Source organism: Anguilla rostrata, chromosome 18 (genome assembly GCF_018555375.3).
Source record: "Anguilla rostrata isolate EN2019 chromosome 18, ASM1855537v3, whole genome shotgun sequence".
NCBI lineage: Eukaryota > Metazoa > Chordata > Actinopteri > Anguilliformes > Anguillidae > Anguilla > Anguilla rostrata.
The window spans coordinates 9,233,733-9,515,076 of NC_057950.1; the positions used below are offsets into that span (position 1 = coordinate 9,233,733).

Here is a 281,344-nt window from a genome sequence, read left to right on the forward strand (position 1 = left end):
TGCTTTTTTTATTTTTTATTTTTTACTACAGGGAATTGTCTTCCTGGTGGGTACAACTGCGTCCCGTGATTGGCCAGTCCAGTGTGTCACATGCAACACCACCAGCTGCCGTGAAGGTCTTTCATTCTATTTTTACCACGGAAACAACCTCAGAACATTCTGTATCAGCACGAAGGAGGCAATAAATCTCCCACAGGGCAAATTTCACTCAAAATGTAAAAAAATGCACCTTCTTGTAATTGTCAAAGGCCATAAACTGAATGGCTCCATATGGGAATATCCTGACCATCATGGCTCCGTTCCCCTTGTACAAGCCGAGGTAGCCCTCTTTCTTTGGTATGGCGCGGATAGTGGCGACGACCCCTACAATTCAAACAGAGCTAAAACTGCATCCACAGGCCCATTGTCAGCCACGCCAAAACAAAATCTATGGTCAGCAGAGGTTCTTACGTTTTAAGAATACGCTTAAGACAATAATTGTTTCTTCAAGAGCACTGCAATAAGTCATGCTTTTTTGTTTAACCAGCCTGATGTCTGCAATCATTCAAGGACCTTCTAATGGGAAGACCTGGGTTGAGATCACAACAAGCTGCCAATATGCTCACTGAACTTGAATGGCGATTGTTAATGAATTACCAATTTAAAAAATGAATTACAAAAATCAAGCTGGCACCTTAGCAAGTTTGTAATACACCAACTGACTATACATACAGGCCTATATGCTTTTGAACATGCATGCTTAGTGCATTTGGGCGTTAGCCTCAGTGCTTGCAAAGAAAATTTAACATGGGTGATTGTCGCAGTCATCAATCTTTCACAGAAGCAGGGAGAGAAAAAAACCGCACTGGCTCTTAAGACCCACTGACCAAGGTGTTTGTAGTGGGGATTCTGCGCCTGCAGTAATATCTTCACTCTGTCCAGAGGAGCAATGGTGGATTTGGCACAGCATCCTGCAACGCCTTGACAAGAAAGCACACGCATTAATGCCAGCCTGAAATTTTTCACTGGATTTGTTTTCAGTGCTATTGTGTAAACATACGTTTATGCAGGTCTGTTTAATTTTGCAAGATTAAGTAAACTGTAATACCCAGCATTTTGCAATATCCAGCATATTTCAATATGCAGCATAGTACACCATTCATGTCACCACAAACCAACACCCTAGTTGCAAATATTTTAATTGCATGTTCGCTATACGTGTCATCCGTTTCTTTGTCAAAAGCCATAAAATATATAGGAAGATTTACTTTTTAACGCCTCGCATGTTAAAAAATAAATCACTGAACAGGACTGAAATAAAGCTTTACTGAACCATGTACTTATGCCTCAAATTTTAACACGTCTTAACCATTCTCAGTAATAAAGTCTTACTTACATTTTTTTTTTTTTTTTTTTTTTAACTGATGAGTGTCGATAGCTTTTTTAAACTAATTTCATAAGAGCAGACACTGGCTACTATTAATAGGACGGTCGCAGAAGTCACAGTTAGTACCCCATAAATAGCAACACTAATGCACTAAGCTTCGGGTCATATTTTTATTGATTTTTTTCATCAGTTTTACCCTCTGCGCCAGTGTCATCATGGCATGCCGTCTTTTCCCAGTGCGCGTGAGGGCAGGGCAGAGTCCTGGCATTTCTCTGCCGTTCAGTCACCGCGCGCGGCGTGGCGCGACTGGTCACCAGCTTTCACCTTGATCCGTGCTGCCAGAAGAGGGTAGCTTTGAAGCTGTGAAGTCGCTGAAGTTTTTTTTTTTTTTTTTGGGAAGTTGAGGTCTGGTGACATCAGATCATGCTTCAGTATGTGGCAGGACGGCCAGCGTGACGAGGCGGTAGACCGCACCCCCCCCCCCCCCCCCCCAGTAGTTGGAAATGATCTCATTCCTCAGTGGCTCCACGTTTATATAAAGGATGTGCCGCAGCGGCAACACAGAGCACAAGCACACCACAGGGGCACGCCGGGAGCTTAGCAGCTGGGACTAATTCACATCACAGGCAAACATGGGACTGCTGGTCGAAGATCTGGTAAGTGGTACAAGGATGTTTGGGATGGATCATTGATCCATTCAGTATTTTTTTTTTTTCTTGCTGTGTATCAAAAGAAAGTATTATTATTACATTTATATAGCACTTTTCGAAATGCTCAATGTGCTTTACAGTGAAGGGGAACTCACCTCACCCACCACCAAAGTAGTTTATATTTATACATTTATGTATTGTGCCATGTAATCAATGGACATTGATTATTTTGTTTGCTGTCCTTAAATGAAAACTTTTAGTCCCAGTGGGGTTTATTAATTTAATTACAAAGCCAAACTGCTTTAACTTGAGGAGCTTGACTGGACTGGAGGAGATTTTTTGCTGGCTTATGCTTAAACTGTGCAGACATGTCAGCTTAATATATTTCTGATTGAAACCTTTTAATCCACCTCTAAGGTAAACCAACCTTAGTACAGTCTGTTGCACTGTATTTTAACATTTCTCTCATTCTTTAAAATATCTTTTCAGCTTCTGCAAACTTTCAGTGTCCTCAGAACACACATTAAACACATTTATACATCAATAATTAATTTAATAATTACCTATTAATAGTAAAGCTTTATAAATGCTCTTGTGTACAATGCCAATATAACCTTGTCCTCAATGCTTCCTTTTATCTGCAGTGGTGATTTCAGGTCCTTGAATGTTGATGTGAAAATTTTGAATAAATTACGGTGCTCATTGGAAGGCAGCAATACACATGACACATACCTTGACGCATCTCATTTCAATTCATTATATCACATGCAGTTTTATATTATACCCAACTTTTACTGGTACAAAGTTTCCATCATTGGAAGCTACTAGAAATATCTTCCCTTGGACAGAGTGCTTAAAGCGTCAGTAATACTGATATGCTTTTAGTGATGTCTATGGTGTGAGTAAGCACTCAAGTAAGAGTCTCGTGCCCACCCATGCTGGCATCAGGCGCGGGCAAAATGGTACAGGGGGTCGCCAGGGATGCAGCGACTTTTGTGGGGTAAAGAGCCGACGGCAACCGCAAGTTTTCCCTTTCTGTTAAAAGGTCGTAGGCAAGAAATGCGAGAGCAAAAACCGCGGAGGGCTACTGCAGGAAGGCTTCGCCGAGGGAGAGTACGAGACGGCCGTCACTCAGGAGAAACAAGATGGCCGACCGTCTCACAGCGACCTCCCTTCAGCCGCCACCACAAACAACAGCCCGCCAGAGGACCTCTACCCGATATCATTAAAAGTAACGCAAAAATCTCTCTAGTCTAGTCTGGTCACTCATTTAATTTAAGCTTAATGCACAAATATGAAGCACAGAACAGGCCTTTTTCGGTTCTCATCTCGACCGCGGTAAGACTGATGCGCTGCTTCATTTTGTTGCTGCAGACTGACAGAGCGGGTCGGCTGAAGCTGGAAACGGTGGAAGACCTTCACAATATTCTGAAGCTGAAGAAGAGGAGGAGGGCGAAGAGGGTGCCAGTTAAGAAGGCGGAACCGAAACCCGAGGCTGTGGTAAGGGATGGTCTTCAATACCGAACACCTTCTCAACCTGATAGCTAACTCTAGAAGCTGGGATGTGAAACCTGTGTTTTTTAAATTGAATTGTCCCTGGGAACTATGACGAGAAAAGGGAGGTTGACCTGTAGGTAACAAATCGGGGGCGACATAGCTCAGGAGGTAAGAGCGGTTCGATCCCCCGCCCTGGGCTTGTCGAAGTGTCCCTGAGCAAGACACCGAACCCCTAATTGCTCCCAACGAGCTGAGTGGTAGCCTACCTTGCATGGCAGCCTTTCACCGTTGGTGTGTGAGTGTGTGTGTGAATGGGTGAATGAGAGGTATCAGTTGTAAAGCGCTTTGGATAAACCATTTACCAAATCGTTTACTGATGTCAAAAAACAGGAAATGCATTGCTTTAAAATCATATATTCTCTGTTCTTCAGCCTGTTGTGGTGGATGGGGATATGTTCCTGAAAGCCGCTATTGAGAATAAATTGCCTGTGATTGAAAAGTACCTAGCTGACGGCGGAGATCCCAACATCTGTGACCATGTGAGTCAACCCTGCTTGCATTACATGGCAGAATGGAAATTTTAATGCCTACTACAGGCAAAGAGCTCAAAGACTCACTAGAACACCTCTCCTTTCAGTTTAAACGGACTGCGTTGCACCAAGCTAGCTCAAGGGGCCATGTGGAGATTGTGAAAAGACTGCTAGAGGCTGGGGCTTTGATTGAGAACAGAGATAAGGTATGTTTTAAAAAAGGATTTTAATTTGCTAAGAAAACCTATGTGCAATTATCCAAATAAATGTGATGAATTTAAAATTTTGTTGGCACGTGGCTGGCGTACATTAATGAAGTTCGCGCTGTGCTGATTTTCCCGCCACAGCTGGAGTCCAGCGCTGTTCACTGGGCCTGTCGGGGAGGTAGTCAGCCAGTACTGGAGCTGCTGTTGAACCACGGGGCAAATTTCAGGGCCAGAGACAAGGTACAGATTGCTTGCACTACTGCTTTCTGGACACTAGAGGGCAGTGGTACTTCTAGATGGCCGACCACAACGTCACATTATCAAATCTGGAACTCGGGACTGAAATACAGAATTTTTATTTTATTTTTACAATTACAGCTGCACTGAAGGTTGAGAAGGTGTGAACTATGGTGCTGATTTATTAAAACATTTTTTATTGATGGCTCTTGATGGTTGTATCTTAGCTGCTGAGTACTCCACTACATGTGGCAGTTCGAACTGGCCACTACGAGTGTGCTGAGCATCTGATTCAGTGCGGGGCCGATATCAACGCCAAAGACATGGTAAGAATTATACCCAGACTCCATTTGTGAAAATGTTGCATTGAGGCCCAAAGGGCCATTGCTTTGAATAGTGTGTGCGGCTAAACCAATGGGGGAACTGCACCCCAGTGTTTGATTTTAGGGAAAGCTTTTGACGGTTTACTCAGTTATGGTTCTGTTAACACCAAGGTTCTTCCAATCTGGGTTGTGTATCTTTCAAGCAGCAGGATGGCGAAACCAATGTAATATTCGTGAATATTCGTATTCACTGGGATAACTAAGTGAAATCTTTTTTAAAAAAATCAGGTTACACAATCAGAATTATGGCATTTAATGTTATCATGGTGGAACGAAGTGTTTAGCTGTATCATTCTATAAGAATAAAATGTAACTTTGACAGTGAACAGACCATACTAAAATTTCACCTCTGGATATTTATGCTGACAGATACAGGCTTTCGGTCTTTCAACCAATGAAAATACACAACACAGGCGAAAACGGTTCAGATTTACAAACAACCAGGCATTTTCAGTTTTGTGTTTGTTTTCGCCCAAACAGGACGGAGACACACCTCTGCACGACGCTGTGAGAATAAACCGATTCAAATTCCTTAAACTGCTGTTGTTATACGGTGCCAATCTGACCATCAAGAACTGCGTAAGTACAGTCAACGGTGCCCAAAAGCTGTATGAGGCTTGTGATGCTGTCCATAGAGCTGGCTGTGAAGTCATATACAACTCTACCTACACAGCTGGGCGGCTCAGTCCCCCACTACGATGCTTTCTGCTCTGAGATTTCATCTGTATCTATTTGTTCTTTCTGTTTTGCTTGGGTGAATCAAAACCCTTAGTCGAAAACCATGTTCTATGATGCACAATCCCAGCAATGAACTGAATGAATTTTCAAGGACCACAGCACCACCTAGAGGCAAATGTATTCCATTACATTACATTTGTTTGGCAGACACTTTTAACCAAAGCGATGAACAATAAGTGCAAGTACCAAAGGTCATTGGAACACCTGCAAAACACAGGTCAGATAAGGTACAATACTCATGATGTAACAGTTAATAATAGCCATGAACACATTGAGTCCAGTTCACACTGTGAGAATAGGCTAGGTCAGAAAGTTATGTCGAGTCAAGACTAGGAGGCATGACAACAAGCTACAACATCAAGATAACAATACAAGTGCAATATAAGTGCTGGATGGAGGTACAAGTGTAACATGAAAGTGCTACAGGAACAAATTCAAATTCCCCAGCAGCACTTACCAGATTCCTATGGCCTTACGTCCTTGAAATTTCAGGTTGTCACAATGTGCTCCTGAAATCAGGGGCCTAGTTAATAAAACATGGAGAATGCGCACACATGAAAAATGTGATATTCATCAAAGTTGCTGGTGGGGCACGTATACATAGTATTACTGATAAATTGCACGTGTAGTATAAATGTGCACATATGCACAGGCTTCAGTTTCTTGCAGCAGTAATGCTTTTAATTTGCTCTTTAAATGTTAGTCTGTTCATGAGCAGTTCATCGCCATGATGGAAGAAGGTTGCTCGGTCGCAGAATGCACTCTCGAATGCTCTGAAATGCTCGGATTGCCTTTATCCTCTGAAAGCATGTCACGTTTAGAACTAGCTGTGTGCACATCAAAGTGTAATTCATGAGTGGCTTGGACCAACACTTCATAATGTGTCACTTAATTAATGAGCAATGCGTTTGCCACATCTTATTCATCTCGTGTTCATCAAGTTATTCATTTGATGTGCGAATGGCATCATTGCATTAACTTACCATATTATCACATGCAGTAATTGTGCTGGTGCTTTTATTAAATTTTTTTTAGGATGGCTGTTATAAAATGCAGGGCCCACATTCATAAAGCATTTTGGAGTAAGAGATCAGTTTAGCTTTTTAGCTCATAATAGATATGGTGAGGCTATGGACTAGGCAAAACTGATCCTAGATCACCACTCCTGCTTTGAGAGGTTTTATAAATATGACCCCAGTTCAAGATGAATGTGAATAACCAAGAAAACACATGTTTTTTTTCTTCTTGGTTTCAGGAGGGAAAGTCCCCATTGGAGTGTGTTCTTAAGTGGCAAAATGGAGCAAAGGACATTCTGAACACTTATGAAGAGGACACAAACTGTCCGTCCCTGTGAAGCCGAGTGTATATCTGAGTGAAAATGTTTTATCTGTTAATATTTCTGATTGTGTGGAAAAACATTGCAGGTCAATGTAAAACTGAGTTAATGAGCCATAGGCTAGTGCTTTGGAAGCATATTCAAGTACATTTATTTATTGAGAATATTTATGACATTCAGAATGACAAGCGACAGAAAGGAAAATGGAAAATGGATTTTTATGTATTCTCGGAAAGACAGGTACTATTTTTACCGTGAGATAAAATGTCTTTGCGTCATAAGGCAAGACCGGTCTGCCTACTGCAAAAAGTAATGGTTCTCCGAAAATAAATTGGCATGTATTCTTGGAAAGCGAGTTACAGTTTTTGGAAAGTTTACTTCAAGATAAAATGTCTTTGCGTCATAAGGCAAGACCAGTCTGACTACTGCAAAAGGTATGGGTTCTCCTGTCCTGGTATACACCTAAATGTTTTGGCTAACACATGCAAGCCGAGTAAAACGAACATTGCAAAAGAATGTTACACACACGTAACGTGTGTAGACTAGTGTCTGAAGTGAACTGAAGCCGTGTCTGACAGTTGGTCAAGAGAATGTTGAAGAGAGGATGTTGTGTAAGGACTTGTCTGTTAAAGAAACTCAAATGTAATGCACAAACTGAATGTATTGTAATTTATAACTAAAATATTTTTGTACATTTTGTTTATTTAAGCTATTTAATGGGAATAAATAACAGCAGTGCTTTGATAAGCATTTTGTCTTTTCCTTTATAAAACAAGTGATTCTGTGGTATCTTGTTGTATGCTATAAAGCAAATTTGTACTCAATGATATACTTGGATTTACCTAACCAAAACCGCCTGGGATTCATATATTACATTACATTACATTACAGGCATTTAGCCATATATATTCTGGTATGTAACAGGATGTTTTATCAAAGTTTCCAAGTCTTTACCAATAACTAAAGGAAATATCATAAAGTATAACATGAATGAAGGTCACGACTGTGAACCATTCTCTGAAGTGACATTATGTGATTGCATAGTGATTAATACTTGAGTGCATGAGTACTGTGACAAGCAATGATTCTGTCTTGGAGACTTTGGAGCATCACTAGCACTTGTGTGCTTTTAAGGAATCTAGATACTATTCCTTACTGTCCTCCCCTGCAGAGTATTGCTCTTCCTGTTTTCAGGGGGAAGGTTCCAAAAGCTTCCCATACATTCATATTGCCTAGGGGTCAGAGTTCCTGGTTTTTATAAATGGTACTGGGGCTGAACTCCTGCTATGGAAATTGTAGTAATTAGTTAATATGTGCTTCTGTTTCTTCAGAGGAAATGTTTGTCATTTGGTTGTAATATGTTCTCATTTCTACCAGTAATCCATGGAAATATAATAAGGAGGATGAAAAGCTTTACTGTCAACGGCTCCTTCAAGTAACACGCTGTGATTGTATAGTGGTGGATACTCTGTATCGTGGCTACAGCAACCCTGGTCCAAATCCAGGTCATGGTAGACATTGGAGTTTCACTAACATTAGTGTGCTTTTCCGGGATCCTGCTATTTCTCCTTAGTGTTTCCTCCTCTGTCGATTTCTTTTTTGACAACATTTTGAGAGAGTAATATTGCTCTTCCTGTCTTCACAGATAAGGTTCCAAAAGGTATCCCACATGTGGTTACATGTCCTTCCTGTAAGTAATGGAACTGCCTTAAAGAAGTATACATTAAATTAACTGAATACTGTCCTCAGTTGTACAGTGTTTAGGTCCAAGGTTATTGTCACAAACAAACAGAAACTAGCTATGTACAAAACTAGCACCGGAAAAAAAATTGTGATCTGAAATAAAATTAAGAAGCACACCTGTCTAAGGGACTAAAACTCATCTATATGCTTTTAATGAATTCAAATACCTCTCCTCCTTTTCATCTCTTGAAAATTAGATTTTTTTTTTTTAAAGCTGTTTTTCAGTATTTTGAGAACATCGCGTCCGTCTTTTTTGCCCAGCAGCCCCCAGAAGTAACTCATCTTGACATTAGTGGTTACATATATAAAGCATATGGTTGCAGAAACCCTAGTGGGAATTTGGGTCAATGCCAAACTTTGAGGCATCAGGAACATCAGCCTACTTTTACTGAATTCAGTTACAACATCTGTATTTGCCTTAAGCTCTCCTGCAAATTACAAATTTGGGAAAGCATTTTCAAGATGTACTAATCCTGACTGCTTCACAGATGGTCTGGAGATGAAAGGTTGTTGGCTGTTAATAAACAGTCCTGGGTTCAACTCCTGACCATGACAACAGTCTTGTTTCTTTGAAAATGTGCTTAAGTTTTCTCAGAGGAGGTGTTTTGTGACATTTTCTTATTTCTTCCAGTAATTCACAGAACTATCATACGATAAAGATTAAATGCACAACTGTCAACAGCTCCCTGTAGTAATATCCTGTGATCACATGGTGGTTAATACTTGGCAATTTTTGGTGCAGCAACCCAGTATTGAATCAGGATCACAACAGACTTTGGTACTAATGCTAACACCTGTGTGCTTTAAATATATACCAATATCTCTCCTTACTTTTATCGCTCCTGCAGATTTCATACTTGTTTGACAGCAGCTTTGAGAGTGTACAGAACAGAACAGGGCCCAGGACAGACAGAGACATGGTCAAGAAGGGTAGGCATGTAGGGGATTGGTCCAGGCACACACAGGTTGCAGAATGTAATGCCTGGCTGCAGTGTAGAGTCTGATGCTCTATTGAACATATTTAATACAGTGGGACAGAAGCAATTCCTCTCAAGGGGAGGCTGCAAACATCTTCTGTGACAAAGGGAAGCATTTTTGACATCAGAATTTAATTCAATGACTCATAGGGGACTAAATATTGAACTTTTTTTTAGTAATATGGCTTTGATCTGTAACTACAATTACTTTCCTCGCAATATGAAACAGTGGACATTTTACATACAAATATAAGTTAATTCTTTGATGATAATGTACTCTTGGTGAAACAGTGGTTTAGTGCAAAAGGCTTTCTAATAATTATTGAGAATTTGTCTCAGACTTTTGTGTTTCAAATTTGCTATTATCACTTCAGGTGTTATGATGCTGTTTAAAGATGTGGTCAAATCACAGCTGGCTTCTGAATTACCTACTGTTTTTCTGTTAAACTCAGGGATATGTAGACACTGCTAATAATAGTTAATGGACATCTCTCTAATGGCAATTTTCATCACTTGAATTTTGGCGCTTATTTCGGGAGCATGGATGCCATCATGCAGACTTTTTTTGTAAGTCCATACACTTAACCACCCCAACAACAGAAACCAGGTTACATAATTTCAGAAGAAAAAAATCTTGTAAATTAGATTAATTGCATGCGCAGCCCCGTTTGATAAGACTGCTTGCTAAGTAGGAATCGCCATAATAAATCAGTGGGAATGGTGTGTCCAAACAGCAGGAATTCCTGATAAAGCAGGACGAATTCCACCCCTGCTGTCTATCATAATCCCATTTCACATCCGGAACACGGTCGGTGACTGGGGTTAAAAAGCAGGGATTATTTTATCCCGTACGAATGCTTTGCAGCAATTACCTACATAATGAGTAAATTTACATTTTCCAGCTCGGGAGGACTTCAGCCGCTTTTCTGTTTTTAAATGCTAATGTGTCGTCTGGGTGGTCTTGAACATGCTCGGCAGCCTACTTGATTTTCCGGAAACACCACTGATGTAATCAATCTGCGACCGAAGTCAGTGAATGAAGGACATCGAAAGATGATTGGTATTCCTTATAAAACACGTGTATTCATAAATTTGCGAAGATAATAGCTGGCTAATTTAGCTAGCTACCTAGCCAGCTTCTGTATTGTTACTGTAAGATGGAATCATCGGGGACTCGAGCAAAAAGGTTGTAAACTGAAACTTGAACACGTGTAAGACTTTCTTGAACAAGCTAGTACGTTAAATTACAGTGTAACGGTTTTGTCTGTTGACAATACAATATAGCTCGCTACAATATAGCTACCCTGTTGCAACACGAAGTTGACAGTTGACCTTGCTTCCCCGTTGGTAGCCAACTAACATTCTGGTTCTCTATAGCTACACGGACATAGCTAACACATAGCTTGCACGAGCTAGTCCCCTGCATTGTGTTAACCTCTGAAGAATAGCAACCCATGAAGGTAGCACAGCTTACTGTCAAGTTATTTATTATCAGTGATATGTGTCTGTATTGATTTCTTTTGTTAATCCGTTGCAAGTTATTGGCAAGTTTACTAACGCGTCTACTAAGTGAATTCGTGACCTATGTTCCGAGTTATATTGTCAACGACGTTAGCCAGATTACTAGAATAAATTTTGACTCGACATCAACTCGAAAGTCCTTTGACGTAATTGTGCAACGTTAACCGGCTAGTTTTGCAATGTATGTTTCTTGCTTGGTGAATGTGGTTGCATTCTAGACTGATAGCAATCTAATTTTTTGTGAGACAGTTCACTAATACAATAGTAGCTAGGTAGCTGTCCGTAATATCTTTTCCGGGTTTGTATACACCTCCCTTCATTTCAAGTCTTTGTATGAGGAAGAATGGTTTATTTATTTGAAAACAGTTTTGCGTTTGATAGAAAGCATTCTTGGTGTGTATGGTTACCATTGATGTGCAAATTATTTATGCAAATTTTAAACCGCACAAAGGAATTACATTTTTGTTACGTATTGATAAACGATATAGAAATATTTGTGGCAGGATATTTGTAATCACATTTCTTTATTATTTATTTTTTGTGTATTAAGCGCACACCACCACATAATAGAACTTGCATATTCATGCATTATATTTTCTGTGACTTTTAACTGCAGGCTACCCAGATGTGTACTCTGAAGTAGCTGCTATTTAGATAGGTAGCATTGTGTAGTATAAACCTCTCACCTGACGGTGACTATTACTATATTTATAGTATAAAAATATAGTAATAGTATTTATATTTATAGTATAAATATAGTAACAGTAATATATATATAACATAACAGTACTATAAGCCCTTTATCAGTCACTCATTAGCGTTCACACGTTTGATGAAATTGACATTGTTTCAGATATTATAGATGTTTTTAACATTTTTATATCTGTTTTTTTTTTTTTTTTTTTTTTTTTTTTTTTATAAAGATGCACCCTAGATGTAGATGAAGTTGGCCCCTGAACATATGCAAGATGGCTACCGAGGCGCCTGTTTCTGCAACTGGTGCTCAGATACCAAAACCAGCACCTAGGGACTACTACTGGGCTCGCTCGTTTCTAGCTGGCGGTAATATGATTTCTATTGCATGTTTCGCGGGTATACAATTTGAAGGGTTTGTCAAATAGATTTTAATAGACTTTATTACTGAGAATGGTTAAGACGTGTTAAAATTTGAGGCATAAGTACATGGTTCAGTAAAGCTTTATTTCAGTCCTGTTCAGTGATTTATTTTTTAACATGCGAGGCGTTAAAAAGTAAATCTTCCTATATATTTTATGGCTTTAGACAAAGAAACGGATGACACGTATAGCGAACATGCGATTAAAATATTTGCAACTAGGGTGTTGGTTTGTGGTGACATGAATGGTGTACTATGCTGCATATTGAAATATGCTGGATATTGAAAAATGCTGGGTATTACAGTTTACTTAATCTTGCAAAATTAAACAGACCTGCATAAACGTATGTTTACACAATAGCACTGAAAACAAATCCAGTGAAAAATTTCAGGCTGGCATTAATGCGTGTGCTTTCTTGTCAAGGCGTTGCAGGATGCTGTGCCAAATCCACCATTGCTCCTCTGGACAGAGTGAAGATATTACTGCAGGCGCAGAATCCCCACTACAAACACCTTGGTCAGTGGGTCTTAAGAGCCAGTGCGGTTTTTTTCTCTCCCTGCTTCTGTGAAAGATTGATGACTGCGACAATCACCCATGTTAAATTTTCTTTGCAAGCACTGAGGCTAACGCCCAAATGCACTAAGCATGCATGTTCAAAAGCATATAGGCCTGTATGTATAGTCAGTTGGTGTATTACAAACTTGCTAAGGTGCCAGCTTGATTTTTGTAATTCATATTTTAAATTGGTAATTCATTAACAATCGCCATTCAAGTTCAGTGAGCATATTGGCAGCTTGTTGTGATCTCAACCCAGGTCTTCCCATTAGAAGGTCCTTGAATGATTGCAGACATCAGGCTGGTTAAACAAAAAAGCATGACTTATTGCAGTGCTCTTGAAGAAACAATTATTGTCTTAAGCGTATTCTTAAAACGTAAGAACCTCTGCTGACCATAGATTTTGTTTTGGCGTGGCTGACAATGGGCCTGTGGATGCAGTTTTAGCTCTGTTTGAATTGTAGGGGTCGTCGCCACTATCCGCGCCATACCAAAGAAAGAGGGCTACCTCGGCTTGTACAAGGGGAACGGAGCCATGATGGTCAGGATATTCCCATATGGAGCCATTCAGTTTATGGCCTTTGACAATTACAAGAAGGTGCATTTTTTTACATTTTGAGTGAAATTTGCCCTGTGGGAGATTTATTGCCTCCTTCGTGCTGATACAGAATGTTCTGAGGTTGTTTCCGTGGTAAAAATAGAATGAAAGACCTTCACGGCAGCTGGTGGTGTTGCATGTGACACACTGGACTGGCCAATCACGGGACGCAGTTGTACCCACCAGGAAGACAATTCCCTGTAGTAAAAAATAAAAAATAAAAAAAGCAACAAACCAAGCAATATAATTGGGGTCACAATGTGTATGACATCACAATTGTAAAGTGCATTGTTGTGCGTTGTATCCTTCATCGGGGCGTGAGCAGGGCATTGTGCAAATATTTGGCTGTCTGCTAGTTAATTTTATTTTTTTTATGACAGTGATATTTATTATTTATGTATTTATTTCAAAGTTAAGTCTTGGAGTCAACAAATGGAATGTGTATGTAATGTTCTTTTTTAAAGCATTTTTAACTGATATGTGGTTGGTCTGATGTATGCTGTATAATTTTAAGCAACTAGTACAAAAACAACATAATGAACATGTGCATCAGGATGATTCTAGTAGTAGCACTAGAGTTGGGATTTAGCCATTTATCCAAGCTACTTCTGCTTTTGCACACACACACTTATATATACATGCGTGCATACACTGTGTAAGTACATAAATATATCAATGCAAGATGGATTTTGTACATGCGTGCATTTTGAAATGCTCTGAATCGCTTTTTTAACAGTTGCTAAGCAAACGGCTTGGAATCTCTGGACACATACATCGGCTTATGGCTGGATCTCTGGCTGGTAAAGTCATTGTTATTTTATTTAATATGGTAGGAGTAACTGGGGGTTGTCCGCATTTAAATGGGTTCAATTGTAATATCTAATGTAGCCAATTTGCATTTTGCTTACTAAGTATTGAACTTTAGATTTAACTCCACGCACCTGTTGTTTTTACCTGTAGGAATGACAGCAGTAATTTGCACTTACCCCTTGGATGTCATCCGTGCCCGGCTGGCATTTCAAGTGAAAGGGGAACACAGATACACAGGCATCGCCAACGCCTTCCTGACCATCTACCAGAAGGTATGTCCATCTGAGACATGAACATCTTTCATTCATGTTTACTTTTTGTGGGATATTGGGGAAAAATCCTCAGAATTACACAGTACTGGTTAATGTTTTTTTTTTCCTTTTTACAGGAAGGAGGCGTCTCTGGGTTTTACAGAGGGCTAACACCCACCATCATTGGCATGGCGCCATACGCAGGTGAGAAATAAACGCTGTGCAGTAGTAGAATGCACTCCTGAATGATTCCTGAAACTACAGGCCAACTTCTCTGCTTATTCCTGATTTAAATTTCCCAATTAACTCTGTTTTACTAAAAACAATACATTGTTTCAGGACTGTGTAGTTCAGCCTAAGTTACCGTTCTGTGTTCAGCAAACAGTCAGGCCAGACTTACTTGTCATTTCTGTCTCAGTTTTTATGTCGGTCTTCCCATGCTGACACCTCAAGATATGTTATCTCTGCTCAGCTCCTTCTCAAAAAGAGAAATAATCAGTTAATAATAATCAGTTTCTGACTACTTTTTCAATATTTGGTATTTTACACTTCCTGTCACACGCCTTTTTTTTACATGCTCATCTCTTTGTAAAATACGTCCCTGTGTCTTTGTAACCCATAGAATCTAGGACCACACGACTATGCAAAACTATGAAAAAGGAAAAGAGGAAAGGGCAAGTAATGAGATGGTATTTTCTGCAGTGCTGGTATAGCTCGCTAAAATGGTTTGCTAGTTTAAGCTAGCTTACATTAGCAAAACTGATTGGGGGAGGGGTGAGAAATCACCACAGCTAGCAAAGCTTGACACTGACTGCTTATTCTTGTATAACTAAAAACTGTCCTTTTTTAAATTCATTTTAGGCAAGTATGAAGTTCAAATCAAGCCACCTAGGTGGATAGCCCAGTCGGTGATTAGATTTTGTTGCTCTCTATATACTGTATCCCTGAATTGGGCGTGTCCAAATGAAGTCCCAGTGTGCCATGCCAAAGAAATGCAAGGCATGTCTCCAGTCTAACGGATTCTACCCTCAAACATAGGGTCCTTTTTTAAATCTTGACAATTTTTTTTCATGTCCTTTTCTGTCCATCTTTCCTGAAGGCTTTTCTTTTTTCACCTTTGGCACCCTGAAGACTTTGGGCCTGGCCCACGCTCCGGAGCTGATGGGACGCCCCTCTTCAGACAACCCGGACGTCCTGGTGCTGAAGACCCACGTTAACCTGCTGTGCGGAGGGACAGCCGGAGCCATTGCACAGACCATATCGTAAGTGGGCCTGAACGCATCGACAAGGGCAGCTGTTTATCTGGCCTGGAACTCGTGTACATTCGATTCAGTTCAAGTTCTATTTGTATAGCGCTTTACATTAAGGCCCCGATTTCAAAGCACCTCACAGTCCTTTATGGAACAGGCCCTGAAGCCCCCATACTGTAAGTAGGGACGCCAGTTTATCTTGGGCAGTTTTCTCACCTGTAATTCCTCTGCAATAGGTTGAGAGAGTCTTCTTGTTAGTCAATTATCACTCTCTAGTACTCTACCTGAATTACCGTTAATGAACCCTTCAAAGAGTAGATTTATGGAATGTTGTTATTATTATTATTCAAAATTCTAAATCAGTGTTCTAGAACCCCTTTGCTTTCAGTTACCAACAGTGATTGTTACATCAGCATTAAAGTGTTCAGTTAAGGACATTCTCATCACATATTTGTGATCTCACCCCTTAGGGTTAAATACAAATGATGATAGACAGCAATGCTCCCACACTGTCACTTGTTACTTTCAGTGCATAGAACACACAGCAGACATTTTCATAGTGCTGACTTGAGCAGCAATGTTTTTGTCCTTTCTAAGCAATGGGAAGTAGGTCTACATATAAAAATAATCACTTGCACAAAACATTATTAAATAAGAGTAATTGTAACAATGAAATGGTTTGCAGCGTTGTAGGTTTAAAAAAATAAATAAATGGCTCAAACGGAAAAAATCTGAAATGAAAGATTTAAAGTTTGTAATTAAATATGATAAAAGTTGTTCTACAGCCTCCTCTTGTTCTTTGGTGGTGCTTTGTTAAAATTTGTAAAAAGGAAGAGGCGTTTCTTTCTGCGTCAGTGTCAATGCAGCACTTTGTTTGTGTGCCAATGGTTTTATTGAAAGAGCAGCTGCTCAAAGACTTCTTTTATGTTTGACATTTCCTCCGTGTCACATTCGTTCTTCTACCCAGTGTATTGGGCCAACTGATTACTTTTATGTGGGTCACAATTGATCACTAATGCTATAAGTAGTAAGGTCATTGCTACAGTCCAATTCCTGCCGTGACCCCACAGGGTTTTTGATTGTAAAGCAAGTTGGAATAATTTTGGCCCATGTGCCCTAGATATACTGGTGCCCCTACCCATGAGCAAACCAAGGCCAACAGTGGCAAGGAAACAATCCCTGAATGAAATTGGTAGAAACGTATGGGGCGGTTACCCGCTGTTGGCGGACACTGGGCTGACTGATTAAAGTGATGACAATGACAGAGTGTGGAGCAGTTTGTGTTAGACTATGGAGTGATTTCGGTTAAATCCAACAAACTGTGCATGTCTTAAGCCTTCCCCAGTGTGTGCAACTACAGTTCTTGGAATGTGTCTCAGAAGCGTCTGTATTGAGGGACTGTGTGACTGTCAGTAATCTGTCTCTCCTGCAGCTATGAGTGTGTCAGTAATCTGTCTCTCCTGCAGCTATGAGTGTGTCAGTAATCTGTCTCTCCTGCAGCTATGAGTGTGTCAGTAATCTGTCTCTCCTGCAGCTATGAGTGTGTCAGTGATCTGTCTCTCTTGCAGCCATGAGTGTGTCAGTAATCTGTCTCTCCTGCAGCTATGAGTGTGTCAGTGATCTGTCTCCTGCAGCTATGAGTGTGTCAGTGATCTGTCTCTCTTGCAGCCATGAGTGTGTCAGTAATTTGTCTCTCCTGCAGCTATGAGTGTGTCAGTGATCTGTCTCCTACAGCTATGAGTGTGTCAGTGATCTGTCTCTCCTGCAGCTATGAGTGTGTCAGTAATTTGTCTCTCTTGCAGGTATGAGTGTGTCAGTAATTTGTCTCTCTTGCAGGTATGAGTGTGTCAGTAATCTGTCTCTCCTGCAGCTATGTGTGTGTCAGTGATCTGTCTCTCCTGCAGCTATGAGTGTGTCAGTGATCTTTCTCTCCTGCAGCTATGAGTGTGTCAGTGATCTGTCTCTCCTGCAGCTATGAGTGTGTCAGTGATCTTTCTCTCCTGCAGCTATGAGTGTGTCAGTGATTTGTCTCTCTTGCAGCTATGAGTGTGTCAGTGATCTGTCTCTCTTGCAGCTATGAGTGTGTCAGTAATCTGTCTCTCCTGCAGCTATGAGTGTGTCAGTGATTTGTCTCTCTTGCAGCTATCCTTTGGATGTGGCTCGACGCAGAATGCAGCTGGGGGTCGTCCTCCCAGACTCTGAAAAATGTCTGTAAGTTTCACCGTATCCGTGTCGCTCTAAAAACCCCTGCACTCTTCCCTGTTTGGCAAGTTTGCTCTGCCTTTTCATCGTTAAATCACACTCACACTCACACTCACCTCAGAACTGAATCTACATAGATTGCATTCCACCCCCAAATGGTAACTACGTAGACTGCATTCCACCCCCAAAAGAAATCTACATTGACTGAATTCCACCCCCAAACTGAAACTACATAGAATGCACTCCACCCCCAAACTTAATCTACATAGACTGCATTCCACCACCAAACCGAATCTACGTAGAGTACGTTTCACCCCGTACGCTCCAAAAAAAAATGCATTTCTAACAGAATCTTCCTGCTTTTGCTGCCATTTAAATGTGTTTGGAAATGCTGCAGCTCACTGAAACATGGATCAAGATGCTGATAAATGTGCTTGTTGATTTCACAGTACTCTGACCAGGACCTTAAAGTACGTGTACAGCCAGTACGGCGTGAAGAAGGGGCTGTACCGCGGCCTGTCGCTCAACTACATCCGCTGCGTGCCCTCCCAGGCTGTGGCCTTCACCACCTACGAGTTCATGAAGCAGGTCCTGCACCTCAACTGACTTGGGCCAACCCAAAAAAAGACTCCGCCGACCCCTATGCCAGGGGGCCGGTTGCAGGCGCCTGAACGAGAGCAAGAGGGAACCGGCGAGGTCCCGCGCAAACGCTTACCCCCACCCCCTCGAACCCGCGGGGACATCGCAACCGCCATTCCGCCACCAACTGCCCGCGTCAGCCCTCCGTACACAGCACTGAAACGCCATTTTAAAGCGCCATTTCACCCACAGTCCATGGATATACCACTTTCTACCTACTGAAACCGTGTGCTACTTATCCAAAGAAGGCAATCTAGTCAATTGTCTATCTACACGAACCTTACACACACCAACGGTTAGCATCGATGTCCGGAAACAATGCGAGTCTAATTACCTGTGCGTTGCGTGCTTAAAACTGCATGACAAAATAATTGACTCCTGGCAACTGTTGGCGAAGTTGCTCAGGCTTGTTCATTTGGAAGTGTGACGTCAAACGTGGCTGTGTGACATGATCGGAAAGGTTCTCGTTGGCTTGTCTGTAATGTTCAGGCACTGATACAACCTTTGCTAGCTGTCGATGGATTTGATGAAAGACGTTGTTTGGATGCCAACTGCTCTCTTTTGTAGCCTTTTGTTGATAGGCAACTGTCACTAAGGGCAGTAAAGTCATCAGCTGTCTAAGCTGGATTTTAGATTGATACTAAGCAAACCCCCCCTCCCCCCTCCCCAAAAAAACATATTATACCATGGCAACGCTTTGAGCTGCACTCTCTGAAATCATATTTGCAGCAGAGGATGATGGGTAATGTTGTCCATGCAATCTGCCTTATCACTAGGCTCCATAGATAGCTTCTTATTTTACAAGACACTGCCTGTCTGGAAATTTAATGAAATGATATGACTGATCTTTATAAGCTTATATTTAGTCTTCCTTGTCGTTTTATTATTTATGTGTTCCATTTCAGTAAATTAATGTAATTATCAGTTTTAAATGTCACAGCTGGTGTGTGCACTGGAAGCTCAGTGGAACGGGAGATGCTTTCTTTCATTTGAATGTTGGGTGCCAGATTTGGCCTGAATGCTGAGTGGATGGGGGGCGGGGGGGAAGCGATCATGTTACATCACAGGAAGTTGCAGCCATGACCCCCCACCCCTCCCCATTTCTTCCTTGCCTTCCTCTTCTTGAAGGCAGCCTAGTTTAGGTCAACGAGCACGCCGTGTGGGTATAGTCTTCAGTACACATCACTGTAATTCTCAGCGTCAGATTGTGCTCTTTAAACACTCTGGTATACGGTTACTCATTATTTAATCTCTTGTAAGACAACCGACGTCTTACCGCTACATCCTCTGACACTTTAATGGCAATAGTTGTGCTCTGTCATTTGTTTTGCGGGCTCTGGTGCACTTGAGAAATTATGAATACGATTCTGAATTATTCACATTTCACCTGTTATTATTAAATATTAATTCATGAGTAATTCATGTGGAAATGTATGTGATGAAGAGGTTTGATCTTAAATCCACTGTAATGGGGTCCAATGCCATTTCTAGTATATGATAGCCAGCTATATTAAGGTGTAGTATTGGAAAAAGGTAAAAAGAACAAAAAAAGGTTCCGTTTCTTTTAGAAGATGCTGTTGTCATGGTCACTGTGTACTTGAAAGAGTTGTCTTTTTACTAATTTAAGGATTTTTTTCAAAGAAACGGGTTGTAAATCTGATCTCAGTTGACTGAGTGGCATTGATTAATTAGTATATAAGGATTTGTGTTTGCACTCATAGGAAGCCTTCGCTCTTTAGTTTTCATTTCAGCCATCAGAACTGTTCTCTGAGAAGGTTATTGCATTACCTGATTTCAAGGGCAGTAACGGGTATATAGGTATATATATATGAATATATATTTGTAATGGACAAATATATATGGTACCTTTACTATGTTGCCCTATAAATTGATTCCCACCGCAGCCTACACTTCCCTGAGGTGTGGTTCTGCATTGCAATAAATTCAGCAAACTAATAACCGTTCTATTAGTCTTTTATGAGCCTGCTCACATTGTTCTTCCCTTAAGGGCCCATCGATTGGAAGGGTGTTTAGGTTTTTTAAAATGACGATTCGTTCAGCTGGGCACTGCATTTTAATCATGCGGTGCAGAACCCCTGAAGATTCCCAAACTGCTTTCAAATTGATGTTGTCCACCTGCCACCATCGAGGACTTGGTGTTTGTTTGAAATGTTTGAAAGTGGTCGTTTGTGTATAGGCACAGGTTGATTTCCCCTGTAATCCTGGCCGAATCCAATCTCAAGTCTTCTCCGCAGCACTGATGAAAATGTCTCGCTCCAAACAACTGACTGGCAGCGCAGAACAACTGTAACGGAAACTGGACAGCATCATCTGGCTTTTTTTGTTGTTGTTTTGTTTATGATGAAAACTGTTTTTACAGAGACGCTCCTGAAAATAATGAAACAAACACACTGTGAACAAATGCAATCAAAGTAGAGCAGGACAGTCCTGTCACCATGGTGCCACAGCGGGTAAAATCTAGGAACACAAAATATAGCAGAAAAAATATTGGACTAACGCAAAACAGGGAGGATTAACAGCTGTTTCAGATCTTTAAACGTGACTGACTGATGGTTATTGTGCTTCCTTTTCACTTGTTTAATTGAACAAGCCGCTTTTGGAACACTGCTGTGACTTCTAAAGTTATGCATATATACTGTAGTTACTTGGTAAGGTTTAGATTTGATGCAAAGCAGAACTGTAAATAAATTAACTGTTGCTCATTCAATGGTTTGACAATATATTCGGTAAGTGTTTTAGGAGTCATTGTGAACCCAGTTGTCAGATAAGTGCAACTTGTGGAGTATTGGGCCAGGCCCCTTGCAAAAAGAAATTGGCCATTTTAAGCTTGCTAACTATTTAGTGAATTATCACTATTATCCCTAATGTTGTCCACAAGTTTGAAGCGTTGAATCAGTATTTTTTGTTCACTTGTTTTGGTGACATTTGACTTGCTTCATTACCTTCTCTGTATGAATAAAATGTTGAATGCTATTGCTCTGAATATTTCCTTGGTAGTATCCACAGTACCAGTCTTTTTTATTTATTTTTTTGTGGCATATCTCATCCCAATCAAAGGACATATCAACAGTTTTTTGTTTCAGGAAAAGGGCAGCCATTTTATTTTCTGTGAAGTGAAGCCACCTCTTCACACACTCTTTGATTTATTTACAGTTTGTGTGATTTGTTTAATAAACCACATGCAATAATTCAACAACCTTTCATCCTTACAAATTATTTTTGTATTAATGCTTAGAATGTATACCATGTGTTTAGCTGTGTGAAGTAAATTTGTACTTACTGATTTTGAATCTTAAAGCACTAGTTTGGTTGGTGTAGAAGGAAAAAATTACATTTACAAATACATACATTTTCAGGCTGTTGTAAATAATGCCATTGTCTACTATTTTTTAACAGAGCTGCTGCTTAAAAAGATATATTGGATTATAGATACTTTTGCAATATTTTCAGGTTTCGAATGTAAGCCTTGATGGTCTGCTTTCATGTTTGAGGGAACTCGGTCATTGTGACATTTAAATAAGCTGGCATTTAAAAGTTTTTTTTTTTTTTTGCCTTGTGATTTTGTTTTGTTTTTCTGTAATATTGTGTAAATGCTGTATTTTTTGATTATACCAAAGTGAGGCTACTTTTTATTTTTTTGTACATTTCTGTTGCGTCAAAATACAAGTTCTTTTTGATGTACTGAAAAGTGTGGTCGATCTGTTCTTAACCAAAGAAAGCCCAGAGATGAAGGCGAAAAAAAATTAAGGCTACTCCCTGGGATTTTTGACTGTCCTGCAGGTTTTCACTCCAACCCTAACAAAGTAGGCTACACCTCATTCAACAGCAAGAGAGCTCGTTGTGCTACTGATTAGTAGAGTCAGTTGTGCCAAGTTAGGGTTGAAATGAAAACCTGCAGGACAGAAGAACTCCAGGAGCAGGGTTGGGAAACTGTGGTATGGCATCACTCGGTTGAGTTACCCCTGAAATACCATTTGAATATATTTTCCTGACACCATGCATTCACTTTACATGTAGTACCCCATTTTACAGGTGATTTCTTCAAAACTTTTTTTTTTCCTAAGAATTGCCGCAGGTACATGTAAAGTAGCCAAAACTGACAATGAAAAAATGAAGGTGCCTTCTGCACTCTGTGTATGGGCAGAATTGGATGTCTCGCAAAAGTATATTTATTGTTTGTACAAAATTACATTGTGCAAAAATAAAAATGCCAGTGGACAGTTCTGGAGAGCTAGAGCAAAGCCGCCAACTGTATATGGCATCTTTTTGAGGACTGGGGGTGGCTACTGAATTTCACTCGGGAGAGTCACAACATGAGCATTAGGCCTACATGTTACATGTATTGCATTTGTCATCAAGAATTTGGGTGTTTCATTGCAGGCCTATGGTATCATAGGCCTACAATGTAGGGGTGTGGGGGTGACATAGCTCAGGAGGTAAGAGCGGTTGTCTGGCAGTCGGAGGGTTGCCGGTTCGATCCCCTGTCCTGGGCGTGTCGAAGTGTCCCTGAGCAAGACACCTAACCCCTAATTGCTCCCAACGAGCTGATTGGTACCTTGCATGGCAGCCTTTCACCATTGGTGTGTGAGTGTGTGTGTGTGTGTGAATGGGTGAATGAGAGGCATCAATTGTAAAGCGCTATATAAATGCAGTCCATTTACCATTTACATGTAACTTTGTCCTTTACAAATGTAGTTGAAATCAACTTCAACTTCTAACCGCGAAGTACATAGTGTCGGCAAGAAAATTGTTTGAATAGGATTAACCCCCAACCCCTCACCCCTCACCCCTCCCACGTGTGAAGGGGAAGAGATTCTGGCATGGGGTCGATATTTAAATGATTCGTTGAGTCATACACAAAATAAAAATGGTGTGTATCCTGTCCTATTACAGTGCAAATTGGAAGAGGTGTGCTTTTATGCCCGAGCGCAGTTCGACCAAAAACCTGAAAATACTTAGGCTAATATAAAGTGGAGTGCTTAAACTTCAGGTTCTGAGGGTTCGAGGGTAGCCTATGTACGCAAGGTTAGAGTGCAAGAAAAGGAATAGATCTCTGTAGCGATAAAACTGTCTGAAAACAAAAGAAGCCTGTGGTGAACTTTTGTAGCTGGTGTAATTTCAGACAATTTTTCTGTGTTTACTGCGAGACAGAAGCGATGCATTGCTACACTGTGACAGTGGCCACCGGTAACGACTTGTTTTCCAGAACGGATGCTCGCATTTACCTCACCTTGGTAGGAACAGAGAGATGCAGCGAGAAAATTTTATTGGACAAGTTTTTCTGCAATGGTTTTGAAAGAGGGGCGGTAAGTACACATTCAGCTGTCACATTTAATCAGAGGTGGAAAATCCAGGTTCAGAAAGTAGAAGTCCTCCCTGATATTTTACCAGGATTTGCTAATTAGCACAGTTCTTCAGCCAGGAGGTGAACTAATGAGTGAAACCAGCTGGCTGAGTTCCTGAGTGGACGAAATGCATGGGAGGACTTTTACTTTCTGACCCCTGGACTTTTCACATATTACATTTTAAAGCATCACTTTAGTTTGTATACCCTTAAAATGTTTCACAAATTCTAAAAAAAATGAACCTAACCTACCTAACTATGGAAGTGCATTGCTACCGCTGCAAAAATTTTTTTAAATTAGGTTTTTTTTTTTTCTTCAATTTCTAGGGACACCAGTTTGTATAGGGCAGGGGTTCCCGAAATCGGTCCTGGAGAGCCCCTTGTGTAATCCCAGAAATGTAATAAGTTGAACATATTTCTAGAGCAACAAATGGGTTTTTGACGGCCAAAAAGTGGAAAATCCTTGACTGGCCGAGTCAATCACCGGTTCTGAATCCAACTGAACATGCATTTTACATGCTGAAGAGGAGACTGAAGACAAAAAGTCCCCGAAACAAGCAGGAACTGAAGATGGCTGCAGTACAGGCCTGGCAGAGCATCACCAGGGAAGATACCCAGCGTCTGGTGATGTCTATGCGTCACAGACTTCAAGCAGTCATTGCGACCAAATATGCGACCAAATATTAAAAATGTTTACTTTATTCTACATTGTTAAACTGTCCAATATTTTTTGATGCCGGAAAATGGGGGGGGGACCATGTACAAAAGGTGCTGTCATTTCTCAACGGTTCATCCAATATGGATGAAAATACCCTCAAATTAAAGCTGACAGTCTGCACTTCAACCTCATTGTCATTGTATCCTTTAAAACTCAGGAGTGCTATGAGTGTGCTAGTACAGAACCAAAATAACAAAAAATGTGTCACTGTCCAATTAATTATGGTGCTCACTGTAGCTATGCATACCAGAAAAAATGTAATTCCCATGTTCTTATTGTGCTTATTGTCTTATATTGCAAACAACTGCATAAAAATATGTATAACTTCTCATTAAAGACTAAGGTGAATTAATAGGCTCCTGATTGGTGAAGGTGTGGACACCTGGCCACACCTAAAACTAACTATTTGAAAGATAAACAAGAATTTAAAGACAAAGCAAATGATATTGAGCCAAACCTGAATTGTGTTAAGTTAAAACACAATTCAGGTTTGGCTGACAAAGAAATGTCATTGTTTCATTGTTTTCAATGTAGCACAATGCAGCATAATATCAACATGTAAGTTTTATTCTTTATTGCATGCAAAGCAATTTCAGACATAATTTAGAGGGATTATTTAAAAGTGTGTAAACAATCCCTCTAAACAGGAAAACACCTAATTAAGAAAAATGAACAGCTTGTTAAAATTCTGGGATTGCGATTGTGGTTGGAACGAAAACCAGAATACACAGGTGGGTCCAGGACCGAGTTTGGGAAGCCCTGATCGAGGGCAGTTTTGTCACCTGCGATTCAGTCATTCCTCATCAAGAGGTCGATAGAGCCTTCAGGTTAATCAGCTATCATGTTGCCTCTTTCCGTCAGTCTACATTGGAAATTGGAAAGCCAACTGCAAGCAAGGCCTAATTTCCCAATCAGGGCCCAACCTCACTAATGCTCATCTAGCAGAATGGAAGCAAATCCCTGCCGCAATGCTCCAACATCCTTCCCCGAAGAGTGGAGGTTGTTATCGCTGCAATGGGTGGACCGACTCCATATTAATGCCCATACTTTTGGATGAGATGTTGGATGAGCAAGTGTTCACGTACTTTTGGCCATGTAGTGTATATATAGAGGGGTCATGTGCATGCGTGACTCATCGCCCAGTTACGTGCGCGATGATTTAGCTAGAAATATGTGATTTATAGCCTGTCCATATAAAACTGAAGGAAGAAGAGGTGTGCTTTAGTTTCCGAGGAATCAAGGGTAGCGTATATATGCAAGGTAGTGCAAGGAAACGAATAGATCTCTGTAGGGATAAAACTGAGAACAAAAGACGCCTGTGGTGAAATTTTGTAACTGGTGTAATTTCAGACGATTTGCCTCATTTTCTGTGGACTATTACTGCGAGACAGATGCGATGCATTGCTACACTGTGACAGTGGCCACCGGTAACGACTTGTTTTCCGGCACGGACGCTTACATTTACCTCACCTTGGTAGGAACAGAGAGATGCAGCGAGAAAACTTTATTGGACAAATTTTTCCGTAATGATTTTGAAAGAGGGGCGGTGAGTATACATTCAGCTGTCACATTTAATCAGAGGTGGAAAATCCAGGTTCAAAAAGTAGAAGTCCTCCCTGATATTTCACCAGGATTTGCTAATTAGCACAATTCTTCAGCCAGGAGGTGAACTTATGAGTGAAACCAGCTGGCTGAGTTCCTGAGTGGGTGAAACGACTTTTACTTTCTGACCCCTGGACTTTTCACATCTGCATGAACTTTTTAAAGCATCACTTTAGCTTGCCTCACTTTAAAATGTTTCACAAATTAATTTTCATTTTCACAAAAGAAAATGAACTTTACTTAACTATGGAAGCTCATTGCTTCCGCTGCAAAAACTTTTTTTTTTTTAAATAAGATTTTATTTTACTTATACAGGGGTGGTAGAGTTCCGTCTACAGACTGATTTCCGTCAAATTAATTATTTGTTCCGTCAAATTAATTATTTTAATGACTTTTCCGTTTATTTAGTTATTTATTATTATTATTATTATTATTATTATTATTTATTTTTATTTTTTTTACCGCTAATAGATCCTCGTATCCATTATGCGTGTAGCTACGCGCAGTTGACTGGAGAGAGAGTTGACTCGACTCAAGCTGCAGCCATTGGCCAGAAGTTAATTTAAGCAAAATAACTGCACACGCTGTTTACGTACAAAGAAATACATGGCAGCTTCCCAGATACGTAGTTAATTGCAGCTTGCGGTAATTGTACTACTTGACTAGGTAAGAAATGTCATAAAAGTAGTAAATTCATGTGAAAAATACATGCAAATGTGAATTATCAACTCGTAGATGCTCAGGGTACTGTGGGTCCAAGGCTTTCTGTTAACATTGTTCAATTACTGCCGTTAACTCGTTTTCTCGTATGCATAATAATGTTAGTTCGCTAGCAGTAGCTAGTAGATTCCGTATTCCAGTAAAACAACATTTTCATGTTCTGTCCAGTTTGGCTTTATTTTTATTTTTGTATTATCTTTGTCCATTTTGGAGAAGCTGGCTAAATGCTGTGAAATAACCGCACGTAACGTTAAAGGATACCCAGCGAGCACTAGCCGGGATTTCAACGTTGATTTCTAGTTGAAAACTAGACATGTTGTCTCAGGTTTTCTTCTCCGCTCTCTAAAATTAAGCGGGTGTCAAGAGAGGAACGGCAGCAAATTTCAGATTAACGTTAGCTAACAAAAAACAAGAAAACAATACGACGCAGATGGAAATTTACCAATCTAGGTAGCTAGTTTTAGTGAAATAAACTACGGTGTTGCATGAAACTTGATTATTTTTTAATTGCTTCGTGTAACTGTCAAGTTGCATGGAAATTATGTTGCAGGCAACTTGCAACCTGCAACTAGTTGCGTGAAGTTGCACAGTGTAAAGCCAGCCTGTGAAGTTGCACCGTGTAAAGCCAGCCTTAGTCACTTAGGCAAGGAGACAGCCTAAGTGGCTTTATGCAACGCTGCTAAATGAACCCCTTAGCGTAGGGAAATATTTTGCATAAGGGACAAACTTAAGTTTGAAACTTGAGGTAGTTTATGCACCCGGGAACTGGCATTTCCCCGTCCGTCCCTCTCCCATTATTGTGTCCGTTAATATTATGAATGCGCATCTGCATAGTAACAGGTTGGCCATCGTTCACTTTATTGTCTAATCAAAATTATTGTTTCACAAAATATGACACAGCCCATCGACATAGCCAGATAAATTTAGCCAATCGGCGTCCTCGAATCTGAGGACGCCAGGTCAGTCATTTTTTACAAAGACTGTTTTGAATTGCACGCTGCCTTTATTGTTTTAAAAAGTCGCAGGAAAATTGCCAGTCGAGGAGTGCACACACTCGTCTATGCATTGCAAGCAGGTACGCTAGTATCAGTGATTGACTCAATCATTAACGATAATACCTTAAAGCCCCCATCTGACTCTTGTAGAAGGTAGTGATTTAATCTGTACTATCATTTAGTGGTAAACATATAAATCAAGATAACGAGAGCGTCTATCTGTCTATAATATGAAACCCGTTCGAAACGGCGTTGCATAGGATTGTTTTGACGTTTAGCTTAGTAGCTAAATATAAATGATGACTGAATGTAACATGATATCCTGTATGAAACGTCATCTTCGTGAATAATTACTCTGGTTAGATCGCTGTCAGGTTTTCTAACTTTGCTGCACGTTATTACAAGAGTACCAGGCGGTACGATAACGACGCTAACCAGCGAACTAACATTTAGTCTACTGCATTTTCGCAAGCAAACCTCGCATATTACTATCCCAGCCGGTATTTCGACGTTTATTTATAGGTGAATAAACGTCATGGATCAAGGTTGAATCACTGTTGAATTTTGTTTTGAATTTGAAAGGATAAGCATTAAACTGTTTATATTGGGTAGGCTATATTAAATTCCGGGATTATTTGATATTCGTTTCCAGTGTCTCCCTTTTTTGTTCTAACCTCTGAGCCGGGTTGTAACAGGTATGAAGTGCTGCTTCAAAACTGCGCCTCCGCCCCCAAATGTTTATCACCAGCAGCCACTGGCCCAGAATGCACGAAACTGCACCATTAATAATATATATATATATATTTTTTAAATTGAGAAACTGGATTGTGAGCAGATGGAGTCATTTCATCCCAATTGGCAGTTTTTTTTCATGTTTTCAAGGCTGAACCTGAGAGAATTATGTTCTGTCATTCAGTTGCCAACAGTTTTGTGTTTGACCTGTTAAGATGATAAAAGGTGAATGCAATCCAACGTTCATTTAACCATTACAGTTATTTTAAGTAATGTCTACACCTCTCAGCCCATTTTAGAAAAGAAACGTATGTAGCGAAAGTATTATTTTTTTTGCAGTATTCTGATTAAGCGATTAAAGGAACTGATTGGGATTGTACGCTGAGTTTATAATTATTCTATTCTATTAAGGAGGCCCACGCAGTAATACTAAATAGACTATTTGTGCCAAATGATGATTTTAAATAATTCATATATTTTAAGACTGCTAATTAGTAATGGGGACGGAGTGTGGCACAGTGGGTAAGGAACTGCGCTTGTAACCGAAAGGTCGTAGGTTCGAATCCCGGGTAAGGACACTGCCGTTGTACCCTTGAGCAAGGTACTTAACCTGCATTGCTTCAGTATATATCCAGCTGTATAAATGGATACAATGTAAAGTGCTAAGTAAAAAGTTGTGTAAGTCGCTCTGGATAAGAGCGTCTGCTAAATGCCTGTAATGTAATGTAATTAGAAACTCAATAATAGCCAAATGCTAATTTAGGCCTACACTTTGTATTGCACATGTGGGATGCAAACAAGCTTCGCCGTGCAACCTGGACACCAGAAAAAAAAAAGTTCAGTCAAAAAATCTTTTCTCACCAGCACCCATGCTTATAGGGACACCAGACACCAGCCCTGAGGTTGTGAACGTCACCGTTTTCTGCCTTGTTTACTACCACTGCCCTGACCATAGTCATTTTTGTCTGACTTCAGGTGGACAGGTTTGACATTGAAGTGGCTGAGGACCTCGGGGAAATCGTGCTGGTGAAGATTGAGGACAGAAAGAACATTGTGAAAAATGACTGGTACTGCAGGTACATCAAAGTGAAGACCCCAAGCGGAGAGACTTTGGAGTTCCCCTGTTACAGATGGGTGGTCAATGACCAGGAAGTGGTCCTCAGAGATGGTCGGGGTAGGTGTATGCAATTTCAGAGACTCAAACCCGGTCCCAATTCACCTCCTAATCAGTCCCCCTCTGTGTCGAGTTCCGCTTAATTATAAGTCACTGATGTAAGGACCACTCACAAGCGAGGGCAAGCATTGAGGTGATAAGGAGCATAAAAAGCAGCAGGTTTGTGGGACGCACTTTTGGTATGTTCTGCCGAATTGGAATTTACAGATTGGAATTTACAGAGAATTATTGTCAATGAAAAACCATCACTACTTAAAAGAATATCACTTAACAGTTTTGCACAGTGAGCTACTTTGAAGCGGTACATTTGCATTACCGGACCTTGGTGTATTACTGTTCCATCACTAAGGACAAGGACAGTTTGGTTTGATGAAACCTAATAATGGATGGTGAAGCAATGAGTTGTCAGATCACTGATGTGTTTGAGCTAAAAGGTTTGGCTCAGCACAGCAAAACTAAACGATTGATTCAAACCAGTAAGTTTCTCATTGTGTTTATGTAGCACGTTTGCCGCAAGACGACAAAACCAGCCTTTTGAAAGAGCACAGACGCAAAGAGCTGGAAACCAGGAAGAAGACGTACAGGTAGGATCACAGCATGACGTGCTCATATTTGTTTCAACTTCTCTGCCACTAACATGATAAATAACAAATCTGCACTGAGGAACAGAACAAGAAAACTTTGTTCACAATAACCCTGTTACAATATTGTTTTCGTATATTGCATAGAATGGAAAATGTCTTTGAGTAGCAAATAGATACAGAAGCATATCACAGAGCCCTATGAATGCATAAATGTCACTGTCCTATGAACAGATATGTATAACTGTCAATGCAACAAAAACCTAAATGGCAAAACCTACATATAGCACTGTCCCCTGCTGGTGTGACACCCCTGGTAGGGAGACGCGGCAGTTCCAGGAAACACCGTCGTTTGCCGCATGGCGAGAGAGAGAGCACCCACACCAATACAAAAACAAATAAACAAAAGCCTTCTCATCCTCCCCCCCCTCCCCACCCCCCACAACATAACTTGTCGCAAAACCAAATTGGGAAGTTGTAACCTGATGTTTTTATTAATTTCAGATCAGTCCTCAGTTCAGTGACATCGAGAAGCATTCCAATTTCCCTGTAGCTTCCTTTTCCCTCCTGCCCCCTAGTGGTGTGGGCGCTGGTGCCTACTGAATGGGAATTGCACAGCTCTTCCCCTCTAATCAGACTGATTTAGACCCCAGACACCATGTCAGTGGATTCATTGACTAGTCAGTGACAGACGTTAATCAATGAAAAGAAAACAAGCAGCACTACTGGTTTCAAAGGCCAGACTTGAGTATCCCTGTTCTGCTAAATGCTGACATTGAATCTAACTAGGGTTAATGGTGAATGTTCTTCCTTACTCGTTTTGAAGATGGAGAGAGTGGCAACCAGGTTTACCCATGAGCATAGATGCCAATGCCTACAAGGAGCTTCCATTGGACGTCCAGTTTGACAGTAAGAAAACAACGGACTTCACCATCAACTACTATAACGCGTGAGTATGATGCCATGCGTTCACACTGTGGCATGTTCAACACTGGCCTTGGCACCTGTGCTGTCCTCTATTTTTTGTGTCACCCAGATATATTCTCAGTTAAATCACTTTATATGCTTAAATATACCTAATGTACTAATAGTCTCAATGGTATTCTGTCGGTAATAATAATAATAATAGTAAACTTTATTTATATTACACCTTTCGTACAACAAGTGGCAGCCCAAAGTGCTTGGCAGAGGTAAAAAAGAAAGGGTACAATAAAGCAGGAAATAATTGGATAAAATAACAAAATGAATAAGACACAATAAAACTGTATAATATCCCGATTTATAATATTCTGATTCATCTTTCTGGTGTTGGATCCTCAAACAATTCCTGGCCTCAGATCTAGCACCAGCACCAGCACTAGCACAAAGAAGACCTGTTTGATTACACAGAAAATAAAGGGCTGAATGCATTGACCATTAATATAAAGAGGATACTTCACCAATAAAATGCTTCCTTTCTGTTTTCCGAGCAGGATTGGGAACCTTGGACTGAACAAATTCATGGAAAATTTCCAGAGCTCCTGGGATGACTTAGATGATTTTAAGGAGATATTTGTGACGATCTCCAGCACACCCGCAGGTTGGAGCCTCTCCTTTCTGAGCCCAGCTTATTTTATTTATTGAAACCAAGTTGCACCAAACTGTATTTTCCCCGGGTGTTATCTTAATTATATTTTAGTTTTATAATATTTCAGGGCAAGAAAGTTCCCAATCATATATTTTTTTTGTTTGGTTGTTGACATTAAGATGGCCGAATGGTCCAGGTGGTGCACCCATAAGAATTATTTCAAATTCCTGCTCATTCTAAGAGTGGTTGATTGAATACATGTAATAAGATCATGATTCACAAACGCGCACACGCGCACCCACACACACACACACACACACACACACGTATAATGTACATACATACATCCATTTATAAAGTTACAATGACAAAAAAGCACGTTCTAATTTCTTTGTTCATTTGGATGGGTATAATTTACTCTTTTCCCCAAGCACCCCAAGATGTGACTGAAGCATTGTTTGACATCATATGCCTGATCAGATTATGCTTCACAAACACGTCAAATGCTGTCAAAAACAAAAAATGATGTAAAAGCCCCCTAAATGTTGTGGTATATTATTGGAAGAGCAGGAGGGTGAATGAAAATAAAGGGGGGGCTAGACTATGTGGCCACGGTTGGGATTCTGGTGCTGAAAAGTGGACATTTTTATTGATTTCATAAAACCTTTCCTGGCTTGGGCCTTCCATTTATGTGCCTTTCATATTATGAAAGCATCATGGAAAAACTGTGACGAGAAAGTACATACACGTATGTTTAAAGTGTAAATGTTAAAATGTTTTCATGGCCTAAAGAAGATATACTGTACCTACTCTGCAGATCACTCAAGAAATCTCAGCAAACGTGACTGTTCTCTTCATGTCCTTCAAAGGGAATGAATGCCCTCTTACATTGACTAAGCTTCAGATCTGTAGTTGCATTTTGTTCTTCGCCACCTCATACAGTATGTATTGGTTAAAATGGTCATGTTAGATATGTACTGTAAGATGCAGAGATCATCTCATAGGCATGGTGTTTGAGCAAAGCAAGAGGGCGGCTTCTTACTCAGAGGCACATCTGCTCTGCAGAGTACGTGATGCAGCACTGGAAGGAGGACTTTGTGTTCGCATACCAGTTTCTCAACGGCTGCAACCCTGTGATGATCCGAAAGTGCACCAAGCTGCCAGCCAAGTTCCCCGTCACCCATGAGATGGTGGAGTTCTGCTTGGAGCGACACCTCACTCTGGAAGAGGAAATCGAGGTGAGTCCTCAAAGTAACCTGCAATAGATATTGATTGGGATATTTCAGAATCTAGAAATTGTAGAGATTTATATTACCCCCATTTTGTGATTTGTGTTACTTTCCTCAGAACTACAGTTGCTTGAACACAGTTTCAAACTGGTTGCACTACAGCCAGTGTTTTTTTAGAAAGTGAGACTGTAAATTTTAACCAATGATTCTGCACCTCAGGGACAGTGACTGGTTTAAAACAATGTCTGACTAAAACTGCTTTCAAGCTAAACAGCATTTGATTAGTTAGTGTTTAACAATTTACTCAACTTTGTCATGGTAAATCTTCCAATGACCTTTCTGTTTGTGTTCTGTGCAGGCAGGAAACATTTACATTGTTGACTATGAGATCATGGAAAATATCACACCCAACAGGACAGACCCATCCACATCTCAGTATTTGGCTGCCCCAATCTGCCTGCTGTACAAGAACACCAAGAACAAAATCCAGCCAATTGCTATTCAGGTAATTTAATTACTGCTCTTTGTGAAAAATGCTGACAAGGCTCATATGCTGTCATCAAGAAAAATCAATTTATTACCATCAGTATGCACCCTCCACTGTGGTTATTCAACTACATCAGAATCTTCATCCATCTCAGCCAAACTGAATTTCTAGCCAAAGTGACCTTGAACCAGCTCATTGAGAGCAACAAGGCCATTGAGTACTGTGTGTGCAGTGGTACTTGATGTACAGTAGAGTGGCTTAGCAATTGGCAGAAGACCTGAAAAATCCCATATTCAGAGCATCAGACTAACAATGCTAACTTTTTTCGGGTATAGAAGACTACCAAGGCCAAAAAAAGATTAAATGTCATGCCACCTTTTTGGTTTTAGGTTTTTTTAAAAATAAATAATAATTAGTAATGAATCAGAATTTGTTATGAATTGTTAAGCGTTTAATGGCTGTAAGAAACTGCTTTGCTCTAACAGCTGGGACAAAATCCTGGGGAGAACAGTCCAATTTTCCTCCCGAATGATGAGGATTGTGACTGGACGCTGGCGAAGATGTGGGTGCGATCGTCCGACTTCAGTATCCACCAGACCGTCACGCACCTCCTGCGCACTCACCTAATCTCCGAGGTCTTTGGGATAGCCTTGTTCCGCCAGCTTCCAGCTGTCCATCCTGTGTACAAGGTACATAAGCACAAGAGCACATTTGAAACTGTGAAACTTTAAAAAACATTGAAAGTCAATTGAAAATGCACCAGCTTTACATTGACCTTATTGTCACCTAGGGTCCTCATAACATCTCTTCACTTGTTTACAGCTGATCATACCCCATATCCGCTTCACCATTGCCATAAATACCAAAGGCAGGGTGGAGGTCCTTGGGAAAAACGGCATCTTTGACAAGGTGGTTTCAGGAAACGTTCTCAGCATTTTGCTCTGTCTGTATGTTGTCACTAACCTTTATTGTGCCACGTAATCTCGGCTGAAACTTGACCTTTGGTACTGTCATGGTTCTGTGTTCCTGTCTGTGTTTTCCCTGTTGGGCCGCCAGATGGCGGCGCTTCTGTTTTGTGTCCTGCTCCCCCTGTGGAATTGTATGATTGTTTTCAATTGTCCTATTATTGGTTCTTGGCTGTCTCGTTTCCCCTTCCCTTCCGTGGCCTGATTGTTCATGGTGCCCTCCTGTGTCTCGTCAGTGTCTGGCTATTTAAGTTCCTGTCTCCTGGACTCAGGTGCTGGATCCTTGTTGTTTGTTGGTTGTTGATTGCGTGTCCTTGCTCGTGTTCCTACCTAGTGTGCACCTGCCACGTTCTGCTCCCACATGTTTTTTTTTTTTGGTTTCCCTGTGGTTCTGAAGTTTCTCTTGTTTTGGAAGAGTTGCCCTGCGAGGCTTTTTGTTCCCTTTGTTCCCCCCTTGTTAAGTAAAGTCTTTTGTTCTCATTCCATTTTGGAGTTTTGTGTTTTTCCCTCCTCTGCATTTGGGTCCGAACCCCCGCACGCATCGTGACAGGTACGATATCATTCTAGAGGCAAGCAACCCGCATTAGGTGAAACAAGGGCTCCATTTATTTATTTCAGGGCACTGTTAAGCATGTTAAAATACTACATGACTGACAGTTTACACAGGTAGACAGTAAACAAATGCATATGTAATAATTGAGGAAATCAGGAAGGGGCAAATACTGGAATGAAATCCTCAGCAGTCCATCCTCTATGTTTTCAAAAAACTTCGAGTTTTTCATCGTGTTCCGAAGTAGCTAGAACGCAGCCGCTGTACCACTGCAGTGCTGGGTTGTGCATGGTTTTTATTTACTCAAACAACAATTAAAAGTGTATTACACAGTGAATGTTGGTTTTAGGGGTGGTAAGCTTGTGTTGCAATGTGACCAGTGATGTCACAATGTGCCTGGATTTGTAGGCCAATGGGGTTGGTGATGAAGGCTTTGTTGAGCTGGTGCAGAAGGCCATGAAGACATTCACATACCAATCGATGGTTTTCCCAGAAACCATAAAAGCCAGGGGAATGGAGGACCTTCCTGATTACTTCTACAGAGACGATGGAAATAAGGTCTGGGAGGCCATCAAAAGGTAAGATGACTGCCAGTGATGACCATGCACGTTAGAAACATGCAGGTATCATTGCTTTGGTCAGATGTTGCCATAGAACAAACAGCAGAATGGTGTGAATTCAGTAAAGACCACTGGGACAGCAACAGCTTTTGGAAAGCAGTTCCTATTCTGCTCCTTTCTATTGTACTGGTAATAATCATAACCTTTTTTGTTTTTAAAGGAGAGCAGACTGCCCTTCCTTCTGTTTGTATTGTTTGTAAAAAAAAATAAAAAAAATGACTTTGATAGCCAGTGTGAATTCTTACTAAACCATGCGTTTGGTACCTTCACAGCTTTTAGAAGACATCGTGCACATCTACTACAAGAGTGACAATGTGTTCAAAAGGATGAGGAAATCCAGGCTTTGTCAAGGATGTGTGCAGTTTGGATGCAGAAGAGGGATAACTCTGGTGGGAAAACTAATGTCTGTTAAAAATGACATCACATCAGGCATATATTGTGCCAAATTAAAAAGAGTTATTGAGAAAAGAGAAAGAAAATGGTCAATGCAATAACTAAAGCACAGCTGTAATGGATTTTTTTCCTGTTCCTGTAAATCCTGCACTGTTTCCTAGGGACAACTGAGAGGAAATAACTCAGTCTCTCTATGTTTAAACATAATATAGGAAAATTTAACTGAAAAAGTGTGCTTGGTAATTCAATTTCCCCCCCAAATATACTTTAAGTTAATGTTCAAAGTTAGTTATGCATGGTAGATAAATGCAGTAGAACCTTGTCATTTGACCAGTAGGTGGGGCGCTAGAGCAATAACAATTATAAATTGGCTTATGCAATAATAATGTAGTAATGAAACAACACATTATCTTGGGCAGTCTACTGTCCAGAATTTTCCAGCTCCACTGATTCTCTGAGGGTGCCAGATAGTAAATGTAATGTAAATGGGGAAACTATTTAAAAATAAGGTAAACTTTGATATTTCTTAGAAGGTTTCTAAATGAACCAGCCAGTGTTTAAATCATTATTAGCCTTTAGGAGAGGAAAACATCTTTCCATTATGCAGGGAAGGAACGTCTAGACTAAAAGGTGTGGTGAGCTTAATTACAGCACAGTGGTTACACCGAAGTCAAAACATCCTGTGTGTTGTGCAATAAATGCCATGGCCTTTAGACTGTGCTGTAATTTGAGCACATATGAGCACAACATTCAAAACTCTGATGAAGGGATGGAGCCTTAGATTATCTATAGTACTTTCCTCAAAGACTGATGCAGTTTTGTCCACAAATACGTCCTCTCGTGCTCTGTGAAATGTTGTGCCTGCATAATGATGTAATTTCTTATTTCCACATCCATCCATTCGCAGGGTTTCCCAAATCTCTGAAGAATCGCGAGCAGCTGATTGAGTATTTGACCATCATCATTTTCACCGCCTCTGCACAGCATGCAGCTGTCAACTTTGGCCAAGTAGGTGCCCGTTGCCTTGCGATACATCCACTCAGGCTGAGCATGGCAATATGACAGACTCTTATCCAAACCTGGGTCAATAAATTATGTTAAATACCTTAATCCCTGCTTAACCCTAACACTGTTTTCCTTTTTTTATTTATTTATATTTATTTAAGAAACACTAGACCTAAATTTTTACAATAGTACATCTCTGTAAAAATTAGTTTTAAGAAGGGACTTGAAAGAGACTCAGACTGAACAAGCCTGATCTCTTCAGACAGGGCATTCCAGAGTCCAGGGGCTCTGACAGCAAATGTCCCATCTCCTTTTGCTTTTTAATCTAGACTTTGGAAATGGTCAACAGTTTTTTATTTGAGGTGCGTAAAAAATTATCCATCAAAAAATAAAATTTAAACCTGGCGGACATGTTGGTCAGGGACAGATGGTTTGTGGGAGGGGCCTCCTCAGCTTTCTCCGTGTTCTGTGTACCACGCAGTTTCATTGGAACTCCTGGATCCCCAATTGCCCTTCCACCATGCGGAAGCCCCCACCCACGAAGAAGGGCGTGGCGACGACCACGTACATCATCGAGAGCCTGCCCGATCGCGGCCGGACCTGCTGGCACCTGGGGGCTTCTTGGGCCCTTAGTCAGTTCCACAAGAAGGAGGTACAGCCCCTGCATTACAGCTTCTCTACTCCTGTTACAACATCATTAATAGCACCCTGTGTTTACCATACAAAAATGCTGCTCTGCAGTTGGATGAAATGTGCTATTTAAGAAAGCCAAGTGGTAATTTGCTGTTTGTACCCATCCCTTAAATATTCCTATTAATTCAAAGCCATGTTCAGACTGTAAAGTAAATAAGAACTGTAGTTTTATCTTTGAATCATTTAATTGAACAGTTTTTTTTCCTTCCATTGTGGGATGTCAAATCCCATTATTTTTTTTCAACGGTGGTTACCAAACTTTTTCTTGTTACAAACATGTACCCCAAGTTCAACTTGGTACAACTTGCTACATACCATATCAGAACAACTGACAGCACTCACCTCAATTTTTTTCTGCGCTAGACAAACATTTAGTTATGTCAGTGTCATGCTGTCTAGCTAACATTCCTAACAAATATATTTCATGTTTTAGAATGTGTAGCCACCAAGACAATAGACTAATGCTTTATAAATTGGGTAAATGAGCTGGTTGGCAATTTAATTTTGTACTTTTTTTGCACAAAAGCATGTGTCGCTTCTGTCATTTAGCATGCTTGCTAACCAGGGTGGCCTTATTTCCAATGCTTTATTTATCCAATGCTAACACTTGCTACCAATATTATATATATATATACATATATATATATTTATTTTGTTTTATTAAGGAGCAATTTTTTTGGAATGACGGTACCAGGCCTCAGCCAGGGATGTTTTGTTAACACTGAAACCAACTGCAAATGAGGGATACATCTTCTGTGCATATATGGCAGTTTCATGAAACACGTTTTTTTTTCCACTCTGAGAATTAGTGATAATATTTCCTTTGTACACTAGAGGGCGTGTTGGGGTCATTTTTGGCAAGCAACAGAATACAGTCATAAATAGCGGCTCTGCATAGTATTTGGGGCAGCATCTAGTGCTGTAGCTAAAAGTGCCCCCCGGAAGAGGCCCACATTCCTCCTTTAATATGACACCACAACGGGAGGAGAGGTAAATGCCCTTCACTGGCACCTTAGCTCACTGAGGCTTACTACCCTAATTCAGCGCAAATTGCGACCTTTTCTTGTGACAGAGGGAATAACGCCGGCACTGTTTTCCACAGCTGTTTCTGGGCATGTACACAGACGAGCATTTTGTTGAGACGCCAGTGAAGGAGGCCATGGAGAAGTACCGGAAGAAGCTGGCAGAGGTGGTCCGTTTGATACAGGCCAGGAACAAGGGCAAGAATCTGCCCTACTGCCTCCTGAGCCCCGACCGCATCCCCAACAGTGTGGCTGTGTAGCAGGCTGCAATACTACAATACTCTTTTCAAAGAATGAAACAAAAAAATTGATGATTCTTTTCATCTTCAACTGGCTGTAGTCAGCAAAACAGAAATAAAAATCAGTTAAGGGTAGCGCAAGCCAATCTATTGTCAGGGATGTAATTCAGTATTTGGCTGTTCTCAGCCATACGAGGCTTCAAAACACTCGGCCAGCATAGCTTAGAGATGATACAGAGCAGGAACTGGGGGGGGGGGGGTATTGGAGGTGTGTGTGTGTGTCTCAGAGGTGTGTCAGTGTGTCTACATAAAATATGCAGCTTCTCTTTTAGTTATAATCAGTTTTGTAATAGTTGGAAATGGGCATCTGAGTCCTGCATCTAGGTCTGGCGTTCCACATTTCATCTCTGTTCTGTTGGAATATTCTGCTGTCTTATGATTTTTGAATTTTGCACATCCTTGCAATACTCTGGGAAAAATCCTTGGTTTGGTATCTGCTTTCATTCATTTATTGTGTGACTGCCCATATCTGCAACCTTTGTTAATTGTTTTAAGGTAGCTGAATGTCTTCTTTAGATTAGACATGAATATTTGTTGTATCTTAATAAATTTCTTCATTTTCATCTGGTTGTGAGTTGTGCATTTTGATAAAGGTTGATCCAACTGTTTTCTCTGCCTATAAATGAATTTGGCAATTTAATTGATATCCTTGATAATAATTACCAAATTAAATAGTATAAATATATTTTACATGTTAGATGAGTCAATTGTTTTAACAGTTTATGCACATATGTTCGGTATTCAGAACGCTGGATGTCAAATGAGGGTGTTAATGGTTTAAACGGCTGGATTCAGAAAATTAAACATTTCGGGTAATCCTCACCCTGACACCGTTTTCACGCTGTAAAATGTTTCGTTTCCTCTCGGGTTTTTCCGACCGACTTTTGCCCACAACGGCGCCTCGTACTTGTGCGCTTTGGGCAGCTGCTGCTCACTTGGCTAACGTTAGCCACCCGGATTTTAATTTAATCATGTTAGGTAAAAAGCCCAGAAGAAACTTCAGGACAAGGCGGGATGAATCAAGTGAAGATGATGAACAGAAAACTAACGAGGGAGAAGAAAATAGCATTAAACCAGCCCCCGTTCTACGACGGTCAAAGTTGCGCAAAGCAGGGGAATTTCCTGTTCTTCCAAGCCAGAGGTGGCCACCACCACCAATTTCGCCAAAATTCCGTATTTCATCCCCCTTCACATCCGTTATTCCCCAAATCTCTTTCGCTGCATCCACCACCATCTTGATCCTCTCTGATTTTGTTTGTATGTCACTTGCACAATTGATCACCATCGCTATAAATGCCGAGAACCTTCTTCTCTCCATATACATCATTTCTCTATGTATCTCACTTGATCTTTTCCCTCTGTTTCAGTTCTATTCTGTTCCTTCCTCACAGTTCCGGTTTCTGTCCTCACTCTCTTCGTTGCTGCCTTCAGCGTATGTTATTTTGTTCTGCACTCGTGTTCTTTCTATCTCACTGTCCCTATTCCTTCTTTCACTCTGTTTTGCCCCCACTTCATGATTTCCCCCACAGTGGAAACATATTGCCTGGTCTTTAGACACCGTGCACTCCTCGTCCGAACACCCATCTTTCCCACACCTTCTACACCTGTGATCTCTTCTACAAACTGCTGCCACGTGTCCATAATCCTGACACCAGTAACACCTCAGTGGAACCCTTTCATATTCCCTTACCCTGTAACATAATCTAAATAAATCCTCTCCGATAGTAATGGTGAAACAATGGGGTTTTCTTTACAGTCTCTGGGTTAATCTAAGCGAACGACTTTGACTCTAGAAAAGAGCGGAGTATTCGAAAACCGGGTGTTTCATATGGGTGTTTCCATGGAGCTGCATCTTAAATTACTCTCTGATTGGTGCGCGATGCTTATCTCCGTGTTGAGTGGACAGCTGCTCAAGTTCACAGCCGGGAGCCCAGAAGGCGTTCAAGCAAGCCAGCCACAGTCCAACTAACCTGGCATGAACCAAGATGTGACCAGAACAGCTGTCAATCATGGATTAATTAATTAACGAACCCAGCGTGTTTGTTATAAACTAACTATATAATATTTGTTTTGAATAAATGCTCTGTAAGTTACAGAGTAAGTTTAAGATAGCTTAAGCTATGTAAACAGCTAGCTATCTTACGTTAGCTGTCCAACGTTAAGTGCACGGCAGAGAGAAGAATGAAAGAAACGCTAAACAATGGAATTTTTCTATGCAACTAGTTAGCTAGCGACTAAGAAGGCGAAAGAGAGAGAAGGAGATATGATAACAAAGGGACGCTAAGCCGGAGAAACAAGGGCAGGGCTAGGATGGGGGACCAGTAGTTATTTGGCCTCCAGGAGCCATGACATGCAGATATGAAAGAAAAATTATGACCTGAATATCAGTGAAAGTTTTTGTTCAAAAATTGTCAGAGAGCTGGAGCTCTCAAATGGTATCCAAAGGGATTCATTGTTTATTTATTCATTATTTTACTCTTATTTCAAACATGTAATTCATTTGCAGCTTTGACCCTTAATTAGGGTGACATGGCCTACCTTACATCCATTTATACAGTATAACATTTATAAAAGCAGCTCAATGCTACGTAAATGTATTTACAGCCAATAGCTCTTCACCAGGCACAGAACATTCAATCTTCTGGGCACCACCTCAGGTCCCTAACACTAGCAGCTATATTGCTGTTGAATGTATAAATGTCCCACCCAACATAAATGTTTGTTGTTGGGTCCTGTTCCCTGTTCCCTGACATGTTAAACATTGAGAACGCAATTAATCACGTTATTTTATTTAGGTAATGGTGGTCCCCAAATGCAAATCTATTGCCAGATTCCCCATATACAATCAGATCTTCAACTTAGGGCCCTTTTTTTAATCTTGTCTATTTTTTTCCTGTCATTTTCTGACCATCTTTCGTGCAGGCTTTTCGTTTTTCACCTTTGGCACCATGAAGACTTTGGGCCTGGCCCACGCTCCGGAGCTGCTGGGACGCCCCTCTTCAGACAACCCGGACGTCCTGGTGCTGAAGACCCACGTTAACCTGCTGTGCGGAGGGATAGCCGGAGCCATTGCACAGACCATATCGTAAGTGGGCCTGAACGCATCGACAAGGGCTGCTGTTTATCTGGCCTGGAACTTGTGTATAGCACTTTTCATGAAGGGCCCGGATTTCAAATCACCTCACAGTCCTTTATGGAACAGGCCCTGTAAGTAGGGACGCCAGTTTATCTCGGGCAGTTTTCTCACCTGCAATTCAGTCATTCCTCAGCAATAGGTTGAGAGAGTCTTCTTGTTAGTCAGTTATCACTCTCTAGTACTCTACCTGAATTACCATCAATGAACCCTTTGAAGAGTAGATTTATGGAATGTTGTTATTATTATTTTTTCAAAATTATAAATCAGTGATTGTTATATCAGCATTAAAGTGTTCAGTTAAGGACATTCTCATCACATATTTGTGATCTCACCCCTTAGGGTTAAATACAAATGATGATTGACAGCAATGCTCCCACACTGTCACTTGCTACCGCAGACACACAGCAGACATTTTTATAGTGCTGACTTTAGCAGCAATGCTTTTGTCCTTTCTAAGCAATGGGAAGTAGGTCTACATATAACAATAATAACTTGCACAAAACATTATTAAATTAGAGTAATCGTAACAATGAAATGGTTTACAGCGTTGTAGGTTTAAAAAAATAAATAAATGGCTCAAACGGAAAAAATCAAAAATCAAAAATGAAAGAATTTGTTAAAATTTGTAAAAAGGTAGAGGCATTTCTTTCTGCGTCAGTGTCAATGCAGCACTTTGTTTGTGTGCCAATGGTTTTATTGAAAGAGCAGCATGTTGGCAGTTTCTCAGAAAGTTTTTTGAATAGTCTGGGTACTCAGGCACTGAATTTGCCTTGTATCTGCTTAGCCAGTGTTTGGCATTAATAGTTCAGCTGGTTAACCTGACTGTATGTTTCATGATCTCTCTACTCTCCATTTGCGCTAACAGCTTGAGCAGTTCTGCTAAACCAGCAGTGCACAACATGTGCCTGTATGGATTTGTTTGAAACTGCAAAATAGATTGACTTCCTCACCGTGTGGGAGTAGAAGGAAGGTACTACTACACCCCGCTGCTCAAAGATTTCTTTTGTGTTTGACATTTCCTCCGTGTCACATTCGTTCTTCTACCCAGGGTATTGGGTCAACTGATTCCTTTTTACGTGGGTCACAATTGATCACTAATGCTATAATTAGTAAGGTCATTGCTACAGTCCAATTCCTGCCGTGACCCCACAGGGTTTTTGATGGTAAAGCAAGTTGGAATAATTTTGGCCCATGTGCCCTAGATATACTGGTGCCCCTACCCATGAGCAAACCAAGGCCAACAGTGGCAAGGAAACAATCCCTGAATGAAATTGGCAGAAACGTTCTTATGGGGTGGTTACACGCTCCTGGCAGACACTGGGCTGACTGATTAAAGTGATGACAATGACAGAGTGTGGAGCAGTTTGGGTTTGATCTGTCTCTCCTGCAGCTATGAGTGTGTCAGTGATCTGTCTCTCCTGCAGCTATGAGTGTGTCAGTGATCTGTCTCTCCTGCAGCTATGAGTGTGTCAGTAATCTGTCTCTCCTGCAGCTATGAGTGTGTCAGTGATCTGTCTCTCCTGCAGCTATGAGTGTGTCAGTAATCTGTCTCTCTTGCAGCTATGAGTGTGTCAGTGATCTGTCTCTCCTGCAGCTATGAGTGTGTCAGTGATCTGTTCTCTGCAGCTATGAGTGTGTCAGTAATCTGTCTCTCTTGCAGCTATGAGTGTGTCGTGATCTGTCTCTCCATGCGCTATAGTGAGAGTTCATCTTCCAAATATTTGTTATGCTAGAATGATCCATGATGTTTAGCTTGTGAAGTCATTTGACTTACTGATTTGAATCTTAAAGCACTAGTTTGGTTGGTGTAGAAGGAAAAAATACATTTACAAATACATACATATTCAGGTCGCTGTAAATAATGCCATTGTCTACTATTTTTTTAACAGAGCTGCTGTTTAAAAAGATTTATTGGATTATAGATTCTTTTACAATATCTTCAGGTTTCGAATGTAAGTCTTGATGGTCTGCTTTCATATTTGAGGGAACTCGGTCATTGTGACGTTTAAATGCGGTGGCATTTAAAAGTTTTGGTTTTTTTCGCCTCCGGGACGGAGTGTAGCACAGTGGGTAAGGAACTGGGCTTGTAACCGAAAGGTCGCAGGTTCGATTCCGGGTCAGACACTGCCAGTGTACCCTTGAGCAAGGTACTAACCAGAATTGCTCAGTATATATCCAGCTGTATAAATGGATACAAGTAAAATGCATGTAAATGTGAGTCGCTCTGGATAAGACGTCTGCTAAATGCCTTAGAATGTAATGTTGTTTTCTGAAATTGGTAATCTAAGTGAAATGCGTATTTGTTGATTATACCAAAGGTACTTTTTTTTGTACATTTCTGTGATCAAAATACAGTTCTTTGTGTACTGAAAGTGGGTCATCTGTCTTACCAAGAAAGCCAGATGGAGCAAAATTAGGTATCAGGATTTTACTCCTGCTGGTTACTCCAACCTAACAATACGCCCTTACAGCAGAAGCTCTGCACTGTATAGAGTCAGTGTCCAAGTGTTGAAATGAACTGCAGGAAGAGAACTCGGGGTTGAACCTGGATGTATCACGGTGAGTTACCTGATACATTGAATATTTTCTGACACTGACTTACTTACCTCATTTTACAGGTAAATTATTTTCTAAGAATTGCCGCAGGTACATGTACAGTAGCCAAAACTGACAATGATGAAAAATTAAGGTGCCTTCTGCACTCTGTGTGTATGGACAGAATTGAATGTCTCGCAAAAATATATTTATTGTTTGTACAAAATTACATTGTGCAAAAAGAAAAATGCCAGTGGACAGTGCTGGAGAGCTAGAGCAAAGCCTCCAACCGTATATGGCATCTTTTTGAGGACTGGGGGTGGCTACAGAATGCCACTCGGGAGAGTCACAACATGAGCATTACATGTTACATGTATTGCATTTGTCATCAAGGATTTGGGGGTTTCATTGCAGGCCTATGGTATCAACATGTAACTTTGTCCTTGACAAATGCAGTTGAAATCAACTTCAACTTCTAACCACAAAGTACATAGTGTCGGCAAGAAAATTGTTTCAATAGGATGCACCTTCCAACCCCTCACCCCCCCTACGTGCGAAGGGAGAGAGATTCTGGCATGGGGTCAACAGTTAAATGATTTATTGATTCAGTTACATAGGCCCGGCGATGATGCATTCATACAGTAAATATAAATGGTGTGAAGGCTGTCCTATTACAGTGCAAAGTGGAAGAGGTGTGCTTTTAAGCCTGAGCGCAGTTCGACACAAACCTGAAAATACTTAGGCTAATATAAAGTGGAGTGCTTAAACATCAGGTTCTGAGGGTTCGAGGGTAGCCTATGTATGCAAGGTTAGAGTGCAAGCAAAGGAATAGATCTCTGTAGGGATAAAACTGTCTGAAAACAAAAGAAGCCTGTGGTGAACTTTTGTAGCTGGTGTAATTTCAGACGATTTATTCTGTGTTTACTGCGAGACAGAAGCGATGCATTGCTACACTGTGACAGTGGCCGCCGGTAACGACTTGTTTTCCAGAACGGATGCTTGGATTTACCTCACTTTGGTAGGAACAGAGAGATGCAGCAAGAAAACTTTATTGGACAAGGTTTTCTGCAATGGTGTTGAAAGAGGGGTGGTAAGTACACATTCATCTGTCACATTTAATCAGAGGTGGAAAATCCAGGTTCAAAAAGTAGAAGTCCTCCCTGATATTTTACCAGGATTTGCTAATTAGCACAGTTCTTCAGCCAGGAGGTGAACTAATGAGTGAAACCAGCTGGCTGAGTTCCTGAGTGGATGGAACGCATGGGAGGACTTTTACTTTCTGACCCCTGGACTTTTCACATCTGCATTAACTTTTTAAAGCATCACTTTAGCTTGCCTCACTTTAAAATGTTTCACAAATAAATTTTCAAAAAATTAATTTGTGAAAATGAACCTAACTTTACCTAATTATGGAAGCGCATTGCTTCCACTGCAAAAACTTTTTTTTTTAAATAAGATTTTATTTTACTTATAGGGACACCAGTTTATCTATGACAGAAAATACTTAATAACCTGATAACCCTGTTTGATCACAACACCCCCCTGTAACTGGCACGATGGGTGGCAACAGAAGAGCCAAAATCTGGAGGCACATAGGGAGGGTGCAAATGAAGCACCATCAAAGCTTGGAGGTGGCTGTGGGAAAGAATTTCTGGCTCACACTGGCGCACCCATATTCGGCCTAGCTGTTGTGCACACCACAAGGAGCTCATTCCAACCGCTCATTTTATGTCGCTCTCTCACTAATTAATAGTGGAGGTTACTCCAATGAGAGTTGATGAACACAACTAGGCCTTCCAAATTGGGGAGAAAATGGAAAAAAGCGTTAATTTTAAGTCTGCTAATTCTGCCAATGGAGATGACAAAAGAAGGCTAAACAAAATGCCAAGTAGAGTCAAGAGCCCTGAGGTTGTGAACGTCACCGTTTTCTCCCTTGTTTACTACCACTGCCCTGACCGTAGTCATTTTTGTCTGACTTCAGGTGGACGGGTTTGACATTGAAGTGGCTGAGGACCTCTGGGAAATCGTGCTGGTGAAGATTGAGAACAGGAAGTGCACTGTGAAAAATGACTGGTACTGCAGGTACATCAAAGTGAAGACCCCAAGTGGAGAGACTTTGGAGTTCCCCTGTTACAGATGGGTGGTCAATGACCAGGAAGTGGTCCTCAGAGATGGCCGGGGTAGGTGTATGCAATGTCAGAGACTCAAACCCGGTCCCAATTCACCTCCTAATCAGTCCCCCTCTGTGTCGAGTTCTGCTTAATTATAAGCATCACTGACGTAAGGGCCACTCACAAGCGAGGGCAGGCATTGAGGTGATAAGGAGCATAAAAAGCAGCAGGTGTGTGGAACGTACTTTTGGTCTGCTCTGACGAACTGAAAAATCATCACTACTTAAAAGAATATCACTTAACAGTCGGGCACAGTGAGCTACTTTGAACCGCCACATTTGTATTACAAATAATGATTACTAAAATTTGAATAATGATCACGAAGACAACACTTGTTTGCAAACAAGACAGTACTGAAATGACCATGAGATGGCAGACAAATTGCATGTAAATGGTTAGCTCTGCCATGCTTTAACGCCTCTGGCAACTGCATTAAGCTACGCAATGCCTGCTGGGTCAGCACTCGCTTGTAGGGCAGCAGTTTAATTTCCTCATTATTGAGGGAGCGTCGGAGGGCCTAACTAGCCCTCAATGAAATTTGGTGTGTTAGCGTGTAGGCGGAATGATTCGAATTGGGACCGGGCCTTGGAGTATTACTGTTACATCACTATGAAGGAGAACCGTTTGCTTTCATGAAACCTAAGACTGGGTGGTGCAGCAATGAGTTGTCAAATCACCGATGTGTGTGAGCTAGTCACTGATTCGAATCAGTAAGTTACTCATTGTGTTTATGTAGCACGTTTGCCGCAAGACGACAAATCCAGCCTGTTGAAAGAACACAGAAGCAAAGAGCTGGAAACCAGGAAGAAGACGTACAGGTAGGATCACAGCATGACGTGTTCATATTTGTTTCAACTCCTCTGCCGCTAACATGATAAATAACAAATCTGCACTGAGGAACAGACTGAGAAAACTTTGTTCACAATAAACCTGTTACAATATTTTCCTATATTGCATATAATGGTAAATGTCTTTAAGTAGCAAATAGATACAGAAGCATATCACAGAGCCCTATGAATGCATAAATGTCACTGTCCTATGAACAGATAGGTATAACTGTCAATGCAACAAAAACCTAAATGGCAAAACTTACATATAGCACTCTCCCATGCCGGTGTGATACCCCTGGGAGGAAGACGCGGCAGTTCCGGGAAACACCATCACTTGCAGCATGACGAGAGAGAGAGAGAGAGAGCACCCACACAAACACGAAAACAAATAAACAAACACCTTCACGCTTCCCCCTCATGGGTTCTGGGCAAAAACAACTAAAACAACAAACTAAAACAAAAAAGACAAAAAAAAAGGGCAAAACTGAGTGGCAGGTTTTCAGCTCGCTGCTCGTAGCTATCCCACTTTTCAGCTGACCAGCTCCTCCAGCGTTTCAGCGGCAGGTTTACTTTCTTTTTGTGCTGCGGCAAAATCAAACTCGAAAACTTGCTCTCTCTGTGTGTGCTGCCGTTCTCGGCTCCGTACCGTGGAGAAGAACGTATCTTTAAGCACCTGGGCTGATTAGCTAACGTAACCCAGGTGCGTAGGGCTCTCTCCACTGTGACTGAGACAAATCCATTCCACTGGACCTAATGCAACAAGCACCTTGCATTGACCAGCAACTTGTCACAAAAACAAGTCAGACAGTTGTACGCAGATGTCTTCATTAATTTCAGATCAGTCCTCAGTTCAGTGACATCGAAAAGCATTCAAATTTCTCTGTAGCTTCCTTTTCCCTCCTGCCCCCTAGTGGTATGGGCACCGGTGCCTACTGAATGGGAATTACACAGTTCTTCCTCTCTAATCAGACTGATTTTGACCCCAGACACCAAGTGAGTGGAGTCACTGGGCTAGTCGGTGACAGACCTCAATCAATGAAAAGAAAACAAGCAGCACTACTGGACTCAAAGGCCAGACTTGAGTATCCCTGTTCTGCTAAATGCTGACATTGAATCTAACTAGGGTTAATGGTGAATGTTCTTCTTTACTCATTTTGAAGATGGAGAGAGTGGCAACCAGGTTTTCCCATGAGCATAGATGCCAATGCCTACAAGGAGCTTCCATGGGACATCCAGTTTGACAGTAAGAAAGGAATGGACTTCACCATCAACTACGTTAAGGCGTGAGTATGATGCAATGCGCTTACACTGTGGCATGTTCAACATTGGCCTTGGCACCTGGGCTGTCCTCTATTTTTTGTGTCACCCAGTTATATTCTCAATTAAATCACTTTATATGCTTAAATATACCTAATGTACTAATAGTCTCAATGGTATTCTGTCAGTAATAATAATAATAGTAAACTTTATTTATATAGTACCTTTCGTACAACAAGTGGCAGCCCAAAGTTCTTGACAGAGGGGGAAAAAAGAAAAAAGGGTACAATAAAGCAGAAAAGAATTGTATAAAATAATAGAAAATAAATGAGACACAATAAAACTACATTGTTTTATTACAAATGGAAGGGGAACCTCTTCTTATTATTACTTATTGTTACTTATTGTTACTTGAACCACAAGTTGGGCAAAGCTGGCCTAGCTGGACAATTTCAGATCTAGAGTGCCAGCACAAAGAAGACCCGTTTGATTGCACAGAAAATAAAGGGCTGAATTCATTGTCCGTTAATAGAGGATACTTCACCTGGTAAAATGCTTCCTTTTTGTTTTCTGAGCAGGATTCAGAACCTCGGATTGAACAAATTCATGGAAAAGTTCCAGAGCTCCTGGGATGACTTTGATGATTTTAAGAAGATATTTGTGAAGATGTCCAACACAGCCTCAGGTTGGAGCCTCTCCTTTCTGAGCCCAGCTTATTTTATTTATTGAAACCAAGTTGCACCAAACTGTATTTTCCCCAGATGTTATCTTCATTATATTTTTGTGTTTTGTTTCCAGTGCAAGAAAGTTCCCAATCATATATTTTTTTTGTTTGGTTGTTGACATTAAGATGGCCGAATGGTCCAGGTGGTGCACCCATTGGAATTACTTCAAATACCTGCTCATTCTAAGAGTGGTTGATTGAATACATGTAATAAGTGTGTATTGGTCAGATGGTCATATCAGATATGTACTGTAAGATGCAGAGATCATCTCATAGTGGTGTTTGAGCAAAGCAAGAGGGCGACTTCTTACTCAGAGGCACGTCTGCTCTGCAGAGTACTTGATGCAGCACTGGAAGGAGGACTTCGTGTTCGCATACCAGTTTCTCAACGGCTGCAACCCTGTGATGATCCGAAAGTGCACCAAGCTGCCAGCCAAGTTCCCCGTCACCCATGAGATGGTGGAGTTCTGCTTGGAGCGACACCTCCCTCTGGAAGAGGAGATCAAGGCAAGTCCTCAAAGTCACCTGCAATATATTTTGATTGGGGTATTTCAGAATCTAGAAATTGTAGAGCGATTTATATTTCCCCCATTTCTTGATTTCTGTGACTGTACTCATAACTACAGTTGCTTGACACAGGTTCAAACTGGTTGCACGGAAACTCGCTGTTTTTTAGAAAGTGAGACTGCAAATTTTGACCAATGATTCTACACCTCAGTGGGACAGTGACTGGTTAAAAAAAATGTCTGGCTAAAACTGCTTACAAGCTAAACAGCATTTGATTAGTTAGTGTTTAACAATTTACTCAACTTTGTCATGGTAAATCTTCCAATGACCTTTCTGTTTGTGTTCTGTGCAGGCAGGAAACATTTACATTGTTGACTATGAGATTATGGAAAATATCACACCCAACGGGACAGACCCATCCACAACTCAGTATTTGGCTGCCCCAATCTGCCTGCTGTACAAGAACACCAAGAACAAAATCCAGCCAATTGCTATTCAGGTAATTTAATTACTGCTTATACTTATTACCATCAGTATGCACCCTCCACTGTGGTTATTCAACTGCATCAGAATCTTCATCCATCTCAGCCAAACTGAATTTCTAGCCAAAGTGACCTTGAACCAGCTCATTGAGAGCAACAAGGCCATTGAGTGCTCAAGGCCACTTTGACACACTCAGAAGACCGGGGATCGAACCAAAACCTACTCAAGAAGACTGCTTTAATTTCGCCCCCAGTTTAATTTTTGTATTAGAAGAAGTTTGAATCCAATATTGAAGGCTGAATTAACTATTGTTTTGGGAGGTACTGTGTGTGCAGTGGCACTTGATGTACAGTAGAGTGGCTTAGCAATTGGCAGAAGACCTGAAAAATCCCATATTCAGAGCATCAGACTAACAATGCTAACTTTTTTTTCAGGTATAGAAGACTGTCAAGGCCAAAAAAAGATTAAATGTCATGCCACCTTTTTGGTTTTAGGTTTTTAAAAAAATAAATAACAATTAGTAATGAATCAGAATTTGTTATGAATTGTTAAGCATTTAATGGCTGTAAGAAACTGCTTTGCTCTAACAGCTGGGACAAAATCCTGGGGAGAACAGTCCAATTTTCCTCCCGAATGACGAGGATTGTGACTGGACGCTGGCGAAGATGTGGGTGCGATCGTCCGACTTCAGTGTCCACCAGACCGTCACGCACCTCCTGCGCACTCACCTGATCTCCGAGGTCTTTGGGATAGCCTTGTTCCGCCAGCTTCCAGCTGTCCATCCTGTGTACAAGGTACATAAGCACAAGAGCACATTTGAAACTGTGAAACTTTAAAGAACATTGAAAGTCAATTGAAAATGCACCAGCTTTACATTGACCTTATTGTCACCTAGGGCCCTCGTAACGTCTCTTCACTTGTTCACAGCTGATCATACCCCATATCCGCTTCACCATTGCCATAAACACCAAAGCCAGGGAGGAGCTCCTTGGGAAAAACGGCCTCTTTGACAAGGTGGTTTCAGGAAACATTCTCAGCATTTTGCTCTGTCTGTATATTGTCACTAACCTTTATTGTGCCACGTAATCTCGGCTGAAACTTGACCTTTGGTACGATATCATCCTAGAGGCAAGCAACCCGTATTAGGTGAAACAAGGGCTCCATCTATTTATTTCAGGGCACCGTTAAGCATGTTAAAGTACTTCATAAGTGACAGTTTACACAGGTAGACAGTAAACAAATGCATATGTAATAATGGAGGAAATCAGGAAGGGGGCAAATACTTGAATGAAATCCTCAGCAGTCCATCCTCTATGTTTTCTTAGAGGTTTTCACCAAAAAACTTCAAGTTTTTCATTGTGTTCCGAAGTAGCTAGAACACAACCACTGTACCACTGCAGTGCTGGGTTGTGCATGGTTTTTATTTACTCAAACAACAATTAAAAGTGTATTACACAGTGAATGTTGGTTTTAGGGGTGGCAAGCTTGTGTTGCAATGTGACCAGTGATGTCACAATGTGCTTGGATTTGTAGGCCAATGGGGTTGGTGGTGGAGGCCATGTTGAGCTGGTGCAGAAGGGCATGAAGACATTCACATACCAATCGCTGGTATTCCCAGAAGCCATAAAAGCCAGTGGAATGGAGGACCTTCCTGATTACTTCTACAGAGACGATGGAAATAAGGTCTGGGAGGCCATCAAAAGGTAAGGTGACTGCCAGCGATGAATATGCTCATTAGCATCATGCAGGTATCATTGCTTTGTTCTGATGTTGCCATAAAACAAACAGCATAATGGTGTTATGAATTCAACAAAGTGCACTGGGAATGCAACATCATCAGGGAAGCAGTTCCTATTCTGCTCCTTTCTATTGTGCTGGTAATCATCATAACTTTTTTGTTTTTAAAGGAGAGCAGACTGCCCTTCCTTCTGTTTGTATTGTTTGTAAAAAAAAATAAAAAAAATGACTTTGATAGCCAGTGTGAATTCTTACTAAACCATGCGTTTGTGGTACCTTCACAGCTTTGTAGAAGACATCGTGCACATCTACTACAAGAGTGACAATGTGGTTCAAAAGGATGAGGAAATCCAGGCCTTTGTCAAGGATGTGTGCATGTTTGGATTGCAGAAGAGGGATAACTCTGGTGGGAAAATCTATTTCTGTTAAAAATGACATTACATCAGGTGTATATTGTGTCAAATTAAAAAGAGTTATTGAGAAAAGAGAAAGAAAATGGTCAATGCAATGACTAAAGCACAGCTGTAATGGATTTTTTTCCTGTTCCTGTAAATCCTGCACTGTTTCCTGAGGACAACTGAGAGGAAATAACTCAGTCTCTCTATGTTTAAACATAATACAAGAAAATTTAACTGAAAAAGTTTAAATTGATTACTGTAATTTGTGCTTGGTAATTCAATTTTTCCCCCAAATATACTCTTTTTAAGTTCATGTTCAAAGTTAGTTATGCATGCTAGATACATGCAGTAGAACCTTGTCATTTGACCAGCAGGTGGGGCGCTAGAGCAATAACATTATAAATTGTCTCAAACAATAATAATGTAGTAATGAAACACCTACATTATCTTTTGGGCATGTTCTACTGTCCAGAATTTTCTACTTTCCAACTCCACTGATTCTCTGAGGGTGCCAGATAGTAAATGTGATGTAAATTGGGAAACTATATAAAAATAAGGTAAACTTATATATATTTCCAAGAGAAGGTTTCTAAATGAACCTGTCAGTGCTGAAATAATTATTAGCCTGGATTAGGGGAAAACATATTTCCAGTATGCAGGGAAGGAACGTCTAGACTAAAGAAAAGGTGTGGTGAGCTTCATTACAGCAGGATGGTTACAAAGAAGATAAAACATCCTGTGCATTGTCCAATGAAGGCCATGGCCTTCAGACTGTGCTGTAATTTGAAAGCTATCCAGCTTCTTCATATAAGCACAACATTCGCAAACTCTGAAGAAGGGATTGAGCCTTAGATTATCTGTAGTACTGTCCTCAAAGACTGATGCAGTACATTTTGTTCATAAATACACCCTCTCGTGCTCTGTAAAATGCTGTGCCTGCATAATAGTGTTATTTCTTATTTCCACATCCGTCCATTTGCAGGGTTCCCCAAATCTCTGAAGAATCGCAAGCAGCTGGTTGAGTATTTGACCATCATCATTTTCAACGCCTCTGCACAGCATGCAGCTGTCAACTTTGGCCAAGTAGGTGCCTGTTGCGATACATCCACTCAGGCTGCGCATGGCAATATGACAGACTCTTATCCAAACCTGGGTCAATAAATTATGTTAAATACCTTAATCCCTCCTTAACCCTAACACTTACTGTTTTATTTATTTATTTATTCATTTTTATTTGTATTTTTTAAACTAAACCTTCCCCTAAATTAGGAAACAAAGGCAATAAAAGTATCTCTGTAAAAATGAGTTTTAAGAAGGGACTTGAAAGAGGCCCAGACTGAGTGATCCTGATCTCTTCAGGGAGGGCATTCAAAAGTCCAGAGGCTCTAACAGCAAATGTCCCATCTCCTTTTGCTTTTTAATCTGAACTTTGGAAATGGTCGACTGTGTTTTATTTGAGGTGCTTAAAAAGTGTCCATCAGAAAAAAAAACATGTTGGTCAGGGACAGATGGTTTGTGGGAGGGGCCTCCTCAGCTTTCTCCGTGTTCTGTGTACCACGCAGTTTGATTGGAACTCCTGGATCCCCAACTGCCCGTCCACCATGCGGAAGCCCCCACCCACGAAGAAGGGCGTGGCGACGACCGCGTACATCATCGAGAGCCTGCCCGATCGCGGCCGGACCAGCTGGCACCTGGGGGCTTCTTGGGCCCTAAGTCGGTTCCAGGATAATGAGGTACAGCCCCTGCATTACAGCTTCTCTACTCTGCATCATTAATAGCACCCTGTGTTTACTATACAAAAATGCTGCTCTGCATTTGGATGAAATGTGCTATTTAAGAAAGCCAAGTGGTAATTTGCTGTTTGTACCCATCCCTTAAATATTCTTATTAATTCAAAGCCATGTTCAGACTGTAAAGTAAATAAGAACTGCTTACAGGTAGGAATTACAGAAACTGAATGAAGTGGTTTGTAGTTTTATCTTTGAATCATTTAATTGAACAGTTTTTTTTCCTCCCATTGTGGGATGTCAAATCCCATTCTTTTTTTTCAACGGTGGTTACCAAACTTTTTTGTTACAAACATGTACCCCAAGTTCAACTTGGTACAACTTGCTACATACCTTATCAGCACAACTGACAGCACTCACACTCACCTCAATTTTTTCGGCGCTGGACAAACATTTAGTTATGTCAGTGTCATGCTGGCTAGCTAACATTCCCAACAAAAATATTTCATCTGTTTTAGAATGTGTAGCCACCAAGACAATAGGCTAATGCTTTATAAATTAGGTAAATGAGCTGGTTGGCAATTTAATTTTGTACTTTTTACATTTTTTGCACAAAAGCATGTGTCGCTTCTGTCATTTAGCATGCTTGCTAGCCAGGGTGGCCTTATTTCCTATTTATCCAATGCTAACAATTGCTACCAATTATATATATATAATATATATATATATATATATATATATATATATATATATATATATATTTTTTTTTTATTGAGGAGGATTTTTTTGGGATGACTGTACCAGGCCTCAGCCAGGGATGTTTTGTTGACACTGAACCAACTGCAAATGAGGGATACAACTTCCGTGCATGTATGGCAGTTCCATGAAACGTTTTTTTCACTCTGAGAATTAGTGGTAATATTTCCTTTGTACACTAGAGGGCGGGTTGGGGTCATTTTTGGCAAGCAACAGAATACGGTCAGCAGCCATACCTCCATGCACTCTGCTCCTGCCAAATGGCTGAAGCTAAGTAGGTGTGGGCTTGGTTAGTACTTGGATGGGAGACCACCAGGGAATACCGAGTTGCTGCTGGAAGTGCAGTGGGCTAGCAGGGGGGCAATCTTCCCTCTGGTACAAATAAACCCCAATGCCCCAGTGCAGTGACGGGGACACTCTGCTGTAGGAGATGCCGTCTTTTGGATGAGACGTTAAACCGAGGTCCTGACTCTCTGTGGTCATTAAAGATCCCATGACACTTATCCCTAAGAGTAGGGGGTTCCCCGGTGCCCTGGCCAAATCCCAGATCTGGCTCTCGCAAAAACTTGCCACTAAAAATCATCCCCAGATTTAATTGGCTAAATAAATGTTCTCTCCCTCTCCACCTTCGCTAATGTGTGGTGAGCATTCTGGCGCAACCTTTTCTGGTGACAGAGGGAATAACGCTAGCACTGTTTTCCACAGCTGTTTCTGGGCACGTACATAGACAAGCATTTCGTTGAGACGCCAGTGAAGGAGGCCATGGAGAAGTACCGGAAGAAGCTGGCGGAGGTGGTCCGTTTGATACAGGCCAGGAACAAGGGCAAGAATCTGCCCTACTGCCTCCTGAGCCCCGACCGGATCCCCAACAGCGTGGCCGTGTAGCAGGCTGCAATTCTACAATACTCTTTTCAAAGAATAAAACAAAAAATATTGATGATTCTTTTCACCTTCAACTGGTTGAGATCAGCAAAAAAAAAATCAGTTAAGGGTAGCGCAAGCCAATCTATTGTCAGGGATGTAATTAACTATTTGGCTGTTCTCAGCCATAGGAGGCTTCAAAGCGCTCAGCCAGCATAGCTTAGAGATGATACAGAGCAGGAACTGGGGGGGGGGGGGGGAATTGGAGGTGTGAGTGTGTCTACATAAAATATGCAGCTTTTCTTTTAGTTATAGTCAGTTTTGTAATAGTTTGAAATGGGCATCTGAGTCCTGCATCTAGGTCTGGCATTCTACATTTCATCTCTGTTCTGTTGGAATATTCTGCTGTCTTTTGGTTTTTGAATTTTGGTCTTCGCACATCATTGGATTACTCTGGGACAAAAATTGTGGTTTGGTATCTGCTTTCATTCATTTCTTGTGTGACTGCCCATGTCTGTAACCTTTATTAATTGTTTTAATGTAGTTGAACCTCGTCTTTAGATTAGACGTGAGTATTTGTTGTATCTTAATAAATTTCTTCATTTTCATCTGGTTGTGAGTTGTACATTTTGATAAAGGTTGATCCAACAATTTGCTCTGCCTATAAATGAATTTGGCAATTTAATTGATATCCTTGATAATAATGACCAAATTAAATCTCCTAAATATATTTTACATATTTGTTAGATAAGTGAGGTGTTTTAACTGTTGATGCACTTCGGTATTCAGAGCGCTGGGTGTCAAATGAGGGTGTTAATGGTTAAAACGGCTGGATTCAGAAAATAGAACGTATTTCAATTAATACTCACCTTGCTGATACCACTTTCGGGCTAAAAAAAGAAATTTTTCTTTTCCTCTCGCGTTTTTCCGACCTACGTTTGTCCACAACAGCGCCTCATACTTGTGCGCTTCAGACAGCTGCTGCTCCTTTGGCTAAAGTTAGCCAGTCGGATTTTACTTAAATCATGTTCAGTAAAAAGCCCAGAAGAAACTTCAGGACAAGGCGGGATGAATCAAGTGAAGAAGATGAACAGAAAACTAACGAGGGAGAAGAAAATAGCATTAAACCTGCCCCCGTTCTACGACGGTCAAAGTTGCCGCAAAGCAGGGGAATTTCCTGTTCTTCCAAGCCGGAGGTGGCCACCGATGAAACGAAGTCACAGACTACTGCTGAAGATGCTAACGATAAAAACAAGGCTGTTACAGACGGAGAACTGTTTCAACGAGCTGAAAAGAAGGAAAACCTGAAGAATGATGCGCTAAGTTCGTCTGATGTAAAAGAAGGTAACGTTAGGGTAGTTAAAGTTAGCTAGAGTAAGCTATTAGCACGTAAACATAAGGCCCCCATAGCTAGTTGTAGAGCGAACTGTAGTCGAGGTTTAATTGACAACAATAATGAACTTTATATAGCACCTTTTGTACAATTATCGATACCAGCGATAGGCCTAGAATAGTACAGGAAAGACTTGAAGTTGACTAAAGAAAAGTCGCTGCGTTTAAACGTGATGTTTTGTTTAATTTTGTATTATACTTACGTGCGATTTCGGTTATCAGCAAGTCACTTTTACTTGGCTCCAGTAAATTTGCATCAGTGGTGCCCAATGATGTGCCATGGAGGGCCTAGAGTGTGCAGGTTTTCATTCCAACTATTCGCTACACCCATAGACATATATATAGTATATATGTCTATGGCTACACCTGCCTCTCTGGCTGAACGTGTGCTAAATAGTGAAGTCAGCAGGCGAGTGACTAGTTGACAACAGTTCGAGGCTTGCAGCTAGCTAAAGCGTTATGACCAACACACAGCCGCCTTGCATTCACGAAAAAAAATATTATATATTGGGGCATTTCCAGATGTGAAAAGGCCAGCAACTGACTCCACTATCCATCATCTAACCCGCTAATTCCCGGTCAGGGCCGTGGGAGGGCTGTAGCCTAACCCAGCATGCATTGGGTAAGAGTCAGTAATGCAGAAATGCACCCTGGTCAGATTGGTAGGTTGGTAGTCCATCATGGGACACACCCACACACTCTTCACTCACACACTCATACCTATGAGCAATTTAGAGTCTCTAATTAGCCTGCACATCTTTGGACTGTGGGAGGAAACCGGAGTACCCAGAGAAAACCCACATGGGCACAGGCAGAACATGCAAACTCCACACAGAAAGACCCTGGCTGGGATTTGAACCTAGGACCTTCCTACTATGAAGCGACAATGCTATCCACTGTGCTGCCGGTAACCAGGAAGCACACAAAAAAATATTTATTTTCTGACAAGTGGTGCTATGACAATCAAGGATGTTGTAATGTTTATATTTTTAAAAAAATAAATAAATAATTTAAGTGTGGTAAAAGGTTGGTGTGACTGGTAAAATTTGGGCATCTACCAGCCGCTGTGGCTGGTGACCCAAAAACTTAATTTCCCAATTGGTGCCAAAAATCCAACAGTTGTAGCATATTGTATGTGGCGTAATAAATATCTGAATGGAGTACTGTGGCTCACTGTGTAAACTTTTCGTGCCCTTTGTTCCGTGTAGGTGGTATTCCTGATGCGAAGCTGATCCGTGCAGCACTGAGACGAAGGAGAGAGGCGAAAGCACAGAAAGATTATATCCCCCTGGCCCGGGAACGGGAGGGCTCTCATTCATCAGAGGAAGAGTCGGAAAGGGATGGTGCTGATGATGATGATGATGATGACGACGACGACGATGACCACGAGCGCCGAATCCAGTTTGCTCCCAAGCTCAAAACTCTTAGAGAGAGGGTAGCTGAGGAAATGGGTAAGTTTCAAAACAGCAACAGTATTATAAGGCTGTATTTATCCCTTATTGGTACACATTCAGAACTGGGCTGTGCAGATGTATTGTTTACATCAACAATGGTTTTCTCAATATTTCTGGGATGTGTAATATGTCAAAGAGGCTCTGGGTGTTTTGCATTTAAAGTAATATTCTGGTGATTCCTTTTTGCCAAGGTGTGTGAAAGAGACTGTGAGCTGGATATAAGACTTTCAATCACACAGTCAGAGAAACTGACTTTAAAAGGCTTACATTTGTCACCAGAAGTGGCAGAAATTTATGGGTCAGGTTCATTTATTGAAGTTTTTAACAGTTTCACAAGGGTCCTCTTTGGCCGACATGTCCCTGCGTGTTTCAGGGATGGAAAGCTCTCTTCTTAGAGTGCTGCATTGGGGTGAATTTAACTTTTTTTTTTTCTTTCTCGTTTGAGGTGGAAGTGACAGTGAGGAGGATGGAACAGACAGTCAGGAAGACGAGGACCAGACGATGTGGGAGGAACAGCAAATCCGAAAAGGGGTCACGGTGTACAAGGTACAGCCGCTGGTCTTTTATAGTTTTTCTTCATCTGTCCTGTAGGATTATAAACAGGACGGGACTGTAGACTTGACAAAAATAAATTAAATAGTCCTGTAAACCAGTGCACTTGCGGTGCTGTCTGTATGGTAGCCAACTGTTGAACCACATGTGATACCCCACCCCTGCCCCCATACAGGTGGGGGTTTGATCCGCGCTGTGGCATTTCCTCAGCTGTGGACCGTGTATGTTACCCCCTCTGCTTTCTGTCTGCATAAAACAAAAATAAAAAAAGGAAGAGGGGTGGCTTGTCCTTTGGGCAGGGGTTCTGAATCGTATCCAGAAATGGTCAGTGTGGTTGCAGGCTTTTGTTCCAACCAAGTAATAACACACCTAATTCAACTAAACAATCTAGAGCCTTTAGTCCTTGATAAGGACCTTGGTTAGTAGAATCGGTTGTTTTAATGGACACTGTCTTCATCAGTCCTGTGTGCTTGTGTTGTCTTCTAGTTTAGCATTTGCAAATGTTATGTGCTTAAATGTATATGCTTAAGCACATCTATGTACATATATCACACTCAAATTAAGAAATGTTATGTATGTTCAACATGAATTTGCTGATTCTACCTCATAAACAGTCTTTATGGAAGACAGGCGGCAGTGTAGTATAATGGCTAAGGAGTTGGTCTTGTTGTAACCTAAAGGTTGCCAGTTCGATTCCCCAGTAGGACACTGCCGTTGTACCCTTGAGCAAGGAACTTAACGTGCATTGCTCCAGTATATATCCAGCTGTGTAATTGGATACAGTGTAAGTCGCTCTGGATAACAGTGTCTGATAAATGCCTGTAATATAATATGTAAAACTTAAACCGAGCCTGACACTACAGAATCTGATGGAAATTATGAAATTAATATTATCCCTGTCCACAGCAGTCTTCCCAGGACACCGTAAGGCAGAAAAAGAAATACAACATTCCTGAATCTCTTCCGCAAATCAGCATTGATGTCATAAAGAAGAGAGTCAGTGCAAAGTAAGTCGCTCAGATTCTCACGGGCTTTGTATGCGTGGGGGGGGGGGGGGTTTGGGAAATTAAGCAAACTGGAGCTGCTCCTAATGGGAGGGGCCTAAGGGGTGTGGGCTATGAAGAGGGTTAAGGTTTCTGTTACACTAAACCAGTGGTCTCCAACCCTGGTCCTGGAGAGCTACAGGGTCTGCTGGTTTTTGTTTTCACCTTAAAATCAGCGCCCAATTGAGACCCAAAACACCAGGTGAGTTGAGTTAACTGTGTAGTCAACTGCTCTAATTGATTCACGAAGTGCAGAGTCACTATGAAAACCATCTCTCCAGGACCAGGGTTGGAGACCACTGCACTAAACTCTGTCAGTTTGGAGCTGGGCCACACCCCTTTGAAGCTGCTCCAGGCACCTTGTCAAATGAGGAAAAGTTTTGAGCGAGCGAGTGAACGGTGAAGGCCTCCCCCTGCAGGTTGGAAACGCTGAGGCAGGTGAGCCGGCGCAGTGTGATGGACCTGCAGAGGGTCCAGCTGGACATGGACAGCGCCAAGGCTACCCTGGAGCAGCTGGAGAGCGGGTCCAGTCACGAGCAGCACAGGTTCTACAAGGGCATGGGGCTCTACACCCAGAACCTGCTGGAGTGCCTAGGAGAGAAGGTGTGTTCTGTACAGCCTTAGTGCTTTCATTTTTAATGGCAGCACTGCATATCAAATCAGTTTTATTTGTATAGCACTTTTCACAGAAAACTGTCACAAAGACGCTTTACAGAGTAGAGGAAAAAAGTAAATTAAGTTCAAGTTGTCATATTACTACAGTGGATTCAGTGCTGCCCCCTACTGGCTGCATCTTAAAATGTCAGCAATTGCTACATGACAAGAAGACATTTTTTATGGATGTGGATTATGTCCAATGCTAAAAATTGCTTCCTAAGCTCCAAAGCGTAAAAGCATGTTAAATATAGACCGCATGTGTACACGGTTCTGCAAACATCCCAGTCCAGTGAGTCCACGTTGCATCTAAGAGTTGCTGATTAGTTTATGTGCTTGTCGTTCTGTCAGGTGGTGGAGATAAATGCAGTGGAGCTGGACATGCACACTCTCCTGATTGACCAGGCGGAGGTGCTGTTGTCCCGCAGGCGTGAGTCTGTGAGGGAGGTGTCCACTCGTCTCCAGCTGCTGGCTTGTGAGTGCCTCTGTGGCTGCCTGGCTTGGTTTGATGCGTTATAACTCGCCCGATACGTCTTGCTATGCCAATTATGATTCAATCCACAGCACTCCAATGTTAATAGAAGATATGACAGTGGTTTATATACACGCCCAGGAAAATTACAGATTCCTCAGCTGTTCAGATTTAAAATGAATCGATCTCTTAAAGACAGGAGTAATGAATCAACAGCAACAAAAACATAGCGATGAAGTAAGTAACTGCATTGCCCCAAAGCTAAGCCAAATAATAAAACCAATGTAGCAACTGTTAGCTTCATACGTAAACAAAGCTCATAAGAATGGCATGTTAAAGTAACAGTAAGAGTGAAGTGGAGCAGACTCGTATCTCAATGTAAGTACAAAAGGCAGTCAAGGCATGTAAGTAGAAAAGGCAGTCAAGGGATCAGCCCCAGCATACCTCCACAAGATATTCAAACCCTACATGCCAGCCAGATCCCTCCGTTCTGCTACCTCAGGACGCCTAGCACCTCCCCCTCTTCGCACCTGCACTTCCAGAACACATCTCCTGTCTGTTCTGGCCCCACGATGGTGGAATGACCTCCCTGTGGAGGTCAGAACAGCTGAGACACTGACCCATTTCAAACGACGACTGAAGACTCACCTCTTCAGGCTGCACCTCTCCCCATCCCTCCCTACCCCCCTGTAAATGACTGTAAGCTTAGGGTTGTAACTAGGCAGCTGTTTCGTAGGTGACTTAGGTGCATTAACTGTCTTAACTACTGCTTGTATTTTTTCCATAGACTGCGTTGTTGCCGTTCTCGTTGTTAGTGTTAATCAGTTTAACCTTCAGGGTCCAAGTTGAACTATGCGGTTGTTCCCTGCACTTGGACCGGTACTTCTCTCTAGGGTTTCGTCATACTTGTTCCTGGTTATGGTTATACACTTTGTTGTATGTCGCTCTGGATAAGAGCGTCTGCCAAATGCCTGTAATGTAATGTAATGGTAATGCACTGACGTCATGAGAGTGAATTCATATTTCATAAAACACTACAATGTATCATACTGATATTTTGTATCACTGGGAATAGACAATCTGAGGGCTAGAAGCGTATATTAATATGCAGTTCAGAGGGGTAATGAGCGAAGCCATCTTTGAGGAATTAAAATAACTTGAACAAAGTAGCTGTAGGAGGCGAGGGTTGATACCTTACATGTTGTAATGATATTATTCTCTCTTAACCGACAACAGATGGCACGGATCCATCCGACAACGGACATGGAGACAAAGCGCAGTTAGAGGTGCGGGAGCAAAGGTATGGACCCTCATCATCTCTCTGTGTGTTGCTTTCTGGTTCTGCTCCGTTTAACTGCTGTTAACAAGGGCGGTAAAGCACTTGCATTGATGTGCGTCTCATCACCACAGCCAGTCCTGCGAGACGGCAGATGCAGAATATGAGAACCTGCCGGCTGACGACGAACCCCTGCCTGAGGAGGCTGCCGAGCTGTGCAGGAAGAGAGGTGTGAATAAAGCCAACCCCTCGAAATACATTTCCCGGGACCCCAGTTCAGCATCTCCACTGACTAACAAAACCCACGTGCTAGCTGTCTGCCAATGCACACACATGTGCTAGCTGTCTGCTAATGCACACACACATGCTAACTGTCTGCTAATGCACACACACATGCTAGCTGTCTGCTAATGCACACACACACATGCTAGCTGTCTGCTAATGCACGCACAGGCTAGCTGCCTGCTAATGCACACACACATGCTAGCTGCCTGTTAATGCACACACGCACACATGCTAACTGCCTGCTTATGCACACACATGTGCTAGCTGCCTGTTAATGCACACACACACATGCTAGGGGTGATATAGCTCAGGAGGTAAGACCGATTGTCTGGCAGTCGGAGGGTTGCCGGTTCAAACCCCGCCCTGGGCATGTCGAAGTGTCCTTGAGCAAGACACCTAACCCCTAACCTCTAACTGCTCTGGCGAATGAGAGGCATCAATTGTAAAGCGCTTTGGATAAAAGCGCTATATAAATGCAGTCCATTTACCATTTACCATAGCTGCCTGCTAATATACACACATGTGGTAGCAGCCTGCTAATGTGGACACACACGTGCTAGCAGCCTGCTAATGTGGACACACACATGCTAACTGCCTCCCCCAAATCGACAGAGGGCATGGCAGGGATAGAACAGAGGGTTGGCCAGGAAACACATTTTTGACTGTCTGAAATAGGCAGTAAGTAACCTTGGGGTCAGAATCTGCTTCACTGTGAATAGGATGTTACCAGATTGAAATAACTTGCGCTTGATCATGTCTCCTGTCCCAGATGAGATCCTGACGAAAGCAGAGAATATCTTTGCGGACGTTCACAATGAGTTCTCGGACGTGAAGAACATCCTCTGCAAGTTTAACAAATGGAGATTCTTGTTCTCGGAGTCGTACGACAACGCGTACATCAGCCTCTGCATCCCCAAACTCCTCGCCCCTCTCGTCAGACAACAGCTCATCGGCTGGAACCCCTTAAATGTACCTGTTTTTTTTCTACTCGGTCACTGCAGTGCATTACAGTCACTCAGCAGATGTGCTCATGCAAAGTGACATGCAGAAGTGGAGAAGATCAGTGTTGGTCTCTGGAATACAGAAATAGAATATTGTAAATTGGCCTCGTTTGCCTTTTTGCGATGTTGTACTTTTGTATTTCGAAGACAAACACCAATATTCTCCATTTTATTTAAATCACTCTGAATAATAGTGTGCTATTTTATTGTACCATAATGAAATGCTTTTTTACACTAATACAGTCGCTTATGGAACAAGCCTAACTCCCACCCCCCACTTTTTACACCTTTGCAGGGATAACCCTACTGAGCTACACCTTCTATTGTCTTTTATGAGATTGTTTACTATTTGTCCATACATTTAGCTTTGGGGGTCCCTTAGATCTTTGCTGAGAGGGCCATTGTAAAATAGTGATTTTGTCATTGGTTGCTTTTTCATCAGTTTGGCATCAATCTTAACTGTGCTCTGGAAACAAATGTCAGAACTTGTGCAAAAGTTATTCAAAAGGCAAATTCTGCTTGAGAGGTTTTGAAGGAAACTAGCTTACATGAGACGGCAAGTTATTTTAATGATAATATTAACAAATATTTAATAACTACTACCATTTACAACATTGACATTTTGATTTTTCAGCCTGACTGCAAGGACATTGAGGCCTTTCCTTGGTATTCTGCTGTAGAGGACTTCTGTCTCAGGAAGGGATGCAATGAGGCAGAGAACACAGACATTTCAGTTCTGAAGTCTATCATTGAGAAGTCAATTTTGCCAAAAATCCAAGGTGAGGCGCGATGTATTATGTTGGGTTTGTGTAATACCCAACATTCTTCGATCATGCATTTGCTATTTAGAAAAATAATTTTTTAAAGAATGGTAGGAATTCTTGGGCCATATCAGTCACCTTAGTCTGTGAATTGGGCTTGCTGTGCTGTACAGTTAAGTGTTTCTACTGTTCTAAACAAGAGCGCCACCCCTGGTCTGGTTGCTACCTTTTCATGGAGGCTGCTAACCCTAAACGTGTTGTTATGCGTGCATCTCTGTAGCCGTTGTCAAATGTGTGTTTCAGTAGAGGATTATACTTGCAGGGTCAATGGCCCAAAAAGGTTTTCTCATGACAAACATGTATGCTTATGGAAAATTTCAAAATATACCTGCACTTGATATCTTACCCCATCACTACAAAAAGCATAACCTTCTTAAGTCAGCATTAAATTCGCTAGTGTTTACCGCTTTGCTGTTTTTGAGACGACACATTTTGAACATCGTTCGATGTGCGTTTTGATTACGACTATTTTAGACTAGCTATATTTTTATTGTAATAATTTTATTCAGAAATTTACATACAGTGCTCTCAGATTGCTTTCAAAAACAGCAAGACTGAGTGGCAGACGCAATTAAATTCCTATACATTCAAGTGCAAAAAAAAAAAAAAAAAAAAAAAAAACTTTTGGTTCAGACTATCTTGTTTCTCCTTAATGTATGCATCATAGTAAAGGCTTTTTATCTACATGTTGTTCAATGGACTTAAGTGGACTTGATCCTGAGTTTGGTTACACTGTTGTAAGTCGCTCTGGATAAGAGCGTCAGCTAAATGCCTATAATGTAATGTAATGTAAAAAGTGCACTGAATTCACAGGTCACTGTAAGATTGCTCACTATTGGCAACATATTTGAACACCTGATCTGGAGCCAGTCAAACTCAGTGAATGATGTGCACACCTGGGCAAACTTGCACAGTTGGCTCATTCTGTGTCTGTTTCCTAATGCCACCCTGCAGGTTTCGTGGAGCTAATCTGGGACCCTCTATCCACGGGACAGTCTCAGTGCCTGGCCGGTCTTTGCCGAACTCTACTGGATGACTACAAGATGCTCTCTGGGGAACAGAGCAAACCCGTCAAGGTGCTGGCTCCTTTTTCCCCTGTGTGTGTGTTTGTGCGTGTGTCTCTGTCTGGATTTTTTCTGATTTGCAGTCACTAACAGAAGCGGTTTCTGGTCTTGCCTAGGCTCTTTTAGAAGCTGTTGCAGTTCGACTGAGGAGCGCTGTGGATGTCGATGTCTTTATCCCTCTTTATCCAAAAAGGTGAGCAAGGCCAGTCTGATGTGCCTTCTGTGTTTTTAAAGTTCCTTATCCAGCTTAAAAGCTTACGTTTCTACATTTGAGATCACTGACATTGCGTGTGAAGTGTTTATTAAGGTGGCATATTAAATTCTGCTTTTTAAAAACTCTTTCTAATACATACATCCCCGTGTCTTTTAGAGAGTGTGCAATATGGCTTTTGGGGGGGCAATGGGCCTCATTCACCAACCGTTCTTAAGAAGAATTTTCTTCTTAAAACCCACTTACGCAGTTTTCACGAAGTTTCTGACATTCACCAATGTTTTCTTATTTGGGATTTGTTCTTAGGTAAGAACAAAATCTATGCACACTCAAGAGCACACTTACGCACATATGAGTGTTGTTTGTGCAAAATAATTGGTTATTGCGTTTTCTTCAATTCTACAGTTGTATAATATTATAGGATTTAAATTAAAATAATATTTTTATCATTAATAATATTTTTTAATAATTATTTTCATTATTTTACAAAGCATTAAAGTGCCAGGTTCCGCCTCAGAGGGTGGTTGCCTCAGCAGGAGTTCATCTGTAAATAAATGATAAAAATAAAACCATTGTAGTGACCTTTTATTTTGGGGGGTTTCAATTATGCCATGTTTGGTCTATACGACAAAAGCAAATGTTTAAATTTTGAATACAAACTAAGCACTTAGGTAACACTTTTTAAAGACATGGACATGTTGAAGAAGAGAACACTTATTCAGGGTCGTCACTAAGGGGGTGACACCAAAATGACTGGCAATACATCTTTTGCGCAGTGTTTTGTGCAGCGACGGGTTTACTCCGGTGCAGTTTCCTGCCGGTTGATTTAATTAGCGGTATTAATATGACGAGAAGCGCTTTGTCGTTTGAATGCATAACACGCAATTCCTTGCGCCCGGGCCCACCAACATTTTTAAATTAATATTATTTTTGTCTCAGATTTGATATCAAACCATTTTTTTACTTAATCAGTTGTGCGCCCTTCTCCGGATACGGCGTTCACTGAACGAGTAATAGCATCCCATGCATCTTTTTTGTGTTATTTTATATCCACTACTGACGCTACTAAATATGACAGGTCGTTTGCTGTTCACTTCCCACAGCAATATCTCCACTTCAGAACTACTGACGTTCTTCTTACGTTTGGAGTCCGGTGCTCCAGCGTCTTTAGATTTTCGTTTGGGCATTATTGACTTCGTTCGCTCTCAACTTTTCTTTTCGATTTCTGTGTGTGCACACGGCCCTGCAATCTCATGCCATTTTATGGGGCTTGGCGGGGCGTTTACCTATGCTAATTAGGAACAACTGGCACGCGCTTTACATTTAACATTTCATCATTTTTAGAACACATGTGCGAACAATTCTGCGGTTTAAGAACACGTCGTGAATCTGACGTAGACTTTTCTTAGGATCTTTCTAAAGAACAAATTTAAGAAAAAACTTAGGAAGGTATTGGTGAATGAGGCCCATTGTCGATATTTGAGAAGTTGGATAGGTTAGGATGATATTCAGTATCACAGATTTTGAACACTTTGATGACAAATTGACAATTGTGCAAAACTGCCTTACAAAAAAAGCATTTTTTTTTCACTGGAGGTATTGGAGTTTTTTGCTGTTAAAACCATGCTATTACATGATGATGTTATCAGCAGTGGCTACAGCTGATGTTAGCAGGATACAAAACATTTCTAGCTACTGGAATGCACCGCTAATTAAAGCACTTCTCCATTCACACTTTTTCTACTCTGATGTACTGGGAAAAATCCTGAATTAGTCATGGGACGAGCAGCTAAATTTGGGAGCCGCATGCGTACAGGATGATGAAATGCTGTCGCTGCGGAACACTGTGTTCCTCTCAGCGTGTTCACCTGCAATCCCAGGCAGCACATTGTGAGGTGCGGCAGTTTGCTTCCTAACTCACCGCACAGAAGGGGAACGCTCGCTGTCACTGAACCGATACTGTATATTAGTGGAGAACAAGCTGATAATGGCCAAAAAAATATTGCTTCTGCCGATTTATCTTGTCCAATTTGGTCTTCCAAAAAGGCTTAAAACTGATGTTTCCTTTTACAGGTTTTTAGATGATGCAAGTTCCCCACAGTTTCAATTTCGAGACAAACAGTTCTACTCTGCTGTAAAGGTACATTTTGTTTGAACAGCCATACATATTGCATATCCATTACCCAGCTATATAAATGGATGCAATGTAAATGCATATGTAAAAGTTGTGTAAGTTGCTTTGGATAAGACCGTCTGTTAAATGCCTGTAATGTAATGTGTGTCTGGATTCGTTAAAAATGTGTTTTTCTTTCGTAGCTTCTGCACAACATCACGCTTTGGCACGGTCTGGTTCCAGAGGACGTGTTGATAGAGCTCGGACTGACCAAACTACTGAGCCGCTACCTCATGATAACTCTCCGGAGTGCACCGTGCGAAAGGCATTCTGTGGAGAAATGCAAAAAGGTTTTCATTTATTTGTCGAGTGTTTGAACTTGCAAAAAACCTAATAATACTGTGATATAATCTCATGATAGTTTTTTGATTGTCAACCCAGTATCTCCTGCTCTTATATAGGTTGCTGTGTGTTTTCCCAAGTCCTGGTTTGAAGATGTGGACGCCGGTGCATCCATTCCTGAGCTTCGAATGTTCAGCGAGCACCTACACCAGACTGCACATGCACTGTGCAAAAAGAACCCAATCACCGCCATTACAAGGTAATGCGCTGCTTCATCTCTTAAATCTCTTGATTTATTGCTCTTTCTAAGCAAGAACAGTGTCGGGATGCTAAAATGCTTATTTTTTTTTTTTTATCTTGTAGGGAGATTGTCACTGATCTGTTGATTCTTCTGAGAAACATGAAGGCTTTGGACAGTGTGACAGATATAGTCGAAACTTACCATTTTGAGGGATTTTAAGGACTCAGGTTTTCGTAGGTAGATTTGTACAAATTACTGCATGTATTACTTTGTTCTCATGTATAAAACAACTTCATGGATATAATTTATTTTCCTACAGCTGTCAAATTTTGTATTTTTGTACTTTGTCAAAGTGTTTTCTTGGTTCATAAATCTGTGGTAAATAATTGTTTGAAATTATTCTTCACAATCATTTAACAGAACATTTTTTAAATTTGATAACTAGATTTTCATGTAGGAGGGGGGAACCCTTGTTTAGACTCAGTCTAATGAACACCAATACAATTCCTAACAAGTAAAGGCTTTGCATGAAGTAGTGCAGCAGACCTGGAGGATTACAGTAGGATACTCTAGTGTGCATTAGTGTGCCACTATATCCAACATCAGTTTCTAAACCAATTGCTTTTATGACAAATGTTACTCTTGTACAAGACATCAACATAACTTTTGATCAAGCTGGCTTGTAGTTGATTAGATAACAAATTAAGTATAGGACAGCCTGTGCAAATGCACTTTGCACTGGGCACAAATCCTTAGTATTTTAGTTTGGTATCACCAGATACTAAAAGAAATCTGACATGGGGATCTGCCTGGAAATACCACTGGTGCACAGGTGTCAAACTCCAGTCCTGGAGGGCCGCTGTCTGCTGGTTTTTGGGGTGTTCTCGGCACAAATATTTCATTTAAGTCATTGATTGGCTAAGGAATCCACACAGCTTGTTCAAGGCCTTAACAGACAGCTGATTGAAAGGAAACCACAAAAACTTGTGGCCGCCTCTGGATTCAGTTTGACACCCCTCGTTTAATACAAAAACCCATAAGGCACTTCATTTATAAAGAAACTACAGTTTTCAAAACGTTTTTTTCTTTACAATTTATTTGATGACAATATACAAGAACATCTTGAGCAGGACGCCATTCCCTGAATGTCTGGTCTCACTGCAAAAGAAAGAATAAAATAGTTACATACCATTTTCGCTCGTAAAATTTACATCAGTTCTACACTAAATTTTAAACGAGGCTAAATAAGCAAGACTATTAGCTTGCAGCTGTAATTTGTGAACTCTACCATACACTACTGGACAATGTGCACTGCAAAATCATTCTTTTTAAAAGCGCAAGGAACACTCAACCGGTGCCAAAATGAGAATGGTTTAAAAATGCTGTAATGTAACAAATTGGTCTGACTACCCCCGTGGAAGTTATTGCATCTTAAATTTCAGTTTAAAGCCAACACCCCAAAAATGTTTTCTGCAGGGAAACTAGCCTGCCTTTCTTTGGTTTTAACACAGTCTAATATTAATTGCATGGGATGTGTACTTCTCTATGGCACAGGCTGAGTCAAGAATTATGGAATTCTGCCATCAGAATGTGCTCATCTAGGCACTATTACAGGGAAGATGCACTATTGTGATGTCACAGACGTCACAATAGTGCATGACAAAGCCTGCCACACCCCCTCAACTGTTGCAATGCAGTAAATTTCAAGCCCTGCAACTCTGACAGGGTGAACTTCCTTTTTCTTTGTGACCAGCCAAATGGATAAGTTGAAAGATGGCATGCTTTGTAATTGTCGGTCCTTCGGTTGGTACAATTAAGAACTAAATTAATGACAGTTGTTTTTCATTAAAAGGATAGTTCACTGAGCCATTCCATTATCAGTTTGTGTTTTCCATTGGCCAAAGACAATGTGTGTGAGGAAAATGCATATTTAAAACATCTTGTGCGGTGACATTGAGGTTGTAGATGCGTATCCAACTGACAACATAACACCTGACAAAGACGGTTAAATCCCTTGACATGAAATAGCCCTTCATGCATGACAAACTGAATAGTCAAATCGGTTTCCTTCATTAAAAAGAATAAGCAAATTCAGCATCATGCAAAGAACAAAGGCTGCACCCAAACATGGAAAGGACTGCAAATCAACACCGTGCTCATTCCGCTCTACCTGTAACAGAAACTTCATTTCTGAAATCATCCATGGGAAGCATGATGAAAAGTAAAAATGACAAATTAAACATGGTCCCCGGTCATCCATAAACTTATCTTCCAGTCATTCTCGTGGCCACCCCACATTCAAAGCACTTATTATATTTAGTAATATTTCGTATAAGTGCGTGCTTGATTTCAGTCAAATAAGTGAATCAGACGTTAATTATGTTCATGCTTGCTAAAATAAAATCATGTTACTTGATTTCTTATGGCAACAGAAGAGACCATCACAAATCTATAGAGAGTATTTCAAATCTATCAGTTGCCCGGAAACAAAGCTATGCTATAGCTTCATTGGTCTTTAATGATCAGTGGATTGCACACTATCCAGGTGACAACTTTTGAGGATGTGCTTTGTTAGACTACTGGGTGTGATTATATACAATTTTTTTAAGGCATGGTAGGTACTTCTGTAATTGTTACCTTATAAATTTAGTCAATTTAATATACTGCTTATTTATCTTAAATCTGAACACAAACAGAAATTAGGGGTTTAAGGCATTTGTGGTGCTGTTAAGGCTAAACGCTACTTATAAAACAGAATTTACCTTCTGTTGTCCAGATGACCATTAAATAAAAAGAAAGATGGCAAAGAATTAAGGCAACGGAATAATAAAATGCAACAGATAATTTGCAAAAAAAAAGAAAAAAGCGTAAATCCTTCATTTGGATAAAAGGAACACAAATGGATAAGCAGGTGGTAAAGCGATGTTCTAGAGTAGATGTGCGTTCGTAAAGTCCACTACAGCTCAAACACGTTACCTTCTTGCCAGCAGCACCAACGTTGGCCTTGGCAACCCCTCTGACTTTCTTCATCCTGTTCTTGCGTTCTTTGCGCTGTTTCCTGGAAGACTTTTTCTTCTCGTACAGGCCGTGCTGTTGAGGAGATTGAGAATGCACTGGTCAACGTGAGACCAACACAAAAGCTTCTACAGAACTAATTTTTGTGCATGCAGCCATCTGAGCTAAATTCTTGCAGTAACAGCCATGGGCATTCACAAATGAAGATCATGTTTTGCGACAAGTTTCTCTTTACTAAACTCCTATATATTCCACCAGTGATATGACTGACCAAATCCCTTTAAATGTAATGCTACATGCGCTGCACAGACCTGAACTAGGATCTTTCATTCAAAACACAATGGCAGGTCAAAAACGTAGCCCTTGCCCTGTTTTGTGCCCACAATGCAAACTCCAATCCCAGTGACTTACCCTGGCAAGTCTGTGTTTGGGCTCATTCTTCTTGGCATAATCCAAAGAATCATAGACCATCGCGAAGCCTGTTGTTTTCCCACCACCAAACTGTGTCCTGAAGCCAAAGACGAACACCACGTCTGGAGTGGTCTTGTACATTTTGGCAAGCTTTTCCCTGATCTCAGTCTTAGGAACCGTCGCCTTTCCAGGGTGTAGGACATCAACAACCTTCAGGATTCAGGACACACAAGATTTAGCTACACTCATGACAACACTGCGATGGTCACCACAGCAACCAACTCACATTTTAAAGTCAGTTGATAACAGATATTGTGGCATGCAATTGAGCTTTATAGGAAAGCACAAGCTGATGTAAAAATCCAGCTAGAACTTATGTTCGTTTAGGTGATGCTTACCATTTGCTTCCTCTGAAGCAAGCGGTTTGTCATAAACTTTCGGGTCCTGACGGTCACTGTGTCATTCTGAAATAAACAAAACGTGGGGTGAACAAGCATTTATATCACAAGTGTACACGGGTAAGAAACATGGATGCTTACTTGAGCAACTAGCTAGCAAACTGCAATGTAACCGCCGAGTAAAATTTACCAGACTAGCAAGCGAAACCAAGCAAGCACAGCAAGATGAACACGTCGTACCGGGCTGCAGATGGTATGTCAATCTCGGTGTATAAATAATAGTCTATTAATGGGGCATTAACAACGCATTCGCCACAATTTAGCTATCATAACATTTTAACACTGGCCATGCTATACTGGACATGGTCTGCATGTACATTTTTTTCTAGCTAGCAATAACTTTTGAAGTGAGTTGGCTAGTTAGTAGCATTACCATTGCACAAACTTAATAGGTATGCGGAGGACAAAAGCTTTGGCGCAAAATTAAAAACAAAAGCAGTGCCATTCAAGGCAACTTTCAGGGATGACGAAGGTGCTTCGTGAAATTAAAAGCTAGCAAACTTATTCGCCCACAATGTGCGACAAGACTTCGCTAGCTAGATAGGCCACTAGGCTTCACCGGGTCCATTCAGATAACTCAAAATAAATGCCTTTCGGTTTATTTCAGATTGGGGTATTTCATTAAAGTAGTTTAAATAAAGACCACAAAATCGATACCGACTGTAAAATTATAAGGATGGCAATGATAATATGGGGATTAAGCTCAGATTTTAGTAGCACTAAACTCACCATCTTGGCAGCTGCCTCACTCAGGGACGTGAAAAAGAAAGAAGGACCCCTTGACGGCCAAGAAAATGCCTGAACGAATGTCGCATTAAGAAGGTTAAGTGTTTGCCTGATTGAAAAGATGCACGGAAGCCCATTGCATTTTATGGAACACGAGTGCCACAATCATAAATAAATAAAATTAATAAATGTTGAAATATAAAAAATTAATAATAATCTAAAATGTATAAATAAATCTGGAAATTGACATAGAAATATAAATGTATGCAATTAATTTCAGTGATATTTTTTATGTTCATTATATTTTTAACTTCATATTTGTATTTATTTATTAATATATTTCTGTATATATTTCCCTATTCATTCTTTATGAGCACAATCTGTCAATTAACTTGCTTTGGTCCACCCACAAAGTCTGACATACCAACCTTCCATGTGTTAAAAGCTACAGACAGCACTTTACATAATCAAATTATATTTGATAGGCTGATTATTGAAAATATTTATTTTTTCTTAAAAAAATTTTTTAACCACAATTATAAATACTTTCGTCCTTGTATAGTTAATTGTTAAATTGTATAATTGTATTGACTGATGTTGACAGGCAGTTATCATTTTGTAATGCTTAAGGAGATTGCTTAAGTGCAAAGTTCTTACTTCTTGTTGAAGTCTTAGACCATATAAAACCTATAACTGCATATATTTAAAGCTCAAAGAAATAATTGAGTACATAAACATATGGGCCATCGCACTGAATTTCAGCAGGCAATCAACAGAGATGCCTTGCTAATTACACAATTAGGGAGGGGCTAGTGATGTGTTAAACACTGCACAGTAATATAATTGTACTTAATGGATAACTGTGAAAGAAGTATGTAAAAAAAAAAAAAGACAACGTAAAGACCATTGGCAGAGTAAAATAATATTGTACTAGTGCACAGCATTGCCCTGCAATGGACTGACGAGCTGTCCAGGGTGTATTCCTGCCTCTCGCCCAATGCATGCTGGGATAAGCTCAGCATGCAGCCTGTCCCATTCAGGTTGAATTAAAAACTTACAGGATGGTAGATCTTCAGGAGGATGGTTGGCTAGCCCTGATGTTGGTATTTGCCACATCCCTCAGTATCAATTGCAGTTAATTTTAATCTCCTAAGCTTTCTCAGCATTTAAAGGCACTTAGTTCAAAGGCTGACTCGACTGCCCAACCATCTTCCTGGAGATCTACTGTCCTGTAGGTTTTCATTTCAACCCTAATTTGGCACTCCTGATTCTACTGATTAGCAGCTCAACTAGAGCTCTCATTGTTAAATGAGGTGCGCTTTGTTAGGGTTGGAGTGAAAACCTACAGGATGGTTGATCTCTAGGAACAGGGTTGCAGGAACAGGACATTTTCATTTGTCTGAAGTAAAGGTCTCATGTCTGCTGAAGTTCATCAGGCAACATAAATGCCCCTTCACAAATCAGTAGCCACCAAGAGGTCACCACATGTAAGATGACTTTGATGATGGCAAGTTAATTATTGGTTGCAAGGTGCCGTTAATTACAAACTCAGTTATTTTACACAGAAAAAGATCAGGCTGGATTTGTCCATGTGTCGTTGGGGATGCTGGACACAACTGTTGCAAGCAGATTCAGTACTGTTGTCTCAGTCACGTTATTATTTCACCTCAAGACAAACCCTCATATATTGGGGCATAGGGGTATAGGGGCATTTGGGGGTTTTCAGTCAGAAGTAAGAAAACACAATTTAGGTAACACCAAAGCAGCTTGTACAGTGGCAATGCCTCCCAAACTTTTATGTATTTCTATGCTCCAATTATTCTTCAAAAATTTACGTTTAATCCTATTTTCGGTTGGAGCAGTATCATGTGATACACGCAACCTGGGACTGCTGCGCTCAAGGCAAAAAATATTGTCACAATATAAAACCCCATTTATGTTTATAGTTGTGAATAAGAAATGCAAAAACATTTCTGGAAACATACTGGCACTGTACAAAATGCTCTGGATTTACTTGCGGTATATTTTTCCTTTTTAGACCATAAACTCCCAAATGCCCTTATAACAGCCTTTGCAGGGCAGGCAGATCATCAGAAACTTTTGTCAAAATATAAAATATTCAAAAACTGTATGGTCCAATCACAAATGTACAATGAAACTGAAATAATATACAAACTGCAGAAAGTGAACAATCCATTTTAGCTCAAATTCACTAAGTAAAAACATTGTGTGCACATGTGAGTAAGCTGTATACTAATCAGAGCTTCAAGTTCAAACTGCAACATGGTTGTAAAACAGTAATGTAACATACTGCATGCTTGGGAAAAATCAGTATAATTTCTGCCCAACTTTTTCTTTTTTGTTCACAGAAGAACAAATAAATGAACATATTTAAATAACCAAATAACTGAAAAATGAAGCAGATATTTGTATGGTATTATATTTGTACATAGGTCATATGGTTATCATTTAAACATACCAAATGTAGCCTAATCTTAGCCTACACCATCGTGTATACTAGCTTTACTTTCAGTATATTTACATTTTCCAGGTAAATTAAAAAGATAAAGCAAAACAATTTCCTTTGGCGAATTATGGCAAATCTTGCTATTGTGAACTTGACAGAAAATGGCATTGATTCTTCCGCACTAGTAAGAGTCTGTCCCTGGTTTTTAGTCTTTCCAACAAGCCTCCATTAAAGAGCCCGAGCTGACTGGTGACTGTAGGTCGAGTCTGGGAGAGGGGCAGCCTGGAATGGACTATCCTACGTAAACGTTAGCTGAGGAGATATGTCATTTTAATTGGTGCTTTAACTCTATAGCATAGCAGTGTGTTAATAACGCACATAACACTTTACATATGCTTCGAGGTTTGCCTTAATGTATTACCGTATTAAAGTGGTGCTGTTAACTATATTTAAAAGAAATACATGGATCAGCAGTGTCTTGCAAAGGTGGAGTATTATTAGCAATCCAGGCAGTGCAACTGTCCTTCTGGTATGTAAAGTATTTGGGGTGTTTATTAAAGTGAAAATGTAAATAAAATGGCACAGATAATAAATGCAACATTAGCGTCATTTGCTTTAACCGAATCGGTCAAGCTCGTGTGTGAGAAAATTAGTCAGAATTGGCTAATGGCTATAGCTACTGGTGCTGCTACAGCAGCTAGCTGGCTGGAGTTGATTAACTAGCCCTGAAAGTTATGAACTCGAGCTAGAATGAGCAAGTTGGCGCACAGACCGACCACTGGTGTCCAGCACACTGGCGACCGCGGCAGACACAGTACCTATCTTGACAACAGATATAACAAATGTATTTATGCCTTAATAAGATTTTACCGATCGATCTATGCTTCGTTCGCTTGTCAGCTAACAAGCTAGTACAACAGCAAGCTAGCTATCTGAAAAAACGTCGGTAGCGTCCGTTTATCCGTCGAAACTTATATTAAGTAGTACCTTGCAAATGACAAAGCAGTTTGCAAATATTAAACACGTAAACCCGAGACGTTGCATCTTATTTGATGTGTTGTGATTGTAAAGGGTGTCGTGTGTCTTCGTCTGACAGGGTGTTCAGTGTTGTCACTTCGGAAGGTGACTACCCAAATTACACGGGCCATCGCCATTCCATTTCTTAAAGGAACACGACAAGAAAAAGCCATGCATTCGTTTGGTTCAGTTTTATCTTTTATAAACTGCTGTTCTGTGAAATAAAAGTGAACTTGTTTTATTTGAGTTTATTGTATGGTACCATAAGATATGCTACAACAGAAAATAATGAAATCCTTCCACATGCGGCATATAGCTGTCTACATACGCTCTACTATCCCAAATATTTTGTTTGGCATTTAAAAAATGCATCACGTGGAAACGTGATCCACTTTGGTTAGTTTTGTGTTTTGTGCTGTGTTCCATATTTATGCTATACTATTAGGCTTGTGACAAGGTTCATATTTGACGCGTTTGACTGCAGTGAATTTTGTGTGCTTTCCTGATTGTTCTAATGTGCTCATAACCAGAGACTATGGGTATTTAATATTTACATACAGATGTGCAGACAGAGGCTAGATATTGTTTATGTATATGCACATAAATCAGGTCATCAGTTTCATCTGATTGCTGTTTTTTTCCCCTGCAGTTGTCTTGGCAAAGTGCAAAAATGAAGTCATAGGCCACTGTATCCTGAATCTACAAGTAAAAAAAAAAAAAAAAAAAAGAACTAGAGCTAGAAGCTCCAGCAAAGAACTGCTGCCTGATGCCCATGACTGCGCCCCCATTTCCCCGCCTCCATACCCTCGTCCAGCTGAAATATGCCCCGCCGTCCCAAGCCTTCCAGGAAAACTCGGCCTCGGGGGAGGACTGTGGGGAAGAAGGAAACCCGGCCTGTATCCAAGAGGCGCACCTGTAACTCCAGCAAGCCCCGTGGGAAGACCGTGCAGAAGAAGGCTAAGGAGACGGGGAGATCTGCAGCAAGGAGCCAGCCGGCTAAAGGGCAGCAGGGCAGTCGTCTCAGGAAACTCGCTAACGAGGGCAGTGCCAGAGCTTCAGGGTCAATACGGCTTAGGTGCTCTCAAGATCCACTGCCCCAGTATGGTTTATCTGAAGACCTCTATGGTCGAAGGAAGTCTCTTCGCGGCACCTCAGTTTTCCAGAGCCTCCCACCAGCCCTGCTTCCCAACAGACGGAACCGGGCCGCTAGTGGGCGGGGTCAGCTGGGTGGAGTTCAGAAAGGGCGGCGCAACCCGGAACATGATTCTGCAGCTAGGTGTGAGGAGCAGGGGGTGGAGGTGTCTGTCCCGGGCAGCCAGGGCCATCCTGTAATTCCCCCCGTTGAGCAGGTCGCTGAGGAGCCTGCTGAGGACGGGATGCCTCCTTCCGGTGAGGAGAATGAGCCTCTGTGCTCGATGAGCACGAGTGCAGAAGCTAAACCTAGTGATGCTGCTCCTGAGTGCACAGATCAGGACCAAACCATGTCAATACAGTCGGTGCTCACTGTGGAGGTGGGGCACACTGCTGATCTAAGTCCCCAGTGCCCAATAGAACCAGCTCTCCCAGACTCGTCCGTCATGGAGACCTCAAAAGAAGAGGAGGACTTGAACCAAGGTGCTGAAACGCAGGAAGAGGTGTGCTCTGTTTTGTTGCTTGTCGACGATCAGGTACCCCAAGTCACTCCTGTGAGTCCAAAGCCGGCGAATGTGCCGCCGCAGGTCTGTGCAATAGTAGACCACTACCCTACACCTCAAGAGACCAAGAGTCAAGAAACGGGACTCCACATCTTGGCTCAGTGCATCGAAGAGACCAAAGAATACTCCGGAAATTTCGAGCCGTTAGTGGGACCCAACACGGATGCAGAGGCTCCATCACTCCTCTTCCCTGGATCAGAAGTCAGCAGCCTCACGTCAGGCTCAGACTCCATGCCAAAGATGACCCTTAGTCTTGAGAGCAAGCTCTCCTGCAGCTCCGAAAGCAACCCGTCCTGGTTTGATACAGAGTCTGAGCTGGGCTGCCCCAATCTCCTGGATCTGGAGGCTCCAGCCTCATTCCTGGGGTTGGAGCAGGAGAGGAAGAGGAAGGAGAGGAAGAAGAGGAGCCGATGTGGGGCCTGCGAACCGTGCCTGCGCAAGGACAGCTGCGGGGCCTGCAGCTGCTGCCTCAACCGCAAGACCGGCCATCAGATCTGCAAACTGAGGAAGTGCCTGGAGCTGAGGAAGAAGCCCTCTGCTCTGTCATTGGCTGAGGTAAGATTCTGCTTTGTCCACCTTAGTGGTTAAGGCCAAGCCACATGTCCTTCTATGAGAAGCAAATTTGTCTGCTGATTGAATTGCCTTCATTCATTTTCAATGAGGAGCGATTTGTTGCGTCCATAATGCATGTTGGGATAGCTGGCAACACGAGGCAGGCAGGTGAACCAACCCGGTGAACAGGAAACACGGTGTGATAACCGATCAGATTAAAGATCCGACGTGTAAATTGTTCGCCATTTCAAATTTTATTACGCCCACAAGTGACCAATTGTGGGAGGTGAGAGTGATGCCAGGTAATCTTGTCCGCGGACGTGTGGCTTCACCCTTTGAGAGAGAGGCTCTGCCCGCCCTCTACTGATGGTCTAATATAGGGATCTAGGAGTCGAATCCTAGAGGGCTACTTTGGGCTCTATGGTGTGAGCATTTCACTTGCATGTGCAAGTAAATTTTTCTGTGTGTGAACATGGGGGAAAAAAACATTTTAAAAAGATATATATGGAGAGAACTGTTTAAGTTTCAAGAGGACCACAGTGAATGGCTTAGACAATAAAGCATTTTTTGTTTGTAACATTTGTGTTTGCCCTGTGTTGTTGTTATTTTTTGGTATCATCAGCCCGGTTCACTGAAACAGGTTTTATCAATTCAGATGTTTATAACAGTGAAGGGAAAGAATACAAACAGCACACGTGTTTGTTAGTGATTGCATGTGTGTCTGTGTAACATTATCATTATGATACGTTAATGTTAAAGTGCTCAACAAAACTGCATGCCCCTAAATTTTTCAAATTGGGGGTACAAGTATTCGTTAAAAAAAAGTAAGCATAGAGCCCTGCCAGTGTGTCTGCTGGTTTCTGATGTGTTCCTGCACTTAAGTGCTCCGGTTAATTCACTGGATTGGCTAAAGAGTCTGCACGTCTTGTTTCCAAGGCCTAAATTGGCTCCCAGTTGAAAGGAAATCACAAAAACCAGCAGAGACTGTGGCCCTCTAGGACTGGAGTTTGAGACTGCCGGTTTAGTAGATTTCATCTGTTACCATTTCAACTTTGCTTTTATTTGTAACCACTGGTGGTAGTGAATAATATAATTTGTGTCTGAAGACTTCTCTGGTTGTAATATAGTTATATTGTTTTAGAGGCACGACATAAAGTGCATGTTTGCTTTTGAGGTCATTCTGTATCTCATCAAAATAATCTAGGATATTTCCTAATTGGCAGTTGTGCAGTAACTGAAGGATAATTTTGAGTTTTTGCATGGAATTTTGCACCTGGGATGACAGTAAGTTTTGCCATTGTTTTATTTAAAAAAATTAATGATGTCATTAAGCAGTGGTTTACACCCAGCTGTGAATAATAGCTTCCCTGTTTCCCAGCCACAATAATTTAAAGCCGCAAACCAAGAGCTGCAGTATGACACAGAGAAATCAGCGATTAGGCTGTGCCCTCCAAAATTATGGTAATGTTGTTTGTGAAATGCTATACCATGAAATAAAGGCTAATTGTCTATAATTTTGTCTTTTGATCTTAACTCCAAAAGTATAGCAAAAACAGCAAATGTCAATCTACCGTTACCATAGTTTTGGAGGGCACTGTGTGCTTCATATCGTTACGTTTGAAGTGTAACATTGCAAAATAAAATGCATTATTACTACTGTTAGAGTTGTTAAAAATGGGAATTTAAGTGGGTTTGTTATTTTGGGGTGAATTTAAGTAGGTCTCTTTATGTTTGGTAATTTTGATATTAACTACAACAATGAGAGACATTGGTGTACTACCTTTGCACTAACACCCCTCCCCCCCCCAAGTACTACACATTCAGCACTTCCACACTAACCCCCCTGAGATAAATGAGAAAGTTCTAAGGGAAAGGGTTTCTGTAACACCTTCAGAGAACCCATCTTGTGCTCCCAGAGTACAGTGGGATGCCGTTCGGTAAGTTGTTAATTGAGAGTCAATAGTGTGGTGACAGGCAGCAGACCTATAGGATGGACCCTTATGCCATCGATGACTGCACATTGGGAGGATATGCCAGTCAGTTCTGAAGGGGCTGAATGCTAGTTCGTGTAAACTGGGAGACGCACGATCCCTGCGGCAGCTGCAGGAGAGCGCGAGCGATTGGCTCGTACTGTGCACTGTGAGGCCGTTTGGCTCTATATCAGGAACATCCCATGGTAACCTGCACACACATGCAGCAATGCCCCAGGGGTGTGTGAGCGATGTGCCGGTGCTGTGTTTTCACTGATGTTGGTACAAAAAAAGCCCGTCAACTGCCTAACTGTCAAAGGCCTTCACATCACTGATAAATGATGCTCACGTCCGTGACTGAAGCATGTGCACGACTGAAGTCGCACTGTGTCACAGCAACGAAGCATATTTCCTAATTCACAAGCAATGGGAATTTGTGCAGCGAGACGTGCGCTAACTTGCTAGCTCGGTACAAGGACTATTTCCCCTTGGCCATGACTTTCTTTCAGACAGGCACAGTATGTTTGGCAGTGAAAGCCACCTCCCTTCCTCTGCCATTACATGTGAGAAAGACCAGCACCACAAAGGATGTCGCTAAAGTGAGCATAACATTAGAACCAAAAAAGGCAGCCCTAAACATTTAGCTAAAATTAGTAAAAGTTTCAAATTTTAGAATTTAAGTCGATACAAATCTAATTTCTCCATGCCTAACAGAATTTAACCAGGAATACTGTTAGTATGTTGAGCAAATGTGTAGTCTAAATAACTAAACCTGAGACTACATGAAATGCGGATTTGTTGCATGTGTGCAATATGTGCAGGTGTATCAGCCAATCACAGTACAGGAGATGAGAAGTCAGCGTTGTCAGTTAGGTTTTTAATGAAAGGAGATGCAGTAGAATTTCACTCTCATTACTAGATCAAATAAGATGTAGTACTCTAATATGTTTATAATTCTTTATTAAAAATAATGTGTAAGTAGATTAGATAAGCAGTGCTTTATTATTACATTATAATAGATTGCGTTAATCTATGACATAGTTAATGACTAAAACAACATATTCCTTTAGCAAACTGGGCCTTTATAAACGTTCCCTTAGAAAACTGGGCATTTCTAAGCAGGTTCTCCTAGCTATTCTACTGTGCCATTTGACATGACATCATTATAATGATCAGTCAGCTGAGCTTGATCAGGCTAACCTAGACAGCATACTTTTTTAATGTCACCTGTTGCTTACGTATAACTTGACTCATGCCGGGTGGATTTTGGTTCAGTGAGGCTCCGTGCCGTGCCGTGACGTTTCCAGTTCAGAGAAGCCTGAAAGTGTGTCAGCCTTCCCTCACAGCAAAGAACGCTCCCTGCCAGTGGGTAGGCTCCGCGCGAACGACAACATGCAAACGTGAGGCAAAGCCAGGTCCACGCTGGGCAGAGGCACGGTCACCATGGTTACACTGTGATGTAACCTTGACCTCTGGCTCCAGAGACGGTTTCAGCCTGCCGTCACAAACGCGCAGCGTTTTTTCTGGCGGGTTGGTAAATTTAGCGCAGCTGGTGTCTCCAAACACAGCTTACCTGCACGGCCACAAGTCTCATTAAAAATCTCTCTCTCATGCGTTCTGCAGGATCATGCGAGCTTATTGCAGTGCTCTTGAAATTATGGATCAGCTTGCAGCGATGCAGCCGGCATATGACTGTGACTGTTTATTGAAAATTGGGTGAAAGTAACTTTTTAAAATTATAATTATACAACAAAAAGTGCTGGGAAATGCTAGTTTTGTCCCCTGCAGAGGAAATAAAATCTAAATTACCCATGATCCCCCTGTCAGTCAGTTTGGTGTGTGCTGCTGCTGAGTTGGAGCAGGTGACTGTTGGCTACCTGCCGTACTCGTACTGTACCAGTGTGTGGCTGAATCCCAGGAGGCCAGGCCTGGCTGGGGTGTTGGTTGAGCACCACTTGGCGACCGCGTTCATTATGCTGGTCATTGTTTCAGCCGCTAGGGCTACCAGGCCGTTTTGGCAGTTTGTTAAGAAGGCCTGCGGAGAAGTCTGGTGGTGACACCGCCAGCGTGCGTCTAACGCGTGGCCAACGGCAGGAATGGCGGTGACAATGGGAACAGAAATGGCTGCCGGTGATAATTTGAGCCGCTCTTTGGAACATCACCCACACAGCCCCTGGTTCTCATGCTTTCTGATGCGCTGTTGACCTAATAAGGTCAAAACTGACTCTAAAGGGGGAATGAGGGGCAGCAACCTCGTGCTTCAGTGCTCATCACAGCCCCTGTTGTTGATTGGGGGAGAGCGCAGACAGGCACGTGCTCCACTCTGGATCACGCAGTGTGGGGCTGCTGCTCATTCAGGAGCTCTTTCCAGGTTTATAAAGTGATTTTGGTGAAAATTATCATGGATTTGATGCGTGAATAGAAGTGCTCACTATATCCAGTGATCCAGTGTTCATTTTCCTAAAGGTGGGGGGTGTCAATGCTGCCATTTCATTTTGTACATAGTCAGGAGCTGGGAGTCCCTTGTGCTACATCAAGCCAAGATGTAAAAAACAAAGGGGGGGGGGGGGGGGGGGTTGGGCATTTTAAGGGGGTGTGGCTTCATAAGACATCCCTCTCTCTGAATTCCCTCTCTGCAGCCAGGAGAATTGTTTTTAAAAATGTATTGTTATAAAGTTACTTATTGTTGCTCTTCACTCAGTCATACAGTTTTTTTTTATTTCAACTGGAAGGTGTGTAGCCCTTGAACACCTGGTTAGGGGGTTACCTGATTTTGATATGAGGCGTGTGACTGCCCTGTACAACAGGACTCAGCTGTGCAGACCCACTGTGTATGAAAGGTTTTGAGTTACTGCCATGATTGAAACCTCTGAATAGTACTGAGCTGTTAATTGTTCTTAATTAGGCTTTAATGTCTACTGAAGGATACTTACTCCTCTTAAGGTCCCATTATGTCTAAAGTAACTGCATCCATATTCACACCCCAATACTTTCATGAGTCAGATCAACTTATGCTTTAGTTTACTGTAATGTGCTGTACGACAAATTATCTGCTTAGAAAGAGGTTACATTCCTGAATTGAACTATGCAACTATAGACTGACAGTTAAAATCATTGGAGTTCTAACTGCTGAGAGTGTACTGATCACTGAAACTGAACTATTTGTGAAAAATTCACAGTTCAGTGACAGAGCTGCAACTGGAAATGTACCAACCAAACCAAAATGAAATGCATTTAATTTGAGCACAAAGCATTCTTTCAGTAACCTTAACTGATCAGGATAATTTCTGTGACAAAAATCCAGCATACATAGTGGGCCCCAGGACTGAGTTTGAAAGCAGTTGCTCTACAGAACTCTGATAGAGGACTGACTGAATTGTGGAACATTATTAGTGTACTGTCTGGACTTAGGCAGTGGAGGATAGTTTATTTTACTGTATCATGCACATGTGTGATGTCTGTCATTTTTTCACTGCTTCCCCTCTTCATCTTGAATGTTTTAATGTGAGAAAAGAATCAAAAATTTATTTGTATTCAAACGCTGATAATTCTTCACGTCACACAAATTTCCAGTGCATTTACTGCATTACACCCCTTGAGTTGTTATGCTAATCTCCTCATGGATAGACTGTCCCTAATGTTGCCATGGAAGAATATTGTGCGCATGAGAACATTTAACTTCACCCCTTGCTAAACTGGCCACTAAAACTTTGCCGCAGCCAAAAGAACAGACATGAAAATAGGGGGGGGGGGGGGGTGTGTGCACAGCTCGGCGTAGCCAGTGGCCATTGTGAGCACCACCAGGTGCTCGTATGCGGCCGTTATTATCACTGTTTAATTAATTCAGAGTGCTGACAAGACAGGGGTCCTACCGCAGCCGCGGCGATCTGCTTCAGCGCCAAACTGTCTCTCTGCAGTGATCAACGTCTGGCCGTTTATAGGTGAACGCGTGCAGAAATCGATCCGCCGTTAATTTTCCGAAAAAAATGTTTATGGTAAAGATATATGGCGTTGGTCAACATTTTCCGTTTTCTTTTTTCTAGTCTGAAGAATTTGTAACGTACGTACAATATCCAAGAAGCTTTTAAAAAATTTAATTCGTCCTGTATTTGGATCGTTTTTGACTGTGGAATAAAGCGCGAGCTTCAGTCTGCCGTGTTTAGTGAACTTTGAGCAGCCAGAAGCAGCCGTCAGTCTGCTCCTACCATTCTCCCTGAGCTTCAGGCTTTCTGAAGCCGTGCCACTTCATTTACCCCCATGAATAGAAACGGCAGCTTGCTCATGGTCCAGTACAGCTCTGCGCTGCTAAGGCTAACAATAGGCATCTGGAGGAGCAGAAACCTCTCGCCACCGAACGCAGAACGAAGGGGAAAAGAAAAGAGAAAAAAAACATCCCAAGAATTAAATCTGTCCTCGTTTGTTCAGCTGCTCACTCCTCATTAGCGTCAGTGCGATTTTCAGGTCTCCGCCTGTTATTTAACGGCTTGCTTGCGTTATCAGATGAATGCGGTCTTCACCAGTTGATGAAAATGATTTTGTTTTATGGTGTTTCATACACTTTTCTGTTTAGATGGTTTTAAATGTATGAGTTATGTACCAGCAGAACACAAACAAATAAGCAAGTGTAATCTTGGAAACTGTTATTATATATACAAAAATTGAGTCTATTATTTCATTATTTCTGTTTATTTATTTGTGTTTTCTACATGCTACTGTTTATACTTTTTCCTTTTTTTTCGATCGACACTACAAACCTAACTTCTGGGAAGAATATTGTCTGAAAATGTCTTCCAATAAATGCACATTTTCATTTGTTGCTTCATGGTCTTACATCAATATCTCATCTATCATATTTTCAGTTAATGACTGACAGGCCCAGGATGTAGCTGTGTGTGTTATACATAAGATGCTTTAAGTGCTTTCTTTTTTTTCTTTCTTCTTTTTCATGGACTGGTGGCAATTGCACGACTCTGTTAAACAGTACTTGACTCCCTTGACATTTTAACACCCGAGCAACAGCTTCACATTGAGGGGTGTGAGGTGTACCAGCATAACTGGGTGTGTAAATAATTACTCTGTCAGATACAGGCCCCAGCTACAGGGCCACAGCGCCACAGGCTCCGGGGTGTGTCCAGGGCAGTAAATGTACAGAGGTAACCGGGGGTAATGCAGATTGTATCAGACACAGGTAATTTGTGGCAGTTTCCATGCCCACGGTGGATGTGGTACCTGCACTGTTTCTGGTCTGGCACCCTGTGGTGGCTGGTTCCTGCAGGATAGAACAGATCTGTTGTGTCCCCTGTCCTCTCTGGGTGAGTGTTTGGAGCACAGCCGACTCCGTTTGAGTCGCACAAACTTTTGCATACGCCAGCTTCCCCGAGATACCCCCCCCCCCCCCAAGGCTGCAGCTGCTTAGCTGTGTACATCAAGGGCCCTCAGACCAGCACACGGCAGCCACCCCCCCCCCCCCCCCCAAGCCTGTGTCTGCCCACCCCTCAACCCCCCCACCCTAGACCATAACGCCCAGCAATAGCCGCTGACCTCACACTCCTAGCGTGAGCTGACGAAATGTTTATCAGGCTCTCGCCCAGAGCACTTTGAGGTCACGCAGAATCCATCTCCATGACACGAGCCCCAAGGGAAAGTCCGCTCATGCTGTGTTGCCGTGTTGACTGGCCCTCGGCACTGTTTCTGGTTACTGCCGCTCATCACGAAGATTGAAATGCTGTGGAAAAGATTTTTAAAAGCAAAGACCACATTTTATCAAAATCCCTACAGAGTGTAAGATAACCTGAAACTGCAGGGGCTGAAAGACAAACATGTCAGGTTGCGTTTTACAGTTCAATTACTTTCTGTTATGTTACTTACAACATGATCATTTAAAGGCAATTTGTCCTTAATTACTATTCGAGTTAAAATTTCCTGGATTATCATGAGTCTTTATAACTGTATCTTTAAATTGCAGATAATTGTTCGCAAAGTATTTGTACAAATTTTTAACAAATGTGTATATTCTGTATGAAAGGTACCTCTAATCTCTCAGTGAATTACATTTTTTTAGTGCTCTGTGAGATTGTTTCCATAATTTGCTCCCAGGGGGGTCGTTCATTTGTTTGGTGTATGATTTCTGCATATGAACAATTGACAGTGTATAATTTAGTTATTTGGCGGGAACTCCCAGCCAAAGCCTTTTAGAAGGCGTGGCACCCATGAGAGCTGCACTCAGCGTACGAAATTAGCTGCTGCCAGCTAGTCATTTTTACCTGTGGCTGGTAAGTTTGCCCTACCAATCACTGACTTTGGCAGGTATCCACCTATTGCTTGGAGGTCCTGTTCTATTCTAAACATCTAGCTGTCTGGTAAAACTGTGAAATTGGCTGGTGAATTTTGGGATGCACCACCCACTGTGTGGTGCCAGTGGATGAAAAAAAAATGTTAGTTTCCTCCCCTGACTGCACATATGAAGTTACAGCTTTATGAGTTCAACCATCAAGGTCCATGTTTCAGAGCCTAACAGATGAGTGTAGAGAGGGGTTCTTTTCTGTTCTTTCATAAACATAACATAACATAATGACGAGAACAGGCCATTCAGCCCAATAATGCATGCAATTTTCCTGACTAAATTGGTGCTCTGATTACCTCCAAACTAGCTAGTATCTAGCACCATATCAAGCCCAGTCTTGAAAATCACCAGAGTTTCTGCCTCTACTACTCTCTGTATGAAACAAAAAAATATTTGTAATGTCTAATAGAAACATAAAAAAATTGAAACATTGAGGTGTATTCTGAAATGGTAGGCTAGGTCTTCTAGATGTTTGTGGAAGACTGCCAGTGAATGCTGGCAGGAGGATGCTGAACAGGGCGGTCTGGTTGGAGTGAACGGGTGTGATCGTAGTCTAAACCACTCACAGCTCGGTATGAGCGTGAGAGATCTGGATTTAATGGAGAGAGGCACCTGCTGCCAGTGAAGGATGCTGAAATGGCGGTATGGCCTGTGTGAACTTAAGAAGGTGGAAAAGCCCAGGCAGCACCAGCAGCAATTCTGGGCCCGGTGCTGGGGCCTGACGGTACGGGCTGGTAGGTCAACCAGGAAAGCACTGCTGTAGCCCAGATGAAAGATGATAGATTGATGGTCCTGATCAAAAGAAGTGTAACTCAGGATTGCTGTACTAAAAAAAAAAAAAACTGCCCAGCTTAAGTCCATTACTCTCCACTTCTACACCTTACTTTGAATTTTAAATCATTGGCAATACAAACGAGCTGAGAGAGAGGTCAGAGTAAGTCCAATCCATGAAGCTGATTGGAAAGCTGTCAGTGGACAAATGGAATATATCCTGGGTAGGGAATCTGTATGGGAATGCATTTAAAAAATGTACACATTTTGACTCCCTGTAACACTTTTAAAGACAAAAACAAACGTATGGTTATCAAATTTTCTTTTGATTATCTCTGCTTTCTAGTCTGTTCGCACTCAGAACATACTCAACACATAGGGTGGATGCACTGTAATATAGCTGAGCAAAACAGCTATACCTGGTAGATAAATTATTTATCTATCTACAGGTTATAGGCGTTTCTAAAGGAAACTGATTATACAGACAAATCATTGGTCAAGAGACAATATAAAAAAAATATTGAGAGTTGGTATGATTTTATTTCTTTCAAAACATTAGCCTAGTTTACAACTTGGTGGCAGGTGCAAGTTGTTCTTTTCAGTAGTGCTCTCAAACATTGGCATTTGTTCAAGTACTTTGTTTTCAGCGTGGACGCTTTCAGCAAGTCAAGCTATTAACGGCACGAACAGGACTGCTTTACTCACGACCCTTTCCGTCTGTTCCGTCCTGAGTCACTGGTGGTTTGTCACGCCAGGAATATCGCGAAATTGATTACGTAGATCTTGGTAATTTCTGTAAAAATAAAGACTGAAGTCGAGGCTGAATCTGAGTTAGAGTGCCTCTCCGTTTTGAATAGATGTGATCCTGACGCTTAGGTTACGCAGGAGTCACGCATCAATCTTAATACTGACTCACTGAACTGTATTGTACTGACTGTACCAAAGCAGCGTGAGAGAGGCTGCGATTGACGAAACCACCTGATTTTTTTCAGCAAAAAGTCACGCTTTTTGTCGTGTGCACGCCGAGTTCGAACTGAACATTGGAATGTCACTCGTTCGTTAAACGTGACGGTCGTGCCGCTTTTGTGAACTTTGCAATTTGATTAGAATATCTATCATGGAACAGTTTTGAGATCAATATGTGGCTTCAATCACTGCAGAAAGTGTACGCAAATATTAATTCAGACGAAGTAGCAAAACGGCTCGTTTCGTTTGGAAATGGTATCTCAAAATAACACATGAAAGAAAAATATTCGGTAAAAAGAATATGACGATGCTCCGGTTCTTCGTGGTTTCATTTGCAAGATGTTGCTATGTGCTAACCTGCAGCAAAATGGTTTTATTGCTTAACTAGCGTCTCCACACCCCGTTGTATTGAGAACACACTTTGCCGTTTGGCGATTCCTCAGTAAATAAAAAAGGCAAGAGCTATTTCCCCTGAATACTGTTGGGTTGTAATACATATTTTTTAAAGTCTGTAAAGACTGTACTGGATTATCATGTCTGATACTTACTATTTATTATGAATATTATCATGGCACTGTAGCCTACCAGCTGCAGTATTAGAGCTTGGTTTGATAGTTACCGCTAACAATCCCTTCTCAATTAGCCTCATATCTTATTGTTTCATAGTAATATGATTTATAGCATAATGGTTAGGGAACTGAGCTCGCAAGTCCCCGGCTGTTGTTTTGATTCTCAGGTGGGGTCATTTCAAGGTACTTGTCCTGATTTGCTTCAGTAAATGCCCAACTAGATTAAGGGATTGCATGTGAAGTAATGTAACTCAGTCTGGATAACAGCATCTCTAAATACTGAAAATTTGCATTTAAAATCTAGCATTGTCACTGTTGGCTAAATCGCTTGTCTGAAGCCCTTCTGCGAAGCTAAGAGAGAGAGAGAGCAGGATATTTGGTATTTTGGTTTTTTAAGATTATTTATTGTATTTTTGTTTTTATGTGATCATCAGTAATTTGAAAAAAAGTGTGAAAAGCTGATAAACATAAGTAATTTCCTTTGCATGAATATTATCGTTTACATAGAAAAATACTGGACAAAGACATACATACATGTTCAAGCTGATTATAAAAATTCCAACACTAAGATACATTAGACTGCTCAATTATGTACGTAGGAACTAATGTTATATCTGAAGGTGTATATCAGGCAACCTCAAATGAGGTTGCGCAGTCTGTGACTGATGGGTTCCTAACAGAGCCTGAGGTTAGGTCTGTGCTGGGACGGGTCTGTGGGTCAGGACTGCTGCACCCTCTCCAGGAATCTAATTATTAAACCTTACAAACCTTATTATCTCTATACATAATGAGATTCTTTGTACGTAAATGCTTCTTGTAAAATAATCCAGAGTCTGAAGGAACATTACTGGTGTCTAAAGGGTTAATGTATTTCAAATAATTATTTGATCCAGGTCTGTTCTGCGGTGATTCAGACACAAGTTCTGACTAAGCAACATTCTGCAGCATGAAACGCCTGATGTTTTGGCTCACCGGGTGCCATTTATGGATTAAATGCATGAGTAAACCTTGTAATACTGGCAGGTGTGGACAGATTTGCACAATATCAAAACCTGAGCCTCAGTTACTTAAAATATAAATGTTTGCTCTTCACAGATAAACCTGCTAGCTTCTCTGAGTGTGATTTGCTTGAGCGATTATGAAGTTCATATTTCAGTTTAAAGTGCTTTATAAAGTCTAAATTATGTATTATACCATAGAGTACTGGCAGTACATACAATACTAAAGATCTTCATTGGACAAATTTATATCTGGCAATTATTAGTCATAATTATATCTGGTCATATTTTACATAGAAAACAGTGGCATCAAAACTTTTTTTACAAGCTTTATAAAGATTAGCTAAGAAGGCTGTATGAAAGAAACAATGCAGGTTTTGAGTTACACAGTGTGCTCTATACAAAGTAGATTAACAAACTGGGTAAATAAAGCAATTATCTCCAGTGCTAATCATTATTTAAAAATACAAGAACAAGAATAATCCTCATTTAACATGCTACTTTTTCTAAGTTAACCTTGGACTTGGGGAACTGTACTGTGGCCTCCATGGCTTCCTGTTTAACTGGGGTGTAACAATGAGGTAACAGTAAAATTCACGTGTCATCCATCAGCACAGGGAAAGGCAATGAGCCCTCTAAAGAAATAATACAAAGGGTTGTGGACCTTTAAAATTCTGGAAATGGGGACAAACAAGTAAAAGCTAAAGAAAGGCACCGCCTTCCCCTACTAAGAAGAAGTTTAAAATTACTGGAACAGCGGTGAACATGCCTGATAGAGGATGCAAGTGCCTCCTATCCTCAACGCATGTAGTAGATTTGGAGTCAGGTGTCCAGATCTACCATTACACACCAGCCTTGGGTCAGTAGGGCAGGTGCACAGAAAAAAGCTTCTACTGAGGGCATTGTGCAAAGAGGGGTGTTTGGAGTTTGCTTACATGGCTGCGGAACTTTTATTAGAACTGGTGGTTGTGGTCGCCAAAATAAGTCTTCAGCCAGACATACCAGCGGTAGGGTTTGGAGTCTGAAGAGAGATACTTATGTTGAAAAAAGGGTCCCATCTCCGGTGCAATATGATGGTGGAGCTGTGATATTATGGGGGTTGCTTGCATTGGTCCTAGGGCTCTGGTTAAGGTGAATGGAATTATGAATTCCAGTGAGTGCCAAGACATTTGTCCTGATCTAAGATCCTCCACTATATTCACCAGTCTCATGAAACACTATAAGAGGACAGCTTGTATTTATTTGATCTTTTTTTTTTTTTTGTCAATAATTCGAAGGGCGCTTTACATTTAATTCATGTATTAATTCAAACACAGGGATAAATATAATTTTGTGCAATTGTGCAAACCTAACAGTAACCCAACAAACAATATCCACATTCCCTGTATCAGTTCAAACAGCCATAAACCGAGTACTGTAGATTCAGTCCAGTCCAGTGCTGGAAGAACTCCAGTCCGCAGATTGTGGCTCTCTCCCCTGCGTAGTTGTAGAGTAAAAGCCCACATAGGGGATCCTTTGTTTAGGAGGGTCTAGGCATGGAAGATAATTTACAAGCCGCTAAAGTCCCACGCGATTGGCTGGCCAGGGGCTGTCTGCGTCTGCGAAAGGCTTGCCCTGCCTGTCTGCAGTATTGCCACTGCTCTCCAGCGCTCTGATCATGACACCCTGGGCTCAGCTTGCAGAAGAATCAGCTACAGTAGCCAGTTATTCTTTTGAAGCTGAAGGAAGCAAGATGGCTACCTTGTAAGATATGTTACCCAAAATTGAGGGTCTGCTTTTGAAAAAGGAAAAGGTAAAAAAAAGAAAGAAAGAAAAAATCACAGTTTTTTTTTTTGCATCTTTGTTATCTGAGTCTGGAATCATTTCTCTGCATCTTGCTGCTCTGTGTTAAATATTATTATTTCTCATTTTGATTTACGTTAATGAGGTCTGTTCTGGCTCCTGTTCTGCAGTTGGGGTGCAAGGATATTGCCAAACCACGGAAAAAGAGACGAGTTTCCAAGGTAACGGGCACCCACTTTTTCATGTCTGAAGTAATGTTGGTGGTTCAGACACGGCTCAGCTTTTTCAGGAAATCCATTATTATTAAGAGTAATGTGAAAGCATCTGCTGTTCCTTTGAAAGTGCAATGCTGCATTTGTATCACAGATTTGCACGTCTTTTTTTTCAGATGAATTGTAGCCTGTGTTTATCCAGGTTTGCTTATGATTGGTCTGTGAAATCGTAACAGAATTTTGTGAATTGTTGTTCAGAGACAGGTTAGCTGTAATGATCTCGTGCAGCTCACCGACACCAGGAAGGAAGTTTGCTTTGAAAATTTTGTGCCAAGTGCTCACCAGCGTGAGATTATGCCGCTATTGCTGGTACTTTTCTGCGTTTGAAGTTCCTCAGAGCATCAGAGGACTTGCAAAGGTGAAAGCTGCTTACATAAAGCAAAAAAAATAAAAATAAAAATGCATACCTGAGATTATGAAGATTGACTGATGTTCAGCCTTGCATAAAATTAATGATTTTGTAAATAACTAATTAAAACTGAATTCTGTGGCTGTTTAAAACACCTGTGCTTGCACATTGAGACACACCGGAGTGTTTAATGGATTCGTGCACAGAGAGCTGCTCTGTGCTGCTTTGCATCTGACATGTTGTTGTTTTTTTTTAAAGCTGGTCACCACAGGTTTTGTTACACTCCCAGGACAGGCAGCTGTGGTGCTGTGCTGCTCCTGTCGCCAGTCCCCTGACTGTTACGGCTAAATGCTGCCTCTCCGCTAACTACGCTAACTTCCCCAGGAGCCGTTGCTCTGAGGGGGATGGTCCTTAGAATTCTGGGAGCAATCTCAGCCCTGTTGCTATGCGGGAGGCAGGGGAGGGAGACGCTATTGAACGGCGCTCTGAAGTCAGAGTCGACCGCGGGTTGTGCCTCGGCTTCCAGAGCTGTGGAAACCCAAAAGAATAGAACAAAGGAGGTAACCAAAATCTTGACTCATGACATGCTTTAAACGAGCAGAAGGAACACCTCCGTCGCCGGTCGCGGCGTGGAAGGTTATTGCGCTGGTTATTGTCGCTGCCTGGTTCACTTGGCTGCTGAGTGCGGTAAATTAAACCTCACGGCTATCTTGAGTGTAAGTTTTATTTTCGCTCGGTGCTAATTAGTCAAGTCGTGCTTAAGGAGTTTGTGCTTTTTGCTTTGCTGTGTTGCCAAATTAAGACAAGCTGCTGTGACCAGAAACTAACCCAGTCGTGTGTAATTACCTCCCTTCACTGTGAGTACAGTATCGAATCCCCATCGGACCGGGCAGAGTTCCCTACAACCAGCTGGCGTTGGAATGGCTGTGCTTTTTAAACAGTGAACATGTGAATAAAAAGCAGTGAGTTTTGGGGAAAGTGTGTTCTCAGAGGAACAGTGCATCCCCAGAACGTGCAATGTTACTGGCCTATGGCTGCATGCGTTGTGTGTAATCTCTGATCACAAAATTAAAGCAACACTTTGGGATACTATGCAAAACAGGTAAAAGCATTGTATGTCACTCGTACTGGATAATGGCATGCTGCTTATTAATATTAATATGGAGATAACAAACTTCAGAGCTGCTTGTTAATATGGAGATTTCACTGTTCAGTTTTGCATATTAATATGGCATTGTCACAGTTGAGCTGTGCTGATTACTGAGGAGATATCACAATTCAGCTCTGCTTATTAATATGGAGATATCAAAATTCAGCTCTGCTTATTAATATGGAGATATCACAGTTCACTGCTGTGATGGGTGCTTTGAAGGAGACGGGAGCATGGATCTCAAATGTCTTAGACACTTTGGTGGATTGACACAGCTGGAGATCCATGTCCTCATTCAAAATGTATGATCACTCAGTGTGATAAAGAATAAAAACCCCTTTGCTGATAGGAGGTTACGTTGGGTTCAAAGCAGAAAAGGAATTAAACCAGATTAATTTAAAGCAAAGTTTGACCCCACCAGTTTTACTAGGTCTGATGAAAGTGAACTGATAGTGTGTTCAGCGTATAGGGACTCCCTACATTTAGCAAATACCAAGAACACCAGACTCAATGCTGTGTGAATACCATATGGAAGCGCTCATGTGGAATCTTATTGTGTCTTCCGCTAGTGTTTGAAGTTATTAATGTCTTGTGCTATTTCCGGAATAATTGCTGTTACATTACAAATTTGCAGTGATGTCATGAAAAATTCATTTCCATAACAGATGCCTAAGCTTACACTTACCGCCTCTTGTATTATACATGCACACCAATGGAATATGAAATACACTGTAATATTATTGTAAAAACATTAACTTTTTTGAACATATGATAAATGCATTTCACAGCAGCATATTTATAAGACAAATATATTGGAATGTGTGGAAGTAGCAATTATTTTTTCATATATATTATGATGTATTGCAATGTCTTGATAATACATTTCGGGATTTTTTTTTCAGCATGGTCCATTTCTGTACTGTTTATGGCGGCTGTTAAACCTGAAAGTTGACTGATTCATGCAAAGTTTGATTACTTGTTGGAGAGGATCGTTACTGTAATATTGTGGAAAAAGCAGGTTAGTTTGGAGAAAATCACATCCCGCGTTGTTTTAGTTTTTATTTTCAATCAGAAAGTGAGTAGGAGAGTGCTGTAAGTTACCTTTCAGTTGTAATAATTGCATCGGCAGCAAAGTTATTGCCTCACCCCTTTTTCAACCAAACTATTGCATCACCCTCTATTTGGTGTGAGGGTTGATCTTAAGTGAAGGCATGTTTCCCCACGCTGCATCAGTACATAGCGAACTCAGGCTGCAGCTCGAGAGAGAAGAAAAATGTAAGGATCAAGTTAAAGTAAATATGGTCAAAAATAAACAAGCCACTGTTCCATTCCCTTAAGTATTAATGTAAGTATTGTTGAATTCCCCTAAGTGTTCATGTAAGGTTGATGTAAGCAATCTTTAACTACTCTTAAGTGTTAATGTAAGGTTAATGTAAGTTTTGTTTAACTTCCTTGAGTCTTAATGCAAGCATTGTTAAAATGCTGTACGTGTTAGTGTAATCATTAGTTAACTTCCTTAAGTGTTAATGTACATACATTTATTATATGGAAACAAGCAAACATTCCGGTAGTTAGGGTTTAGGTATCACAGGATATTGAGTGGCAGATGGTTCATTTTAATTGTGGTGATGTGGATTTGCAGGTATGTAATAGACCTATGTCATAAGCTCCAGGTTGTGGGCTGACAGTGCCTCATGGGATATAAGGGTACTCCCGAGTAAGGTGCTTAAACTGAATTGCTGAAATGGGTTGTTGAACATTTTAGACAGAAAGTAGCAAGATCACACCAGAAAGGTCCTCTGTGAGTAAATATAATGTATGCTCATACACTCACATAGCGGGTCACATGACATAAAGGGGATATAGCAGCCTGTGTCTACCTCCCTCCCCACTGCAGTCCTTAAACTGTACCTCTCTCTCTCTTTCTACTTATCGCTCTCTCTCTCCTTCTCTTTTTGTTTTTTTCTTTCTCTGTTTCTCTGTCCCTTTCTCCCTTTCTCTCTGTCTCTCTCTCTTTCACCTTGTGGCTCTCTTTGTAGTGAAAAGCCAAGCTCTTGCCCTTTTATTATATATTGGATAATGGCCTTGCTCTACTGTTGTGCTTCTGCATTTGTTCATATTGCTGGACCTTCCTTACACTCTGCTGTATGGCAGGCTGTTTGGTGGAGCACTGCTACTTATCGGTCTGGTTTATTACATTGTTCTTGTGCCACACCTGGTGTGTCCCCCAAAATAAAGTATTCTGTTGACATGCTCAGACCTCTCTCTCTCTTGTGCCCAGGGTGAGCTGGAGAAAGCCTCGGTCAATGGCACAAAACCACACCAGATGGAAGATTCCTGGCCGTTCCCAGAATATGTGCAGGCCTCGAAGGTCATCGCAGACCCCCCAGGAGTTAGATACTCACGGGATGATGTGGCACTTCCTCTGGAGACGGGACCCAGGACCGGAGACGACGTCAGCCAGCTCCTCCTTCAGCACGTCAGCGGGGTCCCTCACCAGGATCCAGGAGATATGAAACCAAATGGTGGTGCCTGTGTGGACCTGCCCTCTGCACCCCAAAGAACTTTTTCCATGCAGCATAGTTTCGGCTCAAATTCAAAACCCGCCTCGGCGACAGACTCAGCCTCCCCCCCAAAAAAGATCAAGATGGAGGAGCCGTGTACATGGGCGGGCGAACAGTCTGTTAGGGACTCGGGGAGCAGTGATGGATTTGAGGATGCCCTATCCACACTGGCAGCTGTCGTTTGCTTCTCCATTTCGAATAAGGAGGAGCAGCTCTATAGCCCTCATTCTCCCACAGTGTGCACTTTGAAGAAAGAACCAGAGGAAATCTTTAGCAATGCTTGCCCTAAAAATGCTACTACCACTCCCACTCAGCTAATCGCTGACCCTGCCCTTGGGAGAGATGCTCAAAGGCTCTCTTTGCAAAGCGTGCAGTCCTTGGTCAAGCAAAGACACATCAGTATTGAGCAAGCTATTGCTATCGAGGCCCTAACCCAACTTGCAGTGGCACCCCTAATGACCCCCTCACAAGCACTTGACCAGGGCCAGCCCCACGAATACAGGCACTCATCAAGTTTGGCTTCAAGTACAGACTTAGATCCACAGCAGAGCAAGTCGGCATCAGATACTATTTCATACAAAGTGCCAGTAATCAGCACACCATCAAACCAAACCTCTGTCATCCAATCTCCATTAAGTAAGCAAAATAACTTCACCAACAGCTCACACAGCCTTTCCACAATAGGCAAGCTGTCCTTGCAGGACCTCTTAGAGGCCAGCTCAGAAGCGGAAAGGATGTCATCATGTATCAACTGTGAAAAGCACTTCCATAACCAGGACCAAGATCTTAACAGGAGAAGGGAGCATACACTTTGTCGAGTGGAGAGGGTAGACGGCACTTTCGAGGGGCACCAAAAGGAGGAAAGGATACCGCCACTTAGCAAAGTCACAAGGAATAAGGACGAGGAGGAGGTGGCAGCTCAGTTGGCACAGCTTGCCTTCATAATTGAATCGAGTCACAAGCAGAGCACTGTAAGCACAGCCCGCCCGCTTGCCCCGCAGAGTACAAAGGACCAGAACATTAAGAACAGCTACCATTCGCTCCTGCACAAGCCTACCCCCAAGAAGCCGAAAACCACACCTTCCAAGCCCAGAATTTCAAAGAAAAAGGTCAACGCCAACAAGAGCGATAACAGCCATGAGTCCGACTTCCCAAAACGGTTAGCCAGTGGCAAGACCCCTCATAAGACCAAGGTCCAAAAAGTATTCCCGCTGCAGAAGGTGACAGGCCACCACAAGAACCTGTTTCCTCCCCAAGCCCAGATGGACCTTAAAAGATATATAGCAGAAGCTTACCATGAGAGGCATCAATTTCAGAAAGGCACCAACCTCTGCAGAGAGCCTGAGAGGCCACCTTTTTCTGGGTCCTGGGTTCAGAACGGTGTCACCTGCAAAAGTCCAAAGCTGGCTGCTTCCATTGGCTCCCATGATGACGGGCGTATTTGTAATGTTGACCAAGATCACGGTCAGAGGAATGGTCACCCGGAATCTCCGCTGGCACCGAGATGTCAGCATGACTTAATTACTCAGGTATCGCAGTCCGATGATGTTCTACGTAATGGTGCTAAGCTCCAGGCGGGCTTTACAGAGGCCTGCTTGCCCAGTGAAATCTCCGACCCCAGGCTTGCGTTTCACGACAGAGCCGTGACTGAGAGCTCTGCAGGAGATCAGAGACCAGCTTTTCCAGCCAATGAGGGATACTGCAAGGTGGAGGCTTCAGGGTCAGTCACTGTCCTGTCCATTTCAAGTCCCAGCGGCGCAGGAAGTAACCCAACCTTTCCCGGGGAATCCACTCCCACTAAAAACACTCTTAACAGTTTTCTGGAGTCTCCTCTCAGATTCTTGGATACACCAACCAAGAATTTAATTGACACCCCATCGAAAAAAGGCACAAGCCCTTCACACTGCGGTTGCATGGGTAAGTCAGACCCTCATGTGTCACCTGGTTCATTCAGGCAGCTGAAAAAATGTGAATCTTGTTGCAAATGCTTTTGTGTCGTCAATTATATTTGGCACCAATGTTTTTCTGAATCTCTCTGTAGAGCAAATAATTGAAAAAGAAGAAGGGCCATATTATACTCACCTTGGATCAGGCCCAACTGTGGCAGCTGTGCGGGAAATGATGGAAAACAGGTAGGAACGGCTTCGTCACTCTGACAGTGCAGTCCAGTAAAGCTGCATGCAGTCCAGTGCAGTTATCATCAGTAAAGCTGCATGCACACATTTTACATTTTTTGTTGCATTGAACTTCATGTAGAAGTACCAGCATAGCTGCCTCTGTGTGTTCTTCAAGCCCATATGCTGAACTAGTACAGAAGATCAGCTTTGGTTAGTGGGCCTGATTCCCCAGAACAATCTTTAAGTTTACAGTAAGTGAAACCTTGGTAAGTATTAACCAAACTGCGACTGATATTCAGGCAGAAAATGAGAAAGGGCAGAATGTGTGCATTACACAAAGTGACTGTTACAGAATGTGTATTTGGAGCATGTGAGTATGAATCATTTGTAGTGGATACTCTTGTATTCTTGGCTAAGTGAAATTTCATTCCTAAGTGAGTATCACATACTTCAAATATGTTGTTTCCCCCTGGCTCTGTAGCAACTCCCCAATAAGCCCCATGCCACTTTCCTGGGCCATTGCCTCTGCATATAGACCCCAGTGTGTACTCTAAAATGTATTACAATAATGCTAGCAGTACCTAGGAATGTATAACAGCAGCAGGTCTACCCAAATTGGTCTGTTAGCCCTGGGTGCTGCCTTACCAATAGGTAACATGAGAACAATCCCCCCGTAATGATTTATTTAAGCTCTAGGCGGCACCAAATCTTTTCTCGACACATTCCTTGGATCCCACTTTTCTTTACCAATTGAGCTCTTCAAGTGAAACAACTCAACGGTTGAAGCTATTTCACCAAATCAGTTCTGAGGTAAGTTGATGTAACTCCTTGTTCTTTAAAAATGTGTTATTAGTGTATATTTAGGAAGATTAATCTATGTATTCAACTGTAACATGTCATTAGTGAAGCCTTAAGGGCGATAATCACTTAGTTTAAGAAAAAATATCATCAGTTGTTACATTAAAGATTAAAATTTGTGTGGAGCGTAGGTGAGGCAAGACGTTTGAGAGAGATACCCCCAGGCGTGTCTTTGCTATCCCTTTTCGCTGCCTAATATGTAGCTACCTAGCTGTATTTATACATAGCTACTACATTACCTAACATCTGAATTTTGTCCATTCCATTGATGGCTTGCTTGCAAGCTAGCTAATGTGCTTGATAAAATGTAAAAGTTGAGGTGAAAAGTTAGTTAGCTTGCTACCTAGCTAGTTAACATACAGTACTCTTCCTGAGGGCATCACTGCTTTTGGCTTGACAGCTAGTCAGTGGTTAAGTAGATGGTTATGTCTGGGGGTCTAGGTAAGTTAGTATGCCTATACTTGATTTGTCTTAACTACATGGGGAAAAATTTTCCTCCTGGGTCCAGTATTCAAATATCAGATAAGAAGATGCGCCTATAACTAGTTAGATAGCTAGATGCTCGATTAGATAGCTAGATGCTTCCTCTTTCCTTATAATATTCCAATAAACACAATCTGTTTTGTAACTTTATGAATGGGAAGAATGTATGGAAAAAATGTATTTATAAAAATGTTTTGTTTCACACAGAAACAGTCAAAGATGTGGAACTACAAGAGGAAGACAACACGGTGTAGCTATAGCTGATGCTCTGAAAAGCATACAAGGTGGAGAACCCATCTAGGGTGCATCGTGAAGGTTTAATGTACCGCCAAAAACCATCAGGTGGCATAAACACAAGAATGTGGCCAACCCAGGCCAAAGAAATCTGGGGAAATCGCCAGTCTTTCTGCATAAGTATGAGAAAGATCAGAGGAAACTCTCTTTTCATTTGGCCCATAAGACTGGGATCAAACGTCCATTTACATGGACAGCTAGCGGGTGTGGACTGGCCATCCATCCCTGTCTGTTCACACTCCACAGGCCACCAGCATTTCATTTATTAGGATCCCCATTAGATCCAGCAGAAGCAGCAGCTATTCTTCCTGTGGTCCACAGAGAACACAACTGTAAGTACATAGGACATTATCGGATTAAACATAAAGACAACAATAACGTTAAACAAAACACAATCCATTGCTCCATTCCTTTAAACCACCAAAATGCTTTCCACAGAGAAAGAAACATCAAAGATGGTGTCTTCCCATATATTATGGCTAATCCACTATTACATCATAGCCCACATAACCTGCGCAGTTGGTTTTAACAAGTCTAAAATCGGCCAGTTTTTCAGAACTTGAGAACAGCTCAAAATCTTTCAGGATATCTATCCTGTGAGAACTTGGCATATGAATAAAATTGGCATCCAGAACGTTCAGACTTTCCAGAATGTTTTTGCTGAAAAGGGCATTCATCTGGTGGGTAGGATGGCAAGTGCCGAACGGGGATCTGCACAAGTGCTGGAACGACCTGCTGCTAAATTGGGTAACACCTGGATCAACAAGGAGAGCTTCAGACTCTGGGTGGATTGAAGTCTTTGAAAGATGAGACACATATCCTAATCCTTGATGGGCACCATTCTCACAAAAAGGCAGTCCTTTTGCAAGGGAGAAAAAGGGATCGTCATGATTGCCCTGCCACCCCCACTGCAACCACAAACTGCAGCTGCTGGACAGGACCCTGTTCAAGGACCTGAAGGCCACCCACAACCAGGCTTGTGAAAGTTGGGTGACCAGTCACCCAAGAAAGCGAGTTTGACATCAATGAGATGGCTGGGCTCTTTGGTGAAGGCATACAAGAGGGTGGCCATTGTCGAAAGGGGGGGTCAACAGCTTCCGGGTGACTGGACTTTGACCTCTCAACAGTGGGATTTTCCAGGATGACGACTTCCTGGCTGCTGAGGTCACGGATGAACCTGTGCCTGCTGTTGCAGTTGCTAAGGAAGTTGCAGTGTTTATGTTTTTTGTACAAATGTTTTTTGGTTTGAAAAAATAAACACACAATCTTTTGTATGTTGTTCTTAATGGGAAGTAAGTATAGAAATATTTATTTATTTTTTATTTCACACAGAATCCCCTGGAGCACCACAGTCCTTCTTTGCTCCTGATCATAGTCCTCTCTGTCCCTTCAGTGAATTGATTTAACTCTTCTTAGTGGATGTTTTTCTTAAGTTTGGTTTTTGTAATAGTTGGTTAATTGTATGCAATTAATCAATATATATAAAGGGAATGAATTGTAACAAATATTTCTAATAAATCTTGGTGTAATTACATTGTGGTTTATTTGGATATAACACGTTATTTTAATAAAATAATTTTGCAGCACAATGCAGTTTATTAGCTTATTTTATTTTATGCAGAGTAAATCTGTAGTGTAGGTGATCATTTGTCTTTCATTGTAATTGAAATTACAAGTTTAAACTATATATACTTTCTTTATAATACTTTTCCATTTCCCCATGACATAAAACTATACTTAACTATACCCACTTAACATGAAAAATATTTTGTTTGGTTTTCTGCATCGGTTTCTTGCATAATTTGTGAGAGATGGACCAGTATGTTAAACCTTTTTTTAAGTAATTTTTTTAATCATATGAATGTGTAAAAGGGGGGAATCTTGCCCCATGTTACCCCCCCATGAAAGTTAGAGATGGGAGGAAAAACCATACCGACAATTATCAGTTATTTTTTTCCCAACTTGGAAAATCCAGGTTCAGAAAGTAAAAGTCCTCTCCAGTATTTTGTTTCAACCAGCCGGATTTGCTAATTAGCACAATTCTTCAGCCAGGAGGTAGAACGAAGTAGTAAAATCAGCTGGCTGGGTTCATAGGTGGAAGCTACACATGGTAGGCCTTTTTCTTTCTGTCCCCTAGACTTTCCAGCTCTGGTTTTTTAAGCTTAATGACAATCATTGTTGCCATGGGGCATGCAGGCTTTCCATCATCTTTCTCAATTTTAATCGTACCTGATTGTAGTAAACATCCAGGGTCAATAGCAGCCTGCCTTTTGGAGTTGGAGGCTGAACGCTGGATCTTCTCGAGACTTTCCGTGTTTCCCAGATGTAGATCAGGCTCAAGATTTTGGCTGCGTCTCAAACCGCATACTTCCGCGCTCCGCACCGCTGTGTTCCCAAATTCACACTCCAGTCGGTGCACATGGGAATAAGTCCCCTAAGGCAGAGGTTCCCAGCCTCGGTCCTGGGGAGCCCCTGTGTATGTGGGTTTTCTTTCCAACCACAGTCGCAGACCTAGAATTTTAACATGCTGTTAATTTTTCTGAATTAGGTGCTTTTTATATTTTGATGGATTTTTTATCCTCTTTAGCCACATAATACCAGAAATAGCTATGTAAGCCATGAAGAATAAATGTCGCATGTTCTGATAGGGTTTTTTGTGCTATATTGCAAACAATTACAAACAGAGTTAGCACTTTTTTTAACTGATCAAATTTTTTTCCCTTTAACTTATTAAGACAATGCAGGTATGGCTCATTATCATCATTTTCTTTGTCTTTGCATTCTTCATTATCAAATGGTTAGTTTTAGTGACCATGTAACCGCACTTTCACCTATTAGGTGAAAGTTAGATTCACCTTCAGTTTTTAATTTAATCAGTTAAATGTCTCTCTAAATGTCTTACTTATGCAGTGCAAATTGCTGAAGAGCAGCTGCTCGGCCAGGACTCCTGTCTTGCGCCCCCTAGTGTGTGCTTTAAGCATGCGCAGTGCAGAGAAGGGAGAGGCCAGTGGATCAGGCTGTACACGCCCTGCGAGTTATAACAGGAAACCCTCAGCGCTGTGTCAGAGGGGCCCTGTACCGCAAACCCTCGCAGGCTCACACATTCTTGTTTCTGAAGTTTGATAAATGGCTCCCTTTAGTTAGAGCACTTTCATATCTTAGCTATGAGTGTAACCTTTTACAAAAATGGCCTAGAGTCAAGAAATCTTTGACTCCAAGTTAAAAACAAAATGCTTGCCTCTACCTCAGTTTAATTATGCTAGTGAAAACTGCTAAGAAGAATGCACTTGTAAAGTGCACTTGTTTAACAATGTTTCGTTCTGTTAAAGATAAGGGCAGATTGAGGCCAGGCCAAGGTGAATTTATCTTTTCAATTATTTTCTTTTTTTAAAGGGCGGTAGTTGTAGATTAGTGTTCAAGCAATGCGTGGTCAGTCAGGAAGGCCTGCACAATTACTAATGGACCTAAAACATTTGAAAATTGTGAATATTAAATAGATCAGAAAATAACCTCTCTTAAAATACATATGTTTTATTGATTTGGCTCTGTACTCCAGAATTTTATATTTGCAATCAAACAATTCTCGTGGTTAAAGTGCACATTCTCAGCTTTTATCGAAGGACATTTATATACATTTTGGTTTCACCATGTAGAAATGACAGCACTTTGTATAAATAGTTCCCCCATTTCAGGGCGTCATAATAATATGGCGTCACTGTGTTTCTGATTAGTCAGGTGTGTGCAGTTGCTTCCTTAGCGCGGGTATAAGAGAGCTTTCAGTATCTAGTCTTGAGTCTAGCCTTGTGATTGCCTTTTTGAGTCTGTTATTGGCATTTATCAACATGAGGAACAGAGCTGTGCCCATAAAAGCCTAGGAAGCCGTTATGAGGCTGAGAAATTAGAAAATCCGTCAGGGACTTAGATCAAATTTTAGCCTAACTAATATCAACTGTTATTATTAAGAGCATTATTAAGAAGAAAGAGAACACTGGTGAGCTCAGAAATCACAAAGCCCTTAAATAAAAACCGAGAATGTGTACACATGTGTACAACCACATGTGAATTGTTTGATTGCAAATCTAAAATTGCAGAGTACAGAACCAAATCAATAAAATATATCTTTGTCCCAAACATACTCTAGCATACCAGGCAGTCAAGGGATCAGCCCCAGCATACCTTCACAAGATTTTCAAACCCTACATGCCAGCCAGATCCCTCCGTTCTGCTACCTCAGGACGCCTAGCACCTCCCCCTCTTCGCACCTGCACTTCCAGAACACGTCTCCTGTCTGTTCTGGCCCCACGATGGTGGAATGACCTCCCTGTGGAGGTCAGAACAGCTGAGACTGTGACCCATTTCAAACGACGACTGAAGACCCACCTCTTCAGGCTGCACCTCTCCCCATCCCTCCCTCCCCCCTGTAAATGACTAAACTTAGGGTTGTAACTAGGCAGCTGTTTCATAGGTGACTTAGTTGATGCGCCTGTCTTAACGACTACTTGTATTTTTATTTATTTTTCCATAGATTGCGTTGTTGCCGTTCTCGTTGTTAGTGTTAATCAGTTTAACCATCAGGGTCCAAGTTGAACTATGCGGTTGTTCCCTGTACTTGGACCGGTACTTCTCTCTAGGGGTTTCGTCATACTTGTTCCTGGTTATGGTTATACACTTTGTTGTACGTCGCTCTGGATAAGAGCGTCTGCCAAATGCCTGTAATGTAATGTAATGTAATGTAACATTACAGCACTCACTGTATTATTTAAATAGTTCACCCAAGGATTAGTGTATTGTGTTTTAGTTTAGTTTCATTGCAGCATATGACCAGATAGGTGTGCATGTGACTGTGTGGGCACGGGGGTTGTTCTTGAGCTTGAGCTGAAGTGGGTGTGTTGCTGATGGGGGCATGTTTTTTGGCGGGGTAGGTACGGGCAGAAGGGGAACGCTGTGCGGGTGGAGGTGGTGGTGTACACTGGGAAGGAGGGCAGGAGCTCTCAGGGCTGCCCCATCGCCAAATGGGTGAGTAATCTGTTCAGCAAAGATATTTATGACATTTATCATATAAAGAGTGCATAACAATTTAAGAATTATTATGGTGATAAACTATTATGGTGATAAATTGCGGTAAGTGATAATGTACACTGGCGTCCTCAGTGGAGCCTGGAATTACTGAATTTAATCTCTCTGTTCCTACACCCTGTAAAACAGTGAATTTGCCAAAAAGTGATGTAATAGTCAGAGAATAGTGTTTGAGATGTTCAGTGGCACCAGAGCAAAAGTCTTTCCTTTCCTCGGTTACATTACTGATCTTATATATAATATGTTTGTGTATGTGTGTGTGTGTGTGTTTGTGTTTTGTGCTTGTGTGCGTGTGTGTGTGTGTGTGTGTGTGCATGTGCATGTGCCTGTGGGTGTTTATATGTATAAATGCGTGTGTGCGCCTGTGCAAATGTATATGTATATATGTGTGTGTGTGTGTATGTATGTGTATGTATATGTGTGTGTATATCTGCTCGTGTGTCTCAGGTGATACGCCGCAGCAGTGCTGAGGAGAAGCTGCTGTGCCTGGTGAGGCAGCGGGCGGGGCACTCCTGCCAGGACGCCGTGGTGGTCATCCTCATCCTGGCGTGGGAGGGCCTCCCGCGCGCGGTGGCGGACCGGCTCTACGAGGACCTGACCCAAACGCTGTGCAAATACGGCTCGCCCACCAGCCGGCGCTGCGCCCTCAACGAAGAGTGAGCCCCGCACCTCTCACTGCGCCCGTTATTATAACTGTGATGAATCACCAGTGGCACAGAGCTGATTTTCATGTTTTTCGAAAAGTGTAAATAGGACTGCAGAGCCTCGCCCATTTGATTCAGCCAGAGTAGCCAGAGTTTGGCACCTTCTGCTCGTTCGCAAACACACCTGCTCCGATCGCTCTGCTGCTCGTTCTCAAACGCACCTGTTCTGATTGCTGTGCTGCAGTCGCACCTGCGCCTGTCAGGGATTGGACCCGGAAACCTGTGGCGCCTCCTTCTCTTTCGGCTGCTCCTGGAGCATGTACTTCAACGGCTGCAAGTTCGCCCGCAGCAAGACCCCCCGCAAGTTTCGGCTGCTCGGAGACTACCCACAGGAGGTGAGTGCCACAGGAGCCCCCAAACCCTCCTTTCTCTGTCCTACAGGAGCCCCCAAATCCTGCTTTCTCTGTCCTACAGGAGCCCCCAAACCCTGCTTTCTCTGTCCTACAGGAGCCCCCAAACCCTCCTTTCTCAGTTACACAGGAGCCCCCAAACCCTCCTTTCTCAGTCCCACAGGAGCCCCCAAACCCTCCTTTCCCTGTCCTACAGGAGCCCGCAAACCCTCCTTTTTCCCTCCTGACAGCTACTTGATTTCATACAATAGTAATTATAGTCCATAATAAGGAGAAGATAATAATCATAAGGTAAATAACTGTACAAATCCATGTATGATGTATCAGAACTTCCAAAACTCCACAAGGATTGCGCAAGTATTTTAGTAAAAATAATCAAGTCAGATTTAAGCGGGATACTGATGTATTATTTTTAGTTTAAGATTGGCACATGTACCTGTTCTGACCTGATCGGAATTATTGTTATATCAGACATGCCTTATTTCAGGATTAACTGAGATGTGGAAGTCTTTAGGGATCTTTTGCACAATCCATGTCAGAAAAATCCTGGAGAGTGAAAAGAGTCCAGGGTTGCTAGGAGACATGATCATGTGATCCAACTATGAGTCACTCAGAGTCTGAGCTCCACAGAGGAATTTCTGCTGGCCTACCTGAGCCAGACAGCCAGACTTTCCCATCACAGCAGAACAGTAACAGGTGAATGAAGTGGTATCAAAAAGCTTTGATGAGTGGCCACATCCCAACATCACAGCACAGCATGTGATCCTGCGTCAGATCAATTTTGGGGAAGCAGAGAGCTGCTTGAGAAAGAACAGAAGACCCATTCATAATCAGACGTAGCCAGACAAACCAACAGTTTGGGCTGTAACAAAAGAAATGGCACTAGACACCTAACCAATCTTTACACAGCTACATCTGTAACATTATCCCAAAATGAAATGCAAAAAGAAAAAAAGAGGGTAGCTGAAAGCGAGGTCTGGTGGCAGAGGCAGGGAGGCCAGCGAGGAGGCCAGCAGGGAGGCCAGTAGCCCAGGCGGGAGTAGTCCAGCACCTGGACTAAGAGCTGGGCTGAGTTGGTGGCGGATTCTCTGGATGTTGTACAAGTAGAATCTGCAGTTCTCACGAACAGGATGTTCCCGGAAGGGGACAATTTGCTGTCCAGTACCACTCCAAGATTGCCAACAGATAAAGAGGGTGACAGAGATGCCATCCAGGGTGAAGGAAAGGTCAAGCAGGAGGGTGGTTGGGAATGCAGTATCTCAGTTTAAGCCAAGTTGAGCCTTGGGCAATGGCTGCCATTGAGTTGGAGATATCCTGTTGGAAGCCAAAATGCCGGACAAGATTAGTTTATCAGAAGGAAGGAAGGAGAGTTGTGTGTTGTCGGTGGATTCCGGGGTTAAAACCCGCACTGTTTCAAACTGGGCTCATTAATGCCCACATTGAGTCAGGACCTCTTTATAACATCTCAACTTGAAGGAAGGCATCTCCCGCAGTACAGTGTCCTTATCACTGCACCTGGGAGTTTAATTTTACCTTGTCCGGAGTGTAAGGGCCCCCCCCCTACTGTTCTGTGAACATCAGCGGAGCTCTCCTGTCTTAAGGGCAGTCCCTCTTAGCTGCGGTTAATTTTTCTTGAGAAGCATTTGACTGTGAATGGATATAAGCAAATAAGCAGCTTTTTGTTTCGAAGACTGGGGATGAAGCGGATTCTCTCTCACCGTCTCCACCAGTGACCTGCTGTCTTTCTGATTTTCGAAGGAGGAGAAGCTAGAGAAGAATCTTCAGAGTCTGGCCACAGACCTGGCCCCTGTTTATAAGAAGCTTGCCCCAGAAGCCTTTCAGAATCAGGTAAGACACGTGAAACCGGGAATAATGGCTCATGACAGATTATATTACATTCCTTCTGCCGCTGCTGTTGTTCAGAAGGACTTACAATACAGGATGAACATATTCACCTAATTAATATGAGCAATTGTTCCAGAACTGACCATCAATATTCCCAGATTAGTGAGTAAAGATGCAACATCACTAAAGCCCTAGTGCAAGTTAACTATGCTAACAAAGTACTGACCAAAAATACAAACTCTGATTATATGCAGATTGCGTCTATAGCAAGCCCTAAGAACAGAAACATAAAACCATTGAATTTATTTCCTAAATTCATTAAAATATCATAACCTGAGTTAGTACCAAATGAGGGAATGCTATGAGGTAGGGATGGGATAGGTAAGGGGTTAGATTCAGTCTAAAGAGGTGGGTCTTCAGTCTATGTCAGTCTGTGTAGGAAGATGGCCAATCAGCCTGCTGTCCTGACCACTATGGGAAGGTGGTTCCAGCACTGCAGGGCCAGTACAGACAGGCATTGTGACTGGGGGAAGTAGGGAGGGGGAAGTCGGTCGGCTTGTGGTTGTGGAGTGGAGAAACCTGCCCGGGGTGTGTAGTCTGCAGATTTAATGGAGGTGTGGGGGGTGGTGGGGTGGGGGGGGGGCTGTTGCATTCACTGCCCTGTAGGCCGACACTCTGGTTTTAAACATGATACGAGCTGTAACAGGCAGCCAGTGAAGTGAGATGGGAAGCAGTGTGTCATCAGCACACTTGGGAAGACTGTTAGGCATGTTGTGTGGTTGCGTGCTCAATTAGCTGCACGGGTTAGGAGGTTTGTGTTTTGTCCCATCATAGTCTTGTAGTTCCTGGTTCTTACCACCAGGCAGTGCTGTTTCTGTTATTCGATTAAAAAGTCTGAAGAAGAAACATGTCTTCAATGTTCATTTAAAACTTTACTTTCAAATGATAGCAATTTAAACAATTTTTAACAGACGTCATGTTAACATGTTAACATAAAGCGGCATCTAGTTGTCAGAAACAGGTAATATTTTATATAATGGATCATAAACAACTTCAGTGACTATACATCTATCTATACAGGGGAAAATAACCATATTCACTGAGAATACATTAGATTGAATGAACAGTACTCTAAACCATAGCTTCATGCTACTCATCAAGCATTTGGGGCGTCCATGGGTGGATTTTGACCATTTATTTAGATTCTTCGTGTCTTAATTGTTATCAGGAAGCAATTTGATACAAATAGAATGTTGGGTACTTTATTTATAGCAGTTTATGTGGACTGCACCTAAATAAAATATCTAAATTGGGTGCATCAATTAGTTTGATTATTTTATAGTTCTACAAAATAATGTTAGATGAATGCTTATCAGTGCCTTTCTTGTTTACCTCTCATAGGGTTCTTGGTGGCCTGACTGGCCAGTGACCTTTGAAAGGTGGAGATATGACCTTTGGTTGGAGATGTGACTTTTTGGCTGATATATGATCTTTGGGCTGAGATATGACCTTTGGGCTTGTTTTTCAGGTGGAGCAGGAGGATGCGGGGCAGGACTGTCGGCTGGGCCTAAAGGAGGGCAAGCCTTTTTCGGGGGTGACCGCCTGCGTGGACTTCTGTGCTCATGCACACAAGGACACGCACAACATGAACAACGGGAGCACCGTGGTGTGTGTCTTTAACTGCTGAACACCAGCACTCACGTTTTTGTGCTTATACACAATACTACAGGAGAGCCAGTGACTATTTTGAGGAGTGGCAGATTTTGTACTTGAACACATCTGGTGGTCTGCAGGTGTCTGACCTGTTGTTGGGAGGACCTAATGCAGCATCCACTCAAACCTCAAACCAGATCCACTCAAACCTGTAATGTATTTCTCATAGGACATAACCTGCCATTGTGCTGTAAAGAACTATGAAGAACTGTTTAATTAGTAAGCATTTCTTTGTGTTGACACCAACGCATAATAGAAACAAAGGTGTTTTTTTGAAAGATCTTTCACCTTAATTGAACACACAGACAGAAGCAACAGAGTGCAGATTGATTGATTGAGTACAAAGTTAACCCATTGTTGACCCAACCCTTGACGTATCTTCCTCCTTCCCCCGGCATGCAGGTATGCACTTTAACCAAGGAGGACAACCGGGCGGTGCGGAACATTCCGGAGGACGAGCAGCTGCACGTGCTGCCCCTCTACAAGATCTCGGAGCGGGACGAGTTTGGCTGCGCAGAGGGCCAGTGGGCCAAGATGCACTCGGGGGCCCTGCAGGTGCTGACGGCCTTCCCGCGCGAGGTCCGCCTGCTGGCTGAACCCGCAAAGTCCGCCCGCAAGAAGAAGCTGGAGGCGCGCAAGGCCTCCGCCGAGAGGCAGGCCCTCCAGGAGAAGAAGCAGGCCGCCCTGGTCAGGACCAAGGCGGAGAGCGGTACGGACGCCCTCCTGACATTTGATGTTGTGATTTTAATTTGGGGATTTTAGGAAAGTGTGCAGTGATTTCACTGCCTTTGAGCTGAAAATATACAGTATCAGTGCCTTGTTCACCAGGAATATGTCAACTTTGAAGTTAATGGTTGAGTTTGATTGTATGTTGTAAAAAAAACATGGATTTCAACCACATTACAGGGCACAAAATCCTTCCACCAGAAACACAAGACCATAATTATGAGCATTCTGCTGCACTTTATATTGCTTTATTTAATGTGATTTCCCATTTAAGTGAAATGGGTGGTTGGAGTTCTGTGAGAAATGTATTCCATCCCTTTAACAGACGTGTCTGTTCCCTCCACAGGTTCCAAAAGCATTTTAGCTGAGCAGGTGCCCTCATTCAAAATGGAGCCCCAGACCTACTACAGCCCTTTGAAATTGCCCAAAACACCTGCCACTGCGCACTGCTTAGCTGAGAATTACAGTTCTTCTGTCCCGTATAACGTCAGTAGTCCATACCCTTTAATCCCTGCAGCACCCGTCCCCGACGTGGAGGCACTTTCCCCCCTCCAGCCCGGTGTCTCTGGCCCCCCTTATGGGTATCTTGGCCTGCCAGGGAGCCACGGAACCAACTACGGAACTCCCTTCCTGCAGTACGGCACCGCAGGCCCAGTCGTCAATGGATACTCGCTCAGTGTCGGCGAGCAGAACCTGCTTAGCAACCAGCAGCTGGGAGCCGATTCCGCAGCGTGTTTAAGCTCTCCAGGGGTGGGCGGCTGCCCCCGCGCTCTCAAAATGGAGGTGGGTGAGGAAGGCTGCCGGTCCTCTTTCCACAGGCCGTCCAGCGAGGGCAGTTCTGAAGACTCCTCCCCAAAAGTCCAAGAGGGCCTCAGAAGCAGGCCCAACGGGTACCACGGGGAGGTCCAGGATCCTGCCCTGGCCTCGGGCGGCGTCAAATGCGAGGAGGTGTGGTCGGACAGCGAGCACAACTTCCTGGACGAGGACATCGGCGGGGTCGCCGTGGCGCCCTCGCACGGCTCCATCCTGATCGAGTGTGCCCGGCGGGAGCTGCACGCCACCACGCCCATCGTCAAGCCCGACCGCAGCCACCCCACCCGCGTCTCGCTCGTCTTCTACCAGCACAAGAACCTGAACGAGGCCGGCCACGGCCTGGCCGTGTGGGAGGCCAAGATGGCCGAGCGGGCCAGGGAGAGGGAGGAGGAGGCCGAGAGGCTGGGGATGGGGCTGGGGGGCGGGGGCGGGGCCGAGGCCAGCCCGTCCAAGTCCAAAGCCAAAAAGGCCAGGCCGGGCGGCGGGAACGGCGGGGAGGAGGAGGAGGAGGAGGAGGTCTTCCCCAAGGAGGCGGGTCTCCTGCAGGTCCCCACGCGGCACGCGCCGTCCGTCACGCGGGATGGGCTGGTCACCGCGTCCCCGTACGCCCTGACCCAAGTCACCGGTCCCTACAGCCGCTGGGCGTGACCCGCCCAGCCGGACCGTACCTCAGTCACCTTACCGCCGTCTGCTCTTCCTCTTTCATTTTTACTTTCATCTCAGCTGTCACCAGAATGAGGGTTTACAGTTTGGGTTTTAACTGTGAGTATTTCTGTATCTATGTAAGTGTGTATGTGTGTGTGTGTGTGTGTGTGTGTGCATATTCATGCACATTATTTGTGTTTGTTTTGTTTTTGTAACCAGAATGGTGCTCCAAAACCGATTTTGAAAATGTTTTCAACAGGTTTTCTATACAAATTGAAAAAGAACATACATACCTAGGTGAGATTATTTATTCTGATCATTGTCAAAGCTGTTTTTAATTTAATCAAGCCTGTTTACTGCAATTGTGCTGTGTGTCAGCCTACATGTTGCTTGCAAAGAGTAAACACTCTAATTTTACAGTGAAACATTAATTGTTTACTGTTTGCTCGCATTGATGTGCTTTTGGACATAAGAACCAGTCCCTGGTGCTCTTTTTATAGGATGAGTTTTTAATGAATATGGATTTCATGTGGTGCCATTGTTGCAGAAAAAAATACATTCAAGAAAAAAGAAAAATATGGACATATTCTTGTTTTCATAGGTGAGTTTTTAATTTTGTTTTGTACTGAAAGACATGTAGCATTGTCCTGAAATATTCCTTTTCCAACTGTGTTTTGGCTAATTATGACAATGAAGGAAAGGTACTTTATTTTTATATGGTTTTGGATTTGTTACATGAGCATATTTACAGTGTACAAAGATGACATGTTGAAAAGCACTTTCTTATTTTTAAAGCATAACTTGAAATAGATCAACTTCAAATCTGTACCGATAGAGATTGGGCGAGGCCCACGTACCTGATCCATGTCTTCTTTTCACTGTCCGTGTCGCTTTGTGGTGTACAATATTCAGCGGTTTCTCCTCACATTTGTAATAGCTGACTACCAACACGACGTGCTGTTTGAAGCAATAATTGTGTAACGTCATGTACCGCATTCAGAGATGCAGGACTTCTAAAATTGGTCATTTAAATCACACAAAGCGATTCCCTTTCCTCAAAGAAGCTTTGAAAATTCCCAGACCATGAGATCATGGGCTAAATGCAAAGCTTGACAGTCCGTCTTTGGATGTAATTACATTGCGGTTCGACAGATGATGGGTGATTACCCCTGAGCAGGATCACTCCTCATACTCGGGCTGGTCTTTCACCAGCACGATCGCAATCACGGATTTTACGTGGGTTTAAACTCACTTTTGTATCATGGATTACTCATGCAGAGCATCCCTGTACAGTTTGTGCCAGGTAGGATTTATGACACAGCCAGGCAACTGCTCCCGAGGTTAACCAATGACCTGACTCTAATGGCTCTGTCCTCAGGGGGGCTATGAGTCATATGATCACATGGTAAAGGTGTATGACGCAGGTGTAGGGCATGTAGTGAACCCTCCTTTTTCTCTGCAGAAGTGTGGGGGATCTACAGGTTGGCGTGTGTGCCACAATCAAAAGACCCCCCAACAAACTAGCTTATAGCCTCCAGATGATTTTTTAAAATGTTTGTAGCAACACAGGGATTGTTGCTCCTTGACCCTTTCTTTGGTCCTTGCAAACATCTCAAAGCATCCATGGGGGAAGAAAGTGCTGTGCTATATGTAACTATGAAATCTAATTCTGTTTTGCTTTTTGAGTTGATTTAAATTTTTTAAAATGTAAAGTTTACAGGCATTCTGTCACAGGGCTTTTTGGACCTTTGCTCGCATTTAAGACCTGAGTTGAATTCTTTTTAAGCATGTATTTTGCTTTTTATCTTGGTGCTACAATATATGGTGCACAAAGTTGTTCTTCTAAATAAGCTTTTGTTTGCCATTCACATTAACGGTGCTTGCTACCAAAAGATTGCCGATTTATTTCTCCAACAGAAATGGAGCGTAAGCTTTGTACTGCACATGCTCTGTCTGGACTGTGTTCAGAACAGCAGTGTTCAGATCATCTTCATACCTGGTCTTTGAAGCTTAACAGCGACAAGAACAACAACAAAGGCACAACTACACGTGAAAACCTTGAAGTCCCTGAGCTGTAATCCTTTAATCCAGAAGCCAGCCTTATGTGGCTTCATTCAGTTCCGCATAATGAAACACATTGCCGGGTCTTTTAGCTGGAGAGCATAACGCCAGATAGAGGTGGAGTTGGAGTATGTCAGAGGAGGAAGAGTGTAGGAATGTTAAAAGCAGAAGAGAAGTGATCTTGTATCGCAGGCATGTGTGGAGGTTGGCAGCTTTTACTGGTGCTGACTACCGCTTTTTCTGTAACACTGTTTTATGTTAAAGGGAGTTAAACGGTGCAAAAGGGAGAGAGCGCCTTACCTCACACCGCTGCCTGAATAATGGCTTAACACGCCTGTGGCAGTCGGTCCGCCGGAGAGGCGGATTGGTCTCGGTTGCGTCCTGGCTGGTGGAGAGAGCACACGCACCTGGGCTGCGTTAGCTAATCAGCGCAGGTGCTTAAAGGTGTGCTGCTCTCCACAAGTTCGGGGGCCGCATCTCCCTCCCAGGGTTGTCACGCTGGCGTGGGACAACGCCGTATCGTTAGTGACCTCAGAGCGGGACCGACTCCAAATGACCTCCCCTGGACAGGTCAGTGCAAGGTCACTCCAAATGACCTCCCCTGGACAGCTCAAAGCATCACTCCAAATAACCCCCCCCCCTACTGGGCAGCTCAAAACGGGGTCACTCCAAATAGTTCCCCCCCCCTCCCCCCCTTCCCCAGGCGGCTCGGAGCATGGTCACCCTGCTCAGGATTTCAGCCCCTCAGAAGTTTGCCTGAGCAGAACCTTTTCCTCCTCGTCATGGTGCTATTGGACATTGCAGGGGCAGGAAGTGCAGCCGGGCCCCTCCGTCACTCCACCATGGAAAATGCTGTGAGACACTGGTTTCAATGTGCTAAGTGCCAGAGTGTGTTATTCCTGGCCCTCTGGGCAACATTACCGCACATCAGGCATGTGACAGCACTGCTGTAATGGCACTCATTTGCTGCAACAGATATGGTAGCTGGGTGTGTCACTCATCCTTTTCATCATGAATGAGCCGAGCTTTGAGCTTCGATGGCTCTGAGTGATTGGTGCTTTTTCAAACTGATTTATCTGTGGGATTGTGCTTTTATCCACATGTTCAGCCACTGCAGACTCTGCTGTCATGACCAGACAACAGCCAAGCATAGTTAAAGAAAAACCATAATCAATATTTACATAAAGGGTTTCCTTTTTTTGTACTTTCTTGTGATTTTAAATGTATTGTACAGTTTCCTGAAATCATTGACACCCTGGTCTATGAAATAGCAACAGCCTTATCTTCATCTTTTTCAAAATCCTAATAAGGTCACATTAGTTTGGAAATAAATTTTACAGATTTCAGATTGTCCGGTTTAAGATCGTTCACAGTGGCCAAGTTAATGTGTCATGTTAGTCTTTTCAAAGCTCTCAGAAGGTTTTGCAAACTCTCAAATGTCACCATTTTGAGTCCTAAATCATTACTGTGTGTATGTAAGCATTGAACCTGTGTGTGTGTGTGTGTATGTGTGTACGTGTGTGTGTATGTGTGTGACGTAGCAGTTGTCAGTTTGCACTGGGTTTTTGTATTTTCTTTGTCAGGGAAACCTGTTTATATGGTGGCTGTTTGCTATGTGTTGTTCACTGATATATGCCAGGGAAATTGGGACTGTATAAAAGACCCCCTGCAGTGGATCTGTATGTTGTTCAGGTCCCAGAAATGCCCCATGTAGAAGCAAAGCCAAAATGATGAATATACAGACCCCAGAGAGATTACAAAAAAACCTGACTAATATTTGCAGCTATCGCCCAAACCGCTATTCTGTGTAGCCTTCAAGCTATTTTGGCTGTTTTAAGAAACGGACAGCTTAACCCCTTCCTATCAATCATTAGCTATTTTTATTTTCTCAGGTCTGAAGCCTTTATGTTACTCAGTTTTATTTTAGTCAGGATACAGGTTGTGAAAATATAGTCTTCCAGACTGTTGTGTGCGTATTGTTACGTGTCCTTCCCATGACAGATTAAAAGGGATTACCTTTAGTTTTAAAAAAATGCTTTTTTGTATTACAGAAAGATCGTTTCCACAGCATAAATAATGGAAATTGGGCAAGTAGTCTTAATCAAAGTGATAAGGAATGTAAGCTTCTTTTCTGAGAATGTAACATGCAAGGCAGTGATTCAGAACTGTGAGATTTCTCCATTTTTCTCCTTATTTGAGCAGTGCATAATGCAGAAGAGACGTGTCTTGTGAAATTGTGTAATTGCTCATTTTACTTGAAGATTCTTGAGTTGTACCTGTGTGTAACTTGAACCTGTCACAAGACAATGACATGTAACCAACACCAGCTCTTTAGAAGTTAGAGGTTATTATAGGAAGAAATAAGATTTAAGTGGACATCAGCTACATGTAAACTTTTTTTATTTTCCATGTGAAACCAATTGTTGTAAATTCTTGAGTTTTTAACTGTATTTTCCATGTTGTAGACCAAGGTTTTTATTATTCTGCTTCTGGTTGAAATGTATTACTGTACGTAAATGCTAGGTAACTATCGATTTTACAGACTTGAGAAGATCCTAAATTCAGCATTCCTAATGATGCCCACCTTTATGGGTGATTTTAAAATAAAGATATATTTATATTTTTCAGTTGAACTGTTTTTGCGTATTTTTTTGTAGTTTTGACTCCACACGTTGTTACACTGTTTTTTTCATATTTGAAGAATGTGGACATTCTTATCGGCTGTGGGCTACAGGAAACAGCAGTTAACTTGCTTCATGATTTCTCTGACAATTGGTTGTGCTGTTAAGGGATGAGGGTTGGGAAATTGCATCGAAAATGCACGAACACAAGGCAAATTAGAGGGGAACTTCACCCAAACTTAAAATTTCTGTATTTTATTGATCTGTCTAGTGCCTGAATGTTTTTTTTTTTTTTATCTGATTTTTCTAAGTGGTTATGTAGTTAGTTTCCTTACTGTGGCCTACATCTGAGACATCCTTCTTTGACTCTGCTATATACAGAGTGTCCTCATGTAGACCATACAGTACCTTCTGTTCTAGAAAGTTCTCAGTCAAATTGCTTGTGCTTGCCATGTTTCACAGGCAATGGCAGGTGGCACCCAAACTGTAAAAAGTCCAGCACAGTATTTTATGTGTTACCATTACAGTATTCCTGTGGGTGAGGGACTGGGGATTGTGAAGTCTAAAATTTGAATTTGAATTCACCACTTGTTCCATGTTCAAAGAAATACACATTACTTTTTGGGAATTACAGGGTTTTGAAACGTGTTATTCTGGCTAATTCTTCCAGGATGGGAGACAGATATTTAGAAAATGTGTACATTTTTAACCATGTTTTTTGGTGGGGAGAACTTTTTGAAATAAAAACCGACTTCAGGGTTAAGTTCCAAATTAATGACCACATTTACATTTTTCTCAGACTATTTACTGCACTATAATTTCTGAAACTTAAGAACATTTGACAAACTAAATTGCAGGTTGGCAACTGGTAGCTCCTATGCAGAATTCTGGAGTTCTAATAGCCTCCCATTTCTATAAGGAATTATTATAAAAGACTTGCATCATAGCTAAATTTTGTCACTTAAATATTTTCTTAACAGAGCTACTGTTTCATGAATATTAAATAATTAATATATGAAAAAAACCCACCCACTCAGAAAAGAGCCGAGCAACCTTATTTTTAATGCAGCACAGAGATGGTGAGCAACCTGTCTGGTGAGTTGGTGAGTCTCGGTGTCCCCCATGGGCCAGGTGAGTAACCCGCCAGAATCTCAGTGTTCCCCACTGGGCAGGTGAGTAACCCGTCAGAATCTCAGTGTTCCCCATGGGGCAGGTGAGTTACCTGTTGGGTGTCTCAGTGTTCCCAATGGGCCAGGTGAGTAACCCGTCAGAATCTTAGTGTTCCCCATGGGGCAGGTGAGTTACCTGTCGGAGTCTCAGTGTTCCCCATGGGCCAGGTGAGTTACCTGTCTCAGTCCCAATGTCCTGGCCCTTTGCACTTCTCTCCTTACATACAAAAAGATCAAAGCAAAACAATAAGTCATCAAATGAAGACACAATTATGGAAAAACAGTATATATCAATGATTCTCCTTGCACTACCTCTGTAAGCATATCACACCAGGTTAAACTTTGTATCTGGCTGGCACTGACCCATAGGTATCAAAATCTTTAGTCAGCACCCCACCACTAAAGACACCAACTTGTTCCCCATGACATTAGTTTTCCAACAATACAAAACATGCTTTCATTGTATTATGGAGAACCTGAAGTTTACATAATGCTGATCCAATATGATATTTTTCAACTGAGCACTGTCTCTTCATCACACTTGCTGACTTTCTGTCAGCGTAGTAAACAATATAGTAACAGTTTTCATGTATGGTCAGATACATTTTTTGAATTTAATGTACGGTCACAGTAGTGTTATGTGGTAGATTGTATCATCTTTAATTGTCTACCAGGAATGACAAAGACAACAATGTTCCACCACTAATTAATGTTTTATTTTTACAGCTGTTTTACACTTTAATTATTTCCCCTGTTGTTCTGAGAATGCTTTACCCTGCTTGTATTGATTTTTCTAAATGTTTATTCCCTGATGTTTATTCCCACTGTTTAGTCTCACATATTAAAAAAGAATAATAATTAAAAAACATTTTTAAAAATGTACATTTCCAGCATTAATTATTTCTTACAGTTGTGGTTTTATGAACATAGACTAACTGTGTAGTATTGCGTTTGTTGTAAAAGTACTTACTATATCAAATCTTAAAGTAATATACTGAAAACTGCGATGAATAAAATGTAGGATAGTAAGGATCATTTACCAAAGCTGTGGAACTACATCACACGCATAGTAAATGGAGTAAAAAGGGAAATATGAGTAATGAATGAGTCATGATCACGCAGTCTTGCTGTTACACACACGGGTTGTGCCCAAATAAGCGCACTTGCTTACTACTGAGTATTCAAGTTGTATATAACTTGTGTGCAACTTGTATACTCAGTAGTAGGCAAGTACGCTGATTCGGACGCGGCCATGCAGTCATGCATTGCTGCCACACACATGCAGCCATGCACTAAGCCGGCTGCCGTAGTTATGCGCGTGCTCGTGTGACGCAGCAGCGCCGAACGGCAGGAGGGTTATTCAGGCAAGATGGCGACATCGGAGCCGGTAAGGGAGAATGAGGTGTCGGGCAGCTGGAGGTCTTAGTCGACCAGGAATTACACATAAATACGATTAAGATGGCACCAAGTGCCGCGTGTAAATATTACGGTACAATGAAGGAGGTGTAATGGGAGTATATAGTATGAGAAGCTATATCAGTGCTACTGTCTGGGTTCCAACATGTTCATCCCAAATGCTAACGTTACTATGCTAGCTAGCTAATGGATTGAGGGGTGGTATTGGCTAGTGTCGACTTGGTTTACATGGACTGGACAGTTGTGGTCGATACATATTCAACTGATTTATATTTACGGTTTAATTTTATTGGAAGCTTCATTGGGTGAAATTTAATTTGGGACCGTAGCTATCCACGTCCCCTTAGACAGTCAATTCATTTGTATGATGGAATTGCAAACAAGACACGTGTGTTCCTGTTCTTGCTAGTTTCCTAACGTTAGCTTGCTAGTGCTAGCTGCTAACCGCAACAGCATTACTGATTAGCTTTGCTAGCAAGCTCGCTGAATGAACCGCATTCGCACAGCTTGAGTCAAGTAACGTTGCATAGGAAAGGGCTGAGACACTGTAATTTGGGCCATTCCTTCAAATACAACGCATTCTATTATGACTTCGATATCAACTGTAGCCAGTGTTTTCTTGTAGTAGTTACCGTTGGCTAAGAATATGTTGCTCTTAATATGAAGCCTATTAAATTACATCCTCGACTGTTAAGCATCAAAGAAAACGCTTGCGTTTCAAAATACGTTATAGATAACTGGCTAGCTAGCCAAGAAGGACACGTACTCTTCTACACACGCTGTAGTTTTTTTTTAGTATTCGATCTGTAGCTTTATCACAACAACTGTGGATTAATCGTTTCACCAATGATAACTAACTTTAGCCGCTGAATAACCAGCTAGCTCATTCGTTTCAGTCATTGGATTCAGTCAACTGTCGTTAGCCGTATAAACATCTTGCTTCTTTATGTGTACAGATGTATGAAACTGGCTTCATACTAATCATGGCTACTAAGAAGACAATTATAGATTCGCGTCTACAGCTAAATTTTAGTGAAAGAGCGGGTAAAAGGCGTCCAGTTTCTCAGAAGAACACATCTGCGACAGAAATTCCGCCTTAAAGTCGTTTTAGTTTGGTTGCACAAAGATGCACATAGCTGGCAATGTCTCAGATTTCAGACTACGTTGTCAACCCACAACAGCTAACTTTAGGCGACCAGTCATGTCATTTTCTCAAATAATTACTTTCGCTGGAGTAACACACAACTGGCATGTTGGTTTTGCTTAGAAACTGACACGTGTTCACGTTGGGAAAATGTAGTGGGACATGTTAAGTGAATTATAACAGAATCAGGTTTTCAACACCGGGTTCACCTGAAATGGTCATTAGCCGCAATACATCTTTTAGATTACTGCTGTAGTATACACCGAGCAGCCACAACATTAAAACCACCTACCTAATATTGTGTAGGTCCCCCTCGTGCCGCTAAAACAGCTCTGACCCATGGAGGCATGGACTCCTGAAGGTGTCCTCTGGTATATTTGGATTTCTGTATATATTTGTATCTACTGTATATTTGTATCTGATATTTTGTATCTACTGTAAATTTGTATATGATTGTGTTACTTTGTTGTCTTTGATGCTGCAACAGTGAAAATTCCCCCCGGGGATCAATAAAGTACACTACTACTACTTATTACATTTTTGGTTTTTATTACATGAAAAATTTGAAATGGATTACATTATTGGGAGTTATTACACTATTGGTAGTTTATTACATTTTTAGTTGCTACAGGGCTATAAAAAGCTAAGATGTTGTTAGAGGGTGAATTATTTCCACATGATTTTAAAAACTCTCGACTGGTCAGAGCTGTTTTGGCGGCACGAGGGGGACCTGCACAATATTAGACAGGTGGTTTTAATGTTGTGGCTGATCGGTGTATTTTGGTGAGAAATTTTGAGAAACCATAAACATTGAAAATTTGTTGGCACATAGAATGAAGGGCAGTGTGGCTCTGCACATTTCGACCATTCTTGTCCAATATGTGAAAATGAGGATTTTTTCTTTCTCCCTTTAAACAGCGCGCAGCTGACACTGAAGAAGGACCGACTGAGACTACTCTCTCTGCAGTTGCTAGCCCCGAACAGTACATCAAACACCCATTGCAAAACAGGTACCAGTGCACTGCCACATACTGCCATTGATGGCCTAGTGTCTGAAAAGGAAACAAACAGTGCCTTCTCACTTACGCACAGGTTGTCGTCTTAACACTTGCCGTTGTTGTTTTGGATTAGAACCGGCAAGTTTTGCATTTGTCTAGGAAATTCTGAAGTGAGTGCCAGCAGCTTCTTGGCCTTGAATCTCTGCCCCGTGTTGCTGAAAATGTGCTGTATCACATTAGGGCCGGATGTCGCAAGAGTCGGCTCTGCTGCTGAATTCTGCCGGTCATTATTATGGAAGGGGTGGAATGGAGCTGTTTCATTATGTAGCTGCCTGCCCTACGCCGCAGCGGCAGGGCATTGCATGAGTAGCAGTACGGTTTGAGGATTTAAATGTCGTCTCAGATGCTAAGGGTAAACAGATGCTATCTGTTTGAAAAACCAAATTGTGGAAGCATCCTGCACGGTTCACAACCCGTATAGTGGCAGCTTGATATGGTGGCATCCTGAGATCAGCCACTGACCTTAATCTGCTCTGCTTGCTCAGGGGTCGGTTTGTTTAGGCAGGAAAGGCACATGTTCTACTCTCCCTAGGATTTGGACAACTGGTGAAAATGCCTTTAAAAAAGCTAATTTAGTTAGTGTGATGTTTAATGGCTTTATCCGTCTTTGATAATTGGTGTAATTTTGGTTGTGGTGTCTGGTTCAGCCCTGAAATTGAAACATGCAAAACATTAGTGCAAATCAGTTTTGACTTGGTATTGTGGCAGGATGTCACTTCTCTTGGTCTTTACATAATCAAATCAATCAATCAAAGCTGGATTTGTTAAAATGTGTTGTTCTAGTGAAAATTGTCAGTTTATACTAAACAAAGTCATTTAGTTTAGTCATTTTTTTCATTAATTTTCCCAAAGGAATAAAAAAGAAAAGCCATAAAACCCTTGACCCAGGAAAAGGCAGTCCTAGAAATGTGTGGAAAGCATGAAGGCTGGTTGCGGAATTAACACCAGCCGCTGGCCAAATACTGGTGAATTTTATCTGTGGCTGATAAGTTTGTCTACTCTACCAGTTGCATTGGCCGGTAACCACCCGTCACCTGAAGGCCCTGTTCTATTCTAAATATCTAGTTGTGTGGAAAAATGGTGAAAATGGCTGATTAGTTTTTGGATGCACCAGGCACTGTGGCCAGTAGATGAAAAGGTTAGTTTTCTGCCCTGTGTGGAGGTGATGTTTGGTCAAACATCCCACAGTCCTACAGTCAGAGTGGTCTATATTCAGGAACGCCCCTGAGCCGCTGGCAGCTGGTCGCCACGGTGACTGCAGTTGGTCTCTTTGTCATGGTTATGTTCTTAAGATTTAAAGCTGTAGAATGTGCATTTCCACCCTAGTGGTAACGGATGTGAATTGAACCTTGGTTCCATCAGTATCCTACTGATACGCCCGATGTGAATGGGAAAAGACTTGGGGAATGCTTATATAATTTGGTAACGGCCCATGCTGGTCCTTGTAAAGCTGGGGTTTTCAACATTTTTTAAATCCTGGGACCCCCCCCCCCCCCACACCCAGGTTCTGAGGTATCCATGGGATCCCCATCATAAGTTTAGGTCATATTTTGAAAATAGATTTTATATTTTGAAATATTTTCCCATATATGTGTAGTCATTGCATATCAAGCCTGGCCAGGGACCCCATGGACCCCCAGGGGTCTGCCGACCCCCTGTTCATAAACCAGGTTGTAGAGCATAGGTGACACCTGCACAGCTACCTGACAGCCTGTATCTTCCTGAAGTTACGAGGAAAGATAGCAGACCATAGATTTATAAAACGGTGATATTAGTTGCCTCGCATCTGACAGACATCACAACATCACCATTGGGAATAGCAGGATAGTATAGAATTACTTTTAGTTAAGTAAATAATATATTTACAAATAAAATGACAGAAATTGTATTTTGAGATTCATAGAATACATTACTAATTACAAAGTAGACTTTGACACTCATATTGATGAAATTCTTGTTAAAGTTCTATTCATACATTTCATAGAATATATACGTAAACCAGATAAAATCAGACAACACTAAAATGCATTTCAGGCAATTGTAAATTAAATAAAACATTAAAATGATGGTGTGCTGTGTCGTTGTTGAACAGATCTCTTTCTCCCCGGATTTCAGGATTTCTTTGTAGGAGGGGTAGTTGGGGGGGGGGGGTTCTGTGAAATTGCAGATTTGGGGGGATACGTTGCTACTATACTCTGCTTTTAAGCTCCGATTAACTTTATCACAAAAACCGTCTCCACTGCGTGCCTCGCCCGCGCTGGTGCCGGGACTCGTTTCCTCTCTCGTGCATGACTGCCATGACCTTTTCCTCGGCCTGTCTTCATAAACTCCGGCATGTCCAGAACTCATCTGCCCAGGCGTCGCGCCCCAAGAAATCTGCTCCCATAAACCCCCGTTTCTGTCAGCTGCATCGGGTCCCTATTGCATCACACAGACCTTACAAACTGCCCGTCATGGCCTTGCTCTCTCTTTCATCTCCAAATGGCTTTTTCCCTGCACACTCTTTTGGTCGATCTGGCAGTAGTCTGCTCATGGGCCCCCTCATGCACTTTAAGAGGGCAAACTCGGCTGAAATCAAACCACATCCCATCTTACTGAACGTTAACACCAGCAAGATTTCAGGCTTTGGGCACGCTCCTACAGGCATCACTTGAAGTGATTCTTTTGATGTGTTTAAAAAAATAAAAAATTTTAAACAACGGTTTGGTCTCTTGATGGTTTGCGGTTAAGCAAAAGAATCACTTCTAGTTATGACTTTAGGGGCATGCCCAAAGCCTCAAAAGCAATCATGCTAGTGCTAAACCTTCAGTAAAATAAAAAAGCAAACTAGAGACCAGAGGAGTTTCAAAAGCAAGTTTAGAATACCTAAACATGATATGTGGCGTTGAATTTCTCTCAACAAATGTCATACTCCATTTGCTACAGATTTATCATGGTCATTTAGCAATTTTTAAAAAAGGTTTTCTACCACAGCTTTATTGCTGTGTAATTAAGGGTCTGTCAGAGCTGTTTTAAGGTCATCGGCTCATTGCTATAGAACAGCTCACAACACAGTTTGTGAGTCACATCAGACTAAGTGGATGTGCTCAGAATTTTTAATTCTGTAAATGTAACATGTAGCTTCAACTAGCTATGCTTAGGCTATATTTTGGTAGAAAAAGTTTGTGCGTTAGTGTTGAATACACTACAGTGCCACTCTGGAGCATTGCTGTCATTGCATGTTCAAATGGCACTAATCCGCTGTGCGCAACGTTTGTAAAATGGGCTTTATTATTACCGACACTTTTTGTCAAGGCGGCTCGGAAAATGATTAAGGCAGCCAGTTCTCTGTGCGGAAAAAAACCTTTCTTTGCATCTGAAAAGATTCATCATGCCAGTGTTGGAAAGCCTATAAATAACATTGAATATGTGTCTATGGTCCTGGGGTTGGGTTGGGTTGGGTTGGGGGGGGGGGGGGGAGGAATCATGTAAATGAGTTTAATTACACTTTATTAAATCCAGTTTGATCAGGAGTAATGCTAGCAGGGAAAACAGTCATCAGTCTGTGCTGTTACTGAGGTTTTTATGTCAGCATTAAGCAGGGAGATGGAAAATGTGAAAGCTCTGAGCCACATTTCAAGGCGTCCTTGTCAATATTGACGTCATACAGGCCTGATAAAGTTTTCCATTATGCTGCAGTGCCAGGTCATTAGTACCCAGGCCCCTCCCTGCAGGCCCCCTGCAGCTGGAGTACTGGCAGTGTTCTGGCACACTTAGTTACACAGTACAAACCCTGGTGTAGACCAGTGGTAACCAACCCTGTTCCTGGAGATCTACTGTATCATCCTATTGGTTTTCATTTCAACCCTAATTTAGCACGTCTGACTCTACTAATTAGCTGCTCAATGAGACCTCTCACTGTTGAGTGAGGTGTGCTTTGTTAGGGTTGGAGTGAAAGCCTACTGGATGGTAGATCTCCAGGACCAGGGTCGGTTGGTTACTACTGTTGTGGACTGGTCCAGTGCTGTAAATGCCACAGCAGAGGCAGGTTTCTCTCTGACCCCAGCTTTAGGATGACCTTCGAGTCCCCGCTGCTCCCCCACCTCGCCCTTTTCTCGTTCACGCGAGCGTAGGTGGGAGAAGTGCTGACCTCACCAGCTCGGACATGTTCCAGGCCTTTCTGTGCTTTTCCCTCACTGCCCTGCCTCACGGTGCGTGTGCTGCCGTGGAGACGGGACTGGGGCGGTGGTGGGGGTGCGGGGGCGTCATACACAGAGTCAGAGCTTCCCCTTCGCGTTAAATTTATTAATGTGGATTAGTAGACCTAACTGCTCCTCGCTGTAGTTGTGTGTGTCCGCTCTACGTGCCACCGTTGGCACCCACCCGGGGCCTGAGCAGGCGCTTTTAAAAGCCTGTCATTATGTCATCGCTTGCTCTGCGTTCGTTCAGGTTTGATGATGTCACAGTGCTCGGTTCATGTCGTCCAGTTTGCTGGCCTTTGAAAGTGCAGCCTAAGGCTGCTTTATGGCTGTGGGTGCAGTGTGCTGGGAGCCCAGCTGGCAGGCCTGCCTCTCCTTCCAGATGATGTGTAACGTGAGTCGGCTAGGAGCGGTGGAATCTGTGCCTAAAGGAATCCAGCACGGCAGTCTAGCTTTTCACATTCAATACCAGCCACCCCCCCCTCCTTTACCTTCCCCTAAAGTACCAGTTAGAGTAGATCATTGGAATAGACAGTATTTAAGGTGTGTGGGTGTGCTTGTTTGTTTGTGTATTTGTTAGTGTTTGTGTGTTGGTGTCTGGTCTCTTATCTGCGTTTGAAAAAAGAGTAACAGACTTTTTTTCACAAAGTAGCTTGCCTGAGCTGGAATTGGTTGTTGTGAAAAGTGGAGGCGCATGATAATAATCTATTAATTAACAGGATAGAACACATTCTGTCCTGACTAAATTTGTTTTAGAATCATGATTGTTTTTGTTAGCTAAAGATTTACCTTGGCTGAAATTTTTCCAGAGTGAATGAACAGAGGTCTCTAAGGCAACCGTCACCTGAGGTGCGTTCACATCAGACAGTCTGCCAAACACATTTCCCCATCTGCCATTCATTTCCTCACGTTTCAGACCTGTTTTCGGGTCATTCGCTTTTGTTCGCAATTCTCGATGAGCACGAAGCTAACAGAAAAATTTTCTAAATACTTCACTGGAGACGAATTTCGAGATCAACTTGTACTTCAGTAATCCAAAACTTTCCTTCCAAAAGAATTCACCGGGGTTTGCTGGGTTTTTCCCCTAATTTTTGTTCCTTTGTGTGTGGGGGCTGTACTGAATTGACAGGTATACGGGGCTCCACCCCTGATGAGCACGCTCAGCAGCTTCAGTTCTCACAGCGGCATTGTGGGAACATGGCAGCCATTTGCCAGTTCTCTCCCTGCGGGGCGGTGGACTCGGTGGAGGGGGGAGAGTGTGACAGCGGTGTCCTGAAGTGACCTGGAAGCTGGCCGTCCGAACGCTTGGCCTAACGAGAGGCGATCCTAAAAGAGTGTTTTTCCTTTCTCGTCTACAGATGGGCCCTCTGGTATTTCAAAAATGACAAAAGCAAAAGCTGGACAGAAAACCTTCGACTCATTGCCAAGTTTGATACAGTGGAAGACTTCTGGGCGTAAGTCCATTTCCCTGGGCTCCCACACCACCAGCATTACGTCACCGTAAATTCTGCACATGAGCTGGACGGCGGAAAAAAAGACTGACGTATTCTTTTTCAAATGCCTTTTAAAATAATCTTAGATGACATGGCTGCTCTTTGTTTACATTAAGAGATGGGTTTGGGCTCCCTGCTCCTGTCAGATATATTAAAAGTGGACATTTGGCTGCTCCTCTTAACTTTCCCTGAAGGTAGCAGCTTAGTGCCAGGCCCCATGTTTACTGCTGCTCACCTCAAAACGAGTTCACATTATCCCGGGCCCTGCAGAAGTTCTCTGTGGTTTTTCTTTATCAAACGGCATTGTAAACTGCAATTCCATTCAACACCCAGTGTACCTTTGTCCCTGTTCAGTATCTACCTGCCTCCCTTAATACCAGACATGGCTCTTTGCCACCGTGAAATCATGAACACAGATTTAAAGCAGCAAACCTGAATATAGGTCTTTCTGTGCATTGTTGTGATCATTTTCTTACAGGCACTAACCTGTCCCTTTGATCTTGTCCTCTAGATTATATAATCACATACAGCAGCCGAGCAAGCTTGGGTATGGATGTGACTATTGTTTATTTAAGGTAAGACCGTGGGTAGCCATCACCTCCTGTTCCATGGGAAATCTGGGAATAATGTGTTTTTGAAATGGCTTATTTAAAAAAATTCTCTTCCCTTGTAGTGAATAGTCGGATCGTTATCATCTGCATGCTGTTTGCGGTTATCTCACCATTAGTAACAGCACATACAGATACGCATTATATTTCTTGGAAATGGATTCGATTAGGCCAATCCTGTCTGCCCTGTGCTCGCAGCCCTGTAAGGCTCTGCATGGTTAGTCTTAGCTTCACGCCGGGAAGGCCGCATTCAGTCAGCCCTGTAAGGCTCTGCATGGTTAGTCTTAGCTTCACGCCGGGAAGGCCACATTCACTCAGCCAGTAAAACATCATTTCCTGTGAGTTCGGGCCTTTCCTTTTTTTGTACTTTAATTGTACTTTTTTTCTATAGTTCTGTGCGCCGCCTGTGCTGTTCTGCCGTGTTGTGCATGCGGAACGGTGCTTTGCTAGATTCTGAAGACTGAAGGATCGACAAACCCTTTTCTGCCTGCTGTTTCAGGATGGCATCAAACCCATGTGGGAGGATGACAGGAATAAACTCGGAGGCCGATGGTTAATGACCCTCAATAAACAGCAGCGACACAACGACCTCGACCGTTACTGGATGGAGACGGTGAGCCCCGCGCGCTCCTGGCGAGTGTTTTAGGCTTTCTGTGCCGAAACGGCGCTGTCAGGCCACACCACAGCAGAGCAGTGGTTGACTGAAATCATGGTGTAGGTACACTGCTAATGAGCATCTTTTCTCAACTGTGAACTCTAAGATCTTTGCTGAACAGTCATTGCATTCTGCCTCTAACAGTGCTCAGTCATGGCATTCTGCCTAACAGTGCTCAGTCATCGCATTCTGCCCCTCTAACAGTGCACAGTCATTGTATTCTGCCTCTAACAGTGCTCAGTCATCACATTTAGCCTCGAACAGTGCTCAGTCATCGCATTCTGCCTCGAACAGTGCTCAGTCATCGCATTCTGCCTCTAACAGTGCTCAGTCATCACATTTAGCCTCTAACAGTGCACAGTCATTGTATTCTGCCTCTAACAGTGCTCAGTCATCACATTTAGCCTCTAACAGTGCACAGTCATTGTATTCTGCCTCTCCAACAGTGCTCAGTCATCGCATTCTGCCTAACAGTGCTCACTCATCGCATTCTACCTCTCTAACAGTGCTCAGTCATGGCATTCTGCCTAACAGTGCTCAGTCATGGCATTCTGCCTCTAACAGTGCTCAGGCACACATCTTGAACACAGTGGTCAGCAGGGATCTGATGTGGGTGGACTGTACGCCTGTCGGCATGGAGACCATGTACTGTAGCTGCTATGAGGGGATAGTGGTGGCCAGTCAGCTGACCTGTACGCCTGTGGTTGTTTTTGAAGCTGTTGTGCTTAATCGGAGAGTCGTTCGATGAGGCCAGCGATGATGTGTGTGGGGCTGTGGTCAACGTCCGGCCAAAGGGGGACAAATTAGCCATCTGGACTGGAAACTGCCAAAATAGGGACGCTATTATGACAATAGGGTGAGTCTGACCAACCTTTCGCTCTTTTTGTTTCAATTTCAATAATTTAAGTTCACTTCAGTTATTGTACTTATTTTAGCTTTGATGAAACTTGAAAATTTTAAAACAATTTTCTTAAATTGTTTGTGTGATACTGGAATGTGTTGGATGCCGGATTTTCCCTGAATTCCTTAGTTTAGACTTTCTATTGCTGCCCAATGGTTGTGCTCAGGCTGCTCCCCTTTTGTCCACTAGGTGGCAGTAATGTAGTTTTGAATGTCTTTATGAGCTCACACAGGGAGCTAACCGTACAGGGGGCTGAATGTATCACACATTCTTCACCTTGCCGAATCCACCATGTGTTCGGTGACTTATTTGTTTTTGAAAACCTCTTTGTTTGTTAACCATTTAATTATAACGATAATTAATTTTTAAAATGAAGATGGCACAAACTGCTACTGTGAGATTTGTGCTGAACATTAAAAATACTACTCGCAGCCACCAGTTAGTTGGTGGTGCTGTGCAAACAGAATTACAAAAATAGACAGGCCTAACACATTGCAGTTGTGTATTGGGTTTCTGTCAGGGTATGCGTAGTATATGCAAAAACAACCACAGAATAACGCTAAATGTTAAATTCTAAACATATTGTGTGTGTGTTAAGCATGTTCCCACTCCTCAGCATTGGCATATGCGCACATCATACTCATTAGGGCTGTGTAGGGAAGGTAAAGCAAATGACACTTCCATAAGTTGCCCATGGGAGGTGTAGTTTGGTCCATGTCAGATACGCATTGAAATCTTAAGCTCTGGACTACACCTCCCATCCTGCTCTTTGCTAAATCTTTTTCGAAGCTCTTCCTTTTAAATGTGCTTCAGATGTGCATGTGTATTCTCACTCTGTGTCGCAACGCTGTCTGTCATCTCTCAACTGCAGGCAACAGTACAAAGAGCGTTTGAACATCCCCAGCAAAGCCCTCATTGGCTACCAGTCACATGACGACACCTCTAGCAAAAGCGGATCCACGACGAAGAATATGTACACAGTTTGAAGAAGTTTGTTTTGTTTTGCTGTAGGTTTATAAAATTATCCATTTGCATCATATTATTAATACTTTTTGAGTTGTCAACTACTGTAGTGTCCTTTTTAAAGAAAACCGTTTAAATATGTACAATAATCCTTCATCTTAGCTGATCAGCGGAAGCACAGCGTCGGTGTGCTGATCAACGGACAGGCAAGAGAGATGGCGCAAGCGTCAGCTGAAGCCTATTGGGTTTAACTAGAAGATTAATAATGATAAAAGAATAGTAGTTTTGGGAAACGTGTACGACTAATACTGACTACCCTAGCTGAGGAGGTGGCAAGGCTTGAATTTAAAAAAAGAAAGAAAAAAAACAACATTTATTAGCTTTTGCTTTTCTTGATCTCATGCAGAAAACTGATCCTTATGAAAATGTTTCTCAGTGCCAGAGGGGAAGGGGGGGGGGGGGAAGGGGCGGTTCTCGTTTAAGGGCCTTCCCTGAGTCCGCTAGCTGGCGTGCGTTAGCGCGTAGTCAGCTGCAGCAGGTCAGGGCTCACGCCCGTCTCTACCCCACCGCTCTTCGTTTCCGACTCGACGATGACCACGTTATGCTTTTGGCCATTCTGAAATTGAAGGTCCCTGCTTGTAGGACTAGTTTGGACTGTTGTTTCCCCAACCCCACACATGGTTATTTATGATATGTGCATTGCAGGTGAACCAAAGTTGGAGGAAAACCATGTTTCTCCCCGAGCAAGCTAGGTCTTATGGGCTGATGCTTGATGGTATTTTATACAGTTGTACTGAATCGGTTACAGGTGTGGATGCCCATGCTTTTTTTTTGGACTGGCTTCTCACTATTGTTTCTGCCTAACAATGCTGTTGACATTCACCAGGTCACGCTCTGTTCAGAGGTTACTGCAAAAAAATAAGAAAATCCATCATGATTGATTTTGCTCTTAATGTGTGTTTATTATCAGTTTTTTTTTTCAGGATGTATATTAAGTTCTTTCAAGTAAAGGTTAAGTGCTTTGCATTAACGTCAGATTCAAGTGGTTGTTTTTTTTTGTGTGTGCTTTCTTTCTGGGCCTTAATAGGGTCCAGTTTTAGGCTGTTTCAGTACATCAGGGTCAATATATTTTGGGGTTTTTCTATTTTGAAGGAGGTGAGAACCTTTAGGCCACCTACTTTGGGTTCTGCTGTGCAACAGAGACACTGATGGAAAATTCAGCTAAATGCAATTAGCCGTCTAAAATGCCTTATTATGGATACTGGTTACTAGCCGGTGTTTTAAGTAGCGAAGGGAAGTATTAAGAAATTATAATTTGCTCGCTGTGCCATTACTTGGCTATAAGCTGGCTTTTAAGTCAGTTGCATTATTTGCAGAATTCCCATAAAATCTCTTTGTAAATTTAACCCCTTAAACCCCACTTAAATTCTTGTAAGAATAACATTTGTAAGAATCCCCTGTCTTAAATAAACATCATTATCTCCAAAATTATAATTGTTCATAATGGTTAGTTGTCACACAATATAAATGAAATTAGAAAACAATCAAACCACTTGGTTTTACTTTGCTGAGTTCTCTGACCTGCAATCAGCTGCCAGGCTGCTGGCTTGTCAGCAGTAAACCTGATCACAATAGAGTGAGAGCTCACAAGGAGGAAAATGAACAAAAATATTTAATCATAGCGATTTGCAATAATAGAATTCCCTTTTTCCACTACTGCAGTGTCTGCAGTGTTTGCCAATAAATAAACAAAGCTCCAATAAAGCGTGTGCTAAGCTTCCACTCATGCACTCGTGAAAATGCAAAGTGCAAGTAAGTCGGTACGCAGTAGAATAAGCTAAGCTGTAGTTTCAGCTAGAAGAAAGCTGTAAATTGCGTTCGAAAGCTATGTAAATTAGTTTGAAGAACACAACACTATGATTACTGTAACATATACTGGGTTTCCAAGCAGGGACAAAAGTCATGATGGGTAGATCTTAGCAAGGGTAAGTAGTAGCTTGCTTTTAGGACTTTTACTTGCCACTGGAATGTTTATCATTATGTCTATCGTAAGAAGTTGCCTTTTATTTTGGAAAAAACCACACTTTTCGCCTTTGATTTTTTTTTGCGTACATAGAAATGCTTGTTTTCAAACGCTCATGAAAACGCTTACAGCTCAATGGAAATAACACATCATGAATAATCACTTCTGCTAGCCTGTATACAAAGAGCAGATTGATTGCTTAGGGATCAGAGGGGAATTTTAGCCCCTCTGATCCATCATTGTAGTATTAGCAGTTGCTTGAGTTGTTGCAGACAGTTATTAGATTATAAAAAATTATGATCATCCCCCTGGCGTGTGAGAGAGTCAGAAGTCAAAGGCCTTTGCCTTGGGGATAGGACAAATAGCAGTTAGCTACTGTTTTTAATCGCATATTTTGTTTGTCCAGAAAATCGGGCGAAAGTAAATCTCTGTCACCAAAATCCTTAGCAACACTTCTCTGGAATTCAAATGATGGATGAAACGGACGAGTGTCCATTCGAAATCTATTAGGAATCTGCATCATCATCAGCAGGATGCTGATAAACTTATTGTTTACATTGTTTTTGTGTTATTAATGTTTGTACTCAGTGTTTTCACCTCAGTGATTCAGACAGTCCTCTGAGAACTGGTAGCTGAAATTTCTCTCTTATGTACAAAAAAGAAAAAAAGAAATGGTCACATTCCATTGAGTAGACCTCACCAAGTTGTCATTCCTGTTTTGCCAGCTACATTTGACTTTTGAGATATCATGAACTGCATTTATCTAAACGCAAGGCTAACTTGAATACTCAACAGAATCAATCTACATTTCTTGTTTACTCGGTTGCCAGAGAGAACATAATAGTTTTATGGGTGAATTATTATGCCATGAGGGTCTGTGGCAAATCTGTAGCCATCACTGACCAATGTGATCGTACACCATATAGACTTCATTTGAAATCATGCCTTTTGGTTTTAGAATTTAAAACCAATCCACAATTTAAATGTAGATCACAGATAACATACAGAAATGCTATATAGTTGAGAGCTATAGAAGCAACAGAAGGCTTAAATTGACAGCTGTCAATGACAACGCTATTGAAATATGATCATTGTAAGAAATCGAAAGCTTTGCAATATTGAAATGTATAACATGTAAAGCCCCATCGAAAAAAGCGTGTTTTAATGGTTAACTCCTCTTGGAGCTGTGACTTTCACTACAAGTGAAATTTAGATTTTTGTGCAGTAAGATCTTTGAACCTTTTTCACCTTCCACTGTAGGCAGAGCGTCTCCATGCTTCCCTAAAATTTGGAGTTGGAAATGTACGTATGACCAAAATTTGTGATGTCACAAATGTCAATCCTGTCATGGTCCACAATGCAAAGATGCAAATTATTGGACAGCAACGTGTTAAACTGAAACCTTAGTGTACAGAAAGCTGACTAGTTGGTGGCGTTGTGACAGTTGATGTGTTGAACATGGCTGACCGTGCAGTTTTAGGGTGCAGTCCCAAGGTAGGAACTTTGTTCCACTCGTTACCAAAGGAGCCCGTTCTAAAACTAAAAAAAGGGTGTAATTTGTTTATGAAAATTGCCTCTGTACCTGATGGCACAAAGGGAATTTGTGTTTGTAGTGCACATTTTACCGATGACTGCTTCCAGAACAGTCATGCACAACTCGAAGGGTTTCGCAGAGGGATTGATTTTGATTCTGGATGCCGTGCTGACTGTATATCCTGGGACCACAGAAGCAAGCATTGCTAATTTGCATCTTCATAGATTCTGGCATTCTTAATGAGTGTAAAGGTGTAGGGATGCTACTAAGCCATTTTCAGTAGTTTATTGGACATTTTTTGCTGGAAAAACCATGTTTGTTAAATTATTCAATGTAGAATATTTTTTTAAGGTTTTAAAATACATCTGGCGGCGTACTATAATGAGCTTATTCACATGTGCATTGTTCACAATTTATGATTTATAAATGGATCATGTTTTGAAACAATTGTACGTGTCTGGACATTTTAGGAAACAATGGTGCACTCACATTTAGGATTAATTCCAAAATGATTTTATGAATGAGGCCACTGATGTCTTGGTTTTGCGCAAAAACCTGCACCTACATTGCCATTTTCAGATTAGACTGTATACCCCCTGATTTAGTCTAACCACTTGTTGTAGGATTCAATTTCAGTTTGTGTGTATTTTAGCCAGACGCCTCACTTATCTTAATTAAGCCTCACGTCGCAGAGTAAACAGTATACAGAAAAGCAAACCTGCACGCTTTGGTTTTTCCATACGCGTCTGGGTCAAATTCCAACTCCACAAGCTGCTTGGTTACACCTGACACTGTACAAATATTAATAGCAGACGGCAGCATTCGAGCAGTTCAGGCCTGCCCTGGGTGGCAGCTGGAGTCCGGAGAGACGAGGCGTACACTTTAATAACGCTCTTCTGTGGGTGCGGACGCGCGTCAGCAGCCGCTCTCCCATTGCTTTACCCGGGCATAAAGCCCTGTGGAATTATGAAGCCCGCTTGATGGACGCTTATGTGGGCGGCAGTGTGCTTCTGCGTTATAGTCTGAAAGGGGCTGAGTAGGCCAAGTACGCACGACGGGGCAGCGATTACCTAAGAGGTTTTGTTTCTTGCGACGAAGGTGTCGTTTGGGTGGGGAGGCAAAAGTGCAAATGATTTCCAGCGATGCGTCACAAACCTGTACTGCAGGAACATACTGGTACACTGTGTGCATTTAGGAAGACATTTGTACTACTTAATGATTACATTTTTCACTTTTGTTGGACATTATCACTGGAACTTTATTGAAAAGCAACTACACTGGAAACGGGTCACAGGTGGACTGACTTATTAAAAGTTCCTTTATCAGTAACTATTTATGTATTAATTTACTAAGTGTGTTTGACATTAATTTTGATTACATCAGTACAACTAAAGTCAACACTTAAAGGTGGAACTGGTTTGTCCTGCCTGCTGTTAAAACAGACCAAGGACCACACCTTATTTCATGAAAGCCTTTGAGCACATAGGAATGACTCAGTGTGTGCAAATGGCGCAAGTGAAAATAGGGTTTACCTCCATTTTTTGTTCTTCAACTGGAGAGTCCAATACTGCGTTCACTCCGAAGCAACAACCCTCCTAAAACCTGCGTTTGCCATTGGTGTTAAACGGTCAGGTCAGCACACACTATCCGCTCTGGGTTTGAGACCCTGCTCACGGCCTACGATTGACACGGGTTTCACACGGCTCGGCTTCAATATGAAAGGGGGGGGGGGGGGGGTGGCACGGGCTACGCTACGCAGCGCAGCCAGCTGACCGACCCTCAATCTTGTCGTCAGTTTTTGTCATTTCCTTAATCGGTGCTCCAAGTCTTATAACTTATAAAGGGGGAGACATAGCTCAGGAGGTAAGAGCGGTTGTCTGGCCGTCGGAGGGTTGCTGGTTCGATCCCTCGCCCTGGGCGTGTCAAAGTGTCCCTGAGCAAGACACCTAACCCCCTAATTGCTCCCAACGAGCTGATTGGTACCTTGCATGGCAGCCTTTCACCGTTGGTGTGTGAGTGTGTGTGTGAATGGGTGAATGAGAGGCATCAATTGTAATGCGCTTTGGATAAAAAGGCTATATAAATGCAGTCCATTTACCATTTGCCCTCATGCACAAACAATTTTGCGAAACCTTAGGGAGTTTTTTTTCCAAGAGCCAGAATTACTCAAAATATTACTGAAACAAAGTAACGGAAGCTCCGCTTTAAATTTTTTTGCCGGTACAGAACATTCTCAGCATGCATGAGGAAAACATGGTTTGTTTACACAGGAGAAACAATGCTTTCCCTTTCATGCAAACCTAACGTCTTAACACCATTAGAAATGTAATTTCACAGGCTAAAATGCATCTTAGTCATCGCTACAACATCTTGCCGTTAGCTGGTGGTTTTCTGTAGGCCTACAGGGCAGAAATTATACTGTCTATGTCGAGTCATCGCTGGTGGACGGCAGGTCCCCTTGGCTATACTGTGGGACTGTTTGGCTAGTACTGGTCAGAGGACCATGCAGATGGGCTCATCTTGTTACAGAGAGCCTTTACAAACTGGAGATAATAACATTCCTGTGCACACAGTGCTTTTGATGTGTATGCAACTGTGGAACAGACAACAATAATTCCTCTGGAGATTTTAAGTAAACAATGGACAAGCTATCTCATTTTTTGTTGTAACACTTTCAAACGGTATATCGTGTGACCAGATTTATTTAAAATTTCACTGTAAAAAAAAATGGAATGAATGTAAAAAAAAAAATAGGCCAGTGTGACTCGGTGTGTGCAAATGCTTTCATGAAATCAAGTGTGGTCCTTGGTCTTTTTTTTGCTGAAAAAATCGTTTTTCGTATTTTTTTAAATGGTTAACTCCTCTTTGAAGATTTGAAGTTTTAGAAGATTGATTTATGTACAGAACATGCACCAGAGTGCATTTTTAACATTCTTCCACTGTAGACAGACACTGCTTCTCCATACTTCCCTGTAGTCCCTAAAGTTGAAAATGTACACGTGCAAGCAAGATTTGTAATGTCACAAATATTGCGAACCTGTCATGGTCCATCATGCAAAGATATGTAGAATATAGGAGAGCTGATGTGGTAAACTGAAACCTTAGTGCACAGAAATCTGACTAGTTGTTGTGACATTTGTTGTGTCAGTTGATGTGTTGAACATGTCAGACTGCATAGTTTTAGGGTGAAATATTAAGGATGGGACTACTTTTTACCAAAGGTGAACCAAAGGTCCGTTCTAAAACAAAAATGCAAGGAATTTGCCTATAAAAATTTCCTCGATGTAACAGAGAGCATAAAGGGAATCTGTGCTTGTAGCGCACATTTTACCGATGACTACTTCCAGAACTTCATGCAAAACTCAAAGGGATTCGCAGAGGAATTGATTTTGAATCTGGATGCCGTTCCAATTTTATATCCTGGGATCACGGCAGCAAGTGTTGCTAATTTGCATATTCGTAGATTCTGGCATTCTCATTGAGGGCAAAGGTGTGGATATGCTCCGAAGCCATTTTCAGTAGTTTATTGAACATTTTCTGCTGGAAAAACCATATTAAACAAATTATTTGATATAGAATATATTTTAAGGTTTTAAAACACATCTGGAGGGGTACTTTAAGGGGTTGATCCAGCATAATTGCAAACTACATTGTATCCACTAGCCAGCTGGCTTCTCAATACTTCCCTGAAGTATTGTCTTTTTTTTGTTCACCATATGACCAAAAGTATCTGGACGCCTCTTGCGGCTGTTTTTTTTTCATGGTTTGTGCTAGGCTCCTTAGTTCCAGTAAATGCAAATCTTAATGCTACGGCATACAATCACTTTCACATTCTAGACAATTCTTTGCTTTGCAGTTTGGGGAAGGCCCTTACCTGTTTCAGCATGATAATGCCCCCAGGCACACAGTGAGGTCCATAAAGAAGTGGTTTTGTGAGAATGGTGTAAAAGAACTTGACTGGCCTGCACGGAGCCCTGATCTCAACCCCATCCAACCCCATCAATTGGAAAGCTAACTGTGAACCATGCCTAATCACCCAATCAGCACCCAACGTCACTAAAGCTCTTCTGGCCAAATGGAAGCAAATCCCAGCGGCAATGCTCAAACATCTAGTATAAAGCCTTCCACAGAAAAGTGGAGGTTGTTATAGCAGCAAAGGGTGGACCAGCACCATATTAATGCCCATAATTTTGGCCATATGGTGTACTTCTGCTTTTGCTGAATGATCTTGACATTGCATAGTAAGTAAAACACAAGTTGATATCTTTTCTTTGTTCATCACTGAGTATTGTCATGTTGAGAACACTCAATCACTGACATTTGTGTGATCATAGGAAATGCAGACAACTTTAAACATGACGTTTATTGCACTTGGACTGTAAGTGTCCTGTGATATTTCTTGTACATTTCTTACTAATTCATAAAAATCTGAAGATCTAGTATTCTCCCATCCAAATGTCAGCCATTCAGAAGTCAGTTTTATTACAATTGCCACAAACTCTTAAAACAGTACCTTTCTTAAAATGCTAAGCTCTGAGGTAACCCGGAATTACAATTGTAGTTTGTAAACCATAGTCAAAGTATGACTAAACATATGACTCATTCCAAGATATTGAGGAATAACAATCTTCCTTGCATTTAAAATCCACTGCTTCATAAATATAACAACAGGATAAACAAAACTTGTTCACTTAAAAAGTTCAACAAAAGTTGAAAGGAAAAAAGTTGAAAGGAAAAAGGCCATTAATAAAACTATTACAGAATATTTGTTCTTTTGATGCATTAAAAGTGCAGCCAATTTACAGCAGTCAGATAGCTCAAAATTTTGGCTATTTACAATAATCATTTTTAAATGGAATTAGCAATAAAATGCCTAACGTATAAACCATTAAAATGCATTAAAAACATGGCATGAGGGAATTCACAGGCCTGTGAAACCTGTGGCCCATGTTGAGTGCTTTCAAGTACTTTCAGCATAAATGACTTTCAGAATTAAGTTTGTAAAAAAAAATGTTTTTTAACTCAAGTTGGAGTGTATCAGGACAAAATGAAAGACTTTTCTTCATCTTTTTTCTCCAACAGTACTGACAACATGGATGATGAAAAAATGTAAAACTCCACAACAAAACTGAGTTCGAAGAGCTCCATATTGGCACTTAGAATCCACTCGAAAACAGCGGATAGGTGGTTGTAGAAGTGTTCGTCCTTGGCAAAAAAGGCACAGTCTAGTGGGGTTTAGTTAAAGAAAACAATCTTCTGCCCCCCCTCCCTCCTCCTCCCCACCACCCACAGTTTGGAACGCAGTGGGCAAGCAGAAGATGGCCGGTTGTTCATAGCACAGGGATGGTCCAAATTTGGTACCATACTGTGGAGGCCATCCATAAGCTAGGTAATCATGCCTTCAATCAAGAAGATTACCTAGCCAGCAGTGCCAAAAACAATTACTTACCGTTTATCAAGAGGTTCAACATATCAGGACTGTCAGGATTTCAGACTCAACACGATACTCTTTGGGGATGCGTGTTTCTGTATACACAGAGGTTCCCCATTGTTTATTTTATAGTTCAGCTGTCGGTTGGTTAATTGGGCTGAGTGCAAGAAATGACACTAAAAGTGGAATATTGGTAACCTTTGTATCTTTTACACTTAATTTTCTGATTTTGCACACGTTCTTAACTCCGGTGTGAACAGAGTGGATGAGAAGGATACAGCAGATGGTGGCTATGACCTGGATGATAGTGAAGATGATGCGCGCGGGGTAGAGCAGGAACTCCAGGCCGCTGAGGGTGCACCTGCTGGTCAGCAGGGTCAGCAGCAGGGTGTAGAAACACAGGCACACAAAGCTGATCGCCGCTCCCAGGTAGTGCAGCGTCATCAGGTATCCCGGCTGGAAGAGAGGCGCAGAGGTCAGCAGGTTATAAGTGTACAGACTGTGGAGAGATCAGCCTTTAGCCTGTTACTGATCACCAAGGGCACTGACTGTGGAGAGAACAGCACGTTACTGATCAGCAAGAGTGCTGTCTGTAGAGAGATCAGCCCATTACTGATCAGCAAGTGTGCTGTCTGAGGAGAGATCAGCCCGTTACTGATCAGCAAGGGCGCTGACTGTGGAGAGATCAGCCCGTTACTGATCAGCAAGAGCGCTGACTGTGGAGAGATCAGCCCGTTACAGATCAGCAGAGATGTTGGAGGTACAGTATACACATTTTTTGTTGGAATAAAAGCATGAATGTAACTGTAAGTAACCCTGAAAACAGATAATATTAGCAGCGCACGACGCCGCGTGCAGGCTAGCCCCCGTGGCCCTTACGTTGCAGTTCCCCGCCATGAAGGCCCCGCCGGCCACCACGCAGCCGAAGGCCAGGGCCACCTTGCTGAGGAGGGCCTGGCCGTGGTTCCGCTCCATAATGTGGGCGTGGTGGCAGACAGCAAACACCAGGACTGTGGGAGAAGAGGGCATGGTCGGTTAGAAGGGCGTGGTCTCTTACACCGGCAATTTTCTGCATCGTCAAACAAATCCCATGAAAAGACTAAAAAAAAAAAATGCTTCTGTCCAATTCTCGGCACTTTTTGAAATGTTCCTACCCCGTTTAGCGTTCAACCTGGAAAGTAATTAATTTCAGTTCATTAAATATTGCTCAGAAAGACATATTTACATTTTCAGAAAATGCAACCTATTATTATGAAAAACATGGCTAGTGTAGTTTTTATCAAATGTACTTAAAAACAGAGCAAATTGTTCTTTTAAATGGGGACTATTTTCAGTATTTCAGTGCCATGTTAAACTACTTTCCATGTATGGAAAATGCAATCATTGTCACTTTATAAAGCTGTTCCAGAAAAAGGCCAGGCTCTTGGTAATGGTGAATTATGCTGACCAGAGCAACAGTGTGTCTCTTTCACCTGTTTTCATACTTTTTTGGACAGTAATGGAGTTCTATGAGTTCCCGTATTGGCATATTGGCATCCTGTATATTGGCATTGACGTTGACTAGATGGACAATAATTGTTAGTAGGATGAATGCATAGTGAGTTGGACAGAAACACTTTCGGTTTTAGTCTTTTCATAGGATATGTTGATGAGACTGGAAAAAAAAGAAAATTACCAGTTTTATCGTTTAAAACTGTAATCATCACAATCACTGTTACTCAACATAATAGAAGGACAGCAAGGGAGGCCATGGAAGTATAGTCCACATATCACACTATGGTTCCTGGTGTACAGCAGTGCAACACACTGGTCCTATTGCAGTATGGTATGTCAAGTCAAGTCAAGACAAGTCAAGTCAAGTCAAGTCAAGTAGAACTTTATGAGTTCTATAAGTATGATCATTTTATAACACTGGACTCTACTTACACAGGAAGGAGCCTGCATTTGTAATGGCCGTGAACAGAGAGTTTTCTGGTGCACTTCTTCCACTGGTGCTGCAAAATAGGAAGCAATGTTTCTCATTTGTGTAATTTTGAAAGGAAAAGTAATTTAATATGAGAGTCCACATAGCAGTATTGAGATACAGCTCTGTAATTTACATTAAAGCTGAGCCAGCCAATCAGCGCTGTTCCTCCTTTTGTTTGGACGTTATTCAGCATTACTTCCTCTAAGTTTATATTTCTAATAACCCATGGATTCATACTTTTATCAGCATATGTAAAATCTTAAATGTTTGCTAGCACACACTGCTACAGAGTGACTTCATTTGAGACAAAAATTAGGGATATTTTAGGCTCTTTGAAAGAGTGTATAGAACAATACCCTTTTTAAAAAGCTGTATGCTAGAAAGAAATTTTAGGCAAAATAATGAGTATTTTGGGGTTTATGATGGATTTGTAGTTTTTCTCCTCTGGAGGTAGTCACACCATACGGTATCAGGCAACACTAATGGCATAGGTTTTTTATGTATAAAACAGACATCATTAGGGAACAAAGAGATGGGCCCTCGCAGATAGGATGGACATGCATACCCAGTCTAGGCCCAAGAGGGTATGCGAGGCTAGAAGACCAGTGCGGGGTGGGTTGCTGTACTGCAAACTTGTGTTGTGTTTCAGTGACCTTCGCGCTTTTACTTTCTTCAGTAAAGTGTTTGCTGTCTTGGTGAGTCCCGGCATCATCTTTCACTCCACGGGAAGAAGCTGGGTCCTCACACTTAATTTTGAAATATATATTCTATAAAACACTTTTTGGCTTTTTTACTTACACATTGTTTTTCTTTGTTATTTGTCAGTACCAGACTGACATTGTTGACAGCACACAGCAAAATGTCTTACCTTATGGTGGGAACATTACAGCATGCTTCTGAGTTATTGGAGTCACAGGAGTTCTTGTAATCCCTGATGATAAACCATACATATGGTGATAATTAGGCAGCAGTATGAAACAGGAAACAGGAAGCCTGCTGTAGAGCTCGGGAAACCAGTTTTATAACCAGTGATCAGGTCCACATCACTGGTGTGTCAATACATTTGCTTGCAAGGTGTCTTAACATAAGAACATAAGAATACATAATGTTGGAGTACTCCATAAAGGCTTGACTTAAACACAACAGTGGTCTATGGCCTGGAATAGCTGTTACACATATTGACAACTGTGTGAAAAATAATTTCTGATATCAGTATTGAATTTCCCTTCCACCTATGCCCCCTTGAATTTCTGACAGAAGATAACCTGGACAATCCAATGTAGTTCATTTGAATAACATTTGTAATTACTTCAGTTGTTTAAACATTCTGCTTTAGTAAACATCTATGCGCTTAAAATGTAGTGAACAGAAGTGAATGGTATGAAGATGGGGGACTGTTGCTGCTCTGGAAGGAGACCACTGAATTCACTCACCAGTTGCTAAGGGGGCACACATGTTTATGAAACACAGCCAGGCCATATCTGTAAGAGACAAACACACACACACACACACATGCACACACGCACGCAAACACACACACACACATGCACACACACACAGGTTAGATATGAACATGAACTTATTGCCATTTTTTTCTTGAGTTGAGGCCATCCAGACATTCATTTTGGATTGAGAGGCTCAAGGCTCCCAGCCGCAGTCCTGTCAAAGCTGCACAGCTGCACCTGTGAGATCCTGTCCGTTTAATGAGTAACCAGGACCTGGGTGGTTGCTGTACAGAAGCTTGTAACTGGAAGATTAAACTTCCCTCTCCTAAATCATTCCATCAATCATTATGGCCACAAATTTACTGTGAGTCAGCCTAGGGAAACAAAAATTCCTGTATGGAAAAGCCACATATGTTCCAGAAGTAAATTGGAATATTGCATCTCTTGGAAGTTTTGGAATCTATCATTAGGGACAACCTGGAATTATTAATGGGAAAAACAGTACCGTAAACAATGGTTACATTCCTTGGTGTGGCAAATATTTTTGTCTATTGTTTGTCACTGACGTCACAGATTTCAGTGTTCCACCTAGCTGACACAAATTACATGCTATACAGAGGCTACAAACTCATCTTAGACAACAGGATATTTAAGCAACGCAGAACCACAGAAAAGGCTAAACAAGGGTGTAATTGGACAACAGTGCCCATTGTACACCAACACCAGTAATTCATACCGTAATACAGTAATACCTGTGGTTTTGCCTGAACAATTGTTGAAGTTCATATTTATTGTGTGAAGTATCTGTGTTTCACATCCAAGAACATCAGATAACACAAATGTTAAGTTTTCATTTTTTAAAAACCTTTCATTATCTTTCATTATACTTTTCTGTCCCCATCAAGGCAAATGGCCCGATGCCTTGAAAAAACATTTACTCTGTTACTGAAATATCCCCTTCCATTAGGCGTGTGTGTGGGTGTGCGTGCATATGTGCCTGTGTGTGTGTGTGTGTGTGTGTGTGTGCGTGCGTGCGCGTATGTCTGCGCGTGTATGTGCGTGAGTGTGTGTGTGCGTACATGTGTCCGTGTGTGTGTGTGTGTGTATATATGTGTGTATGAGCGCATGTGTGCGCATGCCTGTGTGCGTGCGCATATGTCTGCGCAAGCGTGTGCATGTGTGCGTGTGTCTGTGTCCGTGTGTGTACATGTGTGTATGAGTGCGTGTGTGTGTGTGTGTGTGTGTGTGTGTCTGTGTCCATGTGTGTATATGTGTGTATGAGTGCGTGTGTGTGTGTGTGTGTGTGTCTGTGTCCGTGTGTGTATATGTGTGAATGAGTGCGTGTGTGTGTGTGTGTCTGTGTCCGTGTGTGTATATGTGTGTATGAGTGTGTGTGTGTGTGTGTGTGTGTGTGTGCGTGTGTCTGTGTCCGTGTGTGTATATGTGTGTATGAGTGCGTGTGTGTATGCATTTGATGTGGAGAGCCACTGAACATATAAAAAGTCAAGATGTTCAGACGTTTCACACTAAGTAAACATTTCAGGTGCAGCATCAAGCAAAACCAGGAGAGAACAATGCACTGTGTGGACTACAGAACTGCCATTTATCCCCTCCACAGGTACTTAGTCTCGCTCAATTCTGTGGACTCATCATTTTAAAATGCTCTGCCAGCAATGTGTTTTTTTTGTTGTTTTTTTTTGTCATGTTATACCTGAATTTCACAATAACGGGAAAGTACTATTGAAATAGCTATATATAACTGGAACGGTGAAACCCAAGGGACCTCCATTTATCAATGATATTTCACAGCACGAATTCATTACGTTACATTACCATCACTTAGCAGACTCTTATCCAGGGAGACTTATGGAAATGGAGAATGTTAGAGTTCATGTAAGGAATACAAAAGTGCAATATCACCAAGGGCCTGTTTATTATAAAACCAGTGAACCAATCAAACTAACATTATTTTATTATATTCATAAAACTATCTCATACATTAATTCAATGTTTTTTTTTTTTTTTTACTTTTGAGAAGCTAAATCATTTGTTCTGAATGTACAAGTCTACCCATATTCTGATGTGATTCGTGAATTTTCTATATTGTTTCAGGTTTGATATATTCCTGACTATATGTGTTATGGTCAATGTGTTATAGCCAGTGTGGTATAGTGAGTGTGGTATAGTCTGTGTGCTATAGTCAGTGTGGTATAGTTTGTGTGCTATAGTCAGTGTGGTATAGTTAGTGTGCTATAGTCAGTGTGTTATAGTTAGTGTGCTGTAATCAGTGTGGTATGGCCAGTGTGGTAGTTAGGTTTAGGACCGCACCCTCAATTGCTTAATTTCCCTCTTGACGTCTAGGCAGAGATATGCAGAGGTTTCTGTGTGATAGGCATGTTTTCTTAAACAGTCTGGAAATGGAGCTTTGCATTCTTTAACAACACCATGTCACACATGATGACTGATTGGTTCATCCGGTTGGTTCAATCAGTGGCTTGTGTAGAGAATCGTTTTAACACAGAGAAAAATGTTCCCAAAATTTCTGTTGAAAAAATATCCCCATCTGCACTGAATAGTTACATAGTGAATAAAATTCTTCCAGCGAAGCACATTGGATACTCACATCGAACACCATTGTGCCTTTTGGCTTGGATGACTTTTAAATTTGTCTTTTTTTGTTATAATTATTCGATGTGTGGTGTATGTCTCATTTGTTTCGTTTTAGAAAATTGTACCTGTTTATGTCCTTGACCTTGTATTGCATTTTAACCGGATATTGTGTTCACTTATTTGTATTGTATGACAGTTGTCTGTTTGTATTCTTGTGTTATTGTTGTAACAATGTTTATGCTGCTTTCTTGGCCAGGTCACTCTTGAAAAAGAGATTTTAATTTCAATGAGACTTTTACCTGGTTAAATAAAGGATATATATATACCTCCTCCATGTGTTTTACTTTTTGTAGTGAACTTCTATGTATGAATTTTCTGTTTTTCTACTGGTATTGTTTTATTTGATGCCTTATGGGCAAGGCTGCCCGACACTGTTCCTGGCAATCTAACGTCCTGTAGGGTTTCACTCCAAAGCACACCTTGTTCAACCGCGAGAGATCTTGATAACCTGCCAATTTGTAGAACCAGATGTGCCAAATAAAGATTGGAATGAAAACCTACATGATGGTAGAAAGGTTTTGAGACAGGCTTTAGCTCTGCCCGTAGGTGTTCACTCTTGGTTTAGCTACTTGGAATTTCCTATCTGATGTACCCGGTGGGAGGTGTGAATCTGATAATAGTGGTTATTGATCCTGTTTGATTCTGATGAAGACATCATGTATGTCCAAAATGTTATTCTGTTTTAAATAAAGGCTGAAAACCTGTGTGATTCAAACCGATTCCTTCCTTTCCGATCTCTATGTTTTCAACCTTGTTGGATCCATTAAAGTTTTACTCTCCCGTGGAAGCTACACTCAGCGTTCTGTCACATGCAAAAAAGAAACTGAACAGAAGACTTGACACACAACTTTTCACAGGCAGCCAGGGAAATTTACATTCTGCCTGACATTATATGTTATCTTGGGTGATAGCACGTTCAGTTACAATTTATAGCATTTACATAAAATTTGACATAAATTAAAGTTGTGGGGAAGAAACACAGATAAAATGATTCACTGACTTCTAAAACACATTTAAAGTCAAGTTAAATTAAGAGTCTGTTGTTCTTTATATAATAAAATATAATATCCAAGGCTCAAGACAGCCAGGATATACGTGCGTGACCTGAACCATTCAAGCCCTCATTAAAGTTCTGAACTGTTGAATTGAACTGTTCATTCCTTGTGTACTAAAATATAAAAACATTTTTGTACACAAAAACAATTTTAACTTTGGTTTTATATTTCAGCTGGCATTCACCAGGATATGTTCAAATACATAGCAATGATTTCAGAAGCCCGTTGATTTCTGAAAAAAGTCACAGTGAATACATTAACTGCACTTACACAGCCCAGGAGCCGACGAAGGTCACAGTAGAGAGGGTGATGGGGAGGAGGACCCACCAAGTCATGTCTGGATGGTGGACGAAATGGACCAAGAGCACAGGACACCGAAGGACTCCCAAATTCAACCTTCCAAGGAGAAGCTTCCCGAATTCCACCTCTGGGTTTTTATCGACTGGCTGCGTATAGTCACATTCCTGTAATTATATAGCTGAACAAAAGGGCTTGTCGTTATTTTTTATTCTTCTTCTCCTGTCTCCACACTAAACTTTCCAATGGCAGAGACGCAGAATGCCTCGTACCTGCCAATGGTTTCCTTCCCCTCCCTGTGAGGGATCATGCTATGAGGAGCACGTCTGTAACTCTTTCAGTTCCAGTTAGCCACTCCCCTCTCAGATTCACTGCACCAATCCCATGAGCTACAGGCAGATGAGGAGGGAAAGGTCCCACCTCCAGGGTTCTCTCTGAGTTTAGAAAAGCCCCTTGGGCTCTGAAAGCCATCAGGGAGGCCAGTGTAGAGTCACGTTAACTCTGTACTTTGCCATGATTTGTCCGGCCGTTTGCTCTCAATGAAAACCTGTCCTGTCTAACTTGTGCACTTCATTTGAAAGGACGGAGTGTGGCACAGTGGGTAAGGAACTGGGCTTGTAACCGAAAGGTCGCCGGTTCGATTCCCGGGTAAGGACACTGCCGTTGTACCCTTGAGCAAGGTACTTAACCTGCATTGCTTCAGTATAAATATCCAGCTGTATAAATGGATACAATGTAAAATGGTATGTAGAAAGTTGTGTAAGTCGCTCTGGATAAGAGCGTCTGCTAAATGCCTGTAATGTAATGTAATGTAATGTAATGAAAGGCATTTGGCAACAGACTGTTGAGGTTTCTGAGGTCATAACTTAACCAGTTTAAAGGGCAGTGAGGCCACCTGTCAAAAATATTGGCATACCCAGCTGGCTTGCATAGAGTGTGACATTCTCTAAAACATGTTCCGAAAACTTGCTTCTAGTGCTCCAAGCCTAGCCTACCACAGTTTTCTCAGTGTCTTACCGAGTCAGCCTTCACATAGCTGTCCCACAGTCAAGATACAGTTATGATTTGGCTTACCAAATGGGGAAGAAAAAGTTTAGGCTCTGAAGAGTTTAGATTCCTGTTTACTCAAATCACAGCACTCAAGGTCCAAGAACGGCTGGTTTTCCTCCCTACCTTTCCCTGGGAGTCAGGTGTGAATACAGACTGGCCAATCAGTTGCACTAAAGGATGCAAGGCTTACAATCATAGGCGTAGATTTCGGGGGGGAAGCAGGGGATACCTTCCCCTCAATATTTAGAACATGTGTATTTGTTATAAAACATGAAGGAAGCATACCGCCATAAATTGATGCAGAAAAGGCACAAATTGGCACATAAAAATTCACCAGAATGCAGGAAATTAAGTGTTTGATGCTCAAAATTACTAAATGAGTCAATAATAGTGTAATTGAACCTTATAAACAGACATTCCATGTCTGACATGCCCTACTTTGTCTTTAACTGCACTAAACAGAGGGTAGCTGTTGTATTTAAATTTTAATATACCATAGGATGACCTACCGTGTATATTTTCACTTTCATAACAAACTACATTGTATGACATGGGGTGTGTTATATTTTAGTTCACTTTTCAATAACAATGCCATGTTTGTGCAGACTTTTACATTTCAAGCAAGGTAGCAAGTGTATTTCATACTGGTCTGAGCATTTTAGTTAGCAGGTTGCTCATCGTAAAAATAGTTCACTGTGCCAAAATACCTGCGTAGCGGCATATCATTTTTCCCACTCATTCAAACTATTCAGACCACAGAACTGTATGCAGTGTCTTGAAAAAGTATTTCCTTCCTTATTTCCTCTATGGCATATGTCACACTGAATGGTTTCAGATCTTTAGAGAAAACATATTACTCAAAAGGAAATAATTTAATGGAAATGATTAATGGTAAAAGTTATCAAACACACCCATGTGAAAAAGTAGCAGTAGCGTTAGTCTATAATAAAATGATACTTCACTGGATCCAAATATATAGTTTTTTTTTTACCCAACCTTCTAGCAATATCATATTTAAAATTAGAACAAAACATAGCTGTGTATAAACAATTAGGAAAAAAATGTTCAATCGACCCTCCATTGATATCACAATATCTGCATTTACCCTCCACTCCATTCAAAGTGAATTCGCTGCCAACCGTTGGACGTCTCTGAATTATAGGTGGCCTACACGGTGCCGCATATTAAAAGTAATGTTACATGTTCTAAATTAGATAAACCAAACCAGACAGAGAAAAGAAATGTGTTATGTTACTCTGTTTTAGGAAAATCAACGGTCTCTGTTAAAAAATCATTTTTTCTTGCAGGATATTTAATGACGTCATCATAGAGGTCCTGAATTTCAAAACAAATGAAATGGCTGCGATCAGAAGATGGAGTCTGTTACAGATCTTGTGGTCACGATCGGTTGTGTGTAACAGGTTCGTCTTTTCTTGCTTTTCGCTATTTAACGTGTGCTCTAATGCTGTCTAATATCGCATTCTAACTGGGAAATATAACGCGGTGAAGTCATTATAGGGCCCCATTGAATAGCGAATTGGCTCAACCTTAGTTGGGCTCACTTGATAGCCAGGCAGCAGCTAAAGCGACCATCTTCCAATTATTAGGATGCTTCTGGGAGTAAGTTTAATTAGACAAATTTAGGAAAAACTGTAACGTTAGAGGGAAGAATAGCCAGCAACGACCGCCAGCCTTCTGATCGATTTGTTGTGAACAGATGAGCACATGTGTGCTACGAGCAGTATTGGCGCTAGCTAGCAGACATCATTAGCTAATGTTGCATTATTCAGGGTGTTTTCACATGTAGTTCTTGTTAAATTAACCGAAGTCTCTTCTTATAAAGTGAACCAGCTATAAAATAAACTATTTTTATGTGTTCACATTTTACGTGGACTTGAAGACAGAGGACGTGGCTCTCTTTCTGGTCCATTTAAGCATTGATGAGATCTCTGACCATTTGTTCATATAACAGCTCATTTAGAACTCTCTCACCCACTCCTGTAGCATTGGATAATGGGCAGGAGTTGACACAAGTAATACGCCACTACACCAGTATGCATTAACAGCAAAAATATTAAAGTGCATGGCAATTCTATGTACTTCGAATATAGAATATATAGTCATTTTCACTTTCATATTTCTTCCATTAATGTCATTAATTCCACTTATGTCAGCCCCTGATTTAGGGTCATTTTATTTAAGATGGCCTCTGCCGATGTGTTTATCATTTGGTTGGGCTACATTTTGAGGATGTTGATGCAAGAAAAGCACAGGTTTATTCTAACCACACAATTCCCGTGAACAACACCTGTAGCCATTCTGCTATTTCTTATTAGCTGAGTACGCTCAGAAGTCACTGCAGCTGCATAGAATCCATGTACGGAAAGTCTTGAGGTATTAAAGTGTACAGCAAATGCACAAATCAAGTGGTGAAACGAACTGTGCTGAGACCGTCTCCTGAGGTGGTCCGGGTTTGGTCTGTTTCAGTGGGGTTTGAATTAGTTTGGAGTGTTCACATAAGCACAAAAAAATGCTGAGTCATCGGTCTGAGTCCACTTGAGAGGCTGAAATGAACCAAGTGTGAAAACTTAGTATTCTCAGATGGATACTACATCGGTGGATAGATAGATGGGAGTGTCAACGCCAATAAATTCCAATAAATTGGTTGCTAGCTATCTATCTTATATGTGTTTTAAAATGTATAGAGTCAGCTTTTCTTAGCATGTTGTACAGCATATGGTATTTGACAATGTATTAAATAAAATAACTAAATCATTTTCTATTGTAGGCTTCCCAACAAAGGGAAAAATCGGTTCTACTTAACATGCTACGACCAAAACAACAGAAAAGCACAGCTTCTGTACCAACCAGGTGTGAATCGCCTTTCAAGTGAGTACTGATTTACCTGAACCCAGTATCAACAGTTTTTTTTTTTTTGTTTACACAAATCTACAGCATGGTGAAAGTATTCAGCCTTTAGCTTTTATAGATAATGTGAAGTAAAAGGTTACTTTTCTTTGCTAGTATGTACTGTAAGCTACTCCTGCAAGTTATTCTGCTAGGTTGTGTTCACATCCTCCTTTGCTTTGCATCCTCCTTTGCTATTTCAGTGAGAAGCTTGTCAGTTCAGACTCTGGACACTCCAAATCCCAGGAGTTTGAAATTCCTTCCGGGCAAACCTGTTCTGGGAACAGGAACTCTGGATTTTCCCAAAGAGAGCACAGCTGAATGCTCTCCATTAGCCAGGTTAGTATGTTTATCAACAGCATTTAGTTGCAAAAGGAGACTTACGGGTGATTTGATTGAGGCTTCTAAATTCATAAAGGGGATTCACAAATTGAACTTCAAGAGCTTCTTCAGGTTGAGTTCTGTAGGTAGAATGAGGGGACATAAATGGAAATTATCAAAAAAGCAAATCCTATACAGACATTTGGAAGAATAATTTCACACAGAGAGTAGTCAATGTGTGGAATAGCCTGCCAGGTCACATAGTAGAGACAGAAACTCTAGGGATTTCCAAGACCAGGCTTGATACGGTGCTAGATAATATCTAGTCTGTAGGTAATCACAGCACTAGGTACAGTTTAGTCAGGTGAGCTTTTTTGGGCTGAATGGCCTGTTCTCGTTATTATGTTATGTTAGGTTATTTTAATGCAAGCAGAAAATATAACTTCATAGCGAGAAAGGAAAAAGCTATTTAAAGATCTTAGTGAGATGCAAGAGATCATGGCTCTTAGCCATTTGATAAAGGAGTGAAAGGGTAGTTTAAGAAAGTCTAATTAAATGTGTGAACTTAAAATAAGGACTAGTTTTATGCCTGAAGCTCATATAGCATGCTCTGCTGTGTCCTTATGGGTTGGTCAACGTCATGATCAGTGTAATCACTGATCGAAATACCAAACATACATTCACTTTGTTTCCCCAGGGACCTCTTTCAGGTGGAAGGGGTAAAGAGTGTGTTCTTTGGCCCTGACTTCATCACAGTGACAAAGGTACCTCTTCTGGTTGTTAACCTTCCTGTTGTCCTCGGGGTCAAAAATGACCCTTTCTAAGTTTAATAGCAATTTAAATCTCCAAAATGATTTTTTTTTTTCAGTATGAGATTTGATGACTTTTCCTGGAGTTGATCATTCCATGAGAAAAACTAAAACATATTTGTTATATTTTTATAAAAACGGGACACCGTCGTGGCTGAAAGATTGTATTTTGTGTCTTTTCTAACCCAGAAGTCATAACATCTAATGCAGCAAAAAAAATCAATTATGAAGGTTTTTTCTACTAAAAACAAGTTGTGTAGACTGAAGAAATACAGTCCTTCTGGACTGTGAAGTAGGAAAACAGGAATTCACCAGGGCCCGAAGGTGTGCTCCTGTCTGTGGTACGGCACTGATACTGCAAGCAGGGAGAGAGAAAGAGCGAATCTGTTTGAGTTGATAAAGTGACAGAAAACCTGGCGGAAAAGCCGAAGAGCTGGTCCCACTGGTCCCGCCGTGTTTGCTTTGTTTTGACTTTATTTTGGTTTATTATTTTCGCCGGGAACCCTTGAGGGGGAAGGTGGAAGATTTTATTGTTATTAATTTGTTTGACGTTTTTAGGTGTGGAATATTCTCTCTCTCTGTCGCAATTAGAACATTACGGTTAAAACCAGTATTGCCACATCTTCCCACAGGGTTGTCACACAGTGTGTGATGTATGTGATGAAGAATGCTTTAGATACTTGCAGTTTCTCATGACCTGCTGGCTTCATAAAGGCTGGATATAGGGTCGATCTACAGGTTTGTGGTTTAAAGAAAATAGACTATAAGTAACTCCAAAGCAGCTTGTACAGCATGGCTGGATCATGAGATCATGACAAAGCTCTTTTGTGAAATGCGTCAAATTTTAGCTAGCAGTCATTGACATTTTTACTGTATTGAAATTCACACCATAATTTACACAGCACATACAAAAATCTGTTTCAAAGCTCAAATGAATATTTGAAAATGATCTTGGGAAGAGCTAAATCAAATGTGACGATACTAAATATGTACAGAAATATGAGGAAAAATGAACTTCGCACAGTTCCCTTCTGTTGAGTACAAGACAGACATTTAATTGTCTGTCTTGTACTCATCAGATTAATTTAGATTAATGTTTTATATTTGGGAGACAAATATTAACATGGAAGTTTTTTTGCATATGGGCAAACACTGTAAGTGAATGTGAGGACACGAGTCCCAGCATTTACTCAGTACTTGAATAACCTTAAGAACGCCCTACACCTTCATGACTTTGTCTCTCTGAGGTCTCAAAGCCTAAAGGACTTTGTAACTGAAGAGTGAAATTGCTTGCCATAACCTGTAGCCTATTTATTGCTGTCTAGTGTGTCTCTTGTTTTAAATTTCTGTTCTGTTTTAACATGTTAGCTTTTGTAACTCTGTAATGGTGTGCTGTCTTGGCCAGGTTACCTTGAAAAAGCGATGTTTAGTATTAAATATTAATTCATGTTCATATTGTTTGTAAACAGAGGGATGATGATGTGGAGTGGGCAGACATCAAACGTAATGTGATTGAGGTCATCACTAAATTCTTTGAGAGTGGAGGTCCCATAACTACGGGAGAGGTGCACACAGAAAGTGGTGAGCATTAAAACACTGACATCCTTACTGCTGGCCAGTCTGCACTGTGTACTGAATGTCTGTGCATTGTGCTTTGGGTGTTTGGGTGTTTAGTCAGGAAAATGGTGAGCGTTGATGGGCTGAATGACCTGTTCTCGTCATTATGTTATGTTATGTTATGTTTATTTTGTGTGGTCGTTTGGATTTATTGAGTCCTAGTGCACTTCATTATGCACATATGTAAAATTTAGTGTAAGTACAACAAATTATATTTATGTTTTGCAATTAATGAAACACTATAAAGTGGGGTGAGTTTTGGCCACCCGTTTCCTGTTGTCCAATAAAGGAATGGAGTGAATGGGAACATAATTGAGTAATCCCAAAGTTCAGGTAATGGACCATAATTTGTTTCAGTCTATGTAACCCAGCACGTATATTTACATTGAACATCAGAATTTTATTTGACATGTTTTCCCAGGCCCGTCAGAAGAGGATGAAGATGAAGTTGTTTCCATGATTAAGGAGCTTCTAGACACACGTATAAGGTACTTATAACTACAATGCGATATACTAAGAGAGTTATTCAAAATTATTTATGTGACATGGATTGATCATTCCAGCTGATTTAGATTAATATTTCAGCAAACAGACTACATGAAGTGCACTTACTTATAACCCTAAAATGAGACTCAACACACCCAACACAGGGCAGTGAGAGCTCCTCTTGTTAGAGCTTCTGTGTATGTTATCTCAACAGACCTACTGTGCAGGAGGACGGTGGTGATGTCATCTTCAAGGGCTTCGAGGATGGGACGGTGAAGCTTAAGCTGGTGGGGTCCTGCACAGGATGCCCCAGTTCCGCAGTCACCCTCCGGAATGGCATCCAGAACATGCTGCAGTTCTACATCCCCGAAGTGGATGACGTGCTACAGGTGAGCAAAAACCAGGAAGCAGGCTCAGCCGCAGATGTTGGGTTTGAGAAGCTCTTGCATTCCTCTTGTACACTACACATCCGTGTTCTAAGAGGCTCTAGTTGTAGGCTGTACAAGGCGTTTATTTACGATGGCTGTGCCAGCTGTCATTCTGCTTCAAGCTGCTAGTGATACAAAGACCTTTAAGTGTTAAGATTGGTGTTTATCACTGGTTGTGTTGCTCAAGCAGTGTAGCACCAGTGCTAGTGTTCAGTACTGGACTGATCCAGCTTCATAGTACTCCTGTTGGGAGAATTAATTGAATAAAAATCTTCAGTGCCATAATGAGTTAGTAGTGCGACAAACTGCAAAAAAATTTTTCCTGTACGGCAGCTATGACCCGCAAATTCCTTTCTGCATCTGAGTGACAGGGCCCCCTGACAATGCCTAGTGAGCAGATGAGCATGGCTGTGTAGAGGGGGAGTAGCTCAGTGGCTGTGTAGAGGGGGAGTAGCTAAGTGGCTATGTAGAGGGGGGGTAGCTCAGTGGCAGTGTAGAGGGGGAGTAGCTCAGTGGCAGTGTAGAGGGGGAGTAGCTCTGTGGCAGTGTAGAGGGGGAGTAGCTCAGTGGCTGTGTAGAGGGGGAGTAGCTCAGTGGCTGTGTAGAGGGGGCGTAGCTCAGTGGCTGTGTAGATGGGAGTAGTTGGGGTGATGTTAACTAGATTTAATCCAGTCTTTCAAGGTGTTCAGTCGCATTTTATCTTGCCGATAAAATTAAAATCCAATCCCTATTCTAATGATATGTGTCCTCCAAAACGTGGTGTCACTAGATGCTTCTTTTCACTGCACACTACAGCTAAGCTCACATAGAGTGGAGTTGGGGTCCACAGGCACCTGATCAACCAGCAGGCGTCGCTAGATAGCAATGTAACGCCGAACCCTATCCAACTGAACCCTCTCATACTCTGGGCTACGCAGGCGGCAGTTGGACATTGCCCTATGGAGCTACTGGTCACTGGCATGGTCTGGATTCGATCAGAGACTGTGGGGCTCATCAATGCACCACAAATAAGGGAGACTTTGTTGTTGTTGTTTTTTTCACAGGTGGAAGATGAGGTGGATGAAGTGAATGAACGCGTTTTTACGGAATTGGAACGGAAACTACAAGACTCCTAATGCTGTCCGCTGCCCGACCACACGTGCAGTCTATATGCATGTGCACACCTTACTAGCTAAATGGTTAGACCTTGTATTGTACATTTAGGACCTTAGTGCAATATTTGTTTGCAAGTCAAGTGTCTTTTGAATTGCACTTTCCAGATATCTCAAGTCATTCTGAAAATCCAAATGGAATTTCTGAAGATTGGTATAAATTTTGAATCTGTTACAGAGAACCAGATTTTATTTAGTGTTTTGTCACGTGCTTCAGGTGAGACTGTAAATACTGACAATTATTATTATTTTCAGGCTGTTATCAGATGGGTAGGAAGGCACTTGTGTTTCTATCACACGGCAGTTTGATGTAAAAGGCTATTTTTGATGGAGGTTTTCTAACAGGAATGCACAGGAAAACTATGGTCTTGAAGTCTTCCTCAAAATGACTTTTCCATTAAATTAGTTTCTAGAATGCTCTTCTGTAAGATGTAAAGACCCATTTATGTCAACATCCATTGCTCAGATTTTAAAAGTTTAGCAAGTTATTTCCTGCCCTTAAATAAAATGGCTCAATTGCTGTTCATCTATAAGTCTGAAGTGTTTTGTGAACTTAAGTTGAGTCCCTACATTACTGTTGGCTGGGCATATATTCAGTCCATGCCACAATGTTTAAAGTGGTTTTGTCTTTCAACCTTCATTCTGTAGTTGGACAGATCCTGCAATGTCTTCTTCACCAATATATATATATATATATATATATATATATATATATTTACTGATTTTCACTATAATTCATCTATAATATATCTAAAAACTGATTTTCACTATAATTCATCTATAATTTTCTAATATATATATGCATTTAGCCTGCATTTTTAAAGTTTTTTTTCCCCCCACTACCCTTAAGTCTTAAGTGCTGTTGGTGCACGCAGTGCCAGTGGTAAGCAGTTAAAGGAATTTAACCAGTTACACAATTACCCAACAAATCAAACAATATGTGAGTACACTCTTAATGAAAGATTTCATACTAGTGCTGTCAACATTAAAAGACTTAACATAAAAAATACACACAACGTCTACTTTTCCTGAAGGCAGTCACTGCATTTATGCCCTTGTCACTTGTCAATGAGGATACTGAGGTACTTGTACTCAGACACCACCTCGATCTCCTCTCTTTAAATTACTGAAGGTTTGAGTCACATGGGATTCCGTCTGAGGTCAAAGATCAGATCTTTGGTCTTGGCTGTATTTAAGTTCAAATGTGACGCCCTCACACCACTTTCTCAGTCTCTCACTCAAAGGCTGAGGAGAGAGAGGAAATGAGAGAACCCGTGGCAGAGCCAGCTAAGGGATGAAAAAAGGAAATGGATAGGATGAAGAGTGGAAAAGCAGTGGTGACTGCAGACAGGAGAGGGAGAAGGAGGAAGGGAGGTTGGGGAGGAAGGGGGAGAGATGGAGGGAGCAAGCGACTAAAGTGGTGATCTGATTGGTGCATATGGATCACTGTGAAGTCGGATGAGGAGCAGTTTCTCACGGTGATGGGGTGGAGGAGGTTGCCTGCTGAGTTGGAGTAAAGTGGAGTTGTACGAGTAGGGCAATGGCAGGAAGACAGTTGACTGGAGGCTTCCAGGCAGATGTTGAAGTCTTCCACTAGGATTAGCGGGGAGCCATCCTCAGGGAAGGAGCTGAGGAGGGAGTCTAGCTCATCGAGCTTCCCGGAGAGTCTGGTGAGCAATAGATCGCAACAATGTAAAGATTAGTGGGATGAGTGACATTGATGGCATGACAGAGAAAAGAGAGAGAGCTGAGAGAGGATAGACAGAAGGTGAGTTTTAGCCTGCATTATAAATTCTTCATTATCATGAGATGGACGGGGCAATATAATTACAGTAAATAACTATAATACTAATTAATAATACATTTACCAATTTACTTATTTTTCTTAAATTATCCTTTTCTTTAAGTGTCCATTGGTTTTCTTCTTGCCATGGGCTGGTTTGAGCAATCCCACTTTGAGAGCTGTGTTTGGGAACAGTACTTAACCTGGGGCTTCGGGGGGGCTTCTGATGGGAAACTCTGTAACGTGGTAAGTTTGCTGCAAATATCTTGAATATGTTGACGAAACGCCCAATGTAGCTACAAAAGATAATTATGAAAATATGGCATTTCTGAAGTAGATTTAAAATATGATCAACAAATCATGTCGAAAAGCAAGGTCAGCAAACAATTATGTATATTTCTGGGTGAGGAACTATCGATGTCTTCACCACCTTTCCTCCTACAGTACAGACGCTGTACCACGAGAGGGAGTGAAAGGGCAATGTAGTAGTCGCAGCGAACAGAGCCATGTATGTGTGATTTCTGTCCTTAGCATACGGTGTAGCTACAATCAGCTTTTTTTTAGTCGCATTTGTTTAAAATAACTAGATGGTCCAATGATACTGTTGTGTAACCGCACGCACGCAGCGCTTCGTGCATTTACAGCGACGATTTACAGCCCCGATATCTGAGAGAATAGGTCATTTTTCCAGACTATAAGCAAGCCCGGAGAAACAGCGCGTGCGCAGAGCATGGACAGCGCATGCTCTGTGGTGTTTTCCAGTTTGTACATCTGTCTCTGCCGGTGCATGAACAAGACGAGGGTAAGCTTAGTAGCAATGAATTATGTCATTTTTGTTTGTGGAATAGGTGCGCTTGAATTCCATAATACACAACAGGAGTGCATTGTAGCTGAAAAATAATACGGCCGAGGTATAATTTTATCATGCTGCTTTAAACCAGCTCGCTATGTACCTATGATAAATAGTATTAGCTAGCTACTAAGGCCTGGAGCCTCGGTTATCCCATTTTGCACGAAAACAAAACACCTCGCTTAGGCGGCGCAGTGGCCAGCCAACTCATTTTAACCCATATTGCTAGCATTAGATGGGTCATCATCCTAATCCACATTGGTAGCACCAACTAGCTCGTTTCGGTTAAACCATATTGCTAGCAGAGGTTAGGTATAGTCGAACTCGTGAACTGCGAGCTAGGGCGCTAGCAATACATTTGATTTGCATTTATTTGGATTTATCGGCAAATTTGTAGACTTCTCTACTTTCGATTGAAAGTCCTGTAGTTATTGTTGTGGGATCCCCCCCAACAGCAGCTAACGAGTTACATTTTACGCTTGGAGTTTAGTTTAACACTTTATCCGAACAAGTTAACGTCATAATGATAACCCACTAGCTAGCTAGTTTAACTTGTTTTGCCAAATTTATTATTTTGGTGTAAGAACTCGCTAGCTTCATTGCAAGCGTTTGCATTTATACAAGTTAATTAGACCTTGAACCATATACCTTGCTAGCTAACTAGTTAATTAATGTTAATTCCTGAATGCGCCCATTTCTAACGTTAGTGATTTTCCAGAAGCAGTCTGTTATTAATCTTTCTAACAGATAAGCAGCACGATCTGTTCTGCCAAGAAACCTGAGACCTGACCCATGGCTCAGTTTGGGGGACAGAAGAACCCCCCGTGGGCGGCACAGTTCGCAGCCACCGCGGTATCTCAGCCTGGACACTCAGGACAATCGCTCGACTTGAACAGTTTGCACTGTAAGTATGGCTAGTGGCTTTAAAATCCCTGTTTTTTACTACGTGCTCTGTAATGTTTAACAATTCCGTTAAATGTCGTTTATATTTCGTTATTAAAATTTAGACTCGCTTAGACATAAATACCTTATGTAGACAAAATAGCTTATTTTGGAAATGGCACGGTGTCATCATTATATGTAGTTCCCAGAGATTCAGTCAAGATCAGAGGTTGGAAGCGTAATGTACTAAAATGAAACTGAATCTAGGGGTTGGCTGTGTCCAGTGAGAAGCCGCGAGTGTTATGAGATGTAATTGGATCTGGCGCTTACATCTCACTCCTGGTTGAGATGTTGCTGAGAGAACTCCATAATCCCTTTACTCTTCTCTGTCAGATTAAGGACGACTATATGTATTTTTTTTAATGCGTGATGGCACTTATTAAACGAAATAGCCGATTTCTGCAAATGGTGGTTGGGACTGTGCGTGTAGTCCAGCGCGACTTAGTGGTTTGTGTTCTTTGCTAATAAGCTAACTGTATTCTGTGAATCATTCAACCTCATCTTATTTATTTGTTGTGATCTGCACCATGTGACTATAAAAAGTGGTTGGTACTGTACAGTGTGATATGATATCCTCTCAATTAGCGGGTCTGTTCATTCATTCTTCATACAATGGTTCGACTTTTAATTAAGAAACCCAACCTGGATACCTCTGCTATCCATAACTATAGACCCTAACATTTCTAAGTGTCATTTTCTCACTGAAGGTTTGTCTTCTGATATTTAGATGAGTAGTTTTAACTTTGCTGAGTAAGAAAAACCTTTCTTACAAGTAATTAGTATCTGGATCGGAACACTAAAGCTGCCCTTGCTAAAGGAGCAAATTACTTGTTGATGAGTGCTGGTGGGAAAGAAGCTTCATTTTTACTTCTTTTAGACTTTAGGTCTGCATTTCCTGCTGTTGATTGGGTCAGTCAGTGTTGCTCAATTGCCTAAGAACTTGGCTGGGTCTTGCTGAACGTCTTCTGAGTCATTCAGTTCTTTTCTCTCTGTGACGGACAGTGTCAGTGGCAGTTGTATTATGTGTCTTTCCCTGTTCCTTTAATCCCATGTAGTTCTGCAAGGATCCATATTGGGGCCAGTATTATTCGCTGTTAAATGCCCCCTTTTGGCCAAATTGCATGAGAACACTGCATTCATTTTCCTTTTATGCAGACGTGCACTGTAAAGCTCAATGCCAAGTAAAATAGCTATTTTTCTTGAATGTTTTGCCATTTAAAAAAAAATGTTTTGAATGTTTATTGCTTTGTAAGCGCTTGGAGTTTTCACCAACTGAAGTTCTGCTGCTGAGTTCTTAGCAACAGCCAGGTCCTATTCTTGTAGTTTTGTATCTCAGGTCCTCCCTGATAGTCGAGAACATTCTTTTCATCTTTGAGTCAAAGCTGAGTTTTGAGTAAAAAGGTATCACAGGCATGCTACGAACATTGCAAGACTGCAGATTCACTATTAAAAACAAGAGGACTGTATTATTTCAGTCTTAGCCTAGACTGGAGGTGCAGGAGTTTTTCGTATAAAATGTAAAGATTTTATGTATTACTTTGTTGGCGTTGATGTACTGTGCTCGCCGTTGAATGCATTGCTGAGTTACACTCCCTACCTGCCACAGTGTATCTTTAGATCTTTATAAAAGTTGTGTGTGTGTAAATGGTAAATGGACTGCATTTATATAGCGCTTTTATCCAAAGCGCTTTACAATTGATGCCTCTCATTCGCCAGAGCAGTTAGGGGTTAGGTGTCTTGCTCAAGGACACTTCGACACGCCCAGGGCGGGGTTTGAACCGGCAACCCTCCGACTGCCAGACAATCGGTCTTACCTCCTGAGCTATGTCGCCCCGTGTGTGTTAGTCCCCAGTGAAAGAAGAGCTTTCTCTGTGCAGACTCCCAAATGATATGCTTCAGTCTCTATTTTCAAAAACTCATATTTTTAAGCTTGATTTTTATTCTTTGTTATTATTTTAATGTAATTTCTGGCATTTCTATTGTGTGACCTGTTTTCATGTTGTTATTTCCATGGCTCTAATATGTCTTTGCTTAATGTGTTTATTTTTTGTTATGTTTTAGGTTGTATTATCTGCAAAGTACTGTTAATACCTGTATTATTATTATTATTATTATTATTTGTTGTAGTGTGTCAGCGGCTGAAGGTTAAGATATGTCATTGGGAAAAGTGCTAAGCATTGTTTTCTCTCTCCTCTCTGTCTCTTCTGTCTTTCTCTTTATCTTTTCCTCTCATCTCTCCCCCCTCCTCTCTCTCTCTCTCTCCAGCTTTGGGTGTGCAGCAGCCCTCTCTCCTGGGTGCTTCCCCATCCATGTACTCCCAGCAGTCTGCGCTGGCAGCGGCTTCTCTCAACTCGCAATCAGCCGCCAACTACCAGCTCTCCCAGCAGACCGCAGCTCTGCAGCAGCAAGCAGCAGCCGCCGCAGCCGCTGCCCTGCAACAGGTCAGCTCCTGAGAAACGTCCCCTTGGCTGTAGCGATGCGACAGGCGCTGTAGTGGCGTGACATGCTCTGTAGTGATGCCAGACGTGCTGTAGTGATGCGACATGCACTGTAGTCATGCGACATGCGCTGTAGTGATGCAACATGCACTGATGCGACATGCGTTGTAGTGATGTCGGACACTCTCAGTAAAGTAATGTGCTTGTCTGACATGTCCAAGCAGCACTGTTCTGCTGCAGTATTAACCCTTCTGAAATTTCAGTCCCAGATCAACTCCGCCCTGCAGCAGTATCAACAGCAGCAGCAGCAGCAGCAGCAGCAGCAGCAACAGCAGCAGCAGCAGCCGCCGCAGCCACCACAGGCTCCGCCTCCACAGCAGACCCTCTACAATGTCCCTCACCAGGTAGTTACATGGGGGAGTTACAGGAACGCAGGCCTGTTGCACTTCTGCCCTGAAAGAGCAAATATAAAAGCTTAGTCCCCATGCGTCAGGGCAGCAGCCAATCAGAGACTCAAATGAAGACTTCCAGTGAGATGTCAGTGACTGTGAGCAAGACCATAAACAGCAGTTGGACATTGGACTGTGAGTACAGCGTACCACCAGGGATTTAGCACATGGTCTTTGGTAAGAAAAGTGAAGCACACTGTGTGCTTTCACCAGTGCCCAGGCTGTGTGCTGTAATCTGCATTCCCATTGGCTTTCGCCAGTGCCCCAGCTGTGTGCTGTTAGCTGCATTCCCATTGGCTTTCGCCAGTGCCCCAGCTGTGTGCTGTTAGCTGAATTCCCATTGACTTTCGCCAGTGCCCCAGCTGTGTGCTGTCAGCTGCATTCCCATTGCCTTTCAGAATATTTCATGCCCCCAAGACTAAATGTTTAAAAGGATTTTGACACTGATACAAGGAAATGACGTATTTTACAATGTAATAGTTTATTGTCATAAAGCACAGACAGGATGTTAGTGATGTATTTGACAGTGTGATGGCTTATTGTAGTATAGCAGAATGTGAGCAGCCCACCTGCTTCAGCTGAAATATGATTCTTCATCACACCATTTCTCTTCCTCAGCTGCCACAGCCACAGCAGGCCTTGCTTTCACAGGTAACTGCAAAACCCTAAACGCAAATCGTAATGCTAACACTAACACTACACACTAACCCTAATGCTAACACTAAACACTAGCCATTACACTAAAGCTAGCACGAAACACTAGCCCTAACGCAAACACTAACCCTACTGCACTATATCTGCTCTCCTTCTCACTTGTTCAACTGCATTAGCTAAAGATGCCATATGGGAAGATCTTTTAAATTATTTATAAAAAGCACTTTATGCCGTATGTCCGGATAGTGAAAACTAATCTTCCATCTGCGTTGTCCATATTTTTTTGTGGATGTTTACTGGTAGTGTTTCCCTCCTGTGCTGTGTGCTGTGGTTTGGCTTAATAAGCCCCAGCTCTTCCTCACTCACACCCTCCCCGTGTGAATTGCCTCGTGTTCGCAGCCCCCTGTGGCCCTGCCGACCAGCCTCAGCTTGTCGAACCCGCAGCAGACGGCCCAGATCACCGTGTCCTACCCCAGCCCCCGCTCCAGCCACCAGCAGCAGGCGCAGCCCCAGAAGCAGCGCGTCTTCACCGGGGTCGTCAACAAGCTGCACGACACCTTCGGCTTCGTGGACGAGGACGTGTTCTTCCAGCTCAGGTACGGGGCGGGGCAGGGCGGGGCGGGACGGCCCTTCTGCTCCACCTCTGGAAGTGGGCGACAGCGCCACCATCAGTACAAATAAGGCAGAGACAAACCCATAAAGACGCAGTCAGCTCCCTGTTGATCACTCAAGATGACGAGTATTTTGCCACCCTCACATTTTAACATCCGTTTCTATGGGAGGGTCTGAAATGTCCACTCTGATTTTTCCAGTTTGTTCAACTCAGTGCTGAGTTTTGACACACCACATGTCATTAAATCTGTATGTTGTTCATTATGTTTGTAGTTGTGGCACTCTAACCAGTATACGGTTGATTTGTTTGTTTTTTAATAAGTTACAGTCCTGTTATAAAAAAGTTTTTTTTTCCAGTGTAATTCAGTTCCCATCAAACAGTTTAAGTCCTCACAGGCATCTTACAAAAAAGCTTTGATTCAGTTAGCATTCAGTTTTCTTTTTCCCAATCGCAGTTTGGCAAAGCAGATTTTGGCTATTTTCTGCAAAAGTGTGTTATGAGGAAGATAACTGATGCCTGAATTAAGGCCAGAGAACTGAACATCAGTGCGAACTCTTTCCAGTTGAAGTTGTGCAGATGTTGCGGATTTGAGGTGATTGTGCTTGTCTTCGTAGTGCTGTGAAGGGGAAGACGCCCCAGGTTGGTGACCGGGTTCTGGTGGAGGCGGTCTACAATCCCAACATGCCCTTCAAATGGAACGCCCAGCGCATTCAGACCTTGCCTCAGCTGGCCTCGCAGTCGGTGAGCCGGCCGGGTCCAGCAGGGAGGGGACAGCCGTGTGTGTGTGTGTGTGTGTGTATGTGTGTGTGAGACTATGTGTGTGACTGTGTGTGTGTGTGTGTGACTGTGTGTGTGTGTGTGTGCTGTGTTTGTGGGTGTATGTGTGTGTGCATGCTGTATTTGTGGCAGTGTGTGTGTTTGGTTTGTGTGTGTGTGTGCGCGCGCATGCTGTGTTTGTGACTTTGTGTGTATGTGTGTGTGTGTCCATGCTGTGTTTGTGACTGTTTGTGTGTGTGTGCATGCTCTGTTTGTGGCAATGTGTGTGTGTGTGTGTGTGTGTGTGTGTGTGTGTGTGTGTGCATGCTGTGTTTGTGAGGGTATGTGTGTGCCCATGCTGTGTTTAGCAGTGTGTGTGTATGCTGTTTTTGTGTGTTTGTATGTGTGTGTTTGTGCGCGTGCTGTGTGTGTGTGTGCATGCTGTGTTTGTGAGTGTATGTGTGTGTGCACATGCTGTGTTTGTGAGTGTATGTGTGTGTGTGCATGCTGTGCTTAGCAGTGTGTGTGTATGCTGTTTGTGTGTGTTTGTATGTGTGTGTGTGTGTGTGTGTGCATGCTGTGTGTGTGTGTGTGCGCGCGTGCTGTGTGTGTGGGTTAACGGTTTTTCACTCCTCTTTTAATCCCCATGTAGCTACAGCAGCCTCAGCCCTTACCTCCAGTCTCCCCACAGCTCGTGAGCTTTTACTCTGATGCAGGATTGCCTCGCTACTCTGAAATGCACTCCGCGGTGGACTCGAGACAAAATGTAACCCTCCCTCTCCATCCCCCTATCTCTCATCCCTCCATACTTCTATCCCTCTATCCCTCTGTAGCTCTTCCTCCTTTTCTCTCTTCTCTCATGGCTCAGACAGCCCATCTCATACCGCTTGACTCCTGTAGCTTTGACCCGTGTTTTAAGTTTCACAGCTGCTAGCTGACTGTTAGCGGAAGCGATTGCCCCTCAGGAGCACTCTGCTGCCCCCAGCGCAGGAGCTGAGGATTTCAAATTTTTTGGAGTGAAAAAGAATATGTTAGGAAAACATTTAAAATAAGAAAAAAGGGTCAGTGGGCAAAAAAATCGAGTCCAAGTGAAAGCAGTTGAAATGCAAAGGGATGGTGTGAACGAGCTCTCTGCACTAACTACTCTTCTTTGGGTTCAGTAGTCTGAGAGTCATTTGTGTTCATGGATGTGATATCTTTGCTCTAGTAAATCTTACAAAACCATCTTACCCTTCCAGGGCGCTAACGCTGGCTTGTCTCTTGTTCTGTTTGAGTTCTGTCACCAGGATTTAGAACAGCTTCTGTTCACAGAAGAACCCTTATGTCCTACAGAACACAATAAAATCTTGATTATATTGTAATGCTAGTAAAAATTTGTATCACGTTATTTTTAAATGGGCTGCTCTGATTTTATAGCGGACAAACCTTAGTTTAAATTAACCAATAATCAAATGTTAATCACCAGTGTGTCCCCTTGGATTTTTTTTTGTTTTTTTTTGTTGAGTTACTCGTTTCAACAAAGTTATTCTGAGCCAACATCCCATGTAAGCATAGCTTTAAAAAAATGACTGCAGTGACGCTTTTTCTATATCCTTTTCAGTGTCCTGATATCTCTGTCCTCTGAACTTTCTAGCTTTTCTTTACATCAAATACTCCTGATTTTCCCTTTTTGTGCTGTTTAGCTAAAATGCAATGCTGACTGTGTTTCATATGAAAAGTGTTGTTCAGTTTTGTGCTCATTGTTTGCATCGGCGATAGAGAGCTTGGTATTAATGAAGCGTAGCTGCGTATGTTACTTCCGATTTCGTGTCTGTTCAGTGGGCTGGTCAGTCTGACTCTGTGATACAGCTGTACTTTCATGACGCATTTAGTTTTAAGTGGAACACTTTCGCACTTGCATACTCATTGTGTTTTACACCTACACACCCAATGCCTGTAAGTTAACCTATTTTTGATGTGTGACACATCAGGTGGAGGATTTTGTAGTGTTCCTCCTGTCATAATGAAGAAAAATAAATCCCTCAGAGTTTGAGAGTTTCAGAAATACGCAACATTTTAAGTAAATCTGCTTTTGTACGTGGTTTTTAATTGAAATATTCAGACTCCTTTGATAAATCTGTGCTTCATTAGGGATGCTTCTCTTTCTGAAATACATACACATACAGGCCTGCTTTAAGAAAGTGTGAAATGTGACTGTGCTGTTACTGACTTATTGAATACTGGTATTGACTGACTGTATTTGACTGTGCTGGTACTGACTGACTGTATCTGACTGCTGGTACTGACTGTATTTGACTGTGCTGGTACTGACTGTATTTGACTGTGCTGACAATGACTGTATTTGACTCTGCTGGTACTGACTGTATTTGACTGTGCTGGTACTGACTGTATTTGACTGTGGTGGTACTGACTGACTGTATTTGACTGTGCTGGTACGGACTGTGACCGTGCTGTTGTTGACTGTGCCCTGCAGTGCACCACAGTGGTTCGTGGTTGGATTGTCCCTCTCATCACAGCTCTAATCTGGCCTCTAACCCTAATCCTGACCATTTCTGTGCCTGAGCTCTGGCTGCAGTGCTGTCAGACGAGACGATGGCGTGCGTGGGCGTGCCGCTTTCTCCCTGCGCTCTTTCCCTGCGCTCTCTCTGTCTCTGCGCCGATCTCTCCCTCTGCGCTCTCTCCCCCTGTGCTCTCTCTCCCTGCCCTCTCTTTTTGTCTCTGTGCTCTCTCTCCCTGCCCTCTCTCACTCTTTGCTCTCTCTCCCTGCCCTCTCTCTCTGTCTCTGTGCTCTCTCTCCCTGCCCTCTCTCTCTGTCTCTGTGCTCTCTCTCCCTGTGCTGTTCGTGCCCTTAGCCCTCTCTTCCAGCTACAGATACTGCAAATGTCAGCCGTTCCCAGTGTGGACTAACCTTATAAAAATCACTCTTAGAAAATTGGTTCAGACTGAAGAAGGGTGGAGTGGTGCTAATGAGGAGTGTAACCCCTCCCCCCCTCTCTGTCTGCCCTGTCTCAGAGCCAGCCCCCAGGCCCCGGCATGATGAAACCGGCCCCCACCATGCTGCAGTCACTGCCTCCGCCCACCACCTTCAGCATGCCTGCCCAGGGACCGCCGCCCTCCCTCCTGCAGGCCCAGCTCTCTGCAGCCTCCCTGGCCCCCCTGCTGCAGAACCCCCCCCAGCCCCTCCTGCCACAGCCGCCCCCCAAAGGTAGGTCACGCCCACTTCTGTGACATCACACCTGAAGCCCTTTAATGGGCCTCAGGATGAAAGTGGTGTTCTGGTCTTATTGGGGGGTTTAATATTTGATTGATATCTAGTAATGAATATTGCAAGCTGCTGTTTCTTAGAAGTTGTTTAGTTAGTTGATTAGTCTAAACTGTGTGTGTGTGCATGTACGTGCGTGTGTGTGCACGTATGTAGAGTGTGTGTTTTCGGGAGGCTTGCTCCAGCCCCCTGTGAGGATGATGCCGCAGCCTCAGCCAGTGCGTCGGCTGGAACCCGCTCCCCGTTTCCCAAACCGCAATGACCGCCCGGAGCTCATCCTCAGGAAGGACGACCGCAGGTGAGCTCAGCTGCATCGCCATGTCAAACACGCCCTCATCACCAGAACAACCACGCCCCCATCGCCATGCCAACCACGCCTCCTTCACCATGCCAACCACACCTCCATTGCCATGCCAACCACACCCTATTGCCATGACAACCGCGGCTCCATTGCCATGCCAACCACACCCCATCGGCATACCGACCATGCCTCCATCTCCATGCCAACTACGCCCCCATCGCCATGCCAACCACGCCCCCATCGCCATGCCCATCCACACCCTCATTGCCATGCCAACCGCACGCCCTGTTGCCATGCCAACCACGCCTCCTCTTTCTGTTGTTGAAACATGTTTCTCTCTCCTGCAGCCGCGAAAGAGAGCGGGAGCGGCGGAGGTCGAGGGAGCGGTCTCCCACACGCAAACGCTCCCGAGACCGCTCCCCTCGTCGGGACCGATCCCCCAGACGTCCCCGCCGGGTGGTCCCGCGATACACCGTGCAGTTCTCTAAGTTCTCCCTGGACGGGTGGGTGGAGTCCCAAAGCACCTGCACCCCTCCTCAGACACTGCTAGTATAAGCAGGCATCTCCTGCCGTCCATATAAGACTCACGGAAGCTTGAATCTCACAGAAAACTCACAGGAGCGTGAATTTTTCATTTCTGTTTTTCTGCATGGAAATGATGCTTTCGCCGAAATCATACTTAAGTCTGCTTCTTTTCGTTTTTTCTGAGAGATTTGTCAGTTGTGTCCCATTTGGAGTGATGTAGTTCTAGCTTGGAAAGGAACATTGAAAAAGAATTGCAGTAACAGGAAAAACCTGAAATTTTATTTTATTTTAATATTACTCTCAATACGCTCCTGGAAAAAGTGCACATTCTTTCAGTGCTGCAACATTGCCAGCACAGGTTGTATATTGAGCAGAGATGCTCGATACAGACATGCATCTAACAGGTATTGACTTCAAATTTCGTATTACACAAATAATGTCCTGTATTCCATCTGGTGATTTTATCTATAGATATGTTCATGAAAATACGTGAATACTTATTTCCGCACATAAATACTGCAGTCAATGCTCTGTATTGGACACAATTGCAAAGTGGTTGGTTGCAGTACTGTGTAAATGTGAATAAAGTGCGTGTGTAACCCTGTACTCCTGGCTTACTAGTTCTGGGTAGGGCCTGCCAGAGGGTTAGGGTTAGTGCTGGATAGGATATATATATATATATATATATATATTTATTTATTTATTTATTTTTTACGTGATACCAATAGGAGAAAAGTGCTTCTGTATCAGTCAGAGACAGAGACTTGACTCCCATCGTACGAATATCTTGATCATAGGCAGTGGGTTGCTTGTTTTCCTGGCGTGACCGTACCTCTCCACCTTTCCGCAGGTACAACTGTGACATGATGGAGCTGCGGCGTCGGTACCAGAGCCTCTACATCCCCAGCGACTTCTTCCACGCGGAGTTCACCTGGGTGGACGCCTTCCCCCTCCACCGCCCCTTCCAGTTCGGCAATTACTGCAACTTCCACATCATGCACAAGGAGGTGGACTCGCTGGTCAAGAACACCGCTGTTCTGGACCCGGCGGATGCCAACCACACCTACAGTGCCAAGGTAACCATGTCACTAAGGCAACCGTGCCACTCAGCCTTGTACAGTGCTAAGGTAACTGTCACTCAGATTTGTACAGTGCTAAGTTAACCGTGTCACTCAGACTTGTACAGTGCTAAGGTAACTGTCACTCAGACTTGTACAGTGCTATGGTAACCGTGCCACTCAGACTTGTACAGTGCTAAGGTAACTGTCACTCAGACTTGTACAGTGCTAAGTTAACCGTGTCACTCAGGCTTGTACAGTGCTAAGGTAACCTTGTCAGTCAGACTTGTACAGTGCTATGGTAACTGGACATAGCTTATTTAATGCTGTGGTAACCATATATGGCTTATCTGCATACCTCCAGCGCTAATGGTTCCTCTCGAATCTGCAGGTGATGCTGCTGGCCAACCCGAGTCTGGACGAGCTGTACCACAAGTCCTGCGCCCTGGCCGAAGACACACAGGAGCTGCGAGACTCATTCCAGCACCCTGCCCGCCTCATCAAGGTGCGACAGCCTGCTGGCTCAGGGGCAGGCCCCCGCAGAACCGCTACGCCGCGGTTATCTTCCGTTTAATGAACGATTAAAGGACTAGTTCCACAGCGCTCGAGAGCCGCTGTGGTGGAGAGCCGCCTGTGATGTCAGAATCCTATTCCATTACTGAACCCAACGTGTGGAACAACCCTAACTGAGGATGGCTCTCCGGTCTGTTCGTCATTTTATAAATCTTCTTATCAGAGACCTGGTCAACTTAGCAGTAGTAGTATACGCCTGCACATTAAAACTGACTACGAAAACAACTCAGTGGAATAGTGCACCCAGATGTAAAATATTAAGCAGCAGGGTGTTTCTGATTGGCCCGTCTGTATGTTGTGCTTGCAGCAGGATGTTTCTGATTGGCCTGTCTGTGTTGTGCTTGCAGCAGGATGTTTCTGATTGGCCTGCCTGTGTGTTTTGGTGTTTGCAGTTCCTTGTTGGGATGAGGGGCAAGGACGAGGCCATGGCCATTGGGGGGCACTGGTCCCCCTCCCTGGACGGCGCAGAGCCTGAGAAAGACCCCTCCGTGCTCATTAAAACAGCCATACGTTGTTGTAAGGCCCTGACAGGCATTGATCTGAGTTTATGCACGCAGTGGTAAGTGCATGTTCCCGCCGAAACTTTCCAAATTTGTTCTGCTTTGTTCGTTCACACAAGTTTGAGCTTTTGATGGACAGCCCTAGGCCCAGTAACTAAGTGCATATGGACAGTACTGAACCATGTCAGGGGTCTCTCCCCAATCCCGTTTCCCGATATTCTGGATGCTTCTTTTTGTCCTGGTTCAGTCTTTCATTTGCTCTTGATTTATTTATTACATTTATTTATTTTATTATTTATTTATTGTCTTGCTGGCTAATGTTGTGCTGCAGTCCCGTCGTTTGAATGCACCGATGCTACCACTGCCAGGAGGAGCCGCACCAGTATCCCCCTCTCTTACTTCCTGTACTTTAAAATATCTTACACATTTAACCTGCTTTTACTGTGTCTTTGGTTCAGTGTCATTTTAACAACTTTGGGCCTGTAAGCCCCTCTGTGTCTCAACGAGACATTTTGCAGTCACACTGTATGACCCCCTGTTAGGTGGAGAAACTCTGTGTGACCCTGTATGGTGGAGAGGGAGTGTACCCTTGCTCGACCATTTTTTGCATTTTGCCTGTGCATTTCCACAATGTTTGACTGCTGTTCCCCGTGAGAATCTACCATGGAGATCTGCAGACCCCTTTCCCCCTTTTAAAAAAAAATGTTTATAAAAAAGATTTTGTGGGTGAGGAGGGGCTTATTGTCACAGTGATGAGGTGGGCGGGGAGCTCAAATGTTAAGCTGCACCCAGAGGAGATGGGTCGAGGGGTGGGTCTTTGGTCTTTGTGGGCGGGGCTTGTTAGAGTGTGGGTGGGGCTTGTGAGATGTCTGACGGGATCTTTCTTTCCAATGCGCCTCTTCCTTTGCGACAGGTATCGCTTTGCAGAGATTCGCTATCACCGCCCTGAGGAGACACACAAAGGGCGGACAGTCCCCGCTCATGTGGAGACAGTGGTTTTATTTCTCCCGGATGTTTGGCATTGTCTTCCTACCCGCTCAGAGTGGGAGGGGCTGTCCCGCGGACTCAAGGAGCAGCTGGCAGAGAAACTCTTGGCTGAACGAAAGGAGGCTGATGCAGAACAGGCACTGAACGCTAATCCCTTTCTCCTCATTTCCGCTTCTCACAGGCACAGGAAACACACACGCACACACCTATCGCACGCAACACACAGGCCACTCCCACCCCGCCTACTTCCTCCCAAACCCCCCCCTTCCCCCGTCACGCAGGCGTCACACACAGTGGGAGGAGTTTAGCTTGTACCTTCGCCACACTGCCTCAACCGGCAAAACAGTTTCCAGCTCATCCATTGGAACCCAATCTGTGTTCATAATATTGAAGTTTATGTAGCTATTATTTTGCTACAAAAATCAGTTTTTAATTTGAAAAATAACTGCTGGGATGCCAGCTGCAAATTACCAAAAAAATGATTAAAAAGGTAAAAGCACAAGGTAGTAATGAGCTTTTAAAAAGTATGCTGGAACCTGGAGCGCCAGTTGTGTAAATATGTTTGTTTTAGCCCCATTTTGTTTCCCTTTTTGATTCCTTTTAATTCAGTATCTACTGAACTCCAAAACTCCCTGAGTCCCGTCTCTTGTCTGTCGAGTTTTATTGTACGGTACTCCTGATTGGACTGTACTTAGTCTCTTGTGAAGCGCTTGATTTTTCCAGGGAAGTTGGTTGGGTGAAGAACAGCCAAATGTTACTATAAGTAATAAGATTAATGATAATGATAGAGAATGACTGCTAGGCCCAGGGGCTCTCACTGACACACACAGAGTTTGGAAACCAGCTTTGAGAGAATCTGTCCGACACACCTCTTGGACCTACTGTCATTGATTACCTTTTTGTGTTCCACAGAACTGGCTTTGATTGGCTGATGGGTGGCATTTTGGTTTTGTGAAAGGGTAGAGAGCTTCCGTGTACCCTAGCAGTGGACCTTGAGAAACCAATCGAGAACTTAATAGGAGGAGGCAATGAGACAGTTGTGACCTTGCTGTGACCTTTCTACTTGCACGGATCTACTTTGTTTCACGTTTCACTGATAGAGGGAGTGGTTAGTTTACCCTCTTCTTGTCTCGCCCTCTCTCTCTCTCCCTGTCTCTTTCTCTTAACTTTGCTTCCTCCAGGACGAAGAGGAGAAGGATGAAGAGGATTCAAAGGAGGTCACAACTCCCACTCATTGGGCCAAACTTGACCCGAAGTCAATGAAGGTAGGAGACTGATAAACTTTGACTGCATTAAAAAAAAAAAATCAATACCACGGCACCAAAAATGAGCTGTTATGCTGCTTTTTCTCTATGATATCTGTGCTTTGAATAGTTTCCCCTTGTACTTTGTGGTAATTATTATGGCTTTAATTGTGTTGGAAAAGTTTATATTGGGGACATGAGTAGATAAGATGAAATGTGACATGGGAATTTGGCTTTGTTCTCAAAAGCTGGGCTGCCCAACCCTACACCTGGAGATTTACTCTCCTGTAGGTTTTCACTCCATCCCTAACACATCACACCTCAGCCAACAGCTAGAGGTCTCCTTGAGCTGCTAGTGAGTCAGGTGTGCCAAATTAGGGTTGAAATGAAAACCAGCAGGATAGTATTGGGCGGCCCTGACCTACCGTATGTATGTTAACATGTTCTCCTCACCCACAGAAACCTTAAAGGAAGTGATGGGGTATGAAGTGGAGGTTGTGTCAGGTAAAGGTGTAAAGCGGGTGCTCTGCTGTGCTCTCTACAGGTGAATGACCTGCGGAAGGAGCTAGAAAGCCGAACTCTGAGCTCCAAGGGGCTCAAGTCCCAGCTGATCGCCCGCCTCACCAAGCAGCTGAAGGTGGAGGAGCAGGTGGAGGAGGCCCAGGAGCCGGAGAAGCCCGAGGCACCTCCTGTGGAGGAGGAGGAGCCGGCCCGCTCCGAGGAGGACCGAGAGGTAGAGTGGGCAGCCCTGCCGAATCTCAGCTGCGCAGGTACACCTGTCCTGCCTAATCTCAGCTGCGCAGGTACACCTGTCCTGCTGAGTCACAGCTGCGCAGGTGCACCTGTCCTGCTGAGTCACAGCTGCGCAGGTACACCTGTCCTGCTGAGTCACAGCTGCGCAGGTACACCTGTCCTGCTGAGTCACAGCTGTGCAGGTACACCTGTCCTGCTGAGTCACAGCTGCACAGGTACACCTGTCCTGCTGAGTCACAGCTGCGCAGGTACACCTGTCCTGCTGAGTCACAGCTGCGCAGGTACACCTGTCCTGCTGAGTCACAGCTGCGCAGGTACACCTGTCCTGCTGAGTCACAGCTGCGCAGGTACACCTGTCCTGCTGAGTCACAGCTGCGCAGATACACTTGTCCTGCTGAGTCACTCTTGCGCAGATACACCTGTCCTGCTGAGTCACAGCGGGGTTGACCCACTTTTTGGGAAAGGAAATATTACAAAACAAAACAAGTTAGATTCTTACACCCAACTTCCATATAATCAGCAGATAATTTCCCTCGTTTTGGTCTGACTCAGTCTTAGACTGAGGCAGACAGAGGAAACTGCTGGTGTAGCTGAGCTTCGCTGAGTGAAATGGCGTGATTTCCCGTAAGGAGGAGGAGAGGGCTGAGCTTTGCTGAGTAAAATGGCGTGATTTCCCGTCAGGAGGAGGAGAGGAAGCGGCAGGAGGATCTGGAGCGGCAGCGGCGGGAACGGCGCTACGTGCTGCCCGACGAGCCCACCATCATCGTGCACCCCAACTGGGCCGCCAAGAACGGCAAGTTCGACTGCAGCATCATGTCCCTCAGCGTCCTGCTGGACTACCGGCTGGAGGACAACAAGGAGCACTCCTTCGAGGTGAGCCGTCTCTGCTCTCCCTCTGCATCCAGCCACGTTGGGCTCGTTATCACTCGGGGAAATGCCGATAAGCGCTTACAATCTCCATAGATGAGCTGTAAATACTCTGGCAAACACTCCTCTCCCTTTAAGTCTAGCTCCATTAAGATCATTATCACTAAGGCAAGTGACATTAAACAGTTACACATTACGTTATATTACATTACAGGCATTTAGCAAACGCTCTTATCTAGAGCGACTTACATAACTTTTTTTTTATTTTTTACTTTCTATGGATAAGCCTTATATACTATACTGGATTGGCTGAACAGCGTGGCTACTGTACAATATGGTAAACGAGTTTCATATTAAAAAAAGGATGAGATTCTCATAATATGGCAAAGATGGAGGTTGGCTGAAAAGCTGAAGTACTGTTTGGAAAGCCTTAAACACCACTTCTAAATGTGCCATTAAATATCACTTCTGGATTGCTTGAGAAATCCACAATTTCATGGGAAAGATTTTTATTTCCAGTGTTGAAACATGTACATATTAGGCAATGAAAGCTTGTACTCTAGAAAGGTGACCAACTAGATAGGGTTCCCTCATTAGTAACACAATATATATGTGGCGTGCTACTTAAACTACTTGCAGTGCTATGAAGTTTGATCTCCCTGTACGTGTTTGTGTACTTTAATTTCACTTTTATTATTGAATGTTATTAGTGACAGGTCATACGAGTCAGCGGCTAACCTGCGGCTGGTCTCCATGTCTTCGGCCTTCCAGGTGTCTCTGTTTGCTGAGCTCTTTAACGAGATGCTCCAGCGGGACTTTGGCTTCAGGATCTACAAAGCGCTGGCCTCCCTGCCCTCCAAGGACGACAAGAAGGACAAGAAGGACAAGGCCAAGAAAGAGGTGGACAAGAGGGAGGAGAAGAGGGAGGCCGAGAAGAAGGACGTGAAGAAGGAAAAGGAGGACGAGAACGGAGAGCCAGCGGTGAAGAAAATGAAAGAGGAGAGAGAGGAGAAAAAGGTGGGTGAAATATTTGGATGGATGGATCGAATAGTTAAAAGGGCGGGAGCTTTTGACCTCCCTGGTTGACAGAAGTGTGTCGATGTCCCCGCCCACCAGGAGGAGGAGAAGGAGAGAACGCTGAAGAAGGAGGAGTCCAAAGATGAGGATGACAACGAGGATGAGGGGAGCAACGTGAACGCGGAGGAGTACGACCCCATGGAGGCAGAGGAGGCCGATGATGAAGATTATGATGGTACGGGCCTGAGGCTCCGGAACCTTCCACGTGCCACAACAGCAAACAAACTGCTACTGTAACTTTAAAAATCAATCAATTAATATACACCAGTTTTAAGAATTTAAATTCTTTATGGCAAACAGAGGCATACACAGTAGCTTGATATTTCAAAGTAAGCTTCTTCCCATTGTGTAGCTGCAATCTTTACTTTATGCTAATAACCAATAATCAGGGCAGAAGCAATTAAGATCTAATCAAAACTTTTTTTCTGTCAGCCTTCCAAGTGATGCATCCCCACGGTTGGATAGTCATTCTTCACAGCAGTGGTCTGATTGGTGCTGATTTTATCCAGTCGTGCACATCCACAGTGTAGACCTTGTTTCCTCTCCTTCAGATAAAGATGATGAAGACTCTAATGGAAGAGACAGGCGGGATGATCGGAGAGATGACAGGAAGTCGAAAGAGAGGTCTTCAAAAGATAAGGTGGGCCACCGGTGGCGCCCTCTTTCTGCCGATCGTTAGACTTGAGTCTCACGTGGATTTCTCCTGACTTCACAGAATTAAAAATAGCATCACTTCCAACTTAATTCAATAAAACATTAACAGTTTGCTATCAAACAGAATAAAACAGTCGAAGTTGCTTGGTAATTCTTCAGATGTTATGAAGTGCTAAATGTAACTACTTGGCGTTCTTCCACTGGAAATATGTGGGTCACTGCTGTTATTTTATTCAACCTGTCCTGAGGTTTTTTCAGGGTTTATGAAGTATTCTGTTTGTTTTCAAATATGTTTATGCTGTATGAAATAAGAACAGAGTTTTTCGCATGTTCGCTCGGTTTAGTAAATGTATACGTATAGTTCTGCTCAGTTTTAGTGTGTCTTCACACTCGTGAAAGTTTCTCTGTCTGTGACAGGAGAAGAAGCAGATGGTCACACACAACAGAGACCTCTTGATGGCTTTTGTGTACTTTGATCAAAGTCACTGTGGATACCTGCTGGAGAAGGACGTGGAGGAGATCATGTATACTCTGGGCCTGCACCTGTCCCGGGCCCAGGTAGGGATGCCGCTCGCCAAATCCTAAACCAGCTCTCTGGGTTGCCCGCGGTTTTCACACATGCCTTTATGCCTGAATAGACTTCATGTGCAAAAAAATTGAAAAATTCTACATGCCCAGTTGTGTAGCATTTTTCCATTTTTTTTGCTGCTGGATGGCCAATCCTCGAAAGACCCAGCTCTAGTGCATGGACTGGCCCTGCAGTGGAAACCCTGCTAACTTCACAGCTGCTGGAGGGATCTCCTGAGTGCAAATCTTTTTTTGTTTTTTTTTTTGTTTTTTCTTTTCCAGGTCAAGAAATTGTTAAATAGACCCTTTGTGAAGGAGTCGTGCTTCTACAGGAAACTGACCGACCGAGCAAAAGACGAAGGCTGCCCCTCTTTCATTGAGGCTTCCCTGGATAGCCTTTTAGGTACGATCACAAGCTGAAGGTTCAGTCATGGAATGATCCCAAGCTGAGGGTTCAGTAAGGGAATGATCCCAGCCTTGGAATTCAGTCTGGCAATGATCCCAGAATGGGAATGAACTAACCTGGTCAAACGGTGTAGAGTCTGCACCAAATTATTCTGCTATGTTCATTGAAATTTATTAATATTAGTGATAAAAGTACTCTGAAATGTGACTGGGTGTTTTGTCGGTGTTTGAATTTATGAGCTTCGCTGGTGTGTTGCAGGGAACACGGCGTTGCTGCCTTCTCACAAGTACAAGCGTGAGTCCAGCGAGCCCCAGTCTGGCAGCCTGATTGTGTACAACGGGGCCATGGTGGACGTGAGCAGCATGATGCAGAAACTGGAGAAGAGCGAGAAGTCCAGAGAGGACATTGAGCAGAAGCTGATGACACAGGACACTAAAATGGGTACGTAGCCAAGACATCGGGCTGTAATTCTTACCCTCTTGGACGGGCAGCTCACTCGCTGTGCGTGAGTGAGCACCACAGTCTCGGATCGAGTCCGCCCCACGCCAGTTCTGACTGGCTGGCTGCCCCACAGGAGCGGCGCGTAATTGGCTTTGCGTTGCTCAGGGATACGGGTGGGATATGATCAGGGATTGTGCGTTCATTGTTCGAGCGAGGTGTGAAAAGAAGCATCTGGCTGGCAGAGCTTCTTGTTTTGGCGAAGAACGGCGGATTGCCTTCACTCTCCCGAGCTGGCAGCAGGGGCCATATATGAGTAGGATTGTGATTAGTTTGTGAATTTGACATTCCAAATTCGAGTGGGATGGGGAATGCCAAATAAAAATAAAAAATAAAACTATATATATATTTTTATTTTTTGCAGTGTACTAAAGCCGATTTGCTTGTTCTTGCTCCTTTGTATTTGTCTCAAAAATGTACCAAAACAGTTTTCAAATTCTCCCATCTACTTAATTTGCAGGATCTTGATGATTTTATCTTAAATATCAATTACTTGCTCAAAGTGCAGAATTAAGTCAACTTAAATTGCTGGTACAGCCCATCAACAGTTGAAATCTTCTTTGTGGTTGATGCCCCTGTCCCAGACAAGACTAGCGGCACTGCACCTTTCCCCTTTGGCTAATTGTATCGGGCCCAAATGCGATTCCCTTGCAGATGAGGATGCGAAACACATATCGCACCTGGAAACGACCAATCGCAGCCTGACGCGGGAGCTGGAGGACGTGAAGGCCAGGCTTGCGCAGACCGAAGGGAACCTGAGCGCAACGGAGCAGACGAAGAGCTCCTTCGAAGATCAGCTGCACAAAACGGTCACCAACCTGAATGGAGTGATTAAGGAATTGCAAGGTGTTTTACAAAAGGTATGTACAGACTGTTGATTGTTATTGTGTCTGGTGGTACTTGAATAAAAAATTGAATTTCTCACGGGTTGAAGAGGATTTACACGTAGGTCTGGTGCGATGCTTTACTATATGTATATATAGGCAAAGTGCGATTGGCATTAATTAGACCCTGTGCAGTCAAAATTGTAATTTTAATAGTTGGGCATAAAGAGCTAAAGAAAGAAAAAAAACTCTGATATTACACTGATTTTATCCACCTTATTTCTGACGGAAATGAGAACGGATGGGCATTTATTAGCACTGCATTGCTGCTTTTTTAGCTTTGCATCGAAGGACCGTCAGCACCAAGGGAGGAGAAATTAAAGCAATGTGCGATGTCCTCATGCGTTACTTCTGCATGTTTACTCATGTCATCCAGTCCTGAATCCTCGCGGGTTGTGGGACAGATTTGATCTCATCAGATCGTCAGATGTTTTGTTCCCAGGTCGCTGTTCCTGAATATTTTCTCCTTCAGCCCAGTTAAAATGGGAAGAGAAAAAGAAAGTTCAATAAAATTAAACCATTTGCTCATAATCTTCTAAATAGCGCAAGGCTTTATCGACACTAATGGTGTGACCTGCTTTTCCTGTTTTACCACCTCAAATTACCAAGAAATTATTAAGAAATTTTCACAGCTTTGAAAATTACCTTCAGATTCAGCAAATTGAATCTTGATTGGGATAGTTTTTCTCTGCAGATACAGTATATGTAATAGAGTACACTGAACTCTTACTACATTTACTGAGTCTTGCCTCTAGCAAAAATCAATTTAATACTCATTTTATCTTTTTTGTAATTGAGACCTCGTACATTACATTTTCATGAAGCATTGGCATTAAGGATCGTTTGAATGTCCAATTATCTGGGACAAGTGAAATGCCTGATCAGACAAGTAGGGCAGTCTGATATGTTCAGAAAACAAATTAAATACTGTACCGAACAATGCCACATTTTGTCTTCTGAAAGACAAGCTGTTATAACTTGATCACTGATGTTTAAACGTGACGAGAGAAAAAATAATGAATTGTGCCAGTTTCACAGATATACTCCTGACTTTCCCACGTTGTGTGCTTCAGCTGACGTGCTGAGGCTTGCCTCTCTGGCTTTTGTGGAAATTGAAGTGTGACTCTGATAATGCTGAGCTTGCTCAGGCATAATTGCGTATTATTCAGTTAACCCATTTAAGCCCCGGGGCCAACTGAAGTTGCCGAAGTCCCTACCACTTTTTTCTCCGTCTGTGAATAGAGCTAGGATGGCTGTAGATGCATTAAAAACAACTGGTATGCACATAGATAACCTTAGGAAGAGCTTTAAACAACTATAGTCATCCTAAAAATATTCACAGGCGGAAAAAGAGACTTCGGCAACTTTAGTGGCCCGCGGGCTTAAATGGTTAAGTTAAATCTGAGGTTCTGCTCTGGTTGTCCAGTTACTATAAAATGCAGTAAAGAATTGAAAAACAATTCTTAAACTTATGTAATGAGTTCTTCTTCGGAAAATTTAGACACACAAAAAAAATATGTGAAGGAATTAATTTTGTTTTCCAGGAAGTTCCTTCTGAAGACGGTGACCAAAAATCCCAGGCCAATGGATCTGAATGAGCTGCCTTTCTGATCTTATGAAACTGTAAATACGCACTAACTCCTCAAATGGTCTTTCTTATAAAACTGTACATAAGCACTAACCATTCAAATGCTTGTTTTATTTTGGATCATTGATTTTTAATTGTTTTGTGCCCAGATACAGTTTTATGGATGATTGTCGGGTCATTGTAGTGACTGATTTCAGGTCTCGTACATTACATATTATCCAAATGAAAGGAATCCATTGACAAAATAACTTGTTTAAAATTAAATAGGTTAAATATCTCAGTTGTAATATGTTCAAATAATAAGGCTTAATTTTAAGTTTATATTTAAAAGCATTATTTTGTTTAGAATAGTGTTTTGAGGGTTCTGTTGAAATTTGAAATGTATCGGTCTTTCGTAAAGGAGACAGGTTTTTTTTTTTTTTTTTTTTACAAAATAATGCTCAATTAATATTAATTTTTGAAGGTTGTCTATTTAAAACAGTTTATTTTGCTTTCCTGTCTAATCCCTCTGTCCAAATAGTTTGTGCCAGTATGTGTGTGCTGTACTTATCCAGGTCTAATTAGCAATAATAGTGTGTTATTTATGTTTCAAGTGGTGTGAGTTTCAAAAAAAGGAAAAGGCTTTGGTAAGAACCGCGCGTGAAAGCAGTGCAGTACGAAACCAGACGCTGTTCGGCAGCGTTCCTCTATATTGCAGTGACTTGGCTGATCAATAAACACATTTTTAACGGAGCATTTCTTTCCTTCTTGCGACTGGGCTAAGACACATACGCCCCGCTTTACACGCTTTCCTTTGCATGCAGCTCCCCCCAGTCCAACTCTGGAGTAAAACTCCTTTTAAATCGTATTTAAAAAACACACACGCGTGCGCACACACACACACACACACGCACAAGTCACAGTTTTTTTCTGCCTTCAGATTGTGTTTAACAGGGCTAGCCCCGTTTGTGAATTATTCCGTTTGTTCATATAAAAAGGGAATTTGACGAGTTTGGCTAAATATTTACACTAAGACGAGTGGCAGCCAGCGTTTTATAGTTACGGTTGAGTTTCCACGTACATGCGTGAACGTTCTGAAAGTGACTGAAGAGCAACTGTTTCTTTCTGGTTCTGCCTGATGTTCTCTGTGGAAATGATTACAATGAATGGGGTGTGCTTAAAGGAAAGAAAGACCTGATTTAGACATGAGTCCAAAGCAGAACAATGCATATTATTTTTCTATTTAAAATGTACTCTATGGTTGTCCTGTGCTAATAAAAGTGGTTCATTTTAGCCTTTCTCTGCTCCAGACCCTTTGTATTTTTGGTACAATCAGGTTGGGTTAGCTGCAGCAGCACAGGCTGGGTTGACTGCAGCAGCACAGTTTGGGTTAGCTGCAGCAGCACAGGTTGGGTTGACAGTCCAAATGATTTGCCTGTACCCTCACGTCCATGTACCCATCTGTTTTCCACAAGCATAATTGTTTGAGTTTGTAGTTCACTAGGGGGAGCAGTTGTCAGGTAAATAAATGGCACCATTACCCCATAAACACTTTGAGACCGTGGGTGTTGTGTCCTGTCCTGTTATAAACTACACATTATAAACCCAGCAGTACATAGAAAAGCCTTCACAGTCCTGCTTGTATTAAAGCTACTGTTCAAGAAAATAAATTATTGCAGTATAATGAAAATTTGGAAACACTGGAGACAGGGTGAATAACTCTTAGAAAAAGCCATTTTAATTCCTCCATAATACACAACATTAATTTAAGCAGACGCCATTTTCTAGGGATATTCACAACATTGGAAAAACAGAAGTGCATTCACCCAATTAATATGAGCAATAGTAACGGACCTGACTAAAAATATTCCCAGAACAGCAAGTTTCCCTGTAGCATCATTAAACTAAAGCCCTAGCTGAATGCTAACTGTGAGCCAAAATACAAATTCTGAAACCATTCATATTGCATCCATAACGCTTCCTAAGAAGAGAAACCTGAAACCATAAAATTTGAACTTAAAATATCACTATAATTAGTATGAAAGTTACAGGGACTCTCAGCTCTAAGATCAGTGCGTTACAGAAACTCTCAGCTCTGAGATCAGTGTGTTACAGAGACTCAGCTCTAAGATCAGTGTGTTACAGGGACACTTAGCTCTGAGATCAGTGTGTTACAGAGACTCAGCTCTAAGATCAGTGTGTTACAGAGACACTTCGCTCAGATCAGTGTGTTACAGAAACTCTCAGCTCTGAGATCAGTGTGTTACAGAGACTCAGCTCTAAGATCAGTGTGTTACAGGGACACTTAGCTCTGAGATCAGTGTGTTACAGAGACTCAGCTCTAAGATCAGTGTGTTACAGAGACTCAGCTCTAAGATCAGTGTGTTACAGAGACTCAGCTCTGAGATCAGTGTGTTACAGAGGCTCAGCTCTAAGATCAGTGTGTTACAGAGACACTTAGCTCAGATCAGTGTGTTACAGAGACTCAGCTCTGAGATCAGTGTGTTACAGAGACACTTAGCTCAGATCAGTGTGTTACAGAGACTCTCATCTCTGAGACCAGTGTGTTACAGAGACACTTAGCTCTAAGATCAGTGTGTTACAGAGACTCAGCTCTGAGATCAGTGTGTTACAGGCTCTGAGCTCTGAGATCAGTGTGTTACAGAGACTCAGCTCTGAGATCAGTGTGTTAGAGACTCTGAGCTCTGAGATCAGTGTGTTACAGAGACTCTCAGGGTCTGGAAGGATGTTTTGAAACAGGATCCTGGAACAGTGGGCAGTACAGAGAACCTCCCTCCTGCTCAGAAAACAGGGCCCTTTTGTCCAGACCCAACTCCCCAGAACTGAGCCCTGGGTAAAAGTGCCAGTCTCGGGGCAGCTCGGTTGAATGCAGGATCGTCGGCTGTGGGTTGGGGTGGGGGTGGGGGGTGGGGGGTGGAGAGGGGGTTAAAATGCACTGAGAACCTAATAACGCTGTGATACCAAGTTATTGGTATACAGTCCTATGGCTCAGAAGGATGGTTATGTTGGTTCGTTATGTTTGTGTTTGCCGTGAACTTGGCCCACGTGTATCGTGAAAAATCTGGATTTTTTTGTTGTCAAAAAGTTTTCAGCAATAGGGGTCGTCACTATTAAGCACTGACATTTTTTGGGCTCTCATTTAATTTTGTGGTTAATGGGCAGATATTGGAAAGTCCAGTGTTTGCAGAATTCCGTCATTTGAAAAGATAGAATCACTTAGCTCCTTTAAGGACTTACGCTATTTAGTCCAGCAATAGTTTTTTTCAGATTCAGTAATAAAACAGCTCATCCTAACAAGGGTGAGCTTTATGCTCATAAAGACTGAAAGTCCAAGACTGGAAAAGGTGTGGCATGAATATCATGGTGCCTAGCTGGGTGCAGAACGTAAGCTTGGTAGTGGTTTTCCCCGTTCACGCATTGGTCTCATATATGGAAAAATGTCATGTCTGTTCACACATGACGTGACTGTTCTGGATAGATTAGGCAAGGCTGGATATGTCTACCTGAAGCAACGCAGGGCAATTGATGTAAATATCCTGACTCGGAGGATTGGCGGAACGTCTTACGTGGAAAATCAAATGTTCACACATGAGGGTGGCACGGAAAATTGCCGGAACATTTAAGGGTTCGGCTGCTTGTGCTAAAAGGGGCTACAGTGAAGTGAATTGGGCTTGGACCAGCAATGGCTTTTGCCCCTTTCACGCATGCATTCCATGGAAGACGCTCCACCCATTTTCCGGGTCAGGACCTGGTAATATTTACGGAAATAATCTTTGCCTCGGCACTAGCGTGTAACAAAAGCAGCAACATTCCCAGATAAACCACGTAAAATGTTTTGACATTCTTGCGTAAGACCTTTTGTTTCTGGCAGTTTGTTTGATAAATACTTTACTGAATCTGTCCTCTCAACAATTCTGGCACAAATATGAGACATTGCAGATACGAGATATTCGAGTTGCATTGTGTGATTTTGCAAGGGCTTATAATGCTGAATATTTAAGGTTTGTTTCTCGATAACAATTAATTCATAGGATGGGGTCGAAAGGCACAATTTTATTTTGTTTAACTTGAGCAGTGACCCTTGTGGTGTAAACTATGTAAATGATTCAAAAACAGTATTACTGTGTTGGGAAAATATATTTAATCAATTCCCTTTGCTTTCTGCCTATGTTGAAAAAATGATCTTACGTTTTATGTTCACTCCTTCTAACCCTCCCCCCCTCTCTTTTAAAAGCCCCCCTTCCCCTCAGGCCCCAGGGTCAGGGTTACTCTGCTCCTACACGTGGAGGTGTTGCTCCCCTCCTAAGAGTTGTGGTGTTACTCTCTTCATAAGAGTGGAACTGTTACTATGCCCTTAAGTGTGGAGGTGTTACTCTGCTCCTAAATGTGGAGGTGGTACTCTCCTTGTAAGTGTGGAGCTGTTTCGATGCTCTTAAGTATGGAGGTGTTACTCCCCTCCTAAATGTGGAGGTGTTACTCCCCTCCTGAGAATGGGCTGTGTTACTCTGCTCATATCTCATTATGCTCCCCCAGTCTGTGTCTGTAGTTCCTCTTACTTTGCGTTCCTCCAGCTCTGGAGCTCATTTTTGCATTCACTGCAACAATCCAAGCTTCAGGGCCGAGGGAGGGCAGGTGCCTACGACAAAGCTTAATGTTGACCCCCCCCCCCCCCCACACACACACCTCCAAGATGGGGGGGGCCCAACATGTCAGCTCAGCTTGTCTGTGGCACTCTGTTTGCCCTCCCTGCTGTTCTGTAAAGCTTCTGTTCATGTGAATGCAAAATCCTCCAGACCTTGGAAAAGCCCACGTACTTTAACCTGGGAAAGCGGCAGCTTGAAAAATCCACACCCTTTAAACTGGAAAAACTGCAGATGGAAAAGTCCAGGTCGCTTAAACTGGGAAAAATGTAGCAGATTTCATGTTCACCGCTGTGTACTTACTAGTGTTACAATAGTGCCTCTTCAGAGGAAAAACTAAATAAAGCAGGTTGTTTGGTGCTACATTGAGTGCTTTAAAATGTCCTTACAGTATGGGCTTCTTTTCAATATTCCAACATCCCTCTCCTGTGTGGAGTGGAAAGGAGGTTTTTAATAGGTCCCTTTTATGTTACCCTGAAGGACAGCGTCTGCCATGAAAATGATAACAAAAAAACAAAACAAAAAAACTCTCCCATTCTCACTTTAAAGCTGTGGCACTGGAAGCGGTATGTTGACACTCACATGCAATTAACAACAACAAAAAAAAACTTAAGCTAAATTTCCATTCCTGTTCACCATTGGAATAAAAAAATGAATTGTTGACATTCCTCCACTCTGGCTCTTTGAAGCCATTCTTAAAGTTTCTCTCTTCCAGAGAGAGGTAGTTAAAGGTGTGAGGGGAGCCAGACTGGAATTTCCATGGGGTGGGGGAGCGGGGTCTAATTACTCTGAATGCACATTCAACATGCTGGTCTCCCACCTTGGCTGACTCCGGCTGGACCACAGGGGCTGGGTCTTTAGGTGAATGGCTGGGGTGGCGGCCCTCTTTCGTGCCCTTACAGCTGCACGCATGGGCACTCGTCTCCTCACCGGAGAAGGATCTGATCTGGAGGCCCTCGGCAGGGCCGGCAGTAACCCCCCCCCCCCGCCACACTTGGTCCTTCTGTATAAAATGGTGAAGTTTGTTCAGTCATGGCCTTGGAGGAGCGGTGACAACTGACACACTGCAGGTGGCAGGCACAGCTCCGTGGGGCCTAATTACATGCAAATCACAACACAAGAAGGGACTTTGACCCGCTCCACTGCTTTTCCTGGGGAAAGTGGAAAAAAATGTATCTGGTTGATTTGAGTTTTGTTGTGGAAAAATATCCATGGATGTGTGGTGGCTTTACTTCCCTTCACAAAGAGTTACAGCAAAAATTCCATTATTTTTACATAATGGAACTCTTTGAAGAGAGAAGAATGGGAGTGCCATTGACACTAATGAGAAGCAAATGGTGGAATTACCATTATCTAGCGCTAAATTCAGTTAAACTCCCCATTTTCAGACATCAGAGGTCAGATTGATTCTGGGGTATGATGCATCATGAGATACAGCTAATTAAGTCCTTAAATTTGTGAGGTTTATTTATTTATTTATTTTGAACCTCTATAAACACCAGGACTTCAACCATTTGCTGTAGCCTTAAGGTAAAGTGAAAAACCAACGACATTCTGACCACAGGGGATTTTACTGCACCAGGGGCCCAGCTGGTGCCCCCCCCCCCCACCTTCCATCCCAACATTCTGGCAATACTGCAACGACATAGGGTACTCCACGTGACCTAAGCAGGGAGATGTTCCTTGCGTTGATTCATGAACGCAACACAGCTTCACCTCAAGCCACCCCATGGCAGATTCAGTCAAACTCAGCACATCAATGTTGGTGCTTAGCACAGTGTCACCTCTGACTTCCCTATGGGCCTGTGCGCTGTGGCCTGAAGCACAGTCCAGTAAAACACGTGTGTCAAATAATGCTTTTCTCCCCAAGAGGTCTGGCAGGATCATCTTCAACACATCAACCATCAAGGAAGGGACACTGGTTCCATTTTAGAAAAATGCTCCCCCCCCCGGCCCACCAAGGAGCAATTTAATTTGTGTGACCGGGGAGTTAAGTGCCATTTTTGAAAGCTTTTACAAACTTTGACATTAAAGCAAGATGACCCATTAAGGTCTTACTGACGCAATTAAACTTTACGAGCTGGACTGCGCTCATTACGGTCGCTCGTGGGTTGTTTTTCTTCATATTGAATTACGGGTCTCCTTCAAGTCTGCACTGAGCAGGACATTGATTTTTAAAAAAAATATATTTTATGTCGGAAGTCTGGACTGTGTTAAAACGCCCTTGTGTGTATTTGCTGCTTTTTTGTACATCAATACACACAGTAAAGATCTGAGAGAAAGCAGACCAAAGCGTCCTTTGCCCTCTCTAGGGCAGCAGCGAACCATGTGTGCCCCTGTAATTGCACAGATTGGTGAGCTGCATACTTAATGAGAAAACTTCCTCCGGAGTAAACAAGAACATTAAGACACGTTGGAACCTTTGTGAAAGCAACGTTAAGAACAGCCCTACGAGCAGCCACGTCGAACGTGTGTGTGTCCAGGTGTTGCACGTGTTAAGTGAAGACTGAAGGCGCAGGCGTTCCTTTGATGAACAGATTACCCAAATCACTCATTGGAACCCCCCCCCCACCCCCCAGACAGTCTAGACTTTCCCCACTGATCTCTGGCAGCTCCGGGCAGGTCACTGATCACCATGGTAACAGCACCTCAAAGTATTCCCTCCTCAGGTTAAACAAATAGAAACTCACTCACTGGATCTCGATGAGCTCCGCACATTTTGCCACGGTTGACGTGGGGACAAAGGTCCACGAATTGGCAATGGGTTAAACGTACATAGGTTTGTTCTGAAAGGCTTATTTACAGTGATTGCAGAAGCAATAGATACTCAGACGTGCAAATTAGGTCTTGCCTTTTTCGATGTCCGGCCAACAAGCACAGCAACCGAAGACCCATAAAGCCAAGTTTCTAGAAGCATGCTAGACTTGAGTGACATGTGATGTATGCTGATCAAGCTCACACGCCCATTACGGAAACTGGGCTACAAACTGGTATCCAGTATAACTTAATATGTACTGTAATTGTGGTCACACACTGAATGCTGCATTTTCCTAAATGACAGGGTGTGGGTTAAGGTCCAAGTCTGCGTTCTGTGTCTGGGGCCTGCAGCTGCCAAATGTGAAAGAGGAAGTGGGTTTTAGATCCAGTCATTCATTCACATCTGCGCAGTCATTTTGCTGCCAATATACACTATTCTAATTTGGAAAAAGCCACCGCCGTCTGACATTGGTGACACGTTTGCTAAACAAAGCTCGGCCCAAACACAACACAGAGGGCTGTTTCCTTCCTGGATGTTTAATGTAACCTCAGGACATGCAGTTGATTTTCACTTCCTGACACTCCCAAACAGCGTGGGACTGGGGGAGAGAAAAGCAAGTTTCAAAAGGGCCTGTCCTTCAGGGGTCTGCTGTGGGAATCCTTTTTACCCAGAATGCACTGACCTACATGCCCCTTTCTTCCCCTTGTTCTGGTGAGTTGCACATCTCTTATAATTGCCTGTGGTAATATCTTGCAGAAATGTTCAGAGGTGCCATATCCTGTGCCAGGACTGGCCTTAAAGTGAGAGCCCTTTCAGGGGGCCCTAGTCATGTAAAACCAAAGCTTTGGGTTCTTTTGATTGTACCTCTAATATATGAAGTGTCCCAGCATGTGATGCTTTTGCTACCAGTGGGTTTGGAGGGATGGCTTTTATTTTGTTTTGATTTGAAGGCTCCAGTCACTGTTCAATAAAATAACCACATGTGCACTTGACCAACACTGTGACTGATGTGACACACTCCAGCACGCGCAATCTGGTACACGCTCCCACACACACACACTCTCTATTACGCACCCCAACACACAAGCTCTGGCACGCACAATGGCAAAACTATTCACCATATATGCCTTTCTGTAAGTATACCATATTTACTTTCTGCCACCAGATTATACCGATAAATATAAACTAGTTTCTGTCCATTTACATCAAGCTTGTTTTGAGCTTGTAACGTATTTTATATGTCCCTCTGAAAGATATTTACCTGGAACATTTGCCAGCATGTTCCAGCGTGTTGCCAGTGTGCTGGTGAGTTGCAAACATATTCCAGTGTGTAGCCCGCATGTTGCCAGGGTGTTGCCATCTTGTTACCAAGGTGGTAACCCAAGACAACGGGCCAGGAAACACTGTGCTGCGATAGAAGCCCTCAACAAAAGTTGCTTTTGTGTCAGAGCCTATAAACTTCCCAGAATGCTTTTGGATGCGGAGAAGTTTGCAACTTTATGTGAAAACCCCAGAACAGAGGCCCAGTGTTTGTACCATCCCCTGAGAGAGAGAGAGAGAGAGAGAGAGAGAGATGTGGGATCTGATTTTAATCCGTTTGCAGTGGTGTCAGCTCAAAGTAAAAACTAAAACTAAACATGATTCATTATAAAATATATGTTGGCATCTTTGAGGGTGGTGTCTTTTCCTAATGTGGAGAATATTAATTCCTGGTGTAAAGCTCCACATTAACAATGACCTGTATAAATATTGGATTTTTATTATCTGTCAATTATTTTGATGCACTTAAAAATTTCCCGTTTAAAATCCGCATTAAAAATTGCTGTATTGCTGCCTGGATGTCTAGAATGGTATTTTCACCAGGGAAAATCTTGAAGCCGAAATACACGCACGCACGCACACACCCTACATAAGGCTCAGTATTTTCAGTATAGTAGATTATTTAAGTTAGCATCGCTAGTGCATCAGTATCGTTTTTAAGAGATGTAATTGCAATTAAATTTAGCAAAAAAATACTGGTGGAATACACCAATGATTTATTGCATTCACACAAACTTACAAATTAATATTGTACATATACATCCTTTTTTATTAGACCAGCAAATGACTAACATTCTTTGCAAAACAGGATTTCATACTTTCATACAATTTATTTTAAAAATTACGTCGAAATAATCCATTTTTCTTTTTAGTATGACGTCAAATGCATCGACCCCAAACACAGTTGTAAACACCTCCAGACGATTTATTTGCACCTGACCTCGAGATTGGTAACCTACGCCCAAGCAAAGCACGCCTTTGTGATCAAGTTTAACTATTTTAATTGGTCTATCTTCAGTGCCTAATTCTCTCAATACCGCCCCTTCTGCCACCGTCATCACGGGTTACCTTGGAAGCGAGAAGAAACTATCCAGGCATTTACACTACAGGTTAGCCTCTGTAGTAGCTTGGAGGAATGTGACAAATAGTAGGTTGGATCAAGGAAGTAAACGGCGAAACATCCGATACTTTTAGAGAGGGGAAGGTCTTCACGCGAATGTTTTCGGTATGAAAGGAGATTTTTGACGTTAACATATCAGAATCATGTCCCAACAGCAGCGGGTTGTGCAGCTGTCCCCGGCGTCTCTCGCGCTGGTCTTTGGTAAGGACGAAGAGAGCTCGAGAACTGCTGGGGGGAAATACAATGCGTCCAGCGCGAGCGGTAGAGAAATTTTTGCGGATTTTAAATCGCAAAACATGCGAAGCTTTTGGAATAAGAGACTGGTCAAAGCCATGGCAGAGGTTTATTTCCAGGGCTGGATGGAGAATTTTGTGCTCATAGTCCAAGGGAATGCGAACCATTTGGAAGTAGTGAGGGAAGCGTGGATGCGAAGGGCGCTGCGGTCTCCGAGAGGATTTAACATCCGAGCTGTGGGTAAGTCTCCATTTCGGCTTCCTTCATTAGTGCGCATAATTCTCCTCTGAAATACTTTCATTGTTGTTTTTAAGATGCATTCCAATAGCAAAACATTCCTCAATTGCTGATAACACACTACTAAAAAGTAACTGAAACCCTATTTCCGTGAAGTGTAACAACCTTTTCAAGGTGTTGACGGAACGCTGGAAGAAATGCATGCGAGTGAAACTGTAGAGTAAACGGTGTTTACATTGCACTTAGCAGCCCGCCGCGATAAAAGAATAAAACAATAAAGGCGTGAAAATTGACAAGGACCTGAGATCCAACCGAGTGTCCGGAGCTGTAGTTATTTCGGTTTCCTGTTTTCTCTCGTGTTTACATGCATGGGGCGAGAATCTCTTCCTACAGATCAGAGACCCACCTAACCTGACCTTATTTATTTATTTTTTGGAAAGTTTGCTTACTTGATACTCACTTCTTACAGAAAAACTCAATCGTTTTTGTGCTCTTGTTATTTCCTCGAGGTTCTGGAATTTATTGAGCTTAAAATCAACGTTGTTATATTTACTGTGCAAGCCAAGCTCGAAGATCGCCTGCCCATTATAAAACTGATCTGTGTTCTTGTGCAGTGATTTTGGCGTGCATAATTTAAAATAGTTCCCAAAGACATATAGTGTGGCTGTGCAATAGTAAATGAAAAGTGTGGGAACGTAGACAAACTGTCCAGTGCTCTGCATTGTGGCAGCCAGTAGGCTGTGGTTGTGGTCTTCTCCGTTTGATTGTTGTAACTGTACACGTCAATCCTTAGTCCATAGTGTTCATGCAACTGTCTCGTGCGGATTTCGAGTTACCAACTTTTGGAAACTGAGTGAATTTTAGCTAGGACAAACTGCATGACGGACTGCCCTGTCATTTCGGCTGTTTGCGATGCATCTGTTTGTCTGTCCCTATCTGTGATTAGCTATACATACTCGCATTTAACACAATATATCGGAATGTGTATTGTTGTAGATGGCCTGATTATCTTTTTTCTGCTATTTTTAAATGCCATTTGCCGAATTTATTAGCGACTCCAGAAGAAGCAAGCTGCACAGATTAACGGGGGCATCAACGTTTTTGAGCTGTTTACCTAGGGCCCTTTGTAATGTGCAGCCCTCTAGATAACACATGTCTAACTGTTACGGAGCCTTTTCAGGAACAAAGGCTTTAGCATTAGGCCTTTATTTGGCATTCGGCCCATATTTAAGTGCATGAAGTGTTTTATGACCGCAGTACAGTAAAGTTCAGTTAAAGTCCCTGCTTGGTCTTTGTTGTGTGGCTTTGTTTGTATGTTTGTTTTATTGTTTTTATTTTTATTTTACATGTATCTATTTTAGTTATTCATTTATATATGTTTTAGGCCTATGTGAAGCACTTTGAATTTGAAAGGTGCTATATAAATAATCTTTAACGCACTTACACCATACTGTCATAACAATATCAATGTCAATCATCCTTTCAATTTTCCCTTCATTTTGATGAAAATTCCCACAAATATTTGCCTTTCAGATAAACTTGCACATGGACCTGACCATCTGTATCAGGTTTCTTTAGTATTGGTACATCGGAACTGTAAGATGTTTTTGTTAACTGTCAATATCCTGCATTTGTTGAAAACATACAGTAAAAAACTTTATACAAGTTAGTTTTTGATGCAAATTGGCTGAATCACCTGTAGATTTTTCATTGTCTGTATGTCTATACAGAGAGGAAAGAGAGCTTTTTCCCCACTGATTCTGAATATTTAAGTCTAACCTGAGGCAGTGACCTGCTTTACCCCTCTCTGCCCTGACCAGCACTGGGGTCTGGGACTCCATCTCAGGATGTAGCCTATTTTTCACTGGAAATAATGACAGCATGTTCTGTAAATCATGTATTGCATTGTTGCACTAGTTGTGTAATAAGGCACAAGATGTTTTATTTAATCTAATTAGACTTGTGACAAATATAACCTGGAACAACAATCAACTTAATTTGCCATGTAATATTAGTTTTCCTCCTCTCTTGGTATGGGGCAAACCCAATAGCAGCTGCTAATATATGTCACTAGCTTTATTTATTTGGCATGTTAGTTGGTCTGTATGGACTAGATCTGTGCTTTCCAATATCAGGACAAGCAGTATAATTGAAAGGACAGTTGCTGAAAAAGCTCCACATCTCTTTACACACTATAGTGTGTTTTTACAGTGGGGGGTTGAATATGACTGTAGTGTGTCTTTCCTATGGGGGAGGCGGGTTGAGTATGACTGTAATGTGTCTTTCCTATGCACAGAGCTGAATACGGCTGTAGTGTGTTTTTACGATGGGCGGGGTTGAGTATGACTGCAGTGTCTCCAGCCTCCCCTCCCTCTTGTCCCAGGGTCTGTATAGAAGCACAGATCTGCAGGGCTTAATGTGCGTCTGAGACGCTACAGCTAATGTGCACACATTCTGCTGCAGAGATTTGGGCTAAGGGTTGGGGTTAGAGCAAGATCCCTGACACTGGCTGTGAGCTCGACTGTTATGCACTCAAACTGTCCCCCTTAAAGTGGATACAGAGTCTGAAAGAGATGCTGTTCTTGAGATACAGACACACACAGGCGTATACACACACATAAACACACACACATAATGCAAATTGTACGTCCTATCTGAGAATCTAATGGATCTCTTCATTTCTAATTTCAGTTTTCAAAATTCATTGCTAAGGATGAATTTCCAGTATACGAGTTTCTTATGATAGGTAATGTACACTCATCAGCAGATAAATGGCTGCGCCAGTCATGATTTTGAGATATAGTTGTATTGATATGTAGTGAATTCCCTCCTGTACAAAACTCCTTTAGGTTGCCAATTGACAGAAATGTTCCTAGAAAGTCAAGTCCAGGTTTGTGGATAATGGTATGTGCTTGTGTTATGCTGGGCATGAAGGAAAGGGTTAATGTAATGCTGGCTTTAGGAATCTGAAGACTTGATTTATGAGGCTGGTTCCCTTGTTCTGTCCCTGGAAGTAAAAGAGTGATTGTTCCCAGGCTGCCACTGCTCGTTTTTGTAAAATGAGGACGAAGAGCCATTTTTCTGCCTTCCGAAGGACCACCATGATGTTCACACAAAATGGCACTTGCCTGATGTGTGGGATCACCACTCACTCACAGCTGTTGGGTTAAAAATCTGGCTGGACATGTTATGTGGGATGATCACTCTCTCACTGCTGCTGGGTTAAAGATCTGGCTGGACATGTTCTGTGGGACACTCACTCTCTCACTGCTGTTGGGTTAAAGATCTGGCTGGACTTACTGTGTGGGATCATCTCTCTCTCACTGCCGCTGGGTTAAAGAACTTCTGGTTGGGATCATTTGTGTCTCACAGCAGTCCTTCAATGATGTAAGAAATTGAAGATTATAGCTTCTGGATTTCAATGTTGTCCAGTTCTGGTATAGTTGTGTTCCGTTTGAAAATGCATGTCTACCAGCACCCGTACGGAATTATAATACCATTGTATGTCTTATATTATAAGTGAAATTAGCATCCTTTGATATGCTGGCTCATGTGGAGATGATACAGTTAAAATGAAGGTTATATAGTTTCTGCATCTAAATGCGTAATCTCTCAAAGTATGTGTCTGTATTTCATAGACTCAGACTTTGATGGAGCTTCATTTTTAGTGGCATTTTAATTATACTGTTTAGCTGCTAAATAAGAAAATATGAGTCTTTGAAGCTTCCTTTAGCTGTGATCTAGGCCTTGGTATAGGATTAAGGTTATTCTATGACTAAAGGTTTGGAGACATTATATAATGCAAGTTTTTTCACATAAGTCTTGCTCATTTGAGTCAGTTATTTCTCCCAAGTGTTTTTGTAGCCTTACATATCATTGGTTGTTTGTGGATCGGCCTTGCTTTTCACCCTGTGTGTTCAGGTGAAATCGGAGGCCTCCTTCGCCATGTCTGTTTGCGGCCTCTGCATTATTAAATAACTGCAGGATTGTGCTTGAAATAGCAGCAGAATCCCGGGGGTAAAATATTCATGCTAAGCATCTCTATAGTAATTAGTTGTCCAGCATCACTCTGCACAATGGACCCTTCTTGTATCATTAAAAAAAATGAAACAATGTCTATTTGCTTTGAACTTTGTTCAAGTGACAGTGTGAATTCACTCAGCCGGTATTTTTGAAAGATCCTTGAAAATGTAAGGTTGGCAGTTGCTCTGTATCTGCAGTGGACTTTTAGGGAGGCAAGATGGATGTGATCATGTATCCCATCAGCCTCTGTGAGCCATTTTTACTGGAAATGCTTCTCACTCTGCGAGTGCATGGTCAAAGGCAAAGTGTTATGTCCCTCTCTTGCCATTCCTTCAGTTGGATGAATGTGAGTGAAACTTGCAGTTTGGACTCTAATGAGGAGGGAAGTTCCAAACGGGTTCTTTTTTCATAAAGATTACAGCTTCTTTTTAGGCTTAGGGCTTTCTTTTCTGCCCTGTTAACCGTGGAAAGCACTCAGGACTCAGCCTTCCTCTCTGAGTGACATGCCCTGCTGTCCCCGTGTGCTGAGCCCTGCCCTCCACCCCATCGGTCCCCCAGGGGTCACCGCTGACCACACCAAATAAATACGCCAGATGTTCCTCATATACAGGGGGGTCAAAGTTCAACAAACATATGCTTGTAAAAGAACACAAACATTTCCCTCATTAGGACCACTTTTTCTTATTTCATTAAATCGCACTGTTGTGTACGTATGCGCACAAATTATCTTTGAAGTTACTGCAAGCGGTAATTACGGGGTCTAGGCATGAGACTTTAGAAAAAAAATGAACCATGTACACTGGAATTTCACAGATATGACCGTGACTCTGTCTCAGGGGAAATAAACTGGGGTATGGAGTGTTGGCAGGTAGCCAACTGCTTTTGCTCTGGTTTAACATGGTGGAATAACTAGTTTTGAGGTTTTACCTGTACGTGTGTCTGCTCCACGTTCACAGTATGAGTATGGTGCCAATGAGATGTTGCCATAGCGATAAAATGGACCATGACAGCTACCGTCCCATCGACTGATGCTAAGCTTCGTCCTAGGAACCCTGATTTTTATCAAAAATGTAAAAATTGAACACGTCTCTGCTACTTTAAAAACAAGGGTAGGGAAAGCTTAACATTTTTACATTTATTGAAATAAGCCTTGAAAATAGACCTTGAACATTTACCGTTTTGAGCTTGAAAAACCTTTGTCCTCAGATTAGTTTCACAGGTTGTAAAGTTGGTGTGTTTTGAAGTGATTAAAAGCTGAGAAAAAATGGGTGAGTCTGGCATTCTTGTTGTTGAGGTGTGGTTGGGGAATTAATGGGTGACTTTTTGGTGTACTGTTGAACTTTGGGGTGATAAAATTAATCCAGAATTTTCGTTTATGAGTCTGGTGTGTGTGTTTCTGCATGCATGCTTGTGTGTGTTTTTTGAGTGTTTGTGTGTATACTTGATATGCTTGTGTGTGTGTACTTGTGTGTGTGTTTACTGTTTCTTGACTAAGTATGCTTTTATTAGACCACATAGGAAGAGAGGCCACATCCTCCATTGATAAGTTTGACCCCCTTTCACGAACACGGCAGTTCTGTGCCATCTCTACATCCTTTTCCCCTGCTCAGGAAGCTGGCTCCCTTCACCCAAACTGCACTTCCCCCTACCCCCTAACCCTTAACCCCTAACCCTAACTGCGCTAGGTGGAGTTTACTGACAGTCATAGAAAAGCACTTAACTCACAACCAACAGCTAAATCCACTGCCTATTCCTGTACATGAGTACCACTTTGGGGATCATTGATTTATTTTTACTTGTGTGCGCCTTATTTTTGGCGGATTCGTTTTTCTCTTTAAAGTATTCGGGTGTAACCCTACAATCATTTAGTGCAGTTTGCCTTCATGCTCCTGATGGAATTCTGTTTTTACTCTTGTCATACACTTTCCCTTCATTCGATGTATTTGGATGTAAACGCATTAAGTAACTTAAGCACTTGTTAGTGGAGCATCTTAGCCACACTAGCAGCTTGTCTTGTTTGGGATTGTGGGAATGCTTAGGGTTACGTTTACGTGCTGCGTCCGGATCAGCTGCTCCAAACACATTAGGAATGGCCCAACTTCACAGATCGATTTGTGTGAAACGGAAACCCAGGATTCTTGCATTTTCTCTCTGTTAGGAGGGAGGGAGGGAAGAAGCAAGAATTCTGAGGAGGGGGGCGGGCATACATGGCAATCAGTGGGAGATTAGGTGTATGGTGGGGGCACACACATGCATGGCTGTCAGTGGAAGATTAGGTGTGGGGGGTGGGGGGGACACATACCTGCCAGTCAGTGGGAGATTATGTGTGTGGGGGGGTGCACACACATACATGGCAGTTTGTTGGAGATTAAGGATTTAATACTCATGGGAACAGTGCCTTCTGGGCTGTCTTTGACTTACAAGACGGGAGTTTGCTTTATCTTTATAAGCTACAAGGTTCTTAAAGGTTAGGATATCCTGTTGAGGTTTGTCTGCGATTAATTCAGAAGGTAGCCTATTTCATTGCTTGTCTGAATAAATAAGTGTGTTTTTGGGGAAAAAGTCCTCTCACTCAATATTGGGTATGATATGAGGTTGTGTTGTGAGCCAGTTGTGTTTGTGAAAACAAATTTTAAGAGACAAATGTTCGGAAGGGCCTCGGTCTCTCCCCACCATTTGTCTGGCAGGTGTTTTCTTTCGTCTGCATTCCCTCCATCAACCCCCCCCCCCTATTGTAAGCAGGAAAGCAGCTTTTCTTTAGGTGGTAATTTGATGCGGTCCTGGTTTTACCTGTGGTATGCTAAATCGTGCAGTGCCCTTTCTTTTTAAACAATTTTCACTTAATTTGGTGCTTTGTGCACTTGGCTGGGTGAATTCCTGGTATTTCTCTATGTGTACAATGGGTCTAGCTCTGTCTACCTCCTCTTTTCCCTTAAAATGCAATCTCTTGGGTCTGTCATCTCTTCCTGATATTAGTGTGTGTGTGTGTGTGTGTGGGTCCACTTCACTTCACCTTTATCAGTGTTGGTACTTCAGCTCCAACATTGAAGCTGCCCCGAGTTTCTCACTCAGCCAAATGGAATTGCATGTTTCTATAACTGTATGAAGGAATAGCTGGTGGCACGCCACAGGAAATGGCAAAATAAATGCTCTGTTTTTCACAGGAAACTGTGTTGGTCTGTAATCCTGCAACGTTCCCAGCCATGGAAGCTGGGTTACAGTGTCATAATGTGATATTGCCAGCTGTGAAAGCTGTGTTGGTGTGTAATAATGTGACATTCCCATCCCTGAAAACTGTGTTAGTATGTAATCCTGTGGCATTCCCAGCCGTGAAAGCTGTGTTGGTGTGTAATCCTGTGGCATTCCCAGCTGTGAAAGCTGTGTTGCTGTGTAATCCTGTGACATTCCCAGCTGTGAAAGCTGTGTTGGTGTGTAATCCCTGACATTCCCAATTAGCTTGTTGGTGTGATCCGTAATTCAGCTATGAAAGCGTGTTGGGTGTATCCACGCATTCCCAGTGTGAAAGCTGTGTTGGAGTTAATCTGACATTCAGCGTGAAAGCGTGTTGGTGTGTACCTGCGACATTCCCACTTTGGCTCCACCTTGAAAGGGAGGTCTAGCGGACAGATCTTTGAAAGATTAACTCTTGAGGTGAGATGTTCAGTCTGCCTGGCCCCTCACAATCACTCTGGTCCACCACAATGGACGGACTCTTAAACTCTCAGTGCTCAGTGATGCCGTGGCCTGCTCACCAGCTGCTGCAGAAGAGACCCTCCAAGCAGGCTTCAGCAGCCTAGAGTGGCTTTGTGGCATGTCGGGCACCATAGACGTTTCTTTCCATCGGTCACTCTCACACTGCTTAGGTGGAAGCTGCAGAGAATGCGATTTGTACAGAGCTGATGTGTGTTCTTGCCGATAAGATTCTGCAGCTTTGGGTTTTCTGAAAGGCAGGGAGGTGTACTGGAAAAGCGAAGGAGGGGATAAGCAGGTGCAGGAGATAAGAAATACGAGAAAATGTGGGCCCAGAGAACAGGCTGTGCTGGCACACGGAGGGTGCGTGCGTGTGTGTGTGATTAGAAGGGGGATTAGAGATTGTAATTATGATCAGATAAAAGGTAATGAATTATCGGTATTGGTATTTATAACACTGCATTCAAAATCATTTTGCTGAAAACATTGGGTTTTTTTTCTCATTTATTTTGTAAATGAATAAGTCAAATTTCCTGTACACCCCAAGGGCTCAAAATATTTAATTACAGTGTTTACTGTTAATACAACAACAAAAAAAAAACAGGATTGTGTAGTTTATGTGGATTAGGTTAGGGTTAATGTGAGTTTCAATGCGCAGACACTCAGGTTTATGGGAGTTTGAATACGCACACTCAGGTGTGTGGGGGGTTGGATACGCACACTCAGGTGTTTGGGGGGTTGGATACGCACACTCAGGTAAATGGTAAATGGTAAATGGACTGCATTTATATAGCGCTTTTATCCAAAGCGCTTTACAATTGATGCCTCTCATTCGCCAGAGCAGTTAGAGGTTAGGGGTTAGGTGTCTTGCTCAAGGACACTTCGACACGCCCAGGGCGGGGTTTGAACCGGCAACCCTCCGACTGCCAGACAATCGGTCTTACCTCCTGAGCTATGTCGCCCCGCCCCGTCAGGTGTTTGGGGGGTTGTATACGCACACTCAGGTGTGGGAGGAGATTTGGATACGCACACTCAGGTGTGGGGGGGTTGGATACGCACACTCAGGTGTGTGGGGGGTTGGATACGCACACTCAAGTGTTTGGGGGGTTGGATATGCACACTCAGGTGTGTGGGGGTTTGGATACGTGCAGTCAGGTGTGTGAGGGTTTGGATATGAACACTCAGATGTGTGGGATCACCAGTGTGTTTATTAATATGATGATAAACTGCTGTACTGGAGGGGAGGGAACCCTGCAACCCCGTGCTGCCCCCACAGCCAGACTGTGAGAGCACAACGGGCAGCGTGTTCCGGTTAAATGCTTTTGCGGGTTGGGAGTCCGTGGAAACTGTAGCCTGTAGGAAAAGTTCTGAGAATGTTCATGCTAGAGGCTAACATTGTACACAGTAAACTAACTTGTACACAACACTCACAAACATACGGCCAACCGGTATACAACACACACAAACATGCTGTGAACTGAAGTCAGTTCTCTGCTCTCTTGTTATGTGATGTCTTACAGTAGACTATTCTGTTTGGCTAATAATTACCTGCAATAACTTGGGCAGAGGTCCAGCGAATCACAGTGTGGTGTTCAGGCGCGCTGTATTACTGGGCAGCCAGGTGTGATCATTAAAGCAGGTCTCACATAGGGTGGGGTGTACAACCAGGTATGTGGATCTGAGGTTTGTTGGCTTTTCTGATGGTGAAAGGAATTAAAGGTACACTACATGGCCAAAAGTATGTGGACATCTGACATCCAACATCTCATGCAAGATTATGGGCATTAATATGGAGTTGGTCCACCCTTTAGCTGCTATAACAACCTCCACTTTTCTGAGAAGGCTTTATACTAGATGTTGGAGTGCTGCTGCAGAAGAGCATAAGTAAGGTCAGGCACTGATTGGGCGATTAGGCCTGGCTCACAGTTGGCTTTCCAGTTGATCCCAAAGGTGATCTATGGGGTTGAGGTCAGGGCTCTGTGCAGGTCAGTCAAGTTCTTCCACACTGTTCTCAACAAAATAATTTCTATATGGACCTTGCTGTGTGCCCGGGGAGTTGTCATGTTGAAACAGGAAAGGGCCTTCCTCAAACTGTTGGGGAAGCACCGAATAGTCTAGAATGTGATTGTATGCTGTAACATTAAGATTAGCCTTCATTGGAACCAAGGGGCCTAGCCCAAACCATGTAAAACGGCCACAGACTAAGGGGTGTTCAGATACCTTTGGTCATATAGTGTAAGAAGTTAAGGACAGCAGTAAAGGTAAGAAGTAAAGGTAGCTTGGTTTGGGATGTGTCCGGAGCAGCTGTGTGCTCTGACACAGCTCTCAGTGAGAGTGTGATTTCTGCTGGTCTGTTCAGCATGGACTCCCTGAATCAGCCTAGTGTTTGTGCCAAGGCATCCCATAATGCAATCAAACTCTGCAAATGTGATTCCTGTGACTGTAAGGGATCACATCAGTCAGTGAGTAGAGAGACTCTTTAGCAGAGTGCTTGATGTAGATGTCTGCCTGTCATAATTCAGTTGGGGTTTTAAAAGCCCTGGAGTATGATTTCAGTTATACAACTCATTCATCCTGCAGTGTAGCTAACAGTAGGGTGCAGTGTCATTATTAGCTAAAGCAATGTAATTCATGGACTGGGGCCTGTAGTTGACTGTAGGGTGCAGTGTCATTATTAGCTAAAGCATTGGACTCTGTCTGCTGGGGCATGTAGCTGACTGTAGCGTATGGTGTCATTATTAGCTAAAGCATTGGACTCCATTTGCTGGGGCCTGTAGCTGAGGCCCTTTTCTCAGCATGCAGGCATCTGCCCCACCCAGTCAGTCCTGCCCTTGCCTGGGCTTACAGCCATAGCAGGGAACACCGGCCAGCTCCGCTCTCTCTTTCTCAGCTCCATTTTAGGAGTTCTGCTCCCTCCCAGATTGAAAAAAGGACATTAATAATGGTTTTAAAAAAACCTTGATTTCTCCAGCCATCTCCAGATTTGTTTTAGTGCATCCAGACTCCCCCTCAGCCGGACTGGGGCAGGGCTCAGTGTGGTGTAGCGCAATCACAGCGTAACCCTGAGGAGGACACTGCGTTTATGTGAGGCTGTATTTTAAGGTCTTGCATTAGACTGCTCGCCCAAGCGATGCTCCCAAGTTAATGGAACCACATTAATGTCTCACCTTAACCTCAAAGGGCGGAGTCAACACACAAGTACCACCATTTTAAGAAAAACATTCACTCTCAGAACTAAGAGATGATTTTGTATGTGTGCTATAACCACACTAATTGTTTATGCGTTTCACATTATGGGTAACATTATTATACCGTATTCCCACTGGGAGAGAGCACAGTCCCTGGCTCCCTACTCTTACACTTTACTCACAGTTTGCTTACACAGCTGCTAATCCCATAAACCCCGGTTTCTGTCTCTCTTGTCACCTGACCATCTGACACCCGCTCTATGTAAATATGTAAGTTGATCTGCAGGTTTTTCACGGGTCACATGATTTCTGTTTCTGGTTTTTAACGGTAATCTGAGTAGATAACCACTAATTCTGGGTCCCCCTCATAAAATATATTTTAAGGGTGAAGGGTGAATGAGATATTGATTAGTATGAGTATTAATGAGGTACTGAATTAGTATGAGAGTTAATGAGATGCTAAAATGGTACAGAAAGTGAAGAGGCTGGGATCAATTAGTTTCATTGGTAGTATTTCACATTATTTGTAAATAATTTCAATTTCAATTGGGCACCATATCTCTCACCTTGAGTTGCTGTGGTTGAGTTGATGTGTCTGAGGGGGTAAAATCTTGATATATTGTGATAGTCCTCATTGCATAGTAATTTGTTTGTCTTTCAAAGGCACACTTCCATGGGCACACTTACTGTGCCATTAATATCCATAAATTAAATGCTGCACTGAACTTCCTCATGGGATGGATACAGAAATTTTGATATGAGATGGCTCTTGATATGGCTGTTTAAAGCACTCATGGAGTCACTCCCCCACTTCCCCCCCCCCATCCCTGTTTAGTTGAGTGTTCTGCATGGCGCCCCCATCAGCAGCGCTGTGGCCTTGCGCACTTCGTCTCGCCACCAGTCCCCCCCTGCCCCGCTTCAGGTGTTACCATGGCACCCGAGGGGCGGTGGTGCTCGCATTGTATGTAACAAAGAGCCCGAATGTCGGACGCGCTTCCTCGTGTTACAGGGATCCAAAGAGCCATTTCCCCCAGGAGAGAGGCCAGTTACAAGAGTGATCCCCAAATAGAGTCACGCCTGCTAATGTTTGAGAGAACAGGAGCCCCAATCTACACCCCCTTTCATTTGCCCCAGGCCTCCTTGTCCCGTTCTTCCAGTACACAAACATACTCTGGAAGAACTTTTGAAATGCAAATAATGAGGTCTTTTGTCTGCCTGAATCCCATTGGTCCAGTGAACATTGTGAGCAGTAGCTCTTGGTCCGACTATAAGTCGAAAATGTTTTGTTTGACACACCATACTTGGCTCACTTACCAAAATGGCCATATTTAAATACTTTTTGGTGATTCAGAAATGGGTAAATAATAACAAAATTTATCTGTACATTTAATGACGGACAGTTTAAATGTATCAACAGTACTGAAAAAGATGTTTTAAAGCATTGTGAGGATCAGTCATTGATCCTTGACAGCCAGAGTGATAAAGTTATTTTAATTTTTAGATCAGGTTCAAATAAGATTCAGTTGTCATTTCTAGACTTTTGTACTGCTGCTCTGTGCTGCTGCTGTGTGCCACTCTGTCCCACACTGTGTGCTGCTCAGTGCTGCTCTGTGTGCCACTCTGTCCCACTCTTTGTGCTGTTCTGTGCTGCTGCGCGATACTGCTCTATGTGCTGTTCTATGCTGCTGCTCGGTACTGCTCTATGTGCTGTTCTATGCTGCTCTGTACTGCTGCTCTGTGCTGCTCTGCACTAGGGTCCAGGGATGATTTTCAGTATGAAGCTCATATGAAATTTTCACTGTTTCCCAACAGACCTTATATTTAAAAAGTATTGTAAATGAACGCTATAATAGGATTTCCTGTCCAAACCTAACACAATCAGGGTTTCGTTAGCACAAGTCAGGAGCATTTTTTCCACATTGCTAGCTAGCCAACTAAGTAACCAACTTGTGCTTGCTTGCCGACAACCAGACTTTTCATAGTTTAAAGACTTTAATGTTTCTAAAAATACTGTCTTTTGGGAGTATCAGGAATAAATAGGTAATTTAAAAGCCATTGCCAATCAAACAATAGGTCTTGAGATTTTGTTGTCAATTCTCACACAGCTGATTTGAGCGAATACTTTAAAAGGAATACAAACCAACTTAATGCCAGTATAAACAAAGTTTGGATTTTACCTTAGCAACATCAGGATACAATTGGCTGAGTGACAATGATTGGCAGGTACTCAATATTATTCTTCTGTTCCTATGATCAGAATAAAACAATCATGTGTACTGTAATATACAACAAAGCGCAGCTTCATCATAGTGTATGATTGACAGAGCCAAATTATTTTATAGGTCACCAGGAGGGTCTGAATCAGGATATGATTTTGAGTCAAGTGTGTAAAATGTGTTTAAGTCTGCTTAAGACTTAATTTTCCAAGGCAGAATTCCCCCTGTATTGTCAAATGTTGCAAAACAGGTTTTTTTGGATTACATTTCTGGTAACTCTGGTAAAAAAAATGGAGGGGGAAAAACATAATTATTATAAGAATGATGAAGTGAATTGTTACTGGATCATGTAGCATTTTATTTCCAGTACACATGTGATCACATGCCATGGTTTGGCATGAAATATTGAATATATTCAATTATTTAGATATTTTCCATCAGTATATTGATATTGATAATTCTCAATATTGCTGGAGCCTGCTCTGTTCTGTGCCACTCTGTGTTTCCCACGGTTATGTCATGTTCCTGCAGCAGCATTGAGGTCAAGGTCCTCTTTTCCTCTTTTCTTTAAAAAAAAAAAAAAAAAAAAAAAAGGCACACAGACAATGAGGGGATTTGGACAGGACATCCTCTGAGCGCAGGAACAGTGGTGTTCTTTACCGTCCTGAGGCTGTCAGTCACTCACCAGCCCCACCCCCCTCTTGATCCTGTGTGAAAGTGCTCCCTCACAGCTGTTCCCGCAAAACGTGGCGCTGCATTGAGAAAAGGGGAAGAGCGCCATCTACTGGCACGGCTGAGGGTGGCATGCTTAAACGTCTTAGGAGCGTTGTCTGTTCTGTGTTGTGTGCTGTGAATGGATGATTTCAGCTGCACTCTGAGTGCCAGGGGTAAAGATTCCCTTCCCCAGCCTTCTGTCTGTTCACAGCACACACTTGGCTGAGTTACTGATGATGCTCACCAGGGTCTCACAGATAGTGCAGAGCAGTCAGCTGGTGATTCAATTTAAAGGCTTAAAGTAACATATGTGTGGACTACAGAACTAAACTTGTCCTCTTGACTGAGATAATGACGCTTGTGTGTGTGTGTGTTCCAGGTGACCTCTCTCCCATGCAGATGGCTCCCACCGTGCAGTCCCAGTTCATCCCTCTCTCTGAAGTGCTGTGCTCTGTCATATCCGACATGAACGCAGCGCAGGTCACCGTCAGCCAGGAGGCGCTGTTCAGCCACATGATGAAGGCTTACCCAGGTAACCTCCTCCCGCACCTGCGGATGGCGCAAAACTATTGTTTGTCCAGCAGTATCTGTCCTGTCATTTAGAAATTTTGTTTGTAAGAGCTGTGGGACCTCTGAGTGCCTCCATTGGTAAAGGTACCCAGCACAGGCTTAGGCTGGTGCTCAGTTACAGGCTCGGGCTCTCTTATGTCCTGAGGGGAACACAGCCTGGTAAACACAGCTACCCTCCTGCTGTTTTACATTGCATTGCATTAATTTAGCAGTGCTTCTTATCCAGAGAGACATTATACATTGGCTTACGTTACATTACATTACAGGCATTTAACAGACACTCTTATCCAGAGCAACTTGCATAGCGTCTGCATTTGTACACGGTAGACATTTATACAGCAGTGCATTGAGAAACTCCAAATTGGGCAAAAAGAGTCAAATTAAGTTACATGAAAGTAAAATTCCATTGCAGGTATGACCATTCCCACCCAGGATATCCTGTACAATGCTCTGGGCTCTCTGATAAAGGAGAGGAAGATCTACCACACAGGTGAGGGCTACTTCATCGTGACTCCACAGACCTACTTCATCACCAACAGCGTTGTCAAGGACAAGCACTGGTGGACCTCTGGTGAGAACGACCTCCCCTCCCCCCCGCCCATCACCTACCTGCTGAGCAGCGAGAGCTGTATGGACAGCACTGCCGACCCCCCCTCCGTGGCGCACTGCAAGTCCTGCAGCTGCTTTGCCCCGTCCGTCCTGGACCAGCACTCCGTCGCCGAGAGCACAGCCAAAAGCCTCCGGTGGCCCCGGGACCCCAAGCCCTCCATCCAGCATCAGTCCACCTCCACGGCCACCCACTACCAGCCCAGTGAGATGAGCAAGTCCACCACCAGCCGCAAGGACAAGGAGAAGCCGGGCCGCAAGTTTGGCCTCAGCTTCTTCCGCCGAAACGTGGGAAAGAAGGAGAAGCCCAAGAAGGAGTATGCCACGTACTCCGGACAGTTCCCCCCGGCGGAGTGGCCTGTTCGGGACGAGGAAGACCTGAACAACCTGCCTCGGGACCTGGAGCATGCCATCATCAGACGCATTAACCCCGAGCTGACTGTGGACAACCTGGTGCGCCACACGGTGTTGATGAAGAAGCTGGAGGACAAGGGTGGAGACAAGGGTGGAGACAAGGGGGTCGACCGGGGCGTGTCCACCGAGATCCTAACCTCCAAGCAGCGGCACCCGTCAGCCAAGGTCCCTGGCAAGAGGTCCTCCTCCAGGGCTGCCCGCAGCAAGAGGAAAACACGCTCCTCCAGGGAGAAGCAGAGGGAGAAGATGAAAGATTTAGGCTGCCCCGCTGACCCGGACCTGGACCACGTTCCTTCCCTGCTTGGATCTGAGGTGGCTGTGGATGAACCAGTCCCTCGGGCTTATGAACATTCTTCTCCTGTGGACACCAAAAATGTGTTTAAGAAACGAATTGACAACCCATTCCAGGGTAGGCCAGTGAGGAAGCCAGAAGAGAGCAGGCAGACGGGGGACAGCAGGGAGCACGCGGGGCACAGGTCAAAGTCCTGGGATCCATCCCAAACAAAGAAATCCACCAACAGGACTGGGAGACCAGTGACCACTATTGACAGGTCCTGCGAGGCACTGACATTAGACAGCCAACCAGTCAAAGAGCTTCTTGGAGACTACAGTTCTGGTTACCCGGAGACCAGCACTCTGAGAATAGAAGACAAAATGAAGAAACTGACAGAGTCTAAAGCAAGAGGCAGGGCTTTAGAGGATGATAATGGGAAGGGTACAAAGCATAAGGTTTCTCAGGATGGGAACGCGGGGGGTAGGTTACATCCTCGGCACCCCACAAAGCAGGCACCCCACAAGGACAGTGACCTTATGGCCCATCCGCTTCCACCCCAAATCACTCATCAGAGCAGTACAGCAGCCTCCCCATTTGGGCCAAATACCACCGCCCAACACAGACTTGGTCTGTCTGCCCAACAGCTAGATGGCAAGGGAGACGTGAAGCAGAGCCTCAGTCACTGTGGCTCACAGCAGCACACTCCACAGCCATTAAAGAGCGGTGGCCTGCGGGTAGACTCGGGACAAACAGAGAGCGACAGCTTCACAGATGAAGACCAGGCGCTCTACCAGCGGGCGGTGGAGGATGACGATGCTTGCAGCTCCCTCTATCTGAATGAGGACTCCATGAACGAGGGCAGCGATGTCAGCCAATCAGAAAGGATCCCCTATCAGCAGTCCTCTACTGAGGGGGACCGGGACTGTGCTTTTCTGGAGGAGGTTGGGGTGCACCAGGGGCCTGTATTAGGAACCAGTCAACAAGTGGACTGCAGGTGGCATGAGCTGGATTCCCGGCGGCACTCAGTCGTGTCCCAGGCTTATGGAGCTCCTGCACAGGCCCCCCAGGTTCCGCTGCTGCCTGGGGGAGAAGCAGAGCCCGACGGAGCGGTCCAGAGCTGCATCTTCGACCGCTGCCAGGGCAGCGAGGCGGACTCGGACACGGAGACGCTGCACAGATCTGCCGATGAAGCCGAGAGCCGGTCGTTCAGCTGGGGCTGCGGCCCACGGCCAGAGGAGCTGGAGCACCAGGGAGCCGCGGGCAGCCCTCGTCCCGCCGCCGCCAGTCAGGGCGCCCCTGCAGGAGCCGGCGCGGGGGAGGCGGTGGAGAACCACAGCAGCACGGGGGACAGCGGGATCGACTCTCCAAGGTGAGCGTAAGGGTCATAGTGTAATCGGGACATTTTAACCTGGGTTTGAGATTACAGTTCTTAAAGTTCATTTCCATCTAGGGCCTTATACAATCGGAAATCTTATCTAGAAATCAGATGTGGCTACTAAAGTGTACTCTACACTAAACTGCACCCTGTAGAAAACGGTTCCTCCACATTATAATGTGCAGATGAATCTGGCAGCTGTGCTGGCCTGTATGTTCAGTAATACAGTACTTGACAAGTGAGCTGAGCATTAGTCGCACAAAAGCTATGATTTAACACCTATTTAACATCTATTTGTCTATTCTGCAGGCCATGCCTAATGAAAATAAAGACTGCATGCATAAAAATTCAAGTTTGTCTCCTCACTATAAAAAATTTTAGAAGCAGAATTAAATGTAGGAATGTGACGTATTGCAAGCTGCATTTAAAAGTTTATTTTATAGTACTGTAAGCAGTTCCTACTTTATATTATGTGTTATTGTATTTAGCATTATTTCATGCTCCTTGTTTTGGTACCCATGTGAGGCACTAATCCTCCCAATCAGAACTATCGTATGAAATGCTTCAGTTCTTTCTGAAACTATTAATGGGCACTGTAATATTCAGGATTGCCTACTTATTTTAAGTGGTCATGTGAGTTACACACCATTCATGTTTCCCCCCCGCCCCTTACCCCACAGAACTCGAGTCAGCCTGACCTCCAGCAGCTCGGGGATTGTGGAAGGGCTGAAGCAGCGGATTTTCCTGCAGGACTTGGAGACGTTGCACTCCATGAGGCCCCAGAACTCTGTACTGCAGCTCGCGTCCACCATGAACGTATGAGCACTGCAGTTACTGTATATGACGTTCAGCGCTGGCTCTTCCAGTCTTATTGTATAAATGTAAATGTATACACAGTGTATAGAAGTTTAAACGGTTACCATGTCTCTGGTGCTCAGTATCCATACCCTATATTGTGTATTTGCAGACCTGTGCATGATGGATTGTTGGTGTAAAATAATATTTTTGTACTTTTCTGTCAGAGGGACTTTTATTTCTGAGGTCCCAAGGTTTTCTGTGAATTTACACTTTAGGGGTCTTAAAACCTAAAATGAGTTCAATATTTTATCAACACTTCATTTTCTGACTTTTCATGTTGACATTTGCCAGGAATTAAAATGTGACAAATGAGTCTAGAATTATCTCCTTGTCTTGGTCATTATTGGAGATTATTGGGATTATTGGCAGTTTCTTCAAATGAAAATTAAGTGTATAATGATCACAATGGGTCAATGGAACAACTTCCAAAGCCTTAGCTGGAACCCCCTTCCTGAAAACAAAATTTTTTTTTAAAAAAAGCAAGTGAGGTAAAAACAAATTCTTTTTTTAAAAACTTCCTGGTGGAAAGAAATTTTGGGAGGAATCCAGCCCTGTGTCCGTAATAAAATATAGGCTAAAATGGAAATTCATGGCTCTTTTTAAGCATCACTTAGACTCTTTGAGGTGACTATTTTGGTTCCCCTGTAGATGATGTCATCGACCACAGATAGTTCCGCTCTGCAGTTCCCATACTGTGCAGTGTCTGCTAAGCAGGCTTATTTCATATTAGACCGTCTGTCCAAGATCGTTTCCCGCAGGTTTCTCATGGTGTCATGTTTTTTTCATTTGTCATGTTTCAGATGAGGACATAAATGCCCATACAGACATGATTACAAGCACTCTGTAAGAAAGAAAATCATGCAGATATTCTTTTTAAAAAAATCTGCTACAGGCAGGGTGCTTGTAATCATGACTGCATGGGCATTCATGTCCTCCTCTGTTTCGGCATTTGCAGGATCCGTGGGCTTCTGGAACAATGCAATCAAGGGCTTGTGATCATTCCCTCTGCTGATTGCTTGTCGTGACACAAACTGAACTCTCATATGCGTATGTAATGCTGAGCAGCTCTTTGTCTGTGTGTGTCTCTGTGTCTGTCATTGAATGCGACGCCTATGCTGTTGGCTGCCAGTTATCATTGTATTTCTGCAGGAGAACTGCACTGTTTGAGCCTACTCTGTGATGCATCTGCTGATATCTTGATAGGCCTCACTGGGTAGTAAAACCTCAGAACTGTCTCCTCTGTGAGCAGTTTTAATGTAAGCTATAATGTAGGAGACCACATGTGCACACGCACACACATACACACACACACACACAATTGGCAATCCAACTTCTGGAACTCTGTAAGTGTGAACTTGATTACTGATGGTTAGCTAAATAGATAGCTAACCAAATTTTTTGTGCAGTGATGCAGCGATTTATGCAAATACTGTTAACATTACACCTATAAAGATGAGTCATGAGACTACTATACTGTAGTGTAGCTGGCTAGTTATTCCAGACTGTAGTGGATGTTTTAATTGCTGATCCAATGGCACAGACAACTTGTGCTTTTCTCCTGAAAAAGTACAACAGGGAGTATCTGGTTTCCAAATTAATGTTGGTAAAAAATTTTCTGACGTAGTCTCATGTGTTCAGCTGTCCCCACAGCAGATCAGGGATCAGCGCCCCCTAGTGGCCTGGAAATCAACTGCATTCCAACCAACCCCAGCCTCCCCTGCTTTCCCACAGCCTCTATAACACAGGTGTCAAACTGCAGTCCTGGAGGGCCTCAGTGTCTGCTGGTTTTCAGTGTTTTCGGCACCAGTGGTCCATTTAAGTCACTGATTGGCTAAGGAATCCGCACTCCTTGTTCCCATTGCCTTAAATGGCAGCTGGCTGAAAGGAAACCACCATTTAGTTTGACACCCCTGCTCTTTGAATTTCTAATTCTAGATCTGCTCTTAAGCACACTTCCTTGTTATTCCTTGTCTAATGGTAGTCTTAGTAATGTGATTTATTCCACCAAATGTCGTTGCTGAATTTTAATTTGAGCATTAAATCAAATTTGACAATTTTTTTTTTTTCAAATAGGCCTATGTGCTGTTTTCCCCTGAGGTTTGATCTTGGCATAAATTGCAGTACTAGGTCCCCAGATTAAACATCTTTGCAGGAACCCTAACCCTGAGTAAAAAACCAGAGTATCTAGTAAATACTGCCTAGTCATTGTAGGTTGCATTTACATTATCAGGACATTTGTGCTTGTAAAGGGGTCCCACTGCTACAAGAATACTCCATGCACTGGTGTCTGGTGACACACTTATATGCACGTATTTTAACCTCAATGGACACAATAGATGGCCATAATAATAATAATAATAATAAATTAATAATAATAAATACATTTTATGAACGTAGTTCTGGAATTCCTTATATTTGTCCACTTCTGTTTTTAAACCAAACAGCTGAAATAAGAGCACAATTCAAATGTGTTTAAAATGATACCTTGCACCATCATAAAATGTGATGGATTTTCATTGAATGCCAATGTTTTGTGCAAGCAAGTATATAATTTTGGTTGCATAGTTGTAATGTAGGTAGCTATCATACCTTACATTCTAGATTAGAATATCACATTTTGACATCACAAAGGGGAGAGCTTGTGTGGAATCCTGGTAGCAGTACAATCTTACACAAGTATTGTGATGTCATAAGCATAACTTCTCTAAGCTTCTTCTTCTAAGCTATAAGAGTAACACATTTTCATCGTCATCAGATGGAATTTTCCTGACTCCCACCCACGAAGACAGGGCAAGCTGACATTCTTGAGCAATCGGTTCCTGGAGGTGAGCTCTAAATCCACTAGGGAGCCGTGATGGGGAAGAAGCTGTCCCTGCTGTTTTTAAAGGAGGGGACGAGCCCAGTGCTGCAGGAGAGGCAGCAGGCCGCCATGGCGCCGCTGTGGCAGGGTTTGCTGGGAGGCAACAGGAGACTGCTGCAGATCCTGACTGAAATCCAGCTGCTGGACAGCCTGAAGGAGCAGGAGCTGACGCAGGCGAGGATGGAGGTGGCGGTGCTGCGGCGGCGTCTGTCCGAGGTGCTGCAGAGCGCCGGGCGCTGCAGGAGCATGGTCGAGTCGCTGGAGCAGTGCGTGCTCCGCAAGCACCGCGAGGAGCCCGCCGCGGAAGGCCGCCGAGCGAGAAGAGGCGCGCGCGTCGCCGCGCCGACCGAGGAGCTGGAGGACAAGCGGGCGCAGGGCAGGGTGGAGCAGGAGCGGGCGCAGGGCAGGGTGGAGCAGGAGCGGCTGGAGCGGCTGGCCGAGGAGCCCCTGGACAGCGAGCAGCAGCACGGAGAGCTGGAGCAGTGCTGGAGGAGCCGCAAGGAGGAGAATGCACGCTTGCGGCAGAGGGTGGAGGAGGTGGTGGAGGAACAGGAGGTGAGACGGCGAGCACTGACCCAGCTGATGGAGGCGAAGGCCAAGGAGAAGGAGAGGGAGCAGAGGTGCAAGGAGGAGAACAGGGCTCTCTGTGAGAGGCTGGAGGAGGCCCTGACGGTGCAGGCCTCACAGCAGAGGAGGTGCGTGCAGGAGCTGCGGGAGACAGAGAAGCATGTGGAGAGGGAGGTGATCTTGGACAAGCTGCAGTCCTGCAGCCTGCTGATGCTGGAGGGTCAGCTGCAGCTGATGGAGGCGCATGTGGAGGCCAGAGAGTGGAGAAGTGAGGAGCGGCCTGGCAGGGGGGTATCGGAGGAGGCCTGGGGGTGACTGGTGGAGACGGAGTGCCACACGCTGTCCAGGCTGCAGCTGGAGACGGAGGAGGTGCATGAGATGGAGGAGGAGGTGCCATGCCAGGTGGAGGAGGGAGTTGGGCTGCTCTGCTCAGGGTGGTGGAGGTGTGCTCACAGGCCCGGGTGAAGAAGATCAGGCCCTAGATGAGGCCGGGTGAGTGAGCGAAGAGACGCACAAGGAGAACATCAGGGTGCGGGGGAGGGGGCGAAGTACGGAGCAGGCGTGGACACGGGCCTACGAGAGAAGGAGCTGCAGGAGCAGAGCGGCTAACAGCAGGCTGCTCCTGCAGGGGAGAACAACGAGCGTAGACCAGCGAAGGAGCAGCCAGAGGACCCAGCACACAAATGCCCCCACCTGGCACGCAAACCCCACGGCTCATTTATTCTTTGTAAACCAGCTTCTAACTACGCTGGAGGTGCACCGCTGTCTCTGCTCCCACCTTAGTCACACCTTCGTACAGGTGGGAGCAGAGTGGTGCACCTGTACGAAGGTGTGCCTAAGGGGCATTCATACAGACGTGCTACTGTCTCTCCTCACACCTTAGGCATACCTCCGTTCGCCAGTTCAGTTCAGGCCAATGTTGGTCATTTCATGACTAGGCACTGTAGTGAAATAGTTTGTTTAAGAAAAATAAATTACTGGTGGGTGTGGTGGAGTTTCCTTGCTCTGCTTTCTCTTCCGTGCAAATACCAGTGAAGGCAATTTTGTCATGTCTTTGTACATGTCTGGGAGATGCAGTTGCCACGTGGACATTTATGGCACCTCAACATCAAAAAACAAACAAAAAAAAAAAAAACTCCTTAACGCAAATTATGCTGTCAAGACTAGAGGAAGATGTCATTCCAGCCATAAGGTTTTATTTTCAAATTTGTGTTGTTTTGATGTGGATTTTAAAAAAATATTTTCATTGTGTATTATGCCTGTTTATTAAGGCAGCCAAAATGGGGTAGTGAAGTATCACTTGACTTGTGCGACGGTTTCGTTGTTTAGTTTGGGTATTTCCCATCTATATACAAGCCTAAAATAATGCTTTGTGGTTTGTCCATATTTTTTATTGTTTAAAATTGTTAAGATTTTGAAATACTTTTTGAGTTCATCCACTTCAGCTGTTTCATTGACGCTCCTGAGATGCTCCGCAGTCTGCTGGTCCTTCTCAGTCACCCAGACCCGTGAGAAAGCCGAGGTAGCAGAACATTTATGCCTCATCAATATCAAGCTCATTAAAAACGGTGAGCAACACACTAAAACTACTTTCCTTCCATCAAAACAAATCGAAATACTATCAAAGCGGTGTCTGTCACAGCGATACCTCGATATACTACAATTCAGAATCATGAAATGCTTGGTATAAAATGCTTGATATAAAGTTAACCTCAAAGGGTGACTTGTAAGAGAATTGACCCAAAGCCGTAGGTGCAAAGCATCATGAACCCTATGAAGAGTAGGTTTTGATTGTTAGGAATTAGAATTAGAATTATGCGTCACATGTTCTAGAACTTCATTGCTTTCAATTACCAGTAGTGATTGTTGCATCAGCATTAGATGTTATTACATTAATATTCCGTTAAGAACATTCTAATCATGTATTTGTGATCTTACACCTTAAAGGGTTAAGTTACACTGTAAGATGTGTATCAAAAACACATTTAATTGCAGCTGTTTCAGACCAAACCCTGGAAGGCTCAAAACATGTTATCTGTACTCTGATTTATGTATTCACACGCATCTGCATATCTCTTTTTTTTGTTCGTTTTTTCTTTAGTGCACATGCATTGGTCTGTTATAATATTACGCACCTTATGACTAAGTGCTACAAATAATCCAGGCTGCTTTCTAATATAAAAGGCAAGCATGAAATCTAACATTTCACAAACAAAAGCAAAGATAGCTGCTCACTGAAAAGAAGATGAAGGAAAGCATGTAGGAAAGTGACAGTTCCAATGAGATCCTAATTACAGCTACTTTGATTACTGGTGAAGGTCTATGTAAGTAATTTTTAAAAGTACCTTATTGTTTTTTCTAAACTGGCACAGACAACTTTTATTTATGCAGTCATAAAAGCACCCTTCTCTTGTAACATGATGTCAAAACTGTTAAAGATTGATAGTCCTGTTTCTATGACGAAATTCAAAGATTTAGTTCAAAACAGTGTAACGGTATGTGTATGTTTCTAACAACCAAAGTCTCTTTTTTTTAAAAATTGGCTTGAAAAAGTGGACTTACTGTTCTCCCTCGTGTTTCTTCTTCTTCTTATTCCACATCAATTTGAGCACCCTGGCACATTGTCTACCATTGTGACCAAAATAAGGTCCTATGTGTGATGCGTGGGGGTGTGCCAACCTCGCTGTAGTCAATTATTTCGTCATATCCACTATTTGTATCACCACAGTCAATACTTTGACTTCCATTCAAAATCCAATCTGCAAAAATACACCAAGGGGTGCTGCTATTATGAGGTGAAAAAGACTTTTTTCCGGGTTAGAAAAGGAATAGGCAGCATTCATTTTTGCGGTGAACTTTCCCTTTTAAATACTGACTAAATCCTAAGGCTGTGGTACTTATGGAACGATGAAAAACATGGAAAAGCGGGAATTATAACAAACTGCGAAAACTGGGAATACTGCAGCTGTCAGGTGATAGTAGGTGAGGCTTGGGATTCACCCAAAGGAAGTGGTTCAGCAATAATTTACACAGGAGCAAAATAAAGAAATCAAGTGTATATGTACACAGTGGGTAGACTAGAAAATAATATCACCTATAATTATTTATCGGTTTTTGAAACCGATTTAAGCCAATTTGACGTCAGCACAGTACACATTACACTTTAGTGCTAAAAGCTTTCAGGGACCTCAAAGAGCCAAGATGGCTGTTCTTGGTGGGAAAAATGCTCCATCTGTTGGCAACGGAATTACTGCAGTAAAGGCTGTCAGTTTTCTTTAAGACCAGCTCGACTCGCACACCCAGAAAACAGAACAGCCATTTCAAGGTTGACTGGTACATCCAATCACACACTTTCTCTTTTTTTCTGACAGGATGGGTCTAGGCACCTTTTAAAGGCAAATATACATAGAGTATAGATCTTTGAGAAAGGCAGGCATAATCTGAGTTCCAGTTGAAAGAGCATAGTGGGGTGGGGTGGGGTTGGGGGGGGGGGGCATCACTGTGGGGGATCTGCTGCCCACAAACTCAAGCAAACAAAGAGCTCTTTAATTTGGACAGCGTGAGGAAAACCCTGGTGTGGACTTGCAACTGGACTGGGCTGAAAACAAGCAATCGTTTCACAGTCTTTGTGCTGATTCTTTTAGCCACTGGACTAAAAAGGGATTCTTCTGTGTGAACTTGCACATATGCTGTCATTATTTCATCCCTTTAGACAGTCATGTGAAAGGATGAAGCTGTGACTGTGACAGCTCCCTAAAATGAAATCCTTGCTTTCTCAGTGTCCAAAAGGCTGTGACCCTGTTCCTGGGCATGTCAACCAGATATAGCCAGTCACCGCCTTTGCACCACAAACTGCTTCCACAGTCTACTCTATAGTTCTATGTAGGCCTATGGACAACAGCAGAATGGCTAACAATTAACTACTATTTTGGTCCCAGGTTCATATATGAACAAAAGCTGGAAATATCTGTTAGCAACACATCAATTACAGAAGAGCTTAGAGCATGCATACATATGTATATAGGCCTGGACCATTCTACCCTACCCATCCTGGCTTTACATTTACCGACAGTAAGTGTGTCCAGCACAGCGCTAAGTCTGGCCCAGAATGCTCCACAGTTTCCTTCCTGCTACATGGGCCGTTGCAAGCGGTCTCACACGTAGGCAGTCCACACATTAACAGCTCGTAATACTGCTTCAGCGCTACAGCCCATCCTGCTGTTGTGCACACAAGCTCCTGGGATTCATTGTCCTAATCTGCTCCCATTGGCTGCCTGACCGGCAGGCCGGCCTTGGTCTGCTGGACATGCAAACATCGCCAGGTTGTGCTGCATACGCTGCAGCAGTGCTTGGTCTTGGACTTGCAAATCGTGCCTCTGGAGTCAGTGCAGTGCTGCATGCAGTCACGCATTAGCCATGTAAGCTCTGTCATTTATGCGCTTCTGCATATGGTGCAGCGGGGGACTTGTAGCCCCTGTGTAATTCCCTATGTGGGTAAAACTAATGCATCATTTGGATGTGGCCAAAATTCCACAATCAGCTACTCTCATTCAGCCTCATTAGGTAGCAAGACAAGCAGACCATCTGTAGTAGAATTGAGTGGCACAATTTTGTCAGCACTCTTACTCAACACAAATAATTATGGTTTAAACCATAAGTACCAATCTGCACAAATCTGGATTGAGCCCACATGCAATTACGATGTCTTCTTTGATATATGTGATGCTGATTATGCTGTGAAATTAACCTAATATGCATTCATTGCATGTGCTGTCTTTAAACATGTACATTTGCTTTTCTTCAGCTGTATTAAGTCATGCTGAAGGTGTGGTACAGTAATGCCATTTTTAATGTTTCCCAGGTAGGTAAAATTGATTCATCACTCCAGGTTTCATTTCTGTGGGCTGACAGTAGGGCCATGGTTCTTACTGTAGAGATGGGGCTGATTATATAATCGGGTTTGTATGATAACTGTCCAGGGAGACTTTAAACATCTGAAAATTTTATTAGAAAATTTATATCAGAAAGAAAACAGGTCATTTATTTGTAAAAGGGTACAAATTGCAAATATTTGGTCATGTGCAGTGAGCAATCTAGCCTCATAATTATATGTTTGCAGGTTTGAATCCAAGGGGTAGCTGTTGTAAAACTGTGTGAGGTAGTTCAATTCAATTCAATTTGTTTTGTATAGTGCTTTTCACAGAAAATTGTCATAAAGACACTACAGAGAGCAAAAAGGAAATTGGAGAGAAATATTAATTTATTTAAAAGTTAACAAATTGCTTCAGTAAAAGTAATATAATAAACATAAGCTATTGGGTGAGTCTGCGAAAACAAAAAAACAAAAAAAAAACATAATAGCAGGATAATAACAGTTGCCTGGTATAACTTTTATATGGATACATTTACCTGTTTCTGAGAAACTGTTCTGCTGAATTCAGTGACCTTAGATATGTACAGCTTCGTGCAATATTAATTTGAAATGCTTTCAATACAAGATCTGCAACTATTTTTTATCTTTAAAAAAACCAAAAAACATAAAAATGATGTAAAAAACAAAACAAAACATTACAGCTTAATTTGAGATTCCCTGGATGTCTACTGTATGTGGTGCTACAAGGCACAATCCTGACTGCATACCTAACAGGGGTTGAAAAATATTTGTATTAGTGGCCATTTTTTTCTAAAGACCATTACACCCATTTTTAGGTTACTTCCATTCACACAAGCGGAGGTAATCCAATCCCCTCTTTTGTTCCAATTGTCTGATGAAACATCTGTTCAGTGTCAGGGATTATTTAAAATGAACAGGGTTGTATGCAAGTGTCTACGTGCAGAACACCGATCTTTGGATATAGCAATAGTTATTTCTCCTTTGCCATAGGGAACCAAATACATTTTTGTTCCGATTATAAAGTAAAAAAAAAACAAACAAAAAAAACACACAATGTCCATACAAATGCTTAAAAGTAATGAAAGTAATTCTTGAACGGCGTACACATATGATGGGTGGCAGTTAGTATTAAGAAAAATAAAATGAAGACTGAAGACTAAAATAAACGATCACATGGTTTTCACTCACATTTCGAGACATTACAAAACGTACGTGCTTCGGATGACAGTAGGCTAGATATTTATGAAAACAGTGCAAGTTAGGGATTGCTTGACGTTGGCTATTTTTACGTACATCCGCTGCTGATGGTGGCAGTAGCGAGTCGCCTAGCGGTAGGTTCGCATAAAGCATTTGCCTGAGCGATTCAGCGTTATTGGCGCCATCAGCCCAGTGGCGCCAGCGTTGCTGAGAGAGGAAGACGGAGGAGAAGCGGCGGGGTGAAAAGCTTAAGGAAGTCGAAGCGAAAAAATACAGTATTCGTCGATAAACGTACACAAACCGAAACAATTAAAGGCTATACGGGAAGGTAAATATACAGGTAGTGTATATAAATCGCCCCTCTGTTTATTACCGGTTTTGTGTGGTGGTTTAGCGAGCTAACATGGCTGGAAGATAGCCGTAGCCAGCCAGCTAGTATGGCTGTGTTTTAGTTCCCTCCCTCGCAGCACCCCTTGCATGAAGGTTTTTTTTGCGCTTGTGTAAAATCGTCGTTCGTTCGCATTGAATAACGAATAGGATCATGCCGAAGCGAGTATTTTTTTTGCAATGGAATACTTTGAAATCGTATTTTATAGAATCTTAACCCAGATCCGTACTGGGTTTTGTCAAAATGGCAGCTGGCTCGCTAACTAGCAGGTAGCGGGCTAGGTAGCTGCTAACTAGCTCGCTATTAGCTGGCTAGCGAATACTGGGCCCTGACGCCAGTATGGATAGAAATAAATTCCGCCGCAGTATAGCTAAATTCGATTCGGTAATTCGTGTTTAGGCCGCGTGGTAGCACCCAGCACCAATTTTAATAGCATTATAATTGCATAATGTTAAAACTAGTAATGGATCGGTTGCGTTTTACCCGCAGAAGTGTAGCATGGCGGCGGTGCAGGGAGGCGCATTGTTGCTGGTTATATAAGATGGTGCCGCCTTTCCCGGGCGTTTTATCGCCCTCCAAAGCTAAAGCTAAGCCCTAATCCCCGAGGCCGCCTCCACACATTGTGGACCAAACATCTGCTTAGTTGATCACGTAAAACATTTTCGTTGCCGTATTTCGAATATTACCGTGAACATTTAGTCTGTTTCTGAGCGGTACTTTTGTAGCTAAAATGCGCTTTGAAGGGCGGAAGTCTGCGGCGGCCATCTTAGGGTTGCTGCGAACCGCAGTGGCATAGCTAAGATGCCTGCTCCCTGAGGCCTGTAAATCCTGCTGTAAATCCCATGTCTCTAAGCCCCTGCTTTAGCAGCTCTTCATTCAAGCGCACTAGGTAACCGAGTTTCTTCCATGTAAAGCAGCTTTATACCGGTGTTCAGTAACTGAATGTGCAGCCTGTAAGATACTAGCTGCTAGTTAGCTGGCTAATCGCTAGCTAACTGGCTAATGGTAGCGACGTGTCGTTGTTCGTCACAAATGAAATTGTGTTTGTGGAAAAATGCATTTTTCATTAAAATTAAAACTATGTGTTTCACATCATCCAAATCACACAGTTCGACTTAGTTGGTGATTTAATGTTACATGTCAGGGTGGCTGTTTTAATTAGACAGCATTACCAGCCAAAAGCCCGCTTCTCGGTTGGCTAGAAACCTTATAATAGCTTGATGCGGTAGCCAGCTATCTGCTAGTTAGCGAGCTAGTTAGCGAGCTAATGTTGGCTTGGTTTAGCCAGCTTGCTTGACTGGCTAGCTACCGGTTTGGCGCCTGGACGAACCTGATACATGAAGAGAATTGCAGAAGTGATTCGTTGAATTTTGTTGCTTAACGAAATTAATTTAAGATGACTAAACGAAGTTGTTTATTTAAACATGGAAAATGCGAATATTTCAAACGGGCAACAGACGTAGCAAAGTTTCTTCAGCATCACTAATTTAAAAATAGCGGCACTTGTAACGTGTGCTGATGGTTGCACCCATACATGCCCATTATCAGAACCATATTCCACTGAGGGCGAGTTTATCTCTTTTACCGGTAGGTTAACTCAGTGTGTTTTAAATTGACATTGCTCAAACTTTTTGATTTATCAGCCCCCCTTTAAAGTCGCCTGTGTTCCTTTAGCAGACCGGCTATGCAGTGGTCCGGCATGCGTGTAATGTACATTGTTGTAGCTAATTTAACGCAAGTGTACCATAACACCAGACTTGGGTCATGCTGGGCCTGACATAGTTCCTTACTCAAAATATCCAAGATTACTTTTTGATGCTCTCCTTCGTTTCTTCGCAAATCTATTTGAAGGGTGCTCCATGCCGATGTTCAGTGAAGGATGTTGGGTATTCGGGGGGGCGGCAAAATGTGTGCACGAAGCTATTGTTGCATTAGTTAATCGTGAATGCAGAAAGGTAGCAATTTGTCATCAAGGGTTATCGGAATTGAAGTGCACCAGGGATTTTGCTGTTGGTACTTCATATGGCTGTAAATTTCTAATCAGACAAAATTATACTTGTGTTGCATGTTCTAATACCCAACTGTGCTCCGAGTCATTAGATCCATGTTCTTAGCTGTATATGATATTCTTTTAAACTGGAAATGAGCATTAGTTACTTTTAATAATGACTGTCAAAGTTAGAATTAAAACTTGTGTAATTTACTAAAAACGTTCAACCATTCTTAAAATGAGGAGTATCATTTACTATCAAGTATCAAGTACCAGAACTGTAACAGGGTTATTTGTTCCTGAGTTAAGGTAAGTCAGGTAAAAGCAGAAATGTGACTCGTCCAGTCTGATGAGCATCATTAGTGCAACAATCTCTAAATCTGGTTTTTGTCCTGAAAGTTAGGGTATTTTTGATTACACGCTGTGCAGAAGTTACATTTGAAAATGGGGACATAAGTTCCATTTTGATTGTGCCTGAACATGCTCATTGGAGGGTCTGTCCATTCTGTATGGACATTTGTATGAAGTTCAGTTTTGATTGGCAGTCCGCTTAACGGTCACACCATTGGTTACAATTTTAGCACCATGTTATTATGAACATGGTCTCCGGGTAACCGGTGGGGTGTTTGTCATGTTCCCCTTATTTGGAAGGTGGGGCTGCTAGTTCTTGTCTGAGTTGGAGGTGATTGTTGTTTCCGTAGGAGCCCAGGTGTCGCGGTCCCTGTAGCGAGAGAGAACTACCCAGGTGTGGAGCGGCAGGACAGCGTTGCAGAGGTGGAGGCACAACAGGAAACCCAGCTGGTCCCTTCCGGGGACCCCCCAGCTCGTGCACTGGAGTTCGTACTAATGGCCGAGTCAGAGACTGAGTGCGACACGTCCGGGCTGGACACGCTGGGCTCGGAGTGCGTGATCCCGCACAGCCAGGTCAGTGACGTGCACTACCCGCCCGGGTCCGACATCATGGCGCTGGACGAGAAGAGGGAGGGCGAGCTGGTCATCCACGGCGCAGACCTCAGCAAGGTGCAGGGGCTGGGGCCGTCCGAGCTGGGCTCCGTCACCTGCGTGGAGACCGACCAGATAATCACAGAGACTGATCACGACTACACCAAGGCCGAGCATCAGACAGACCTGCAGTGCTTCGGTGGCGCAGACATGGCCAATCAGATTAAGGGCGAGTCCCATGAGAGTTTGTTGGGTGATCTTATGAAGAATGACAAAGGTGATCTGCAGCACTGTGCAGGCGAGCTGACGGTGGAGTCTGAGAATGGGGTTGTCATTCATGAGGGCCTGCAATGCAATGAATGCGGGGATCTGTTTTCCAGTGCGTCCGACCTGCACCAACACTATGAGGTTCACAAGGCGACTAACCCCTACAGCTGCATCCAGTGTGGGGAGAGTTTTGCTGTTGAAGCCAGCCTGAAAGAGCACCAGAAAATTCACTTAAAGGGGGTAGACGTGGTGGGGAAGGGTTGTATCGATCCGTTTAACTTAAAGCCGTACCAGATGATGCATTCGAGCGATAAACCGCATAGGTGTTCGGAGTGCGGGAAAAGCTTCGCGGCGGCCATTACTCTGAGGGAACACATGAAAATGCATGCAGACGACAAGCCATACAAATGCACGCAGTGCAGAAAGAGCTTTATCCGGCGGCGTCACCTTAAAAAGCATCAGGAAATGCATGCGCGCGAAAAGCCGTATAGCTGCGCTCAGTGCGGGAAGGGCTTCGCCACCGCGTCCAGCCTGAAGCGGCACCAGCGGGTCCACGCTGGCGATAGCAAGCCCCACCGCTGCGGGCAGTGCGGCAAGAGTTTCGCGGCGGCCTCCACCTTAAAGGAGCACCTGCGAATTCACTCGGGCGAGAAACCGTACAAGTGCAACCAGTGCAGGAAGAGCTTCGTTAGGCGGCGCCACCTTAAAAAGCACCAGCAGCTGCACTCGGGCGGGAAGCCGTACAGCTGCTCCCACTGCGAGAAGAGTTTCAACCACTCCTCCTCCCTCTCTAGACATAACCGAACCCACTCGGAGGAGAAGATGTACGGGGTAGCCCAGTCTGGGAAGGGCTTCCCCTACGGGGCCCCAATTAAGCACCAGAGGGCGCACGTGAGCGAGTACGGGGCCCCTATTAAGCACCAGAGGGTTCACACAGGCCAGAAGACCTACAGCTGTAATCATTGTGAGAAGAGTTTCAATCATTCGTCCTCTTTGTCGCGGCACCAAAGAGCTCACTCAGACGGCAAAACATACAATTGTAACCACTGCGGAAAGCAGTTCATCCACTCTTCCTCTATGTACAGACATCAGCGAACTCACTCGCTGGATGAGAAATCGTTCACCCCTGCTCCGTCAGGTAAAGGTTTCCCCCACACCGCCATTTTGACACACCAGCAGCTGCTCGAAAACGAGAAACCGTACAGGTGCTCCCAATGCGGACAGGGTTTTAACCATTCGTCCTCCCTGGCCAGACACCATAGAATACGTCACAAAGATGTATAGCTCCGCCCCGTGATCAACCCTTTTTACTTGTGGCCCCGCTATTTGGTTTAGACAAACATAATCGCTGAGCATGGGATGATGACTTCCTTCTATAAGTGATGAAAAAAGAAAACCGTAAAATTTGTACAAAGCGTGAGTCGGTAGCCAGTGTCAGAACTGTAACCCTTTGCTAACAGCTAGCGTTGATTGATGAGCCTTGTCCGTTTAAAAAGAAAAAAAAAACAAAAAGAAAAAACGGTCAATATGAATTTGAACAAATCATGTTTTTGGGAATGGAGTCTAAAATTTGGCCCGTGTCCTTGCTGACCATGGTGCTGAAATGATAAATTTGCTTCAGAGCCCCTGAACCGTGTTTAGTGGCAGTTAAATCTGGATACTTGAGGTATACAAATGCTAAGGAAAACATCCTCTGTAAATATTTTATATCCATTCTTGTGGCGGGTCGGTTCTTTTAGTACTGGTTAGTATACCTTGCTGCAATGTTGTTTTGAGCTCTGAAGACTCAGGTGGTGTTGAGCAGTAGATAAATGTAAATAAGCAGTGGTTTTTCATAGGTGGATAGTGTGTTTTTGAGTTACAAACGTGTAGCTTTATTCTGGACCAAGGCCCGGCAAGTCTCTTCCTGGTTAAATGGGATGTTTTTTGTTTTGTTTAGTTTTTTTTTTGTTGTTTGTTTGTTTTTAGTTTTTCCCCCCAGCGCATGCATACAACTGAGGTACCACTGGCGATATTTGGAAATGTCAGCAAAGGGTTATGGTTCCATCAAGTGAAAACAATGCCACTGTTTATATTTTGGGGGGGCCTAATTAAAATTGAGTAGTGTGGGAAGAGGTTTGACAAACAGCTGACTGGGGGGGGGGCGGAAATCAGATTCTTCCATTCATCTCTAGAGTAATACAGCTGTGCTCAAAATGAGTGTCTGAGCAACCGCTTGTACAGGAAGCGGGCAATGATCTGCATTTGACAGTCCAGTGATCTTGTGCTTGTGGACTCTCCTCTTCCACCGGCTGTGAGCTGTGCCTCTAGGGGGCGCTCGGCGTGATGTCAGTTGGTGCCACGCCCACGCAGCCCAGCGGGGAAAGGGCTGAAATAAAAGCCTGTTTCCCCATTTGTTCGATCGCAGGTTACCACCGTGTCCTCCTCCACTAGGTCTAAACGGCTCACGTGCACGACCAAAATGCATTTGGTTAAAAAAAAGAATCAAGCGCTAGAAGAAATATCAACTGTTTTTGGTCTCACAAGATTTGAAGTTGACTTGCGTCCAGAATATTCCTTCTACAGACTAGTTCTAGCCAGTGGTTTGGTACAATACCAAATGTATGTTACCAATAAGTGATTGTGCATATTTACAAATGTTCAAAATATTCCTTGCTATTGCTTTGGAAACTAATTGAATTAGCAATGTATAGCATATAGTTAACTTATATTCTGACTGCATTACATTCTACAAGCTATCCAATTTGACATAGTAATAGATTGTAGAGTATACTTACCAACACGTACAGAGTATATAATAGCTTGCTTTTACTGAAGAACCTTAATTTGAATTCTTTCAAATTTTCAAGATTCCATTGGTTTGCGCTTTCTACTTAACTGTTCTGTGTATGAAAAAAACAAAAAAAAACAACTATTCTCTTTTACAAACTGATGTATTTTTTAAAATATGGTTTGGATTATTTGAAAGGGAAACGAACGGAATATTGTTTTTATGGGAGTGAACGTTATTGATCCTGGTTTCTTTCGTTGAGAAAATGTTTTTGGATAAAAATTGTGCTTCACTTATAGTAGCATAGGCTTATTCATTGTGTTAGATATAGGTGCCTTATTGCATGCTGTGTGTAGAAATGTATGCCGAGCTGTCAATGAAAATATTTGTAAGGTTTTGCAATCGCTCCTTTTGTTCCTCTTCATACTAACCCTTGTTTTGATTTGACTTCATTCGATACTTATTTCCTTTTCGCTTCTCTGTATATGGATATATGTTTACAATACGTTACTATCGTCTTTTTAATTTCCCTGTCTGTTGATTGGCCTCAGTGTAGATAGTTTGAGGTTCAGAAGTTCCACCATTAATCCATATTTTTGATTGGCGCCTCTCTGTCGAGGCTGTTCCACCCGTCTCCCAATCTTTGTTGAGTGGCACATTTATGGATAAATAAAGGTTGACTGTCCAATTCTGCATCCTTGGTTTTTTCTTTTTCTTGCTACGAGTGTGCATTCTTTGAAATGGTCCACAATACTACAAGTGCTATATGGCAGCAACATGAGTGGGTAAATTTTTCAAAAGGACATGCAACTTTGAGTTAGAAAAATATGCATGTGCAAATCTGCAGTCCTCACCATAGAGCACTTTTTCAAAATTAAGCTGCTTCCACAGTCAGTAGGGCATTGCAAGGGGCACTTGGCATCTGATGATTAAAAACATTTCTTGGAAGGCCTTATTAGTGGTCCGAAAGTGATGTTTTCCCTTATAAATCTGAAGGAAAGTAGCCCGTGATTAAAAATAAATGTACATATTAAGTTAATCCATGCCCCTTCATCCAGAGTATCATTTTGTGCAAAATGTGATTTATCTAGCCTAATATTTCCTTGTGATCATTGTCATATAGATTATACTCAACTATAGCATTTTAGTATTTGAGATGTTTGTGAATATTTATGCAAGATTCCTCAATTGATTAAAATGTGTTTAGTGATGGTTCCATCCTTGTGCCTGCATTGTACTGGTATCAACATGTAATTAATGAAACCGACAGCATTTTCGCCCGAGTTTCATTCACGGTAAGCAGCCTACATTCTAGTCAAATGTATGCATGGCATATGTAAAACAAGGCAGCAATTGTATTTACACAGTGGGTTTGTCAGTTTTTCCTGCTCAAATAGGGCTTAGATGGTTTCCATTCATTCCATTGTAAAGAGAGAAAGCCTATTTGCATAAACTAAGCACACATTTTGGACGTTCTCATGGAATTATATCCAATTGCATCAAATGATGTATAAATAGGGGAGAGGTGCTATAAATGTAACAATTTTTTTAGTTTTTTGCTCATATACTCATAAAATATTTAGCTTGGCACTATGAAATTTTACTTCAAACTGCATTCACATGCAAGTTGTCATCAGCCATTTCACTTACATTCATAACTTAATCGAGTTGCATGCAATTGAAGCCAAAGTACATGCCGTCCGAATTTGCATCCATACCACCTAGTTGATGGTAGAGGTGCAGAATAATTATAACGGCGCTTATTCTAAGCGTATTAATGTTAATCAAGGAAACTCATTTCCAGTGGTAACGTGATACCAGCCACATCCTCAGATTATGAAGCATGGGGCTTCATTAAAAAACAGACTGCATAAAAATTGATGCACAAACAACTTTGCCCCTCAGGTGATAATGTCCTGTTTCAGCGTGCAGGTGAGTCTGACCCGGCCCCACAGGTGACAATGGCCTGTTTTCAGTGTGCAGGTGTCTTCCGTTCCTCCTTGGAGTTGCTCTGAGGGACTTCCTGACTCTTTGATTGATTACATGATTCGGTGATTCTCCTCTGCTTCTCCCAATCCCCTCCTGTGCTCCCCTGAGCAGGATGAGCACGATGTGTGGGGAACACTACCAGTCCATTGCACTTCACTGTGAGCCTTTTGCACAGCGGCAGCCAAATGATTTCCCTCACTGGCTCATCTGGGCTTTGTTCTCTGCCTGCTCTCTTCCTGCTCACTTCCTGTTCTCTGCCTCATTTCCTGTTCTCTGCCTGCTCACTTCCTGCTCTCTGCCTGCTCACTTCCTGTTCTCTTCCTGCTCTCTGCCTGCTCACTTCCTGTTCTCTGCCTCCTCACTTCCTGTTCTCTGCCTGCTCACTTCCTGTTCTCTTCCTGCTCTCTACCTCCTCACTTCCTGTTCTCTGCCTGCTCACTTCCTGTGCTGTGCCTGCTCTCTTCCTGTTTTCTTCCTGCTCTCTACCTCCTCATTTCCTGTTCTCTGCCTGCTCACTTCCTGTTCTCTTCCTGCTCTCTACCTCCTCACTTCATGTTCTCTGCCTCCTCACGTCCTGTTCTCTGCCTGCTCACTTCCTGTTCTCTTTGTTTTTTTTCTCTTCATCCTCAGGCTTTTAGCATCATTCGTTTTCAGAGGTTCCTGTGTGATATTTAGGCTTATGCCTGTGATTAATAACGAAGTACAATGCAAGGCTGCAGGTGACAGTAAAGCGTGTTCTTACTGCCCATCGCATGGAGATCCATCATCCAGCAGTAGGTCAGCACAGCATAACGCAAGTCCCCCTGGGGGACACCGGTCTGCACATGCTCAGTGCGCTACACGCACAACCCCTTTTATCGTACAAGTCTGGTTAGGCCTGATATCCTGATTTTAGCTTTGATGATAATCTGTCCACTCAATTTATATCCACCCTTTATCTACGTAGCTTTGAAGGCCTAATCTTTCACACAAACATCATTCTTTTTATACATAAAGCCATTTTGGGTAAAGTCCCCTCATATCTGTACAGCTTCCTCCCCTCCACCTGCACTTATCAGTCTTGCTCCACCTGATGGCTGCTCTACCAGGTACCCAGGGTCTGCTCGGAGACCGGTAAAACAGCCCTCTCTTATTTTGCGCCTTGGTCATGGAATAATCTTCAAAATACTCCCCATTTTAATAATCTTGTCCTCTAGGGGAGTTCAGAGCCATGATCAATGACTGTGTAATTGAAGTGCACATGCTTTTCCTCAGCTGAATCTACTATTGTATGTCTACTCTGTATATGCCCTATTGCTTTTAGTTTTTTTTTCATACAGGTCTTGGCCAGATCTCTCTTGAAAAATAATTTATTAATCTCAAGGGACTTTCCTGGTTAAATAAGGGTAAACTAAATAGATTTTAAAAATATATGATAAACATAAAATGGTACATAATGATTTTCAAGGAATGCAGAAAAGTAAAGGATAAAACGGGAATAAAAGAATGTTGAACAGCAGCTCGGCACACGCCTTTTCGCTGTGGTCTTTAACCGGGCATTCCGGTTCAGCCTGAAGTTTAGTCATAGCGTGCATTCTTCCCCGCCTCCTTTTGCTCGAGAGGTTTCACTGAAACTGGCTCCGCAGTCACTCCTCTGCTTTCTGAGCTTCAGCACGCGTCGAAATGTCACGATCCAGCATCGCGGGCGGCCAAGGCCGAGACCGGGAACGGGAACGGGACCGGGACCGCCGTGGCACTCTGGGTAAAACAGGGAAGTCGGCTACTTTGAACGGTGGCGGTGGTGGCGGTGGCGCTCGAGCCCCTCCGCCGCCGCCGCCGCCGCCGCTCCCACACCCGGAACCGTGCTGTGCGATATCTGCACGGGGACCAAGCGGCGGGCCACCAAGTCCTGCCTGGCCTGCCTGGCCTCGTACTGCGAGGGGCACCTGCAGCCGCACTACGAGTACCCGGCCCTGATGAAGCACAAGCTGGTGGGCCCTGCCGGGCAGATCCAGGAGAAGATCTGCTCCAACCACGACAAGCTGCTGGAGGTGTACTGCCGCACGGACCAGCAGTGCGTCTGCGTGCTCTGCATGATGGAGGAGCACAAGAACCACGAGATCGTCTCTGCCGCCACGGAAAGGACCGAGAGACAGGTACCGGACCCGCCGTGGCCTGGCAGGAACCCACTCTCACCCACACTGAAATCTGAGTCACAGTTTGTGAGTCGTCGGTCGACGATGTGTTCTGTCTTTAAAAGTCAGTGGCTCTTTCTCCTTCTGTAGGGATGGGCATTTTGTTTGTTTAGTTTTGTTTGTTTGGTTTTGTTTGCCTAAAGAAAAACTGATGACGTATCTTTAAAGATTACGTTCCGAAAACTGTACTGAATAATATAATAGGGGCCTGTTGTCTCTTCTAATCATACAGCAGACTTAACAGTACAGAACTAAAAATAATTCCAGCTATTGGATAGTCAGATTGTCCCAGCAATAGGAGTAGCAGTCGCTGACTAGTGCTCATTGCTTAAGCCATCTGAAAAAATCAAAAGCATTTTTATGCCAAGTGGCGCAATAGCATTTCACAATAATCATATTGCTAGTGAAGACTCAACTGCCATTCAGGAATCTGAACATTAAACTCAACCCCAAAACTGCTTTCACCCTGAGACCGAGCTGACCGATATCTAAAGTGGATGAGCTGAAATTGATGTTTATAGTTGCTACGGTTCTACACTCTACACTTAGACCTGCCACAATGGGCTGGATGCCAGAATAGCAAGGGGTAACAAACATGTCAGTGTCGCGTAGTATGTGTATGTATATGAGTGTGCGTGCATGTGTACACGTAAGAGTGAGTGAGATTGCACGCGTGTAAGTGAGAGAAGTGTTAGATCCTAACCCATCATAATGAACTATCCATATACTGTTTAGATCAGAGAATCTGGACAACTGTCCCTGTGAGGTTCCCTTTAAGGCAGTGAAATGTAACGGCTGAACTACTGATGTGCAGAAGCAGCTTGGGGCCACATTACTGAAGTCACAGCAGAGAATCCAGGGGAGGGTGAAGAAGTGGCAGGATCTGAAGCAAGCAGTGGCAGCCGTCAAGGTGAGTAATACTGGGATGACCCGCCCACTCAAACGAGGGCCCAATCGGGGCTCAGAGATGGGCCAATCAGTTCTCAGGCCCGGACCAGTCGGGGCCCAGAAACGGGCCAATCGGGGCTCAGAGCTGGACCAAGTAGCCGTTAAAAGTGAAATGTGCATCTCCTGACAGAACTCTGCGCAGACGGCCATCGAGGAGAACGAGCGGATTTTCACAGAGCTGGTGCGGTCCGTCCAGCGGTGGCACGCGGAGGTGAAGCAGCAGGTCCTGGCCCAGGAGCGGGCGGTGGTGACCCGGGCCACGGCGCTCCTGCACCAGCTGGAGCAGGAGGTGTCCGAGCTGAGGAGGAGGCACGTGGAGCTGGAGCAGCTCTCGCACTCCGACGACCACATCCACTTCCTGCAGGTAACGCCCTCTCTGACCACCGGCTCCCAACACATCTCCCTTACTATGGCCATTATAGGGAAATCTGACCATTGAAATCATTTTTGGCTTAAGTTGCATTTTGTGATGTTACAAATGTCACTATATGCAACAGAGGTATAAGTCCCTTTGGATTCTCACAGTTGAGATAAGTTCAAGGCACAGATAGATATAAGCTGACAGTAGAGGTATAAGCTGACAGTAGAGTTATAAGCTGACAGTAGAGATACATGCTCACAGTAGAGTTATAAGCTCACAGTAGAGTTGTAAGCTCATAGTAGAGATACAAGCTCACAGTAGAGTTATAAGCTCACAGTAGAGATACAAGCTCACAGTAGAGTTATAAGCTCACAGTAGAGTTGTTAGCTCACAGTAGAGATACAAGCTCACAGTAGAGTTATAAGCTCACAGTAGAGATACAAGCTCACAGTAGAGTTATAAGCTCACAGTAGAGTTGTAAGCTCACAGTAGAGATACAAGCTCACAGTAGAGTTATAAGCTCACAATAGAGTTGTTAGCTCACAGTAGAGATACAAGCTCACAGTAGAGTTATAAGCTCACAGTAGAGCTGTAAGCTCACAGTAGAGATACAAGCTCACAGTAGAGTTGTAAGCTCACAGTAGAGTTATAAGCTCACAGTAGAGAGGTACAGGTCTGGCACACACAAGGCTAATTCTCTCTTTACTTTGGCGCAGAGCTGGCAGATGCTCTCCTCCCCCTCTGGGTACGAGGACATCTCCAGCATCAATGTGGACCCACACTCGTCCTTCGGTCCGACGAAGAAAGCCATCTCTGAACTGAAAGAACGGCTGGAGGAGACATGCAAAGGAGAGCTGGCCAATATCTCAGCCACAGGTGGGTGGGGCTAGGGCAGCCAGGCTTCTGATGGGAGCCTCTTCTGAATCGAGCAAAAGACCTAAGGATAAACAGCATAAACATAGCATAGCATAAACACTAAGGTCCCCAGATTGGACGCATTCATTCATTCATATGAGTTTGGAAATGGGTCTGAAAGTGATGAGAAGGAGAGCCGTGCCTGGAGGTGAGAGAGAGGCTTTCCCATCCTCTTTACACGCTGCGCTGGGATTGGATGAGCAGCCTCCCGTCCCTGACAAGCCAAATTCTGCAAGAGCTGTCTGCTGAAGTGACGGAACGTTCATTTGACGAAAGCTAGTTCAGAGGTGTCTGTGGAGTTGTCTAGAGGGGTGCATAGAGGTGTCTAAAGACGCCTTGCATCTATATCTGATTGGAACTTCAGATAAGGGAAGTGTTAAGAGCCAGACAGGTGTGCCTTAAACCAGTAAATGTGTTAATTGTATCACTTGGGGTGTGAATCCCTCATCAAGTGCACAAAGTGCTGTCCTCCATAAATAAGAGCCCATTTCAGCTGTATTACAGTGTATTGGTTTTCTTTGCCTCAGTGGTTAAATGAAATGAACGGACCGCTTCAAATATGTACCTTTTCAGATAATATTCTCACTCTTTGTACACCTAGTGCTCCTGATGTTCTATAAGAGAGATGTAAATTAAGAAGGCACAATTCCTCTCTATTCAGTATGATGTCTGGCACACAGCCAAATAAGGTCTTTTGAGAGGGGCTGCTGAATTTCACAGAGCAAGCGAAGTTTCAAATGCACAAATGGGCCTCTTTTCTGTTCCGTATCTCTCCACAGTGAAAGAGGTCAATGTGTTGCAGGCTGACGAGCCCCGGACCAGAGAGGACTTCTTACAGCGTGAGTGCTCATGGAGACGCGCTTTAAGGGGTGGGGGTGGGGGTGGGGGTGGGGGGGGGTGGATGGTGATGGGTCGGGGCGCCCTATGAACATTTCAAGAGCTAATAATTCTCAATAGTTGTATGCAAAGGACAAACAAAACCAAATATGACATAAACCAATTTTACAGTGATTATTTTACACCCTACAGGACACAAACACTACTACTGGAGAGGCAGAGACTATTTTACACCCTACGGGACACACACAGTACTACAGGACAGCCAGTGACTATTTTACACTCTACAGGCCACACAGTACTACAGGAGACCCAGTGACTATTTTATAGCCTATAGGTGACAAACAGTACTACAGGAGGTCCAGCTTACACACTTCTGCAATAGTTGTAGGGCGTAATATTGTGGTTCTGCCATGGAGCTTCTTGTATGTGGCAGTGAAGAACAGAAACATTTAATATCAAGAAACAAAATGGGAAATTCAAAAGTGTCTATACAGTTTCACAGATAAGGTGCGTGGTGCAGAGACACATAGAGGTGGGTTATATGACTCATTCCCCCATCTGAGGAAGGAACAGTAATCAAAATGTTATCACATACCTTTTAATGTTCAAAAAAAAACTCCAGCCTGAAAGACTTTGACATTTTCAGAATTTGCTTTGTGATGTTATATTTTCCTATTTTTTTGGAGTTTTTCACAGTTGAACTTAAGTTTTGTTGATGATGTGGCATCATACCGTGATATTACCACAGCCAGCACAATGGAGAAAGTGTCTTCAGCTCACTATAGCACCAACTATAAGTATTCAGACATTCATTTCAGGTCATTAGGGACAACAAGTCAGGGGTTTCGCCTTGAATCCCTGCTAATTAACTTTCTGCCACACTCCTAGCAGCCTCAGTAGTCCAGAATGCGACACTGTGGCTTTGAGGGGTTTGAGGGTGTGGCCACAATCTCAGACAGCTTTTAGCTCACATTCTCACAAAGGGGGGGAGGTGAAAGTAGTTCTTGGGGAAGTAGGAAAATAACACACTGGAGCTGATCTAGAAGAAGCCTGACAGGATAGCAACTGAAAAATCTGAAATAGTGATGAAGTAAAATGTATTACAAATATCAGATAATAAACCGTGCAATGAATTTCACGTTGCCGCTACACTTTTACTAACAATGCTAGTGTTTTAACGAGGAGTTTTTTCCTTTAACAATTAACACGTGAAACGAGGCCTTTCTCTGTCCAAAACCTGCCGGGGGAAAGCAGAGTCTCATTCTGCAGCTGTTTATTTCCTGTGTCTCAGATTCCTGCGAGCTGAGACTGGACCCCAACACGGTGCATCGCAGCTTGCGGCTGCTGGAGGGCAACACGGCGCTGGAGATGGTGAGCGAGCCGCTGCCGTACCCGGACCACCCGGGCCGCTTCGCCAACTGGCAGCAGGCGCTGTGCCGGGAGGGGCTGTCGGGCCGGCGCTGGTACTGGGAGGTGGACTGGAAGGGCACCGAGGTCGACATCGCCGTGTCCTACAAGGGGATCAGCCGGAAGTCCAGCGGCAACGAGTGCAACTTCGGCTGGAACGACAAGTCGTGGAGCCTCTACTGCTCCGAGGCCAAGTGCGCCTTCGTGCACAACAACGCCAGCACCACCGTGCCCTTCCCCGGCTCCTCGCGCATCGGCGTCTTCCTGGACTTCCGGGCCGGAAACCTGGCCTTCTACAGCGTGACCGACACCATGACCCTGATCCACAAGGTCCAGACCACGTTCACGGAGGCCCTCTACCCGGGATTCGGGGTGTGGGGTTTCGGGTCCACCGTAAAAATATTTTAGCCGCGGGGAAACGAAAAGGCAAAACGGGGGGTATTCCAGTACAGGTGGGGCCCTTAAAAAGGTAGTGTGGTAGAGGGGCAGTAGTGTGGTAGTGGATAGTGGGGCAGTAGTGTGGGAGGGGAGGGGGTCTGTTGTGTGGTAGTGGGTAGTGGGGCAGTAGTGTGGTAGTGGCTAGTGGGGCAGTAGTGTGGTAGTGGATAGTGGGGCAGTAGTGTGGGCGGGGAGGGGGGAATTGCCCTGACTTAGGAAAATTAGATTCGTTTTCATTTAACCTAACAGGCTACCAGAGAGATTTGTTAGTTTTTGCTGGGGAATAAATTAATATAATTAGCTCATAAATGCAATTTGTTGTTTGAATCATGTGCAGCTGTTACTGTAACACGCTCCTCAGTATCAAGTTTAACGTCTATCACTCTTTTATCATAACTAAATTAAGCTTAGTTTGAGAATTGGCCAATCTACTGACTGTGTCACTGTTTGATGAAGCTTTGTTTTGCTTTTGCTATAAATGACTTTTTATACTATTATAAAATTACAAAACAAAAATGACAAAATAACAAAAGTACAAAAAAAAAGTTCTGTAAGCAGTTTTGGATAAGAGCGTCTGCTAAATGTCTGTAATTACAACACTTACTATTTACACTGAATTAGCTGGATTGTTCTTGATCAAATATGTGTACATAAAAGGATATGTGATCATTTTAAAATCCCAGTGTGCCTTTTTCTGAACACACAGCTCAAGCTCTCGCTAAAACCTCCCCCCTTCCTCGGAGGCCTTTTGCTTTGAAAGCATTTGTGAATGAGATATGAGCAATGAAATTGACTTCAGCAGATGGCAGTACTGAGCTGGCTTTCAGCCTGACAAACAACACACAAAGGAGATGAGGTGGAGGTCTCGCTGGCTTCCCCTACGGGCTCAAAGCCTGAAGAACAGCTAAACCGCAAAACTGTGTAAATGGGGATTGCTCCCAAAAGACCATCAGGTTAGCCAGGGGCCATTTTATAGCACCCAACTGATAACAAGAATCAGATTTAGTGTCAGTTGTTTTAAATTTAAATGGACAGTCTGGAAATGTTTACACTTTACTAGTTTTCTTCACATGGCCAGGACAGGATACAGGTTAACACACCTGTAGAATGTGGCCTGTAGAATGATGTAATGGCAAATTACATAATAATGTAAAGCCTAATTCAGTTAAATTTTTAACACCCCAGTGCTGCTGATAAGATTGAGAAGAAGGTGAGAATGGGGTGCATTCATTGTAAACTGTGAGAGTTACAGTGAGCTACAGGAGCTCAGACAGGGAGGGGCGGGGAGTTACAGTGAGCTACAGGAGCTCAGACAGGGAGGAGCAGGGTGTTACAGTGAGCTACAGGAGCTCAGACAGGGAGCTCAGACAGGGCGGGGAGTTACAGTGAGCTACAGGAGCTCAGACAGGGCGGGGCAGGGAGTTACAGTGAGCTACAGGAGCTCAGACAGGGAGGAGCAGGGTGTTACAGTGAGCTACAGGAGCTCAGACAGGGAGCTCAGACAGGGCGGGGAGTTACAGTGAGCTACAGGAGCTCAGACAGGGCGGGGCAGGGAGTTACAGTGAGCTACAGGAGCTCAGACAGGGCGGGGCAGGGAGTTACAGTGAGCTACAGGAGCTCAGACAGGACAGGGGGAGTTACAGTGAGCTACAGGAGCTCAGACAGGGCGGGGCAGGGAGTTACAGTGAGCTACAGGAGCTCAGACAGGGAGGGGCGGGGAGTTAGACATGCAGCCGAAAGGTCGTTTTCCGGGCCTGTTCCTGTCAGCCCTGCTGCTGGCTGCTGTCCAAATCTCTGCTGCTCAGAGCCCTGGCGCCTCGCTGGGGAGAACTTTAAATGTCCCCTCACAAGTGGACGATTTATACCTCCTGTGTGTGTGGGGGGGGGGGGTTGTGTGTGTGTGTGTGTGCGCATGTGCATGTGTGTGTGTGTGTGTGTGTGTGTCTTACACAGACAACGGTAGAAACACAGGCCAGGATTCAACCAACATCTGTAAGATTTATCATCTGTCTTTAAACTGTATTATTTATCTGTAAGATTTATCATTCATTTGTAGAATGTATCATTTACCGGTAAGATCATTTATCTTTAAAAGGCAACCTTTATTTTAAAGGTTGAATTTATCTTTACATTTTAATCATATCGGCACTGGGGTTTGGCCTCACAAACACAGTTTTGGGAGCAGTCATTTAATAACTGCATTTAAATAACAAAGGTAACACAAGCATGTGATTGTTAAAATTGGGGGAAACTGTCGATTGAGAATTGCTAATGTATACAATGTATACTAAATGTACATTAGACCTGATGTGCATAATGTACAAATACATAAAATACTCAATACATAATGTAACAATGTACATAACATGCTTAACATACAATGATGCAACCGCAAATTAAAGAAAAACAAACCATCAAAAAAGCAAAGAAAAGAAAATAATAGGGGGAGGGGCACTACCATTCCTCTTTATCTGAAAAAACTGGACAACATAATCTGAAAAAGAAACATTTGGAACATAAAAAGAATTACTTTCTGTTTAAATGTGGAATGTCCTCGGATATGGGTACAAAAGGTTTAAAGGTTTCCCTCTGCTGTACTAAGTCTTCTATGTAACATGAAATATGTCAGTGTATATAATTAACTATTATGACAATATAAACGGGACAGCTAATAGGACAGGCAAAGAGAGGTTTACTACACTACGACCCCAATATCATCCAAAAACAGTAATAAAGAATCACATACTTCCAAAAAAAAAAAAAAATCTGATTTCCCACATATTTCTTAAAATAGTCTTTAAAAGGGCAATATTTATGCTATCTGAGTCATACATTGTTGTCTCAGGTAATCAATGAGTATTTCCTGAACTAGACTGAAGCAAACACTTGGGTCAGCCCCTAGAAGATAATGCAAAGGAGATTTGCTGCTATCTGAACACCATCCCAAAATGATTTGATTCTTGGACAGCTCTAAAACATTTGGTGCCAAGAGAGTCCGTACATTTATTACAAAGTTGAGAGTACTCATGAGATATATTAAGACTAACAATGAATTAACTCAGTGAATTCATATTTTGAATAGAATTTAATCTGGTTTAATCTGAATTAACATGTTTAGACAAAGTTTATGAACATTGATTGATAAAATATCAAAAGTATACACCATTTAACACCATGTGAACACTGGCCTTAATCAGCGGCGCGTCCACCCCAATCCACAGGACCAGCGTAAGGCCCACCATGTTCCACAGCGAATGAACACTGTCTGTGCCCCTTCGGCGCAAACGCATCATCACATTCCACCTTATATATTGTGAGACACTTGTATGAATTTTGTCTTTCTTAGAGGCTGAAAACGAGGCCATTTGAGCCTGCATTTGACTAGCCTACAATATGAAATGTTGTTTCGGTTGCGTTTACCTAAATTACACCAAAAAGCATGTTATTCCAAGTGGTTAAAATAAATGAATAATTTGGATATCAAGTTAATATATAGTACTATCCATATTTACAAAAAAATGTAAATGGAGTAAAGATCTAGATTGCGTTTAGAAATAATGGATCGCTGCGTCAATCATTCAGTTCATGGGCAAAAAGAGGAGCAGCGTGAGTTATGAAGATGACGCTCTTTAAAAGACGGCACAATGAGACCCCTTTTTAAAGGAAAGGGAAAATTAAAGTCTGAGGCTAATTTTACCTGTGAAAAGTACAAGGAAAATAGCCGGGCCCCGCAGGGGGAGTTGCTGGAAACAGCTGGTTTGTTTTACAGCCTCCTGCTCCTGACGTCCACAGGGGGAGACGCACGAGTCTGCACAGCGCCCCAAAACACGCTTTTTCATTTTTCACGGAGCATGAGAGATGGGGGTGCGAAACGGCCACGCATCGGATCTTGGCTTGGACGGAGTTTGTAGTGGAAGTCTTTGCCGTAGCTGTTATATTTTTGGGACAACACGGACCGGATTGCGCCGGAGAATTGTAACAAGAGAAAATATTCGTTTGACAGAAGTACATTCTTCATGCTCTACAAAACTGTGAATTAGCTCAATTAGAAAAAGAATCTAACCGTGTCCGAAAAAGATCTCCGTATGTTGGCTGCAGTCGAGAAAAGGTAAGATGAAAAGATCTCACCGTATAGCTCAAAGCAGCATCTTTGCTGCCGAAGTTACATACCCAGCTAATACGTGAACTACATCATTCAGCCATTTTGCTCGATTCGTTAAAGTTCAAAATATCTTGCAGTAAGATTTGTAGTTATTATTTAAAATAACTTTGTTTTTGTGTTTCATTCTCACACAAGTAGGATACCTACCTAACTGACTCTGAGTCATCTGGTGTAATATGCTACATTATGCGTTGAGTATGCATGGAAAAAAATAAAACACCAGAGTCTATTTTAGTTTTTACTTGGTCACTAGACTATTATTAGATCTATCAGAGTTTTCTCATTTGAAGCAGTAGGTTAGTATTGTTGTTATTTTGTAATATTGCCATGATCTGTTTTGTGTTTCCCAATAAAATGACGGCGTTTTGAACACTTTTTTTCATTGCCGTTCCAGAGAGAAGATACTTTCTTGCTATCAGCAGCCTGCTACAGGTTAGTCCTTCAAAAGTTGTGTATCCGTGGGAGTAAATACAAAGTGGCGGATTTCCCTGGCTTCAGAGGTAAATGCTTATCGAGGAGAAGCTGGTGAGGGAGGCGAGGGCGGAAGAAAGGCGACTTGTTTTTGGAATCACACTTTCGCTTGTGAACCAGGGTCGGAGATGTCCATTTGGATGATTTTACCTGTGAGCCTCCCTGCTTTCACCATCACCGGAATATGGATCGTGTGAGTATCTTACAACAGTCTGTGATCACTCAAAACATCGCAGTTCTATCTTCTGGAAAATGCATTTTACTGTGATGTTGTTCCTGTGCATTTGGCTCGAATTCATTAATAGCTTTTGACATTTATTCAGCCTTCAATGCCGGTGATTTGTGCAACAAATTATTTGTAATAAAATAAATAAATAAATAAATTTTGACGATTTTGAGAAACTGAAATAACTTGGTCCGAATGAGTCACTACTATATGGAATGGGAATAATATTATATTACCTTGGTGGCAGTGTAATATAATGGTTAGGGAACTGCCCTTGTAACTTAATACCCGAGTGGCTGTGAGAGCAGCAGCAGAATTAAACTGAAGCATAATTGGCCTGTTTGGTTTACCAGAACCTTCTGTCAAAGTTACGCGCAGGAGGCAAGACGCCCAGTGCGCTGGGGCTCCAGGAGAGGAGTCCTGGGTCCTAATGTTGGCCTGCATTCTTCATGATCTCCAGCCTGCTCGCATTCTTGGGTACCATGACAACACGTGTCAGCATTTCTCCTTCTCACACTGCGCCGAAATCTCATAACTGCTAACCGGAGATGGTTCAGAATCTAAATTGGTGGGGCTGTTTACATGTGGGCTGGTCTGTGCTGTGTCTGCCTCCGGGACCTCGCTGCCCCACCCACTGTAATTCCACCATTCCAGGAAGGCCTGGCAGTTATGCAAGGAGGGGGGGAGAAGAGATGAAATGAACTTTTTCATGCAGGCCCACTTTGCTGTCCTTACCTCGGCAGGTAGTAAAGGCCCTGGTTATATCTTGTGGAGATGAAGAATAAAGGTCTCTTTAGAACATTAAACACAGCTATTCTTTTTCAGTTTAATGGCACAAAGATGTCTCTATATATGCCTGCCTGGATGCAAAATACAATGTCAGGACCTCGTAGTGATCACAAGGTGCAAAATATGTGGAACATCAGTCTGGGCTATGACAGCTTTACCACAAAACGCCAGGGGAGGAAGCTACATCATAATGTGAGCAATCTTCTTTCGATCTTTGGTCTTTAGTAGTGTGACTGAGTTACGGAGAGTGGGCGTAGCTGAGTGAGCAGAGTGCAGATGGTGGGCAGAGTTTAGTGAGCTGGATGTGGACAGTGAGCAGAGTTAAGTGAGCTGAGTGCAGACAGTGGATGGAGTTTAGTGAGCAGGGAGCAGTCAGTAGGGCGGAGTTTAGTGAGCAGGGTGCAGACGGTGAGCAGAGTTTAGTGAGCAGGGAGCAGTCAGTAGGGCGGAGTTTAGTGAGCAGGGTGCAGACGGTGAGCAGAGTTTAGTGAGCAGGGAGCAGACAGTGAGCAGAGTTTAGTGAGGAGAGTGGAGACAGTGGGCGGAGTGTAGTCGGTAGGGTGCAGACGGGTGGAGTTTAGTGAGCAGGGTGCAGACAGTGGATGGAGTTTAGTGAGCAGGGTGCAGACAGTGGGTGGAGTTTAGTGAGCTGAGTGCAGACAGTGGATGGAGTTTAGTGAGCAGGGAGCAGACGGTGAGCAGAGTTTAATGAGCAGGGTGCAGACGGTGAGCAGAGTTTAGTGAGGAGAGTGGAGACAGTGGGTGGAGTTTAGTGAGCAGGGTGCAGACAGTGGGTGGAGTTTAGTGGGCAGGGCGCAGACAGTGGGTGGAGTTTAGTGAGCAGGGTGACGGCAGTGGGTGGAGTTTAGTGGGCAGAGTGCAGACAGTCTTCCATCTGTTTGTTCTCACTTCTGCCTTCTTGTGAGCTGAAGGAAACAAGTTGTGACTCTTTAATCAGCGCTAGTCAGGAATGCACACCCTGGGGGTGTAATGGCACGCATTTAGTCCCGGAGTTTCCGTACAGATGCCGCATTCTTATGACGGGCTGGGTTGTTTTTCCTGGAGTTTCATGCAACATTAGAGGTCTGTGAGAACTAGGCTGTCTCAGAGCGTGGTGCACAAGACACTCAGCTCAGATCAGGAAAGGGTTCATTAACCCACAGGTCCCCTTCTGGGCCTATGTTTGACATGGCCATGCAAGCTGTGTCCAGAACATGCCCTGGTGTTTATACAAGAGCGATGTGCTCCTCTTTCTGAGAAATAGAACTGGTTTTTGCTGGAAAAGCTTAGCCCGATTACAGATGACCTGCGGCTCTGTTTTCCTCCTGCATGCTGCATGAATGCTCTTGTTTTGGCTGGTTTGTTCAGGTGTAAATATTGGGAGTGGGGAGGTGTATCCAGTATTCATTCAGGAGCACTTCTGCTTTTTCAAAAGCATCCATTCACTGAAAAGGGCCTTTGGTGGTTCAAAATCATACAGTCACATGGACTGCAGCAATCCATTGTTGTTAAGATGTGCAAAATCATTATTAATGCCTCGGAGGTGCATGTGTAAACCCCTCCTGTGGTCAGATGATCATGTGATCAGATGAGCTGGGAAATCTGAGCTCCCCCCCCCTTCATTTGAAGGATTGAAAAACACCATCACAGTTTATTCAGTGTGGTGTGTCAGGTGGATTGGTCTGGTCTGTGAGCTCCGTGTATCGTTCTGCTGAAGGTGTGAAGGTGGATTAGTCTGATCTGTGAACTCGGTGCATTGTGCTGTTGAAGATGGCTTAGTCTGGTCTGTGAGCTCAGTGTGCTGTTGTGCTGAAGGTGGATTAGTCTGGTCTGTGAGCTCAGTGTGGTGTATTGCTGAAGGCGGATTAGTCTGGTCTGTGAGCTCAGTGTGGTGTTCTGCTGTAGGTGGATTAGTCTGGTCTGTGAGCTCAGTGTGCTGTTGTGCTGTAGGTGGATTAGTCTGGTCTGTGAGCTCAGTGTGGTGTTGTGCTGAAGGTGGATTAGTCTGGTCTGTGAGCTCAGTGTGCTGTTGTGCTGAAGGTGGATTAGTCTGGTCTGCGAGCTCAGTGTGGTGTGCTGTTGAAGGTGGTTATTCATAACGCAGCTCTGGATAAATGGCAGAATGTTTGCTAAATGTAATTTGTGTGCGCACTGCACAGGCTCCAGGTGATTGAATGCTTTCCGGACCTTTGATGATGCAGCCATAGATGAACGCACTGCTAATTACTGTTTAGCCTGTAGCTGACCCTGCGGCTGCTCTCAGCTGCATAGAGAGCACGCTTAGAGAGACCAGGTGCTCTTCTGTGTGTGTGTGTGTGTGTGTGTGTTTATCTGTGTGTGTTTTTATATCTGTGTTTACCAGTTTGTGCGCCCGTGTGTGTGTGTGTGTCTGTGTTTGTCTGTGTGCGTTTTTATATCTGTGTGTGTCCCTGTGTGTGTGTGTGTGTGTGTGTCTGTGTTTGTCTGTGTGCATTTTTATATCTGTGTGTGTCCCTGTGTGTGTGTGTGTGTGTGTGTGTGTCTGTGTTTGTCTGTGTGCATTTTTATATCTGTGTTTATCTGTGTGGGTCCCCATGTGTGTGTGTGTGTGTGTTTGTGTCTGTGTTTGTGTTTGTGTGTGTGTGTTTGTGTGTATGTGTGTGTATGTCTGTGTGTTTGCAACGTCCCAAAATTACATTTTGGTGATGGAACAGGCCTTCAGTCATGAGGACACTTCAGGGATGGAGACAAAATTAAATATGATACTCGAAAAGCTGTTAAAATGCCCTAAATAGTGAGGTTTTCATAGGTTATACTTGCAGTACACTGAAGCTGTACTGTAGTACTGCTAACAGTGTAGCATACAAACAAACACAGAGATAGGCTATGTCACTTCATTAGCTTCTTCATGATTGAACTGTATTTGTGTTCAAGTAAAATATGTCAAATAATGTGGAAATTAGAATGCAATTTAAAACAGTTATTTGAGATGGGGGGGGGGGGCAGAGTTTAGAAAGTTTTTGTGGGGCGGGAAATGACACTAGTGACTGCTTCTCATTTCATAGAAAGGAAGTGGATTAAAAGTAAGCATTAATGTAAATGTTCTGAATTCTCTCTCCCGGGAAGTAATTGTTTCTGCCTCCGTGATGCATGTGTCTCGTGTTTGAAGAATGCACTTTGATTAAAAGAACGCAGCTGTCTTCCTTTCCAGCAGTAACATGTAGCATCTCATCAGTACCTGTCTAAGAAATTAAGAAATTGCAGACAGCCCAGACGGAGTGGGGGGGGGCGAGGATGGAGGGGGCGTGGTGTTGGTGGTGGTGGTGGTGGAGGGGGGGGGCTGGCAGTTTAACCACAGCTGTGTGATGAGGCTGACGAGACGTAGTTCTCTGTAATTAATTTGTCATATCTGACACGGAAGGGCAGCATCAGTTAATTAATGCAGATGTGGGCTGGATAAAGAGGTTTAGCTCTTTTAATGTTTCTTATCATTGCAGGTACGCCATGGCTCTGCACAATCAGCATGTCTGCCCAGTGGATAACTGGTACTATATGCCCACTTTCCTTCTGTGATTAAATTGTGTGCTAAACTACAGTAAATGTGCTAGTGCCATCGTTTTAAGTCAACTTCCTGTGGATATGAGGACCGTAGGTTGTGTTTCTAAGGCCCCCCCAAAGTCTTACCTGTGCGTGTATCTGTGTGTGTGTGTGTGTGTGTGTGTGTGTGGTGGGGCGGGGGGGTGGCGGCGTGTGTGTGTGGTGTGTGTTTAGGTTGTATAACCAGTCCTGTGAGATGGAGCTGCCATTGCAGAGAGGACCTGTGCTATGCTGTACCCTGGACAATGTGCCTCTCATCAGGTCAGTGCTTTTCCTCATTACTGACACAACCCGCTCGGATCCTCATAAAGTCACACCACTGACAGAACTGCTCTGGGTCCTCATAGTCACACTACTGACAGAACTGCTCTGGGTCCTCATAAAGTCACACTACTGACAGAACTGCTCTGGGTCCTCATAAAGTCACACTACTGACAGAACTGCTCTGGGTCCTCATAAAGTCACACTACTGACAGAACTGCTCTGGGTCCTCATAAAGTCACACTACTGAAAGAACCTGCTCCAGGTCCTCATAAAGTCACACTACTGACAGGACTGCTCTGGGTCCTCATAAAGTCACACTACTGACAGAACCTGCTCCAGGTCCTCATAAAGTCACACTACTGACAGAACCTGCTCCAGGTCCTCATAAAGTCTTTCTGCTGCAAGGAGATAAACACACACATGCTCCCAGTAGACTGGGAATAAGGCGCTCTCTTCAGCCCTGTACTGTTTCCTTGGAGAAGGCACGCTCGGTTCCGATCACAGACCTCAGCTTTAATGCAATTTTTAAATTATGTCCTATTTCCAGCCCTCCCTTTCGTCTGATGAATTATGTTAAGAGGCTAAAATAGTAAGCCAGCCAGATCCAACTGCAATTTTTAGGGGGAAATCCCTTCCATACCCCTGGAGACAGCCAATCAAAACCGACCTATATAGAATGAGCTGGATGGAGCTGGCCAATGGGAGAGTGGCTGGATGCCCTGGTCTAGTTTTCCTGTAACCATCTGTGCATCTGTGGATAATTGGCTGGGTGCAGAAAACATGTTGAACCTGTCTGTGTGCATGGTACCAGGTGGATGCTGGTACACCCAGTCACACAAAGACCTTTTTTGTTTGACACATCATCCATGGTTACTTTGATTCCTCTCCATCTGTTTGGAAAACAAATGGCCTTTTCAAGGGTCACGGTCAATGGTACGTTTACTCAGGTGATTTTGCTAATCCAGTGCCTATGGGGACCCCGCCATGACATTGACTGTAATGCAAGTTTAAGTTCCTGCGGGTCACATGGTGACTTGTGAGTAAAGTCCAGCCTGACTGCAGCAACCCACCACCAGCTGCAGAGAATGCGCTCTGCAATTGGCCCCCAGCTGCAGGGAATGCGCTCTGCGATTGGCCCCCAGCTGCAGGGAATGCGTTGTGCGTTTGGACCCTAGCTGCAGGGAATGCGCTCTGCGTTTGGCCCCCAGCTTTTCCTGCAGTTTAGAGACCCACCAGATACTTGCTTCCTACTTTCCTCCTTTTCTCTCTTTCTGTCCTGTGCTGTTGACTGTTCTCGATCACACCCCTGAATTAATTTTTCAGAAAGTCAAATTGGAATATTTCGGCGTTAACAGAAATGGCGGTGCTCAGCACAAAGGTGAGGGGCTGGTGGGGCTGTGGTGAAAAACAGGAACCTGGCTGACCTCTCCCGGCACCTCCCACCTCTGTGACACAGCCTGACTGGTGTTTGACGGCTGATTCCGCTCCTGGAAGTAGTGCACAGAGAGCTGAGGGCCACTCTCTCCTGGCTGACAGGAATTCCCATTGTAGCCGAGAGAGTTGGGCCTCTGCCCTTTGACAGGAAAAGAAACTGAGTTTGTTTTTATAAGTCTGCTCTTCTGCAGAGTTTTGTATATCACAGCTGAGTAAGAATGTAAACATTGTGTGTGTGTGTGTGTGAGTGCTTGTACATGTCTTTATGTGTATATCTGTTTGTGTGTGTGTATGTGTATGTGTGTGAGTGCTTGTACATATGTTTATGTATGTATCTGTGCACATATGTGTGTGCATGCATATGGGCAGGATGTTATCCACAGACTCCCACACTGATTTTGGCTTCAGGCCTATTTTCGGGCAGTCTGGTTGGGCTTCAGGGGCTAACCTCACCCCCCCCATGTTTGTTCTCACTGCAGTAAATGTGGCACCCTCCCACCAGAGAGCTGCTTCTTCAGCCTGATCTGCAGCACCGGCTCCTTCATGGGTGAGTCTCCAGCCGCAGGAATAGGGCCAATCGTTACTCCCCTTTCTTATTGAGTGTCAGATTGATCATAGCCAATCAGGATCCAGGCCTTATGCAACAGCATTAAAAAAGACCATCAGAATACTGGGATATGAAGCAGAAGGACTTCCTCTCTCTGCCACAGAGGAGCTGAGGGAAACACTGCTCTTGTATTGACTCCCGATACTCCTGCTCTTGTAATTAGTTCAGAAATAATGTCTTTGCTCTGGAAAATGTAACAAGGCAGTAAACACATTATCTAGTTTTAATGTAATGTATACATCCTGCAAGTAAATACCAATAAATATCCCCATTTGTTTAAATGTTCAAATAATATACAGATCTGTTTACATGGACCTTCATCAGTTAGTTGCATTTATTAGGGTAGCATGTAAACACATGAGAAAAGCTTCCGGTCTCAGATTCATCAGAAGACACATTGATCATACATGTAATTTTTAAGAATCACAAACTTAATCTATTATTGTTATTATTATTATTAGTAGTAGTATTGGTGTTATGTTCTTTGGCATAAGTAATTTTCTACAAACGCTGGCTTTACATTTACTACATTCACTCGCTTCCTTGGGGGCTAATGACTCTCTTCCTTCCTGAAGACAACAAAATATTTATTTTGAGATGCATGTTTTCCCGGCATGACAGGGTTTATTTTAACCCGAGGTGTGGTGCCGAGTTTAACAATGGCCTGGACCCAGTTTCCTGTGTTAAGTGCTGTGTGTGTGTGTGTTTGTGTGTTTGTGTGTGTTTGTGTGTGTTTGTGTGTGTGTGTGTGTGTGTGTGTGTGTTTGTGTGTGTGTGTATGTGTGAGTGAGTGAAAGATAGAAAGAGAGATAGAGTGTGTGTGTGTTGGGGGGGGGGGGCAGGAGAGGATGTGGGGAAGGAGTGGGCGGGTGGGGTTTCTGTTCTTATGGCTACCGTTTGAAATTTTCAGTGACCTGTCATGTAGAGTTTGGAAGCTTAGTGGGGCTGTGACAGCTGCTGATGCAGCAGGTGTGTATGGACGATGCTACAGGTGTCCGATCACAGGAGGACAGTGGCTGCTGTTTACACGGTTCCCAGCAGATGGCGCTGTATTGCCAGTAAATGCACGCTGCCACTCCCCCTCGCACACGGCAAAAATGCCCTGGCCCCAGAGAAGTGGGTTTTCCTTGTCCACAACTTAACTATGCACTAATTCTAATAACTATACCCTAATACTCATAACTTAAAATTGCACAAATGCTAATGCCTAATACTCACAACTGTGCACTGATGTTAATTATAAAACGGGTTGTTTCGATTCTGTCATGTTAAACGTTATGTAGTTGATGATAAGCTGAATCGATTTAGATAGGGTCAATGGTCTTGTATACTAATCCTCTCTCTCTTTCTCTCTCTCCCTCCCTTTCTCTCTCTCTCTCTCCCTCCCTCTCTCTTTCCCTCTCCCCCCTCTCTCGCTCTCTTGCTCTCACCCCCCCCGTACAGTAATGGTAATTGTTCTTTTACGATACGCCCATGTGATTGAGAAGCAGCAGCACTGTATGTTGAACACAGCAGGCCTCTCTACCGGCTGGATTTGTGCTGCCGGCCTCATCATGGTGGGAAACTTTCAGGTAGGCACATTTGCCACAACAGTTTTTTTTTTCAAAACCTTTTTGTGTTGTAATGTAATGGGGGTTGGGCGCGTTGGGGTATCCTGGGGCCTGTGCTGACCCCCCCCATCCCTGTTCTGCGCTCTGATAGGTGGATCACGCTAAGGTGCTGCACTACGTAGGGGCCGGCGTGGCCTTCCCCACCAGCATGCTGTTCCTGTGCCTTCAGTGCGCGCTCTCCTACCGGCTGGCCAAGACGCAGAGCGACTACAACATGGCCTACCTGCGCTGCACCATGAGCCTGCTGGCGTTCATCTCCCTGGTGCTCAGTATCCTCTCAACTGGGGGGGGGGGGGTGTCCCTCTGTAAAAATAATCATCATAATCATATTGATCTATTAGTTTATTATAATAACAATAGAAACTTAATAATAATACTGCACTTCTCATGTCAGCATTCCGAGCACTTTCCAGATAAAATGTGAGAGCCAAACACTCATAAAATAAAGATACTTTATTTTATAACTCACAAAAGTCCAGTGAGCAGTGCTTAGGAAGAAGTAAAACAGCTCACACAATAAAAATACCAGGAATGAAACAAGTAAATCAGGAATAAAATTTATTTCAAAAAATAAAAAGTTCATTCAAAAAGAGATGAGCTTTGAAAAGGATTTAAAAAATGGTAACAGCCTTTTAAAGAGTTTTATCATAGTACAGAGAAAAAGCCCTGAATTTCCCGTAGCCTGAGCTATTAACAGAACTTACCGTTCTAATAATAGCTCTTACAGTAAGGAGGCAAGCGGGAAAGATTACGGTTAGGAACAGGTCGAGGATAGACTACTGACTGTTTATTTTTCAACATGGCATGACCGAATGAATGGCTAGTGCTCACAACTGACTGGGCAATAAGCAAATAGTAAATAGCTAAACGGTCACACTACCAATGCCTAAAATAGCCTTTAAAAACCCAGTCTCCTTATGGATGACTGCTTTCCATCCACCTAGTCATTTTTATTTTTAGTCTGACTGATTCACGCTGTTGCTCTCAGCCTGTCTCTCTGTGTCCGCCAGTGTCAAAGCCATGCCCTTAACCTCCTGTCCTCTAGGTGGTGTGTTTTTCATCCAGGAGAGCTTTGTGCTACAGCACGCCTCGGCGGTCTTCGAGTGGGTCTTCTGCCTCATCATCATGCTCTTCTACGGGACGTTTGCGTTTGAGTTTGGGGGCGTGTCTGGGGACACTCTGATGGTTTTGGCCAAGGGTGGGGCCCAGGGGCAAGATGGAGTCTGTGGGAGGGGCGAGCCAGCACCAGGTGGAGAACCTCCGGGCTGTAGGAAGGACCCAAGACCTCCTGTGATGACCTCATCAATCAACATGCAGACTTTGGAGGCAAGTGGGTGGAGCTAACGGCCCCACCCCCAGTTTCCAAGATGCCAAAGCTTCTGTACATTTCCACTGCTTCCTCTCCATGCCTGGAGGAGGAGCCAGGGCACGGTGGAATGTTTCACTCTGGATGCGGAATTAAAGGAATAAAGAACACTGCAGTGCCTCTGTTCTACCTACTGCTGTGATGTCATCCGACGGACAGCCAGAACAAGAAGAGGGCCTTCAGGTGCCGCGCTCAGAGGGGGATGCTGGGGATTTCTGCTGCTGGGTGCCTTGGGGGAGCAGGCCCAGGGATGATCTTATGTGAGCGAAAGGAGGAAAACCAAAGTCTTCATAAATCGCCGATCCCTGCACAGGGCCCCTAAATGCCACCCGTCTGCAGCCACTTCACTCCAGAGTGGATCGCACATAAAGTGCGGGATTCACTGCAGTTCCCAACCTAAACCACACTGCCACCGTCCTGTTCAACATGCTGAAAGAAGTACTCAAGGTCCAATCGCATGCCACCAGGGCAGACCTTACGAAGACCAATATTCTAAATGTGGTCCATTAAATTATGTTACAGTCGCTGAAAAAATTATGCATAATTGTATTACTTTTTTTGGGGGGAGATCATTCAAAACCTTATGTTTGAACCATGGATATTTAGCCAGGCTACCACATATGTCAGGGTGATACACTTACATTTTTTTCCAAGGAGCACATGTGCTCCTAAGTTGAAAATTTTAGGAGCACACTAATGCATCCCAGTTCGTAGATGTGCTCCTAAATGATTTTTTCCAGGTGGCACACGTCAATTTTCAGGAGCCTCTGCTTCTAAAATGGGAGCGCCGTAGAGCTCTGCCTGACTGTGCGTAAAAGTAAACCGATTATTTGATGAAGTCCTTGTGCTCCACTTTGTCCACACGTGGGTTACGCTGCCTTTTTGGTAGAGCTGAACCACTGTGTCTGTGGGACCGCTAACGGAAGACTACGATGGGTTAAACGAATGCGCTGTCACAGTAAAGGATTTACTGCGGTACATAATTAATACTGCACTCACCCTCCTTTTCCTTGGATTCTCCTATTGTCCTGGAATAAGATATCAGCCTTTCTAGTCGCCAACCGAAAGGACCAGACTGAACTGAAAATTTGGCTGTTGCAGTGACTGACCAAAGCGCCCTACGTGTTGAACTGCTGCATTGCGAGCTGGGCCTAGCCAGTAGGCCACGTTTGTTATCGTTTATTATTTACTCGATACATGAGACAAATCAGTAACAGTGTACATTCTCTGCTTTCAATGTCAAATCTATTTTTATAAGGAGCGATAAGACATTCCCAAAGTAACATAAGGCCTATCGACCTTGGAAATGGACATATAAAGACCTCTCACTATTTAAAAAAAAAAACATCTGAACGGGTATTTGTGTATCGATGGACGCTTACGACTATACCTGCTGTGTAACTGAGTAATTTGCCAAGTTCAGAGTGCTTTACTGGGATGCATACTTAAGGAACCAAAGCGAATCTGATATCAGTAAATGCTGTTCCTTGACAAGCTGATTTGTAATTATTTTAACTGTTTTATATTTCTTTTTTAAACCTAGAAACCCTGGATACCCTAAACCTGTCATTGTAAAGTCGGCAAGTTGTCAGAAACGTCTGGAAATATCTAAAATATCATTCATCGCACACAAAACGGTCTGAGCCAATCGCAAATATACATTCATCTGAAATTGTATTTTAATAAGTGAACTATCCTTTTTGGTGAAACATAATCCTTTATCACCCCCTTGTGTCACTATTGGGAATTGCAGTGTTTGACTCATACGTGTTATAATTTTCCAGATGGCCAAGCCCAAGCATCTTCCACAGTGTTGCATTAAAGTGCCTGGGCCCTTCACATTCCAAATAGATTAAATCAGGATTGCATCTGTTTTTATAAACATCAGAAACTGGGATGTGTGAAGAAAAGAAGAATATGTGTCTTCGTGTTGTAGATTTGAATGACTAATATGTTCATAGAAGTGGCCTTAAGAATATAATCGCAAGGTGTGAACATTTTATTTTTGCTGAATATTGTGTTACTATATGTACTAGTGCAATAGCCCTGTCAAGCCTGGACACCTGGTTTTAGTGCCATAGCCTTGTCATGCTCAGTGTCCATGCGTTGTTTTATTCTCAGGAGCAGTGGTTACATCACCAATGTGCTATATGTGTATATAAAATATAAAAAAAATACATTTTGGAAGTTAAGAGCTGTTATTTTTATATGCACAGTGTTACTTGTACATTAATTTCTGTAGCTGTGTGAGTTCTGTATGCCGGGTCTTATCATACCTTAAATAATCACTTAAGGTATTCTTAGTTTGAGTACATGTACTATGTTTTAGTGTCGGAGGGTGGGGTGGGGTTGGGGGGGGGGGATTGTTCCCTATTGATGGGGACGTGATCTGACAGCTGCGCCAAAGGATTACAGCCATTTCACTGACACTTTCTGTTAACTGGTGATCACAGCGATCGTGGACATTGCGTTTTGGTGGGAGGTGCACGTTGGACAGCTCATCAGCTAGCGGAGAAAAGAAGTGCCTTTAATCAAACCAAAGCCTTTTGCGAGCTTTGTGTGGGGTCCAATCCCACTCTGCTGTGTGTGGGGTCCAATCCCACTCTGCTGTGTGTGGGGTCTAGTCCCACTCTGCTGTGTGTGGGGTTTAATCTCACTCTGCTGTGTATGGGATCCAATCCCACTCTGCTGTGTGTGGGGTCCAATCCCACTCTGCTGTGTGTGGGGTCCAATCCCACTCTGCTGTGTGGGATCCAATCCCACTCTGCTGTGTGTGGGGTTTAATCTCACTCTGCTGTGTGTGGGGTTTAATCTCACTCTGCTGTGTATGGGGTCTAATCCCACTCTGCTGTGTGTAAGGACTCATCACCCAATTTTCTGTTTTCTTTTTTGTGGAGGGAGAGAGGAGAAGTTCCTTTGAGTTCAAAGTTTGTTGATACATTTGTCTTTGGATCATTTAGGTCATTAAACGGACATCAAGAGATGATTGTGGCATGTTTGTCTTTCTTGTGTAATATTACCTTGCTCTGATATATTTCTCTCTCTCACCTGCACCCAACCACCCACACACACACACACACACACACATGCACACACACCTACACAGACACACACACAAACAAACACACAGAATTAGAAAAATTTACAGAATTATTGTGATGGTAATACGCACTCCTCCAGCAACACAAACACATTGCCATGTTTCTTTATGGATTGAGAAGATTATGCGTGGACTGTGGGGAAAAGAAGGAGGGTGAGAGGCTGTAAACTGTGGAAACTGTGTTCAGGGATATTCCCTCTACAGGTGTACTATAGGCTTTCTGTATGTAGATATTCCCTCTACAGGTGTACTATAGGCTTTCTGTATGTAGATATTCCCTCTACAGGTGTACTATAGGCTTTCCGTATGGAGATATTCCCTGTACAGGTGTACTATAGGCTTTCTGTATGGAGATATTCCCTGTACAGGTGTACTATAGGCTTTCTGTATGTAGATATTCTCTGTACAGGTGTACTGTAGGCTTTCTGTATGTAGATATTCCCTGTACAGGTGTACTATAGGCTTTCTGTATGTAGATATTCCCTGTACAGGTGTACTATAGGCTTTCTGTATGTAGATATTCTCTGTACAGGTGTACTGTAGGCTCTCTGAAGAGCAGCACCAATGAGAATTACGGAACCCATAATTAATTTTGTCTGCCTCCTTCACAGAAGCGTCCATGTTCACACGCCCAGGGAGATGGTCAGCACTGGGTAAGTCCAGGGGCCATTCTGCAAGTATTTTAAAGGGAGGGGGGATTGCTATTTAACAGAAGGAAAAAAGGGGTTTAAAAAAAGCATAAAAGCAAATATAAAGCATTTCCTAGTTGAGTGTAATGATAAGAATCTGGTAAATGGAAGCAGCCCGCCCCTTCCCCCTGCCTCCTCCCTTCACTGTCTTAACTGCTTGCTTAACAGCGGTAGTGGTCATTATTCGGAACTAATTTATTCTATAAAATATCAAAACCAAATTCACCACACTTACTGTTGAGATTTTATTTAGACACAATGCAAAAAAAACATTATTTTTCATGATCATTTTTACTGGGGCACAGAAAAATATTACTGGGGGACATGCACCCGTAAACGTGGTCTGCTGACGGCCACGGATGAGTCGCTGTCACATGACTCCCAGGACACTGGGCAGCACTGAACATTGAAACGGGCTGCAGAGCTTGTGTGTATGCATGATAGCAATATGCATAGTTTGTGGGGACGTGTGCGTGTGCGTGTGTGTGTGCAGAACAGCTGTATGCAACAGTGATTCATGGGGACACGTGTGTGCATGATAGCCATATGCAGCAGTTTCCATGCCAACAAACCAAGTTATGATAGGATATAATGATAGAAAAAGTCAGATTTTACAAATATGAAAGTTAAACAGGTACCATATGCACAATGGTATTTGCGCACGTAAAATGTTTCAGTTGAGAAAATGATTTCAGGCTGTCCAATAAACAGTTTTTGGAAAGCATAATTTGAAAAAAAAAAAAAATTATGAAAATATAGTTACAGTATATTGCATTGGGTACATTAGTCTCGTTGTCAAGACACACTGTAAATTAAGATTGAACACATTGATTTGACCCCTCATTACTTAAGGGCCAAATTGCACCCAAATCCCAAAGCACAAAAAATATCTGTATACATCTGTAGTGCCCCTCCTAGTAGTACAGCAGAAATGCATTTATATATTCCCACATACAGTTTCCGCAAAATACCTGTACCTTTATACCTATGCGAATGATAAATCCAGTTAAAAAGCCACACCATCACACCTGCAAATCCTCAGCACAAATAGGATTTAAAAGAAATCCCATTACATCTCAAATCCCTGAAATGTCTTTAAGAAGTTACACACACACACACACACACACTTGCTTTTGCAATTGTTACTGATGAAAATGTTAAGTCGGATATTCACAGATCACGTGTAAACATTTAAAATAAATGTTCTGTCAAAAGATGCAGTTTGGTGGTTACAGGGTGAATTTCTGCAGAGGGTCGATAGGGCGCAGACTTTCAGTCTTATGTAACTGTTTCACTGTGATCTGCCTGTTTTGCCCAAAGGTGTGGTGTTTTTAAATCACTTTAGCAACAGCGTAGAACTGTTGGCACGTCATCAAATTAAAAAATGACCCCCAAACTTAATGACAAACACAGGAACCAGAAGAGGTCACAGCCAAAAATTAAACCCGTCTTACCGTTGATAAAGGTTATTATCATACCTTTATCAAACCGCTGCCAAGTTAACAACAAATGAGTATGAGACAGCAGACGTGTTCACCCGTGACCTACAAAAGGGGGACAGGGGAAGGCGGTCACCATATGACTTTGTTTTTTAGCAATGCCAAGGTGAAATGTTGAGAGTGGTGTGTGGACCCAGAGTCCCATCCCTGAATGGCTTGTTTTCCGGGGGTTAGAAGTGCATCCTGACGTCCGAGGGTAAGGGGCAGAACTGGAATGTATTGACCGCTGAAAAGGCTCTGTGATATGCCTGTTTAAAGGGTGATGGTGCTGCTGTGCGGATGTGACTGGCAACAATTTACATCATTTATATTGTACATTTTACATCAGTGTGACTAACGCATCTCCCGAACACTGATGCGGCCCGTGATGTCACGAGGCATCAGGAAATCTGGTAATCTGTGCGCTGTGTGTAAATTCACAGCGAAAACTCAAAACAAAAAACAAAAAAAACAACAAAAAAAAAGGTTTTACAGAAAGTGGGCTGATACTGGGGGTTGATGTTTGAACCAGTACATTAAAGGGTGAGGACGGGGGGGAGAGGGGGAGGACTTCCTCGTACGTTGGCGCCCTCAGTACGTCAGTTCCTTGGCCTCCTCCCAAGGGAACCCGGCCCTGCCGAAGTGACCGTAGCACGCAGTCTTCTGGTAGATCGGCCTCTTCAGGTTCAAATCCCTGAGGACAAATGCTCAGAGTGACAGAGTGCTCGACAGAGCTGTATCTACTGGCACATAGACACTCAAATGTGTCTATGTGCCACTCATATCCAAATTTGACCCTGGTTTTCACACCTGACTCCCAGGTAAAGGGAGGGCAGGAATCCAGCAGTTCTATGCCCTGTAGGGCCACAATTTGAGTAACAGGGCCCCAGCAGCTGTATCCAGCATTATTCCTGGTGTTAAAATTGTACTTTATGAAATTGTAGGTACAAGTCCACCCCGACTACTGCCTGCCCTGTTCTAACATAATCTAGGGCTGTGCTACTATGTCTCTTCCTGGCCAATGCTGTGAATAATTATTACAGTGGGTAATTCATTGTATTACAACAGTAAATGTGTTACACTGGAAATAAATTATTTTATACTGGTAACTGTATAACAGTGGGAATAGTTCCAGAATCAAGATACCACTGTACCGGTCTGGAGAAGCTCACCTCACAATGACCCCTGGTCGGAGGTCAAAGTTGTCATTGACAATATGCAGCAGCTCCTTCTCTGACTTTTGGGATGAGCCGTAGGTGAAGAGAGAGACAGACAGTGGATGGGCCACACCGATCGCATAGGATACCTGCAGCACGGACACAAAGAGCAAGGGGGGGGTTCAACAGGACTCCCCCACACAGGTGGGCATTAACATTGTTATTTGTGGAGGCACATGCATGTGCAGGATAGCAAGGATAGCTGTGTGCAGCAGTGATGTGTTGGGAAATGTGTGTGCAGAAGGGATTTGTGGGGACGTTTGTGTGTGCAGGATAGCCATATTCAGCAGTGATTTGTGGGGACGCACGCGTGCGTGGGCGTGTGTGCAGGATAGCCACATGCAGCAGTGATTTGTGGGGACGCGTGTGTGCATTTACGCCTCACCTGCACCAGGACTCTCCTGCAGAGCTTGGCTTTGACCAGTGACTTGGCCACCCAGCGTGCAGCGTAGGCAGCCGAACGGTCCACCTTGGTGTAGTCTTTTCCGGAAAAGGCCCCTCCCCCGTGGGCACCCCATCCCCCGTACGTGTCCACAATGATCTTTCGCCCGGTCACACCAGCATCCCCCTGCCAAAAAACAGGCTGGTGTGTCACGAAGAACAGCTGTAGGCAATCACAGTGATTGTTAACACTTTATCTGTTCTGCCTGCACTGAGACCACAGGGCTCTGGAATAAGAGATGCACGTGGGAGCAACGTATGGTCTAATCCCTTCTCCTGTCATGTGTGTTTCGTTTGTCTGATTGTTCGTTTGTTTTCTTTGTCATTGAGCGCACGATGAAAGCCCGTGTGCGCCTAACACTTGGGGACTGTGCGGTTTGTGGGGAGATGAACGAGGAAGCCCCGTTACAGTCTGTGCGGCCATGTTTGGCACCGGGGTACGGGCAGGCTCACCTGGGGCCCGCCGATGACAAAGCGGCCGCTGGGCTGCAGGTGGTAGATGGTCCGCTCGTCCAGGTACTTGGCGGGAACCACGGACTTGATGACCTTCTCCTTGAGGATGCGCTTCTGCTCCTCCAGGGTGACGTTGTCGTCGTGCTGCACCGAGATCACCACCGTGTGCACCCTGAGGGGGATCACCGCACCCCCCTCCTGGGAGTAGTGCACCGTCACCTGGAGGGAGAGGGGGCGGAAGCCCAACTTCAGAAACTCTCCACCTTCCATTCACAGAACATCCTGTCCTGGACAGGTGCACAGCTGTGGCCATGCCCCTTTTCGGATTTCATACCAACTTCTGCTCTTATTTGATTGGTCCATTAATTTGATCATTCATTTGATGCCAGGCCCAGGTTTTGTAATTCTGAGGAATCTGTTGGAGGACCTTTATCCTATAACCCAGTACCTTTTCCTGCAATAACTCGCAGTGCTGTCTGCCTTGGTGTTACATCGGTGGAGACCCTTCAGCCTATTCGCTTATATTTTTGGTGTTGGTCTAGATTAATCTGCCAGAGCTCCAAATATTTTTATTTCCAAACTGGCCTGACTGATGTCACCAGAGAGGCTAAATTGGCATCACCTGGCTGTCTTGCTGTCCACTCCTGCTACAGCAACCTGCCTCTCTCCCACTCCTGCTACAGCAACCTGCCTCTCTCCCACTCCTGCTACAGCAACCTGCCTCTCTCCCACTCCTGCTACAGCAGCCTGTCTCGCTGTTTGTGGGCGGCCCCCTGCAGGATTCTGTTTCCTGCGATCGTGTTTCCATGGCGCTGGATGGCAGGGCTCTCCTACCTGTGTCTTGGAGTCTGGGCGGAGCCACGGGATGGTCCCGTCTCGGCGGAGTTCGGCCATCTTTGCGTTGAGTTTGTGAGCCAGGACGATGGTGAGTGGCATGCACTCCTCCGTTTCATCTGTGGCGTAGCCGAACATCAGACCCTGCCAAAAAAAAAAACCTCATCAGGGAGACCCTCTGTGCGCACATAAAGGACCAGAGAGGGGGGTACACATGAGCTTGTAGTCTTATTCATAATAATAATAATAATAATAATACAGAGGTTCATAAATGCAGTATTATGGGTCATATGCAGTATTCCTGTTACAGGTGTGGGTCATATGCAGTATTCTCATTACAGGTGTAGGTCATATGCAGTATTCCTGTTACAGGTATGGGTCATATGCAGTATTCTCATTACAGGTGTGGGTCATATGCAGCATTCCTGTTGCAGGTGTGGGTCAAATGCAGTATTCCTGTTACAGGTATGGGTCATATGCAGTATTCTCATTACAGGTGTGGGTCTTATGCAGTATTCTCTTTACAGGTATGGGTCTTATGCAGTATTCTCATTACAGGTGTGGCCTCACCTGGTCCCCAGCTCCGACGTCCTCCTCGTGCCGGTCAATGTGGACGCCCTGGGCGATGTCGGGAGACTGCTGCTCTAGAGCCACCAGCACATTGCAGGTCTTGTAGTCGAAGCCTGAGGAGGGAGAAAGAGAAACGTGGGTAAGACATGCAGGAAATGGGAACAAGGCACACAGGAAATGGGGGTAAAAGACACACAGGAAACAGCAGTTTTCACTGCACAAATATCAGCTGCTCTGCACCGGAAGGACACAGCTCCAGTCTTGTCGGGCCTGTGCAGGTTTTTACTGAGATTATGGGGGAAGTCTCAGGTCAAAATGTAAAATGAGTTTACTTATTAAGACTGTCTGAGAACAGTGCAGAGCTTTAGAATGTTCCAGAATATATGTCAGAGTGTGAGAGTGTAGAGTAGGAAAGTGTGAGGATGTGGGTGTGTGAAAATGTGAGTGTGTGAGTGTCTTAGAATAGTGAGAGTGTGAAAGTTTGTGAATGTGTGTGTGCTAGAATATGAGTGTGAGAGTTTGTGAGAGTGTCTTAGAATGTGAGAGTTTGAGAGTTTGTGAATGTGTGAGTGAGCTAGAATGTGAGCGTATTCAAATGTCTTTGAGTGTGTGTGTGTGTGTGTGTCAGAGTGTTACAATGTGAGAGTGTTAGAATGTGTGTGAGAGTGTCAGAGTGTCTGAATGTGAATGTGCGAGTGTAACTATGGTTTGGAGTGACTGTGGTCTGGCCTTGAGGCTGCACCTTTGTCAGAGTTGTCGTAGCCGATGTGCTTGATGGCGTCTCTGACCACTCGCTGGTAGTCCACGTTGGCTCTGGACGTGATCTCTCCGCAAAGCAGCACCATGCCGGTCTTACACACCGTCTCTATGGAAACCACAGGGCGAAGTCAGGACTGGACATGCATATGAACGCAGCACACTGGACCATGTGTGCTGGTGCATATGAATCATTGGCCAATCAATCAGTCGGTCATTCAATCAATCGATCAAGCAATCATTCAAGTTCAAAATCGCAACAGAAAACTAAAATGGCAGTAGTGATAGGTGAGGTAAGACAAAGGACAAGAATAATATGTGAAATGAATTTCAGTGTGAAACTGTAGACAACTTTAATGGGAGTAATAAAATCAACAAAATTCCCCATGAGAAAAAACTCAAATCAATAAGAAATGCTTTCGTGTCTCGTTAAGATGTAACTATTGGATTTCTCCTATTTAGACTACGCTACAAGTTTGGTGCATATTACTTTGGTGCATATTACAATATGTCATCTAGAAAAATAATCTGTTGTTAGAACATCACTTTTAGAGGAGCCTTCATTATTAATTATTTAGTTATTTCTCTTAAGTATTGTTGTGGTGTATCACCCAGCTCTAACTTGACAGCTTCTGGGCATGGACCCCGCCGATTGGTCCAGACTATTGTTCATTTCTGTGATTGGTTGATGTGTATCTGCCTTAAGGACACATGAATGAAGGGTAATGAACCTCAAACTGGGTGGTGCTACCATGTCCAATCAGTCACAATCAGTCACACACTGGCATTAACCAATCAAAGATCATTGTTCTCTCCTGTTAAATGATGCTGTGCTTTCAGATTATGTCCCCTCCCACTTCACTGCTCCGCCCACCCTTCTCCCCACTTACCACAGGCCACCTTGGCATCAGGGTCCTCTTTCAGGTGAGCATCTAGAACTGCATCGCTGATCTGGTCACAGATTTTGTCTGTAGTTGAAGAAAGAAAGAAAGATGTCTGCTGCTGTGATGTACTATCAAAATATATTTGCCACCAAGCATTGTGCTGTGTACCATCCTACACTGTGTAGGTATAGTGTGTGTGTGTGTGTGTGTGTGTGTCTGTCTCTGTGTCTGGATGTGTGTGTGCGTGTCTGTGTGTGTGTCTGGATGTGTGTGTGTGTGTGGTATTTTATATCATTTGATAATAGTTTTTTAGCATAGAGAATTGAAAATGCCTCTCTGTGTTGTGTGTTGTCAGGGACTCAAAGGGGGAAGGTGTGGGGGTTCCCCTTTTTATCTGCATAAGGAATGCTCCCTGTCATAGGCAAGCATTACATTTCAAATAAAGGACACACAGATCTACTCAAATAGAAAAAATATGTTGACAGAAAGCTGTGGAAGCCCTGATGAAAGCAGCTTTCTGCTGAAACGATGGCTGTTAAAAATCGCATCGGGGGAAAAAGAGTGTGCGACCTTTCTTTTACGGTATTACTTCCAAGTCCCTCGGTCTGCGTCGTGGCGAACGAGGTGTGCGTTTTCTTTTTCTTTCTCAGGGCAGCAAGCTGTGGAACGTGTTCCTGGGCCCGGTTTCACAAAGCAGGTTCATGGAGTTAACTGGATAACTGTACTGGGTAAAAAAAACCCGGAACCCTCCCAAATCTGGAACAGGGACCGAAGTAAAAAGAGCTGTTCTGGGCTTTACGCAGCACAGTTATACAGCTACGTCAGTAATCCTGCTTGGTGAAATACCCCCCTGGTCTCTGCTCGGTCTGCGTTTCCCGGCGGACGGACGGCATTGGTCTGCAGCAGCGGGACAGGGCAGCTGTTCCCTGTTATCTTATCACTGCCATTCAGGCAGCTGAAGCAAAGCTAAAGCAGATTTCATCAGACAGCAATAACCAAAACGGGAGCTCTGCTGGCCCGCAAGAGGGTGCTGACAGTTCATGCTAAATGTGGGCTGGGAGATTGCAAATAAATAAATAAATAAATAATTTTTCTTTTTAAAAAAGATACTCGAGATACACCTGCTGTCTCTGGGTATCAGCTGGGAAACTGGAAAAGTTATTAATGAATTGTGATCGTTGATCTCTGGTCTCTGATCCCAAGCAGCAACATTAGAAGAGTAAAATCATCTTCCTGCCAAATATACATTTCCTGACTGACTCTTGACTGTAACATATTTGCCAACAGGTTTAACAAGATTTTTGTTTGTTGCTGCAGGTTCCAGGTGACCAGCCTTCGTGGCATGATTACCCAGCGTGCCGTGCGATAAGGAACGCAAGGTCTGGTCAGTTCCCATACGGGCCGTGTCCAGCTTAGCTCCTATCTCAGGTCAACACTACCCTGCACAAACATTACCTAACAACACGTGCCCCAAAACAGTGTGTTGGGGGAGCGTGTGTGCGTGTGTATCAGACCTGGGTCCAATACATATTTGTTTTGGCTTCAAATACTTTTTCATACTTTATTAAGTTTGTCTGGTGTATTGGAACCTATGACATACTCTCAAAAAGTGCAAACCCCACCTTTGGGTCCTATTGGCAGGCTCAGTTGCACCAGGCAAGATCAACAGAGAACAGAAAAGTATTTGAATCCAGAGCAAATACGTATTTGACCCAGATCGGGTGTATATATGCGTGTGTGCGGCGTGTGTGTATGTGTATAAACCAATAATAGAACAGTGATAACGAAGTGCAACTGTTACGTGGAATTCTGTAGATGACAGAGCTCTGATGAGTGCTCTCTAGCTGAAAGGTAACAGCATCTCATAACTTTGATAGCACAATAAAATGCTGTATGGAGTTAAGTTTGTTTTCTTGTTCGTTAAGATGTTGCATAGTCTTTAAGGCTTCAGTTATTTCTCAAATATAAATTTTGGGTTCTGCTGCTACTCTCTGCTACATGCATACCACAGGAGCCACACTGAGCACCAGTGATAATACTTTATAAACATCGGCAGAATACACAGCCTGTAGAATGTTTGTGACCTGTGGAGTTCATGCCTAACTTGTATGTGTTTAGCCTGTGATTTCCCCCCCATGCCCTGGCATATGTGCTGTCCCCTGGTTACTGCGGTTACGCGCTCGGTCCCCCCAATGGATATTGGGGGGGTGGGAATGTGCGGGGCAGAAACTCACCGGGGTGGCCCTCGCCCACAGACTCGGAGGTGAACATGAAGGAGCCGTCGTCAGGCGCCAAGTCGATCAGCCGGTCCATGGTGAGCGTCGCTGCCAGGGGCTCAGAGAGCAGGTGTGGGGTGCGGTGCGGTGCGGTACGGTGCGGTGGGGGGGTCCTCTTTGAGCAGGCTGAGACTGCGGGGAAAGGGGGGCGAAGGTGGCTTGATATTCCCGCGTGCTGAGTCCTGGCTGGCTGGCTGTCTGTCTACGGCATGGAGCTCCAGGGTCCAATCCAAACACACTCCTATATAAGGTTAGGGGACAACGCACACGCATCATGTGACCCGGGGGGCAGATCATTGCATAGGGGTGGTGCTGAGGGAGGGAAGGGACTGGAACTTTTGGAGATTTAATTTAACCCTTTGTGTCCCCTTCTGGGGTGTCCTCTGTGGAAGTCATCTAGGGAAGCAGGCTGGTGAAATTGGGTTTTTGGGGTTGAGCTTTCTCTCTCTTTCTACCCCCTCTTCCTCTCTCCCCCTCCCCCTTCCTCGCTCCCCCCTCTCTCTCCCACTCTCCCCCAACACACACACTTTCTCTCTCTGTCTCTGTCTCGCTCTCTCTCTATTTCAATTTTCTATTTTCAATTTCATTTTGCTTTATTGGCAGGATAACTACAGTCATATTGGAAAAGCAATATGCAATACATACAATACATCGAAACATACCACATATACAACATGCAACAAGTATGACCAACAACAACATAATAATAGTAATAATAATAATAATAATAATAATAATATTCAAACAGTGCAAAAAAAAAAAATAGGCATCAGAACATTGCATGTTTGCAGCAGTGTGAGTCAGGAAGTGATGGTTTTTTTCAAACTTTCTTTTTAAAAAAAATAATAATAATAATTTGGCACCCAACGTGGGGCTGTGTATGTCCAAATCCTCCCTAATTCGGAAATTCCAATTGTCTCCCCAAACGTGTTCACAGAGCAACCCTGGCTGAACACTGGGTATCAGACCGTAGTGCAGACCCACAGCTCAGCCACCTGTTTCAGTGGAAACGGACTTCAGCCGAGAGCCGTCTCTGGCTGCGTCCCGTGGTCAGAAGGTCATCCCAACCAAGGGGAACATCACCGTTTGCTTTGGCATATTTTTGTCTGCTGAACAAAGAATTCAAATATTTACAGACTTCACTAAACAGCCGTAGAGATGCCCAGTTAATTGACAGGAGCTTCCAGCTTCTGCAGTGGTGACGGTTAATGACTGACAGTACGGGAGAAATGTGGAGATCGCGTCTGTTCCACTGTTGACTAGAACGGACTGGTGTGTATAATCAAACAGGATTGCACAACCCCCTGTGTCCCTGGGTCAGTGACATGCAGTGACGGCTTTCATTCTCAATCTGTCGACATTTGAAAACTAAATCTTACAACCGTATTCCCAATCTCAGTGGTGGCATAGACTTTGTTACTTCCTGGTTTGGCTGAGGAAATTCTACCCCCATTTAAGTTCATAATGAGTTAAGGACTTATGACTTTTGTGAGTGCAGGTGATGTATGGTCAATTGTCAGGATAGGTAAATAGCGACTGATATCCTGATACTGTAACTCCATATACATGAATCAAAAATACAAAGGTAAAAGGAAGTCACTGAACACCCTGTGCATCAGGAAATTTTCCGCTGAAAACCCAACCTTATAAAAGGTCGTTTAATCAGGAAGGTGATGCACAGAAACATGTCTTTCGGGTCTTTTCAGTACACCATTACTAGGCTGGACAGCAGAAGAAGAGACAGAACTCTAGTAAATGAGTACAGCGCTGTCCCTGACAAACAGAGTCAAAAGGGTGAACTGTGAACTTTTGCCTTGAGCTAGGGGTACCTCCAGAAATTAGCTTAAAGGGGCAGTTTTGCTTTCTTGAGGTTTTTATGATTTATTTTGGCCCAGACAGTTTTAATGTGCAGTGAATGATACTTTAGATAATCACAGAAGTTTCTAGAACTGCATCGCTGGCTTTATAATGGTGTACAACCACATTATACCTCCAGAGGGTTGGACATTACCCCATTATTTCTCAAACAACAAATTATATTTTTATAGAATTTGTGGTTGGAACTATTTGCTTTGGCACGTGCATCCTGTGCTCGCTTCCTAACAACACAACCGCAGGGGTCTTTGGGAGTGAAGACCAAAACGTCTGTATGTTTTTGAAAAATCCTTCTTCACACAAATAAAACTGCCTTGGCCAATGGAAATCATACAATACAACTGAAATGATAGCAGAAAAAAACTGAAAATAACTGTCCCTTTAAACAGACAGCAGGGTAGTGCTCCCCATCTCTGCTGGTCTCTGATTGGGCAGTGTGCATGTGCCACCATGACCAGTCACTTCACCTTTCGGGTGGATGAATTAAGCAAACCTGTTTGCTGTTGTTTAAAAAAGTGGACCTAGTAGATACCTTCTGGGCATTTGACACTATTCACGCCCAGGAACATTTTAAAACCTTTTTTTTAAATTGAGATTTGCTTTTATTTCAGATATGTAAAGCTTGATTTTATTATTTTCAAACAAATTTAGTTTTGCTGTCCCGCTATATTCTACTTTTCAATCACACTGTATCTAATGTGTCTAATTGTGGAAAAACTGTCTCCCATTCATGGGAAGATGGATGACCTCACTTCAGATGAAAGTAAAGAACTGAGAGCAAGAGAGAATTATATTAGCACTGGATTTCACACAGAAGGCAATCAGGTTGTTAGAATGGTATTAACTTTAAGTAGACCAGGTTCTGTGGCTATGTGAAGTATTATTCAGGAAAAGTCATCCTTCAGAGGCAAGAGAAGGTTTCTTTCCCCTCCCCACTAGTCTGTGCAGAATTCTCTGCCTAAAACTTCACCAAACAAGATTAGATAGCTGTGATCAAAGACACGCTGCAACACAAGCAAAGCTTTTTATGTTCAAGGCTGGTCTTACCGGAAAGTGTAAGTGTGCGTGTGTGTGTGTGTGTGTGCATGCATGTATGTGTGTATGCGTGTGCATGTGCGTGCGTGTGTTTTCTTGTGTGTGCATGTGCATGCATGTGTGTGTGTGTATGTGTGTGTGTTTTGTTTGCTTGATTGAGAACCAGTCAGTTCCAGTCTATGGCTACTGAGGACTGAGAACCATCCCAGCCAACGTGGTCAGGGCCATGGTTGTCATGGGAATGAAGCCTGACATATGCTGGAGAGCAGTAAAAATACAGCAACCCATGTTTATTACAAAAAGGTATATTCATTTACTCCTTAGAAACATCCACTGAGAGAAATTTGTATCATATTACGGATTTAGTTGTCTATTTGTTGGGAGGGCGGTTAAAGTGGCTGCAGGTAAATTGTATTTTGTTCAGCCAAACTGATTTGGTTGAACTCTAATGTAAGTGATCTATGTATTTTTAATTCAGCTGGTTGCAGCTAACTGCACAGTCACATGGCATTTATAGGGGCATTACTGTTTCTCCATGTTTTCAGTCTAATTAATCAACCAGTCAACACCTTCTCTGTTCCAGCGCCTTCATCACAAAGCAGGATTACTGAGTTATCTGGACAACTTTACTTTTAAACCCAAAACCTTCCAAAATCTGGAAAATGGACTAATACAAAAAAAAGAGCTGTTTGGGGTTTATCTCAGTGCATTTGTCCATGATACAGGCCCCTGCGTCTGGCTGATGGTCAACACTCTGAGCCTGCATTCTGTTTTTCTCCTTTCATACACCTGCATGATTGGCTGCAGATTGTGGAGGTGTGTGCACAGGTAGCCAATAGCTGTTGGGGAGTGTTCACAATAGTAGGTGGAATTGAAATTCCTTTGACCGATTGGCTGCCTCCTTCAAATATGCTCCATAAGGGGGAGGGGGGGGGGGGACAGACAGACAGGTAGATGTGTTATTGGAGACCTGAAGTGACTTCAGTCTTGACCCAGAAAAGATGAGATATTAAAGCCTGTCACTTCTGGGCCTGTTGCGAACTCTGTGAACCGAACGGCTCTTTTCACCTCAGATTGATTATATCACTACTTCAATAGTGACAAACGATAGCAAGATTATCTTATCCTTGGAGATCTCTGCTGCTTCCTGGAACCATAGACTGTAGAAAATAAATATGGACAAAGTGACTGTGATGTCACCCATTGGCTTTCCATGGGCTTGTGAAAAGTGTTTTTTGAAACCGCAAAAGTGCAGTTTTCGTGCCGCCATTTTGTACAAATTTGTCAGAGTCAGAGACTACAATTTAATTCAAGTTGTGTCATTTGGACAATATTATAATTTTGTGGATGAATTAGGGACAGCCACTGCATACCACTCAAGGGGGGGGGGGGGGCTTATATGGACATGAAGTCTGGGCTGGGTCTGGGTCATGAAAAGACCCCCCCCCCACCTCGAGTGGCACACAGTGGCTGTCCCTGATTCATCCACAAAATTTGAATATTGTTCAAATGGCACAACTTTAAATTACAAGGAGAGACATTAGACAAAGAAAAAAAAACACCTATTTTGAATACATGTCTTTGTGGGAAATTATTGGCTTTGTATTTTTACCAATAAATATTATTGTCAGTATGATAACTGCAGCATTGACCAGAAAATGTGTGTATACATGAGTGTGCGTGCGTGTGTGTGTGTGTGTGCGCATGTGTGTGTGTGCAGGAGTACAGAGGAATGCTGCAGCAGCAGCAGCCCTAATCTGTGCCTCTGACACTGACTCCCAGACCTGCCTTCCCCAGAGCAGCCTTCCCCCAGGACAGGGCCTTTCCCTACCCCACTCCTACCCAAACCATTTCCTATTCACACCACCTAAAAATGACACCTACAACAGTAACATTACACTACATTCATTTGCATATGCTTTTATCCAGAATGACCAACAAATACCAGAGAACATTAGCACATCCACCTTAGAAATATGAGCAACAGTGACACTCCGAGTCCAGAGGGACTATATACACAAAATCACTAAACGCTACGTACTAAGTCAAGGGTGTCCAATCTTATCCGAAAAGGGCTGGTGTGCATGCCGGTTTTTGTTATAGCCCAGTACTAAGACACCTGATTCCACTAATCAAGGTCTTGACTGAAGACCGTCATTAGTTAGTTAGTCGAATCGGGTGCTGTAGTGCTAGGCTGAAACAAAAACCTGCACCCACACTGGCCATTTTTGCATAAGATAGGACACCGCCACCTGCCCTATACTAAGCAGTAGTGTCAATGATCACCATCAACATACGCACTTAAACCAGAACTACCGGAATCAAATCCTTTGACCTTTGACGGGAACCAATGAGAGAAGCGCTGCTGAAGTGCCGGTTGTGTGGAGAAGAAAAGCGAAAGGCTTGAAAATCGGCTGCTTTTTAACGTTTATTTCTTGAAAAAGTCATGTGTTCTGTTCCATTCAATTTAGAAAATGTGGTTACGCACTTAAACCTCTCGGGAAGACTTTCAAACCTCACAAGAAACGTTTAACGTTACTGTGTAAAAGACAGAAGGTGGTATCGGTTGGATAGGACATTATGCAAGCTAGCTAACATAGGTAAGTACCGGTTGGTTACATATTGTTCATAGTTTGCTTGTTGCTAACATTACTCATCAGCTCGTTTGTATAAGTTATATTTAGCTACGTCATGATCGACGTTGTTATACTGAAAATACGTATTCTGAGATTTGTACTAGTAGGCTGGGTAGATACCTAGATATTAGAAGCTGGTGAGGGTAGACTATTTGTAGCTAACAGACATTTGGAAATTGCTAGCAAGCTGGCTGTATTTAGCAGAAGTTGGAGACTAGAAGAGTTTGGTTTGCAAATTAGAGTTGTCAAAGAGGTATAGCTTATGTCACATTTAAGGATTGCACCTTGCGTTTCCTGAATACGGTTAGCTCTTAATCACGGACTATGTTTTCTAAAGCAAATCATTTGTGTATATTTTTTAAGTGTTTATTACAGGAATAGAAACATTCACCCTCACATGTTCTACCCTCACGAAATGCGTTGGCTAAAATGACACTACTTGCACGGAGCTGTACATTAGTAAGACGTTTGATTGTGACTGATGGTGTTTGTGAGCATTAATGTTGGCAGGTCATGCTCATGAATCAGCCCATGTACTGCTGTTCTTTAGAGAGGAGAGGGTGGAAATGAGTTCGAAGAGGAGGTACAAGCCCAACAGGGGTGGGGGTCGCTTCAATAAGCCCCGAGGAGGAGGAGGTAGAGGAGGTGGCAGAGGAGGCGGCGGAGGAGGCGGCGGCGGAGGCGGCGGAGGAGGCAGTCGGAAAGCAGCTTACGGTGACTGGGATGACGGAGATGACTTTTGCCTGGATGCAGGACCTGCCCGCCCGAGCAGGTAGGGCAGTGAATCCCCTCCACAGGAAACACACTGCAGCAACGGCCTGTCACACCACTGTCACTCTGCTATGTGAAAACTGCCTACACATTCACAGCGAGCCATGGGTAATGCCTCACACCCGTGTGCGTGTAGTGTGCATGTCTGTGTGTGTCTGTCTGGGTGTGTGTGTGTGTGTGTTTTACAAACACACACAATCTATGTTTTATTCTGTCCGCAGGCCTTCTTCCAGCAGAGGAGGACGTGGGTTCAGCACGGGACGAGGAGGAGGGGCTTCCAGCAGAGGAGGACGTGGGTTCAGCACGGGACGAGGAGGAGGGGCTAGGGGTGGTGGGAGGGGGCGGGGCATGGATAGGGGGCGGGGCATGGGGCTGCCAAAGGCCTTCCAGAGTGAGCGGCCCAGGCGGAGGCCGGAGTACAGTGTTGGCGGCGGCGGTGGCAGTGGCAACGGAAACAGTAGCAGCAACGCCCGGCCTAGGGCAGATCTGCCCCAGATGCCCCTGCAGAGAATCCACATGACCTCTGACAACCAAGCGCAGGTGATGGAGCTTCTGCGGGAGCTGCAGGATTGTGAGGAGGACAGGTGAGTGAGCATTTCCATTCGTGACCATTTCCACTGTTGAGCACTTCCACTGGTGACCATTTCCACTGGTGAGCACTTCCACTGGTGAGCTGTCTGGCTTGGTAGGAGGGATTTAGTACACACACCATGAGGCACGCTGGGTAGATTCTCCTTTCCTCTGCTTTTCTCTCTCTTTCTTTTCTCTCTCTCTCTGGCTTGGTAGGAGGGCTTTAGTACAGTACTGCACACCATGAGGCCTTGAGTGTAGATTTTCCTTTCCTCTGCTCTTCTCCATCTTTCTCTATTGCTCTCTCTCTCTCTTTCCTCTCTGTGACATGGTGTTCACCTGGATGGTCTGTCTCTTCCTTCTCAGGTACTCGGGCTCTGACGCTGAGGAGGAGGAGGGGGAGGATGAGTACGATGAGCTGGATTACCGTGAGGAAGGCCAGTTTTGGGAGACGCGCGACGAGGTGGTGGAGTTTGCAGAGGGCCCGGTGTACGAGGAGGACTCTGAGGAAGAGCAGCCGTCTGCGGAGCCTGCCGTGTCCCTGTTCGCTGTGGGCCGTCTGAGCAGGTGCTGCCCTCTACTGGAGCTCAAATGCACCTTCACTTTGATTTTCTCTTATTAAATGCCAGATGGGAAAAGCTCCATCTACAGTAATGATATGAAAATAAAGCAGAACCCTGCTCTTGTGTTGTGAGTGAGGAGTTGGATGATAATTTAAAATGTTTTATGATGATGTACAGGTCTGTATGATAATGTGGTATTTGATATGATAATATACAATATTGAATAATGTGCTGTTTGGTGTGATAATGTACGGTTTGATATGATAATGTGAAGTTCAGTATGATAATGTATGGCTTGGTATGATATATGGTTCGGTATGCTAATGCATGGTTCTGTATGCTAATGCACGGTTCGGTATGAATGTACGGTTTAGTTGATATGTAGTTGTATGACGTGTATGGTTTGGTATGTAATGTAGCGGATTCTGGGTATGATGTAGATTTGGTATGATGTATGTTTGGTATGATAAGTATGTAGTTGGATGATGGTGTATGGTTTGTATGATGGATGGTTTATGGCTTGGTAGGATGGTGCATGGTTTGGTATTATGATGTATGATTTGGTGTGATGATGTGCAGGTTTATGACACGCTGCTCTTGTGCAGGTACGGCTTTGACCGCGAGCGCAGCAGACAGGCGCTGGAGTCGGGCGGGGGCGAGGTGGGGGCGACGCTGGAGCAGCTGCTGCAGCAGGTGTTCGCCGAGCGGTATGGGTCGCGGGCGGCCCCCGGGGAGGGGCTGCGGTCCATCCCCATGGACGAGTGCCTGGCCCAGCGGCAGGAGGAGGCCATGGCCCTGTCCGCCATCTACGGCGACCGCTTCGCCGAGCGCATCGCCAACAGCGTGTGGACCGTGTCCCTGGACCTGCAGCACCTGACCCCGGGTCCGAGCGCGGGGCCCGACCGGCCCGCGCACAAACACGGCCAGGTCCTGCTCAAGGACGTGTGCAGGTTCTACCTGAAGGGGGCGGGCTGCCGATTCGGGGACAAGTGCAAATTCAAGCACCAGCTCCCCACCGACTCCGGGGCCCCCCCCGCGGGCCCCCCCGCGGGCCCCCCCGGCCCCAGCCAGCCCGGCTTCAGCAGCTACTCTGCCCCCGAGTACGAGCTGGAGGTACGCTTCCCCAGGGGGAACCGCTACCCGTTCCAGCCCCCGCTGGTGGCCTTCAGCACCAGCGACGAGCGGCTGGGGGCCGCGGGCCGGCTCCACGTCACAGAGCTGCTGTTTGGGGAGGCGCTGTCCGCCGCCCGGGCCGGCGAGCCCGTCGTTTACACGCTCATCACCTGCTTCGAGGACGAGAGCAGGATGAAGGAGCTCCTGTCGGCCGCCCATCACAAGTACAGCTCCCCGCCCCCTGTGTTGGCGCCGCCGCCTGCGTTGGCCCCACCCGTCGCCGTCACTTCCGCGAAGACCAGGAACGCCAAGAGCACCAGCGCAACATCGGAGACCCACGTCAACAACAGCATCACCAACAGTGCTACCAACAGTGTCAACAACAGTGCCGCCAACAGCCGTGGCACGCAAGGTTAGTGCCAAGCTAAACCTGTGCTGATAGGGTCACAAATTTTCTCACAGACCAGCATAAAAATAAAATAAAAAAATCTGTTTCTGTTTGTTGATACTGATGAGAAGATAACTTACATTTTCCTGTGTTTAATTACTTTGACGTGCCTACAGGATAAGTGAGAGTAACATTTTGTGCAGTAGCAAACATTGTATAGCTGTGTGTGTGTGTGTATGTGCGTACATATATGTGTGTGTCTTTTGTGTCTCTCAGCGAAGGAGGCTCCAGAGCTGGAGGAGGAGCAGGAGGAGCAGGACGAGGAGGTGACCCCAGTGGTTGTAGAGAGTGAGAGCTACGTTCACCTGAAGAAGAAAATGGCACAGAAATATGAGACCAGAACGGAGGGTCTCCTGCAAGAGAACGGCAAACTGTGCAGGGAGTTCAGCAGGAAACGGGTGAGCTCTGAAGCAGGAAGTCAGCCTGCACTGGAAAGTGCAGGAATTGCACTGTAGGAATCTACCTCACATTAATACTCATGGAAATACAACCAGTATTACAACCAATTGAGTAAAAATAAAGTAAAATAAATAGAATTTTTTGAGTGTGTAGGAATGTGCAGTTTACCGTGTTCTGCTCAGTCTTCCAGGCGCTTTATGGCGATGCTGGAGCAAAGGCAGAAGCTCCCAGCCTGGCGGGAGAGGGAGAACATTCTGGATCTTCTGCGGGAGAGCCAGGTTATGGTGGTGAGCGGGATGACCGGGTGAGTCTCGCGTTCCGGCGGTCGCTCCCGCGCGCGGGGGTGCTCTGCGCTGTGCTCTGCGCTGTGCGCTGCCTGCTGCGTGTGCCTGCTCTGACGGACCCGCTGCCCGGCTCTCTCCCTCTCTCTCTCTCTCCCCCACTCCCCCAGGTGTGGGAAGACCACGCAGATCCCTCAGTTCATCCTGGACGAGACTCTGAAGGGCCCCGCCGACCGGGTGGCCAACATCATCTGCACGCAGCCGCGGCGCATCTCCGCCATCACCGTGGCCGAGAGGGTGGCGCAGGAGCGCGCAGAGCGGCTGGGCAGCTCCGTGGGCTACCAGATCCGCCTGGAGACCGTCAGGGTCAGTCCCCCCGCGTCCCAGCATGCAACGGCGAAGCTCCGCTCCGCGCCCAGGAAGTGTGGTTCTCCACGGAGAAACGCTTAGCTTAGCATGCGATGGCGCCGCAGTGATTTCTGTTCTGGCTGAAATGTGTGATGTTTGAATTTGCTTGTGTACATGGAGCTGGCATTAATAGACCCCCCCCCTCCCCAATACCACCCCCCCCCAGTCATCAGCCACCAGGCTGCTGTACTGCACCACGGGCGTCCTCCTGCGGCGACTCGAGGGCGAAGCCAACCTGCCCGGCATCACGCACGTCATCGTGGACGAGGTGCACGAGCGCACCGAGGAGAGGTGAGTGCCCCGCCCCTGCAGGACCCAGCATGACTGGGGGATTGTGGGACTGTGGAGGATCTGTGGTGCTCTCATTAGAGTCTCGTTAGTGATGATGTCACTGGTTTCCCCGGCAGTGACTTCCTGCTCCTGGTCTTGAAGGACCTGATGCTTCAGCGACCCGACCTGAAGATCATCTTAATGAGCGCCACCCTCAATGCCGAGCTCTTCTCCCAGTACTTCTACAACAGCCCCGCCATCCACATCCCAGGTACCCCTCTCCACCCTCACTCAAATACAACTGCCCCGCCATCCACATACCAGGTACCCCTCTCTACCCACATTCACATACATCTGCCCCGCCATCCACATCCCAGGTACCCCTCTCCACCCTCACTCAAATACAGCAGCCCCGCCATCCACATCCCAGGTACCCCTCTCCACCCTCACTCAAATACAACTGCCCCCGCCATCCACATACCAGGTACCCCTCTCTACCCATGCTCACATACAACTGCCCCGCCATCCACATCCCAGGTACCCCTCTCCACCCTCACTCAAATACAACTGCCCCCGCCATCCACATCCCAGGTACCCCTCTCCAGCCATGCTCACATACAACTGCCCCTCCAATCATATCCCAGGTACCCCTCTCCACCCACGCTCACATACAACTGCCCCGCCATCCACATCCCAGGTACCCCTCTCTACCCATGCTCACATACAACTGCCCTGCCCCAATCATATCCCAGGTACCCCTCTCTACCCACACTCACATACAACTGCCCCGCCAATCCCCAGGTACCCCTCTCCACCCACGCTCACATACAACTGCCCCGCCAATCCCCAGGTACCCCTCTCCACCCACGCTCACATACAACCGCTCCGCCAATCATATCCTAGACACCCCTCTCCACTGCTGGACCCACACTTACATCCCACTGTCTCAATTTAGTCTTTTAATACGAGAGCCAATGGCTCATTTTCTTGGTGGTTTTTTTATAGCTGCTACAAATAGCTCATGAATGTAACGTATTTTTACACGGTAATGGCTACGATGAAAACTGATTTGTTGAATGTCCGGTATAATATGAGCTGTGATGATGTAATGCTGTAATCCTTCAGTCGTCTTGGAGATTAAGCAGCACTTCCTCTCTTTCCAGGTCGCACGTTTCCTGTTGATCAGTTTTTCCTAGAAGACGCCATTGCCATGACAAAGTAAGTCACTGGAGCATCTTTACAGAAAATAGTCTTTTCTTTAATTACCACCCTCCGGTGATGGTTTGGGTTCTGTGGTCTCTCTGCACGCAGGTATGTGATCGAGGACGGCAGCCCCTACCAGCGCTCCGGCAAACAGGGCCCCTCTGGGAAACAGGGCCCCCCAGGAAGGCAGGGCCCCCCAGGGAAGCAGCAGGGCTCCAGCAGGGTGGCGGTGGACCAGCTGGAGGAGGACGTCTGGTCCTACATGTCCTTCCAGAAGACGGACTTTGTGAAGGACTCCATCCCTGACCAGCAGCTCACGCTGCAGGAGCTCTCTGTCCGATACAAAGGTGCAGTCTCATCACGTGCTTACGAGGAAACGCAATCGATAAGGCGCCTTCTGCCCAAATTGTTTTTCGGATGCCCTAGCGGGTGCATTTTTATTCGTGAACTGGTCAGTCGATCAATATGCGTGTCGACAGTCGAGACTTAATTCTGTTTTTAACATAAATCAATCACTCAAAATGATTTTGCACAGAAGAGTTAACAACATAAAGTACAATACCAAAGTCACTTTGAGAGATTGATTGGCTGGTTTGTGTTAAAAACAGACACTAAGAAGTCTGTTCTGAAGACAATGGCTGCCATGGACCTGGATAAGATCAACATGGACCTGGTGGAGAGTCTGCTGGAGTGGATTGTGAATGGAGACCATAACTACCCGCCAGGTGACTGAGACACAGGCGTGAATTGTAACTGGCCACCAGGGGGCACTATGACACAGGCATGGGCTTGCCCGGCGGGATAATGTTTAGTTTTGGCTGTGTCTGAGAGGGACGTGGGATGATGCTGTCCTTGTGTGCGCCGCAGTCATATGACCCTGCTCTCCTCCTATCGGCAGGCGCGGTGCTCGTCTTCCTGCCCGGATTGGCTGAGATTAAGATGCTGTACGAGCAGCTGCAGTCGAACAGGATGTTCAACAACAGGAAGTGCAAACGGTGTGAAAAGTGTTTCCCTGGCAACGCTGTGTGTGTGGAGTAGCCGCATGCCGTAGCTCTGTGACTGTGGGCTAACTGCTTGCGTGAGGCTGCAGTGGAGTGTGTGGCTGATAGGATGTCCTGAGGAACGATGTCTGTTTGCACACCCACTAATAGTGCCATTCTAGCTTGCTAGGGTGGAGTTATGGATCTTATTCAATGGAGGCATAAGCTGATGTTAAAGTGATCTGCTGGTGTTATTGACTGAGTGATGTGTGTGTGTGTATGTGTGTGTGCGTGTGTTGCAGGTGTCTGGTCTTGATGTATTGGTTTTATTGACTGTGTGTGTGTGTGTGTGTGTGTGTGTGTGTGTGTGTGTGCATGTTGCAGGTGTCTGGTCTTGATGTATTGGTTTTATTGACTGTGTGTGTGTATGTGTTGCAGGTGTGTGGTGTCGAAGTATTGGTTGTATTGACTGTGTGTGTGTGTGTGTGTGTGTGTTGCAGGTGTGTGGTGTTGATACACTGGTATTATTGACTAAGTGGTGTGTGCGTGTGCGTGTGTTGCAGGTGTCTGGTCTTGATGTATTGGTTTTAGTGACTGTGTGTGTGTGTTGCAGGTGTGTGGTGTTGATACACTGGTATTATTGACTAAGTGGTGTGTGTGTGTGTGTGTGCGTGTGTTGCAGGTGTCTGGTCTTGATGTATTGGTTTAGTGACTGTGTGTGTGTGTTGCAGGTGTGTGGTGTTGATACACTGGTATTATTGACTAAGTGGTGTGTGTGTGTGTGTTGCAGGTGTGTGGTGTTACCCCTTCACTCCTCTCTGTCCAATGAGGAGCAGCAGGCTGTGTTTCAGCGCCCGCCCGATGGCGTCACCAAAATCATCATCTCCACCAACATCGCCGAAACCTCCGTCACCATCGACGACGTGGTCTACGTGGTGGACTCGGGGAAGATGAAGGAGAAAAGGTGCCCACGCACACACACACACACGTACACGCACACACACACGCACACACACACAGCTCATGGGAACAGAAAGACCTCAGTCACATGGCTGTGCTCAGTGAAATGTATGTACGCTGTTGACATTTGCTTCTGGTTGGAATCCCAGCATGCCCCTGAGCGAAACCCACGTAGCCACAGACGGGCCATATTTCACACAACACCCCGTCGCCTTCATCCCGTCCCCTCTGACACCCCCCCGCCCCCCCCCCCACCCCCAGGTACGACGCCGCTAAGAGCATGGAGAGCCTGGAGGAGTCGTGGGTGTCGCGCGCGAACGCGCTGCAGAGACGGGGCCGAGCCGGGCGCGTGGCCTCGGGCGTCTGCTTCCACCTCTTCACCAGCCACTGCTTCTCACACCTGCTCGCCGAGCAGCAGCTGCCCGAGATCCAGAGAGTCCCGCTGGAGCAGCTCTGCCTCAGGTCAGCCCCCCTGCAGCCCCCTTGCAGCCCCCTGCAGCCCCTTGCATCCCCCTGTAGCCCCCTGTAACCCCCTGTAGCCCCCTGTAGCCCCCCTGTAACCCCCTGTAGCCCCCCTGTATGAGCTGGCCTCCAGGTGAGACGCAGGTAACCCGCTAAATCCGCCATTCTCCCCTTTCGCAGGATCAAAATCCTGGACGTGTTCGCGGAGACGTCGCTGGAGTCGGTGTTCTCGCGGCTGATCGAGCCGCCCTCCCCCGCCGGCGTGGAGGCGGCCGAGCGGCGGCTGCAGGACCTGGGGGCGCTGACGGCGGACGAGAAGCTCACCCCGCTGGGGTACCACCTGGCCTGCCTGCCCGTGGACGTGCGCATCGGGAAGCTCATGCTGTTCGGGGCCATCTTCCGCTGCCTGGACCCCGCCCTCACCATCGCCGCCAGCCTCGCCTTCAAGTCCCCCTTTGTAAGAGACGCGTATCCCATAGCAGCGGCCACAAAACCACAGAAGAAGATGGATAGATTCCTTATTACGTTTCTGTTACATGCATTATGAATGTGTTTGCTATTTGGGTGTTCTGGCCCGGTTTTTGCTTTTTTTCTGCTATTCTGTAAAGAGTCTTTGTGACAGTCTTCTGTAAAATGCTCTATACAAATTGAATTGATTTGATAAAGACAGGAGAGAACTGGTTGGTTTTTCCTGCCTAAATGTCCTCTCAACCTGCTATGCCCCCCCTGTTTTCCCCAAATGCAGGTCTCTCCATGGGACAAGCGTGAGGAGGCGAATGTCCAGAAGCAGAGCTTTGCTCTGGCCAACAGTGACCACCTGGCCCTGCTGCAGGCGTACAAGGTGCGTCCGTTTGAGTATAGCCCCCTGTCCATCCTGTTTGAGTACGGAAAAGAAAATGGTGTCAGATGGAGCTGATGAACGCGTGCACGTCTGTGACGCAGTGTACACCTGTAGGAAGCTCTCTTCACATATCTGCTGTGTGTAGTGCCAGGTGCTGTCCTCACCGCACTCTGTCTCCCTCTACAGGGCTGGAGTGCTGCCGCCAAGAACGGAAATCAGGCTGGCTTCCTGTACTGCAGAGAGAACTTCCTGTCTTCACGAGGGCTCCAGGTGAGAATTCTCACTCGCCGTCCAATCGCAATAATCTCCAGGTGAGAATTCTCACTCGCTGTCCAATCACAGTAATCTTCAGGTGGGAATTCTCACTCGCTGTCCAGTCACAGTAATCTTCAGGTGGGAATTCTCACTCACTGTCCAATCACAGTAATCTTCAGGTGGGAATTCTCACTCGCTGTCCAATCACAGTAATCTTCAGGTGGGAATTCTCACTCGCTGTCCAATCACAGTAACCTCCAGGAGAGAATGCTCTTACTGCAGTGAGAGTGGGGATCATATGAGGGAGTGATGGGCAGGTTCTGAAAGTGCTGTGTCATCGCTGCTCATTCACTGTTTGCTGTAGGGGTGAATGGTACAATGATTGTTAGTTGTTATGTCTGCTTACGCTAAGCCAAAAGCAGATTGCCTTGTCAGCTTCCTTAGCGGTTTTTCACTGATGAGGCTGTTTTTGGTCCCCAGGAGATCTCCAGCCTGAAGAGGCAGTTTGCGGAGCTGCTGTCGGACATCGGCTTCGTGAAGGAGGGCCTGAAGGCCAGGGTGATCGAGCGCATGAGCAGCAGGGGGACGGACGGCGTTCTGGAAGCCACAGGCTTCGAGGTGGGTGAGCAGTCACAGCACACAGGCGGCCCCAGCTGAACTGTCCCTAAAGCACAAAGGCCGCAGTCACACAGCTGGGCCGTGTGGACACGTGGTGTTTGTCAAAGCCGTTGTCTGAGAAGGGGAACTCGCACACTAGCTTTCAGTATACCTTTATTGCACCATGACAGCTACGTTGTAAATATCAAACAAGCTGTCGATCATTACCAAGTAATGATTACGGGAATCACAATGGCACGCTATCCCAGGAACTTAAGCAGAAGTGCTGCTTTTGGTATGACAGTGAATACAGCTGCCTGAGGGGCGGGTAACTGGGGAAGTGCTGATTTGGACTGAGGCAGAGGTCAGTGCAGCTGTCCAGGTTTGAGTAGCTGTGGTTTGAGTAGCTCCAGGTGTGAGTAGCTGTGGTTTGATTAGCTGTTGTTTGAGTAGCTCCAGGTTTGAGTCGCTGTCCTGTTTCCTTTCCCAGGCCAATCTGAACTCAGACAACACCAAGCTGATGTCGGCTATGCTGTGCGCTGCCCTGTATCCCAACGTTGTCCAGGTGAGTCTCCAGTGTTCCGCTCACTTCCTGCATGCAGCACACGATGGTGAACTTGTTACCTTCAACTTCAAGATCCAAGTTTACTCGGATTTATGCTTAAACAACCAGTGAATGGAAGGGCATTAAAAGTAAGTGCTGATTTCTTGAGTATGTGTGCAGTTGATGGGTGTGGCTGTGTTGCTGGTAAAGCTTGATGGGTGTGGTTGTGCTGCAGGTTCGAGCCCCCCAGGGGAAGTACAAGCTGACCAGTAAAGGAGCGATGAAAATGCAGCCCAAGGCCGAGGAGCTGCGCTTCATGACCAAGAGCGACGGCTGTGTTCACGTCCACCCCTCCTCTGTCAATTACACGGTTAGCTCCGCCCCCACTGTATCCACGTCCACCCCTCCTCTGTCAATTACACGGTTAGCTCCGCCCCCACTGTGTCCATGTCCACCCCTCCTCTGTCAGTTACACGGTTAGCTCCACCCCCACTGTGTCCACGTCCACCCCTCCTCTGTCAACTACACGGCTAGCTCCGCCCCCACTGAGCACCGCTCTGTTCCTGCCCTGCGTTCCTCTCACAGGGATACAGCGCAGTCCCGCCACCCGCCAGAGGCACTGCGGGTTCAAATCCCAGGGTGGGGGCTGGGCAGTGCTGTAGAACCCTTGAGCAAAGTCCTTGAAACAGATTGCACCTGTAAAATGTTCAGCTGTGCAGATGGGCAGTAGTGAAGTCTAAGTTACGCAGAGTAACGTAAGCAGTATTAAGATGTAAGTTAAGCGAATTTCCCGACTGGCCCAGTGCGATCACGGCTCTGTCCCTCAGGTTCGGCACTACGACAGCCCGTACCTGGTGTACCACGAGAAGGTGAAGACCAGCCGCGTGTTCATCCGGGACTGCAGCATGGTGTCTGTGTACCCCCTGGTGCTGTTCGGAGGGGGGCAGGTCAGCGTGGAGCTGCACAAGGGCGAGTTCATCGTCTCCCTGGACGATGGCTGGATCCGCTTCGCCGCTGCGTCCCACCAGGTGCACCGCGACGTCGCAGACGCACACACACACACACACACACACACGTACAACCACACATACACATGCGCACACGTGTGCACAAACACACACGTGCTTGCACACACATATATGCATACACAAGCATGCATGCATGCACACACAGCACAGATATTTATCAATTAAAAATGTTATGTCTGTAAATTGTCATTGTGATGCCATTATAACTGTTTTACAGACTCCCCCATAACTGTACCACAGTGAGATTAACCAGAAATCAGGGGCTTATAAAATTACTAACTGGGTTGATCACAGAAGTCAGGAGCTCATGTAGTTTGCAGTGCTGATTTTGGGGGTTGGTCTCACTGTGGTAGTGGAGTGCTGATGTTGGGGTTTTGGGGTCTCTGTGGTTGTGGGGTGCTGATGCTGAGGTTTTGGGGTCTCTGTGGTAGTGGGGTGCTGATGTTGGGGTTTTGGGGTCTCTGTGGTAGTGGGGTGCTGATGCTGAGGTTTTGGGGTCTCTGTGGTTGTGGGGTACTGATGCTGAGGTTTTGGGGTCTCTGTGGTAGTGGGGTGCTGATGTTGGGGTTTTGGGGTCTCTGTGGTAGTGGAGTGCTGATGTTGGGGTTTGGGGGTCTCTGGGGTAGTGGGGTGCTGATGTTGGGGTTTGGGGTCTCTGTGGTAGTGGGAGTGCTGATGTTTGGGTTGGGAGTCTCTGGCAGTGGGAGTGTAGAGCAGCCGCGGAGCTGGACAGCCCTGGGCTCAGATCACCACCAGCATCGTCAGCTCATCTCACGCATCATTCGTCAGCCTCCGTGCGCGAGGGACTGATGCCCATACGTGGCCACGCCCTGTACGCGGCCACGCCCCTATGTGGCCACACCTGCTGTGCTTCACCTGGAGGACTCACCTCCCTGTGCACCTCCCCACTCCCTGTGCCACAGGCAGTGGTTAGGCGGGGTCTCCCTGTCCTGGTTCTGACGGAAACTCGCTTCTGTCTCCAGCAGAGACTTTGATTCGTTGGCTTTTGGGTTCAACTGTGATAGGAGTAGAAATCTGCATCTGGCTTCATTTAACTGGGTGTATCTGCCATTTGGCTTCTATTTCAGCCCAAACATGTTTGTAATATAATAACATGATCCGGCATTCATAAATTAATAATTATTAAATGAAGCCAGGCACAGTTAATTGAGCAACTCATTTAAATTGCCCTGAACATGACCAGTGGTCATATATTTGAAAAATAAAATTATAATCTCTTTTATTAGTTCAGACAAGACATTTCTTTTTTGAAGAATTTATTTCAGATACAATGCTGAGATTTCAGGTGTTCTAATGGCACAAATGATATCAACATAGCAACGCCTCTTGGTGAAGATTGATATCAACAACTAAGCCGAGCAGAGAAGCTTCACACAGAGCTCAAGATGGAACCAAAAACAGTGCTCATGGAGTGCCAGAGAGCCACTAAGACCAGCGCACCAAGTACTGGCATGGCCACACCTGGAGCTACTCTGGGTGGAGCGAGCAGAAAAGGGTTTTTTCACTTTTTTAAAAGAAAAAGGAATGACTCTGTTATATTTACAAGGCTTCAAATGTGTTTTCCTTCATTGTCTAGTTTAGTGCTTAAAATAGAACTTGAGTTGTGTGATGCTGCACATTATTGTGGAAGGCATTTGAATCCACATTGGATTTTCTTAATGTAACGAGGGTGCATGGAGAGAGTGTGGTGTTTTATATGTGCTGACGTTTAACGCAACCATGGCAGGTTGTAAAAGAAAACCATGTCAAATATTATTCCACTTGTGCGGTTTTTTTGGCATGTGCCTAAGGAATGTTCAAATGAAAATCATGGAAATTAAATTCAAAGGGCTATCAAAATAGGATTTGGTCTGATGTTGCCAAAGGAAATTTAAGTGTATATTTGAAGGCAGAACGAACATTTGTTCTGTGTTGGACTACACCAAATAAATCATTGCCTGAACAACATGGGATTGGCTCGATTTTGTTTTTGAGCCAAGGTGGTAGGCTCTTTTTAAACCTGGGGTTCGAGCCCATAAGTGGTACTGTATGGCAACGAGGACACTGTCACTGTATCCTCATCTTCCTGTTCTTAGCTGGCGGGAGCAGAACCCAGCGTGGTCTTCTGCTGCTGAAGCCCATCCTCTCCAAGGTTCAATGCATTGTGGGTTTTGTATTTTCTTGAGTCCAGTAATGCAGGCTTAATGTAATTTTTAAAATGGCTGAACAGTAAGCAGCTAGAGCATTCTCAGTTACTGCGTGATCTACCTTGAATATTAATTAGCTGTACTCAATGAGCTAATATACTCAGTGTGAATCGCCTTTTACTTGGCTAGCTTGGCCTGCTATTGTCTTGCTTATGTGGGAGATGAGAACTAGACGCTCTGTTGGCAGGGGCTCTGTGGCTCCTATCTGATATTAAATCATATCTCCCAGAACACATTTCTGATGCAAAATGAATTTAAGCCTGGCCATGTGAAGTTGCCAAAGGGTAAATCCATGCTAATCTAGCTGCTGACCTCAGTACAAACGCCACAGGGACCATCAAATTTCAGTTCCAAGTTTAGCTCACCTCAAGAGCCCCACTGAGAACCAGCTGAGGAAAAAATTGATATTTTCTTTGATGGATCTGGAATGGGATAAATGCATAAACTGGAGCCACCGCACCAGCTTTTTTTTGTTACATTTTTCCTCCCAGAAAGGGAGGTTTATGTAGGTAATCTTGGGGCAGGTGTCCCCCTGGGGTGTTCTTTTGTGGAGCTGAAAGGTGCAGGGGTGCAGAAGATGCAGTGTGTGGCTTTCATGGCAAGTGAATGAATGAATGAATGAATGAATGATTGCATTTATATAGCACTTTTCTGTATGCTCAAAGTACAGTGATGCTGAAGATCTGCCATACACTGAAGTCAGTGAAGAAACTCCTCCCTCTAAGGTGCATGATTTCTCAGCCATTGTTAAATGTTCTCTTAT

The 281,344-nt window shown here is 43.5% G+C and overlaps 15 protein-coding genes, 1 long non-coding RNA gene, 1 other non-coding gene and 1 pseudogene across 36 annotated transcripts; 14 read left to right on the plus strand and 4 right to left on the minus strand.

Moving 5' to 3' along the window:
* Nucleotides 1-1,898: 1,898 nt before the first annotated feature.
* On the plus strand, nt 1,899-7,690 carry LOC135245047 (ankyrin repeat domain-containing protein 1-like). Its single transcript, XM_064317815.1, has 9 exons — nt 1,899-2,022; nt 3,062-3,247; nt 3,391-3,516; nt 3,945-4,052; nt 4,151-4,249; nt 4,391-4,489; nt 4,714-4,812; nt 5,350-5,448; nt 6,863-7,690. Exons 1-9 carry the CDS (start codon nt 1,999-2,001, stop codon nt 6,959-6,961), a joined length of 939 nt encoding a protein of 312 aa, XP_064173885.1. The 5' UTR covers nt 1,899-1,998; the 3' UTR covers nt 6,962-7,690.
* A 2,733-nt stretch (nt 7,691-10,423) lies between these two features.
* LOC135245368 (solute carrier family 25 member 16-like) lies at nt 10,424-57,055 on the plus strand. 5 transcript variants are annotated; one of them, XM_064318442.1, is made up of 23 exons: nt 10,425-10,849; nt 11,041-11,123; nt 12,108-12,246; nt 12,723-12,815; nt 13,319-13,452; nt 14,189-14,252; nt 14,413-14,534; nt 14,651-14,717; nt 42,244-42,406; nt 45,983-46,082; nt 46,974-47,172; nt 47,900-47,981; nt 49,154-49,276; nt 49,829-49,935; nt 50,309-50,485; nt 50,838-50,980; nt 51,555-51,758; nt 51,892-51,978; nt 52,498-52,667; nt 52,986-53,107; nt 54,082-54,182; nt 54,662-54,832; nt 56,288-57,055. In XM_064318442.1, the coding sequence occupies exons 3-23, from the start codon at nt 12,153-12,155 to the stop codon at nt 56,465-56,467; spliced, it is 2,703 nt and encodes a 900-aa protein (XP_064174512.1). In that variant the 5' UTR covers nt 10,425-10,849; nt 11,041-11,123; nt 12,108-12,152; the 3' UTR covers nt 56,468-57,055. The 5 variants fall into 5 exon arrangements, with proteins under 5 accessions (XP_064174514.1, XP_064174512.1, XP_064174510.1 ...); XM_064318444.1 differs by lacking the exon at nt 11,041-11,123 and having other exon boundaries at nt 10,424-10,874; XM_064318440.1 differs by lacking the exon at nt 11,041-11,123 and having other exon boundaries at nt 10,427-10,849.
* Nucleotides 25,586-39,884, plus strand: LOC135245372 (polyunsaturated fatty acid 5-lipoxygenase-like; annotated as a pseudogene).
* On the minus strand, nt 32,255-40,738 carry LOC135245373 (uncharacterized). Its single transcript, XR_010327205.1, has 3 exons — nt 40,145-40,738; nt 34,398-34,452; nt 32,255-33,314 (listed from the first exon to the last, which is right to left on the minus strand). It is a non-coding gene; the product is annotated as an uncharacterized LOC135245373 (long non-coding RNA).
* Nucleotides 57,056-57,362: 307 nt separating the features above from the next.
* gcfc2 (GC-rich sequence DNA-binding factor 2) lies at nt 57,363-69,752 on the plus strand. Of its 3 annotated transcripts, XM_064318448.1 has the most exons (17): nt 57,364-57,787; nt 59,044-59,286; nt 59,735-59,835; nt 60,748-60,848; nt 61,304-61,487; nt 61,890-62,013; nt 63,247-63,310; nt 63,421-63,515; nt 64,341-64,540; nt 65,207-65,351; nt 66,348-66,469; nt 66,574-66,650; nt 68,742-68,808; nt 68,985-69,131; nt 69,243-69,382; nt 69,487-69,599; nt 69,642-69,752. In XM_064318448.1, the coding sequence occupies exons 1-16, from the start codon at nt 57,469-57,471 to the stop codon at nt 69,581-69,583; spliced, it is 2,226 nt and encodes a 741-aa protein (XP_064174518.1). In that variant the 5' UTR covers nt 57,364-57,468; the 3' UTR covers nt 69,584-69,599; nt 69,642-69,752. The 3 variants fall into 3 exon arrangements, with proteins under 3 accessions (XP_064174519.1, XP_064174518.1, XP_064174517.1); XM_064318449.1 differs by having other exon boundaries at nt 57,363-57,787; nt 60,751-60,848; nt 69,487-69,752; XM_064318447.1 differs by having other exon boundaries at nt 69,487-69,752.
* A 613-nt stretch (nt 69,753-70,365) lies between these two features.
* LOC135245371 (small ribosomal subunit protein eS24) lies at nt 70,366-74,051 on the minus strand. Of its 2 annotated transcripts, XM_064318454.1 has the most exons (6): nt 73,978-74,051; nt 73,189-73,254; nt 72,791-73,000; nt 72,341-72,454; nt 71,535-71,554; nt 70,366-70,522 (listed from the first exon to the last, which is right to left on the minus strand). In XM_064318454.1, exons 1-5 carry the CDS (start codon nt 73,978-73,980, stop codon nt 71,549-71,551), a joined length of 399 nt encoding a protein of 132 aa, XP_064174524.1. In that variant the 5' UTR covers nt 73,981-74,051; the 3' UTR covers nt 70,366-70,522; nt 71,535-71,548. The 2 variants fall into 2 exon arrangements, with proteins under 2 accessions (XP_064174524.1, XP_064174525.1); XM_064318455.1 differs by lacking the exon at nt 71,535-71,554 and having other exon boundaries at nt 73,978-74,049.
* A 2,609-nt stretch (nt 74,052-76,660) lies between these two features.
* tet1 (tet methylcytosine dioxygenase 1) lies at nt 76,661-117,756 on the plus strand. Of its 4 annotated transcripts, none has more exons than XM_064318436.1 (12): nt 76,661-76,970; nt 78,108-79,707; nt 93,274-93,324; nt 97,156-99,355; nt 99,480-99,570; nt 106,113-106,206; nt 106,714-106,922; nt 107,155-107,305; nt 109,079-109,168; nt 110,694-110,831; nt 111,281-111,587; nt 111,951-117,756. In XM_064318436.1, exons 2-12 carry the CDS (start codon nt 78,280-78,282, stop codon nt 113,063-113,065), a joined length of 5,874 nt encoding a protein of 1,957 aa, XP_064174506.1. In that variant the 5' UTR covers nt 76,661-76,970; nt 78,108-78,279; the 3' UTR covers nt 113,066-117,756. The 4 variants fall into 4 exon arrangements, with proteins under 4 accessions (XP_064174506.1, XP_064174507.1, XP_064174508.1 ...); XM_064318437.1 differs by having other exon boundaries at nt 76,661-76,927; XM_064318438.1 differs by lacking the exon at nt 93,274-93,324 and having other exon boundaries at nt 76,662-76,970.
* Nucleotides 117,757-120,146: 2,390 nt separating this feature from the next.
* Nucleotides 120,147-132,359, plus strand: eif4e1c (eukaryotic translation initiation factor 4E family member 1c). Its single transcript, XM_064317017.1, has 7 exons — nt 120,147-120,300; nt 122,392-122,483; nt 128,068-128,163; nt 128,714-128,777; nt 129,310-129,423; nt 130,182-130,321; nt 131,238-132,359. Exons 1-7 carry the CDS (start codon nt 120,283-120,285, stop codon nt 131,350-131,352), a joined length of 639 nt encoding a protein of 212 aa, XP_064173087.1. The 5' UTR covers nt 120,147-120,282; the 3' UTR covers nt 131,353-132,359.
* A 6,875-nt stretch (nt 132,360-139,234) lies between these two features.
* Nucleotides 139,235-148,068, minus strand: si:dkey-228d14.5 (uncharacterized protein LOC796266 homolog). The gene is made up of 7 exons (XM_064317016.1): nt 147,724-148,068; nt 143,717-143,764; nt 143,152-143,214; nt 142,244-142,311; nt 141,197-141,327; nt 140,596-140,773; nt 139,235-140,111 (listed from the first exon to the last, which is right to left on the minus strand). The coding sequence occupies exons 1-7, from the start codon at nt 147,786-147,788 to the stop codon at nt 139,924-139,926; spliced, it is 741 nt and encodes a 246-aa protein (XP_064173086.1). The 5' UTR covers nt 147,789-148,068; the 3' UTR covers nt 139,235-139,923.
* A 2,045-nt stretch (nt 148,069-150,113) lies between these two features.
* On the plus strand, nt 150,114-157,052 carry zgc:110319 (uncharacterized protein LOC796111 homolog). 2 transcript variants are annotated; one of them, XM_064317411.1, is made up of 8 exons: nt 150,114-150,221; nt 151,589-151,689; nt 151,911-152,046; nt 152,726-152,792; nt 154,307-154,418; nt 154,876-154,942; nt 155,155-155,329; nt 156,412-157,052. In XM_064317411.1, exons 1-8 carry the CDS (start codon nt 150,157-150,159, stop codon nt 156,481-156,483), a joined length of 795 nt encoding a protein of 264 aa, XP_064173481.1. In that variant the 5' UTR covers nt 150,114-150,156; the 3' UTR covers nt 156,484-157,052. The 2 variants fall into 2 exon arrangements, with proteins under 2 accessions (XP_064173481.1, XP_064173482.1); XM_064317412.1 differs by having other exon boundaries at nt 151,589-151,671.
* A 1,786-nt stretch (nt 157,053-158,838) lies between these two features.
* Nucleotides 158,839-182,020, plus strand: ccar1 (cell division cycle and apoptosis regulator 1). 6 transcript variants are annotated; one of them, XM_064316690.1, is made up of 26 exons: nt 158,839-159,104; nt 159,900-160,056; nt 162,360-162,535; nt 162,796-162,936; nt 163,600-163,632; nt 164,035-164,231; nt 164,863-164,989; nt 165,696-165,770; nt 168,017-168,209; nt 168,423-168,564; nt 168,915-169,070; nt 169,943-170,168; nt 170,542-170,655; nt 171,116-171,282; nt 172,137-172,350; nt 173,395-173,475; nt 173,999-174,187; nt 174,889-175,080; nt 175,846-176,091; nt 176,164-176,326; nt 176,703-176,791; nt 177,223-177,363; nt 177,655-177,775; nt 178,037-178,219; nt 178,931-179,136; nt 180,705-182,020. In XM_064316690.1, exons 2-26 carry the CDS (start codon nt 159,945-159,947, stop codon nt 180,756-180,758), a joined length of 3,738 nt encoding a protein of 1,245 aa, XP_064172760.1. In that variant the 5' UTR covers nt 158,839-159,104; nt 159,900-159,944; the 3' UTR covers nt 180,759-182,020. The 6 variants fall into 6 exon arrangements, with proteins under 6 accessions (XP_064172760.1, XP_064172761.1, XP_064172759.1 ...); XM_064316686.1 differs by having other exon boundaries at nt 158,841-159,104; nt 165,657-165,770; XM_064316688.1 differs by having other exon boundaries at nt 158,848-159,104; nt 165,657-165,770; nt 176,191-176,326.
* On the plus strand, nt 170,780-170,844 carry LOC135245384 (small nucleolar RNA SNORD98). Its single transcript, XR_010327215.1, has one exon. It is a non-coding gene; the product is annotated as a small nucleolar RNA SNORD98 (small nucleolar RNA).
* Nucleotides 182,021-190,449: 8,429 nt separating the features above from the next.
* stox1 (storkhead box 1) lies at nt 190,450-209,308 on the plus strand. The gene is made up of 4 exons (XM_064317328.1): nt 190,450-191,060; nt 205,268-205,420; nt 205,871-208,121; nt 208,808-209,308. Exons 1-4 carry the CDS (start codon nt 190,730-190,732, stop codon nt 208,947-208,949), a joined length of 2,877 nt encoding a protein of 958 aa, XP_064173398.1. The 5' UTR covers nt 190,450-190,729; the 3' UTR covers nt 208,950-209,308.
* A 9,362-nt stretch (nt 209,309-218,670) lies between these two features.
* si:ch211-198a12.6 (uncharacterized protein LOC563253 homolog) lies at nt 218,671-225,553 on the plus strand. Of its 2 annotated transcripts, none has more exons than XM_064318426.1 (2): nt 218,671-218,843; nt 221,583-225,553. In XM_064318426.1, exon 2 carries the CDS (start codon nt 221,728-221,730, stop codon nt 223,372-223,374), a length of 1,647 nt encoding a protein of 548 aa, XP_064174496.1. In that variant the 5' UTR covers nt 218,671-218,843; nt 221,583-221,727; the 3' UTR covers nt 223,375-225,553. The 2 variants fall into 2 exon arrangements, with proteins under 2 accessions (XP_064174496.1, XP_064174497.1); XM_064318427.1 differs by having other exon boundaries at nt 218,671-218,831.
* A 2,660-nt stretch (nt 225,554-228,213) lies between these two features.
* On the plus strand, nt 228,214-234,609 carry LOC135245364 (tripartite motif-containing protein 16-like). The gene is made up of 6 exons (XM_064318428.1): nt 228,214-228,984; nt 229,838-229,933; nt 230,102-230,335; nt 231,049-231,208; nt 232,027-232,086; nt 233,379-234,609. The coding sequence occupies exons 1-6, from the start codon at nt 228,805-228,807 to the stop codon at nt 233,900-233,902; spliced, it is 1,254 nt and encodes a 417-aa protein (XP_064174498.1). The 5' UTR covers nt 228,214-228,804; the 3' UTR covers nt 233,903-234,609.
* Nucleotides 234,610-237,272: 2,663 nt separating this feature from the next.
* On the plus strand, nt 237,273-251,421 carry zgc:154058 (Transmembrane protein 150A-like). The gene is given in 9 exon segments (XM_064316854.1): nt 237,273-238,040; nt 238,489-238,758; nt 243,057-243,104; nt 243,331-243,417; nt 245,334-245,401; nt 246,905-247,032; nt 247,163-247,340; nt 248,117-248,282; nt 248,284-251,421. Coding segments are annotated over 8 exon segments (822 nt in total). The 5' UTR covers nt 237,273-238,040; nt 238,489-238,693; the 3' UTR covers nt 248,366-251,421.
* A 1,036-nt stretch (nt 251,422-252,457) lies between these two features.
* Nucleotides 252,458-261,363, minus strand: mat1a (methionine adenosyltransferase 1A). Of its 2 annotated transcripts, XM_064316851.1 has the most exons (9): nt 261,094-261,361; nt 258,866-258,943; nt 257,962-258,084; nt 257,220-257,332; nt 256,650-256,793; nt 255,816-256,034; nt 255,307-255,489; nt 254,877-255,010; nt 252,458-254,398 (listed from the first exon to the last, which is right to left on the minus strand). In XM_064316851.1, exons 1-9 carry the CDS (start codon nt 261,170-261,172, stop codon nt 254,296-254,298), a joined length of 1,176 nt encoding a protein of 391 aa, XP_064172921.1. In that variant the 5' UTR covers nt 261,173-261,361; the 3' UTR covers nt 252,458-254,295. The 2 variants fall into 2 exon arrangements, with proteins under 2 accessions (XP_064172921.1, XP_064172922.1); XM_064316852.1 differs by lacking the exon at nt 252,458-254,398 and having other exon boundaries at nt 254,873-255,010; nt 261,094-261,363.
* A 4,912-nt stretch (nt 261,364-266,275) lies between these two features.
* dhx57 (DEAH (Asp-Glu-Ala-Asp/His) box polypeptide 57) lies at nt 266,276-278,923 on the plus strand. Of its 2 annotated transcripts, none has more exons than XM_064317319.1 (23): nt 266,276-266,645; nt 267,232-267,453; nt 267,674-268,036; nt 268,389-268,589; nt 269,191-270,110; nt 270,363-270,544; nt 270,728-270,849; nt 270,997-271,192; nt 271,401-271,525; nt 271,642-271,775; nt 272,668-272,722; nt 272,816-273,054; nt 273,316-273,432; nt 273,606-273,702; nt 274,478-274,651; nt 274,909-275,109; nt 275,290-275,566; nt 275,855-275,950; nt 276,137-276,220; nt 276,686-276,823; nt 277,293-277,367; nt 277,582-277,716; nt 278,174-278,923. In XM_064317319.1, exons 2-23 carry the CDS (start codon nt 267,248-267,250, stop codon nt 278,537-278,539), a joined length of 4,503 nt encoding a protein of 1,500 aa, XP_064173389.1. In that variant the 5' UTR covers nt 266,276-266,645; nt 267,232-267,247; the 3' UTR covers nt 278,540-278,923. The 2 variants fall into 2 exon arrangements, with proteins under 2 accessions (XP_064173389.1, XP_064173390.1); XM_064317320.1 differs by having other exon boundaries at nt 267,236-267,453.
* The last annotated feature ends 2,421 nt before the right edge of the window (nt 278,924-281,344 follow it).

Bases quoted from the DNA above. Each gene is read 5' to 3' on its own strand.
- LOC135245047 (XM_064317815.1), top strand. From the start codon at position 1,999: ATGGGACTGCTGGTCGAAGATCTG. The intron at 4,490-4,713 runs GTACAGATTGCT...GTTGTATCTTAG, and splicing joins ATTTCAGGGCCAGAGACAAG to CTGCTGAGTACTCCACTACA. The intron at 4,813-5,349 runs GTAAGAATTATA...TCGCCCAAACAG, and splicing joins ATATCAACGCCAAAGACATG to GACGGAGACACACCTCTGCA.
- LOC135245364 (XM_064318428.1), top strand. From the start codon at position 228,805: ATGAAGCACAAGCTGGTGGGCCCTGCCGGGCAGATCCAGGAGAAGATC. The intron at 231,209-232,026 runs GTGGGTGGGGCT...ATCTCTCCACAG, and splicing joins GGCCAATATCTCAGCCACAG to TGAAAGAGGTCAATGTGTTG. The intron at 232,087-233,378 runs GTGAGTGCTCAT...CCTGTGTCTCAG, and splicing joins CAGAGAGGACTTCTTACAGC to ATTCCTGCGAGCTGAGACTG.
- gcfc2 (XM_064318447.1), top strand. From the start codon at position 57,469: ATGTTCAGTAAAAAGCCCAGAAGAAACTTCAGGACAAGGCGGGATGAA. The intron at 63,516-64,340 runs GTGTGAATAAAG...CTCCTGTCCCAG, and splicing joins CGAGCTGTGCAGGAAGAGAG to ATGAGATCCTGACGAAAGCA. The intron at 69,132-69,242 runs GTTTTCATTTAT...GCTCTTATATAG, and splicing joins CTGTGGAGAAATGCAAAAAG to GTTGCTGTGTGTTTTCCCAA.
- dhx57 (XM_064317319.1), top strand. From the start codon at position 267,248: ATGAGTTCGAAGAGGAGGTACAAGCCCAACAGGGGTGGGGGTCGCTTC. The intron at 268,590-269,190 runs GTGCTGCCCTCT...GCTCTTGTGCAG, and splicing joins GCTGTGGGCCGTCTGAGCAG to GTACGGCTTTGACCGCGAGC. The intron at 277,717-278,173 runs GTTAGCTCCGCC...TCTGTCCCTCAG, and splicing joins CCTCCTCTGTCAATTACACG to GTTCGGCACTACGACAGCCC.
- mat1a (XM_064316851.1), bottom strand. From the start codon at position 261,172: ATGGACCGGCTGATCGACTTGGCGCCTGACGACGGCTCCTTCATGTTC. The intron at 257,333-257,961 runs GTGCAGCCTCAA...CTCCCTCCTCAG, and splicing joins CTACGACAACTCTGACAAAG to GCTTCGACTACAAGACCTGC. The intron at 255,011-255,306 runs GTGAGGCGTAAA...TCCGTGCTGCAG, and splicing joins GCAGGAGAGTCCTGGTGCAG to GTATCCTATGCGATCGGTGT.
- stox1 (XM_064317328.1), top strand. From the start codon at position 190,730: ATGTCCCAACAGCAGCGGGTTGTGCAGCTGTCCCCGGCGTCTCTCGCG. The intron at 191,061-205,267 runs GTAAGTCTCCAT...TGTGTGTTCCAG, and splicing joins ATTTAACATCCGAGCTGTGG to GTGACCTCTCTCCCATGCAG. The intron at 205,421-205,870 runs GTAACCTCCTCC...ATTCCATTGCAG, and splicing joins CATGATGAAGGCTTACCCAG to GTATGACCATTCCCACCCAG.
- zgc:110319 (XM_064317411.1), top strand. From the start codon at position 150,157: ATGGCTGCGATCAGAAGATGGAGTCTGTTACAGATCTTGTGGTCACGA. The intron at 152,793-154,306 runs GTACCTCTTCTG...GTTTGTAAACAG, and splicing joins ACTTCATCACAGTGACAAAG to AGGGATGATGATGTGGAGTG. The intron at 155,330-156,411 runs GTGAGCAAAAAC...TTTTTTTCACAG, and splicing joins AAGTGGATGACGTGCTACAG to GTGGAAGATGAGGTGGATGA.
- LOC135245371 (XM_064318454.1), bottom strand. The intron at 73,001-73,188 runs GTAAGCATCACC...TGAATCCTGAAG, and splicing joins TGCTTCAGAGGAAGCAAATG to GTTGTTGATGTCCTACACCC. The intron at 72,455-72,790 runs GTAAGTCACTGG...TCTCCTCAACAG, and splicing joins CCAAACACAGACTTGCCAGG to CACGGCCTGTACGAGAAGAA.
- si:ch211-198a12.6 (XM_064318426.1), top strand. From the start codon at position 221,728: ATGGCCGAGTCAGAGACTGAGTGCGACACGTCCGGGCTGGACACGCTG.
- ccar1 (XM_064316686.1), top strand. From the start codon at position 159,945: ATGGCTCAGTTTGGGGGACAGAAGAACCCCCCGTGGGCGGCACAGTTC. The intron at 177,776-178,036 runs GTACGATCACAA...GGTGTGTTGCAG, and splicing joins TTCCCTGGATAGCCTTTTAG to GGAACACGGCGTTGCTGCCT. The intron at 178,220-178,930 runs GTACGTAGCCAA...ATTCCCTTGCAG, and splicing joins GACACAGGACACTAAAATGG to ATGAGGATGCGAAACACATA.
- si:dkey-228d14.5 (XM_064317016.1), bottom strand. From the start codon at position 147,788: ATGACTTGGTGGGTCCTCCTCCCCATCACCCTCTCTACTGTGACCTTC. The intron at 143,765-147,723 runs GTAAGTGCAGTT...TGTCTCTTACAG, and splicing joins TTCGTCGGCTCCTGGGCTGT to ATATGGCCTGGCTGTGTTTC. The intron at 142,312-143,151 runs GTAAGACATTTT...CCTATTTTGCAG, and splicing joins TGTAATGTTCCCACCATAAG to CACCAGTGGAAGAAGTGCAC.
- eif4e1c (XM_064317017.1), top strand. The intron at 128,164-128,713 runs GTAAGTCCATTT...CTTGTCCTCTAG, and splicing joins ACAGTGGAAGACTTCTGGGC to ATTATATAATCACATACAGC. The intron at 128,778-129,309 runs GTAAGACCGTGG...CTGCTGTTTCAG, and splicing joins GTGACTATTGTTTATTTAAG to GATGGCATCAAACCCATGTG.
- tet1 (XM_064318436.1), top strand. From the start codon at position 78,280: ATGCCCCGCCGTCCCAAGCCTTCCAGGAAAACTCGGCCTCGGGGGAGG. The intron at 109,169-110,693 runs GTAAGACACGTG...CTTGTTTTTCAG, and splicing joins CAGAAGCCTTTCAGAATCAG to GTGGAGCAGGAGGATGCGGG. The intron at 110,832-111,280 runs GTGTGTGTCTTT...CCCGGCATGCAG, and splicing joins TGAACAACGGGAGCACCGTG to GTATGCACTTTAACCAAGGA.
- LOC135245368 (XM_064318444.1), top strand. From the start codon at position 12,153: ATGGCTACCGAGGCGCCTGTTTCTGCAACTGGTGCTCAGATACCAAAA. The intron at 14,253-14,412 runs GTAAAGTCATTG...TTTTACCTGTAG, and splicing joins TATGGCTGGATCTCTGGCTG to GAATGACAGCAGTAATTTGC. The intron at 46,083-46,973 runs GTAAGTACACAT...GTCTGACTTCAG, and splicing joins ATGGTGTTGAAAGAGGGGTG to GTGGACGGGTTTGACATTGA.